The following is a 288,358-nucleotide window of genomic DNA, read 5'->3' on the forward strand; positions in this document are numbered from 1 at the left end:
TTCAGCTGATTCATAAAGGATTGGGAAATTCAGCACTGCACGTCCTTTCCGTTCTATCCCCAGTCGAATAGAAAGGCTGAAGCAGCGGTGAAAATCACCAAAGCACTCAGGAAGAAATTGAGCAAACCTAGCACAGACAGTTACGAGACAAACCTTGAATGCAGAAACACATCAACTTGAAGGCATAGAAAGTAGTCCTGACCAGAGACTAATGACACGTGGCATCACACTACTCTTCCACTGGCAAAAGAGTGACTGAAACCAAAAGTAGGAACAGGCGTGAATGAAAAGATCAAGGTGAAACAACAAGAAGCCAAATTTCAGTTTGACAAGACTGCCAAAGCAATACCATAGCTGAGCATTGGAGAGTCAATCATGGTTAAAGCCTTCAACACTCTCAGCAGGGGTCATCCCACATGGAAAGTTGGTACGTGTCAAGAAACTGTCACCTCGATTGTACATGCTGGAAGTGAACGAGCAAACATACCCGCACAACCTCAAACATCCAAACAACTAATGTATGTTTATTGATGTCTTTTTTTTACATCCACAGGTGATTCGGTCCGCCTTGTTGGCCAACAAGGGGCGTACACGCGGTGGGTCGTGTGAGGGCTGCTCTTGGATGTTGTTTCGAGAGTTGCCTAGTGCTTCACGTCGTTAGTGTACGCTTAAACTGGACCAACTGACGGGCAACGCGACAGCTCAGTGACTATCACTGTTTGCTGTGCAGATACAGGGACCCGGGTCGGATCTCCGGCTTGGGTCGTTGTCTGTGAGACTTTGCACATTCTCCCCGTGCTTGCGTGGGCTTTCTCCGGGTGCTCCGGTTTCCTCCCACACCCCAAAAACCTGCTTTTAGGCTGATTGGTGTCAATAAATTGTCCCTAAATTAGACCTCCCTTAATCTAGCGCACATATAATTCTCTAAATTTGCACCCCCTTTATTGTGGAGTCCACGAGGCATAGACAAAAGTCGTAGGTAGGAGAAGGATTGGAATGAGGTGCCCACTGAGTGCTAGAATGGGCGGCGCGGGCTTGTTGGGCCAAAGGGCCTGTTTCCTGTGCTGTGTTGTTCTTTGTAACTAGCGAAGCTGTTCCATCACAGCCTGTCAGGGGCTAGGGGTCTGACCAGCTGTACTGAGCACAGAGCCACCATCAATCCCAGAGATCCACGGACCCCCCAGCAACCAAAACAGTCACCATGGTAACAAGGGTCACAGGAATGATGCTCCCTGGACAGGAACATCACGCGGATGTACAACCAACGTCAACATAGACATTAAGAGACCCGCATGGTTTAGAGACCACGGCTGCGGTACGTGTGTGGAGACTGATTGGGGTAACAAGCAGTTGTAAGTGAATGAGGACAATGGGTGTACAGCGGCTAACGTGGGTAACTCACAGTCACGCGGAATTGCGCCTGCAGATATGTCTCTTGTTCACTGAGAAAAGGCAGGGGTGGGGGGGATGATTGGATTTTGAAATGCAACACATCCAATCCAGCTTGTCATGGTCACGTGACTCTGTCAAGAGGCAAGCGCTGTCGGCGGCCATTTTTGATCCGTTCAATAAAGCCTCTCACCGGGACAGAGACTGAAGGAAAGTGCTGTCCTTGTACATGAGACGGTGGGGGTCACTGAAACTGACAGTGGAGTGGGCGGGGGTGGGGGGGCGGGGTCGCTGGAGCTGTCAATGATGTGACAGAGAAGGGGGAGGTCAAGGGAGCTCTCAGTGGAGTGGGGGGGAGGGGGTCACTGGGGCTGCCAGTGAAGGGGTGGGGGTGGTCACTGGGGCTGCCAGTGGAGGGGGGGGGTCACTGGGACTGCCAGTAGAGTAGGGGGGGGTCACTGGGGCTGCCAGTAGAGTAGGGGGGGAGGGTTGGTCACTGGCACTGCGAATGGAGTTTGGGGGGTGGGGGGGGGTCGCTGGTGCTGCCAGTGGAGTGTGGGGGGGGGGGGGGGGTCACTGGAGCTGCTACTGGAGTGGGAGGGGGGGGGGTTCGCTGGAGCTGCCAGTGGAGTGGGAGGGTCGCTGGGACTGCCAGTGGAGGGGGGGTCACTGGGGCTGCCAGTGGAGTATGGGGGGGGGGTCATTGGAGCTGCTACTGGAGTGGGGGGGGGGGTTCGCTGGAGCTGCCAGTGGAGTGGGAGGGTCGCTGGGACTGCCAGTGGAGGGGGGGTCACTGGTGCTGCCAGTAGAGTTGGGGGGGGGGGGGGGCGGGAGGAGTTCACAGATGTTCACAGAGTCCAGACGGACCCGGGGAGTGAGGATTGGACTGAACTCAAACTGTCTCCGGATAGTGTTGGGGAAATGGATAATAATTGGAGCTGGCGGCTGGAACAGATTGCTGATGCTCAGGACTATTCCAAATTAACCTCCCGGCTTCAAACACAATCTGCTGCTAATTGGGGAAGATTCGAATCAAAAAGCTCTCTTCGCTGAGACTGGGGACTCTCCACCTCCTGTCTAAATCAGAACCAGCAGTTTACTTTGGAGAACGAGAGCCCCCTCAGAGGGCAGCTGAAGGGGTATGTGTAACGTTAGTGTGTGCAGCGACACACTGACCAGGCCGGGCTCAGCCTGTGAGAGGGAGCGAGTCCGGTTTCTTTCGAGTGGGTCTACTGTCGGTACAAGGACTCCATTGTCAGTCACTGCCAAACACACTGCAACAGGGCAGGGGTCCTGTCAGCATCAGTCTGATGGACAAGGTAGGGGAGTATCATTCAAGGGCCTCACTGCTGACCATCAGGCCCCAGCGTGTATGGACGTCCGTTGAGGGCAAGCTGAGGTTTGACCGTGATGCATCACTTGGTCGAATAAGCCGCCCCTTCTGTGGCCACACAGCCAGGGGTCACAGGAACTGGGATGTCCGCAGAAACTGGCGCCCAAATCCGGGAGATGGGGAGGGTTTCACTGCACCCGCCAAGAAACCCAGCGACTTACTGAGCACGGGGAGGAGGTAGTGAGTGAGATGGGAGGTACCGAGTGGGGGAAGGGAGTAAAGAATGAAGGGAGGAGATGGGGAAACAAAGGCAGGAGAGAGAGCAGAGAGTGTGTACAGGTAGGAGAGTGAGTGTAGAGAAGAGACAGTGCGGAGATAGGAGGTTAAGGGAGGGGTTAGTGAGTAGGGGGGTTGGAGATTGGAGGAAGGTGTTAGTGAGAGGGGTCAAAAGTTAAAATGTAGGGCACAGGGTGGGCTTAGCAAGCAGGTGAAGGGCATTAGTGAGCAGAAAGGGAGCAGTGAGCAATGGGACATGGGCAGATTGGGTGTATAGTGATAGTCATGATGTGGATGTGCCGGCGTTGGACTGGGGTGAACAGCAGGTTAGGTGTAAAGATTCGCATTCTAATCAGTAATCTGTAAACTGTCTGTGCTGTTATATGCTCTGTCTGAGGCCAGAACTCTCCATTCACCTGACGAAGGGACTAACCCGAAAGCTTGTGCGTTTACTATCAAATAAATCGGTTGGACTAAAACCTGGTGTTGTCAGACTTTTTACTGTGTATAATGGTACACAGCCAAACTAGATGAACATTGGAACACAGGCAGAGTGGGTGAACACTGCAGATGGAGGAGGAGAAAGTGGGTTCCCGGACACGCGTACTTTGTTTGAACAGAGGGGAGTACGGTAGGATGAGAGAAGAATTGGCGAATGTGGACTGGGGGAGCGCGTTGGAAGGTAGGTCTGCTGAGGAGCAGTGGAGGATCTTTAAGGAGATCTTTCTTGGTGCTCAGCGGAAATTTATTCTAATGGTCAAAAAGGACAGTAGGAGGAGAGGTAATAAGCCGTGGATAACGAAGGAGGTGAAGGAAAGTGTTAAATTAAAAGCGTAGGCATTTAGAGTAGCTAAGAGTAGTGGGCGAGAAGAGGATTGGGAGAGGTTTAAATGTCAACAAAGATTGACAAAGAAGTTGATAAAGAAGGGCAGGAGAAACTATGAAGCTGGGCTAGCGCTTAATATAAAAAAGGATAGCAAGAGTTTTTATAAATATATAAAAAGGAAGAGGCTGGCTAGGGTGAATGTTGGTCCTTTAGAGGATGAGAAAGGGGACCTAGTGGTAGGGGATGGGGATATGGCTAAGGTATTGAATAACTTTTTTGCTTCTGTCTTCACGGAGGAGGACGTGAATAATTTGCCGGGTGTTAGCGATGGAAAGGTGGTAGGACTGGAGGGTCTTAATGACATTACTGTTACTAGAGAGGCGGTGCTCAACAGACTGGAGGGTCTGATTGTGGACAAGTCCCCAGGACCAGATGGAATGCATCCGAGGGTTCTGAAAGAAATGGCGGAGGTGATAGTGGATGCCCTGGTGGTTATTTTCCAGACGTCGCTGGATTCCGGGGAAGTGCCGGATGATTGGAAAACGGCTAATGTTACGCCGTTGTTTAAGAAGGGTGCCAGGCAAAAGGCGGGGAATTATAGGCCGGTTAGTTTAACGTCTGTGGTAGGTAAAATGTTAGAATCTGTCATTAAGGAGGAAATTGCGAGGCATCTTGAAGGGAATTGCTTGATAGAGCAGATGCAGCACGGTTTCATTAAAGGGAAGTCGTGTCTGACAAATTTACTGGAGTTCTATGAGGATTTGTCTAGGGCGGTGGATAGAGGAGAGCCGGTGCATGTGGTCTTTCTAGATTTTCAGAATTGACAAGGTACCTCACAAGAGGTTATTGCAGAAGGTAGAGGGACATGGAGTTGGGGGTAGGGTGTTAGCGTGGATAGAGGATTGGTTGTCAAATAGGAGGCAGAGAGTGGGGGTCAACGGGTGCTATTCGGATTGGCGGATGGTGACTAGTGGAGTGCCCCAGGGGTCGGTGCTGGGGCCTCAGCTTTTTACCATTTATATAGATGATCTGGAGGAGGGAACCGAGTGCAGGGTGTCGAAATTTGCTGATGACACCAAGATTGGGGGAAAGGCAAATTGTGCGGAGGGTGTGGAGAGTCTGCAGAAGGATCTAGATAGGCTGGGCGAATGGGCCAGGAAATGGCAAATGGAATTTAATGTTGGCAAGTGTGAGGTGGTCCACTTTGGTAGGAAGAATGGTAGGAAGGACTATTACTTACGTGGCGAAAAACTGCAGCAGGCGACGGTGCAGAGGGACCTCGGGGTCCTTGTGCATGAGTCGCAAAAACCCAGCTTGCAGGTGCAGCAGGTGGTCAGGAAGGCGAATGGGATGCTGGCCTTCATAGCGAGGGGGATTGAATATAAAAGTAGGGAGGTCTTGCTGCAGCTGTATAGGGCATTGGTGAGGCTGCAGCTGGAGTACTGTGTGCAGTTTTGGGCGCCGCACCTGTGCAAAGATATTTTGGCCTTGGAGGGAGTGCAGAGGAGGTTTACTAGGCTGATACCGGAGTTGAGGGTGTTGAGCTATGAGGAGAGGCTGAATAAACTAGGCTTGTACTCGTTAGAGTTTAGAAGAATGAGGGGAGATCTCATTGAGACGTATAAGATGATGAATGGGATGGATAGGATAGAGGTGGAGAGACTCTTCCCGCTCAGAAAGGACAGTAGGACTAGGGGGCACAGCCTCAAGATAAAGGGGGGGGCGGTTTAGAACGGAGTTGAGGAGGAACTTCTTCACTCAAAGGGTGGTGAATCTCTGGAATTCTCTGCCCGTTGAAGTGGTGGAGGCTGCCTCGCTAAATATTTTTAAGACGCGGGTTGATGGGTTTTTGATAAGCGAGGGGATTAGGGGTTATGGGGAGAGGGCGGGAAAGTGGAACTGAGCCACACAGATCAGCCATGATCTTATTGAATGGCGGGGCAGGCTCGAAGGGCTAGATGGCCTACTCCTGCTCCTATTTCTTATGTTCTAACACTAGGGTACAGTTAGACTGGGTGTAGACTGCTGTCGCACAAACAGTAAGAAGTCTCACAACACCAGGTTAAAGTCCAACAGGTTTATTTGGTAGTAAACGCCACTAGCTTTCGGAACGCTGTTCCTTCATCAGGTGAGTGGGGAGTTCTGACCACAAACAGGGCATATAAAGGCACTCACAGTTTACAGAATACTGATTAGAATGTGAGTCTTTACAGCTAATCAAACTTGATGTCTGTGTCAATATGCGCGATCTTCTTGGAGATCCTCTCCACTTGGAGCCAGCGGTTTGCGGTGTCAATGGTACTCGTGATGTGGAGATGCCGGCATTGGACTGGGGTAAACACAGTAAGAAGTCTCACAACGCAGACCTACCAGAGAATAAAGGTAGAACTTTGACTCTGGACTCCATGAAGTCTCATGGAATCAGGACCAGCATGGGCAAAGAAACCTCGTGCAGATTACCATCCTTCACACCCTCAACCCTCTCAGCTGATGAATCCCATGGAAGGCGCACTGAGGGTGGCAAGGGCACAGAATCTACTCTGAGCGAGGGATTTCAATGTCCATCACCAAGAATGGCTTGGTAACACCACGACTGACCGAGTGAGAGAGAGGGACAAAACTTTGTCCACCTCAGCCAGCAACATTCACATCCCACTCATGAAAAACACACGTGGCCTCGTGGCACAGCCCCTACCTCAAGACCAGAATCTCCGGGTTCAAATCCAACGTCAGGACTTGTTGGCCACCGACGGAGTGTTAATAACGTGAGTCAACAGGCTGATAATCAGCTCCGAGATACTTTCCCCAAGTCCCCCACTATTCCCCAACAAGAAAAACTGTGCGTGAAAAACATCAGGAAACGTGCAGGAGGTGGGGGTGGTCACAAGCAGGAGGAGAAGAATAACGAGTGGGAAGAGGGGTTAATGATGGGCGGAAGATTAAATGGGAGTGGATGGGGATATGGGAGGGGTTTGGGAATGGAGGAGAGGCTGGCACCTGGGGAGGGAATAAAGAGTGGGAGAAGATAGTGAATGAGGGGAGGGTTATTAAGCTGAGGCGGCAGTGAGGGATTCTCGGCCCACTGAGAACAAAGAACAGCACAGGAAACAGGCCCTTTGGCCCTACAAGCCTGCACTGCCCATTTTAACACTCAGTGAGTGCCTTATTCAAGTCCCACGTCGATCATCGACATTCTTGTCTACCTCTAGTGGACTCCACAATAAAAGGGGTGCAATTTAGGGAATAATAATTTAGGAAGAGGTGAGGGAGTAACTGAGGCGTGAGTGCAGTGGGAGCGAGTGCAATCAGACAGTCAGATATTCTCTAAGGGGGACAAGAAATTCCATCACGAACCAAGCAGATTGGTAAGGTTCTGAGAGTTTTCTGGCAGCTTTGATCTTTCGTTGGGAATAACTGTCCTGTCTCTCCGTGATTAGGTACTGAAGGGATTTCCGGAATGCCTACAGGCCGACATTTGCCTCCACTTAAACAGGAGCCTCCTCCAGAACTGTAAGGTCTTCCGGGGAGCCAGCCCGGGGTGCCTGCGAGCTCTAGCCATGAAGTTCAAGACCACCCACGCTCCTCCCGGTGACACGCTGGTTCACTACGGCGACGTACTGACCGCGCTCTATTTCATCTCCCGCGGCTCCATCGAGATCCTGCGCAACGATGTGGTGGTGGCCATCTTGGGTACGTAGTCCGCAGTGCTCTCGGTCTGCCCCCTTAGGGCGGCGCAGTGGATGGCACTGCTGCCTCACAGCACCAGGGACCTGACGTCGATTCGGGCCTCGAGTCTGTGCGGAGTCTGCACATTCTCCCCATGTCTGCCTGGGTTTCCGTCCCACATTCCAAAGCTGCGTGGGTTAGGTGGATCGGCCACGCTAAATTGCCCCTCAGTGTCAGGGGATTTGCAGGGTAAATTTATGGGGTTACAGGGATAGGGCCTGGGAGGGATTGTTGTCGAACAGCCTCCTTGTGTAGCGTAGGGACACAATGACTCTTACCCTTGGGGCCGGTTATGCCTGCGGAGGGCGTGTAGGCACCATCATCAGGAGAGGCAAAGAGGATGGCAGTGCCATGATGGTGGCCTCGGGTACCGAGGGAAAATCTCCAAGGAATCTCAGGGTCTTCCGGGCTCTCTCTGCTTGCTTTGCTGCCAGGTTGCACCCACTCAGAAGCAACCCTCCTTCCAAAATTCCTCCCACTGCTGACCCTCTACCTCTGCTTCTCACTCAAACACTTCACAAACAGCGGGAACCAGTTTAGAAAGTTTACGGACGGCGCAATCTTGGCAAAGTCGCACAGAAGATGCACCAGAATGGTTCCGGGGGTGAGGGACTTCAGCTTTGTAGGTATTTTGGACGAGATAGAGAAAAGATGTTTGCAAGGAGATTCGATGGAAATATTCAAAACCTTCAGGGGTTCAGACAGCGAGAAATTGTTCCCATCGATGGAAAGATCAAGGGGACAGATTTAAGGTGAGAGAAGCGATGGACTCACGAGGAGAATCTTTCTCACAGAGCGAGTGGTTAGGATCTGGAATGTGCTACCTACCTGAGAGGCGAGGCGATGGCTTCATGGTTTAATCACTGGACTATTAATCTAGAAATCCAGCTAATGTTCTGGGGACCCTAATTGTCCCTAAATTAGTCTCCCCTCAATGTGGAATGCCATAAGCATAGACAAGGGTCATGGGTGGAGAGGGGACTCATCATGTTAAGATGGCGGCGCGGGCTCGTTGGGCCGAAGGGCCTGTTTCCCAGGCTGTGTTGTTCTTTGTTGACCCGGATTTGAATCCCGCCACAGCAGATGGTGAAATTGAATTCGATTCAAAATATCTGGAATTAAGAACCTCCTGATGACCATGAAACCATTGTCGATTGACGGAAAAAACCCATCTGGTTCGCTAATGTCCCTTAGGGAAGGAAATCTGCCTTCCTTACCCAGTCTGGCCTACATGTGACTCCAGAGCCACAGCAACATGGTTGACTCTCAGCTGCCCCCTCCAAGGGCAGCTAGGGATGGGCAATAAATGTTGGCCCTGCCGGCGATGCCCAGGTCCCACAAATGAATTTTAAAAAATGAGTGTGGGTGGGGGAGGTAGGCTCAAATCGAGGCACTCAAGAGGGAATTGGATTGTTGTCTGAAAGGGAGGAATGTGCAGAGCAGGTGGGGAATCACTCGGGAGAGCTGGGGCAGACACGATGGGCTGAACGGCCTCCCTTTGGCAGTTCTGCAGTGAGGTATAGTCATCGGCTCCATGCTGATGTGAAACGGGGCCAAGGGGCTTGGCCACGGGGTCACAATGTGGAGTGTATGAAACGTTGCGGACTGCAGCAGGGGTGGGGGGGATCGAAAGAGAGAACGATATAAACAGCAGGGTTTTCAAAATGAGCAGAAAGGCCTTGGTATCAGAATGCACAAATCCTCAACAGGACAGATTGACACAATGGGCTAGAAAAGCAAATTGCTTATTGAGGTTTATAAATAGAGGAAGCGAGGAGTTCACACAGCTAATTTCGAAATCACTGGGTATGAGTCAGCTGGAGCCCTGCGGAGAATCCGGGGCTCCACACTTTGTGAAGGAAGTCAGAGCGTTGCAGAGGGTACGGAGGAGTTTTACCAGCGATGAGGGAGCTCAGTTCTGAAGAAGAGGCTGGATCATCCTCGTTGGAACAGAGAGGAGGGGAGAAGTGGCCGAGTTTTCAAGATGTTGAGAGGTTTTGAGGGCGAAGGTGAAGAAAGGATGAATCCGGCTGATGATTGGGCCGATAGGCAGAGGGCAGGGATTCCAAATCACTGGCAGAGAGGAAGTTACTTTTGTCCAGACTGAGTATACCGGGACACAGACAGACTGGGTGTACACCGGGGCACAGACAGACTGGGTGTACACCGGGGCACAGACAGACTGGGTGTACACCGGGACACAGACAGACGGGGCATACACCGGGACACAGACAGACGGGGCGTACACTGGGACACAGACAGACGGGGCGTACACTGGGACACAGGCAGACTGGGCGTACACCGGGACACAGACAGACTGGGTGTACACTGGGATGCAGACAGACTGGGTGTACACTGGGACACAGGCAGACTGGGTGTACACTGGGACGCAGGCAGACTGGGTGTACACTGGGACGCAGGCAGACTGGGTGTACACTGGGACGCAGACAGACTGGGTGTACACTGGGACGCAAGCAGACTGGGTGTACACTGGGACGCAGGCAGATTGGGTGTACACTGGGACGCAGGCAGACTGGGTGTACACTGGGACGCAAGCGCACTGGGTGCACACTGGAACACAGGCAGACTGGGCATATACTGGGACACAGGCAGACTGGGTGTACACTGGGACGCAAGCGCACTGGGTGCACACTGGAACACAGGCAGACCGGGCATACACTGGGACACAGGCAGACCGGATCTGGAATGTTTGATCTGAAAGAGCAGTAGGAACTGATTCTGTGAGCAGTTTTCAAAGGGAATTGGACAGATATTTGAGGAGGAGGAATTTTCAAGCTTACCCAGGAAGAAAAGCCATGTAGGATTTAGTACAGTCTATCTTCCAAAAGCCAGTATAGTTTTGATGGGCTGAATGGCCTCCTTCAGTACCACAAGTATCTATCATTTCCAGGCTGAAGGAGCTGAATGGCTCCCTCCTGTTCCTGCATTTAACAGAATCGATGGGCTGAGTGGCCTCCCTCTTAAGAGAGATTCTTAGCGAGGGTTATGATGACTCGGAGAGGGGGCTGCCCCCACTGACTGTGTACAGACTGAGGCTCGGTGCGTGTATTTGATGCTTTTTGGGGATTTTCTTGATTCCAGGCAAGAATGATACATTTGGGGAGCCAATCAGCCTGTACGCCAGGCCAGGGAAATCAAACTCTGATGTGCGAGCTCTGACATACTGTGATCTACACCGTATCCTGCGCGATGACCTACTGGAGGTGCTCGACATGTACCCTGATTTCTCCAATAACTTCTGGACCAATTTGGAAATCACTTTCAACCTCCGAGATGTGAGTTTTAATCCTTTTCCATTCTTTATGTCAATCAACAGTAAAACCCAGCGCACAGGTTTCCCCATTTGTATCAATGCTGTGACAACATGGTATATGAGAATGTGCACTTAGTCTGCCTGCGTCCCATTGTACACCCGGTCTGCCTGTGTCCCCATGTTCGCCCAGTCTGCCTGTGTCCCCGTGTACGCCCAGTTTGCCTGTGTCCCAGTGTACACCCAGTCTGCCTGTGTCCCAGTGTACAGTCTGCCTGTGTCCCAGTGTATGCCCGGTCTGCCTATGTCTCAGTGTACACCTGGTCTGCCTGTGTCCCAATATCTGCCCGGTCTGCCTGTGTCCTAGTGTCCGCCCAGTCTGCCTGTGTCCCCGTATGCACCCAGTCTGCCTGTGTCCCAGTGTACACCCAGTCTGCCTGTGTCCCAGCGTACACCCAGTCTGCCTGTGTCCCAGTGTACAGTCTGCCTGTGTCCCAGTGTATGCCCGGTCTGCCTATGTCTCAGTGTACACCTGGTCTGCCTGTGTCCCAATATCTGCCCGGTCTGCCTGTGTCCTAGTGTCCGCCCAGTCTGCCTGTGTCCCCGTATGCACCCAGTCTGCCTGTGTCCCAGTGTACACCCAGTCTGCCTGTGTCCCAGTGTACACCCGGTCTGCCTGTGTCCCAGTGTCCGCCCAGTCTGCCTGTGTCCCCGTATGCACCCAGTCTGCCTGTGTCCCCGTATGCACCCAGTCTGCCAGTGTCCCAGTGTACACCCAGTCTGCCTGTGTCCCAGTGTGCACTCAGTCTGCCTGTGTCCCAGTGTACACCCAGTCTGCCTGTTGGACACTCCCAAATTCCTAATGGAATTATTCCTGTTCTTTCTCAATCCCTTAAGCAACCATCAGGAGGAGGAACTGTGACATTTGCTTTCTAACCACTCTTTCACACTCAATCTTTTGTACATCCAAGCCCATCCCACAGCGGCACAGTGGTCCCCCAGGCCCGCGAACATCTCCCCCCCCGCCAGGATATTTCACTCCAGCGGGGTTTAGACTGGCTCCTCACTTTCGGGGAACTAGCGGCCTGACCACACTGGAGTGAAGGGGGCGATCACGGCCTCCCAGGGGGGGTCAGGCGGTGATGGGGTGGTGCTGCCTGGGCATGGGATACTCTGGCAGTACCAGCCTGTGGCCCCCCCCGGTACTGCCCAAGGGGCAAAGTGGCCTTGCCCAGGAGGCATCTTGGCACTGCCCACCAGGAAACGGGCAGGTGGCCAAGTGGGGTGGACCAAGAAGGCGGGGCCTAGGGGATGATCATTGGGGTTGGGGGGGGGGGGGGCGGGTCTTGCAAGAGGATCAGTCGTGGCTGGTGGGAGGCCAGCGATCGGGGTGGTCTGGTGGGGCAGGGTGGGTGATGGTCAGCCTGGGGGGGGGGCTCTGCCTCCTGGGGATGGGCCTTGCCTGGGTGGGGTGGTGGTGGGGGGGGGGGGGCGGGGATCATCACTGCAAAGCAAGGGAGGGGCTGGAGATTGGGGCACTCTGGGTTGGGAGAGGTGTCGGGGCTGGCACACAAATGGACAGGGGGGGGCTGCTGCGATCGGTGTGTGGGGCGATTAGGGGGCCCAGGGCGAGGCAGCGATTGAGCTGGTCAGCAAACTGCAGGCTGACAGCTCGGGGCCACTGCGCATGGAACCATCAGGCTCCAGTGTGAATAGTACCCCCCCCCACCCCCACCCCCGAGCTTTTAATGATATTCACGATTGTGACCAGAGTGTGGGAGATTCGAGTCTGAACTCCCACTGAGAAAAACAATCGCAAATTCGACACTTTGAACTTTTTTGGGGAGAGTCGCGGCCCTTGGCCTCTACAACTTGTCCTCATAATTTACCCCTTTCAGCCCCGGTTTAAATCGAACTGGATCCTCACGGCGTCCTCTCCAGCGCCAGTGTGAGGTGTGATGCCCAGAACTGAGCACAATACTCCAGATAAAGGCTCTGTACAACTTTAACATCACTTCCCCCCCTTTTCGATTCAAGCTCCTTGAAGATACGAGGCCAGTATCCCATCAGCCTTTCTGATTGCTTTTTGCACTTGGCCACCAGCTTTTAGTGACTTAAATTCCCAAACCCCTCTGCTCATTTCCTCTTCCTAGTCTCTCGCCGTTAGAACAAAGAACAAAGAACAAAGAACAACACAGCACGGGAAACAGGCCCTTCGGCCCAACGAGCCCGCGCCGCTGTCCCACTGTCCCAGTGACCTATTCATGATTTTAGTCTACGCCTAATGTGCGAGGATCAGGGAGGTCCAATTTAGGGACAGTTTAGTACCCAATCAATCAGCCTAAAAGCACATCTTTGGGGATGTGGGAGGAAACCGGAGCACCCGGAGGAAACCCACGCAACCACGGGGAGAACGTGCAAACTCCCACAGACACAGGCCCAAATCCATGTGTCCGCACAGTAACAGAGATAGTCTCTGAGCTGTCATGTTGCCCTCGAGATGGTCCAGTTTAAGCACACTAACGACATGCAGCAATAGGCAACTCCCGAAGCAACGTCCAAGAGCAGCCCACTACAACCTGCCGCATGCATGCCCCTTGCTGGACTTAAATGCCTGTGGAGACAAAAAATTCATTATTAAACAGACTGTAACATCCCTGAGGCAAAACGTATTCCCAAGCCTACAATGTTTAGTAAGGCCTACTATATCCCCCTATATGTAGCCCGCTCATGTGGCTGTCCAAGTGACTCTTAAACAACCCTAGCGTGCCTGCTTCCACCACCTTACTCGGTAGTGCATTCCACACCCCCACTACCCTTTGCGTGAAAAACTGCCCTCTAATATTTGTCTTATACCTAGCCCCCCTCACCCTAAGCTCGTGACCCCTCGTTCTATCCATTTCTAATAACGGAAAAAGCTTACCACCATTTACTCTATCTATCCCCTTCATAATCTTATAAACCTCTATTAGATCCCCCCCTCAGCCGACGTCTCTCAAGGGAAAACAGCCCAAGTTCATTCAATCTTTCCTCGTAAGACAGCCCTTCCATACCAGGCAGCATCCTGGTAAATCTCCTCTGCACTCTCTCCAGGATCTCTACATCCTTCCGGTAGTACGGCGACCAGAACTGGACGCAGTACTCCAAGTGAGGCCTAACCAACGTTCTATACAACTGCAACATCAGACTCCTACTCTTATATACCTCTTCCTATGAAGGCTAACATACCATACGCTTTCCTCATCACATTCTGCACCTGCACCGACACCTTCAGGGACTTGTGCACTTGCACCCCCAGGTCTCTCTGCGTATCTATACTCCGGATAGTTCTACCTTTTATCGTATAACTCCCCTCCACATTATTCCGGCCAAAGTGCATCACCTCGCATTTCTCTGGATTAAATTCCATTTGCCATCTATCTGCCCAATCTACCAGCCTGTCTATGTCCTGTTGCATTGCCAGGCACTGCTCCTCAGTACCTGCCAATCCAACCATCTTAGTGTCATCAGCAAATTTGCTGATCACACCACCTACCCCCTCTTCCAAGTCATTAATATATACCACAAATAGAAGAGGTCCTAGTACCGAGCCCTGCGGCACACCACTGGTGACAGATCTCCAATTGGAAAAGGAGCCTTCCACTACTACTCGCTGTCTCCTCCTCCCAAGCCAGTTCTCCACCCATCTACATACCTGGCCTTGTATCCCATGAGCCTTCACCTTTTCTATCAGCCTACCATGAGGGACCTTGTCAAACGCCTTACTGAAATCCATATAGACGACATCAACGGCTTGTCCTTCATCAACTGTTTTTGTCACCTCTTCAAAAAATTCCACTAGATTCGTAAGGCACGACCTCCCTGTAACGAAGCCATGCTGCGTATCCCTGATCAGATTGCAGCGCTCCAGATGTTCATACATCCTATCCTTGAGGATCCTCTCCATTAGCTTGCCTATAACTGAAGTCAAGCTCACCGGCCTATAATTCCCTGGGTTATCCCTCTGACCCTTCTTAAACAACGGTACTACATTTGCAATGCGCCAATTAGGAAAACATTCTCCATCGTTCTCAGATCGCCTCACACGTTGAACTCCATTGACGCTTTTACGAACTCGCCTCTTGTCTCTCTGGAACTCCCTCCTCCTACTTAGCCTGCCTCCTAACTCCTGAATGTTTAATGAGACTGAGTTTGTAATCATGGGAGCCTTCGTCTGCCAGTTGAAGCACACCCAAATGGAGTGCGGGATCGTACTGTGCCGGCATTGTTGCGGGAGTCAGGGACTGACCTAGGATTGGCCTCCCCCTGGTGGTGCATTGGTAACATGGCGCCAACCGCACTCCAGAGTGAAGCTGGACGCTGGGGGTCTCCAGAGTTTCTGTCTGCTGGTTTCATTGTAACTCCGAGTTTGTGTCGAACCAGAAAGGTTTAAAAAAAATCTACGGAGATTATTATCACTCCTCTTTAAAATGGCAAAGTAACTGTACACTGGAAAAATATTTAAAGCACAGAAACAGGCCAACAGCTCAATTGGCCCAAAGCACACCACCTTCCTCCGACTCCATTTCCAATCATACAGCGCAGAAGAGGCCCATCGGGTCTGCACCAACACGCAAGAAACACGTGTACCAGCACGTGGCCCATTTCATCTAACCCCATCACTACCCTCCGTTCCTTTCTCCCTCTAACTACCCCCTAAATGTATCGATACAATTCACCCCAGTCACTCAGTATGGGGTAGCAAATTCCTCATAAACTCTCCGAGTAAAGAGACTTCTCCCAACTTCCCCATTGGATTCATCTTCATGACCATCACATATCTGTGTTATTTAGCACGCCCGTAATCCACCGTCCAATAATATCTCTCACAAGCACCAGCCTTGTTGGTCAACCTTGGCTCAAACCTTAAGATTAAGCTCAGTTATTAAAGTCTCAACAGTTTCTCTGTCGTTCCGTCCCCTACAGGTGACCCCTGCTCCAGGGACCCCCTCTCCAGGGATCCCCTCTGCAGGGACCCCTTCTCCAGGGATCCCCTTCTCCAGGGATCCCCTTCTCCAGTTTCTCTGTAGTTCCGTCCCCTACAGCATACCCACACCAGGGACCCCCTCTCCAGGGATCCCCTCTGCAGGGACCCCTTCTCCAGGGATCCCCTTCTCCAGGGATCCCCTTCTCCAGGGACCCCATCTCCAGGGACCCCCCCTCTCCAGGGACCCCCTGCTCCAGGGACCTCCTCTCCAAAGACCCCTTCTCCAGGGACCCCATCTCCAGGGACCCCCCTCTCCAGGGACCCCCCTCTTCAGGGACCCCCTGCTCCAGGGACCTCCCTCTCCTGGGATGCCCTCCTCCAGGGACCCCCTCTCCAGGAACCCCCTCTCCAGCGATTCCCCTCTCCAGGCACCCCCTCCTCCAGGGACCACCCCGCCTCTCCAGGGGCCCCCTTCTCCAGAGACCCTCTCTCCAGGGATCCCCTCTCCAGGGACCCCCTGCTCCACACGGAGCAGCCTCGCTATAAGGTACCCATTTTATTTCAGTGTTTCTCTCCACTTTAGACCACTTGCTGGGGCTGATGTATCTGTGCTCAGGTGTCACCAGAGCTGGAATGTACCCTCATTACTCACCTTTACTGTCCTATTAGGATCAGGTGGAGGCCATTCTGCCCCTCGACTTTGTCCTGCCATCCGGTCAGATCATGTCTAATACACTCTTCAACCCCATTTACCCATCTTTGCTCCACATCATTTAGATATTGTTATAAAGTGGAGGTTGATCCCCCCCCCTCTGAAAAGAACATAAGAACATAAGAAATAGGAGCAGGAGTAGGCCATCTAGCCCCTCGAGCCTGCCCCGCCATTCAATAAGATCATGGCTGATCTGTCGTGGCTCAGTTTCACTTTCCCGCCCTCTCCCCATAACCCTTAATCCCCTCTCTTATCAAAAACCCATCAACCCGCGTCTTAAAAATATTTAGCGAGGCAGCCTCCACCACTTCAACGGGCAGAGAATTCCAGAGATTCACCACCCTTTGAGTGAAGAGGCTCCTCCTCAACTCCGTTCTAAACCGAACACCAAAACACCCAAAGAGGAGTACCTCGCCTTATAATCTGTAAAATGTGTATGAGAAGTGGTGTGACTTGCACCTCAGCGCCATCTAGTGATTAAATAAAAATAAATCCCTGACCCTCTCTCTGAAGTCAACTATTTATTTATCTAACAATGAGCAAATGAACCAAACGATTAACAAATCAAATAAGTCCCTTCTAACTATTAACTACTCCTGAATAAAACAAGATTCTAATGATATGCTGCTCAAATAAATACAATTCCCACTCATTAACAAAATAGAATTTAGTCACTCTCTAAATTACAACCAGGTTTTGTGCTTTCCGGAATATCCTGGGTTTTCTCCGTTGATTCTTCTGCCTGAAACCTCTTTCTTCTTTGGTATCTTTGCTATCCAGATGATGCTATGAGAGCTAGTGGTATAGAAAGAGAGAGAGAGAGCTGTGAGCTGTAAGCTCTGGCAGGTAGCTGTTGCTCTACTCCCTTTGTCCCATTGCTCCTTTTATATCCGTGATGACATATCAATATTTCCTACAGTAGGATTGGTCCCAGGTTGTCAAAACCATCGGATTTTAATTTAATAGGTTTTTGATATCTAAGTGCCTGATTCAAATTGATTGGCTAAATTCAAAAGCCTGTTGTCTTGGTAACGCTGCTGTTTGGCCTTTTGATATAAATGTTTCATTTTGGGCTCTCTGTGTACTAAGCACAGAAAAGGCACCACCTTTTAACAGGACCATGCAATGCTTCCCCCTCCAGCATCTTATAATTTTACCATTCTTACAAACACCAAATTCTAATTTCCGGTCTCCCAATCTACAATCACTCTGCCCAAATGTCCCCTCACTTAACAAAAACGTGTCAAACTTAATCCTGAAAGCTCGGATTCATTTCCAACATTAGAGATGTTTGGGTGAGTGACTTCTAGATTCCCACTATCCTGAGTCAAGAATGTTTCCTGACCCTACCCCTAAACAATGCTGTTCTTGGATCTCTGCACAGACCAGGTTATTTCTCTATATCTCCACCATAAAGTCCTGCTGTCAGTTCAAACACCTTGACCAAGGTCACCCAAAATCTCCTAAACTAAGGGAAAGGTCTTTGCAAGCTGAGCCCTCAATTTAACCCTTAAAGCCCACTCGAAGAATGACCAGCTTTCTGAACCAAATTTTGGGTCCAATCAAAAAACCCAATCAAACCTCTCTCCTTCCGAAGAGCAAAGAACAACACAGCACGGGAAACAGGCCCTTCGGCCCAACGAGCCCACGCCACCATTTCAACATTGTGAGTCCCCTCTCCACCCATGACCCTTGTCTACGCTTATGGCACTCCACATGGGAAACCAGATTGAGGGGAGACTAATTTAGGGACAATTTGTTACACCAATCAGCCTAAGAGCACATCTTTGGGGTGTGGAAGGAAACCGGAGCACCTGGAGAAAAGCCACTGCTCAATGGTCAGGATCGGATCGTGTCAGTTATCCGTGTCACAAATTGACCTGAGCTTCTGATTGCCTGTCCTCCCTCTCCCTCATCGCGATGTAACTGTCACTGAAACCTGCGCCCACATTTCTGTCACCCCTCGCCTGAGGGGATTCTCTCAGATGAACATAAGAACATAAGAAATAGGAGCAGGAGTAGGCCATCCAGCCCTTCGAGCCTGCCCCGCCATTCAATAAGATCATGGCTGATCTGTCATGTCTCAGTTCCACTTTCCCACCCTCTCCCCATAACCCTTAATCCCCTCTCTTATCAAAAACCCATCAACCCGCGTCTTAAAAATATTTAGCGAGGTAGCCTCCACCACTTCAACGGGCAGAGAATTCCAGAGATTCACCACCCTTTGAGTGAAGAAGTTCCTCCTCAACTCCGTTCTAAACCGCCCCCCCTTTATCTTGAGGCTGTGCCCTCTAGTCCTACTGGGCCTCACTTCCAGCTAATCCTGGAATCAGTTACAGAATGGAGAGGACAGAGTGACACCCAAAATAACAACTGTTGGGGCATTTACACTGGGACGGTTTAGCAAGGGGAGCTAACCAGGACTTTAAAGATTGCTAAAAGCTTCGAGAGGGCAAATAGATTGTTTGCAATATTGGAAAAGACAAATGACTATCATTATGAGACTGGAGGAGTTTGAGGAAGTGCTCTCTTGCAGAGGGATATTAAATCATTCACCACGAGCAGGGACTGAAGAAGAAATTTGATAAAGAATTGTGTAAGTATTTAAAAATTAATATGTGGCAATATGAGGGGAATGCATTTAGACAGCCCAGTTAATGGGCTAGCATGGCTACTGGGCTGAATAACCCCTTTCTGAGTTAGAATCTCCATGATTCTGTGTTAATCTGTATCGACCGGAAGCCTCTCTTCACCCATTATCCTTCAAGATATTTAACATTGCACTAACCTAATGGGATTGGGGGTTATAGATAGGTCTATGGCTTAGTAGGTATAGATGTGATCGGTGCAACTTGTGGGCCGAAGGGCCTGTTTGTGCTGTAGTGTTCTATGTTCTAACCGATCTCCCTTGGTGTGATCAGGATGAGTTAGGGGATAGAGTAATCCTGTTGCTGAGCCCTCCCGCAGAGATCCGTCTGCCCTCAGTACCTCCTCGTTCTGCCTGTCACAAGCGTCATGCTACACCAGGTACACTACCCACCTAGACAGAGGTCACTAAGCCTGCCCTGCTCGCACATTGGAAATCAGGGCTATTGAGTGTGTCCATATGCTAGGGATATCCCCAAGTGTGTCCATGTACCTGTGTTTGTCTCTGTGTCAGCGTACTGCAAGTGTAGCCATGAAGTGGGACAGCACAGTAGCACAGTGGGTTAGCGCTGCTGCTTCACAGCTCCAGGGACCCGGGTTCGATTCCCGGCTTGGGTCACTGTCTGTGTGGAGTTTGCACATTCTCCTCGTGTCTGCGTGGGTTTCCTCCGGGTGCTGTGGTTTCCTCCCACAGTCCAAAGATGTGCGGGTTAGGTTGATTGGCTGTGCTAAAAATTGCCCCTTAGTGTCTTGGGATGTGTAGGTTAGAGGGATTAGTGGGTATAATATGTAGGGATATGGGGGTAGGGCCTGGGTGGGATTGTGTTCGGTGCAGACTCGAAGGGCCTCTTTCTGCACTGTAGGGCTCAATGATTCTGAGCGGTATCCATTAAATTCAGCCATCATGCATTGTACAAGTGTCTGCGTACAATATCTGTGTACCAGTATATACTGAATGGGTCACTGTATACTGGGTGTTTACATCCCATGTCCATCAACAGTGTCTGTGCACATGGAGTGTGTCTGTACACCGTTGATCCACGTACAGCCAGCAGGCCTGTGGGTCAGTGTACCCCCGGGGGTTTTTGCTGTGTGTCAGTGTACCTCCGAGGGTTTTTGCTGTGTGTCAGTGTACCCCGAGGGTTTTTGCTGTGTGTCAGTGTACCCCGAGGGTTTTTGCTGTGTGTCAGTGTACCTCCGAGGGTTTTTGCTGTGTGTCAGTGTACCCCCGGGGGTTTTTGCTGTGTGTCAGTGTACCCCCGAGGGTTTTTGCTGTGTGTCAGTGTACCCCCGAGGGTTTTTGCTGTGTGTCAGTGTACCTCCGAGGGTTTTTGCTGTGGGTCAGTGTACCCCCGAGGGTTTTTGCTGTGGGTCAGTGTACCCCCGAGGGTTTTTGCTGTGTGTCAGTGTACCCCCGAGGGTTTTTGCTGTGTGTCAGTGTACCCCCGAGGGTTTTTGCTGTGTGTCAGTGTACCCCCGAGGGTTTTTGCTGTGTGTCAGTGTACCCCCGAGGGTTTTTGCTGTGTGTCAGTGTACCCCCGAGGGTTTTTGCTGTGGGTCAGTGTACCCCCGAGGGTTTTTGCTGTGGGTCAGTGTACCCCCGAGGGTTTTTGCTGTGGGTCAGTGTACCCCCGAGGGTTTTTGCTGTGGGTCAGTGTACCCCTGGGGGTTTTTGCTGTGTGTCAGCGTACCCCCGGGGGTTTTTGCTGTGTGTCAGTGTACCCCCGGGGGTTTTTGCTGTGTGTCAGTGTACCCCCGAGGGTTTTTGCTGTGTGTCAGTGTACCCCCAAGGGTTTTTGCTGTGTGTCAGTGTACCCCCGAGGGTTTTTGAGTATCAGTGTACACTGAGCGTGCTGGTTTACCAGTCCGTTCTGAGCATGTGGGTGTATTACTGTACACCTGCCTGTGTGTTAGTGCACTGACCTACTGCAGCTAATCAACCCCCCAACACCCAACCCTCCGGCAATGGGGAAATGTGCCCGATGAGAAGGGGGTTCGTTGTGGATTTTGTGACCGTGTTATTTAAACTATTTAACAGGCGGACCGGATTCTCCGCTCACCCCCGAGTGAGGATTCCGACAATGGGAACAGGCGGATCCGACGAAGGAAACGCTCATTCAGGGAAAGGAGCAACGCCGGTGAGTGCGCAGACCGAGGGCACGGAGCCGGTTAACCGGTGTTGAAATGTTAAAATATCTCTGATACTTTCGACCAGTTTACACATTCTGATGTTTTACCCCAGGTGCCCTTATTTGCAAGGTGGACAAACGACAAACACAAGTAAAGGTTCAACAAGTTTATTAACAATAACACTGCTAACCCTTATATTACCCACAATAAAACACCCCAAAATCAGATATACCACCCACAAAGATGGTTTGGCTAAAACTGCAGGCTCGTTTCTCTGAGTCCCTCTGGTCCAGTGTCACGAAGGTGAGTCTCGATGGCAGCTTCTTCTCTGGTCAGTCTTCCGAATGGCCAAGGATGGCCTCCTTCATCGAGTCTTCTCCAGTCTTCCCTGCTGGTGTCTGCAAGCGTGTTCCTTTATCCCCCTGTCTGCTTGCCTTTCCAGAAACTTCTCTGGCTTCCGGCCAATGAGGTCCCAGGAGTGGGTTCCAATACCCAGTGGGTCTCTTGATGTCTGCCGGACAGGACACCAGGGTCCACCCCCAGGTGTCCATCTCCATGCTGCTGCTTACATGTAACCTGTTATCAGATTAAGCCAACTGCAGGAACTCACGGTGACAGAAAGTCTGGCCCGATCTGGGCTTCTAACAGTAGGCCGGTGCATTTCAATGGGGTGCGATGATCTCCTGCTAAGTATCAATAGGGTGCAACGACCTTTGATAGGAGGTTGATGAGTCAGGCCCAGACAAGTTTGTATATTGTACAACTAGCCTGCCTGAGGTTTGACTGTGTTTGATTTTTAATATGCCCAATTCTTTAATTTAGGATATCCAATTTTATATCAGCCATAAAACTAGGCCCTGCTTATGTTACACCGGTAACGCCTAGCTCCATTATACACAGCGTATCCCAGAATGGACACGGGGTGGGGGGGGAGCGAGGAGAAATAGACAGTGAATCAGAGCCAAGCATCGAGATGAGGGTCAGTTACGCACTTTCACCTGGAAACACACACTGTACAGTCTGCAGGGACCGGCAAAGCGTGGCTGCATTTGGGGCAGTGACCATTACTGTCACCCTCACTCTCTCCCCATCCTGTCACACACACACACACACCAAATTAGTTTGGTTCCAGAATACTGCACTGTAGGGTTCTATCATTCTAAAATACTCCATCACCGCAGATTTCCCTTGCACCATTGTCTGACTGTTGCAGACAAATGACAAATTGATTGATGAAACTAGTCTATGATTCCATTACTGTTGTGTTTCCAAAGACCACAGTGCTGGCGAGGGGGGAGATTTGGACAGCAGGTCTGATCTTCCTGACCCTGTGGGGAATTTCAGAATGGATTGCCAGCCTGTAGCGATCTTACCTGTACCAATGAGAAGCCCCTGAGTGGAGAGCGGGTTATGAGCAATGGCTGAAGGGACAAGTCAAAAACCTCTCAATTCTCCTGGCAAATGATTCAAGGACCCCCATTAGCAGATATAGGAACAATGAACAGCCCGTCACAGGAAACAAGCCCTTCGGCCCCACAAGCCCGCGCCACCCATTTTCCATGTGCGTCCCTAATTCAAGTCTTTTGTCAGTCGTCAACGTTCTTGTCTACCTCTAGTGGACTCCACAATAAAGAGGTGCAAGTTCATGAAATAGCAGAGATATGTCCAAAGATGTGCAGATTAGGTGAATTGGCCATGCTAAATTGTCCCTTAGTGTCAGCGAGACCAGCTGGGGAAAATGCATGGGGTTATGAGGATAGGGTCTGGGTGGGAGTGTGGTTGGTGAAGACTCAATGGGCCGAATAGCCTCCTTCTACACTGCAGGATTTTATATGAATTACCCACAGATATGTGCAATAGCAGCAGATACGTGAATTAACAGCAGAAATGAGAATTTCCAGCAAGTTTTGTGAATTAGCGCTGATTTTAGCTGTTAAGTGGCTGGTTTGGAGATTGTTGGTTCTATGGGTCAACTGAATGGAGTCGTGGTTTTTCCTTTTCAACTGTGGCTTTGCTGCCTTCACTCATGCCCAGCAGTCAAGGAGTGGAAATTTACCTGGAAGCACAGCAATCCCAAGTGGATTTTCTTCAGCTGTGACATTCACAGCATAGACTAGGATAGTAGAACGTCCAACTAATACATAGCGAACAGGGTTACAGTTGGTGTTCAACCCTTTTGTATATTCCTGGAAGTGGTGGAAGACAAACGTGCCTTTTTCCCTGAACCTGCTTTCTTTCACAATCTGGGATATAACACAGAAGATGATTTCTGCTGAGTCTATTATCTCTACAAGAGATTACAGTTGAATATCTGTGTTGTATTACTACGTTTGAAGTGTCTCTGTCTGAAAAGGTGCACCATTCCGTTCTCTCTGGGTTAGTTAGTCAAGTGTAATCCACAATGGAATTTTACAGCAAATGATTACTTTGCAATCTCAGTCCATTTTTGCTTTTATGTCCATTTTTCAAGAACACATGTAAGAACATAAGAACATAAGAAATAGGAGCAGGAGTAGGCCATCTAGCCCCTCGAGCCTGCCCCGCCATTCAATAAGATCATGGCTGATCTGTCGTGGCTCAGTTCCACATTCCCATCCTCTCCCCATAACCCTTAATCCCCTCGCTTATCAAAAACCCATCAACCCGCGTCTTAAAAATATTTAGCGAGGCAGCCTCCACCACTTCAACGGGCAGAGAATTCCAGAGATTCACCACCCTTTGAGTGAAGAAGTTCCTCCTCAACTCCGTTCTAAACCGCCCCCCCTTTATCTTGAGGCTGTGCCCCCTAATCCTACTGTCCTTTCTGAGCGGGAAGAGTCTCTCCACCTCTATCTTATCCATCCCATTCATCATCTTATACGTCTCAATGAGATCTCCCCTCATTCTTCTAAACTCTAACAAGTACAAGCCTAGTTTATTCAGCCTCTCCTCATAGCTCAACCCCCTCAACTCCGGTATCAGCCTAGTAAACCTCCTCTGCACTCCCTCCAAGGCCAAAATATCTTTGCGCAGGTGCGGCGCCCAAAACTGCACACAGTACTCCAGCTGCGGCCTCACCAATGCCCTATACAGCTGCAGCAAGACCTCCCTACTTTTATATTCAATCCCCCTCGCTATGAAGGCCAGCATCCCATTAGCCTTCCTGACCACCTGCTGTACCTGCAAGCTGGGTTTTTGCGACTCATGCACAAGGACCCCGAGGTCCCTCTGCACCGTCGCATGCTGCAGTTTTTCGCCACATAAGTAATAGTCCTTCCTACCATTCTTCCTACCAAAGTGGACCACCTCGCACTTGCCAACATTAAATTCCATTTGCCAGTTCCTGGCCCATTGGCCCAGCCTATCTAGATCCTTCTGCAGACTCTCCACACCCTCCGCGCAATTTGCCGTTCCACCAATCTTGGTGTCATCAGCAAATTTCGACACCATACACTCGGTTCCCTCCTCCAGATCATCTATATAAATGGTGAATAGCTGAGGCCCCAGCACCGACCCCTGGGGCACTCCACTAGTCACCAACCGCCAATCCGAACAGCACCCGTTGACCCCCACTCTCTGCCTCCTATTTGACAACCAATCCTCTATCCACGCTAACACCCTACCCCCAAATCCATGCCCCCTTACCTTCTGTAATAACCTCTTGTGAGGTACCTTGTCAAACGCCTTCTGAAAATCAAGAAAGACCACATCCACCGGCTCTCCTCTATCCACCGCCCTAGACACATCCTCGTAGAACTCCAATAAATTCGTCAGACACGACTTCCCCTTAACGAAACCGTGCTGCGTCTGCTCTATCAAGCCCAACTTAAAAAAATCAATATATGTATAAATAATTTGAGGTTATGATCAACTCTCATGACACCCCTTATCTTGTGCCTCTGAATGAACTCTAATTTTTCCAACTTCCTAATTCCTTTGCTTTGCCTCTCTTTTGGTTTATCCTCGAGTTTATTGGTAGCCACAAAAGGTTCGCAATCGTAAGGATCCCTACTTTAGATTTCTAGCTGCAGTTCTTTGTCTGTCAGGTCTAATGCTGCAAGTTCTCCTCCTTGCACAGTTGGAAGGTTTTTCTCTGGTACATGATCATTTTCTAAAACAGGATACATTTCCGGAGCCATAATCAGGACTCCCTCACTCTCCTCTCTTTCAGTCCATTCTCTTGGCCAATAGACATTGCTTCTTGGTCATCATCCTTGACATTGACCAATATTTACACTTGTCACTGACCTTTCTAGTACCTCTGTCAGTCAGGCTTGCAGTGTGGTGCATCTGTGTAAACTAGAAGTTACATATGTTATTACACAGGACCCTATTCTTTGCAGACAGAGAGAACATGTAAACACATTGCACCTATTCCAGCTGAACAACTGAACAGCCATTCACAGGTTCATTCCTCGGGGCAATGTCTTGTCCAGTTTGAGTCAAACTGCCTGGTTTAAACTTTCAAGCAGTTCTTGGCAGTTAACTGTCAGTTACCATTAACTGGTGCGTTCCCCATGGTAACACCTCTATCAATCAGAGTCCACTTGCCAACCAGTCAGCATTTTGTTATCATGTGGTATAAGTATTATTTCCATTGACATTGGTATTCTTGCAAAATATCCTGATGAGTACAAGATGAAAAGCTTTGACACAACTGTCTTTCTTCATCAATAAACAAGGTAATGTGTACCTCAGATGACGATGTGTTTTATGATGAAGACCCTGAAAAACAGCTCAAAGGCTGGACATTGATAATGTGAGTGATCCTGACAGAGAACAGCGTTATCACATCCATAGGCCAAACGCCCAGTTTGGTTACTTGGGTGACGTATATTCAGAATAATCCAGTGATTGGACTTTCAATGGCAATGTTCAAACAATGCTTGGAGGTTAACTGTCAGTCACCATTAACTGGTGCATACACCATGGCAACGCCTCTATCAATCAGTGTCCATTTGCCAACCAATCAGCACTCTGTTCTCATACAGCAACAAGCTGTTGTTGTGATGCACAGAATGAAACTAGGTATGCTCAAAAAATGGGTGGGAAAATCTCCCGTTTTCCCACCCCTTGGGCATTTTGGCTTTTGGGACAATCGCCCTCTCTATAATTCTGATTCATCTCGAGAAATGGGCCATACCAGTTTGACTGCATGTTTGATAATTAGATCAAAGATCATCTTAAAACCCGACAGTGCAGAAAGAGGCCCTTCAGCCCATCGAGTCTGCACTGACCACAATCCCGCCCAGGCCCTACCCCCATATCCCTACATATTATACCCACTAATCCCTCTAACCTACGTATCCCTAGATACTAAGGGGCAATTTTAGCATGGCCAATCAACCTAACCCGCACATCTTTGGACTGTGGGAGGAAACCGGAGCACCCAGAGGAAACCCACACAGATATGAGGAGAATGTGCAAACTCCACACAGACGAGCCGGGAATCGAACCCAGGACCCTGGAGCTGTGAAGCAGCAGTGCTAACCACTGTGCTACCGTACTGTACTGTTTTACCGTCATGGTTTGCCAGGACCGTTCCACCCACCATGATCCTCTCTTTGATAATACGCCAAATCTCCGGAATTAAATTCTGTCCCGGATGCTCCTATACGATGTGTGAGCGCTCTCGGAATTTCCCCCAGAGACCTCAGCCTGTGTCCCTGCAGGTAAAACATTCAAATGTGCAGAAAAAGTGGAACTAATGGAAGTGTCTTCCAGAGCAGGACTATCGCACAGAACAAGACAGTTTGGGGTTTCGCCCAGAGACTATTTGTTAGGAACTATATTCTTCAACCCATGAACCCTTTGCACCAACACCCATCCCAGACAGGTGTCAGCCTGAAGTCTGGTTTATCAGTTGAGATTTAAGCAGCATTTCATCAAAGAACAAAGAACAGCACAGGAAACAGGCCCTTCGGCCCAACAAGCCCACGCCGCCCATTTTAACACTCAGTGGGCGCCTCATTCCAATCCTCCTTCTACCTACGACTTTTGTCTACACCTCATGGATTCCACAATAAAGGGGGTGCAAATTTAGAGAATTATATGTGCGCCAGATTAAGGGAGGTCCAATTTAGGGACAATTTATTAACACCAATCAGCCTCAAAGCACATCTTTGGGGTGTGGGAGGAAACCGGAGCACCCGGAGAAAACCCACGCAGGCACGGGGAGAATGCGCAAACTCCCACAGACACCGAGCCAAGCCGGAGATCCGACCCGGGTCCCTGTATCTGCACAGCAAACAGTGATAGTCACTGAGCTGCCATGTTGTCCATCAGATGGTCCTGTCAATTACTACATGATTCCTTTCTCCCTCGTGATTATCCTGCATTCACTTTATTGCACCTAAACCACTCACCTCGACCTCTCCATGAGGCAGCAAGTCTCCTCCTCTCACCGTTGTCCTGTAAGGTACTTTCTCTTGAATTCCCTATTGGGTTTATTCACTTTGTATAATCCCTACTTCTAGGATTGCCCCATAAGTGGAAACATTTTCTCTGTGTCCATCCAGCGAAAGGGAACGAGAGGAAGGTTTGCAGTGAGGTAGTTTTAACAGCGTAATGATGTATATCCATCACTTGAGTGTGTGGACTGAGTGGTTGAGTGTGATGTTCATGAAAGCCTTGGGTTTCAGATGCTTTGAGTAAAGGAGATCCGAACAGTGAGAAGGACCCACTGACGAACCACCGTTCTCACACGGCGCGGGAGCACTGGGACTACAGCAGCATGACACCCCGCTCCCAGACCAGTGAGGAGAACCTCAAAGCTTCAGCCCCCAGCATCGCAGAGATGAAGAACAGATCCCCGGCCAAGAACCTGAATTTTGTTACGTCCGACACAGGACCTGTGGAGGTTAGGAGGAAAGACAGTGGATCCAATCCCTTTACAGGTACCAGAGTCATATCAACTGTAAATAAATGTACCAGTGAAGGGGTTTTAACACATGACAACCCCACCCAACTCCAGTCATTAGTCAATCAACACAGCCATCCTCATGACACACTGCCTTCCTCCATCTGTGAGAAAGCTAAGAGACTCATTACACACTCTCTATTCCCTCTGGATTTGTTGAGATATCATGATAGCACTATAGAACCATGGAATCCCTACAGGGCAGAAAGAGGCCATTTGGCCCATCGAGTTTGCACTGACTCTCCAAAACACAATCCCAACCTGCTACCCCCCCACCCCGTCCCATCCGCATAACCCCATTCATTTGTCATGGCTAGTCCACCTAACCTAGACACCTTTGGACACTATGGGGCAATTCAGCATGGCCAATCCACCTAAACTGCACATTTTTGGAGTGTGGGAGGAAACCGGAACACCCGGCGGAAACCCATGCAGACATGGGGAGAATGTGCAGTATCAATACAGTCATCCGAGGCCGGAATCGAAACCGGGTATCTGACACTGGGAGGCAGCAGTGCCTTCATCGGAACTGTATTCAGAAAGCTCCATTATCACACCACACCCCCCTCTTCCCCATACACCCTCCTCCGTCCCAGGCACCATCTTGTTTCTGGATAAACACAGCAGGAGGCTATTCAACTGCGGTAGGCTGCCCAACATTCAGTTAGAACATACCTGATCTGTTCTGTACCTCCGCTTTATTTACTAACCTTTGCTCCATTTCCTTTGATACTCGGCAACATCCACAGCCTGTTGGGGAAGAACGTTCTAGATTCCTACTACCTGCAATGAAATCAGCACCAGTTTCTGAGTCAGTCATTTCACGATACGAGCAAGAGAATTTTGGAGTAGCCCGAGTTCAGGGAGTGTGGAAGGGTAGCTCTTGTGGCACAGTGGGTAGCGTCCCACCCTCTGGGACCAGAAGGTCCTGGTTCAAGTCCCATTTCAGGGCCTGATCAGCCTGTGTATCCTCCCAATACACCTGATGGCAAGCTGTGAGAGTGGGAGAGGTTTCTGGTCAGCCGCACTGTGGAAGGCAACAGCACTTTGCCAAGCATTACCCTGGACCAATCCAATGGAAGTCTATGGTCACCAACACCCAGACATGGTCCCTGAAGGAGGAGGGAGGAGGATTGGAGTTGTTAACTGTGGGAGTTGGTTTAAGATGCGAGGGGCAAGGTTTAAAGGAGATGTATGAGGCAAGTTTTTTTTACACAGAGGGTGGTGGGTGCCTGGGGGAGATAGTGGAAGTAGATTCCATAGTGATTTTTAAGTGTCTGCATGGGTTTCCAATAGGATGGGAATGGAGGGATATGGTCCCCGGAAGGATAAGGGGTTTTAGTTGGCAGCGTGGTTGGTGCAGGCTTGGAGGGCCGAAGGGCCTGTTCCTATGCTGTAATTGTCTTTATTCTTTATATTGTGACCTGACGCATTAACTCTGTTTCTCGCTCCACAGATACTGCCAAACCGGCTGAGCTTTTCCAGCACTTCCTGTTTTTATTTCAGATTTCCAGTATCCGCGGTGTTTGTGTTTGGATTACCGCTTTTAACTACTTTGCTCCGTCATTTCATAATTTAAGCACTTAGTTTTTTCTGTCAGCATTTATTACCCAGCCCTAATTGCCCTTGAGAAAGCAGTGCTGAGCTGTGGTGTAGGTATACCCACCTCGATGACCGTGCTGTTAGAGAGGGAGGTCCAGGATTTTGACCCAGTGACTGTGAAGGAACAGGATGATGACGATAAGGGTGAGGTGATTCATTTTGGGAGGACAAACTTGAATGCGGATACAGGGTCAACGGCAGGGTTCTGAGGAATGTGGAGGAACAGAGAGATCTTGGGGTTCATATCCACAGATCTCTGAAGATTGCCGCTCACGTGGATAGAGCAGTGAAGAAATCTTATAGCGTGTTAGCGTTTATTAACAGAGGGTTTGAATTTAAGAGCCGTGGGGTTATGGTGCAACTGTACCAGATGTTGGTGAGACTATATTTGGAATATTGTGTGCAGTTCTGATCACCTCACTATAAGAAGGATGTGGAAGCATTGGAGAGAGTGCAGGGGAGATTTACCAGGATGCTGCCCGGTTTGGAGGGTAGGTCTTTTGAGGAACAAAGAACAAAATCAGCCCGGGAAACAGGCCCTTCGGCCCAACGAGTCCGCGCCGCCATCTCAACACCACCAGTCCCCCTCTCCCCCCACGACCCCTGTTGAGGTTGAGGGAGCTGCAGTTTTCTCTTTGGAGCAGAGGAGGATGAGAGGCGACTTAATAGAGGTTTATAAGATGATGAGGGGGATTGATAGAGTGGATGTGCAGAGACTGTTTCCTCGGGTGGATGTCGCTGTTATTCGGGGGCATAACTATAAGGTTCATGGTGGGAGATATAGGAGGGATGTACGAGGTAGATTCTTTACTCAGAGAGTGGTTGGGGTGTGGAATGCACTGCCTGCTGTGATAGTGGAGTCGGACACTTTAGGAACTTTCAAGCGGTTATTAGATAGGCACATGGAGCACTCCAGAATGTTAGGGAGTGGGATAGCTTGATCTTGGGTTTGGACATAGCTCAGCACAACATTGAGGGCAGAAGGGCCTGTACTGTATTATGTCTGACTTGGAGCGAATTTGGGCTGGTTTCCTAAGGGTTTGCTGCACTTGATGCACTATAATCTACAAAATTCTAACAAAACATTGTTTCTTTGTATTTATACTTTGACATACTAGTGAACTTCTGTTGCGTCCTCTCTAACACCTCAACATTCCTCCTTCAGTGTACAGTCCAATATTACATCCAGTTCACTAACTGCAGACTTACTGCATTGGCTAATCACTGTCATATTCTATATTTTGTGAATGTTTATCTCCAAGCTCTTCATCCACAGCTGCTGTCTTTAATACCCAGAGAAGCTGGAATTCCTTCTGCTCTTCCACAGCCTCAAGCAACCTCCATCCTGATGATGATTACTTCCTCACAATCACATCATCTCAATCTTAGTGAAGCTGAGTTCCAGCTGTCCTATTTTAGCTCACTCCCCCAAATTATCAATAGTCCTTTGCTAGACTTTTTTTGGTCTTTTTTATCGTCACCTACAATGTAGGCGCCATTCCCTCCATCCCTCTGTTCACTGACATTCACCAAGAGCAGAACTGAACATGACCCACTCCCGAGCAGTTTGAGACATTGCTCTTGATTCTTGCCCTTTCTCCAACTTGTAACCTGCTTCGTGATCCACATTCTTACCCTAGCTCCGTACGCCTTCATGCTGCAGAGAAATGTCCCTAAGGATACTTTATCAACATCTTCCTCAAACTCCACATGACAGCATCAATCATAGACAAAAACATTTTTCATCCCATCAGCCTGGACTGAACAGAGTAAAATAGAATGGTTAGAGTGGTTATTACCATATCCTGGAGGTTACTATTGACCAGACACTGAACTTGACTAAGTATGGCCGTAGTTCCAAGAAGTCATGATGTGGATGTGCCAGCGTTGGACTGGGGTAAACACAGTAAAAAGTCTGACAACACCAAGTTTCAGTCCAACCGATTTATTTGATAGTAAACTCACTAGCTTTCGGATTAACCCCTTCGTCAGGTGAATGGAGAGTTCTGGCCTCAGACAGAGCATATAACAGCACAGACAGTTTACAGATTACTGATTAGAATGCGAGTCTTTACACCTAACCTGCTGTTCAAGTCTTAAAGTGGCCAACAATGTGTGTGGAAGGAGCACTGATCACAGGTTAAACAGATGTGTATTGTTAAAGAGATGTGTCTTGGGTTCGTGTCGCACTATCTGTGACCCCCGTGACTTGCCTGGGTTTGCGAAACCTCACTCACTGTACTGTCTGGAGACAATACACATCTCTTTAACCCAGGCTTAATGCTCCTTCCACACACATTGTCGGCCACTTTAGGACTTGAACAGCAGGTTAGGTGTAAAGATTTGCATTCTAATCAGTAATCTCTAAACTGTCTGCGCTGTTATATGCTCTGTCTGAGGCCAGAACTCTCCATTCACCTGACGAAGGGGCTAACCCGAAAGCTAGTGAGTTTACTATCAAATAAATCAGTTGGACTTAAACCTGGTGTTGTCAGACTTTTTACTGTAGTTCCAAGAGCAGGAAGAGTAGGTTAGAGGCCGGGAATCCTGCAATAACTCACCTCCCGATTTCCCCAAAGCCTATCCACCATCTGCAAGACACAAGTCAGGACTGTGATGTAATGCTGTCCACTTGCCTGGATGGGGGCAGCTCCAACAACACTCAGGAAGCTGACACCATCCAGCAGAAAGCAGCCCCGCTTGGTTGGCATCTCATCCACAAACATTCGCTCCCTCCAGCACCAACGAACAGTCAGGACAGTGTGTACCATCTACAAAATGTACTGCAGCAACTCATCAAGGCTCCTTAGACAGCACCTTCCACACCCACAACGACCACCATCCAGAAGAATAAGGACAGCTTAATTTGCCCTTCTCCGAGGAGAACAGTCCCAGCCTCTGCAACTTTCCCACATGACTGAAGATCCTCATCCCTTGATGTGAATTTGTTCCACACTCTCTCCAATGTTCTTTATTAAAGTGAAGCACCCAGAACTGGATACAGTCTTCCAGCCGAATCAGTCTCTTGGAGCCATAGAACCCCTACAAGTGCGCAGAAGGCCATTTGGCCCATCGCGTTTGCACTAACCCTCTGAAAGAGCACTCTACCCAGGACCACCACCTATCCCAGTAACCCCACACATTGATTATTGGGCCAACCTGAACATCTTTGGATCAGTGGGAGCACCTGGTTATATTTATCATAACTTCTTTGTTTTTGTCCTTTATTGCCCTATTTACAAAGCCCAGCATCCGATATTCTTTATTAACCACTTTCTCAATCTGTCCTGCCACTTTGGGTGATTTGCACACATGTCTCAGGCCCCTTTTACTCCTGCACCCTTTCACAATTGTACCCTTCATTTTATTCTGTCTCTCTCCATTCTTCCTGTCAAAATGAATCACTTCACACTTCTCCACATTAAGTTTCAACCTTTCGGGGTTTTAACTTTACTGACAAAGCTTGCTATGTGACACTGTAACGAAGGGCCTCACATCCATCACACAGCCCTGATTATTCTCTTCATTTCCGTATCAAAAGTCACAAGAATGTTAGTTCAGCACGGTTTTCCCGGAACAATCTGTACTGACTTTCTTTACTCCAGGAAAGTGAACCCTAAATGAACTGAGGATAAACTCGAAGCTGCAGAGGGTGTTTGTGCTTGGGTTTTCGATACTGTAGGCCATTCAGCCCCTTTAGCTGGTAATATAGAAACAAAAGGAGGCCATGAACCCCTGGAGCCTGATGATTGAGGTCCCAGAGGAAGAAATTCAACTCCCCTTCATATAGGAACAGGAGGAGGAACTCTTTAATCAGGGGTAGCTCCTGAAATCTGATGATAGAGGAATAAAGAACAACACAGCACGAGGAACAGGCCCTTCGGCCCAACGAGCCCGCGCCGCCATTTTGAGTGCCCTCTTCTACCTAAGAAAAAGTCTTTTTTTAAAGTTAATGTTTATTTATTCGTGTCATAAGTAGGCTTACATTCACACTGCAATGAAGTTACTGTGAAAATCCCTGAGTTGCCACATTCTGGCGCCTGTTCGGGTACACTGAGGGAGAATTTAGCAGGGCCAATGCACCTAACCAGCACGTCTTTCAGACAGTGGGAGGAAATGGGAGCACCCAGAAGAAACCCATGCAGACACGGGGAGAACGTGCAGTCTCCACACAGATAGTGATCCAAACCATAAGAACATAAGAAATAGGAGCAGGAGTAGGCCATCTAGCCCTTCGAGCCTGCCCCGCCATTCAATAAGATCATGGCTGATCTGAAGTGGATCAGTTCCACTTTCCCGCTTTCTCCCCATAACCCTTAATTCCCTTGTCTATCAGAAACCTATCTACCCGTGACTTAAATATATTCAGCGAGGCAGCCTCCACCACTTCAACGGGCAGAGAATTCCAGAGATTCACCACCCTTTGAGTGAAGAAGTTCCTCCTCAACTCTGATCTAAACTGCCCCCCCTTATCTTGAGGCTGTGCCCTCTAGTCCTGCTATCCTTTCTAAGCGAGAAGAATCTCTCTACCTCTACCCTATCCATCCCCTTCATTATCTTAAACGTCTCTATAAGATCCCCCCTCATCCTTCTAAACTCCAAGCTGATGGCAACAGTGCTAACTACTGTGTCACTGTAACGCTGGAACAGGAGGACATTCTGCCCATCAATCCTCTGATTGAATCAGATCAGGGCCGGTCCGCAGCTCAGCTCCAGTTATCTGTCTCTGATTGCTATGCATTGATCCATTTATCCGATGAAATTCTGTCAGTGTGTTGTGTAAAGTTTCTATGCAGCTGGCTGAACAGTTTGAACCTGTGCCTCTGTCTCTGTCTCCTGTCAGGGACTTTCACAAGCGTATCGAACATGTTCAGCTTCTGGGGTGAGAGGAAAGGCAGCCAGTTCTCGGAGTTACATGGGCATTCAGTATCAGCCCACGTGAACCTGGGAACAGCGTCCAGCATGGAGGACAGGGCCCGGATTGAAGTGGAATCCAGGTTGGAGATGCTTCATACACAGCTTAACAGGTGAGAACCTCGCACTGAGCTCCTGGGCCAGCACCATCCCATGAACACAACAAACCTCGCAAGGTCAGAATAAGGTTTATTTACTGGTGTCACAGGTCGGCTTACATTAACACTGCGATTAAGTTACTGTGAAAATCCCCAAGTCGCCACACTCCAGCGCTTGTTTGGGTGCAAGGAGGGAGAATTTAGCATGGCCAATGCGCCTAACCAGTCTTTCAGACTGGGAGGAAACCGGAGCACCCGGAGGAAGCCCTCGCAGACACGGGGAGAATGTGCAGACGCCGCACAGACAGCGATCCCGAGCCAGGAATCGAACCCAGGTCCCCGCCGCTGTGAGAGAGCAGTGCTAACCACTGTGCCACCCTCAATCAGGTGAACGGAGGGATCATGGTGATAACTCTACGCTACATTCACATCGTAATCGGGTGGGATTTTCCGGCTGCGCTCCCCCAAAACCCATCCAAGGTCAACAGACATTGTGTGCCTGCTTCTCTCCTGCCATCACCACCACCACCCTCCTCCTCCTCCTCCTCTCTCCCCCCACCCCACCGGCTACAATTCCCGTGGTGGGCAGGACAAGAAACTACTGCCCGTTGTGTGTACGTGGGAGAGACGTTATTGAAAAACAAATTAATTGTGTGTGATCTCTACCATGGCAGAGCTTCTCCTCTCTCTGATTCCCATTCAATCTATAACATCGTTTCTGGTGCCGTTATTAATACAGCAGAGTTCCAGTGAGTCAATAGGAATAACTACAAATACATGATAATACTGTACAATCTGTACCAGTTCCATGACTTTTACAGCCTGCTCCGATCATTGCGAATTTGAGGAACGCAGGAATCACACTTACGTGCTCACCAATACTCATGCTGGTACTCACACTTGTATTCACGTTTGTATACATACGCAAAACTTGTACTCGGTTCATACTTATTCTCACACCCAATTTCCCATTCACACCAACACTTGTGCTCACGCAGACTCTCAGCGATAATGTTGCACATGTGCTCGCACACTCAATAATCTTTCTTACGTTCCTGACACTGACTCACGTGGCTTACTGTCTAATTAAGCAAACGCATAAAGCCCCAGAGATAAAGCCCAGGTTGAGTCCAAGGTTGTGCTGGGTTTGACATAGAAACACGATGGGACCCACCACCAGCCTATCCACCAGACCAGGGAAGGAAACAACAGCCAGAATCTCTCCTCCTGATTGCAACTCAACACCCCTGCTGTAAAGTGCATCTGGCTTGAGCACTGGACAGAGACAGTGCCAGTTAGTGAGTTAATAATAATGATATTTTATTCAAGATACTTGCTGGCAGCAGAACTTGCATCAATAAATTCATCCGTAGACCAAGTAATCAGGTTAAAAACATGTAAACATGCGACGTAGAAACAAACATCGACAAATCCAGCATGTAGCAGGAATTTAAAGAGGATTGTTGAATTTAAATTATATTAAAATTACAAACCAATGCACCATTCCTACATTACAGGCAAATACCAATTTCATCATTTAATATTTAACCGAGGGCCTGAGCTCTGTCCAGATTAGGGCGCCATCAGTAACTTACTGTCCTACAGCTGATATGGTTAATTTAGTCAAACCTCTATGATGTCTTTATTACTCTGGGTACGTCGGGGGCAACCAGTTTGAAAACTGGGTTGATTGCTCAGAGACTTTCCAAACTTGGTGCAAATATTGATGTTTCTGGTCCTGTCGAGTGCCGAGCTCTGTGGCATGGAAGGCATTGTTGTCCTAAGGGCTCCAGGTTAATCCCAGGGCACGTTTCTGTATTTTGTTGATCTGGATGCTTTGCTAGTGTGCAAGGCCAGGATGCCGCATTGCTGTACCATTATTCAACCGAGAGACAGAAGTCCCAGAGGTCAGCGACAGGTCATGGGTAGAGAGTCTGAAAGGGAAGTGGGGCGGCACGGTAGCACAGTGGTTAGCACTGCTGCTTCACAGCTCCAGGATCCTGGGTTCGATTCCCGGCTTGGGTCACTGACTGTGTGGAGCTTGCACATTCTCCTCGTGTCTGTGTGGGTTTTCTCTGGGTACTTCAGTTTCCTCCCACAGTCCAAAGATGTGCGGGTTAGGTTGATTGGCCATGCTAAGAAATTGCCCCTTAGTGTCCAGGGATGTGTAGGTTAGAGGGATTAGCGGGTATAATATGGGGGTAGGGCCTGGGTGGGATTGTGTTTGGTGCTGACTTGATGGGCCGAAGGGCCTCTTTCTGCAGTGTAGAGTTCTATGATGAAAGAGGATGCAGGATATAAGAATGGTTTTTATTCAGAATCCTGCCCACTTGTCCACCCAATCCAAGTTCAGGTTGCCAACTGTGATTAGATATATTCCTGGAGGTTTCATCACATGACTTGCTCCAGCTGTTTGACACGCCCATCTTTGTGACACACACTCTTCCCAAGCCAATTGGAAAGCAAAAAGACTCATTATCCAATTGGATGATACTTGGCCGTTTACCGATGAAGAGAAATGTTGAAAGAAAATGACCAGAAAATGTTTTTTTCTCTCCAGGATGTATTGGCTGCTCTTGGTTGTTCGAGATTGGCCTAGTGCTTCATGTCGTTAGTGTGTGCTTAAACTGGACCAGATACTGGGCAAGACGACAGCTCAGTGACTGTTGCTGATTGCTGTGCAGACACATGGATTTGGGCCGGTGTCTGTGGGAGTTTGCGCATTCTCCCCGTGCTTGCGTGGGTTTTCTCCGGGTGCTCCGGTTTCCTCCCACACCCCAAAGATGTTCTGTTAGGCTGATTGGTGTAACAAATTAGTTTTCCCTCAATGTGGAATGCCATAAGCGTAGATAAGGGTCATGGGTGGAGGGGGGGACTGGTAATGTTAAAATGGCGGCGTGGGCTCGTTGGGCCGAAGGGCCTGTTTCCCGGGCTGTTTTTGCTCTTTGTTCTTTTGTTCTTTGTTGAGTTCGATTCTCACAGAATCCAGGCCAATCCTGATAAACAGCTAGCTCGAATATATCCGTGCAGGATTTTTGTGGCTTTTGCCTCTGGGGTGGTATCAGCTTTATGTCATGGGAGCCTGTGCTCATGATTACTGCTGCCTGATCACATGGTATAATGTTAGCGTTCCCTGTGCTCGCCCAGAGATCAGGAAACCCCAGCTGACAGCATCTCATCAATACTCCCACTGACATCACCCCGTTCACTCAGAGCGTCAAAAGTTTCCCAAATCTCACTGATTGCACCCGGGTCCGGACCGCACCCTCAGGCCCTGACTGCACCCTCCGGCCAACCACCCCCCCCCCCCCCCCCCCCACCCCCCACCAAGGCCCCAGCTACAACCCCCTTCCCCGGCCACACCACCCAACCGTCCCCCCCCCCCCCCCCCCCCCACCATCGCCACCCCCCCGCCAGGCCCCGGCCACACTATCCGACCCTTCCCCTACCCCCCCCCCTCCACCCCCACCAACCCCTCCAGCCACACCCCTGGCCTAAACTCCGCGATTGTCGTATCTTCCAGGTATTCGCAGTATTTGAAGTCAGGAGAGAGAGAGAGAGCGGTGTTAATAAGGATGAGGAAAAGAATTAGGCTGATTGATTGGGTACTAAATTGTCCCTAAATTGGACCTCCCTGATCCTCGCACATTAGGCGTAGACTAAAATCATGAATAGATCACTGAGACAGTGGGACAGCGGTGCGGGCTCGTTGGGCCGAAGGGCCTGTTTCCCGTGCTGTGTTGTTCTTTTAATTGAGTCTAACCAAGTGCCTGCTGTTAATGAACCATAACCTTAGCAACGTGTTAATGAATGTATAACCTGAGGACTGAGTCACTGGAACCGTATCCCTGGCAACCAGTCAGTAAGATCGTAACCCTAGCTGTCAGGCACAAGGAAGTGTAAACTCTGAGATTCACCTGGACAAGGTGGTGGTGGTGGGGGGGTCGGCGGGGGGGTGGCATTCTTGGGGTGACCGTGATCACCCGTGTTTGATTTCTCACTGTACAGGGCTGGAAAGTAACTGCCGACTGTCAGCAATGATGTGGAGAGGCCGGCGTTGGACTGGGGTAAACTCAGTAAAAAGTCTCACGACACCAGGTTAAAGTCCAACCGGTTTATTTGATAGTAAACGCCACAAACTTTCGGAAACTGTGTTCCTTCGTCAGGAGTGTGGACCTGAGAAAGGAACAGTGTTTTAGAACCATAGAACATTCCAGCTCGGAAACAGGCCTTTTGGCCCTTCTTGTCTGTGCTGAACCATTTTTTGCCTAGTCCCACTGACCTGCACCTGGACCATATCCCTCCACACCCCTCTCATCCATCAACCCATCCAAGTTTTTCTTAAATGTTAAAAGCAAGCCCGCATTTATCCGGCAGCTCATTCCACACTCCCACCGCTCTCTGTGTGAAGAATCCCCCCCTAATATTCCCTTTAAACTTTTCTCCTTTCACCCTTAACCCACGCCCTCTGGTTTTTTTTATCCCCTAGCCTCAGTTTCCAAAAGCTTGTGGCGTTTACTATCAAATAAACTGGTTGGACTTTAACCTGGTGTTGTAAGGCTTTTTACTACAATTGTCAGCCAAGCAGACATTATTGGAGGATCTCTCTCTCGGTACTGGCCCTGAGGTCAGGGAGCCCCAGCTAACAGCATCTCTTGCCATCTCCCCACAGGCTGGAGACCAGGATGACAGCCGATATCAACATCATTCTGCAGCTCCTCCAGCGACAGGCCGTGCCGGTATCTGTCCCCCCCGCCTACAGCGCTGTCTCGCCAGCGCCCCACCCCATCGATATGTACTCCCCGCTCTCAGCAGAATCGAAAGTGTCGCCCTCGGCACAACCCGCGTCTCCACTTTCAGTGTCTCCTCTGGAGGTGAGTCTCATCTTCGTCACTGAATGGGATGAATGTGCCTGCCACTGAAGTTCGGCATCCTGCTAGCTGGTTGGGCAGGAGTAACTAGTCAGGTAGATAAAAGGGGGCATGGTGCATTGCATTCGGATTTCCAAAGGATTTTCAATAAGGTGACACAAAAGTTTAATATGCAAGACGGAAGCTGGTGGTATAGAGGATCGCTGAATGGAGAGGAAGCAAAAAGCAAAGAATATTCTCAAGTTGGAAGACTGTAACTAGTGGAATGCCACAAGGATCGGGACTGGGGCCTCAGATCTATATTAATTAGACAAACAGGACTGAGCAATGTATCTAGGTTTGCTGATGACACAAAACTAGGTGGGGGTGTAAATTATGAGGAGAACATTGAGGTTGCAAAGAGATATTGACAGTTTAAGTGAGTGGGCACAAGGTCTACAGCATAATACTTCCCATGGGAAGTATAAAATTATTAGAATCATTGAGTCGTAAGGTTTTACAGCACAGGAAGAGGCCCTTTGGCCCATCGCGTTGGTGCCGGCCATCAAGATATCTATCAATTCCAATCCCATTTTCCAGCACTTGGTCTGTAACCTTGTGTGATGTGGTATTTTAAATGCTCATCGAAATGCTTTTTGAATGTTGTGAGGGTTCCCCCTCTACCACCCTTTCAGTCAGTGAGTTCGAGATTCCCATCACCCTCTGGGTGCAAAAATACTTTCCTGAAATCCTCTCTAAATCGGCTCTCCCTTATCTTAAATCTACGTCCTCTAGTTATTGATTCCTTTATTAAGGAGAAAAGTTTCTTCCTATCTACCCTATGTCTCCCATAATTATGTACACCGCGATGAGCCCCCTGCCTTCTCTGCTCCAAGGAAATTAACCCCAGCCTAACCAGCCTCATAGCTAAAACATTCCAGCCCAGGCAGCATCCTGATGAATCTCCTCTGCACTCTCTCCAGTGTAATCACATCCTTCCTGTTGTCTGGTGACCAGAACTGCACACAATATTCCAACTGTGGCCTAACGAGTGTTTTATACAGTTCCAACATAACCTCTCTGCCCTTATTATATTCTGTGCCTTGGCTAATCAAGTCAAGTATCCCATATGCCTTCTTATCTCCCTGTCCTGCTGCACTCTGGGATATCTGGACCCCAAGGTCCCTCTGGTCCTCTATACTTCCATTCATTGTGTATTCCCTTTCCTTGTTAGTCATCCCAAAATGCATCACCTCACACCTTTCAGGGTTCAATTCCATTTGCCGCTGTTCTGCCTGTCTGATCAGCCCATCCATACCACCCTGTCATCTAAGGCTTTCCCTCCTCACGGTTTGCCACACCACCAACATTTCCATCTGTGAACTTTCTGATCATACCCCCCCCACATTCACATCCGTATCATTAATGTACTCTACCAGCCACAAGGACCCAGTGCCGATCCCTTTGGTAACCGTTGGACGTGATGTGGAGATGCCGGCGTTGGACTGGGGTAAAACACAAAGAAATCCCACAACACCAGTTCAAAGTCCAAACAGGTTTATTTGTAGCAAAAGCCTCACGCTTTCGGGGACAGCCTGTCCCTTCGTCAGGTGGCAGGGAGCTCTCATTGTAACCATCGGACACAGGCTTCCAGTCACAAGAACAGCCTTCAACCATCACTCTCTGCACCCTGCTGCGAAACCAATTTTGGATCGAATTTGACAAATTACCCTGGATCCCATGGCTCTTACCTTCTTCATCCGTCTCCCGTGCTGAACCTTGTCAAGAGTCTTACTGAAGTCCATATAGACAATTATCAACTGTACTGCCCTCACCCACACACCTCTTCAAAAAAATTTCTAATAATTTCTCTACCACTGATGTTAGACTCATTGGTCTATAAATAATTATTTTTCCTACTTTCCTTCTTGAATAATGGTCCCACGTTATCATCCAGTTCTCTGACACCTCTCCTGTGGCCAGAGAGGATTTAAAAATTAGTGTCAACGCCCCTGCAATCTCCTCCCTTTGTCTCACACAGGATACTCCCTGGATACGTTGTGGGCGGAATGGTGACACAGTGGTTAGCACTGCTGTCCCACAGCACCAGGGACCCGGGTTCGATTTCTGGCTTGGGTCACTGCCTGTACGGAGTCTGCATGTTCTCCCAGTGTCCGGTTTCCTCCCAAAGTCCAAAGATGTGCAGATTAGGTGGAATGGCAATGCTAAATTGCCCCTTGGTGTCAGGATAAATGTATGGGGTTATGGAGATAGGGCCTGGGTGGAATTGCGGTCGGTGTAGACTCGATGTGCCGAATGGCCCCCATCTGCACTGCACATGATCTCATCTGGGCCTGGGGATTTATCCACTTTTAAGGTCACTAAAACTGCTAACACCTCCTTCCTCTCCGTGTTAATCTGTTCAATTATATCACCGTCCCCCTCCCTGCTTTCTATACCTACATTGTCCTTCTTCATCGTGAACACGTGCAAAATACTCATTTAATATCTCACCTACATCTTTTAGTTATGTGCAGATTGGTCCCTAATGTACCCTACTCTTTCCCTGTTTACTTTCTTGCCCTTAATTTACTTACAAAATACCTTGGGGTTTGCTTTATTTTACCCACTAGTGTTTTTGTTATGCCTCCTCTTTGCTCTCCTAATTTATTGAAGTACCCCCTGCACATTCTGTACTCCCCTAGGGCTTCCACTGTGCCATAAGCCTCTCTTTTTTCCCTAATCCAATGCTGTATTTCCATTGACATCCATGGTTCTCTGGACTTGTTGAGTCCACCTTTTACCTTTGCGTGGTTGGCCCTGTATTCTCTCTATATCCTTTCTGAATGATTCCCGCTGCTCTGACATGGATTTTCCTACAAGCAACTGCTCCCGACCCACTTTGGCCAGATTCTGTCTTATCCTATTAAAATTGGCCTTCCTCAAATATTGAAAACCTTGGGTAGGATTTTATGGCCTCGCTCAAGTGAGATTGGAAATTCCCACCTGAGGTCAACGGACATTTCTGCTCTCCACCTTTCACCTGCTCCGATTCCGTGGTGGGCAGACACGTAGAATTCCAGTGCTTATTTCCGATTCATCTTTATCCTTTCCTGTAACTGCCTTAAATCTGACCCAGTTATGGTCACTATCACCGAAATGCTCCCCCACTGACACTTCTACCATCTGCCTGACTTCATCCTGTAAACTAGGTCATGGCCCATCCCCTGTCGTGTAGGGTTTTCTATGTGCTGGCTCCACAACTCTCCTGGATGAATTTTTAAGAATTTCGCCCCCTCTAAACCTTTCACACTTTGCCTATCCCAATTAATTTTGAGGAAGTTGAAATCTCTGACTATTATTACCCTATTATTTTTACACTTTGCTGAGATTTACCAACATAAATCTCGGCACGGTAGCACAGTGGTTAGCGCTGCTGCTTCACAGCTCCAGGGACCTGGGTTCGATTCCCTGCTCGGGTCACTGTCTGTGTGGAGTTTGCACATTCTCCCCGTGTCTGTGTGGGTTTCCTCCGGGTGCTCCAGTTTCCTCCCACGGTCCAAAGATGTGCGGGTTAGGTTGATTGGCCATGCTAAAATTGCCCCTTAGTGTCCTGGGATGTGTAGGTTAGAGGGATTAGCGGGTAAGTGTGTAGGGATTTGGAATAGGGCCTGGGTGGGATTGTGGTTGGTGCAGACTCAATGGGCCGAAGGGCCTGTTTCTGCACTGTAGGGTTCTATGATCTATATCTGGTCTTCTATCTCCCTGTTTAGGTTTGGGAAGGGGAGGGGGGTGCGGTTGGGGGCGGTGGGGGTGGTGTTGGCATTGGCACTGTAATCCAACACTGTACAACATGATTGCCCCTTTTGTTCTCTAAGTTCCATCCAAATGGCCTCAATTGAGGAGCCTGCTGAGATAGCCGCCCCCCTCACTGCAGTAATTGACTCCTTGATCAATATTACCTCACTGGAAGATTCTATACCCTGGAATATTGAGCTGCCAGTGCTGCCCCTCCCTCAATCATGTCTCTGTGAAGGCAATAATGTCACACTCCCATGTGTTAATCAATGCCCTCCATTCAAGAGGGCGAATGGGATGCTGGCCTTTATAGCGAGGGGGATAGAATATAAAAGCAGGGAGGTCTTGCTGCAACTGTACAGGCCACTGGTGAGGCCGCAGCTGCAGTACTGTGTGCAGTTTTGGTCCCCTTATTTGCAAAAGGATATATTGGCCTTGGAGGGAGTGCAGAGAAGGTTCATAGAACCCTACAGTGCAGAAAGAGGCCCTTCGAGTCTGCACCGAACACAATCCCACCCAGGCCCTACCCCCACATCGTGCCCACTAATCCCTCTAACCTACGTATCCCTGGATACTAAGGGGCAATTTCTTAGCACGTCCAATCAACCTAACCTGCACATCTTTGGACTGTGGGAGGAAACTGGAGTACCCAGAGGAAACCCACGCAGATACGAGGAGAATGTGCAAACTCCACACAGACAGTGACCGGAGCTGGGAATCGAACCCAGGACCCTGGAGCTGTGAAGCAGCAGTGCTAACCACTGTGCTACCGTGCCGCCCACCAGGCTGATACCAGAGATGAGGGGGTTAGCTTATGAGGAGAGATTGAATAGACTGGGCCTGTACTCGTTAGAGTTTAGAAGGATGAGGGGGGATCTTATAGAGACGTATAAGATAATGAAGGGGATGGATAGGGTAGAGGTAGAGGGATTCTTCCCGCTTAGAAAGGATAGCAGAACTAGAGGGCACAGCCTCAAGATAAGGCAGGGGGGTGCAGTTTAGATCGGAGTTGAGGACGAACTTCTTCACTCAAAGGGTGGTGAGTCTCTGGAATTCTCTGCCCTTTGAAGTGGTGGAGGCTGCCTCGCTAAATATATTTAAGTCACGGGTAGATAGGTTTCTGATAGACAAGGGAATTAAGGGTTATGGGGAGAAAGCGGGAAAGTGGAACTGATCCACTTCAGATCAGCCATGATCTTATTGAATGGCAGGGCAGGCTCGAAGGGCTAGATGGCCTACTCCTGCTCCTATTTCTTATGTCTCAGACAGGCTGCACTCAGTGAGTGCTGGGGTCTCAGACAGGACCACATGCAATCAGCATGAGGACCGGGGAGTTCAATGTTGACAGGGAGGGCAACTTAGTTCTTAAGTAAGAGCAAGACTCCTCGCATTAAATCAATGTCATCCATCCTCGTCATATTCCCTTGTGCCTTAACACGTCCAACTTCACTCTGCCTTCCAGACTGACTTGGTTTCTTTTGTATATATTTGGCTGTACTTTATCCCCTACTGTACCTCCACTCTGTATCCCCTCACCAAATTAGGATAAATTCCCACCCCTCCCAACATGAGCAAACCTCCCCACAGAAGGTTGGTCCCATTCTGATTCAGATGCAACCCGTCTGGCTTGTACAGATCCCACTTTCCCCAGAAATGGACCCAATGATCCAGGAAAGCCCTCCCTCCGGCACCATCTCTGCAGCCACACATTCATCTGCTCTATCCCATTCCTATACTCGCTAGCACGTGGCACTGGGAGTAATCCAGAGGTTACAGCCCTTGAGGTCCTTGCTTTTCAGTCTGCTGCCTAGCTCCCCAAATTCAGTTTGCCTGTTAGAATTTTTCAAAAGTCCTTAAACTTGTAAATGTTGATATCCAGGGGGACTTGTGTGCACTCAAAAAAAGGGACACAGAAAGTTAGCAAGCAGGTACAACAAGCAAGTCGGAAAGTAAATTATATGTTGACATTTGTTTGGATTGGAGTACAAGAATTTGCAAGTCTTGCTCCAAATGAAAAAGACTTTGTGATACCACAGCTGGAATACTATGCATAGTTTTATTCTCCATATCTAAGAAAGGATATTATGGAGGTGCCATAGCAAAGGTTGACTAGAATAGTTCCTGGGATGCCTGTACCCCCTGAAGTTTAGAAAAATGAGATAAAATCATTGCAACATTCACAGAGACATGATTGAGGAAGGGGCTTGACAGGGCAGATTCTGTGGATTCTCAGAGGCTATTTCCCAGGGCTGAAATGGTCGCTACGAGAGGACACAGGTTTAAGGTGCTGGGGAGTAGGTACAGAGGGGATGTCGGGGGTAAGTTTTTCACTCAGAGGGTGGTGGGTGTGTGGAATCGGTTGCTGGTGGTGGAAGCAGATTCGATAGGGTCTTTCAAGCAACTTCTGGATGAGCACATGGAACTTAATAGGATTGAGGGTTATAGGTAAGCCTAGTAGGTATGGCTATTATCGGCGCAACTTGTGTGCCGAAGGGCCTGTTTGTGCTGTAGTTTTTCTATGTTCTATTTCCCTAGCTAGGGAATCAAGAACACAGGGGCACAGATGTCAAGCATTTGGGACGGACATGAGGAGAAATTTCTTTACTCAAAGACTTGTGACTCTGGAATTTTTGGACTGGGACATGGGGTTAGGGCAGGAAGGGAAGTTTGAAGATCAGCCATAATTATATTGTTTAGTTTGGTTGTTAGCATCACAAATAAGTTTACATTAATACTGCAATGGAGTTACTGTGAAATTCCCCAAAATACCACACTCCAGTGCCTGTCCGGGTACACTGAGGGAGAATTTAACATGGTCAATGGACCTAACCAGCACACGTTTCAGGCTATGGGAGGGAACCGGAGCACACGGAGGAAACTCACACAGACACAGGGAGAACGTGCAAACTCTGCACACACATTGACCCAAGCAGGGAATCGAACCTGGGTCTACTGTTGCTGTGAGGCAGCAGTGCTAACCACTGTGCTACTTGAATGACAAGCAGACTTGCTGGGTTTTCTTGCAGACTCCTGACCTTTGTTTCAGCCACTTTCCCCAGAGCCTGTCCTTCCCTTTTTCTTGTTGGGGATTGAGTTTATGCTAATCAATGTCTTTCACACACTCCTCCTCCTCCTCCTCCAAAACCTCAGAACCTACCTGCAACAAGGTTGGAAAAAGGTAACATTTTCTTTTGGTGTGGAAAGTGAGACCATTAAACTGTGTAATCATTCTGATGGAATTGTGTTTCCTTCCCCAGACTCCGTGCTACTCCAAGGGGGACAAGCAACAGGAGAAATCCCAGGAATCCTTGACTGTTGGAGCTCAGAGGGCAGTGGTTCCTGATCAAACTGTCACCCTCCACCCTCGACCTGGGCACCAAACATCCCCACCCCTTCGGGCTAATCTTCAGAGACCGGCTGCCACACCCACTTACTTCAGCCCCCCACGCTTTCCCTCACTCCCTGAGCATTTGGAGAGCTCCAGCACACATACAGACATTAAGCGGCATGTGTCGGACCCAGTCCTTCCAGGCAGTTAGGGCCTCGTCAGGAGTTTGCAGGAACTTTGCCTCGCTCCATCCTCTGATTTTGAGCCACATTGCAGAGATCAGCGCTGCCCTGGGGGCCCCCGCCTGCCCCTCGGTGTGAATGGGAGATTGGGCAGGACTGTGTCACTAAAGCTGCTGCAAAGACCACCTCAAACAATATGGTTTGTGTGTGATTATTAGATGAGGAGAAAATGCAGCAAGCCCAATCCAGCTTATTATTAATTCCATTGCTTGATTTTTAAAGTATTTATTATCAAAACAACAGCCATTCTGTGACGTCTCAGGATATTTCCAAAAACATTGTGCACACAGGTCTGGTTGTAGATGGGCAACAATTTTTAATGAATGTGAAAAACCAACACTGTTGGGCAGCAATGGAACAACTGAAGATGGTAGTTTGGTGTGGGTGTGTGTGAGACAGAGAGAGCCCTGCAGCACCTGAGAGTGCTGGTGCATTGCAAATGGAACCTGCCTCGCCATCTGTGCTGTGGTAAGCTTACTCTACAGACTGTAACGACTGGCTGACAGTTGTGCACCCTCTGCGGTTAACTATTCCATTGATGTCACTCGATTATCAGGCAGTGTGCCAAGCCAAGCGTCAATCTACTACAATCCATTCTACAGTGAGTAGAGGTTAAATTCACCCGAGTGCTAACACTGTAGAATTCCACTCCTGCAACCTTACACAGCACAAACACCTCAATCCAAAAGGGGGCTGTGCAAGCAATGTTTTTCCAGTACTCCAGTTATATCATAATGGAGGATAAGTTAGCATTCCCCCCCCCCTGCCCCCACTGCACAACATGGATGTGTCTGGTAGACAGTGGATGGCATGTACACCCTGCATGGTCCTAACTCTCTCCATAGTGCCAGAAGCCTCACCTGAACGTTTCAGATTGACAACTGCTGCTCTCATCTTCCAGACACCTCTATCTGAGCCTACAGCCCATGGGGTTGAGTGATATCTGACTGTATAGAAAAAATGGGGGGGGCAACGTTCTCATTGGCCAAACAATCTTGCCCTTGGAAAAAAAAGATTTGCATTGAGTATATAATAAACAGTAAGCTGATTAGCTGAGCCACGCTGTCATTATTGGCTTATAGTCCGACCAGCATATGCACTGGCTTTAGTGGACATGTTCAGTACACTGGGAGAATACAGTATTATTGGTAGCGTTATCTTTTTAATAAGATGTTATCCATCTCTCCTCTCAGGTTAAAAAAACATCCTCAGACCTGGTCACATTTTCCTTGGTGTCCTGTCCTGCCCAAAATCCAGCTTAGCTGACTACATGTGTTATTATAATTGATGGAAACAAGCCAGTTTGCAAATACTGCAGTGTAAAGTGAACTGAAACAGCCTCTCAGATCTTAATATCTGTATAACTGAATCAGAGCAAGAGCACACAAGTCACTGGAGTTTGTCATGCAAGAGCCATATTCTTCACTTTATTTTAGCTATGCTAGATCCAGCATTGTAACACATTTCCTTTAAACTTCTTGTTGGGAAATGTAGAGGGAACATGACTGTATCTAACAAAGGGTCATCTTGACTCAAAACATTGGGTCTATTCTTTCCCCACAGACGCTGTCAGACCCACTGAGATTTTCCAGCATTTTGTTTTTGTTTCAGATTCCAGCATTCACAGTATTTTGCTTTTACCTTAAAATTTATGCATGTAATTCACACTATATCTAATGCAGGCATCGGGATCTTGGGGAGAAAAAAGTATTTTCCAGTTCCAACAGTCTTTACAAAGGAGACAAAGAATGAATCTGAACAAAAGGAAACCTATTCAGAAAAAGTTAACAATATGTACAAAGTTGTGTCCTATAGTACACAATTTCAGCTGCCAAAGGGTCATCCAGACTCACGACATGGTCTCTCTTATCCCTCCATAGATGCTGTCAAACCTGCTGAGATTTTACAGCACTTTCTATTTTTGCAGCATCATTGGAATGCACTGCCAAGTAGGGTGGCGGAGGCAGACACGCTAGGGTTGTTTAAGACTTACCTGGATAGGCACATGAGCAGGCTGGAGATGGAGGGATACAAAAGAATGTTCTAGTTGAAGATCAAGAGCCTCAGGACGTTCCTGGGAATTAACAGATTCCTATCAGTCGTCCAACAAATTTTAAGGCTCACTTTGTCACTTACGTTGGAGCTATTAAGAATCTTCCATTAATGTCTGTATAGCCTGTTGTATGTCTATTGATGTCTCCTTTTACATTCACAGGCAATTCGGTCCACCTTGTTAGCCAACAAGGGTCATACACACGGTGGGTTGTGCGAGGGCTGCTCTTGGATGTTGCTTCGAAAGTTGCCTAGTGCTTCACGTCGTTAGTGTACACTTAAACTGGACCAATTGACGGGCACACAACAGCTCAGTGACTATCACTGTCGGCTGTGCAGTTACAGGGACCCGGGTCGGATCTCCAGCTTAGATCAATGTCTGTGGGAGTTTGCACATTCTCCCTGTGCTTGCGTGAGTTTCCTCCCACATCCCAAAAACGTGCATTTTAGGCTGATTGGTGTCAACAAATTGTCCCTGAATTGGATCTTCCTTAGTCTGGCATTCATATAATTCCCTAAATTTGCACCCCCTTTATTGTGGAGTTCCACTCGAGGTAGACAAAAACGTTGACGATCGACATAAGACTTGAATAAGGTACTCTCAGTGTTAAAATGGGCAGCGTGGGCTTGTAGGGCCAAAGGGCCTGTTTCCTGTGCTGTTCTTTGTATCATTTTTGTTAGGTTAGGCTGGCGAAGCTGGGTTTGATCTGCTTGGCTCAAGACTGAGGAATTGTTGATCAAGTTGGTATAGGACTGAGAGTGTGGATAAAACAAACAAGGGAAAACGGTTCCCATCAGCTGATGGTGCAAGACATGGGGGGACACAGATGAACAGTTTTGGAGCAGGAGATGTAAGAACATGAGGAAAACTATTTTAAACAGCTAGTGACAATGATCTGGAACCAGTTGCTCATGAGAGTTGTGGAGTCAGAGACAATGATTTTAAATAGAAATTGCATGAGCAATTGGAGGAAATATACTTGCAGGGCTATGGCGATAGAGCAGGGAAACAGGACTGAGAGCAGCATGGATTCCATGGGCTCCTGTGGTGTAAATGGCTGACTCATCTGGGATCTGAGTACAGGAGATGGACTGGGTATGTGTGTGCATACATCATTGAAGGTTGAGGCTGAGAGAAGCTACTAAAGCATACAGTATCCTGGGCTTTATGAAGATTGTTCAGAGAAGTTGGGACTGTTTTCTTTGAGAGAAGGAAGTGAGAGGAACTGTTCCCACTCATGAAAGGATCAAGACCGAGAGTGCACAGATTTAAAGCAATCAGCAGAAGTTAAATTGAAAATTCCTTTCATAGTTAGGTTAGTGTCTGGAATGTAGTCTGCCTCTGTGCAGAGGTAGGTTCAACTGAAGCATTTGAAAGAATTTCAATCTGTAAAGAAAATGTGCATGGTTACAGGGAGAAGGCAGGAGAATGGCACTAGGCAAATTGTCACTTGGAGCGCTGGTGCAGACACAAGAGGCCAAATGGCTGTCTTCTGTGCTGTAACAATTCAGATTTAAAATGACAACAACTTCAGGTGGTAATGTACCAGGAGACCATGTTGCATTTTCCAATATTGACACAGGAACGATCAACAGTACAAAAATGGCAATGACTACAATAACACTGACACGCTTCAGTCATTTTATTAAGAAAAAGTGAACATCTTATATATTCCATTGTAAACAAAAACATTCTACAGTTCTAAGAAAGCACTCAGCTATGCATTCATTAATGAACAGAAACTGGACAAAAATCGCACAATATAAATAGGAAAAGTGCCATTTACAAGGTAAATGCACATTCAGAAATTTGAAGACTTTTTAAATTAAAGACAAATTGTTTCTTCAATATAAGATGGATGCTCCTTCCAACATTAAATGCAGTAGCCTTGAAATTACACTTCGGGGCACCAGCCGAAAGTGCTAGGACAAAACTCCTCTGTAAATAGGCGAGGCAATGAAGCCATAGAAACATGTCCAGCTCATATAATTCCAAGGATGCATTGTGTTAAAAAAAAATCAAAATGTGAGGAATTAAAAAACACACAGATTCCTGCCTCAGTCTGATATACAGCATCTGAACTAACTACTTAAAAACAACTGGCAGCTACACTCAATCAGCTGCCATGAAACAGGTTTAAAACGAAGGGGGGCATATAGTTACACAACATCAAACCTTCAGACGAGTGTAACACCAGAGATAATGTGTAGACTAAAAGAGGCAACGTGCAAGTTAAGATCTTATATTGACAGCTTCAGGAAGAAAGGATTTAGTTAACCAAATAAAGTGACCGTCCCTGCAGTGTGGAACTGGACAGCCCAGTTTGCAGCTGGCTGTCTGTTCAATTGAAGGCTGATGACTGTTAAAAATACAATGCAGCCCACTTCCTTGTCCAAGACAGTGGCTGCTTTATGTACAGGAACCAGACAGATGCGCAATTCCTTTTGAAATATATGACCTTACACCCGACCCCAGACCGCCCCAGAATTAAAATCAGGGCAAAAATAAATGTTGGCAGTCTCTAAAAGTGAGCTAACCATCCCCTCCCGCGCCCCCCAACTAGGATTTGTGCTTTGTCCTTTCCAAGCAGCATGCACTAATACTTTATACACCTCATTGGAACATACATCTAGAAATACTGTCAATGCAAATAAACTTAGGTTGAGCTACACAAATGAACAAGTCTGGAATCTAATGGCACAGTGGGGATCAATGGATAACAGCTAAAACATCACCTTTCAAACGCAGAACTCAGTACAGAAGATATCACCATCAGTCACTGATGCTGATTGCCAAAACGCAACACTACACACCAACATAAAAGGTGGGACCTGCCAAAATGAAACCAGTGTGTTCAATGATGGATGTTAACAGCAAGTACACAGTCAATTTTATACATGGTCATCTGGAGCAGCATCAGCTCTGGGGTATTCTCTGCTGCTGACTTCAAGCTTTGGATTACCTCCTTCCCAACCTAAGGCCAACTTTTCCCACACTGTCCAACATCACTGGCAGCAATGACCTTTACAGGACCTGGCCCAAGTGGCCATTTTTAGGAGCCCATATGGAGAGCACCAATAATCAGTTTCAGACATGAACAACAGGATTAACGAACATTAGCAGGATTCCCATGATTACCCCTTCCCAATTCCCAGCATGCACCCTGGAATCAGTTGGAATAAGCTTGGATCATACTCCATGTGGATCAGTACTGCACACTGGTACCCTGAAGAGTTCTGGATTTCTTTAAGCAGGGCGAGCAGATGAAATTAAATGCACAATATGCTTTTATTAGCTTTCTCAAGTATCTAAGCAGGATGTCGTTCACATATCTGAATCAAAAACTATTGCTCAAAATGACTGCTTGATGCTGGCAGAAGTAAGGGTTAAATTAGATCAACACACTCCCTCTCCAATTTGGTGGGTGAAGGGAGCCCTGGTGGCAGATCCTGACCTGAACCCCATGTGTAGGTTTTGCAATTAACTGATCTTAGTCAGGGCAGCAAGTGCTTCAATTGGGTCTAGTGTCACTAGAGTTAGTACAGGGCGAGGGAAATTTGGCAAGTTGTCATTGAGCACCCACTCTCAAGTGCTCGCATGAGATAAGCCTCAGTTGCAATGCCTCCTGTGGCCAAACAATCTGCTGATGCATCCCAATTCAGCTTCAATCATCTCAAGGGTGAGGTACCAGAGGGAGGGTTGTGCCTAACTAACTATAACATACATAAAAAACAACCAGATATACTCCAAGTGAAGAAACAACAGATTTGACTTTATACATTACACACCTTCCCCGCAGGTGTTGGCTGCAGTTGAATGAGACCATTTCCGCTGTTCACCTGAAGAACTTCCTAAGGGAACACAACAACTTAGAGAAGAAATGATACTTAACCCAATAATGTACACTTGCCCAAATCAAACTGTTATCTGCACCAATGACAGGCCTGCATCCAGGGGTTATACAATTGTAAATACCTACACTCTCCACACACAATCAGGCAGGCAGGAATAGAGAACATAACCCACCCACAATTAAGTCCTAGTCAATAAACAATACTTACAGCACCACTGCCTGAAACTCTCATCTGTCCACACTATACTTCAATAGAATCCTAGTGAAGTAGTGATTAAACTGAAGTTGTACAAACATGGCTTCAGTTAGTGATGAACCAGAAAGTAAATATTACTCCTGAAATGGAATCAGGAGTGCAGTATAATCCCGAAGAACCAGCAACAACCACTCTCCTTCCTTTCAACTGCCAGGAAAACATCACAGGTTCTTTAATAACATCTAAAACAAATACTACATAAATTGATGATTTAACACACAAACGGGGTGAAATCTTAAGCCCCAAAACCGATGCTGCAGCAATGATCAGGATTCTGTTTGCAACACTGCACATTAGCAAATATATCAAAGGTGTGGACACAGCAATCAATTGGCAATGTATGAAATAGTGTAGATTAAATAAACCCCACAACTTAAAGCTGCAGATCCAATGGCAATGGGTCAGTGATAAAATGTAAGCACTCAGTGGTACCACTGCCAGAACCCATCTGTTTGGGGTTTAACTGAACTACTCCTTTGCACTATTCCCTTGAACAGTGTAGGCTTAAAATGATCCAAGCCATGCAGATAGGAATACACAAGCAGGGCTCCAATAAGAAATATTAAAATTTCAAACAAAAAGGTAACTTCTTAATATTTGAATGACTGGACTTCCTAGTATGAGTTCCCCAGCTCAGCATGAAAACTTAACATAAATTCCATAAAAAGTCCATGTGCCGCTGGGCATTAAAGATAACCAAGCTGAGAACAACAGACAGCACTTCCCTGCCAGGGATCAAGAGTAATTGAACTGGGATCTTGCTAGTCCATCTAATTCATCACGTAATGAGTCAGCAACGTAAGAACCATCAGAGGAAGAGGAGAAGCTCTGACATACAGAAAACTGTGACCCCCACAGTGTTATAATTAGGCCAATGATTCCCAACATCAGAACTGCAGCTGCCATTCCACAATGCAGTGTCATCAGCTTATTCATAATATTGGTACCACCACATTAATAAAAGTACTCAATCATCTCCAAACCCTCTGACAATGGAAGTAACCATTAGTACTTCATACCATATCATACACCTCTGTCCAGTCACACATTAAGTTTACATGATTACAATCTGCAGTTAATCTCCCTTTTTCAAAACTCATGACTATAAATAATGGAAATTTGAGAATGTCACCATTGAAGTGTGCTGATATTGATTGAAGTTAATGGATTATGGAGTTATTGCATGTTATTCGAGTGTCAGTAAGAACTTGGTCAGAACAAGAGGTACAATGAATTGTAGTCACTGACTGAGGAAAACGTTGAACACATCTGCGCTAAGTGGGTGTAGGGTGTGAGGAGTATCACCACATGATAGTATCAGGTGAGTAAAGAAGCTAGTTATAAACTGAAAAATGAAGGCATTGCAGTCCAGTCTAGAGACACACAACTTTCCCAGGTATGAGTTATGATAGCATGCGTACAAGATCCCCTTTTCAACCAATATCTTACTAATTCCCAATGTGACCCCCAGTCAGAACCCTGACCAGACAACCAGACATGTTCCAAAAGGGATCACTGCTTAACTCGAATCAATACTTCATCTGGCTGATTCCCCCTCTCATCCCAGGGCTTCTCTAGCCAGTGTATGCAACTGAGGTCAGCAAACTCAGCACAGCCCAGGGCTCTCAGCTGAAACAGGGATGGTCATGCAGTGGTGATTTTGGCCACTTGCGACACTGGAGAAACTTGGATTTTTTTTATTTTAAAAACACATTTTCAAAGCAGTCAGCTTTTGGTTGCTGGCAACAATCGCAAGCAGAAGGTACAATTTAGGAGTTAACATATGTGGTAGGATAAAGACTACTTTAAAATATTATTTCATATTTGCAGAATCAGACTGAAGATGTGGTATTATTTACAGTGGGAAGACTCATCACTAAAGATGTGGTATGTTCAGCGCTTAAAGCTCAAGCAAAGGATAAAGACATTAAAAAGCATGGTGGGCCATCACACAGTGGACACCTTATGCCAAATTAACCAAAAAGGGTTACATGAATCAACAGACTCACTCCCACAAACTTGTTTTAAAATACATTACTCCTCCCAGGATTTCATCCAAATTTGGAGTGCCTCAAAACTGGGTAGAGTGGGAGGCATACAGAGAATTCAAAGGAATACAAGTAACATTACTTAACAAATACTGGGCCAAGTTGACTGAAGCTATTTCAACAGACACTGGGTCTCGGAGCTTCACCACTTCACCTGTATTACTCACTCTCAACACACTGAGCAGCATGGGCTTTAACATTAACCGGTGTACTTTCAGCAAGAATGAATCTGCATTGCAGATCTTTCACATTCAATTTGGTCACTTGGTAACAAAATTAGATAATTCTAATGCACCAGCTGACCATGAAACCTGACCCTCTTACACAGCATTTAATAAGCACATCAACATGAAAACACAAGTTGTTAAAATACCCAGGAGCTTGACAGTCAATCTCTTGCAGCACGATTTTTCGACATGGCCTCCCTGAGCACCCACTGGTTACAAACATAAGTGGGTGCAGTTAAACGAGTAACGAGGCACTGGGGCAAGGCTAGATTTGGGCAATTAGTTTTAAAAATGAGAAAACTATCACATGGTGGAACACTTGAACAACAGTGGGAGAGGGAGTGCTCCCAGTCAGTTAGGATTGAGAGGACGCTGTCGTTGACTGTCAAAAGGTTCGTTGACAAAACTGGAAACTAAAACACACTTAAGCCAAATTGGTTTAGCAGAAACCTTTGCTTAGTAAGTAACAGTGCCATCACTTGTCAGTATTTATAACAGTACTATTACATAATTGTTTATATACTCCAATGCGCAAAATACTTCACAATATTTCAACTTATTAGTTTACTCCCCTCACCAGTGACATCTATAACCACCAATACAGTAATACATGTTCTAGTGAGACCTATACCCCAGTATTACATTGTGACACATCTGTAACCACCAGTACTGTACCGCAGGACAATACAGTTCAAAATGCAAAAATCTAGTTATTTAACACATACATCACTACTGTGAACTTCATAACTGAATTCTGTGCCCTGGTTTATAAGAAGCAGATGGTTAAAAGCCCGCTATCCACAATGCCAACACCAGTGCGCCACTGCGAGAACAAAAGCCGACTTCCAAACAGCTTCTAATCTGATTCAACCGTCCTGAATTAAAAGCTTGAGGTTCATTCCCCAGTGTGCTGCGTTCAGCAATGCGTATCCATTCCTGTTACTGACCACTGAATGACTCTCCCATTAAAAGTCCTATATTTGCCCATTATTTCCCTGAATTAGTGCAGTGTTAAATATACAAGGTGGTGGGGTTATAGGGGGTCCATCAATAAACAAAGGTTGAACATGATCAGTTTTACACTCCTCTTCTACCTTGGCTGTCTATACTATGACTGATGGAGAAGAGGATGACTGGAGTACATGGGAAAGCAAGTCTACAGGGTATGGGTTTTACTCAGTTTTATGCAGAACTTCATTTTTTCTCACTTGCTGGGAAATACCCAAAGTTCAGCATTCTTCCCCACAAATTGGTCTGTGATATCCCCAACAAGTACCAGCCAGAAATGAGGTACTTTCCCTTGCCAAACTTACGCTTTAACATCCAAAGCAATTTTAAAGAGAACTCTGGTGTATAATGTATACTTACATACAAACATGCAAGCACACACTCCCAAAACAGAACACATGCTCTACACAGAGCATCCTAAAGGAAAGACATTGCACACTCCATCACACCACCCACACTAAGCTGCTGCTGGGAGACCCCATTGAACTCAGAGTTGAATGCTGAGCAAAAACAAAGCCAATTACTTTTGCACCATCTTCGCCTGGATTACAGAATGCAAGGACTGGACAAATAATGCACACTATAATAGCCTAACACAGCCACTAGAACTTAACTGCAGCTATGCTGTGCAGGATTGTTCATTTTTATTGCTTTTCAATTGTACCTCGTCACTGTCTCTTTTCTGTCCATTCCCTTAAACAACATTATATAGCGTTAGTTCCTGCTTCACACCTGCACAGTAGGTTGGAGGGTAGGGTAATGAGAGGATAGGGACATATAAAGTGAATTGCAGGGACAAAGCAGTGGCAAAGCATAAATGAGTTTCTATTGTCTTAAGATACCACTTCATAATGAATGGTTTTTGCCAATTTTTAATTCACCCTCTCACTTGAGGGAATGCCATCAATACTGAAATATTCAGGCTCTGTCTCAAACCATTACTTTCCCCTCTGCCCCCCACAACAGGCAGTGTAAAACAACACTGCAAGCAGAGAAAAGCAGTGAGCCCAGCTCCCTCAGGTTACAAGGCCCATTTCAGCATCGTTCAGTTTGTGTGACACAACCATTATGAAACCACATCTGACAATCCAGTTATACTGGAAGTAAATGCTCTAAACACACCGTTTACATCAAAGTACAGAACAGAAACAAACAACCTTAATAGATCAATGGAGGACTGAGTGCCAGAAAGCAACCAGTTATAGAACTGTAATTCTGGACTTGGATGAACTGGTTGAGATAATTTGCGAGTTTACAGCCCCAAAGGTAAGTAATGCCAGCAACAGCCATTGCGCTTTGCCCACTCTGCGACTTCGTGGTGCTCTCCATTTCCAATGGTGGGTGCAACCTCTTTAAAAGGTTTTTCTTAATGTTTATTTATTAGTCACAAGTAAGATTTACATTAACATTGCAATGAAGTAAGTGCATTATTGCCCTAGTCACCACAGTCCAGTGCTTGTTCGGGCCAACGCACCTAACCAGCATGTCTTCCAGAATGTGGGAGGAAACCGGAGCACCTGGAGGAAACCCACGCACAGGGGGAGAACGTACAACCTCCACACAGATAGTGACCCAAGCCAGGAATCGAACTCGGGTCTCATTTACATTACACCAGCCAAGCTACATTAGGCATCTGACCTGGAAAAACACAGAATAACCAAACAAAGACTGCTGCGTTTTACAGGCCATTTCACAAGCCAGACCCTCCCTTGCTATCAACATGTTCTGGTGCTAACACTGTCTGCACATATTCACACTGCTCAAATGCAGATGAATGGGAGGGTGACGTTAGCTGGTGCTGAGTGCAGTTCAGGGTGCATTCTCAAAAGGCACTGATCATTGCTGACTGCGTTCTCCTCGCTGTCTAGATACTTCAGAGGACCGACGGTAAACTTCACTGCGAAAGGATTTTTATAGCTTCAAGTTGCAAAGTACTCAGCATTAATTTCTGAAAAGACACATTCTCACCTTTCAATCAAGAGGAAAAATATTTCCACACATCTGGCATATAGGATTAGCTCACAGTTGCAGAAGAGCAAGCCCTTTACTGGGGCTACAGTAAAAACACCAGACTGAAGTGGATCAGAGAACAGAACTATTGTGAAACTAGAATTATCCCAGCCGGTATTAGCCCAATTGTAAAATTTAGAGTGTTATTTACAGTGACATTTTAAAAAAGGTTGTTGTATAGACGTTACCAGCAGTGGAGTTAACTGACTGAATAAAAACTTCATCCTTTCCTAGCTGGTTTTAAGATTTTTTTTTAAAAGGAGGAGTGGAGGAGAAATGATCAGGAATCCAAAAAAAAAGTTACTTTGAACCCAGAAAAGGGCCAATTGCACTCTGTATACAATAACACAACACTGAGAATCAGCACAAACATCCTTAACTTTAACTCATTCACACTGCACATACATACAACAGGCCCCCATCCCCCTCCCTCAACTAGTGTAGGTCAACAGGACTACACCCGTAAGATCTCGAGACAGTTATTATAGCAAATTGCTATCCAGTCAGGCTGGGTCGATGCCCATTGGACATTGTTGATTTCTCCTTCCGCTGTGTAGGCCAAGATGGGGTCTTCGATGGCGCGTGGCATTTGCTGGATGTCCCAAATAAGTGCCTGATGGTCATCCGCTTTAAACAAAAACACAACAGTTGGTTTAGACCAAAGAGTACAAGATATCAGCCCTCATTACAATTAACAGATGACCAAAGCCAGACAATCCTCCAATTGGAAGTGCTTACAGACAAGTGAATGAAGCTTGTGGCTTTCCTTCTCAGTGTTGTTTGATCCAGGATGGAGCATTTACTGCTGCATGTGCCAAAAAAAGGAGCACAAAGAAGACCATCCGCTTTATTATGTGAAATGTTATGGTGGAGTGAGTTATTTTAATGGCCCATAATTTCTGTCCATCAGGAAGTTCCTGGAATTCAACCAAGGGAACGCAGAGGTGCTGAGCAGAGTCTAAGCAAAAGCACAGGGTGAAACTGTTGCTGGAGGACACATCTGCCTAGCCCACCTTGAAGTGGAATTCCTAGATACTGTGTAATTGCTGAGAAGCAAGGGCCTCGCAATCACCGAATGGAATCCAGCACGCCAAACCCCAGATCGAAAGAAAAACAAAAACTTAACATAAATTTCAACACTGTTCAAACCCAATCTTAACTGATGAGATAAAACCTGGTTCATCTGCTCAGGGTCAACACAATGGCCACAACATAATTAAGTTCAGGATCCAAACTGACCAGGAGAGGGAACAATGTCAGATAAAGATAGCTGATGAGAGGTTAATGGACAACTTTAACAAGATAACAAAATGGGTTTAATAGAGATGAACTGGAATGTTAATTGGCAAATGACAATAAATAATAGGAAAGCTTTAAACTCTGCATCAGCTGTACAAAATCTCAAGATCCTTATTTTAATTCCTCTACTCAAGAGAAAAATTAAAAAGGAGTCAAATCTGGGAGCAAGGGGCATATTGATAAAATCAAGACACAAGATTACACATGTGCGAGCCAGTGGAGGGGTGGGTGAGGAACTGAGGGCGTTCAGATACACCAGTTGATAAAATTGTAAAAGGTGACCCAGAATCCCAGGTTTTATAAATAGGAGCAATGAGCATCAAGGTGAGAGGCTGATACCGGAGTTGAGGGGATTGAGCTATGAGGAGAGGCTGAATAAACTAGGCTTGTACTCGTTAGAGTTTAGAAGAATGAGGGGAGATCTCATTGAGACGTATAAGATGATGAATGGGATGGATAGGATAGAGGTGGAGAGACTCTTCCCGCTCAAAAAAGACAGTAGGACTAGGGGGCACAGCCTCAAGATAAAGGGGAGGCGGTTTAGAACGGAGTTGAGGAGGAACTTCTTCACTCAAAGGGTGGTGAATCTCTGGAATTCTCTGCCCGTTGAAGTGGTGGAGGCTGCCTCGCTAAATATTTTTAAGAAGCGGGTTGATGGGTTCTTGATAAGAGAGGGGATTAAGGGTTATGGGGAGAGGGCGGGAAAGTGGAACTGAGCCACAACAGATCAGCCATGATCTTATTGAATGGCGGGGCAGGCTCGAAGGGCTAGATGGCCTACTCCTGCTCCTATTTCTTATGTTCTTATGTATGATATCAGTGACCTCACACCAATCACTGGATAGATTTGTTTTGGGCACCATTATCATGGATGTTAAACACACAGAAAAGATCCAAAAAGATTAACTCATCATTCAAGGGATGAGACATTTTGGTTTCTAGAGACTGGAGAAATTGTAATGATGAAACAAGGAAGGATAAAGAGAGATTGATTGATGCCTTCAAAACAACAAGAGGCTCTGATGATTAAATAGAGATGATATATTTCAAAATCTAAAATGAATCACTACTTAGAGGACATACATTTCAGTGCCTCAGCAACACAAGGGAGGATGAGTGAAGGGCTCTGAGGGTATGGAATATCTTAACGCATACAGCAATGGGAGCAGAATCCATAATAATTCTAAAAGGGAACTGGAGAAGTAACCAGGAGCAGTACGAGGGCAGAGCAGAGCAGCACAGTGAGTATAAAACTAACTTATCTCAGGGATCCGCAGCCTCAACTCCAAGGAGCAGTTGGAGGGCGGAGCAGCAGCACAGAGTGAGTATAAAACTAACTTACCTTGGGAATCCGTGACCTATCCTTGACCTTGTTTAATAGATATAAGACACTTGCTTCCTGTTTGGATGAGGAAGAGGGCTGTAGGGAGGGAGGGTGAGCTAGCCAACCACTGCATTGTGGTACAGGTGACCATTCAAGGGGGGAATGCAAAAAGACAAGTGTAGTTGTAAAGCAGTCTATAATTAGGGGATTGATAACATCCTTTGTAAGCAGGACCGTGAGTCCTGCAAGATATGTTGCCTACCTAGTGACAGAATGAGGGACTTCTCTGAACAGCAAAGCAGCAGCTTAGCACATGGGGAGGTTTCAACAACATGGAAAATTTAAGTTAAAAGGGAGAAGAACTCGAGATGTTATTAATGGAATGTTAGAATTCAAAAAGATATAAAAACTAGCATAAGGGCACTTTACCTAAATGCTCGTAGCATTCAAAACAAGGTAAATGAGTTGATGGCACAAATCATCGCAACTATGATTTAGTGGCCATTTCAGAGACATGGTTGCAGGGTGGTCACAACTGGGAGTTAAATATCCAGTCGTATCACACTGTTCAGAAGGACAGACAGGAAGGCAAGGGAGGTGGAATAGCTCTGGTATTTAAGGATGACATTAAGGCAAGAGTGAGAGATGAATAGCTTTTATGGAGAAAAGTGCTGAAATCCATTTGGGTAAAATTAGAATTAGTGAGGAAAAGGTCCCTGATAGGTGTATAGACCTCAATAAGCAAGGAAATACTGATGCACGTAAAAATGGTTCGGCAATTATTATGGGAGGCTTTAATCTACATGACGATTGGTCAAACCAGGTCAGTCAAGGAAGCCTCGAGGAGGAGTCCATTGAATGTATCTGCGATAGCTTCCTTGAACAGTATGTAATGGAACCTACATGGGAGCAAGCTATCCTAGATCTGGTCCTATGTAATGAGGCAGGAAAATTAATAATCACAGTTAGAGATCCTCTTGGAAGGAGTGATCACAGTATGGTTGAATTTAAGATACAGATGGAGGGTGAGAAGGTAAACTCCAATACTGATGTCTTGTGCTTAAACAAAGGAGACTACAACAGAATGAGGGAGGAGTTGGCAAAGGTAAAGTGGAGCAAAAACTTTATGGTGGGACAATTGAAGAATAGTGGAAGACTTTCAAAGACATCAGTAATCAGCCACCTCAGGAGTAGCGGGTATCAAATTGAAAGAAAATGCATATAAAATGGCAAAGATTAGTGGGAAACAATAGGATTTGAGAAATCTTTAAAGGTCAACAGATGGCAAGTGTTTTTACAAATATATAAAAAGAATGGATAAGGTAAATATTGGTCCTTTGGAAGAATAGAATGGGGATTTAATATGGGAAATGAGGAATTGGCTAAGGCATTGAACAGGTATTGTGTGTCATTCATCATCACAGTGGAAGACACAAACAACATGCCAAAAATTGATGACAAGATAACTGTGGCAGCGAGGACCTAGAAACGATCAATATCGCTACAGAAGCAACATTAGGTAAGCTAATGAGGCTAAAAGTGGACAAGTCTCCTGGTCCTGATGAAATGCATTCCAGAGTACTGAAAGAGATGGTGAGGGAAAATAGCAAATGCACTTGTGGTAATTTACCAAAATTTGGTGTACTCAGATAATTCCAGCAGGTTGGAAAAAGCAAATGTGACGCTACTGTTTAAAAAAAAAGTAGACAAGGAAGAAATAGTGACTCAGCTGGATCGAAATTGTCCCATTGGGAAAATGCAGCATGGTGTTCATGAAAGGCAGGTCAAGTTCAACTAATTTACTGGAATTCTTTGAGGACATTAATAGCACAGTGGACAATGGGGGAACCGGTGGATGTAGTGTATCTGGATTTCCTGAGTGCATTCGACAAGATGCCTCACAAACAGCTGCTGCATAAGATAGCATTACAGGTAATATATTAGCATGGATAGAGGATTGGCTAACTAACAGGAAACAAAGTGGGGATAAGTGGGTGTTTTTCTTGTTGGCAATCAGTGATTAGTGGTGTGCCTCAGGGATCATCGCTGGGTGTGTAATTGTTCACAATTTACATAGATGATTTGGAGCTGGGGACCAAGTGAAATGTGTCAAAGTTCACAGATGACACTGAGGTGAGCAGTACAGCAAAGTGTGCAGAGGACACTGGATGTTCATAAGTGAGTGGGCAAGGGTCTGGCGGATGGAATACAATGTTAGTGAATGTGAGGTCATACATTTTGGTAGGAATAACAGCAAAATGGATTATTTTAATGGTTAAAAAAAATTCTAGCATGTTGCTGTGCAGAAGGACCTGGGTGTCCTTACGCATTACTCATGAAAGTTGGTTTGCAGGTGAAGCAGCTAATAAAGCCAGCAAATGGAATTTTGTCCTTCATGGCTAGGGGGATAGAGTTTAAAAACAGTGAGGTTATGTTGCAGCTGTATGAGATTCTGGTGATGCCTCGCCTGGAGTACTGTATACAGTTTTGGTCTCCTTACTTAAGGATATACTGGCACTTGAGGGAATGCAGAAGAGACTCACTTGATTGATTCCGGAGTTGAGAGGGTTGGCTTGAGAAGTGACAGTAGTTTGGGACGATATCCATTGGAATTTAGAAGAATGAATTTAGAATCTTAAAGAAACATATAAAACTATGAAGGAATAGATAAGATAGAAGCAGGGAGGTTGTTTCCACTGGTGGGTGGAACCAAATTAGGGGGCATAAACTCAAAATAAGGGGGAGCAGATTTAGGACTGAGTCAGGGAGGAACTTCTTCACCCAAAGGGTGTTGAATCTGTGGCACTCCCTGCCCAGTGAAGCAGTTGAGGCTACCTTATTAAATGTTGTTAAGGCAAAGATAAATAGATTTTTGATTAGCAAAGGAATTAAGGGTGAGCAGGCAGATAAACGGAGCTGAGTCCATGAAAAGATCAGCCATGATCTTATTGCATGGCGGAGCAGGCTCCAGGTGCCAAATGGCCTACTCCTGCTCCTAGTTCTTATGTTCTCATGAAAAGGAAATCCTGTAAAAACTCTACCAAATTAGAAAATTCATTCCAGGAATATCAATCTCAGTTCTAGTTGACATGAGCCCACAGTACAAAAAAATTCTGCAGTAATCTTAATCAGATCCACAGATCTAGTCTGATAAATAGGAAATATCACAGTTTTGGTCTCCTTACTTAAGAAAGGACATACTGGCACTGGAGGGAATGCAGAAGAGACTCACTTGGTTGATTCCGGAGTTGAGGGTTGGCACACTTTTGCAGTTTGAGCAGTGCTATTGAATGGAGGGAACTTCACTCTGCATTGGCCAAAGTACCTCCACCGCTTGATGCGAAAATGGAAATAGTTTTACTCCCAACACTGACCCTGATCAGCACAAAATCCTCAAAATAGTTTAGAGAAAAAAAGCACGTTCCGTTTATTCAGAACACTTCACTTGCTGCTAATGGGAGTCACACAGTTATATCTATTCCACCCAAGGCAAATGTGTAATACTGCCTCAGTATCTGACTGATCTGTATCTCTGGGAACTAAATCTTGTGGCTCTAGGGTGACCATTTTCACTCTGGACTGGAACAAACTAAGGGTATGGTTCTTACCTGCAGTGCAGATGTGACAGGATGAGTGCGGAGCCCAAGCAATGCCATTCACACATGCTCGGTGATTGTTTAGTCGGGCCACGGGAGTGCAGGGCACGCGAACATCTAGGATAACCACCTGCAAAGCAGAGGCACATTGTTTAGGCTGGAGGAAAAGACTAATGAAGCAAAAGCAAGCTAACAATGAAGGGCTATGAAACAGGATTAATGCCTCACTGAATTCAACCCCACCCACCTCCTACTTACCATGATAACATAATTAACCTGAGTTTTAACGAGGTAACAGAGGGCATCGAGTTAAGATACATGTGGACTTCCTAAAAGCGCTTGGTTAAGTGCCACATTTCCCTCACTTCTGCTATAAAGTCCAAAGGCAGCACGGATACAAAATTATGAGTGACAGGAAACAGGTAAATTGCTATTTCTCAGGTATGAAAGTAGCGTGCAGTGGAGTTTCCCAGGACCACTGCTTCTCCATAGAATCCCTACAGTACAGGAAGCCGCCAGTCAGTCCATTGACTCTCTGACTGAGCATCTAACCCAGGCCCACCCTATCCTTCTAACCTACGCATTTACCATGGCCAATCCACCTAACCTGCACATCTTTGGACTGTGGGTGGAAACCGGAGCACCGGAGGAAATACAAGGAGAACATGCAAATTCCACCCAAGGCCAGAATCGAATCCGAGACCCTGGCACTGTGATGCAGCAATGCTGACCACTCTGTTGCCCCTCTCGATCTATATTAATGATCTAAAATTGGGTACAAAGGGAACTATTTTAAAATTTGCTCATGATACAAAATCTTTTCAGTGCAGCAAACAGGAAGTATGATCCAATCAAACACAATGGGAGATAATAGGACAGATAGTAATGAGCAGACAAATGGCAGATAGAATTTAACACATAGTATGAGGTGATACATTTTGAAAGAAGAGTTCTGCCTAAAGATGTCTTGATCCTGTGCTCTCCAATCCTGTGTAAAAGCCTCCCACTTTCAATTTCATGAGATGGTTTTGTTTACATTAGCCACATGAGAAAGTTAACACAAGTCTTCTTCTTGAAGGATGCTCCTCCTGTTAGGAGCCACTGTCTCTCGAGATTTTAGCTCTTCTGCCACCACCACTGAAAATTTGCTGGCTTTGCTTTTGACCTTAATTCATAGCCCTGAGCATGAGACTCTTACTTCATCCAGGGTGATTCATAAAACAGGGACGGCTAGCCAATAGGGTGTCAAATGACTGCGGTATCTTGAGAAAAATTTACACTTAATGGCACAGTTCTAAAGACTATGCAGAGGGATATGGGTGTCCAAATGCCTTTGAAATCTTTGAAGGTAACAGAATATATGGAGAGAATGGTTAGCAGTATATGGGATATTGGACTTCATAAATAAAATGCAGAGTCCAATTCTGGTCACCACACTAGAGGAAGAATGGGAGTCTACCAAAATGCAGAGATGGGGCAGCATGGTAACAGTGGTTAGCTCTGCTGCTTCACAGCTCCAGGGACCTGGATTCAATTCCTGGCTTGGGTCACTGTCTGTGTGAAGTTTACACATTCTCCTCACGTCTGCATGGGTTTCCTCCAGGTGCTCCGGTTTCCTCCCACAGTCCAAAGATGTGCGGGTGAGGTTGATTGGCCATGCTAAAATTGCCCCTTAGTGTCTTGGGATGTGTAGGTTAGAGCGATTAGCGGGTAAATGTCTAGGGATGGTGATAGGGCCTAGGTGGGATTGTGGTCGGTGAAGACTTAATGGGCCGAAGGGCCTGTTTCTGCACTGTAGGGTTCTATGTTCTATGTATTTACCAGAATGGGAGATGTTAGCTACAGGGTTAGATTGGAGAAGCTGGGGTTGTTCCTCTTGAAGAAAGAAAGATTGAGGGGAGATCTGATAGAGGCGTACAAGGTTACAGAAGGTAGACCAAATGTACTCCCATTAGCTGATTATACAAGGTCTAAGGGATCACACATTTAAGGTTTTAGACAAGAGCTGCAGTACAGATGTAAGAAAGAACTTTTTGAAGTGAAGATGACCAACAATTTCAATAAAATAGATAAGCACGAGGGAAATAGGCTCTTGCTTTCAGGAATCAGGGTGGGAGCACAGAACTGACTGGATTCCTCTCGAGGATGGCAAAATGATCATCTTGTGTGTTACAATGCTTTTATGACTTGATGGGGCACTCATACCTTCAGATACAATGAGCGGTGCACCATTTTCATTCTGTTTCCTAACTCTTACTGAAACATGTCAGGGAATGCATTGACTGCTATTGATGCAATTTGCCCTGAGATCCACTATTCTATTCTTGCCACGAATGGATTCACCTTATTCTGCTGCTGTTGAACTGTATGGATCTTCACAACAGAGTGGGAAATTCATGTACCAGTTGCTTGTGTACAGAATGGCATGTTTGTGATTACTGCAAGCACACTCAATTCCCAAACTGTGTATGCCCAACTCTTCCACTAATTTGGTGCAAGAGAAACTAGGTCACATGGTGGAGTAATACTTGCAATGCCACTTGGCTGCAGCCTGGATAAAAGACTGGTGTGAACAGAAATCCATTTGATTGAGTTTTATCGAGCCCAAAGCGCAATCAGTACATTTGCCCAAGTGCACCTCCACTGACCACTCACAAGTGTCTGAAATAATGAGCATATGGCAACAGCGCTATTTGATTACAGTTTTACTATCCAGAGACTGAGGGACTTAAATAGAAACAAGATTGCTTTGACAGTGAGCGATTACAAAAGGAAATGGGCTTTACACAAAGTGCCACCTCGTCTGTACTTGAAAAATATGCAACCCAGCTCTTCACTATCTGAAAATACACCCACCTACGTGACATAGTCCCATGTGCAAGCTATCTCTGCTCACCTCCATGCCATCCATTGCCATGGTAGCCAGGTAATTGGGATCTTGCTTATTCCAGCACAAGCGGAGTAAGGGATGATGTTGAGGGTCTTCGTAGATGATGGTGCTGTGCTCCAGGTGTCGAAGATCAAACATGCGCACTGAGCCATCCGCACCCACAGAGGCAAACATGTCTCTGCCACCTCCTGCCCTGCTGAATGCAATATCGTACACCTGCAGAAAGAGAAAACAGTTAGTTCAAACAAATTGACTGCTTTACAATCAGCAGTTTTAGGAGATAAAAAAGATTAGCACGCGAGGGAGAGCATCTTAGTCATTAAACAATTTTGCTCTTTGAGTAACCATCCGCTTCACTAACATCCAGAATTGACTGCATGGTGTAACGGGAGGCTCAGCTGCACACAATAAGAGTAAGCGCGGAAATGCTTAGTGGTCGGGGATTTGATAGTTAGGGGGACTGACAGGCATTTCCGCAGCCATGAACATGATTCCAGCGTGGTATGTTGTTTCCCTGCTGCCAGGATCAAAATATCATTGATAGCTGCAGGACATTCTCATGGGATAGGGTGTCCACAGTAAGAAGTCTCAACACCAGGTTAAAGTCCAACAGGTTTATTTGGTAACAAACGCCACTAGCTCTCGGAACACTATTCCTTCGTCAAGCGTCTGGGAAATTCTGGTCACAAATAGGGCAAATAAAGGCACACACAGTTTACAGAATACTGATTAGAATGTGAGTCTTTACAGCTAATCAGCTAGTCAAGTCTTAAAGGTGCAGACAATGTGAGTGGAGATAGCATTAAGCATAGGTTAAAGAGGCGTGTATTGTCTCCAGACAGGACAGTAATTGAGATATTGCAAGTTCAGGCAAGTCGTGGGGGTTACAGATAGTGTGACATGAACCCAAGATCCCGGTTGAGGCAGTCCTCACGTGTGTGGAACTTGGCTATCGGTTTCTGTTCAGCGACTCTGCGCTGTCATACGTCACAAAGGCCATCTTGGACAACGTTTACCCAAAGATCAGAGGCCAAATGCCCATGACCGCTGAAGTGTTCATCAACAAGAAGGGAACAATCCTGCCTGGTGATTGTTCAGCGGTGTTCGTTTGGCGCTCTACACCAGCATCCCTCAACACGATGGCATTGCTGCAACTGTGCTACCGTGCCGCAGTGCAAGTGGAGACAATGCTATCTCTACTCACATTGTCTGCACCTTTAAGACTTGATTGGCTGCAAAGACTCACATTCTAATCAATATTCTGTAAACTGTGAGTGCCGATATATGCCCTGTTTGTGATCAGAACTCCCCACTCACCTGACGAAGGAACAGTGTTCCAAAAGCTAGTGGCGTTTACTACCAAATAAACCTGTTGGACTTTAACCTGGTGTTGTGAGACTTCTTACTGTGTTTACCCCAGTCCAACACCAGCATCTCCACATCATAGGGTGATCAGCCAAAGACTGTGATTCACACTGGTACCAATGACGTAGGTAGAAAGGGGGATGAGATCTTGAAAGCAGATTTGAGAGAGTTAGAAAAAGATTTAAAAGCAGGACTTCAAAAGGCAGTAATCTCAGGATTACTCCGTGCCACGGGGTGATAAGCACAGAAATAGGAAGATAGGGCAACTGAAAGTATGGCTGGTGAAATGGCGTAAGAGGGCTGGTTTCAGATTTGAAGCAGCACTGGGGCGTCTTTTGTGGGAGATGGGAACTGTACAAGGTGACGGATTATACATTAACAGGACCAGGTACAATATCCTTGCTGGGAGATTTGTTTATGCTGTTAGGAGGGGATAAACTAGTTTGGCAGGGGATGGAAACCAGAGTGGGAATTCAGATTGGTAGAAAAGTAGCAAGCAAAGTTGGAAAACAGCGGAATCAAAGCCAGCATCAAACAGGCTCAAAATACAGAAAAGGCAAAATTTAAAGTATTCTACCTGAACACAAAGCATTCGCAACAAAGTATGTGAACTGACAGCACAAATAGAAATTAATAGATATGATCTAACTGACAGCTGGGATCTGAATGTTCAAGGGCTGTTAGGCAAAAAGGAAGAGATAGGGTAGCGCAGTTAATAAAGAATGAGCTCATTACATTAGTGAGAGGGGATTTTAGATCAAGATGTAGAAATAGTTTGGGTGGAGCTATGAAATAGTAAGCAGCAGCAATCATTGATGGGGCCACCAATGACTGGCCAAACTGTGGTGGTGATGCAGGTACGGAAGTCAGAGCTGCCTGTAAAAGGGCAATAAGGTAACCAATCTACATACAGGCTAGATATGAAAATTAGCGTTAATGCTGTGGAGGAAGAATTCCTGGCATATATACATGGTTTTCTGGAAGATTACTGAGGAACTAACTCTAAATTGGGTTATTTCAGATCTAATACAGTGCAAGAAAAAAAGGGCTAATTAATAATCTTATTGTAAAGGAGCCTTTAGGGAACAGTGACCATAATATGCTAGAATTTCATATCGTTTGAAAGTGTAGTTCAATCCGAAACTAGGGTCTTAAATCTAAAGGAAAGAAGCTACAAAGGAACGAGGAACAAGTTGGCTGTGACAGATTGGGAAAGTACATTAAAAGGTTATGATGGTAGACAGACAATAATTAGCATTTAAAGAATGAATACATGGTTTACAACAAATATACTTTAAGGCAGAAAAACTCAACAGGAGAAATAATCCAACCATGGCTAACAAAAGAGGTTAAAGATCAACTGTTAGATCAAAAAAGAGACTTATAAATTTGTCAAAAAAGTAGTAAGAGTCCAACAAAGGAGGATCATGAAACTGATCCGAGAAAATAGAATGAGAGAGTAGACTAGTAAGAATCATTAAAATGGACTGCAAAGCTTTTCTGGTATTTAAAAGGAAAAGATTAGCAAAGACAAATGTGGGTCCATTATAGGTAGAGATGGGAGAATTTATAATGGCGAATAAGGAAGCGGCAGAGAAACTAAAATACTGTGCCTGTCTTTATGGAGGATGATAGAAAAGGCCTCCCAGGAATATGAGAACACCAAGGAATTAGTACCAATAAGTAAAGCAATGAGAAATAAGTAGAACTGAATGTTGATCAATCCGCTGGGTCTGATGATCTACATCCCAGCCTATAGAAAGAGGTGCCATAAGAGATTATTGGTGACCATCTTCCAAAATTCTAGATTCAGGAACAGTTTCTGCAAATTGGAAGGTGGCAAATGTAACCCCTCTATTTAAGAAAGGAGGGAGAGAGAAAACAAGGAATTGTAGACCTATCAGCCTGATCTTGGTCGCAGGAAAATTGCTAGATAAAGTGTGTGATAGCTGACACTTAAATGGTGGGATCAGGCAGTCAACATGGATTTACAATAGGGAAGTCACATTTGACAATTCTGCTGGGAGTTTTGTTTTGAGGATGTAATTAACAGACTAGGTAAAGGAGATGTCCAACAGGTGAAGCTAGCCATTTCACTCTGCTACAAGGCAGTAGCAACACAAAACATTCTCCATTAACATGTTGCCATCAAGCCAAAAAGATTACAACACATATGAGTAATGTGCCATATGAATTTCAGTGCCAGTGTGATGCCAGGTATGTAGATTGTACATCTAATGATTGGTGGATCAAATCCATCCCTTCGGCTGTTCACAACAGCAAAGTATGAGCATACTCGACCAGCCCATGCTTGCACAGCAATACCTCCATGACCATCCTCAACGCAGGTGCTCCACAAGCTGTGTTCTCAGCCCCTTACTATATTCCTTATACCTCTTTGACTGTGTGGCCAAATTCCCCTCCAATTCAATTTTCAAGTTTGCTGATGACACCACTGTTATGGGTCGGATCTCAAACAATGATGAGACACAGTACAGGAAAGAGATGGAGAATCCGGTTAACTGGTGCAACGACGACAAATCTCTCCCTCAATGTCAACAAAACTAAGGAGTTAGCTAGCGACTTCAGGAAGCGAAGTGGAGGGCATGCCCCTGTCTATATTAATAGGGATGAAGTAGAAATGGTTAACTGCTTCAAGTTTTTAGGTGTCCAGATCACTAACAACCTGTCCTGGTCCCTCTATGCTGACACTACAGTTAAGAAAGTCCACCTACATCTCCATTTAACTCTTTCCAACTTCTACAGATGCACCATAGAAAGCATTCTTTCTGGTTGTATCACAGCTTGGTATGGCTCTGTCTCTGTCCAAGACTGCAAGAAACTACAAAGAGTCGTGAATGAAGTCCAATACATCATGCAAACCAGCCTTCCATTCATAGACACCGTCTATACTGTGACTCAGAAGAGCAGCCAGCATAATTAAGGCCCCCATGCACCCCAGACATACTCTCTTCCACCTTCTTTCGTCAGGAAAAAAGATACAAAAATCTGAGATGACATACTAATCAACTCAAGAACAGGCTTCTTCCCTGCTGCCAGACTTTTGAATAGACCTACCTTACGTTAAGTTGATCTTTCTCTACACCCTAGCCTACGGCTGTAATATTGTATTCTGCAGTCTCCTCTTTCTTTCTCTATGAATGGTATACTTTGTATAGTGCGCATGAAACAATACTTTTCATTGTATACTAATACACGTGACAATAATAAATCAAATCAAAAACTCAATAAACTCAGACAACACTTGCTAAACAATGCTGAATGTGTTAAGAATTATAATAACAACTTGAGATTGCCAGGCTTGCTATATGGCTCAGTTACAAGTCCTAGAGACTACATATATTCACACAGTCCTCTGCAAACAAAAATAACATGCACACACAATTTGCCTTTTTCAACTAAACTAAAGCTTGCCGGGCAACCATTCCCTCACATATTCCCCATAGCGATGCTTTGATCAAAGTCAACCTGCCTGATATGAATTTAAACAAAAGCTTGGCGGTTAACTATTCCCTGGCAAATTCTCCATGTCAACACATCTATCGGAGTAGATTTGCAAACTATTACCCTCTTTTCATACAGTATAATTTGTTGTTCCCTTTGAGATTTGACATTCTTGCACTCATCAGGACAGGTTCACAAGGTGAAAAGCTTCAACAGCATGTCTTTTTTCAGTAATACTCAAGGACGTGGTGTATTTAGATTTTCAGAAAACTTTTGACAAGGTCCCACAGAAGAAGTAAGCAAACAGTTAGAGTGCTTGGGACCAGGGGTAATATACTGGCATGGATTGAGAATTGACTAATTGACAGAAAACAGGAGAAATAAACAACACGTATTGCGATCAGCAGGGTACCTTAAGGCCCCAGCTATTCAAAATCCATATCAACAATTTGGATGTGGAATCCAAATATAATATTTTTAAGTTTGCAAATGACAAAACTAGGTAGGAATATGAATGGTAAGATTTCAAGGGAATTGGGCAAGGCAAGAACACGGCAGATGGAACAGATTGTGAAAAAATGTGAAAGGCAAAACACTGAAGAGATTAGGAAATGTTGATGTTCAAACCCATCTGCATGTCCTTGTTCATGAGCCACTGAAAGATAACATGTGGGTGCAGCAAACAATTAGGCTAACCATTGGGTGACACAATTACAAAGTGGTTAGCACTGCTGCCTCACAGCACCAGGGACTTGGGTTCGATTGCTGGCTTGGGTCAGTGTGTGTGGAGTTTGTACGTTCTCCCTATGTCTGCGTGAGTTTCCTCCCTCACTCCAAAGATATGCAGGTTAGGTTAATTGGCCATGCTAAATTGCTCCTTAGTGTTAGGGGAAGTCAAGAAGATTAGCAGGGTAAATATGTGGGGTTACGGGGATAAGGCTTGGCTGTCGGTGTAGGCTCGATGGGCCAAATGGCCTCCTTCTGCACCGTAGAGATTCTATGATTTTTATTTTTAGTCACTCAAGATATGACCATCATTGGCTGAGCCAGCACTTAATGCCCATCCCTAACTGCCATTGAACTGAGGCCGTTCCAGAGTCAATGGATCTGGAGTCACATGTAGGCTAGCAGGTAAGGGTGGCAAATTCCTTTCCTAAAGGACATTAATGAATTAGATGGGGCTTTATAACTATGAAAGCATTGTCAATTGTTATCAGACTTTTAATTCCAGATTCTTATTGAACTCAAACTTGCATTTGAACCAGTGACACCAGAGAGTTATCCCGGGTCTCTGGGTTACAATTTAAGTGACAGTACCACTGTGCCACCATCTCCCCATAATCATGTTGGCCTTTACTGCAAGGCGAAGTGTCTGGACTAGGGGGCACAGATTCAGAACATCACTGAGGCATTTTTGTGCACCTAAGCAAGGACAGAATCAAGCTCAACTATGAGGTCCAACACAAAATAGCCCAATCACATTCTCAGTACATCCTAAAATAATGTTTTTTTTAATACAACAGACTAGAGGCTGACCATAATGCAAGGACATTATTACAATCTAAAGTAGTGAATTCTGACCAGCTTAAAAGCACCTAGAACACTGCCACTTTAATGCCTAGGGAGGAGGTAAAGTTTGAGCTGAGATAAAAGCAAAAGACTATGGATGCTGGAAATCTGCTCTGATGAAGGGTCACCTAGACTCAATTCGGTGGCTCTGTTCTCTCCCCATAGACGCTGTTACGCCCGTTAAGGTTTGTTTTTGTTTGAGTTGAGATTTGCTCAGGCTTCCTTTTCTGACAGCTACCATTATTATTATTTGCTCAGTGACACTTGTAAGCCTTTTTCAAACTCGTATTTCAACAGAAATCCCCAGGCACCGAGATGCTTCCCAGCAAAACATGTTTTTGGAAATGATGAACTGAGAGAGGACCTTTTCAGGTCAGTGCTTTCAATCTTGCTTGGTCACGCAACTTCCCCAAAAGGATCATTCTAAATTAGAAAGGTTTTCCAGTATTCCATTCTCCACCCCCCACTACTTTTCCCAACTCAGTTAAGATTGCAAACAGTGACCTGTCAGCAGTGCAAAAACATACACTTGCCTTTCACCTCTAGGATCTGGGTTAAAATACAGTCTATATTGCACGCCTAACTATTGAAGGATGCAACATACATCAAGTCCGAAACATTCCAAATTTAATTCTTAATGTGACCAGAGTGCAGAAATGCCCTTTACTTCAGCAATTGATTAACAATCTCATCAGAGGAGCAGGATGCCTGGTATGAATAGAGACTGCTTCAGCGGTACAAAATTTAAACCACAATTTCAAATCATATTAATTAGGCGGCCATTCAGCCCCCCATCCTCTGCCATTCGATAAGATCATGGTTGGTCTGATTTATGGCCTCTATTTTCCTGCCCATCCTCTACATCCTTTAACTCCCTTATTCATCAAGAATCAATTTTAAACTTGCATGAAAAACAAAGCTCTGAAGAGTTATACAGGCTCGAAACGTTAACTCTTTCTCCCTCAACAGATGCTGCCAGACCTACTTGTTTCTGACTTCCAGCATCCACAACATTTTGCTTTTGTTTAAGAATTTAGTTAACTCAGCCTTAAAAAATGACCCAGTTTTCACTGCTCACTGGGGAAGCGCATTCCTCAGACTAACAACCCTTGGAGAGAAAAAAAAAATTCACATCATCTCCATCAATGGGAGACCTCTTATTTCTAAGCTGTGTCCTCTTGTCTCTCCCACAAGGGAAACATTCCTTCAGTCTCCATCATGTCAAGCTCTCTCAAGGTCTTGTATGTTTTGATTAAATCGCCTCTCATCCATCTAAACTGCAATGAATTCATGCTCAATCAGTCCCCCCTTTCCTTATAAAATAACTTCATCCCAGGAATCAGTCGAGTGAAGCTTCACTGCATTGCTTCTATTACAATTATAGCCTTTTAAAGTAAGGTGACCAAAAGTGTGTGGGGTCTCACTAACATCCTGTACAACTGTACCAGAATTTCCTTACTTTTACATTCCAATCCCATTGCAATAAATTACAACATTCCATTTGTCTTCCTAATCACTTGCTGACCTGCAACTTGAGAACATCCAGGCCCCTCTGTCGTAGAGTTCTGCAATCTCTCTCCATTTAATGTACTACTTTTCTACTCTCTCTTCAAGGGCATTTAGGGATGGGCAATAAATGTGGCCTAGCCAGCAACACCCACAACCCTTGGAAGATTAAGAGTGGACAAGTTCACATTTTTTCAACATCCGCCATCAAATTTTGCCCACTCATTTAACCTATCTCTTTATTGCCCCCTTTTGTTCTCCTCAGAACTTAATGTGCTTTCTTTGTGTCATCAGTAATTTTTAATCCCAGATATTCAGTTCCTTTAAATCATTGATATAGATAGTAAATAGTTGAAGCTGCAGCATGAACCTATGGCATTCCACTAATTAAAGCTTGCCAACCTGAAAATTACCCATTTATCCCTACACTCAGGTTCTCGTTGTCCAACCGATCATCAATGCTAACATATTAATCCCAACACAAGCTCTGATGTGGCACCTTAACTAACACCCTTTGGAAATCCAAGTACACCACATCTACAGGGTCTCCTTTATTTATGTTGTTCATTACTTCCTCATGTTGACTCTTCTAAATTACATTAAGACTTATTAAGAGTCCTGCTATAACTTATCTGATAACAGATCCTAGTATTTGGCCTCAACTACTTTATGATAGTGAATTCCATCAGCTGACCACTCTCTGGGTGAAGAAATTTTTCCTCATCTTTGTCCTAAACTATATCCTCAGACTGTGACCCCTGATTCTAGACATCCCACCATCAGGAATAGGCTTCTTGCATCTATCTTGTTTAGTCCTGTTAGAATTTTATAGGTTTCTACGAGGTCAAGTCCAGTGAATACAATTCTAACCAACTCAATCTCTCTTCATATCAGTCCTGCCATCCCAGGAATCAACCTGGTAAATCTTTTGCACTCCCTCTAGAGTAAGAAAATTCTTCCTCGGATAAAGAGACCAAAACTGCACACAATATTCCAGGTGTGGCCTCACCAAGGCCCTGTATAATTGCACCAAGATATCCCTGTTCCTGTCCATTTGCCCTTTTCACTACCTGCATGCCAACCTTCAGTGACTGATGTTCGAAGACACACAGGTCTTGTCACCCCACCTAATTTAGAGCCATTCATGTTAAGCTAACTTGCCTTAGCATCCCGTTTTGCCTCCCCACTTTCTTGAATAGGGGAGTAACATTCGCTATTTTCCAATCTGATGGGACCTTTCCAGAATCTAGGGAATTTTGTAAAAATATAACTAAAACATCTACTATAAGAACATAAGAACTTAAGAAATAGGAGCAGGAGTAGGCCAACTAGCCCTTCGAGCCTGCCCCGCCATTCAATAAGATCATGGCTGATCTGTCGTGGCTCAGTTCCACATTCCCGCCCTCTCCCCATAACCCTTAATCCCCTCTATCTCTGCAGCCACATTTTTTTTTAAAACATTAGGATGACATCCATCCAGTCCTGGGGACTTGGCAGCTTTTAGTTTTAATTGTTTTCTCAGTGCCCTTTCCCTGGCAATGGTAATTGTTTTAATTTTTCCCTCCCTTTCATCTCTTGATTTACACAATGTCTACAATGTCAATTAAAAATATTCTCTACAGTGATAGGGGCAAAATCTGTGCTCAACAATTATGCCATTTCCCATTATTAATTTGACATTCAACTCTCTGGAGGTCACTCACACACATCTAGTTCTCTTTTTCTTCTCAAATATTTGTGTACTCTCTTAGTATTGTTATCTTTCAGCTAACTTTCTTTCATACTCTAATTTCGCCATCCTTATTATTTTCTTAGTAATTCTTTGTTGGTTTTTAAATTCTATCCATCTTCTTAACTACCAGTAATCTTGTGTTTGTCAATCTGATTCTTAGTTAGCCACAGTTAGTGCATCCTTTCTTTCACATTAGAACATATCTTGGTAAGTATTATGAAATATCTCTTTCAACATCTGCCACTGCATCACTACTGACCTACCCCTCAACCTTTTATGCCATTTCATTGTAGCCAGCTGTCTCTTTCATACTCTTGTAATGGATCTTTGGAAGAAGAGTTGAAATCTCCCAGCAGAAAGACAGTTTTAAAGATTTTTTTGTGACTCACTGATGTCAGAGATAAAATTCTGAGTTAATTGGCTCTGCCTTTGTGGTATGCCTGACCACGGTTTATCTACTAATTTGCGTTTATCTCATGCTAATCCTGGATGTTAAAGTACAAGATAGATGGTGTTGAGTGTTTGATTTGCTGACTTTGTAGAATAAAACATATTCTGTTTAAAACTGTAGGGTCATGTGGCTTTATGTGCTTCGCAAGTAATTGGAGTTTCAAATTTTGTCTACTTCAACAAAAGAAAATTATTGATTATTATTTGAATGGGTGTCAATTAAGAGAGATGGATACTCAGCGCGTCCTTGGTGTCCTAGTGCATCAGTCACCGAAAGCAAGCACAGCAGGCAGTAAAGAAAGTCCAATGGGATGAAGGAGTACAATATCAAGGGTAGGACTCTTAGCAGTGTTGAGGAGCAGAAGGACCTTGGGGTCTGGGTCCATAGGACTCTTAAAATCGGCCTCGCAGGTGCAGGATGTGGACAAGAAAGCGTATGGTGTGCTAGCCTTCATTAATTGAGAAATTGAGTTCAGGAGATGGGAGGTAATGCTACAACTTTATAAGAGCTTGTCAGACCCCACTTGGAGTACTGTGCGCAGTTCTGGTTGCCTCACTACAGGAAGGATGTGGAAGCTATTGAGAGGGTGCAGAGGAGATCTACAAGGATGTTGCCTGGATTGGGAGGCATGCCTTATGAAGATAGGTTGAGGGAGCTAGGTCCCTTCTCCCTGGAGAGATGAAGGTTGAGAGGCGACCTGATCAAGGTTTATAAAATGTTGAGAGGGATAGATAGGGTGGATTCTCGGAGGCTATTTCCCAGGGCTGAAATGGTCACTACAAGAGGACACAGGTTTAAGGTGCTGGGGAGCAGGTACAGAGGAGATGTCAGGGGTAAGTTTTTCACTCAGAGGGTGGTGAGTGAGTGGAATCAGCAGCCGTCGGTGGTGGTAGAGGTGAACTCGCTGGGGTCTTTTAAAAGACTTCTTGATGAGTACATGGGATTTAATGGGATTGGGAGTTATAGATAGTTCTATGGCCTGGTAGGTATGGACATGACTGGCACAACTTGTGGGCTGAAGGGCCTGTTTGTGTTGTAGTGTTCTATGTTGTATAAAACAAATAGTATAATGGTCTTCACAACAAGAGGATAAGAGAATAGGAATAGGGGTATTTTACTGCAATTGTATCACTTATTGGCAAGGCCACACCAGAGGATTGTGTACAGTTTTGATGCCTTTAGAGGAAGGATGTCCTTGCCATAGAGATTTCTGGGATGGCAGGTCTGTCATATGAGGAGCGATTAACTCGGTTTGGATTATATTCAAAGTAAAAAAAATGTAAAGTTTATTTATTAGTCACAAATAAGGTTTATACTAACACTGCAATGAAGTTACTGTGAAATTTCCCTAGTCATCACACTCTGGCACCTGTTCGGTTCAATGCACCTAACCAGCACATCTTTCAGGCTGTGGGAGGAAACTGGGGCACCCAGAGAAAACCCACACTGACATGGAAGAACGTGCAAACTTCACATAAACAGTGACCCACGCTGGGAATTGAACCCAAGTCCCTGGTGCTGTGATTTGAATTCTTATGGTCACATATATTAACATAGCGATAAGTAGTGTTACTGAGGCAGCAATGTGAACCACTGTGCCACCATAGCAACTTATACACATCTAACAGGCGTACATAGGTTTGGATCAGAAATTGGCTAGCTGCAAGAATGATGTTCACCTGACGAAGGGGCTAACCCGAAAGCTAGTGAATTTACTATCAAATAAATCGGTTGGACTGAAACCTGGTGTTGTCAGACTTTTTAGCTGCAAGAAGACAGAGGGTGGTGGTTGATGGGAAATGTTCATCCTGGAGTTTAGTTACTAGTGACATACCGCAAGGATCTGTTTTGGGGCGACTACTGTTTGTCATTTTTATAAATGACCTGGATAAGGACATGGGGGGATTAGTAAATTTGAGGATGACACTAAAAATCAGTGGAGTTGTGGACAGTGTGGAAGGATGTCGCAGGTTACAAAGGGATGTAGATAAGCTGCAGAGCTGGGCTGAGAGGTGGCAAATGGAGTTTAATGCAGGAAAGTGTGAGGTGACTCACTTTGGAAGGAGTAACAGGAATACAGAGTACTAGCTAATGGTAAGATACTTGGTAGTGTGGATGAACAGAGAGATCTTGGTGTCCATGTGCATAGATCCCTGAAATTTGGCACTCAGATTGAGAGGGTTGTTCAGAAGGCATACAGTGTGTTAGCTTTTATTGGTAGAGGGATTGAATTTTGGAACCGTGAGGTCATGTTGCAGCTGTACAAATCTCTGGTGCGACTACACTGGAGTATTGTGTACAGTTCTGGTCGCCACATTATAGAAAGGATTGGAAAGGGTGCAGAGGAGATTTACCAGGATGTTGCCTGATATGGTGGGTAGGTCTTATGAGGAAAGGCTGAGGGACTTGAGGTGTTTTCATTACAGAGAAGAAGGTTAAGAGGTGATTTAATAGAGGCACACTAGACAGAGGATTAGATAGAGTGGACAGTGAGAGCCTTTTTCCTCCGCTGGTGATGGCTAGCATGAGGGGACATAGCTTTAAAGTGAGGGATGATAGATATAGGACAGATGTTAGAAATAGGTTCTTTACTCAGTAGTAAGGGCGTGGAATGCCCTGCCTGCAACAGTAATGGACTCGGCAACATTAACGGCATTTAAATGGTCATTGGATAAACTTATGGATGATATTGGAATAGTGTAGGTTAGATGGGCTTTAGATTGGTTTTCACAACATCAGGGGTTGAAGGATCCGAACTGCGCTGTAATGTTCTATATTCTATCAGGTCCAATGGACTTGTCAACTTTTAGCTTTCCCAGTACTTTTGTTCTTACAATCAGAGTCACACAATACAGTACAGAAGAGGCCGTCAGCCTATCAAGTCTGCGCTGACGAAACTACACTAAATCTACACTAATCCCACTTGTTAGCACTTGGCCCACAGCTGTGAATGTTATGACATTCTTACAATCATGGTTGTTTTAAGTTCCTCCCCCCCTTTCTGCCTCTTGATTTTCTATCCTTTGATTATGATAATTACAGCATCCTTTAACTAACTGAGCAGTAACCTAGAATCAGAACAGAGACCCCATACTGCTCAGTTGGGTCTTGAGGATTGGATTGTTTGTGTGTTGTAAATATTTGGAATACTTTGTGTACTTACTGTATTTTGTCTTTATAACTTTAAATAAAATGAATATTAACTGAAGGTGTGTGATGGCTTGAGAACTGGTGTTAATTTGTGAAATTGCAGGTTGCCCTGGTACATCGATTGGTTCACTTCACCCAGTGAGTTACTGGGGATCTTTGTATCCTGCATTAAATCAATATGGAAGAGTAAGACCTCATTACCTCTTTATCATGAGCAATGAGCTGTGTTTTGACGTGACCAGAGACCAGATTGACGCGGCCCAGTACCTGTCCTGTCTCCAGACCCCAGATGGTACAAGTCGTGTCTATGCTGGAAGTACCTGCAGGGGAAAGAACAGTAGTTATAAATCTGACCATTTTAGGAGCAAGAAAATATTGTTAATTCCAAACAAGTGTAGCCCCTTCTGCCCCCCAAACTTTTTTGAGAGATCCCTCAATCCTTTCCATTACAACAAAATGTGTTTCTTTAACCCATTTGTGTTGCTCATTTCAACACTTTTTAAAATCAATAATTCCAAAACTCTATTACTCTTTTGGAAAAAAGAGCCCATGACATTCCCTTTTTACTCATCAGCTTCATAGTTTTTCCATTTGCTTCCTATTATATGGGATTTGAAGTCCGTTTGTCAATTATTTGCCTGGATCAATTTTGGTCAATTCCCTTTATAGCCTTTGTCAGTGGCAGATACACCCAGCTGGGAAGAGGAGAAGTTTTAGTTAAAAAGTCAAAGAGTGCATGTATTTGCCAGGACTAAAGGGGTAATGAAGATAGAAAAGTTCAAATATAAAAGGTGGCAGTGACAATGCATAACAGCACGTCTCCATGTATAGAACAGTACAGCAAAGTACAGGCCCATCGTCCCTCAACGTTGTGCCAAGCTTTGTCTGAAACCAAGATCAAGCTATCCCACTCCCTATCATTCTGGTGTGCTCCATGTCCTATCCAATAACCGCTTGAAAGTTCCTAAAGTGTCCTACTCCACTATCACAGCAGGCAGTCCATTCCACACCCCAATCTCTAAGTAAAGAGCCTTCCTCAGACATCCCTCCTATATTTCCACCATGAACCTTATAGTTATTCCTCCTAGTAACAGCTACATCCACCCATGGAAATAGTCTCTGAACGTCCACTCTATCTATCCTCTTCATCATTTTATAAACCTCTATTAAGTCGCCTCTCATCCTCCTCCGCTCTAAAAAGAAATGTCGTAGCCCCTCAACCTTTCCTCATAAGACCTACCCGCCAACCAGGCAGCATCCTGGTAAATCTCCTCTGCACTTTCCAATGCTTCCACATCCTTCTTATAGTGAGGTGACCAGAACTGCACACAATATTCCAAATGTGGTCTCACCAAGGTATTGTACAGTTGCAGCATAATCCCATGGCTCTTAAACTCTAACCCCCTGTTAATAAACGCCAACATGCTATAGGCCTTCTTCACTGCTCTATCCATTTGAGTGGCAACCTTCAGAGATCTGTGGATATGAACCCCAAGATCTCTGTTCCTCCACATTCCTCAGAACCCTGCCACTGACCCTGTAATTCGCATTCAAATTTGTCCTACCAAAAATGAATCACCTCGCACTTACCAGGGTTAAACTCCATCTGCCACTTTTCAGCCCAGCTCTGCATCCCATCAATGTCTCTTTGCAACCTACAACAGCCCTCATCCACTACTCCACCAATCTTAGTGTCATCAGCAAATTTACTGACCCACCCTTCAGCCCCCTCCTCCAAGTCATTGATAAAAATCACAAATAGCAAAGGACCCAGCATTGATCCCTATGGTACACCGCTGGTAACTGGTCTCCAGTCTGAAAATTTTCCATCCACCGCCACCCTCTGTCTTCTATAAGACAGCCAGTTACTTATCCAATCAGCCAAATTTCCCTCTATCCCAAGCCTTCTTACTTTCTTCATGAGCCTTTAACTTTGGTATATTTAGTTGTGCTGGAAAATTACACGTGCCACAAAAACTGCTTTGCAACATTAGTGAGCTGCTTGGCAAAACAAACGGCTTTGATTTACAGTAGCTTACTGCCTCAGGCTCCTTCTAACTCTGTTACAGTTCTTCAGTTATTTCTTAAATCATTTCTATATTAAAACCTAACAACGAAAGTTCAGTGTACAACTGGGTGACACACTATAGGACATCAAAAGTTTTATTCTTAGTCTGTGCCAAGTTAACCTGAGGGGACAGTCGGGGCCAGAACTGACCTCGACTATTCTGGTCTGATGTTGGGAGTAAGGGCAGCAATCAGCCTGGTTCTCATGTCCCAACTGCTATCCAGTTACTCCAGATGGATAAGATGTAAATACTGAGAACAGGATCATTCTCTGCAATGCACATACGGTACAACCAACCAACCAACCAATGCTCAACGATTAGACTCTAACATCTATTTCGCTTTGAATTCGAGCATCTTCAGAAGGAAGAATGAAAATTGGAGAACAAAAACATCTGTTTTTATGATGTGGTAAACACTTATGTGTCCTACCTGATTAGTTCTCCCCCCCCCCCTTACTCCAGCTGCACACTGACAAGAGGCTTAAAGTTATATGAAAAGACCTCAAATTAAATAGGGTGCTTTGTCACATTGGACGTTCTGCCTTGTGAAGAGTTTTCCACCACAGCACAACATTTTGAAACAGCAGCTATCAGATGAGAAACACTGCAGCAATGTTTGCAAGAGACAAGACTCCAAATTTAAATATATCCTATTGGAAGTTCAGAGGTTACAATACGGCCATCCTCAACTTTCTGCTCATTTTCTCTAGAAAGTTCCTCACCGTTCTGGGCATTCTTCATACCCCACCCTAAACAGACAAGGGGCAGTAATGACTCAATGGGTGAATGAACCACCCGATGTAGAGGCCAGTAGAAAAGGATCCCAATTACATCCAAAAGCTGAAATGGCCATGCCACAGTAAATAGCTACATCACAGTGAGTGCCACATCAGCTGTAATCAGCTATGGTGCTGCAATTGGCCTCAGTGGGCAAGGGACATGAATTAAAAAGGAAATCAGAGCTTACATTCCTGCATGTTAGCAATAATCAACTGGGAAGTGCACTTGGTTACACTGAGGATGAGCAGGATGGTGGTCTACTGCCCTTTCCTCGCCATGCCAGGTGATGGAGGCTGTTGACACCTACGGAGTCAATCCCAATATCACCTTAAGAGAAAACAGTATAAACACAAGGCAAAAAGAGAAATGTCAAAAGAAAATATATATGCTTAGATTTTAGATCTGATGACTCAAGGCCACGCTCTCTGTACTGTGACACACATGGCATCAGAACTGTGTAGGCAAGCTTGATCGACCAGTGGTCATACAGGTCTTTTCCTGTATGATCACAGAGTGAAAGATCATTTGAATAAGAAGTGAGGACAAATAAAATGACAAAAACAAGCTTTAATAATTCTTGAGGTTTCACTTGGCAGCTTTAAGCCAACTATATATCTTGCATGTCTCAGAAATTTCCTTTGCTCTGTGATAACGTTAAGAAAGGCAAGTCCATATACAGGCTGCAATGCAAACATTTTTCATTACTGTTACATCAAGAGCACTCCATGTTGAACATGCCCTGAGGTTTCTGTCAATTCAATAAAACATACGGTTAACTTGTCATGTTACTGTCTCCAAGAATTTACTGTTAAACAGTAGATTAAATTGCGATAGGAAGGCCATCTGGACTAAATGCCGGAAATATGTGGCCACTTGCAGTCCAATTAGTTGAATAATGCAATGTTAGCCTTTATCACAAAAGGATTTGAGTATAGGAGTAGTGAAGTCTTGCTTCAATTGTATAGAAATTTGGTTCGACATTTGGAGTACCGTGTGCAGTTTTGGTCCCCTTACTTCAGAATGGATCTATTGCTATAGCAGGAGCGCAGCTAAACTTCACCAGACTTGTTCTGGGGATGGCAGGACTGTCTTATGAAGCGAGATTGGGGAAAGTGAGCCTGTATGTTCTAGAGTTTCAAAGAATGTGAGGTGATCTCATTGAAACCTATAAAATATTTGAAGGAAAAGTGGATGCAGGTAAGACATTTCCCTTGGTTGGCAAGTCTTGAACCAGGGGCCACAATTTCAAAATAAGGGGTATGCCACTTAAGACAGAGGAGGAGAAGTTTATTCACAGAGGGCTGTGAATCTTATAATTCTCCCCAGAGGCTCTGGAAGTTCAGTCACTGAGTATTGTTTAAAGCAGAGATTGATAGTTTTCTGATCAATAGTAATACAAAGGGTTCTGGGGCTAGTGTGGATAAAAGGCACTGAAGTGTCTGATCAGCCATGATCATACTGAATGGCAGAGCAGGTTCGATGGGCTGAATGGTCTACTTGTGTTTCTATATTTCCTAAACAAAGCTTCATTATAAATCTTAGTTCAGAACTGGCGTTCTCGTTACAGGTCAGGACACATTATTGTGCTACTCAATGTAATAAAGCTTGATGGGTGACACCATCTTCCAAGACATTGCTTGATCTTCAAAGGGAAGAAAATTCTTTAAACCCTACAATCTTCAATGTGCTCACCAGTTTCAACCCTATTATTCATATGGGAGATATAAAATCTTTCTAGGAGTTTGCCATAAACACCTAGATGGATCAGAAACATTTAAGCCAGAGGCAGGGGTTTGTCTGCAAATTGAGAATTATGCTTTATAGTTTCCACATTTTGCCTGCCAATTATTTTATTTGCATTGCCTGAACCTGCAAATGCTTTTCGTATTTTCTGTCTGCTCAGATGCAGAGAAAGTTGGAAAATAGCCTGCAAGGAGTGTGCAACTATTTTAAGGAGGACAATATTAGTCACAAGTAGGCCTACATTAACACCGCAAATGAAGTTACTGTGAAAATCCCCTAGTTGTCACACTCTGGCGCTTGCCCAGGTACACTGAGGGGGAATTTAGCATGGCCAATGCACCGAACTAGTACATCTTTCGGACTGGGAGGAAACTGAAACATGTGGAGGAAACCCACACAGACACGGGGAGAATGTGCAAACTCTTTACAGACAGTGACCCAAGCTGTGAATCAAACCTGGGTCCCTGGCGCTGTGAGGCAGCAGTGCTAACCACTGTGCCACCAAATCAAAGTGATTCATAGTTCTGTGACAACAGACTAGCAGTTATCACAAAACACGGCTTCAGCAACAGAAATTTATAATAAGTGCATTTAAGAAAGATAGCAAATTAGGCAACAGTAAATACATTGGCCAAAAACCAGCAGATTAAATAGTGAGGTAGGCTCAAGGAATAAACCGTGCAACAGCTCGACAAGAAGTAGTCAGTATAGATTTACACAGGAGAGAACTTGCTTCTAAACCTCAAATTTTCAGAGCATTTCAACTGACGTAGACAAAGATTATTTGGCTTAGAAAACTTAAGGAATTTTCACATGAAATATTTCAAGTTAATAAAAACAAAAAACAGGGATCTCATTGAAAGTATAGAACTGAGTAAGGAACAAGATTTGAAGCTGGAAACAGAACAAATGAGCCTTGTAGTGTGAGGTAGTGGGGAGAGAGTGAAGGAAGCATCACAGGGTTCGATTCCAGAACCTTGATTCTAGTCTATGCAAATAACTCTCATCAAGAGCAGTCAAATCTGCCAACACAATTTGGGGGATCAGGACTAGCAAAGGGCACAATTAGGCCAGTCACAATACTGGGCAGACAAAAACATGGATGCTAATACAAACAGCAGCAAAATAATGCACATTACACAATTACTGTCACACATTTGACTCCAAAGAATAAAGCAGGCTAACACAAGGAGAATTAGAAAAAGATCCAGGTGTCATGGGGACTTGGTACTTCCAATATAGAGATAATGTTAGAACACCAGCTATGATTCAGTTGACAGCATTCTTGCCTGTGAGTCACAATGGTTGACTCCATTCCAGAGATTAAGTACAAAAATGAAAGCTGACAGTTCACAGCAGTGCTGTGGTACTGCCTTGTGGATGAGACATTAAACTGAAGTCCTTCCTAACATCTTTGGGTGGATGCAAAAGATATCATGGCACTACTTGGAAAAGGAGAAGGGAGTTATTCACGGTATCCTGACCAATATTTGGTTTGCAACCCGACATCCTAAAAGTCAGCTTCTCTGGTCATTGTCACATTGCCTTTTGTGGGAGCTTGCTGTACATGAACTAGCTGCCACATTTTCTACATTACAACAGGACCCATTTCAAAAAGTACTTTGACTGTAATGTGCTTTGAGATGTTGAGTTGGATGTGATAACTATATAAATGCAAGTCTCCTTTTTTGTATATGATAAAGCAATTAGCCTCTACAGCTAGCACAGCAGAACACTGCAGAGATTACAAAACACTTTTCAGACTTCACATAAAGTAGTATGTTCAAATCTGAGTCCAATTTGAAAGACAATAGTGCACAGGATAAAATAGTAGGTTTTAAAAAACCCCATAAAAATAAAGAAAAAAAGAATCAAATTCTTTACTCTAGATAAAGATGTTCAAAGACAGTAAGTATCTAAAATATTACCTGGATGTGAAGAGATCTCTCAATCTGGACAGAAATAGTGGATATATCACTGGGAGATATTGGGGCTGGTTACTCTCATTTAAGACTGAATTAAAAAATGAGAACATTAAAATTTGCTGATATCAAACTGCTAACATGACAAATTGTGTTTAAAACTATGAACGGTTACAGGATGATGTGGAGTTGCCAGTGTTGGACTGGGGTAGACACAGCATTCCAACCATTATCTTGTAATTGAGTCTGTGTCTATATGCCCTGTTTGTGAACCAAATTCCTCACTCATCTGATGAAGGGGCAACGCTCCAAAAGCTCGTGCTACCAAATAAACCTGTTGGACTTTAACCTGGTGTTGAGAGACTACTTACTGAGGTTACAGGACAATAGACATAGGCTAGCAGATAGCTTACCAGAGTACAGACCAATGCAAAACAGAACAGAAATACAGTTCTCAACATAAAATGTCCATGTTTAAATTGGACAATGGCTTAAATCAGTTAAAACACCAAATATCATTCATTTGTACTGAAGTCAAAATAAAGTTAAAGCATGTGACACATTTAGGCATCTGAGAGGAACAGCTGCGTTTACTCATTTTGCACCTTATTATGGTCTAATACCATTTCTATCTTCTGTAGTCCCTTCTGACTCTCCTTAAATTGTGTGGTTTTAGTTTACATTAAGCACCCACTGCAGTAACATGTTCAATAGAACACTGCACTGGAACTACCCACTTCAATTCAAATGCAAGTGCAAAATGCTAGAAATCCAAACTAAGAACAGGAAATGCCAAAAATACTCAGCGGGTCTGGCAGCACCTGGGGGGGGCAAAAATAGAGTTAACGTTGCAGGCTGACAGTTCTGGCAATGGTCATCAACCAGAGACGGTAACTGTTTTTCACTCCACAGATGCTGCCAGAGCTGCTGATAATTTCCAGCTTGAATACTCTTAAACTTTTCAACAAGTATAACTAACAAATTGTGTAACGCCCACTACATTTATACATCTTAAATGGCAATGCTGTAATTGAAGGAGAAGCAGAGGGCTCGTGCCTGCAGTTACGTATGCCATCAAGTGCCATAGGTGCCAGTACGTTGGCCAACTTTAGAAGCCTCAGACGATTCCTCCAAAAAGAGGGATTTGACTTATATGATGAGTACAGAAGCGAACCACCAGCATACATGCAAGTGGTTGCCATGCTTTGTCACCTGTCACGCAAGGCCTGCTTAGTGTGAGTGTATCCCTGAGGCCTTATTGATCGTTTCTACCCAGATACAGAGGACCATCCCTTTGTGGGGTGCAAATTTAAGCTGACTCCAAATGAGAGAATAGCATGTCATATGTGAAAAGAAGTCTTGATTCCTGGACCAGAAAAGGGCTTGTCCTGTATGTTGGACCAATTTCTATGCTGCCATCTGTGATAGATACAGGCTCAAAAAATATAAAGGAATAAATGGATCTAGAAGCATGGAATACGAAGGTTAAGGAGGTAACACTGAACTCACAGAAGAGCTTATAGTTAGACCAAAGTTTGAGCAGATATAGTTTGGAACACTCCACTAACAAGAGGGATAAAAAAGCAACAGGAAAGGTTCAGATTAGATCGACTGAAACTTTGCCAGGGACGAGGGGTTATACCAGTAAAGAGTGATGTCAAGGTACTTTCACTGCTCAGGATTAATCTGAAGAGTCATGCAGTGAAGGAAGGCTTACTGTCGCTATCGGTCACCAAGATGGTAGACACAAACTTCCAATTATTAAAAGGGAAGGTTAAATTTCCTTCAAAGTAATGGAATGCAAATATCACTGCTACCAAATTTATTGAAGCAGCAAAGAGAGAACACCAAAGTGAATGCAGAAGATGAGATTAGCCTATGTGATTCATATGCAGAAGAATATCAACTGTAATAAGGTAAGCTCAGGCATTTACTCCAATTCAGGTAAATGGAAAAAAGGATTTGAATAGAAATTAGGAAGAACCCCGTTACTCGTTAATAAATGTTAATCTAGTTACATCAGGTTTGTGAGATGTTTCAAACAAAAAATGTTTCAAATGAGTTGGATGGTCAGGCCAGTAGAGTTCAGATAATGCAGGCAAATGGCCATTTCTTGCCCTTGGCCGTTTTTTTTAGATGATACTGCAGCACAAGCACATACTTTTAGCATATAGCACACAACTCCTCCCTCATCCCCATATAGGGCCTCAACCATTCTGAATGATTGCAGTCAGGAGTAATGGAACATAACATGCTAACCACTTCCCGCTCAACAGACTCTGCACGTACTACGACTTCACATAGTAAGTCCAATCCAAGGGAATGCCCTTGATCTTCCTTCAGAATTATGGAGGACACGGATTTTCAGAACATTCCCATTTACTTTTCTAATTTTTTACTACCTCCTCACCTGAAGGAGTTGATTCACCAAGTCGGGCCACCACCAGCCCTTCAATCCCTCAATTAAGCAAAGCCGTTTCAAGCATCTTCTGATGTTTATGAATCTGTTTCTGCCCTACATTCAAACTCTTCATAACGTAAAAAATTCCCCCCCTCCCCCAAACACACACAATTATTACATGCTTTGGATAAGTGACCCTACCCCTGCCAACAGAAATAATTCCTCTCTTTATCTACCAGAAGATTTGTAATCTGTGTGTGCAATCATAGTAGAATAGCCTTTTGAATTTCACTGCCTTTCAAGGAATTGTCACAGTAACTTCACTGCAGTATTAATGTAAACCTACTTCGACACTAATAAACTAAACTGAACATTTCCAAAAACCTGGAAATCTCCATCCCATACACTCTCCCTCTGCTGTATCTAATATTCACCCTCCCAAAATTTGGTGCTGCTCACTCATTAAATTGGTTCAAGCACAAATCACTTGATACTGATCAACAGGAGGAACCCTAGCTGATTTCCTGGCCAGAGTATCACAGAAGCAATTTCTCATCCCATTCCTCATCCTCTATCCTTGGCCCTCGCCAAATTCTCTAGTGCGTGCTGGCCCTTAGCAGCATCATCAAAAAACATAGCACTCAACTTCACACGTAGCCTGACACCCAGCTCACAAGGAATGGGAAAAGGAGTAGACATCTTCTGTCTGGCCTCTTGTATCTGCTCCACCATTTGATATGATCATGGCTGATCACCCCCCTCTACTCCACTTCCCACCCACTCTCCAAGCCACTTGATTCCAAGGGCTTAAAGATCTGCCCATTTCTGCCTTGAATTTCTTTAATGGAGCACCCACAACCCTGAGTGAAATTTCTCATTTCAGTCCTAAAGATTCAACAATTTATATTGGGACAGTGCCCCAGTGTACTGGACCTCAGTGGCCCCGAGGATGAGAGGTCTGACTGATCCAAAGAACATTCACTGTACCATCATCAATATAAGTATATCCTTCAGTCTTAAATGTGAGACCTTTATTTTGAAACAGTGCCCGAGTTATAGGTTACCCCACAAGGGAAAACATTCTCTCTGCATCCATTGTCAAGCTTCCCTCAGGATCTTACGTTTCAATTGTTCTATGTTCTATGACGCTCATTTTTCTGAAATCCAATGAGTATAAGCCCAACATTTCCTCATAAGAGGACACGCTCATGCCAGTAATCAGCCTAATGAACTTCTTTGAACTTTTTCCAAAAACAAGAACATCCCTCTCCAAGTAAGGTGACCCAAAACCATACACAATATTCTTACTGTGATCAACCAATGCCTAATCCTCATCTTCACAAACACAACATTCACTGAGAAAGGAAACATGAATCCTGGCTTGTTCTAGAAATACAGATGTGTGAGATGGAGCAGATTGATATGAAGAATGTGGACTCCAAATACGCCACGGAAATCAAGAGGCTAAATGGGATACAGGTGAAATAGGATCTGCAAGCAAAAATTGCAAACTAGGAGACATGGCACCCAAATTGTGCTCAGCAAGATTCCACAACAAGTAACGTGATAACAGGTCACCTATTACAGAGGTTCTTAACCTTTTAACTTCCAAGGCCCCCTATTCGATGTTATAAAAATTCCTCCATCCCTCTAGTGAATATTAATTCCTGTCTACTAATTGGTTATGTAACTAAACATATTTATCATTGTCGTTTCTCAATGGAAACTTGGTGATGCTGGACACCAATCTGGACGAGGGAACAATGCAGAGGTGCGCTGCAAAGCTCAGCTCCTTGCACCTACAACAAAACTCAGTCACTGCTTGTTGGCTGAATCAAACGCTCATGGTGTTCAGCTGTGCCCAGGAAAAATGTGGTTGCAACTATCCCTGGGAGATGGGGTAACTGGTTACCACTGGTTGTCTTTCCCAACAGTGACAGCTAAGCAGTGCGGGGGGCAATTGTCCTTTCAGTCTGTGAATTGGTGCTTCAGCCAGCTGGACTACTATTTTTTGTTGACTGGGTTGTTGCCTTGGAGCTGGGTTCACATCACAGAGTGATGGAGTCTCAATTTTCTCCAGTTACTGCATTTGGCAAAGTTAATCATGGATTCAACTTACAAAACTTTTCCTAATTTGGCAGTCATTTAGAAACGTGGGGAGTCAGATAAAAGTCACACTGCTGCAGTATGGGATGATGAGCAGAAAATTTCCATTGAATAATAGGAAAACTTTATAAACTAACTCCACTTATGATACAATTGCACAGGGTTTAAATTCAGGCTTTTCACTTCTACTTCATACCACAAAAATCATCAAATAAATTAGAAAATGCAACAAGGGATTCTAGTCTTTCAAAGCCACAGAGCTCCCACGGGTAATCAATCCCTCTTCTCTCCAACATTGGCAAGATTACAAAAAGTGAACACAAAACGCGTGTGTCTAGGATTCTCAAGAGAAGGCTGAAGTTTATGGAGGTAATTGCTCAGTTCTGAGCTGCACATCACACGAGTTTCCAGGAGCTGAGTAATTAGCTAAGAAGGTGGTGCATAGCCTGTAGGTCTTCCTTACCCAGGAGATTTGGGTCCACTTCGTTCCAGTCAAATGAGGTCAGAGGCGCACAGAAGTCAGAGTTCTTGTTATTATTTAGTAAGCATTCCAGCCGGGTTTCTGTATCACTCACCTGGAACGTTAAGAGAATAAAAAGACATTTAGCAAACTTTTCCTGTCAGTTGTTTAATTCTTCCTGCTCTTTTGAAAGCCCGACTTCAGGCTAGCCTGTGCTCCCCCACATACCCTCTGGTACTGTGCCTATTCCTCAGAAGTGAACCTTGGTGGTCAAAGTCAGCAGGCCATTTGATGGTTAGAGAATTATCAAAGCCAGTCGCAATGAGAACTCTAAAGCATAAGTCAATAGTGATTTCAAAGCTGAATGAAGAGTACTGAAACCATTTACTGCATCCCTGCCATTGCCCCCATCAGTAATTTCAGCCATTCCCAGCTGTTAAATTTGTCATTGTACTTCACTATCAACATGTACAATTCATCCCTAAATCCTGTGACACATCATCTTTGGAAAACCATACCAGCAAACAATGCAACAATTCACAAGCAAACAATTGTATAACCTCTCAGGATTTTAAGAGACTGAGGCACAGCCACAGCTCAATCTACAACACACCCTCAATCGCAAGTAGTAGCTTGCCAAGTACAATACAAGATACACTGCCAAACTAGAGACCAAAATGTTACAAGGTTTGATGACTGCTGAGCAAGCAGAATTCACACTGTTCTAAAAAGTCATTCGACTCAAAACATTTAATTGTTTCTCTCCACAGATGGTTTCAAAGATTATGAAATTATGGCAGGGGGAGTGGGGAAGTGCAGGAGGAAAGAAAGATCAGCCAGGGTTTCAGTTCTCCATCATCAAGCATTGACTCCTGCTGTAAGGCCAGTCAGGAAAAGTTCTTGTGACTGAAAATCCTGCTTACATAAGGAAAATGACCATTGGGGGAGGTAACCGTGGAATTCTACCTCTGAGATCAATGTCACCAGGAGAGAATCTGTGAAAGGGCAAGTTTGAGACATGTTTGCACATAGTCTGCATTATAAATAATTTCCCTTTCTTACTCATTTGTGACAGGTAGCAAAAAAGCAATGCCATTAACATCCACATTCCTGTTACATCTGAAGGTGGCAGAGGCAAGAATGATCAACATCAAAATGCCTGAACATGGCTTCCAAGCTACAACTCTAATCTCCCCTAATGAAAATTCTCACTCCAGCTGGAGTATGGAATACCTCCTGAAAGTGGTCAATCTTTATGCACAAGTCCAGATGTGATGTGGATATGCCGGCGTTGGACTGGGGTAAACACAGTGAAAAGTCTGACAACACCAGGTTTCAGTCCAACCGATTTATTTGATAGTAAGCTCACTAGCTTTCGGGTTAGCCCCTTCATCAGGTGAAGGGAGAGTTCTGGCCTCAGACAGAGCATATAAAGCACAGAGTTTACAGATTACTGATCAGAATGCGCATCTTTACACCTAACCTACTATTCAAGTCTTAAAGTGGCTAACAATGCAAGTGGAAGGAGCACTGATCACAGGTTAAAGAGATGTGTATTGTCTCCAGACAGTACAGTAAGTGAGGTTTTGCAAACCCAGGCAAGTCACGGGGGTTACAGATAGTGTGACATGAACCCAAGATCCATGTTGAGACCGTCCTCGTGTGTGTGGAACTTGACTATCAGTCTCTGACCTTTGGGTAAGCATTCTCCAAGGCGGCCTTCACGACACACGACAGCGCAGAGTTAGCCACTTTAAGACTTGAACAGCAGGTTAGGTGTAAAGATTCGCATTCTAATCAGTAATCTGTAAAGTGTCTGTGCTTTATATGCTCTGTCTGAGGCCAGAACTCTCCATTCACCTGATGAAGGGGCTAACCTGAAAGCTAGCGAGTTTACTATCAAATAAATCGGTTGGACTGAAACCTGGTGTTGTCAGACTTTTTACCAAGTCCAGATGTGCATAAGATTGTTTCCCCCTTGAACAGCACCAAAGCCTCATCTAATACCCAAATATAAACAGCTTACAAAGGACAGGCTATTGAACAGCAGTCAGGAACAGCTCCTCTGGCAGGTATTCCCCGAATTAGCTGAGGATTATAGAGAGCACTTGTAGAATGCTAAGGGCTGATAGAGATTAGCTAATGTTACACACCCTGACAATCAAACTAAAGACCTTCCATCTCCCTGACTTGCTGCTTTGGAGTTAATACATGGTGTTACATCAGGGAAAACCTTTCTGTATAAATTCAAACTTCCACAACAATTTTGTCCACATATGAATGCTCTCCACACTAACAGCAAACAATCACAACCTGAAAACCCACCTGTGCCTACAGTTACTCTGTCAGCTTCATTTCAAACAAATCAATGTAAAATTAAACAAAGTGCCAACATTTCATCAGTCTGCACACAGTACGAGAAGATCACACATGAGGGTGCTGCATTGTCAGTGATACCCTTTCAGATGATATGTTAAGCCAAGGCACCATCTGCCTGTTAAAATTCCACAGCTTCAGCAGATGGAGAGAGAGACTCCTTATGTCCAGTCCAAAAATGCCCACAATCAGCCAACAACACCAAAAGATTTGTTGTTTACCTTCTACACTATTTACAAGACTTTTTATTACATGGGAACTGTTGTCAATCAGTGCAAAATAAGATCACTGAGAGCAGCTCTCTACAGATGTGAAGAGCTAGCTACCCTTCACTCACATCACAGACACCCTTCCCATATCGTATGCCCCCCCATGTTAAACTCCTTCCTGGCCAATTCTCTCCCACTCCATTTCCTCTTATCGCATCATCACCCATCTCCCTCCTTGTCCCCCACTCATTCCCACTACCTCTACCCTATCTCCCCTCCCCCCATACCCTCCCCATCTCATCCTCCCCCCTCATTCCCACTACCTCTACCCAATCTCCCCTCCCCCCATCCTCCCCCCTCATTCCCACTACCTCTACCCAATCTCCCCTCCCCCCATCCTCCCCCCCCCCCATCCTCCCCCCCTCATTCCCTCCCCCTCAATTCCCCCCATCCTCTCCTCCTCTGGCCTCTCCTTACCCTCCAGACCCGCAGATAATCCCCGGAGGTGGCCAGCAGGTCAGGGTAGACGCCCTTGGTGTCGGGGATCCACATGATCTTGGTGGTGGGGTACGGGTGGTCGAAGGTGTTGCGGGCAATGAACTCGGAGCTCTCCTCGTCCAGGCCCACTATCTGCACCTTGTTGTTGTACTCCTCCACGAAGGAGCCCAGCGCCAGGCGGAACCGCTTGTCGGGCCTCACGCTCCAGTTCATGGCGTATACGGTCCATGGCGCCTCGTACTTGTAGATCTCCTTCCGCTTGCCGTGCATGCTCATCTTGGGACGGCAGGCCCCGCTCCCGGAGCCCGGCCTCGCTCTCTCAGGCCCCCCCCGCTCCCGGAGCCCGGCCTCGCTCTCTCAGGCACCCCCCCGCTACCGGAGCCCGGCCTCGCTCTCTCAGGCCCCCCCACTCCTGGAGCCCGGCCTCGCTCTCTCTCTCTCACGCACCCGCCCGCTCCCGGAGCCCGGCCTCGCTCTCTCCGGCCCCCCCACTCCTGGAGCCCGGCCTCACGTTTCCCCCCTCCCCCCGGCCCCACAACAATAAACCGCTCAAACTAGCAGCGGATGCCCGCCGCTGACTGACAGCGACCTGCACCAATCACAGCTGGCCTTACCGTGACTGACAGCTAAACTGACCAATGATGCCATACAGGAACTAGGAGGGCGGCGCCGGCCGGTGTTGACTGGTGGAAAGCTGAAGAACTAGGTTGATTGATAGAGAATTTCACCAATAAGAATCCGAGCAGTGGGGCGGGGACTAATCGGCGTGCGGATTGACAGCTATGTTGACCAATGAATTAGGAAAGACCGGCGGCGGTTATTTCCGTTGGTGACTCAATTTGTGAATCAACAGGCGTGAGGCATGGGTTTGATTGACAGAGAAGACAACCAATCAGCTTGTTCGAATGTTCCCTGGATGGTGGTGGGCGGGTAACAATCAGTTCTTTGGAGTTGATTGGCGAAGAGGGGAGTGATTGACAGAGAAAAGGACCAATCAAATGTAACCCCTCAGAGGCGGGTGTTCTGGCGCCAAGATCCAAATGACTGACAGCAGTTTGGACCAATCCGCTGTCAGACTGGGCCAGAGCTCAGCCACCTGCCCTCTGATTGACCTAACCGCCTTCACACCTCAGGTAGGCGGCGTTTCCAGGGTTGAATGTCTACGTTCCCCCGTCCCCCCCCAGCCACAACCCTTTGTGGAAAGCAAATCATGGGGGTCCCTGGTGAACCATCTGGGCTGGGTGGCCATTTTGTCCAGACTGTGACCAGGCTGACCACCCCACGCCTCCCCTCACCGGGCAAGGCCGCGTTCTCACCCAGCCACTTACCAGCAAACCACCCCCCCCCCTCCTAAAATACCCCTTCCCAATCCTGGCTTGTACCTTGTAGATGGTGGACAGGTTCTGGAGAGTCAGGAGGTGAGCTGCTCACCACAGAATTCCCGGTCTCTGACCTGCACTGGTAGCCATTGTAATTATATGGCTGGTCCGTAAGGTTGCCAAACCTCCAGGAATGGTCTGGGGCTTCCAGGAATTGAGGATCAGTCTCCCGCATGCTGCTGTGTACAATCATAGACTGATCCTGGAGACCCCCACATGGGAGACTTATAAAGAAGGCAAATGCACATGGGATATATGGTAATTTGATAAAGTGGATTCAACTTTAGCTCACTTGAAGAATGATGTGAAGATGCCGGCGTTGGACTGGGGTAAACACAGTAAGAAGTCTCACAACACCAGGTTGAAGTCCAACAGTGATCAGAACTCCCCACTCACCTGACGAAGGAGCAGTGCTCCGAAAGCTAGTGGCGTTTGTTACCAAATAAACCTGTTGGACTTTAACCTGGTGTTGTGAGACTTCTTACTTTCATTTGTAGGAGACAGACAGTGTTGACAGAATAGTGACTGGAAGCCACTGTCCAGTGGTGTACCGCGGGGCTCTGTGCTGGGTCCCCTACTATTAATCATTTATATAAACAACATTGATGACTATGTGGGGAACAGGGTTAGTAAGCTTATAGATGACACAAAGATTGGTTGGGTAGATAGCAGAGGGGCTGAGTGTCTTCAGTTACAAGAAGATTGGGATGTCTTGTTGAAGTTGTGGAATACGTTGATAAGGCCACTCTTGGAATACTGTGTGCAGTTCTGGTCACCCTATTATAGAAAAGATATTATTAAACTAGAAAGGGTGCAAAAAAGATTTACTATGGTGCTATAGGGACTTGATGGTTTGAGTTATAAGGAGAGGCTGGATAGACTAGGACTTTTTCTCTGGAGCGTAAAATGCTGAGGGATGATCTTATAGAGATCTATAAAATAATCAGCGGCACAGATCAGCTAGATAGTCAATATCTTTTCCCAAGGTAGACGAGTCTCAAACTAGAGGGCATAAGGTGAGAGGGGAGAGATACAGAAGTGTCCAGAGGGACAATTTTTCACTCAGAGGGTGGTGAGTGTCTGGAACAAGCTACCAGAGCTGGTAGTAGAGGCAGATACAATTTTGTCTTTTAAAAAGCATTTAGACAGTTAACATGGGTAAGATGGGTATAGAGCGATATGGGCCAAATGCGGGCTGTTGGGCCGAAGGGTCTGTTTCCCTGCTGTAAACGTCTATGACTCTATGATTCTATAAGATATAGATGGGATGGACGAACGGACAGGTTTATTTATTAGTAATAAGTAAGGCTTATATTCACACTGCAATGAAGTAATTGTGAAAATCCCTAGTCACCACACTCCAGCGCCTGTTCGGGTACACTGAGGAAAAATTTAGCAGTCAGTGGGAGATGAACTTTAACCCCAAAAATGTAAGGCGATATGTTCTGGAAGGAGTAATCTGACAAGGAAATATTCAATGAATGACATATTAAGCTCTGTGAAACAAAGTGACCGTGGCATGTTTGTCCAAAGATGTCTGAAGGCAGAAGGCCATATTAGTGAAAAAGCCATATGGGATACTTGCCTTTATCAATCAAGGCATAGATTACAAAAGCAGGGAGGTGATGTTAGAATTGTATAGAGCTTGATAAGGCCACAGCTAGAATACTGTGTGTAGTTCTCATTGCCACATTATAGGAAGGATGTGATTGCATTGGAGGGGGTGCCTAGGAGATTCACCAGGATGCTGTCTGAGATGGAAGATTGAAGTTATGAAGAGAGGTTGAATAGGCTTGAGTTGTTTTCGCCGGAGCAGACCTGATCAAGGTGCACATGATTATGAGGGGCATAGACAGAGAGGATAAGGAGCAGCTGTCCCCCTTAGTTGAAGGGTCAGTCACACGGGATCACAAGTTTAAGGACTGTAATGCACTGCCTGGGAGAGTGGTGGAGGCAAGTTGCCTCACATCCCTTAAAAGTAGCTGGATGAGTACTTGGCACGTGATAACATTCAAGTCAATGGGCCAAGTGCTGGTAAATGGGATTATGTGGGAGGTCAGGTGTTTCTCATGTGTTGGTGCAGATTCAGTGGGCCAAAGGGCCTCTTCTGCACTGTATGATTCTATGAAAAATCATAGGGACATTCAGAAAGATAGCTTCTTTTCAACATTTTCTTTGAACATTGCATTGTTTGGCTGACAGCAAAGCTGCACACATTGGGCAATGTCTTTTTGTTTTGCTTTCCAATTGGCTTGGAAGGCAGTACAACACAAGGATGGGTGTGTTGGGCAACAATGGCTGGTGTGTAGGGGCAAATCATGTGATAAAACCTCCAGGGATACATTTAGTCAGCGTTGGCAACCCCAGTGGTTTGGCTAGGTTTCTGGTCAATAGTAACTCATGATAATGGGACATTCTCTCCTGTTGGAGATGGCCATTGCCGAGTACATGTGCGGCATGAATGTTATTTGACACTTATCAGCCTACACCTGAATGTAGTCTAGGTCTTGCTGTAAATGGACATGGACTGTTTCGGTAACTGAGGAGTTATGAATGATACTGAGTATTGTGCAATCATCAGCAAACATTCCTATTCTGATCTTTATAATTAAGTTAAGGTCATAGAAGAAGAAGCTAAAGATGATTGGGCCCAGCACACGACACTGAAGAAATACTGTTGAAACATCTTGGGGCTGAGATAACAACCTGCCAATCTTTCTTTGCTTTGATTCGATTTATTATTGTCACATGTATTAGTCCACAGCGAAAAGTACTATTTCTTGCGCACTCTACAGACAAAGTATACGGAGGGTGCAGAATGTAGTGTTACAGTTATAGCTAGGGTGTAGAGAAAGATCAACTTAATGCAAGGTAGGTCCATTCAAAAGTCTGATAGCAGCAGGGAAGAAGCTGTTCTTGAGTCGGTTGGTACGTGACTTTCCTGACAGAAGAAGGTGGAACAGAATATGTCCAGAGTGCGTAGGGTCCTTGATTATGCTGATTATTTGTGCTAGCTGTAACTCCAACCTGGAAATTTATATCCTAGTTCTCAATGAGTTCAGTTTTGCCAGGGTTCATTGATGCCTCATTTGGTCAAATGCTGCCTTGGGACTGTCATTCTCACATCAACTCTGGAATTTAGCTCTTTGGTACATGTTTGAACCAAGTCTCTAATGAGATCTGGAGCCGAGTGATCCTGGTTGAATCCAGACTGAGCATTGAAGAGCAAGTTATTGAGATGATTGAGAGAAAACTGATGGGACAGTAATTGGTCGTGTTGGATTTGTTCTATTTTTTATGGACAAAACATACCTGGGCAATTTTCCAAATTGTCAGGAGGTGCTGGTATTGTTGTTGTATTATAACACCTTGGCTAGAGATGTTGCTAGTTTTACAAGTGTGAAGCACAAATCTAATACAGCCAGGATGTTGTAAGGGTGATAGCCTAGGCTGTGACTGATACCTTCAGCTATCTCTTGACAAAACGTGAAGTGAATCAAATTGGCTGACAACTGACATTTGTGATTCTAGTAACTGCAGAAGGAGACTGAGATAGATCATCCACTCAGTGCTTCTGGGTGAAGATGGATCAAGTGCCTTGCCTTTTGCACTGATGTGCTGGACTTGGCTATCATTCCAGATGGGAAAGCTGTTGGAGGCTGCACCTCTGGTTAACGGTTTAATTGTTCTGTTCATGACTGGATGTAGCAGGACAGTGGAGCTTTGATCTGAACTATTGATTGTGAGATTACTTAGCTCTATCTGTAGCACACTGCTCTGGATCAGGAACTTTTCCTGGAACATTGTTTGCATAGGGACACAGTGCTTCTTCCTGGAAAACAGTCGTACGGCCTCAATGTTTCACCATATTTGTTCATGAATTGGTTGAAGGAATGGAGAGGTGTATATTCAGGTTTGTGGATAGTACCAGATTTGGTGGTTGGGGCTGGTGGGGTGGAATTAATAAGCAAAGCAGATCATATAATCTTAGAATTCCTATAGTGCAGAAGGAGGCCATTTGGCCCATTGAGTCTGCACCAACACTCCAACAGAGCATCTTACTCACCCACCCACATTCCAAATTAGCAGTTTTTACTCTGCTAATCCCCCTAATTTACACATTTTGGGACACTGAGCGCAGTTTAGAATGACTAATCCACCTAACCTCCATATCTTTGGACTGTGGGAAGAAACAGGAGTACCCAGAGGAAACCTACGCAGACACTGGGAGAACGTGTAAACTCCACACAGTCACCCAAGGCCAGAATTGAACCTGGGTTCCTGGTACTATGAGGTAGTAGTGCTAACCACAGCGCCACAGTGCTGCCCACAGATGGAACATCCACAGATGGAAACAGGAAGTTGTGAAGGAACAGAAACAAGTTAAGTGAGTGGGCAAAGCTACAGAAAATGGAATTCAATGTGAACAAGTGTGAGGTCATTCATTTTGGACCAAAAAAACGTGAATCAAAGTAGAAGTCTAGATACACAGAACCGAGGAGGGGGTAGAGATTTTGGAGTTCAAATACAAAAATCATTAAAATCTAGGAGACAGGTACGAATAACAATCAGAAAAGCAAATGGAATATTTACCTTTATCTCAGTGAGACTAGGATACAAAGGATACACTTCATCTGGAGAACTACATTCTGGCCACCACAACTCAAGAAGAATAAATTGGCCTTGGAGTGGGTGAGTGCATATTCATGTTAAGAAAATAAAAAATAGGAGCAGAAGTCCGCCATTCAGCCCCTCAAGCCTGTTCCATCATTCAATTAGATCCTTAACGTCACTTTCCTACGAGTCCCCCATAATCCTAGGCTCCCTTATAGTTTAAAGACTTGTCTAACTCAGCCTTGAATATATTCATTGATCCAGCCTCTTTTGCTCTCCAGTGACCAGAATTCCAAAGACTAATAACTCAGAGGAGAAATTCCTCCTAATCTACGCCTTAAATGGGAGGCCACTATTTTGAATCTGTGTCCCGTAGTTTTAGATTGCCCCACAAAAAGAAACGTCCTCTCTGTATCTGCTGTCAGGGCTTCTCAGAATTTTATGTTTCAAAGGGATCATCTCTTATTCTTCTAAACTCCGATGAGTATAAATCCAAGCTGTTCAACCTTTCCTTCATATCAGGAATCAGTCTGGTGAACCTTCTCAGAATGGCCTCCAATGCAAGAATATCCCTCCCTAAATAAGGAGACCAAAACTATATAGAACCATAGAATCTTTACAGTGCAGGAGGCCATTCAGCCCATTGAGCTGCACTGAATCAGCATCTTACCCAGGCCCTTCCTTCCCTCCATCCCATCCCTGTAACCCCGTGCATTTACCATTTACCAAACCCACACATTTTGAGACTGTGGGAGGAAACTGGAGCACCTAGAGGAAACCCACTCAGACAGGGGTGAACATTTAAACTCCACGCCTGAGGCCAAAATTGATCCTGGGTCCATGGCATTGTGCAGCAGCAATGCTAGCCACTGTACCGCCCCAGTGCTCTCAGCATGCTTTCATCATCGCTCCATACACTTGAAGAAAGACTTCTCTTCTTTTATGCTCCATCACTCTTGCAATAAAGATCAACGTTCCATCTGGCTTCCTAATCACTTGCTGTATCTGAAACCGAAATTTTGTGACATACACACAGAGCTGTATAGGACATTGGTGAGACCACATCTGGAGAACAGCCTACATTTTTGGTCTACTTATTTAAGAAAGCATATAATTGTATTAGAAGCAGTGCAGAGAAAGTTTACTCAACTGATTCCTGTGATAAAGCAGTTATTTTATGAGGAAAGGTTGGACAGATTGGGCCTATATTCATTGAAGTTTAGAAGAACAAGAGGTGATTTTATCAAAACATGAGGAGTTTGCACAGGGATGGGTGGGGGGGAAGCAGGGTCAGATGCTTTTTCTGAGAGCTGGTGCAGACTTGATGGACTAAATGGCCTCCTTCTGTACTGCAGGGATTCTATGGTTCTAAAACATAAGATTTTAAGGGGACTTGACAGTATGGAGGCTGAAAGGATGCTTCCCCTTATAGGAAAGACTAGAACAAGGGGACACAATTTAAAAATAAAAGGTCTCCCATTTAAGATGGAGATGATGTGAATTTATTTTTTCTCTAAGGATCGTTAGTCTGGAATTTGCTTCCCAGACAGCGGTGGAGGCTGAGTCACCTTTTTAAGGCTGAGTTAAATTGATTGATTGACAAGGGAATCAAACGATATAGGAAATAGGCAGGAAAGTAGAGACCATGGGCAGAATTTTCCCATCCCACTTGTCATGGGAATCGTAGCAGGCAAGACACGGACCGTGCAAAGGTTCGTTGATCTCGGGCGGTATTTTCCAGCTGCGCTCGCCCCAAGGCCAGGATGCTGAGATTCCCCATTAAGGGAAGCATCCCTTCGGCCTCCATAGATTAAATCAGCCATGATCTTATCAAATGGTGGAGCAGTCTTGGGACTGAGTGGCTTACACTTAATTTGTACATTTTAAAATTGTGGATTAAGTACTGGGTTTTGTACTTGTAGAAATGATTACTGTTTTTATATTTCTTGATATATATTTCTGCATCTTTATTACTTTTTAAGTCTTTTGCTGGTTTGTAAAATCTTCCCAATCTTCTGGCCTATCACTAATCTTCACAGCATTGTACATAATCTTTTTATACTTGCTACCATCATTAACTTCCTAAGTTAGCCACAGGCGGTGCATTCATCTCATAGATGGAATATATCTTTGCAGAGAGTCATGAAGTATCTCCTTAAATGTTTGCCGTGTATATCCTATGATGTGGAGATGCCAACATTGGACTGTGGTCGTGTGTCGTGACAAAACATGGTCATGACAAATGACAATGTAGAGTCACTGAGCAGAAACTCTTAGCCAAATTCTGCACACGAGGACAGTTTCAACCGGGATCTTGGGTTCATGTCACACAACCTGTAACCCCCACGCCTTGCCTAGGCTTGTAAAATCTCACTAACTGTCCTGGCTGGAGACAATACACATCTCTTTAACCTGTGCTTAACCCTCTCTCCACTCACATTGTCTGTATCTTTCAGACTCACATTCCAACCATTATCTTGTAAATTGAGTCTGTATCTATGTAGGCCCTGTATGTGAACACAACTCCTCACTCACCTGAAGGAGGTGCAATGCTCTGAAAGCTCGTGCTACCAAATAAACATGTTGGACTTTAACCTGGTGTTGTGAAACTTCATACTGTATATCCTATCCCATGGATGTTAGTCCTGTCACAACAGAGCCAACAGAGGTGATGATGGAATTGCCTTGGTTTTGATTTGATTTGATTTATTATTGTCACATGTATTAACATAAATTGAAAAGTATTGTTTCTTGCGCTGTACAGACAAAACATACCGTTCATAGAGAAGGAAACGAAAGAGCACAAAATGTAGTGTTACAGTCATAGTTAGGATGCAGAGAAAGATCAACTTAATGCAAGGTAAGTCCATTCAAAAGTCTGACAGCAGCAGGGATGAAGCTGTTCTTGAATCAGCTGGTGTGTGACCTCAGACTTCTGTATCCTTTTCCTGAAGGGAGAAAGTGGAAAAGAGCATGTCCAGGATGCATGGGGTCCTTAATTATGCTGGCTGCTTTGCCAAGGCAGCGGGAAGTGTAGACAGAGTAAATGGTTGGGAGCCCGGTTTGAGTGATGGATTGAGCTACATTCACAACCTTTTGTAGTTCCTTGTGGTCTTAGGCAATGCAGGAGCCCATACCAAGCTGTGATACAACCAAAAAGAATGCTTTCTACCATGGTGCATCTCTAAACGTTGGTGAGAGTCATAGCTGACATGCCAAATTTCCTTAGTCTTCTGAGAAAGTAGAGGCGTTGATGGGCTTTCTTAACTATAGTGTTGGCATGGGGGGATCAGGACAGGTCGTTGGTGATCTGAACACCCAAAAACTTGAAGCTCTTGCTCCTTTCTACTTCATCCCCATTGATGTAGACAGAGGCATGTTCTCCTTTACACTTCCTGAAGTCAATGACAGTATCTTCGGGATGGGAACCATTGACTGTGGAATCAGGTCAAATATGAGCAAGGAACCTTCTACGGCTCACCATCAGCTGTTGAATTAGTGCTCCTCTATGTTTAACATTCAGGGTGGTATGGGTACAGTATATATCCTGAGTACGGCTTTCAATGCCCGTCAACAAAAATTGCTTGACAGCACTACTTCCTACCAAACTGGCCATATCCTAAAGGATATAACTACCAGATGGTCTCCCTCACTGCCAAGGAGAGGGGAAAATCTACTTGACCTCATCATCATTCTTCTTGGAGCAGGCTTGAGACTGAGTAGCCTACACCTAATTTTACATTTTAAAATTGTGAATTAAGTACGGGTTTTGTACTTGTAGAACTGATTATTGTTTTCATATTTCTTGATAGTTTACTCTCATATTCTGATTTCTGCATTTTTATTACTTTTTAAGTCATTTTTTTGCTAATTTCTAAAATCTTCCCAATCTCCTGGCCTACCACTAACCTTCACAGCATTATATATAGTCCCTTACACTTGCTACCATCATTAACTTCCTAAGTTAGCCACAGGCAGTACATCCATCTCATAGAATCCTTCTTTCTGAATGGAAGGATGAGGGGCGATCTTATTGAAACTTACAGGATACTACGAGGCCTGGATAGAGTGGACATGGAGAGGATGTTTCCACTGACAGGCTAAACGAGATCCGGAGGGCACAGCCTCAGACTAAAGGGACAATCCTTTAAAACAGAGATGAGGAGGAATTTCTTCAGCCAGAGAGTGGTGAATCTGTGGAACTCTTTGCCGCAGAAGGCTGTGGAGGCCAGGTCATTGAATATCTTTAAGACAGAGATTGATAGGTTCTTGACTGATAAGGGGATCAGGGGTTATGGGGAAAAGGCAGGAGAATGGGGATGAGAAAAGTATCAGCCATGATTGAATGGCGAAGTAGACTCGATGGGCCAAGTGGCCTAATTCTGCTTCTATGTCTTATGATCTTAACCAATCTATTTATTGCAATTGCATCTGTCCATGACTAGTATTGCGAGGAGTGACCACTCCACAGTCCATGTAGGGACAAATTCCTGTCTTCACAATGAGGATACCCTCCATCATGTTGTATAGTCCTCCCATTATGTTAAATGAGATTGATTCAGAACAAATCAAATAACTCAACTGGGCATTCCCAAAACCACAACGATATTTCCCATGGCCCATCAGCTCATCAGAATTTGTGTGTGTGTATATGTTTGCTTTTTAATGCCCTTTTTAATTTGATTCAATTTAAAAATAACCAGCAGCAAAGCTTTATATTTTAACAGGATAAAAGTTTGTTTATTACTAAATAGGGGCTAAAGGGATCTTGTGGGGAAGTGGGGATCAGGAAATTAAATTCAATGGTCACATTAAATGAATGGCAGAGCAGGCTCAAAGGACTGAATGGCCTACTGCTTCTACTTTCTATGTTTCTAAAAAGCCGTGTTGTACAGTACTGACGTAAAAGTTATAGTTATTAATTCAAATACAGATATGACAATTAAAATGCAGATAAAGTGATATTTAAAGGTGAGATTTCAAATCAGTTGCCCATTACTTAAATTCTTGTTTCTAAAGGGGTTGGGACTTGAGGTTTGGTTTAGTAGCGGTGATGATTTCTGCAGTTGAATGCTCAGAGGTTTGCCTTTTCAGGTGGACTTAGCAGGTCAGCGGGTTTTTGGAGAGTGTAAAGGTTCTTTTACTCCACACAGACTGGTCTTGGATGCCACTGATAACTGTGGGTGTCTCTCTCCTTCAAGTGTTGAAACCATAACCCAAAAGTGTTGTATTGGGGCAGCTTCACAAGAGAGAGGGAGAAAGATTCACTGTTTATTCTTGATCAGTGAGCTTGCCCTTATGTTGTTACCCGGGCTGCCAACTACGACCATGGTCTCTCTCTTTCTTGTAGCTAATGAAATACAACTGGAAGTGCCACACTAGGACAGCTTCACAAGAGAGAGAGGGACCACCGTTTATTCCTGACTAGTAGACCTCCTTGAGTGAGCAGTTTCGAAGTGCTCAGACCCTTTATGGTTCTGTACTCCGGAATTATGTTCTGGCTTTTTAATGACTCACCAAGATGGACGATGAGAGAGAGAGAGAGAGAGTAGTCATGGTTCATTTTAAAATAATTTATTGCACACTAACTCCAACCAAACTCAGTCAATAAAACACAGACACTACAATACTATACTATGGAAAGAAAACTCTAATAGCATAATGTAAATTCTTAGCATTACACAATTTACACAAAAAGAAAAAGCATCCTGGACCCCTCCTCAACCTTCACCTAATTGGGGGATTTCTGAAGGCTGAGAGAATATACTCACCGTTCCTCAGATCTTTTTAAAAACAAAAGTTCTTGCTGCTGCTGCTGAGAAAATAGTTGCTGTCTTGTTTGGTACTGTCTCTTCCTTGTCCTTTCCTCTGCCCACAAAGTAGTTGTCTGGCTGGACACCTGAATTCACTCCTGCCCGACTTGACACACCTCTCCTGCACCAAACTTCACAGAACTCCTTTCCGAGTTACTAGCTGAATTATCAACCACCTCTGTTGGCCAGAGTTCGATTTTTTTTTAAAGCCTCCCATCGGTCAGTTTCAGAACAATGGGGTACAAAGTGCTTATAGGATGAAACTGATATTGATCAGTTTCAATGACAGAGGCCAAACTGTTTTGGGAGATATCTGATGAGCTGCAAAATGTCCCAAGGCAGTTCCCTAGGAATACTAAACGTCTTCTTATTAGTGGAGACATTATTCTACATTGCTGGGTAGAACGCGTTACCATTTCCATTGTGTCTCTTGTAGTTCATCAGGGCTTTTGATGCCCCTCTGCATAATCTTGTCAGCTAGTTTTGCCATGACTCATGGTCCCCTTTGTTCACTCCTTGGATGGTCTGATGGTATATTCCGATGCTGGTTTGCAGCCATTTTGCTTGAATATAACCTTTTAAAATAACACTGTCTTTAAAATGTCTGTTTTTCCATTTGAAATTGTCCATGTTGTATCAGGTTTAATATAATGTCTGTGTACCCTATGGAGTTTATCCAAATGGTGGATTTGCTGCATCTTACAGTGGTATCCAATTCCTCACTAATTTTGTGATTATGGCAGTTGCATATTGCCTGGATTCTTCAGCAGAACACAGTTGATTTCTTAGTACCGTCCTCTTTGTTTTCACTTGTCCAAAAACTTCTCTGATACTGTCTGAGTTCTTCCTGGCAGTCTGTGTGCTACTTCTCAAGATGGCTTCTTATAGCCTCCTTTATATAGTTCTAAAAACACAAGCATGCTGTGTTAATTTTCCAGGAGCCATTGGGTGGGATGTTACAGTCCTAGCTGCTGCTTTGATCATCCAGTCCTGCCGAAAGTCAATGAATCTTTGACTGGGCAGCCACTTCCCCCAGAAAATCCCAGCCATTGTTTCAGGCTAAGTTAATTACACTGTGGTCTTTTTAAGTCCCTTCCCTTCTCTTGTTCCATCAGAGATTTTTCACACCTTTTAGAGGATTCAATAAACATTCTTAGAAGATTTGTTGGCAGCTTAATGACTGTTCGTAGGCAGCTCGAGAGATGAATCTGACAAGGTTTGAATAGAAAGGTGCCATGATTTAGATGTCTTATTACAACCTTGGTCCAGACATAGACAAAAGTGCTGAACTCAAGAGGTGGAGTGAGAGCAACAATGCTTGGCAACAAGGCAGCAATAGACCAACTGTCGTTCGCATCAAGATCATTTAAATAGGGAGGGGTTGGAGATTAAGGCAGAAAAAAGCTTCCAAACAATCAAGAGGGATATGAACTCCCCTGATTTTAATTGGACAGAAGAGGTAAAAGGAGATAAGAGATTGGAGTTTCTGCAAGACTAACCCACTATGTAAACAAGTAAAGCTTCACTATTGGATCTAACAATGAGAAAGAATCAAGCAGATAAAAGGAGTAAAAGTAGAGGAACAACTAAGCAATAGTGATCATAATAATAATATAGATCATAATAAAGGTCTTTAAGATAACCGAAGAGAATACAAACATGATGAAAACCAAGTTCATGGTTTGGAATAAAGATAATATTGAGGAGCTGAGAATAGAACTTGGGAAAATAAAATGGGCAACTATATTGTTAAACAACAATGCAGATCAACATTTCAAAAAATGTTCAACAGAGTGTAGGGAACATCAATTCCCCCAAAAAAACAGTAGGCACTAGTGGGATAATGGAATCCTTATTAGAGAGTAGAAGAATGTCTAGAAAAGAGAAATAATGGGTGAAATATTCCAGTGTCAGCACAAGTTGGAAAGCCAGAGTGTAGTCCACCGTCTATGCTAATGGCTTTCCCACCATACTTTTTTTGACACTTGGAAACAAAAGTGAAGGACAGGTCCCACATCACAATGGTGCAATCTGCCCCACCAGAAACATTGGTATTTAGATTTTAAAATATATTGTTAAATAGGAATATCGCACAGCATAGTCCACTCCCAGTCCCTTACCACAGAACCCCCAGGCACCCTCTTCGCAGCACTGCCGGGGCACTATTGTCTCGCTCCTGGCAGCTGTACATACCTGTGTGCCTCCAGCAAGTTCTGTTTATCAGGTGCATGTCATGGCAAATCTTTGTGATTCATATCAGTGTGGAGCATCAAACGTGGAGGTTAATATCAGACATAAATGCCTGATTTGCACATTCAAGTCAATTTAAATTGGAATCCCAATTTAATCAGCCATGACCCCGAGCACCTGGGGGCTTCAGTGGTCTCTGTTTCTCCCCAGCTTGGTCATGGCAACCTGGTCTCCACTACTGCAGAGCTGTAATGATTCTTGCCAGCATGATGTATTGCCTGTGAGGGAGGAAGCATCTGGAAGCTGCCATGCCAAACACACTAATGCCATTTAAATGAAGGCAATCCTATGTAAATAGGTTTTTGCCCTTTCTGGGAGTTATATACATCCACAGTGCTCGTAGGGAGGGAGCTCCAGGATTTCAATCAAGCGATAGTGAAGAAATTGTGCTACAACACCAAGTCAAGATGGCCATTAGATTGGAAGGACACAAGCCTCCAGATGGTAGTAAGGGAGACTTTGCAGAGTCAACAGGGCTGGGTGTGCCACTGTGTATTCCAGGCCCCCAACACCCTCTGTGTTGGCCAGATCCAGTAAGGATGGTGGATTTCCTTACCTAAAGGAAGGAAAATATGCCAAAAGGGTATCATATGGGTTTTTTGACAATTAGTTCATGATCACTATTACTGAAACCAGCTTTTTTTTTATTCCAAATTTATTAATTAAATTTAAATTCCACCAGCTGCCATGGTGAGATTTGAACCTGTGTCTCCAGAGGATTAGCCTGGGCCTTTGGATGACTAACCTAGTTACATTACCACTGCACAATCATACCCATCTTCCATATATAAAAGATATGCTGTAAATTAGCTGCTGTATTACCTACAACAGTGAGGACGCTTTGAAAAGTACTTCACTGGTTGTAAAGCAGGCTGCTAAATCCTGAGTTTTGAAAAAACACTGTATAGATGCAGATCTTTTATTCTTTTGGATGAGTTTGTTTGCTTTTGTGTCCTTGTTTCTGAGGTTTACCTGGACTTAACTTGTTTACGTTAATCCCTGTTAGCTGCAAAAAGGGGGGTGGGAGTGTGCGGTGGTGGACAATTTCAGATTGGAATTACTTGAAGGAAGGAGATGGGTATGATTTAAATGTAGGACACAAATATTTACTTGGAGATTGCACAGCACACTCCACCCATCCTCACAGTGCAATGTACAGTCTAAATGTATAGTTTTAAAAAAACATTTCTATTAGCATTGACTGTGTAGTCAAAGGCTCCTTATTACCATTTCACAGGAAGTATCTGAGTGATAAGAGTGAGATGTCAGTTAAATCTTCACCACATCAGGCTTTGTAAAATAGCTGAAGGGATTTTGAGTCAAGGCAAGTAATCAGTAATGTCCTGTGGTGTTTCCAATTTCTACTCCCAGTGTCCCACAGACATTGATGGAAGCTGGGTACTGTTTTGTATACAGTAGCCACCCAATGGAGCAACACAACAATTTCGTAGTGAGAGTCAGCAGCGAACTCAACCAAATGAGATGAAAGGGTCTCACAACCAAGTTCACCCTCACCCTTAGAAGTTTGTATGAGCAGGATCCCTGGTTGAATATTCTCTTCCCTGACCCAACAGCACTGACACCAAACATAACCCGTCCACTAGCCTTATAAACCACCCAACGGCACATCTGTGATTAGGATGAGTTGGGTGAGGATAGGTTAATTCAGTTGTGACGGTGGCTACCTACTAATGTTAAACAAGGCAGAAATCAGACTATAGGGAAGAGAGACAGATTGGAGTCCTAACATATTTATAAAGTAAGGTCACTAATGTGTGGCTATCATAGAATATAACAAAGTGCAATCTCATGTGAAATACAGCATCTGACAGTGTAGTCCCATTCACACTACAGAACTGTCAATCTAGATGATGTGCTCAAGTCTCTGGTATGGGATCTGAACCCTTTATCTTCTGATCAAGATGTGAGAGTATTATCCACCTCATCAATTAAATAAATTTGATTTTTGTTACTGTGAATGAGTGACTATTTATTGGGGAAAATTTAGAAGTCGGCTGCACACCTCACCCATCCTGATGGGGATTTCCAGTATTACAACTCGTGCAAACCTCAGGCTCAAACACACACATGTAAAAGCATTAAATTCTTCATTAAAATAATGCAAAATTTGCTAAAATCATGGCTAAATTCCTCCACCTTTCCTGAAGGTGCAGCTTGCATGGCCATCCCAAAAAAGCTGACCCACTTTATGTCAATACAGTTGGGGCTGGTAGGCTAATCGACCATAGAGGGCATCACAGTCAGGTCCAATTCTCAGGTGATAAGCATACAGAGAAATCTTTCTAAGGAACTTGGTTGATTACCATTGCATCCTTTCTAGCCTGGAGTTGACCAGTGTGCAATGGTCAGTCTTTAAATGGCAGCACTCTCATCCTCCAGTTAGAAGGTTATGGCTTCAAGCTTGACTTTGGGACCTGAACCCTTAGTTTAAACTGGTACCTGAATGCAATACTGAGGGACTGCAGTACTGCCCTATTTTACATGAGATACTACTAAAGGTCCTAGACCACTATTCAAAATGTAAGCGGTTCTCCTGAAGTCATGGCCCAAATACATCTCTCCATTAACATCTCCCCAAAACAATATCTGGTCATTGTTCTTACTGCTGAGTACAAACTGACATTTGTCTACATTACATCAATCTGGCTATAATGTGCTTTGTGATGTCTCAAACATTTTCTAATTGCAAACTCAACACTCCTATAGTTATCCAGTCCCCCAGTTTAAACAAAAGGGGAAATCAGTCAGGAATCCTGCTCCCGACCACTGCCCTGTGACTCCTTCTGAAAAGCAAGTGCTGGACTATGACATCGTGTGCGATGAATCACTGACACGAGTGAAGAATAGCTGCTGCTGAAGGGTAATGGAGGGTATGTGTTGCCTATTGAACCCCAATAAGAAACAGGAGAGAATGCAGCAGGAACGGAAAGTCAGACACCTCAGCCAGCACCACTGTGTTAACAGCATCCCTGCTTGCTGGGGTCTTAACTGTTACTGGTAGTGGAGAGAGGACTACACCATCAGTCACTTTGAAACACTTCTCATTCAGTCTTGAACATTGTGTTCAGTTGAACTTCCTCATCATGCAACAGTCCAGGAAGCTCTGTCTTGCTGTCAGCAGTCAACTTTGTGACTCGATATTATCATAGACTTTAATAACATCCCGATATTCATCGATGTGTTCAATCAAGCAAAACGCTGCCTCCAAATCTGTGTCTGTTAGCTGGACAGTGGTTGTAGCAATGAATTCTGGTACAGCTGTAATGGTCAGCAATCCCAGAGCATTCAACCTCTCTCGTACCTCTCGCAATGAAGACATGTCAGAAACAAACTGAAAAACAATATTAAAAAAGCATAAGATGTTACAGACAACTCCCTGGCATAGCGGCAAAACTTCATACCTGCCTGTTGTAGGAATGCTGTGGTGTGTGTAAATTCATCATGCAGTATTCGATCTGACAGTTGACAGTCTCCATTTAGTGCTGAGTAACTTGACCATAGCCAGTGTGCTTCCTGAAAGGTGAGCTACCATCAGCCATAGATCCTTGGGCCCAAGTTCAAAACCAGCCCAGACCAGCGTAAACAAAGTCTTCTCTGCCCTCCATGAGGCTCTGAACTTGGATGTGAAACCAAGGCCCTCTTCATTAACTGCTGCCGAGGCACAGTATCACAGAGAAACCAGAAGCATGTACCGAACATGATGCTATACCTATCCTGGAAGCCCTCCCTAAAAGCACTATGAGTGTACCTGCTGCAGCTCAAGAAGGCAGCTAATCACTGCACTCTCCAGGGCAGCTAGGGATGGCCAATAAATGCTGACCTACCCAACTAAGCTGTCATCCCATAATTTAATTTCAAAAAGCCATCTAACCTATTCTGGGAATGTTTGATGGAGACAGTGTAGAGGGAGCTTTACTCTGAATCTAACCCTATGCTGTACCTGTTCTGGGAGTGTTTGACAGGGACAGTGTAGAGGGAACTTTATTCTGTATCTAACCCTGTGCTGTACCTGTTCTGGGAGTCTTTGACAAGGACAGTGTAGAGGGAGTTTTATTCTGTATCAAACCCTGTTCTGGGAGTGTTTGACAGGGACAGTGTAGAGGGAGCTTCATTCTGTAGGTAATCCTGTGCTGTACCTGTCCTGGGAGTGTGGACGGCCGTCAGGCTAGTACAGGTCATAAATGATACAAGTCAGTTTTCGATTCTGTAGAGCTGCATGTAAGAATACTGACACATAGCACCCACATTACACAGTGACATCCTTTACAAAATGAGTCAAATCTTCAAGAGCCTGTACTCACCTTCAGGATCACTTTGTCATCTTCATCCTCTTCCTGTTTAACATCCTCAGCACCTGCTTCAATTGCCAGTTCCAGAGCACGTTCCAACTGAATCTCCTGACCATCTTTATCCAGACTGTTCACTGTCACCACACCTTTCCTTTCAAAGCAGTGGCGGGCACCCTCACATAGTGCTCCCCTGGCAATGACAACACACCATGATGGATACATACCCACGGATGAAAGCTGACCTAAATCTACTAAGGCTGCATTTGAAACATCAGAATTTTCCTCCTTTAAGCCAATAAATTCCATAGAATCCCTATTGTGCAGAAAGAGGCCATTTGGCTTATCCAGTCTGCACCAATTCTCTGGCAGAGCATCTTACCCAGTTCTGCTCCCTTGTCCTATCCCTGTAACCTCACACATCTACCACAGCTAATCCACCTAACCTACACATCTTAGGCATTAAGGGACAATTAAGTACGGCCAATCCACCTAACCTGCTTATTTTTGGACTGTGGGAGAAAATTGGAGCACCCAGAGAAAACCCACACAGATATGTGCAAACTCTGCGCAGTTACCCAAGGCTGCAATGGAACATGGGACAGCAGTGCTAATCTCTGTGCCACGTGCTGCTGCTTAAAACACAGTAACACAGTGGTTATAACTGCTGCCTCACAGCGCCAGGGACCTGGGTTCAATTCCCGGCTTGGATCACCGTCTGTGCAGAGTCTGCATGCTGTCCCCATGGGTTTCCTCCAGTTTCCTTCCACAGTCTGAAAAGCTGCTGGTTAGGTGCACCGACCTTGCTAAAATTCTCCCTCAGTGTACCCGAACAGGTGCTGGAGTGTGGTGACTAGGGGATTTTCACAGCAACTTCATTGCAGTGTTAATGTAAGCCTACTTGTGACACTAATAAATAAACTTAAACTTTACCTACGTTTTTTCTCCAGTGATTATTTTGCACTTCTTCCTTTTTGGTCTTCATTTTCTACTATTCTTGCAATGTTTTTATTTTCTTTCTCCGTGAAGACTGATAGAAAATATTTGTTCAACTGTGCTATTTCCTTCTTTCCCATTATCAATTCTCCTGTCTCATCCTCTGAGGGACCGATGTTTACTTTAGCTATTCTCTTCCATTTTATGTACATGTAGAAGCTCTTTTCTCTGTTTTTATATTACTTGCTATTTCTAAAATTTTCCTGGTCTTCTCATCCACCACCAATCTTCACAGCAATGTTTACATTTCCTTTCAAATCCATAATTTCCTCAGCTTTCACTGATGATGCATCCATCTTGTGTGTTACGATCAGAGCCAGGGACACAAGTGTCAGATGGGATCAGGGGGAGGCACAGTATCAGATGGGACCGGGGGGGGGGGGGGGGGGGGGGCGGTGAGCACAGTGTTAGGCGGAATTTGCGGGGGGGGGGGGGGGGGGGGCGCACAGTGTTAGGTGGGATTGGGAGCTGCCAGAGATCGGAGCATCATGTCTACACCACCATGCAGAAGCTGTGTAACCTTCGGTGGGAGGCAAACACACAGGGTCAACGAGAGGAAAAACCTGTGGAAAATTCCCATCTAACTCAGTCAGACAATAGAAACCAGTCCAGGAACTCACTCGTTCTGTTTGTTTTATATTCCAAACCCAGAGTGCAGAGGTAAAGGATGGTATTCTAACAGAATCTCAATCCCCACATGGGAAAAGATTGCTTCTCCACACGACTGATATTGATGGGATAAGGATTTAATGAGCAGCACAGGGTTAGGTACTTTTGAGGCTGTATAAGGCTCTGGTCAGACCTCAATTGGGGTATTGTAAGCATTCCCATACCTACGGAAGGATGTGCTGGACTTGGAAATGGTCCAGAGAAGTTCACAAGAACGATCCCTGGAATGAAGAGCTTGTCGTATGAGAAACAGTTGAGGACTCTGGGTCTGTACTCGTTGGAGTTTAAAAAGATGAGGGGAAATCTTACTGAAACTGGAGGTCTGGACAAAATGGACATTGAGAGGATGTTTCCACTAGTAGGAAAAACTAGAACCAGAGGGCACAACCTCAGGCTAAAGGGACGATCCTTTAAAACAGAGATGAGGAGAAATTTCTTCAGCCAGAGAGTGGTGAATCTGTGGAACTCTTTGCCGCAGAAGGCTGTGGAGGCCAGGTCACTGAGTGTCTTTAAGACAGACAGAGATAGGTTCTTAATTGATAAGGGGATCAGGGGTTATGGGGAAAAGGCAGGAGAATGGGGATGAGAAAAGTATCAATCACGATTGAAAGGTGGAGCAGACTCGATAGGCTGAATGGCCTAATTCTGTTCCTATGTCTTATAGGTACTGAATGGAGTTTGTGAAACAGTTCCCAGAAGATGGTTACTCAGGCTGTTCTTACCCATTTTTGTTCAGGATGCTCCTTAACTCCTGATGTGACCGGCTGTTGTTGTCTGATAGAACTTCAATCAGCAGAGATGATCCCCCTGGACCTCTTCCTTCGTATAGTGAATAGGTTGAAGTCTTGGACTTCTGGAAAAGCAGGCAATAAGAGGGGTAAGGAGCAATGTTACACCTTAAGCATTTATAGTAAAGGGTATATACAGTGCACCATGCGTCGCACAATAAGCACACTGAATGTCACTTCACAAGCTCCATCTCTCCTGTTGACAGGAATGTTCCCAACTCGGTCTCAGCCACACGGCTGTTGAAAGAAGACACAGAGGAAAAATTACAAGGAAAATCAATATCGAATTGCAGCGGTGTGTCACTTGCTTGCACAATGCCCAATACACTTCTTCTCAACTCAGGAAGAAACCAAAAGGATGTGAAGAGAGAGAAGAACACAATATATTCTTACCCTCAAGAGGGACAGTCATGATAGCATTCTCTGAAGACTGTGTTTAACTAGCACTCCAGAGATTTAAGTACACAATCCAGTCTGATACACGGGGGTACAATTTGGGACTAATTGCACTGCCAGAGGTTCCAGTTTCAAGATGTGACACTAAACTGAGATTCCATCTACTCTTCCAGGTGGATGTTAATGATCCCCATGGCACTATTCTGAAAAAGAGCAGGGAGTTCTCCTTGATGTCCTCACCAATATTCATCTTTAAACTAACATCACTAAAGTCTGGTGATATTACTGAACGTGGGATCTTGCTGTGTGCCAATTGGCTGCCACATCTTGATATTACAACAGTAATGACAATCCAAATAAGGTAGGTCATCGGCAGCAAAATTGTGAGCGTCACCCTGAGCTTGTGAAAGGCACCACAGAAATGCAGGTCTTTCTTTTTTCTTACAACAGAGCCTGCAGCAGAAAAGGTTAAAGCTTTAACTATTTGCAAATCAATGTCTGTGCTCTTCCACTGGAGTCTGTGAGAAAATTGCACTGAATCTACCATTCAATAAAAAAATCTGGAATTAAGAATCTACTGATGACAATGAAACCATTGTCGATTGTCAGAAAAACCCATCTGGTTCACTAATGTCCTTTAAGGAAGGAGATCTGCTGTCCTTACTTGGTCTGGCCTACGTGTGACTCCAGAGCCACAGCAATGTTGTTGACTCTCAACTACCTTCTGAAATGGCCGAGCAAGCTACTCAGTTGTAACAATCACTACAAAGTCTCAACAAAGAAATGAAACCAGACAGACTACCTGCGTCGACCTCGGCACCGGAAAAGTCAACAGCAAAATAAACAGCCCTGTTGACCCTGCAAAGTCCTCCTTATTAACATCTGGGGGGGCTAGTGCCAAAATTGGTTACAGCCTGACATAGTCATTCTCATGGAATCATATCTTACAGATAACATCCCTGACACCACCATTACCATCTCTGGATATGCTCTGAGCCACTGGCAGAACAGACCCAGGAGAGGTGGCGGCACAGTGTATACAGTTGGGAGGGAGTTGTCCTGGGAGTTCTTAACATTGATTCCGGACACCATTGCTGTGGCTCTGGAATCACATGTAGGCCAGACCAAGGATGGCAGATTTCCTTCCTTAAAGGACATTAGTGAACCAGATGGGGTTTTCTGACATCAATTTCATTGTCATCAGTAGATTCTTAATTCCAGAGTTTTTTTTATTGAATTCAAATTCCACTATCTGCCGTGGCGGGATTTGAAACCAGAACATTATCTGGTTTCTGGATTAATAGTCGAGCAATAATACCACTAGGCCATTACCTCCCACTTAATCATCATGGAATCTCTACAGAGCAGGAGGAAGCCATTCCGCCCATCAAGTCTGCACCAACCACAATCAACCTAACCCACACGTCTTTGGACTGTGGGAGGAAATCAGAGCACCCAGAGGAGGAAACCCACACAAACACATGTGAAATTTCTCTCCTGTATTTTGGAGATATCTCTACACTAAAGCAACAGGGAGGAATTTCATACAGATGTGTTCGGAGGTTGGTATCCCACAGAACAATTCCAGGCCCTGGGTGTTGAAGGTGTCATTCACATTATTGTCCGACTAACAAACAGACTGCCTGATATAATCCTTTAATGAAAGGTATTTCAACTGAAACATCATCTCCATAAATCAGAAGGTTCTTGGAAGCTAAAATTCTCAACAAGATCTGAAAATGATTTCAGAAAGATGAAGTCACAGTACAAACAATGCAAAATAAAGCAGTATGTATAGATGGAAAACTCCTGTGTGGATATGGGGTTGCTTGTATTGGGACTCTACTGCTGACAAGATTGGTGCTGATGAAATGTTCATGCAAGACAATGGGAAATGAACTAGGTTCAGATCCAGATGTAACTGACAGGAGTAAGCAGCATCTCTTGTAGTTTTGGGTAGGTGGAGCGTGTATTGTTCCTGTCTGGGACAGGCTGGATGGACCAAAGGGTCTTTTCCTATCCATCACTGATCATACTCCTTTTGTTGGGAAGAGATGTTCATCCCAGTTAATATGTGCAAAATATTGTAGATCTAGTTCTACCATAAGAACATAAGAAATAGGAGCAGGAGTAGGCCATCTAGCCCCTCGAGCCTGCCCCGCCATTCAATAAGATCATGGCTGATCTGTCGTGGCTCAGTTCCACATTCCCGCCCTCTCCCCATAACCCTTAATCCCCTTGCCTATCAAAAACCTATCAACCCGCATCTTAAATATATTTAGCGAAGCAGCCTCCACCACTTCAACGGGAAGAGAATTCCAGAGATTCACCACCCTTTGAGTGAAGAAGTTCCTCCTCGACTCCGTTCTAAACCGTCCCCTCTTTATCCTGAGGCTGTGCCCTCTAGTCCAACTGTCCTTTCTGAGCGGGAAGAGCCTCTCCACCTCTATCCTATCCATCCCATTCAACATCTTACATGTCTCAATGAGATCTCCCCTCATTCTTCTAAAGTCTAACGAGTACAAGCCTAGTTTATTCAGCCTCTCCTCATAGCTCAACCCCCTCAACTCCGGAATCAGCCTAGTAAACCTCCTCTGCACTTCCTCCAAGGCCAAAATATCCTTGCGTAAGTGCGGCCACCAAAACTGCACACAGTACTCCAGCTGCGGCCTCACCAGTGCCCTGTACAGCTGCAGCAAGACCTCCCTACTTTTATATTCAATCCCCCTCGCGATGAAGGCCAGCATCCCATTCGCCTTCCTGACCACCTGCTGCACCTGCAGGCTGGGTTTTTGCGACTCATGCACAAGGACCCCGAGGTCCCTCTGCACCATCGCATGCTGCAGTTTTTCGCCAAGTAATAGTCCTTCCTACCATTATTCCTACCAAAGTGGACAACCTCACATTTGCCAACATTAAATTCCATTTGCCAGTTCCTGGCCCATTGGCCCAGCCTATCTAGATCCTTCTGCAGACTCTCCACACCCTCTGCACAATTTGCTGTTCCACCAATCTTGGTGTCATCAGCAAATTTCGACACCATACACTCGGTTCCCTCCTCCAGATCATCTATATAAATGGTGAATAGCTGAGGCCCCAGCACCGACCCCTGGGGCACTCCACTAGTCACCAACCGCCGATCCGAATAGCACCCATTGACCCCCACTCTCTGCCTCCTATTTGACAGCCAATCCTCTATCCACGCTAACACCCTACCCCCAACTCCATGCCCCCTTACCTTCTGCAGTAACCTCTTGTGAGGCACCTTGTCAAACGCGTTCTGAAAATCAAGAAACACCACATCCACCGGCTCTCCTCTATCCACCGCCCTAGACACATCCTCATAGAACTCCAATAAATTCGTCAGACACGACTTCCCCTTAACGAAACCATGCTGCGTCTGCTCTACCAAACAACTCCCCTCAAGATGCCTCGCTATTTTCTCCTTGATCACGGATTCTAACATTTTTCCTACAACAGACGTTAAACTAACCGGCCTATAAGGCCCCGCCTTTTGCTGCCACCCTTCTTAAACAACGGCGTAACATTAGCCATTTTCCAATCTTCCGGCACTTCCCCGGAATCCAGCGACATTTCCTCCCAAAAGGAATCAGCTCTTTGCTGAATTATTGGTTTGTCCTCCACTGCCCCCCTCCACACCGTTACCAAGCAGCGTTATTAACAAACAAATCAATGTTGTTGTGGCTTTCCTATTTTCACCTCTTTTTTCCCTTCAGCTCCTGAAGGTAAAATGTTTCTGGAGTGGATTCCACCAGTGCGATCATTCTCTGATACCTCAGCCAACTGTTCTTCATTCACACTGGAATCTTGGTGATTATGGGTAGAGGCATTGGCTGTCGGGTAGGGAAGTACAAGGGAGGGAATTAACCCCAATTCTGCTCTCGCTTGACAGCCATCCCATGGCATTTTTACAAGGGCTGGTCAATACAGAACGGGTGGAGCAGCCTTTGGTCTTCCTCACAAAAGAAAATTTGCCAGTTGTTTCACTCCCTTTTGATCAAAAAACTTGTGCAAGCTCAGTGTTGTCCAGGGACTGAACTTGAATCTATCCCTTCTGCAAAGCTGACCTATAAGTGTAGAACCTGTGGCTATTCCCAATACTTTTCACTGCATCATAATACATGTGACAATAATAAATCAAATCAAATCATTCTTCATTTCTGAACTTTGACAGAAAGTGTGGGAATGTAGAGCCATTCAGCTCTTTCAGCCTGCAGTTCTATTCAAAGAGCGAAGAAAATTACAGCACAGGAACAGGCCCTTCGGCCCTCCATGCCTGCACCGACCACGCTGCCTGACTCAACTAAAACCCCCTACCCTTCTGGGGACCAGATCCCTTTATTCCCATCCTATTCACATATTTGTCCAGATGCCCCTTAAAACTCACTATCATATCCGCTTCCACTACCTCCCCCCCATTGTGAGTTCCAGACACCTATCACCCTCTGTGTAAAAAAAATTTGCCTTGTACATCTCCTTTAAACCTTGCCCCTTGCACTTTAAACCTGTGCATCCTAATAATTGACTCTTCCACCCTGGGAAAAGCTTTTGACTATCCATTCTGTCCATGCCTGTCATAATCTTGTAGACTTCTATCATGTCACCCCTCAACCACTGTCGTTCCAGTGAGAACAAACCAAGTTTCTTCAATCTCTCCTCAAAACTAATGTCCTCCATGCCAGGCAACATCCTCGTAAATCTTTTCTGTACCCTCTCCAAAGCCTCCACATCCTCCTGGTAGTGTGGCAACCAGAATTGAACACTATATTCCAAATGCGACCTAACTAAGGTTCTATAAAGCTGCAACATGACTTGCCAAATTTTTAAACTCAATGCCCTAGCCGATGAAGGCAAGCATGCCGTATGCCTTCTTGACTACCTTCTCCACCTGCGTTGCCACTTTCAGTGATCTGTGTACTTGTACACCCAGATCCCTCTGCCTATCAATGCTCTTAAGGATTCTGCCATTTTACTGTATATTTCCTATCTGTATTATACCTTCCAAAATGCATTACCTCACTATTGGATTAAACTCCATCGGCCAGTGCTCTGCCCAAGCCTCCAACCCATCTATTTCTTGCTGTATCCTCTGGTCCTCATTGCTATCCGCAAATCCATCAACCTTTGTGTCATCCACAAGCTTTATCAAACCAGTTATTTTCCTCCAAATCATTTATGTATATTACAAATGGCAAAGGTACCAGCATTGATCCCTAAGGAACATCACTTGTCACAGCCCTCCATTCAGAAACACAGCCTTCCACTGCTACCCTCTATCTTTTATGACTGAGCCAGTTTTGCATCCACTTGCCAGCTCACCTCTGATCCCATGCGACTTCACCTTCTGCAGCAGTCTGTCATGACAGACCTTACTAAAGTCCATGCAGACAATATCCATTGCCCTACCCTCATCAATCATCTTCGTCACTTCCTTGAAAAACTTGACTAAGTTAGTGAGACATGACCTCCCCTTCACAAAACCATGTTGGCTCTCACTAATACATCCACTTATTTCCAAGTGGGAGTAAATCCTGTCTTGAAGAATCCTCTCCAATAATTTCCCTACCATTGATGTAAGGCTCACCGGCCGGTAATTACCTGGATTATTCTTGCTACCCTTCTTAAATAAAGGAACAACATTGGTTATTCTCCAATCTTCAATATTTAAGTAGAACATTCATGATCTGAACCTCAGCCATATTTACCTGCTTTAGTTCTATATCCTTAACCTAACAAAAGTTATCAATCTTCGTCTTGAACATATTGGCTGTCCCCTAGGTTCCACAGGTTTTACAGGAGAGTGTTCCAAATATCCACCACCTTCTGTGTGGAAAATGTTCCTGATTTCATTCCCCAAACAAGCTAACCAGGGGAAAATTTCACTCTCCCAATCCAACTGAATCACTTTATGATTTTAAAGATCTTGATTAGATCACTCTCAAATTTCTCAACTCAACAGAACACAAGCCAAGTTATTGCAACTGGCCTTCATAATTTAACCCTTTTATCACTGGCATCACACAGGTGAGTGGATCCCATCCAAGGCCACTATATCCTTTCTCATGTGAGGTGCACAGAATTCAATATAGTATCGCAGAAGGAGCCTGACCAAGACACCTGAAGCATCATCTCCTCACAGAGAGCTCCTCACAATCTGAGGGTTATCCAGGCATGGACACTTTCCAGCAGGTGTCTTTGGATAGTTGTGGTGGACGAGAATCCTGATTGATTTCAGGTTCTCCCAGCTAACTCAGCAGAGGCTTTTAATTGACCCAGACATCTTCTGATCCATGTGACTCAGTCCCACATTCCCCTATGAAGAAATCTGATATTCAGTCAACTCCTGTTGCTCAGAGGAGTTCCATTCCTGTGAAATTTCACAACGGGTATAATCGCAAATGGTGAACCTGCCCATTTGTAGAGATAGTGCATGTGCAATGTGTGCCTTCGATGTGAGAAAGGTGAGAGTTTTACCTTCTGCTAATTCTCTAATATCTCTACTGAAGTGGGAGTTGTTAGTGCACTTACATTTATGTGTGTAGTTGTAGTTAAGCAATTTATTGTAATGGTACATGTTAAATTGCAGAGGAGTAAACATTCGTGGGGGGGGAGCGCAAGCTCGTTTCCTCAAAAGGCAGTGGGAGAAGAGTCTTTGAATATTTTTAAGACAGAGCTAGATAGATTCTTGCTTAGGAAGCAGGTGAAAGGTTATTGGGGTAGACAGGAATGTAGGGTTGATGTTACAATCAGATCAGCCATAACCTTATTGAATGGCAGAGAATGCTCGAAGAGCCAAGACGTCTACTCCTGCTCATTATTCGTATGAGCCACAATTGATCAAGAGACACATCATGCAGTGGGCTTTGCAACAGGGGCAGGGGTTCACAAACAACAGGAGCTGACTGTAATTGCAGATTACATAGTTTTTTAAAGATGGGTAAAGCAAAAAACCAACAGGTTTAGTGAAGAATCCTTATATTGTAAATGGAATTGGTAAGAAGACAGCTTTCCCATACTTACTGCCCCTTTTATTGCCGCTTCGATGGACACTTTGGGCATGTTCTTGGCTCGGCACTGTTCAATGATATTTGCCAACTGTGAGTTAAACTCAGGGTTTGAGCCTCCTTCTGCAAGAAAATCAGAGCAAATCCAATCAGTTTCCAGGGTCTGAACAGAAACAGTCGGTTGATACTATCTTATTAACTACAGCTAATACTGCACGTAGAAACACAAAGTACAATAACTCTTGTCTTCAACGTACTCTCAGTTTTTAGGAAATGTAAAATATCAAACATTTTCTCCAACCAGCCTCAGCCATTTCCTCAGCTTTATGTCCCTACCCCTCTGATCCCAACCCTGTGTGTATCACTCCCTACATTCAATTGTAATTTCAGCTTTGGTCAGCTCAGACCCTGCAACTCGCTTCCTAAACTCCTACAGCTTTCTCTCCAGCTTTGAAAACCACCTCTATGACCGAACTTCCAATCATGCCACCTCCACCTCTCTCTCTCTCACACAGAATCTGCTTTCCTCATACCTGCTTCCTCTCAATAGTCTCCGATTATATGAATGACACTGTGCAAACGCACCTGGCCACTAGGGCCACTGAATGCAACATTTTCAAATTTAACTTCAAAAGTTTAGTATTTGGAACAGCAGAGATACCAGTGACCCATCATGACATTCAGAGGCAGGGCATGATCCTAATCTCTAGATGGCAGCGAACGACTAGTTTACCTTAGTCAGAAGGTTTCCAGTGTTATCATTCAGTTTAAGAGTACCAGTGAACCATTTTTGTTACTGATTACATTGTGCTTCTGTCGCAGAAAAAGACTAAAAACTAAATTCAATCTGGATATAACTGGAGCTGCAGACATCATGCCTGTGTTACCTCTCACTGCAAAGCGAAGCATTATCGACAGCTTGGCAAACATCCGACTTTTGGCTTCATCCTTTGGCCCTTTAATATGTTTGACCTTTGACCACTTGTTGTGCCCTGCGTAATTAGCTGCAGACGTGTGGAGCTCCGCACATGGTGTGAAGGCAAGGTGCTGGCCGCTTGCCTGCTCAGAGAAGGGAACAGAGGCTGGCAATAAAACTCTGAGCTTTGGCAGCAACTTCGTCGAACACCGCAGTGAGAACAGAAGACACTTTCTGTTCCATGGGCAAACACTTTGAAACGCAGAAACTGTAGCCATAGCATGAATTCCCTTGATCACCTGTAATAACGAACATGAAGCTGATACAGTGAACAAAGAAAAACATTTATTACCCTGAACATTAGAACTACATTAAATTTACTGCAGATCAACAAGCCATTCAGTCCAACTGGTTCATGGGGTTTATGCTCCACACAATCCTCGGCCCACCCTTACTTTAAGAGGTCTCACAACACCAGGTTAAAGTCCAACAGGTTTATTTGATAGCAAAAGCCACTAGCTTTTGGAGCGATTGCTACTCCTTCGTCAGGTGAGTAGGAGTTCTATTCACAAACAGGGCATATAAAGAGACAAACTCAATTTACAAAATAATGATCAGAATGCGAGTCTTTACAGCTAATCACGTCTTAAGGTGCAGACAATGTGAGTGGAGAGAGCATTAAGCACAGGTTAAAGAGATGTATATTGTCTCCAGACAGGACAGTTAGTGAGATTTTGCCAGTCCAAGCAAGTCGTGGGGGTTACAGTTAGTGTGACATGAACCCAAGATCCCAGTTGAGGCCATCCTCATGTGTATGGAATTTGACTATCAGTCTCTGCTCAGCGACTCTGCGCAGCACTCCGAAAGCTAGTGGCTGTCTATATCATTGATTTGGAAGTGTGAACCAAATGCTATATTTCCAAGCTTGCAGATGACACAAAGTGAGACAGGAATGGTACTGTGAGGAAGATGCAAAGTGGCTTTAAGGGGACTTGGACAAAGTTAATGAGCGGGCAAGAATATGGAAAATAGAATATAATGCGGAAAAATGTAAGTTTTTCCACTTCAGTAGAAAGATGTGCAGAGTATTTCTAATCTCTCTCCATTTAAGTGTAGATGTATAAAGGGACCTGGATGCTTTTGTCAATAAATCACTGAAAGTTGACGTAAGGTGTGGCAAGCAATTAGGAAGGCTAATGGAATTTTAGCCTTTATTGCAAGAGGATTTGAGTACAGGAGTAGCATAGACTTTTTTCGATTGTGTAGCTGCTTGGTTAGACTGCATCTAGAATACAGTGTGCAGTTTTGGTCCTCCTACCTCAGAAAGAATATTATTGCCATAGCGGGAATGCAATGAAAGTTCACCAGACTTGTTCAGGGATGGCAGGACTGTTTTATGGAGAGAGATTGGGGAAATTGGCCCTGTATTCTCTAGACTCTCGAAGAATGAGAGGTGGCAGGGTTCACAGTGAGTTAGCACTGCTGCCTCAGTGCCAGGGACCTGGGCTCAATTCTGACCTTGAGTTACTGTTTGTGTGGAGTTTACACATTCTCCCCGTGTCTGTGTGGGTTTCCTCCAGGTGTCATAGAGGTTTAGAGCATGGAACAGGCCCTTCGATCCAACTTGTCCATGCCACTCTTTTTTTAAACCACTGAGCTCGTCCGAATTGCACGCATTTGGCCCATATCACTCTATATCCATCTTACCCATGTGACTAAGTGCTTTTTAAAAGACAAAATTGTACCAGCCTCTACTATTACTTCTGGCAGCTTGTTCCAGACACTCACCACCTTGTGTGTGGAAAAACTGTCCCTCTGGACCCTTTTGTATCTCTCCCACTCATCTTAAACCTATGTCCTCTAGTTTTAGACCCTCCTACCTTTGGGAAAATATATTGACTATTTAGCTGATCTTTGCCCCTCGTTATTTTACAGACCTCTGTATAATCACCCTTAGGTTTCCTACACTCCAGGGAAAAAGTCCAGTCTAGGCAACCTCTCCTTATAACTCAAACCATCAGGTCCCAGTAGCATCCTAATAAATCTTTTCAGTACTCTTTATAGTTTACAGTTCTGGTCACCCTTTCTATAATAGGGCGACCAGAACTGTACACAGTATTACAAGTGTGGTCTTACCAATGTCTTGTACAACTTCAACAAGACATCACAACTCCTGTATTCAATGTTCTGACCAATGAAACCAAGCATGCCGAATGCCTTATTACTCTGTCCACCTATGCCTCCACTTTTCAAGGAGTATGAACCTGTGCCGCTAGATCTCTTTGTTCTATAACTGTACCCAAAACCCTACCATTAACTGAATAAGTTCTGCCCTAGTTTGAGCTACCAAAATGCATCACCTCACATTTATCTAAATTAAACTTCACCCACCATTTGTCAGCCCACAGGCCCAATTGATCAAGATTTGGTTGCAATCCCAGATAACCTTCTTCACTGTCCACTATGCCACCAATCTTGGTGTCATTTGCAAACTTGCTAACCATGCCTCCTAAATTCTCATCCAAAACATTAGTATAAATGACAGATAACAGTAGATCCAGCACCAATCCCTGAGGCACATCGCTGGTCACAGGCCTCCAGTTTGAAAAGCAACCCTGTATAACCAACCTCTGTCTTCTGTCATTGAGCCAATTTTGTATCTATTTGGTTATCTCACCCTGGATCCTGAGACATTTAGCCTGATGCAACAACATACAATGTGGTACTTTGTCAAAGGCCTTGCTAAAGTCCATGCAGACATCATTAACTGCACTGCCCTCATCTACCTTCTTGGTTACCCCTTCAAATTTGTGAGACACGCTTTTCCACTCACAATACCACGCTAATTGTCCCTAATCAGTCCTTGACTCTCTAAATGCCTTTAGATCGTTTCTCTCGGAAAACCTTCCAACAACCGACCCACGGCAGATGTCAGGCTCATCAGCCTGTAGTTCCCAGGCTTTTCCCTGCAGCCCTTCTTAAACAAAGGCACAACACTTGCCACCCTCCAATCTTCAGACGCCTCACCTGTGGTTGTCGATGATTCAAATATCTCTGCTAGGGGACCTGCAATTTCCTCCCTAGCCTCCCACAACATCCTGGTATGCACTTGATCAGCTCCCGGGGATTTATTTACCTTGTTGCACTTCTTTAAGACTTCCAGCATCTCCTTCTCTGTAGTATGTACACTCCTCAAGACATCACTATTTATTTCCCCAAGTTCCCTCATATCTGTGCCATTCTCAACAGTAAATACTGAGGAGAAATATTCATTTAGGATCTCAGCCATCTTTTGTGGATCCATACATAGTTGACCTTGTTGATCCTTCAGAGGTCCTACTCTCTCCCTAGTCACTCTTTTGCCCTCTATGAATTTGTAGAAGCTCTTTGGATTTTCCTTTCCCTTATCTGCCAAAGCAATCTCGTGTCCCCTTTTTGCCCTCTCTTAACTCTACCCCTACACCCTCAATACTCTTCAAGGGGTCCACTCAATCCCAGCAGCCTATGCATGTCATGTGCCTCTTTCTTCTTCTTGACCAGGGCCTCAATATCCCAAGTCATCCAGGGTTCCATACTTCTACCAGCCTTGCCTTCACTCTAACTTACCCTGAACGCTGGTTAACACACTTTTGAAAGCCTACAACTTACTAGCTGTCACTTTGCCTGCCATGATGTGGATATGCTGGCGTTGGACTGGGGTAAACACAGTAAAAAGTCTTAAACTTGGTGTTGTCAGACTTTTTACTGACTTTGCCTGCCAACAGACTCCCCCAATCAACTTTTGAAAGTTCCTGTCTAATACCATCAAAGTTGGTCTTACCCCAATTTAGAATTTTAACTTTTAGGCCAGACCTATCATTCTCCATAGCTATCTTAAAACTAATGGAATTATGGTCACTGGTCCCAAAGTGATCCCTCACTAACACTTCTGTCACCTGCCCTTCGTTATTTCCCAAGAGGTCATCAAGTTTTGCCCCCTCTCTAGTTGAGCCATCCACACACTGAATGAGAAATTCCTCCTGAATACACTCAACAAATTTCTTTCCATCAAAGCCTCTAATGCTATGGCTGTCCCAGTCATAGTTCAGAAAGTTAAAGTCCCCTACTATTACCACCCTATTTTTCTTGGAGCTATCTGTAATCTCCTTACGTATTTGCTCCTCAATTTCCCACTGAATATGTGCGAGCCTACACTCCTATCACCATGATTTCCCCCTTCTTATTTCTCAATTCTACCCATATAGACTCAGTGGGCAAATCCTCAGAAATATCTCCTCTCAGTATCGCCGTGAGGTTTTCCCAAATCAAAAGTGCAACTCCCCTTCCTCTCTTACCTCCTGTTCTAACTTTCCTATAGCATCTGTTCTCTGGAACATCGAGCTGCCAGTCCTGTACCTCCCTTAGCCCTGTTTCAGTAATTGCTATAATATCCCAATCCCATGTATCTATCCATGCCCTGAGTTCATCTGCCTTGCCCATCAGGCCTTTTGTATTGAAATAAATGCAATTTAATCTGGATTTCCCATGTTCTCTGTCTTGCTCTTGCCTGATCTGTTTGGTACTAGAATGACACTGCTTTTACTATTTAATGTACTCTCATGCCCTCAACCTTCTCTTCCAGTTTCCTCCCACAGTTGAAAGATGTGCAGGTTAGATGGAATATCATGCTAAATTGACCCTACTGTCAGGGGATTAGCAGAGTACATATGTGGGATTACGGGAATAGGGCCTGGATGGGATTGTGGTCGGTGCAGACTCAATGGGCTGAATGGCCTCCTTCTGTGCTGTAGAGATTCTATGATCCTATGAAAGTGCTAGATAGAATGCTCTCTGAGAGCCAGTGCAGACTCAACAGACTGAATAGCCTCCTTCTACAGTGCAATAAATCAGATTTTTTTTCTTCTAACTTGAACACTGGCCAGTATATTAACCTCATAAGAATCAGGCCACAGTTGTCAGAGTTCTGATGGACAAGAGGAGGAAGATGTAATTCTAACTACAACTCATCTTCCACTACCTATTACATTAATGGAAACTGCATGGAATAGGATTACATTTCAAGATTTCAACAATTTGTTGTACTTACTTACCTGTGGAAGCAGATGAAAAATGAGGAGCAAGAACTCGGAAAAATCACTAAGCCTACAGAGCATAGTAGAATTCATTCAGCTCAAGTAGAGATAAATCCTTCCTCCTGCTTGGTTCTGGCTATGAAATAAAGTTTATATAGTCTAAATCTACCTTCTAGTGATCACTTGAGTGAATACAAGTTGCTCTGCAGACTGTCCATAACGCATTAGCTCCAACTGGAAATTCCCCTCTGACAGCAGCTGTGGGAAATGTGAACGTAGAATCCTACAGCGCAGGAGGCCATTTGGCCCATGGAGTCTGCACTGACCACAATCCCACCCAGGCCCTATCCCCATAACCCCATTTATTTACCCTAGCCAGTCACCCTGACACTAAGGGGCAATTCAGCATGGCCAATCCACCTAATCCACACGTCACAGTAATGTAGGAGAATTCTTGAAGTTTGGGTTGAGGAATATTGTTGGAATTATAAATTGAAAACAAATAGATCAGGAATCATTTATGGAAAGGAAGGGAGGATTAACACGTCTACATTTTATCATTAGACGTAGATGTGAGTTGTAGAAAAGTTTATTAATAGTGTCACAAGTAAGCTTACATTAACACTGCATGAAGTTGTGAAAATTCCCTAGTCGCCACGCTCTGGCACCGGTTTGGGTACTCCGATAGAGAATTTAGCATGGCCAATCCACCTAACCCGCACATCTTTTGGACTATGGGAGGGAGTTGGAGCACCCAGAGGAAACCCACACAGACATGGGGTCAACATGCAAACTCTGCACAGACAGTGACCCAAGTCAGGAATAGAACCTGCCAACCACTGTGCCACCATGCAGCCAAGCGTACAGTTCATCATCGCAAATAACCCTTCACTTCCATCATCACAAAATACCCGCCCTCCCCCTGAAAAAAATCACATTTTGTTTAAACCTGTGTGGTTTGTCTCATTCTTGGGGATTTTAATTGGAAGGTGCAGGAAAAAAATTCCCACAAAATGTGATGGAAATTAGTTCAACTCAGTACCTCCCCCCACCCCCCCCCAAAAAAAGCCAGTCTACAAAATGGAGTGCTTTATTGCAATGCAGAAGTTTAGTTTGTGTTAAGTCCCTGTTTGCCACACACTGACCACCCTGAGACTGTGCCCTGCAGCTCTGGCTTCACCTGAAGCGCCTTTGCTGCTGGAATGAACCACAGCGGGACACAGAGTCCCCATCCCCCGGGACCAGGGACCCCAGCCCCGTCCCCATCCCCCGGGACCAGGGGCCCCAGCCCCGTCCCCATCCCCCGGGACCCCCGGCCCCCGGCACCCCGATCCCCCGGCCCGCTGACGGGTGACTCCATTCCCGCTGAGCTGGGTGAGCCGCCCCCGGGACAAACCCACATTAAATTTTTCAACAGAAATCACAATTTGACAAACCAACAGACTCAACCCCGCCCCTACCTCCACTTCCGGTGCGGCAGCAACTGCTTCCGGGCCAACCACACGCATGCGCACTGCCTCGGTGCCGCGGAGCGTGCGCAGTAATTGCCCATCTTGACGCAAGAGGGATCAGCAGACAGACAGACAGACAGTGAGAGGGATCAGCAGACAGACAGACAGACAGTGAGAGGGATCAGCAGACAGACACACAGACAGTGAGGATCAGCAGACAGACACACAGACAGTGAGGATCAGCAGACAGACACACAGACAGTGAGAGGGATCAGCAGACAGACACACAAACAGTGAAGATCAGCAGACAGACACACAGACAGTGAGAGGGATCAGCAGACAGACACACAGACAGTGAGGATCAGCAGACAGACACACAGACAGTGAGAGGGATCAGCAGACAGACACACAAACAGTGAAGATCAGCAGACAGACACACAGACAGTGAGAGGGATCAGCAGACAGACACACAGACAGTGAGAGGGATCAGCAGACAGACACACAGACACACAGACAGTGAGAGGATCAGCAGACAGACACACAAACAGTGAAGATCAGCAGACAGACACACAGACAGTGAAGATCAGCAGACAGACACACAGACAGTGAGAGGGATCAGCAGACAGACACACAGACAGTGAGAGGGATCAGCAGACAGACAGACAGACAGTGAGAGGATCAGCAGACAGACAGAGAGTGAGAGGGATCAGCAGACAGACACACAGACAGTGAGAGAGATCAGCAGACAGACACACAGACAGTGAGCGGGATCAGCAGACAGACACACAGACAGTGAGAGGATCAGCAGACAGACACAGAGACAGTGAGAGAGGTCAGCAGACAGACACACAGACAGTGAGAGGGATCAGCAGACAGACACACAGACAGTGAGAGGATCAGCAGACAGACACACAGACAGTGAGAGGGATCAGCAGACAGACACACAGACAGTGAGGATCAGCAGACAGACACACAGACAGTGAGAGGGATCAGCAGACAGACACACAGACAGTGAGAGGGATCAGCAGACAGACACACAGACAGTGAGGATCAGCAGACAGACACACAGACAGTGAGAGGGATCAGCAGACAGACAGACAGTGAGAGGGATCAGCAGACAGACAGACAGTGAGAGGGATCAGCAGACAGACAGACAGTGAGAGGGATCAGCAGACAGACACACAGACAGTGAGAGGATCAGCAGACAGACACACAGACAGTGAGGATCAGCAGACAGACACAGAGACAGTGAGAGAGATCAGCAGACAGACACACAGTGAGAGGATCAGCAGACAGACACACAGACAGTGAGAGAGATCAGCAGACAGACACACAGACAGTGAGCGGGATCAGCAGACAGACACACAGACAGTGAGAGGATCAGCAGACAGACACAGAGACAGTGAGAGAGGTCAGCAGACAGACACACAGACAGTGAGAGGGATCAGCAGACAGACACACAGACAGTGAGAGGATCAGCAGACAGAGACACAGACAGTGAGAGGGATCAGCAGACAGACACACAGACAGACAGTGAGAGGGATCAGCAGACAGACAGACAGTGAGAGGATCAGCAGACAGACAGACAGTGAGAGGGATCAGCAGACAGACACACAGACAGTGAGAGGATCAGCAGACAGACACACAGACAGTGAGAGAGATCAGCAGACAGACACACAGACAGTGAGCGGGATCAGCAGACAGACACACAGACAGTGAGAGGATCAGCAGACAGACACAGAGACAGTGAGAGAGGTCAGCAGACAGACACACAGACAGTGAGAGGGATCAGCAGACAGACACACAGACAGTGAGAGGATCAGCAGACAGACACACAGACAGTGAGAGGGATCAGCAGACAGACACACAGACAGTGAGGATCAGCAGACAGACACACAGACAGTGAGAGGGATCAGCAGACAGACACACAGACAGTGAGAGGGATCAGCAGACAGACACACAGACAGTGAGGATCAGCAGACAGACACACAGACAGTGAGAGGGATCAGCAGACAGACACACAGACAGTGAGAGGGATCAGCAGACAGACAGACAGTGAGAGGGATCAGCAGACAGACACACAGACAGTGAGAGGATCAGCAGACAGACACACAGACAGTGAGGATCAGCAGACAGACACAGAGACAGTGAGAGAGATCAGCAGACAGACACACAGACAGTGAGCGGGATCAGCAGACAGACACACAGACAGTGAGAGGATCAGCAGACAGACACAGAGACAGTGAGAGAGGTCAGCAGACAGACACACAGACAGTGAGAGGGATCAGCAGACAGACACACAGACAGAGGATCAGCAGACAGACACACAGACAGTGAGAGAGGTCAGCAGACAGACACACAGACAGTGAGAGGGATCAGCAGACAGATACACAGACAGTGAGGATCAGCAGACAGATACACAGACAGTGAGGATCAGCAGACAGACACACAGACAGTGAGGATCAGCAGACAGACACACAGACAGTGAGCGGGATCAGCAGACAGACACACAGACAGTGAGAGGGATCAGCAGACAGACACACAGACAGTAAGAGGATCAGCAGACAGACACACAGACAGTGAGAGGATCAGCAGACAGACACATAGACAGTGAGAGGGATCAGCAGACAGACACACAGACAGTGAGCGGGATCAGCAGACAGACACACAGTGAGAGGGATCAGCAGACAGATACACAGACAGTGAGAGGGATCCGCAGACAGATACACAGACAGTGAGAGGGATTAGGTGACAAATGTTACAAAGAGTGACACATACAAAAATGAAAACCAAGAGGGATATAAAAAGGAATCGAGAGAGTCAATGAGAAATAACCTGCACTACAGATTGAGAAATTACATGGGTCAGCGTATTGCAACAACCTCTAAAATTAATCTGGGATGGATCAGTTGTCCTTCATAAACACACCAATTACTGTGACAGTGCTGAGAAAGGCCCAGAGATTATGGATACACAAACTGAAGCTGATTTGCTTTATTTTTGGGACATGAAGAAAATGTATAACATTATGCCAAATAGCAAAATGACTGGTGAATATATTGAGGGTTGTTGCAGTGAACACCAGGCATATACTGACTGTCCACTTGACAAATGCTGCATCTCCTGTCTGAATGATGTACGAAACAGCCACAAAGAATTATGTAGTTACAACTTGGAGATGCCGCAGTTTATCTCAGGCATATGGAGCCTTTGTGCAGCAGCTATCACTCAAAACTCTCAAAATTCTAGCTCATGGAATAAAAGGGAAAAAAAAATCTGGACAAGATATTGGCCGAATGACAGGAAACAGAGTAGTGATAATTTATTGTTCTTCTGATTGGAGGAAGGTTTGAGATGGTGTTCCCCAGGGTCAGTATTGGGACCCATGGTCTTCCTGATAGATATAGAAATATCATATATATATATATATTAGCAATGTTGACAGTGGTGTTCAGGGCATGATTTCAAATTTGAAAATGATACCAAGATTGGAACTTCATAAGGACATGGATGTGTTGTTGAATTGAGCAGATGTGTGGCAGATCATTGCAGAGGATTGTAAGGTGATTGTAAGGAATGTGCAGAGACTGCTAAAAACAAAGGGAGAAACTCTAAAGGAAGTTCAGGGATGGAAACCTCGGTGTATATGTACACAAGTCATAGGAGTTGGCAGGGCATGTTAAGAGAGCAATTAAAGTATGTAGTAGACTTTATTAATAGGGACAAGAGTAAGGAAGTCATGTTGAACTTGTTCAAGACATTTGTTAGGCCTCATCTGGAACACTGAGTCCAGTTTTGGGCATCATACTTGAGGAGGGATGTGAAGGCACTGGAGGGAGAGTACAGAGGAGATTCACAAGAATGATTTCAGGGGTAAGGCACTGTCACTATGAGGATAGATTGGAGAGGTTGGGTTGTTTTCCTTGGAGAAAAGGGGGCTGAGAGGACATTGGACTGAGGTATTAAAGATCCTGAGGGCTATTGACAGGGTAAATAGTGAGAAGCTGTTCCCACTCAAGACAACATCAATAACTAGAGGGCACGGCTTTAAAATAATGGGTAAATGAAGTAAAAGTGATGCAACGAGAAATCTTCACCCAGAGGTTTGGAATCGGGAACAAACTTCCTGAGTGGTTGAGGCACTGATTGAGGTATTCAAAAGAGAATTGGATTGCTATCTGAAAAGAATGGCAACGTTATAGGGATAAAGCAAGGCAGTGGAAGTAGGTATTTTATTTTGGAGAGCCAGTGCAGACTCAATGGGCTGAATAGCCTCCTTCTGCACTGCAATGAATCTGAGATTATGTTTTCCTTCAACTTGAACACTGACCAGTATATTAATCTCATAAGAGTCAGGCCACAATTGTCAGAGTTCTGATGGACAAGAGGAGGAAGATGTAATTCTAGCTACAATTCATCTCCTACTGCCTTTTGCATGAATGGAAACTGCATGGAATAGGATCACATTTCAAGATTCAACAATTTGTTGTATTTATTTATCTGTGGAAACAGATGAAAAAAAAACAAATTACAAAGCACAATATAATTCATTCAGCTTAAGTAGAGCTAACTCCTCCTTTCCTGCTTGGTTCTGACTATGAAATAAAGTTTACGTAGTTTAAATCTACCTTCTAATGAGTGAACACTTGAGTGAATACAAGTTGCTCTAAGAACTGTCCAGAACGCATTCGCTCCAATTGGAAATTCTCCTCTAACAGTAGCTGTGGAGGATGTAAACATGTCACACTGATGCAGGACAATTCTTGAAGTTAGGGATATTGTCACAATTATAAATTGAAAATATTTAACAGTCAATGGATCAGGAAGCATTTGTGGAGAGGAAGGGAGGGTTAACACTTCTATCCTTTATTGTTGGATCTAGATGTGAGTTGTAGAAAATATTTTAAAGTTTATTCATTAGTGTCACAAGTAGGCTTACATTAACACTGCAATGAAGTTACTTGAAAATCCCCTTGTTGCCACACTCCAGTGCCTGTTCGGGTCACTGCACCTAACCAGCATGTCTTTTGGACTGTGGGAGAAAACCCATGCGGACTCCGCACAGTGATTCAAGCCAGGGATTGAACCTGCTAACCACTGTACCACCATGCTGCCAAGTGTACAGTTCATCATCGTTATTAATCCCTCACTTTGGTCAGCACAAAATACCAGCCCGCCCTCCCCTGCCCATCCATTCCCCCCCAAAAAAAATCACATTTTGTTTAAACCTGTGTGGTTTGTCCTGTTGGGAATTTTAATTGGAAGGTGCAGAAAAAAAATTCCCACAAAATGTGATGGAAATTAGTTCAACTCAGGCCTCCAAAAAAAAAACCAATCCAAAAAATGGAGTGCTTTATTGCAATATAAAAGTTTTGTTTTTATTAAGTCCATGCTTACCACACACATACCATGATTGATTCAATAACTTTCCATTTACTTAAATAAACTCCAGAACAAAAATATTCAGCAAACACCCTTTCCTTCAATCCACCTCATGTTATATTGCAGTATTGGACAAAATACAGTAGGTCCAGAACGCCAGGAGAAGCAAGTATGCGTAAGATGGCAATGGAAAGACCTTGGAATTCCCATCTAGAAACACAAAGATCAGCCAAAGCTGTACAATCACTAGTGAATATTGTAAGCAGAGGTCCACCATCCCAAGGAACAAATCCCAGAACAGAACTTGCCCTTTTCCACATACATGTAAAACTTTTCTCCGCTCAAATTAACAGAATACCCAGATTTACAGATGGTCACAGGCTCTGCATTTCCCCCCCAACCCTTTGGATGTTAGAAGGGACAGAGTACATCAACTCTGGGCATTGTCTCTTTTGGTCATTCTGTCTTGAAGGCGCCAACTCCCCCATCACCACCAAACCTCTAGTCTTGCAAACAGGTAATTAGTCTTTGCACGTGAATCTAAATTGAGGTTGAGGTTAACAAGCATCACTTCAGACCCCACTCAGCAGGGCCAATGGACAGTGGTCAGCAGCAGGTAGTCTGGCTGATAATTCTTCCTCTTGCCTCCACCAGCCCATGAGCCAAATTGTTGCTCCTACTGCCACCCTGGTCAAGACTAGCCACGATCTCGGCTGAAACCAGGACTCAAATCCAGGGCTATCAGGTTGATGTGACCTGGCCACACGTTGCTTCACCGAGTAAACTGTTCTAATCACACTGTCTCACGCACAGAACTTATCTTTCTCAACCTTCAAAAGTGTTTCCTTAAGGTTAAGCTCATGTATTAGTGTAGAATCTGATCCTTATTGGCATCGTAGCATTTAAACTGAATCACTCCACATTATAGGGTTTGGTTCTAGTTCAGTTGTTGGTTATAATGTTCTTCCTTGTTGACTTTGTAAATGCCTGGATTCCTGCATATGCCAGAAATACCCAGCTCAGTCTCTGTGGCAGCTGAGTTAATTAGGAGTGAAATCAGGATGGTCTTTTGCACACAAATGATAGTGGAAATCTGGAACTCCTTCCCTGACGAATGCCTATGAATTCTGCGTCAAAGATTGGTAGATTGGTGCTAGATACGGGATTTGGATCATAGGCAGGGAAAATGAAGTTGATTCACAGATCAGCCATGAACAATTGAATGACAGAATGAACTCAGAACTAAATGGCCTTTTCTGGGTTACTATGTTCCTAAATATAAGTGCTGTTGACTGGATTTGATCTGGGCATCATTCGCAGATCCCTAATTTTCACTTCACCTGTACCTCAGTTTGCAGTCACAGCCTATCTGGCTGTAGTAATATAAATCGGACTGACATTGTGACTTTCCCCTTCTGGGGAAATGTGGTAAGCAAATGCCACTGCTTTCACACAATACGTCAAGGAACTCTTATCAAAATACAAGTAGGCTTGGCAAACTAAAGGCGAGTCAGGAGTCTCCTAGGCTAAATGTTCATTAAATGGCTTAACATGAAAACATCTCAGTGTTAACTAAGTGCCAGATTTATTGTTATAGAGGCTGAACATTGCGGTCCAGTCCTGGGATGAAGACACTTTTTCAATCATAGGAAAAATACATTCATTTTCCATCTCCCTCTCAGACTGGGGGCATTAATAGATATCACATGTTGCCTCAGTGCGATGTTCAGCCATTGGACTGACTGATAACCTTAGCAGCAGTAATCAAGAAGGTGGTTGACTGGTGTGTGTATGTTCAGAGAAACAGCACATCTTACAGCTTCTCACTGTACACCTGAACATAAGCCTTCAAATTTCACACTAACAATCCCAGTAACTTTGGAAACCCAATACCAAAGTCATACAGCAAATCCTGAGGGGAGATCTTTCAGCTGGCTGCTGGTACCCAAGTGTCCCAAATGGACACAAATCAACATGTGAGATACTGGAAGATATCGTGTCAGCAAATTCAAATAAGTCCTTGTAAGGGACGGGGTCAGTAATACTAACTCAAAACACTGCCTTCAGGTGGCAAGTTCATGTGAAAGTCAGTCAGGAGTTGACTCTAGGTTCAGAGTGAATCTACAGCATTGAAGTGAAATAAAAAAAAAACAAAATTGGGCCAGAATTCTCCCATCCTGCTCGCCATGAGAATTGTAACAGGCGGGAGGCGGAACATGCAAAGGTCCACTGACCTTGGGCGGAAGTCTCTAGTTTAGAGGCGAGTGTGGCCGGAGAATCTCATCCTTGGTGTCATCCTTATTTGACAGGATTTTCTCAATGGGGAGGTGCAGTGCCATAAAATCATAGAAGCCCTACAGTACAGAAAGAGGCCATTCAGCCCATCAAGTCTGCACCAACCACAATCCACTCAGGCCCTACCCCATATTCCGACATATTTTACCCGCTAATCCCTTTAACCTACACATCTCAGGACACTAAGGGGCAATTTTTAGCATAGCCAATCAACCTAACCTACACATCTTTGGACTGTGGGAGGAAATCGGAGCACCCGGAGGAAACCCATGCAGACACGAGGAGAATGTGTAAACTCCACCCAGACAGTGACCCAAGCCGGGAATCGAACCCAGGTCCCTCGAGCTGTGAAGAAGCAGTGCTGACCACTGTGCTACCATGCCACCCAAATGCACCAAAATACTCTCCAGCCAGTAGTTTCCCGATCCCAGCATCTTTACTGACTACCAATAACCACTGTTGGCTCGTATGGAGTGCAGACCTCTTCAGTCGAACCAGTCCCAGGGAGAATGGTCAGAAAACAGGACTCTACTGCACTGCCTACTCACCAGCCATCACTGAGAGGATGGACAGAACAATGAGAGATTACTGGTGTCCTGCACTTGTGTGGTGTAACTATGTGTACATTTGGGAATCCCCACATGGTAGCTCCAGGCAATCCTATTATCATCGTCACTGGACTTTAGTAATTGGGAAATATACCAAAGACTGGGGGGAGGAGGAGTTTGCCCATGGCACACTTCCTGGATTGCTCAGGTGTTCTGGAGACAATTCCAACCGTGGATAATATTAAAATCCTTGGCTAAAATGTTTCTCACCTTTTAACTGGAGATGGCCTAGTATAAATGATTTGACAGCAGCAACACCCCCACCTACAGGCCAGTACTGTACTTTTCAACCTCCTCCAAATCTCTCTTCCTGTCTCCTATTTTAATGCAACTGTTACCCCGAGGTCTGGTTATAAGAATGATGCCCACTCTCTGATTTTAGGAGAACGTTGATTGGCTTTTCAATATGCTTATTATGCTTTTGCCTGACGCCCAAATCTGCTATTGCAGTAAGTTAGGGAGGAGGAGGTGGTAAAGACAAAAGCAAGGTGTGATGGAAAGTGGTCAGGTACAGTAAACATGGTCCAAACTGTTTCCTTCCAAGTGGAGGGCGCTGGGAACAAATGGAGCTCTCCTAGTGTGGCCTGCCCAAGGATTCAGCTCTCTTGCAAGCTGGCCAACAGCCGATCTGCCCTGAGCCTTGTCGAGCATTGCTCTCAATCACTAAGGGCTGCCTCATACTTGTAACAGGATTCTTCAACCCCCTCCAACAAAGGACTGAACCAAGTCACCCAAAGCTCACATGCTGTTCCCCCCCCCAGGCTGTTTGCCTGTGCAGTGAGTACCTGTATAACCTATCCAATTCACTAATGATGCCAGTTAGGCAGGGAAATTAGATCCTTCAATAATCTAATTCTGTAATTACAAATTGAGAAACCGCTGATAAATCTAACACACATCTACATAGATGACCATCTGGAAATTACGTGGTAAAATTATAAATCGGTGATAACATTACCACCCAAACTAGTCCAGCAAGCTCCTACTGGATTCCACTGCTGTGTGCTGCAAAGCTGCCCAAATCACCAGTTTGAACTCCACGTTTTAATTCTGAAGGGTTCAAATCCAGTCCTGTTTGAAGCTGATGCTTGGAGTGGGGTTGGACAAGATGACATTCGGCCCCAGTGCAGTTCACTGTAGTTTCATGCAGAATTGAGGAAGAGTAGTAGGGTAAAAGGAAGGAAAATGCATTTTGCTAGATCTTTTTTTCAAAAATGGCCAGTGTGGAGCTCACTGTATAAATTGCTTGTCGATTATTCGGGTGCCCTGAGGTTTTCTTTCTCTCTATTAAAACCAAACATTTCAATTTGATGTGGGTCTCCTCTCTCGCAAGACAGCAGCCGCCTCCTCCAAGTTATTTGCTGCTCCTACATTGCTTTCACTTTGATTTGCTTCATTTTCATTTGACGCTTCTCCAGCTTCTTCTGCTCCCGACGGAGAGCGGCTTCCTGCAACGAAGAGCAGACAATTAAACCCAACAACAGGGACAGAGGAAAAGGAAAATCTCTAGAAAATCAGTCACGTTTTACTGCCTGGGACATCCACCATATGGTGGCACAGTGGTTAGCACTGCTGCCCCACAGCACCAGGGACCCAGGTTCGATTCCCGGCTTCGGCCACTGTCTGTGTGGAGTTTGCAAATTCTCTGTGTCTGCGTGGGTTTCCTCCCACACTCCAAAGATGTGCGGGTTCGGTGGATCGGCCATGCGTAAATTGCCCCTTAGTGTGAAGGGGACTAGCTAGAATAAGTGCATGGGGTTGAGGGGATGGGGCCTGGGTGAGATTATGGTCAGTGCAGACTCGGTGGGCCGAATGGCCTCCTTCTGCACTGTAGGATCCTTTGAAAATTCCTGGTTTAATCTCGGCTGAAGCGAGGTGCAAACTGAGATTGGCCCCTTGCCTCTGCAACGGAGTTTCAACTTCCAATCCAGGTAGATGAACACATAGTCAAGGCTGACACTCAGACGAGAGGTTAAATTAAGAACTCATGAGCACATTGGGGTATTGGCAAAGATCCAATGGCTCTATTTTGAAGAATGTACCCAAGCCCATATTTATCACTCCATAAACATCATTTTGTGATTCTCACACAGCTGAATGTGGGACCTGGTCCGTTCAAAATTGGCTATCGCATTTTCGACAAGACAATACTGAAAAAAAAATGTACTCAATTGATGTGAAGCACTTTGGGTTGCCCTGAGGTTGGGAAAGGTGCTACATAGATATAAGTAATTGCGATGAAGGTACAGTTGGAGGAAGGGGATTGTTACTAAAGGCTACAATTGCTCACCTCAAGGATTAGCAACAGGGTCACCTGCAGATCCCAGAGGAGGATATACACGCTAGGCTGCCATGTCCCTTCACACAGTGCAGGAACAGTGACCAACCCCAGATAACTGGTGAGCAACAGTCACTTGTTCGCATTCAACCCATTGCCTCATCTTGACATCTAGCAGCTGCAGCAAGTTTCACTTTTCTCACCACAGAATCCCTACAGTGCAGAAGATGCCATTCAGCCCGTCGAGTCTGCATCGATGCGCTTACCGATGCCACGTGTCTTATCTAGGCCCTCTTTCCTGCCCTATCCTCGTAACCTCACACATTCCATGACCTAACATCTTGGGTACACTACAGGGCAATTTAACATGGCCAATCCACCTAACCTGCACACTTTTGGAGTGTGGGAGGAAACCCATCCAGACACTGGGAGAACATGCAAAATCCACGCAGTCACCCAAGGCCTGAATTGAACCCAGGTCCCTGGCGCTGTGAGGCAGCAGTGCTAGTCACTGTACTGCCCAATGAATGGGTGGCATGAGTGGGATTGGACTGTTCACTAAGTCACTCAATCTTGAATGGGAATTCAGGCAATACTTGATTCCTATACTGAGGAAAGGTGTCATCTGTTTAAGTGGATGTAAAAGATCCAATGGCACCACTGGAAGCAGGACTGGGATTTCGCCAATATTCCTCAGCTGACAGCACCAAAATGCTACTTTGGGACCTTGCTGTGTGCGGGTTCATTTGTTGTGAAGAATTTAGGGGCAGTGTTGAGATGAGGTGTTGTGTGACTACAAATTCTCTCTTTAAAATCCATCCAATTGACTGAAGTCAAACAGTGCAAAATAAAACATCATCCCATGATTGAATATTCCAGGGCTTTCTGAGGGAAGATTCGCCTACCCCCAGCCCCCTTGTATTTTCAGGCCAAATATTTTCATACCTCAAGCCGGCGCTGTTTCTCTGGGTCCTCTTCATTCATAATCCTTTCTTTCTCTGCTCGCTTTTTCTCCTCCCTGCGTGTTTGTGCAGCTTCTTGACGCTGTGCGTGCGTCATCTTCAGAAAGTTCTCCTCCACACGAGCACGATTTTTATCAGCTTTCATCTTACCCTGGCAGTTGTGGTAGAATAAAAGGGAATCAGCACACTTACTTTGTACAGTCACTTGCACACAGCACCAGGGAATGAGGGAAAGGGAAGCACAAGGGAGAAGGATGATAGAAAGGAAAATGCGCAAGTTGGCCATTAGAGCGATAAAGTGATAATGTACCAAATTTTAAACTGGCTAAGTGGTCCCCGACATCCTCAAACCTGCAGTAACCATTGTCACTGCAAGGTGGGTGGAGGCAATAGAAAATTGGACTGTGATGGAAGCAGAGTTGAGACGAACAAGGGAATCTAGTAAATTGGCATCTCCAATCTAACAAAATACTAGGTGGCTGTTAAAGCAGTCAGTCTCCCTGGGGCAGCTATTCAACGTGAAACTCCAGTATGCAGAGCGAACTGGCCACAAAGCAAAACATACACACACAATGTGTTCTCACCTCTCTGTTCAGACGGTATTTCTTTGCCTTGTCAATGCTGTAAATAACCATGTTCATTAACGGAAGCAAGGACTCCATGTCCTTTGGAGAAGTGTTGCCAATTCCAGGCACTGCGCAGAATTAACAAAAAAAAAGGCCCAACATCAATCATTCTGCACAGCCACAAACAGGTTCACGGATCAAAGAAACAAAACTGGGCTGAATGAAGCTCAGGACAAGGCTGACCTCCCTGCACCCTTCAGAATCACTGCTTCATAATGCAAAGAGTACAAAGCTATTGCATACAATATTCCACCTATTGTTCCCATTTCACATCCCGTAAGTTATATTCTCTGCATAGGTTCACTCCTCCCCAACGTGCCTTGAATCAAGACTTACCATTAAATGTAAACATTAGTGTCTTTTTAGTGTCAGGCAGCTTGAGGGGTTGACCCTCTCTAAACAAAAAGCAGGAAAAGAAAAGAATTAAAGAGGCGCAGACAAAGCTTCCTCCTGATTGTGAGGACAGGCAACAAATATTATAGAATATTACACACACAGTCGAACAATAAATAAATGGTTAATAAAGATATTCATTTAACGCCCCAACAGTTCATTACTCTTCCCCAACACAAACTGCAAGGTTTAAGAGGTGTTTGATAGCCGTTGCTGTTGTCAGCTTTGCACTACAGGTGTTGGTGATTTTATTCTCCATCACTTTCTTAGACGTTGAGGTAGCTGCACTCAGACAAATGTCGTCAAGGGACAGCCTGCTCCCGGATGGTGCCTGCTCTCTTAGGTTCACATTACATAGTGTCATCCAGCTCCTCACCCAAACAACATGAGCCCAGAACCCCACACACAGTGCCCAGTGTCACCAGGAAACCTGGCTAATTGATTCCACTCTAGGTGAGGAATTCAGAGGATAACAGAAATGCCCCACCTCTGCCCCAGGTTTATTCAGCAAAGACCCACCAACAGCAGAGGATCACCTTGGTTCCAGCATCCATAACACGAAGGAGTCAACACTCATCAGAGATATTATGATGCCAGGAACATTGTGAGGGAGAGTCATAGAGTCTTACTTGTCCATGCCACCCTGTTTTTAATCATTAAACTGGTCCCAATTGCCTGCATTTGACCCGTATTTCTCTATAAACCATCTTACCCATACAAATGTCTAAATACTTTTTAAAAGACAAAAATTGTACCCACCTCTACTACTACCTCTGGCAGCTTGTTCCAGACACTCCCCACCCTGTGTGAAAAAATTCTACCCCCGGAACATTTTGTATCTCTCACCTTAAACCTATGCCCTCTAGTTTTGGACTACCTACCTTTGGGAAAAGATGTTGACTGTCTAATCAATGCCCCTCATTATTTTATAGACCTCTGTAAGATCACCCCTAAGCCTCCTACGCTCCAGGGAAAAAAGTCCCAGTCTATCCAACCTCTCCTTATAATTCAAACCATCAAATCCTGATAGCACTCCAGTAAACCTTTTCTACACTCTTTCTAGTTTAATAATATCGTTTCTATAATAGGGTGACCAGAACTGTACACAGTATTCTAAGTGTGGCCTTATAACAATTTCAACAAGGCGTCCCAACTCCTATATTCACTGTTCTAACCAATGAAATCAACGTGATGATTAGGCATCAAGCACGTCTGCACAGGGACAGAGAGATAACATGGAAGATTATTCATAAATGTGACCACATCAGGGGCCCACATGATTAGGGCCTCTGATTATTTACATTACCCAGGCTCCAACCGCCCACCCCCTGCATCCTATCCCAAAGGCTCCAAATACTTCTTTAACATTCTACCAGGCTCTGCATAACCTCACGACCACGCACATCACCCCCCCCTGCCCCCACCACCACGTCTAATCCAGAATATTATTCCTGCAATTAGGATTTCCCATCGATATCAGAAACATTTGATATTTACAAAGTGAGCAGCTATATTAATGATACCCACTCTTGAATAATTTTAGCCCCAGAGAACTGGTCTGAGAAATGAACAGACTCAATCTTGTCGGCATGATTTGACAGGAAGTGCACCATCTGGTAACAGAAAGAGAGAAGGTCAAACATTTCAGCACAGAATGAACCTGGACAGAGCTGCACTGGTATCATTTACATCAACATACATTACTGAACAGAAACATGGATGGACTAGAAAGTGAGCTGCATGGCTGACTTCGAGGTGTCAGCTACGTAATAGGGTTCACATTGTCCTTTCATCATTTTAACCGGGGCACAAAATTTCAGTGTGATAAATCAACTGGGACACATCTTTGGCAGAGTTAAGAGTCATAAGATTCCAGGCCCTAATTGGCAAGAAGTCACAAAATGGAGAGAGAGCTGCAGGAAACCAGCCATAACACAATAGCTTAGGGCAGAGCCCCATTGATGGGAACATGTAGAGGGAGCTTTACTCTGTATCTAACCCCATTATATACTTGTCCTGGCTGTGTTTGATGGGGAGTCTAGAGGGAGTTTTACTTTGTATCTAACCCTGTGCTGTACCTGTCCTGGGAGTATTTGATAGAGGGAACTTTATTCTGTATCTAACATGAACTGTACCTGTCCTGGGGACAGTGTAGAGGGAGCTTTATTCTGTATCTAACACGAACTGTACCCATCCTGGGAGTGTTTGATGGAGACAGTGTAGAGGGAGCTTTACTTTCTATCTAACCTGGTGTTGTACCTGTTTTGGAGTGTTTAATGAGGACAGTGTAGAGGGAGCTTTATTCTGTATCTAACACGAGCTGTACCTGTCCTAAGAGCGTTTGAAACAAAAAACAAAATACTCCTAATATTGGAATTCTGAATAAAAATAGCAAATGTTGGAAACATTCAGCAGGTGAGCTGCTGCAGAGAAAGGGAGGATTAATATTTCAATACCAGTTTTTATTTCTGCATATGTTTGACCTGGATACAAGTTAAATAAAGTGGAAAATGTTTAAATAATCATCACTAGCTCATACACATACACATGCAAAACTAAACACCTTCCCGCACCGTGGAGACCAATTATATTCCTTTACCACCAGCTTAGCGGATATCCGAGGCTGTGGCAGACAAATGTTGCTGAATTCATACCAAATTCAGTGACAAATTTCACTAATGTTTACAAAGTCTCACCATTCCTCAATTCACACACTCACCCTGTTGTCCAGGATTCCCTCTGTGACCTCGCCCATCTCTGACAGCATCGAGAGTGAATCAGGAAGCCCAAACTTAATCCCTGACTTGGGCTTATCGCTGCAGAACTCACTCTAGAAAAGAAAGTGGAGGGTTTATATCTCCTTGATTAACAGCGATCGCAGTTCCCCAAATCAAGGCTGGAGGAGCAGCAGTTGTTCGAGCAGCAAGCTATCCATCACAATGGAAATTAAACAGACTTTAATCAGGAATGTGTTCACAGCAACCTGACTCCCTGCCATTGCTGGAGTCACAGTGAGAAAAGCCTAGATTAAATTCAGGTTCTGATTTCCCACAGTGGTTACAGTCGGTCAGAAAGCTCTGGGATGCATTTTCACTGCTAAGCACAAGTGCCTAATGTCGATAGTTATCTGTTTGCAGTCTGTGCTTTTTCTAAGAACGAAAGATCAGTCATTGCAATGATTTCCACGCTCTCCCCCATCGGAAAATACTTAGATACTCAGCGATCTATTAAACTCTATCACTAAGAACAGGAGGCCACTTGGGCCTCCCAGGCTGCCCTCTGCAATCAAATTCCATCATGACTGATCTGCTCCACGACTCAGTATTTCTGCCTTTGCTCCCATCTCAACAACTTTACCAACAAAAAAAAAATCTGTTGGTCTCTGTCTTGAAAGCATTTAACTGTCAGCAATGTTCTATCAGTTAAAATGTGTAAACATCACAATTTAATCATTCACATATCAGTGACATACACCATGGGGCAAACCCCATGAGCTCATGCTCGTCTTGCCACACTGTACAGGATCCTCGTGAAGAATAACAGCCTCTCATCACATACCAAATCCTGCATCTCCTTTTGCATCCGGACCATGGCCTTCCGTGATCCAATGGCAAACACATACGTATCCATGTCTTCCTCGTTCATTGTCACTTTGATTTGCTATAGAAGGAATCACAAAAAGCTCTTATTCCCATCACTTCATTAAACAAAAGCACTTTGTGCAACAAACCGAGGAAGTGAGAGAAAGCAGACAGAAAGCGAAGTAGAGAAACAAAAGCAGAAGCCAGAGTGAGAGCGTGTGCCAGACCGCAAGAGGGGGAGAGTGCACCATGGAGAGAAGGCAGAAGGGACACCCCAAGGCCAAACACAGAGAGACTCAGGGCCAAACACAGAGAGAGGCTCTAAAAAACTGGAAATGCTGACACGGTCAGCTTTGAAATATCAGGAGGGCTAAGAGCCAGTTGCATCAACACTCTGACTCCTGTTTTTCCAGTCACTGCCTGACCTAACCTCACCTTGGTCATTCTTTTATTTCTCACGTAAGAGTAAAAAGCCTGGGGATCTTGTTGATCTGACTTGCCAAGCAATTCTCATGCCCCCTCCTAGCTATCCTAAGCCCTTTTTTCAAACTCATTCCTTGCTACCTTGTAACCCTCATGCAACACAACTGAACCTTGTTTTCTCATCCTTACATATGCTTGAACTAGCTGGGAAACAGGCTGAGGGGGAAAGAAATCCAGGAGTGATACCAAGGGGTTGGTAATCTGAGCAGGAAGACACAAGAGAAGGAAACAAAGATAGAGGTAAAAGAAAAGTAGAAAGCTTAAGTGGAAGTCAGAGGAAAGAAAGGCTAGCAGCAAATAGTGGCATAGTACAAAAAACTTTGTAAAAATGTTAAAAAGACAAGACAAAAGGCATTGTAACTGAACCCACAGAACATTCACAATAAGGTAGATGAATTAACAGTGCAGACTGAGGAAAAAGGAAGCGTATGTAAGGATGAGAAAACAAGGTTTAGTTGGGTCGCTTGAGGGTTACAAGGTAGCTAGGAATGAGTTAAAAAAAGGGCTTAGGAGAGCTAGGAGGGGGTATGAGAAGTCCTTGGCGGGTCAGATCAAGGAAAACCACAAGGCTTTTTACTCTTATGTGAGAAATAAAAGAATGACCAGAGTGAGGTTAAGGTCGGTCAAGGATAGTAGTGGGAACATAAGAACATAACGGGCAGGAGTAGGCCATCCAGCCCTTTGAGCCTGCCCCACCATTCAATAAGATCACGGCTGATCTGTCGTGGCTCAGTTCCACATTCCCGCCCTCTCCCCATAACCCTTAATCCCCTCTCTTATCAAAAACCCATCAACCCGCGTCTTAAAAATATTTAGCGAGGTAGCCTCCACCACTTCAACGGACAGAGAATTCCAGAGATTCACCACCCTTTGAGTGAAGAAGTTCCTCCTCAACTCCGATCTAAACCCCCCCCCCCCCGCCCCGCCCCCTTTATCTTGAGGCTGTGCCCCCTAGTCCTACTATCCTTTCTGAGCGGGAAGAGTCTCTCCACCTCTATCCTATCCATCCCATTCATCATCTTATACGTCTCAATGAGATCTCCCCTCATTCTTCTAAACTCTAACGAGTAAAAGCCTAGTTTATTCAGCCTCTCCTCATAGCTCAACCCCCTCAACTCCGGTATCAGCCTAGTAAACCTCCTCTGCACTCCCTCCAAGGCCAAAATATCCTTGCGTAAGTACGGCGCCCAAAACTGCACACAGTACTCCAGCTGCGGCCTCACCAATGCCCTATACAGCCGCAACAAGACCTCCCTACTTTTATATTCAATCCCCCTCGCTATGAAGGCCAGCATCCCATTCGCCTTCCTGACCACCTGCTGCACCTGCAAGCTGGGTTTTTGCGACTCATGCACAAGGACCCCAAGGTCCCTCTGCACTGTCACTTGCTGCAGTTTTTCTCCACGTAAGTAATAATCCTTCCTACCATTATTCCTACCAAAGTGGACCACCTTGCACTTGCCAACATTAAATTCCATTTGCCATTTCCTGGCCCATTCGCCCAGCCTATATAGATCCTTCTGTAGACTCTCCACACCCTCCGCACAATTTGCCGTTCCACTAATCTTGGTGTCATCAGCAAATTTTGACACCCTACACTCGGTTCCCTCCTCCAGATCATCTATATAAATGGTAAATAGCTGAGGCCCCAGCACCGACCCCTGGGGCACTCCACTAGTCACCATCTGCCAATCCGAATAGCACCCATTGACCCCCACTCTCTGCCTCCTATTTGACAACCAATCCTCTATCCACGCTAACACCCTACCCCCAACTCCATGTCCCCTGACCTTCTGCAATAACCTCTTGTGAGGTACCTTGTCAAACGCCTTCTGAAAATCAAGAAAGACCACATCCACCGGCTCTCCTCTATCCACCGCCCTAGACACATCCTCATAGAACTCCAGTAAATTTGTCAGACACAACTTCCCTTTAACGAAACCATGCTGCATCTGCTCTATCAAGCAATTCCTCTCAAGGTGCCTCGCTATTTCCTCCTTGATGACGAATTCTAACATTTTACCTACCACAGACGTTAAACTAACCGGCCTATAATTCCCCACCTTTTGCCTGGCACCCTTCTTAAACAACGGCGTAACATTAGCCGCTTTCCAATCTTCCGGCACTTCCCCGGAATCCAGCGACGTCTGGAAAATAACCACCAAAGCATCCACTATCACCTCCGTCATTTCTTTCAGAACCCTCGGATGCATTCCATCCGGTCCTGGCGACTTGTCCACAATCAGCCCCTCCAGTCTGTCGAGCACCGCCTCTCTCGTAACAGTAATGTCATTAAGACCCTCCAGTCCTACCAGCTTTCCATCTCTAACACCCGGCAAATTATTCACATCCTCCTCCGTGAAGACAGAAACAAAAAAGTTATTCAGGGCCTCAGCCATATCCCCATCCCCTACCACTAAGTCCCCCTTCTCATCCTCTAAGGGACCAACGTTCACCCTAGCCAGCCTCTTCCTTTTTATATATTTATAAAAACTCTTGCTATCCTTTTTTATATTAAGCGCTAGCCCAGCTTCGTAGGTTCTCCTGCCCTTCTTTATCAACTTCTTTGTCAATCTTTGTTGACATTTAAACCTCTCCCAATCCTCTTCTCGCCCACTACTCTTAGCTACTCTAAACGCCTCCGCTTTTAATTTAACACTTTCCTTCACCTCCTTCGTTATCCACGGCTTATTACCTCTCCTCCTACTGTCCTTTTTGACCATCGGAATAAATTTCCGCTGAGCACCAAGAAAGATCTCCTTAAAGATCCTCCACTGCTCCTCAGCAGAACTACCTTCCAACGCGCTCCCCCAGTCCACATTCGCCAATTCTTCTCTCATCCTACCGTACTCCCCTCTGTTCAAACAAAGGACGCGTGTCCGGGAACCCACTTTCTCCTCCTCCATCTGCACCAGAAACTCCACCATACAATGATCACTCTCCCCAAGAGGATCCTTCACCGCAAGGTCCCTAATTCTACCCGCCTCATTACATAACACCAGATCCAAGATAGCTCGCTCCCTCGTCGGCTCCAACACACACTGTTCCAGGAAACTATCCCAGCAGCATTCCAAGAACTCCTCCTCGAGCCCACCGCGTCCAACATGGGTCGACCAATCTATATGTAGATTGAAATCCCCCATAACTACGGCCGTCCCATTCCTGCACGCCGCACTTATTTGCGCGTTAACAGCCCGCCCCACCTCCAGATCATTATTCGGGGGCCTATAGACGACACCCACCAGCGTCTTCCTCCCTTTGCTGTTCCTAATCTCTACCCACAACAATTCCGCTTTCTGCTCCTTGGCTCCAATATCATCCCTTGCTACCACCCTGATGCTATCCTTAATCAGCAGAGCTACGCACCCCCCTTTTCCCTCCCATTATGACCATTTGAACTTGTGCATGGAGTCAGAAAAGATAGGGAGGCATTAAATGAATACTTTCTTCAGTGTTCACTAAGGAGGGGGGGCCATGCTTTTGAGGATGAATGTGTGATACAGGCTTATAGGATGGAGGAGGTAGATGTTCTGAGGGAAGGTGAATTAGCATTTTTGAAAAACCTGAGGGTTTATAAGTCCCCTGGGCCAGATGGGATACTTTGGAAGGCAAGGGATGAGATTGTGGAGCCTTTAGCTTTGACCTTTGGGTCCTCACTGTCCACAGGGATTGTGCCAGAGGACTGGAGAGTGGCAAATGTTGTTCTTCTCTTCAAGAAAGGAAATAGGAGCGGCCCTGGTAATTATAGGCCAGTTAGTCTTACTTCGGTGGTCAGTAAGTTAATGGAAAAGGTCCTGAGGGATAGGATTTATGACCATTTGGAAAGTTGTCATGATGTGGAGATGCCGGCGTTGGACTGGGGTAAAACAGAAAGAAATTCCACAACACCAGCTTAAAGGCCAACAAGAACTCCCAGCCACCTGACGAAGGGACAGCCTGTTCCGAAAGCTTGCAGCTTTTGCTACAAATAAACTTGTTGGACTTTAAGCTGGTGTTGTGGGATTTCTTTCCATTTGGAAAGATGCAGCTTAATCCGGGATAGTCAGCACGGTTTCATGAGAGTTAAGTCTTGCCTCACAAATTTGATTGAATTCTTTGAGGAGGTAACTAAGTGTACAGACAAAGGTGCAGCAGTTGATGTCATGTACATGGATTTTAGTAAGGTTTTTGATAAGGTTTCCCATGGTAAGCTCATGAAGAAAGTAAGGAGGTGTGGGATAGAAGGAAATTTGGACAATTGGATAAGTAACTGGCTATCTCATACAAGACAGAGGGTGGAGGTGGAGGGAAAATTTTCAGACTGGAGGCCAGTTACCAGCGGTGTACCACAGGGGTCAGTGCTGGGTCCTCTGCTATTTGTAATTTTTATCAATGACTTCGAAGAGGGGGCTGAAGGATGGGTTAGTAAATTTGCTGATGACACCAAGATTGGTGGAGTAGTGGATGAGGTGGAGGGCTCCTACAGGCTGCAAAGAGACATTGATAGGATGTAGAGCTGGGCTGAAAAATGGCAGATGGCGTTTAACCCTGATAAGTGTGAGGTGATTCATTTTGGTAGGACAAACTTGAATGCGGATTACAGGGTCAATAGCAGGGTTCTGAGGAATGTGAATGAACAGAGAGATCTTGGGGTTCATATCCAGAGATCTCTGAAGGTTGCCACTCAAGTGGACAGAGCTGTGAAGAAGGCTTATAGTGCGTGAGTGTTTATTAACAGGGGTTTGAGTTTAATAGTCATGGGGTTATGCTGCAACTATACAGGACCTTGGTGAGACCACATTTGGAATATTGTGTGCAGTTCTGGTCACCTCACTATAAGGAGGATGCAGAAGCATTGGAGAGAGTGCAGAGGAGGTTTACCAGGATGCTGCTTGGTTTGGAGGGTAGGTCTTATGAGGAAAGGATGAGGGAGTGGGGGCTTTTCTGAGAGCGGAGGAAGATGAGAGGGGACTTAATAGAAGTTTATAAGATGACGAGGAGGATAGACAAAGTGGACGTTCAGAAACTATTTCCTCAAATGGACGTAGCTGTTACTAGGGGGCATAACTATAAGGTTCATGGTGGGAGATATAGGAGGGATGTCCAAGGTAGATTCTTTACTCAGAGTGGTTGGGGTGTGGTTCGCACTTCCTGCTGTGATAGTGGAGTCGGACACTTTAAGAACTTTCAAGCGGCTATTGGATAGGCACATGGAGCACACCAAAATGATAGGGAGTGGGATGGCTTGATCTTGGGTTTGGACATAGCTCGGCACAACATCGAGGGCCGAAGGGCCTGTACTGTTCTATGTCGTATGTTCTATTCTATATAAAGGTATGAGATGATTGCAATTACACAGACACGGCTGCAAGGTGACCAAGACCAGGAACTGAAAATTCAAGCCTATTCAATATTTAGGAATGATAGACTAAAAAGAAAAGGTGGTGGGATGATGTTGTAAGTTAAGGTTGAAATCAGTGCAATAAAGAGAGAGGACATTGGCTCAGAAAATCTAGATTAGAATCAGTCTGAATGGAGCGAAGAGGCAATAACGGTGGAAGACATTAGTGGGAATTGTTTGTAGGCCTCCAGGCAGTAGTGGTAAGGTAGAGGTGGCATTAAATAGGAATTTTCAGGATGCATATAACAAGGGTGTTACAGTAATCTTGGGTGACTTTAATCGATATGCAGATTGTCAAATCAAATGAGTAACAATGCGGTGGCAGATTAATTTCTGAAGTGTGTACAAGATGGTTAGACCACTATGTTGAAGAACCAACTAGGAACATGCTCTCCTAGATTTGGTACTGTGTAAAGAGAATGGGTTAATTAATAATCTTGTGTGGGGTCCTTTAGGGAACAGTGACCACAATATGATAGAATTTTTCATCAGGATGGAAACTGTAAAGTCCAATCTGAAACGAGGATCCTAAATCTAAACAAAGGAAACTGTGCAGGCATGAGGCAGGAATTGCTACGATAGATTGGGGAACTTCATCAAATGGGATGGTAGTGGATAAGGAATGGCAAGTATTTAAAAAATAAATGTATGCATTGCAATACATATATTCCTCGTTGGCACGAGGAAACAAGTGGCCAAACCTTGGCTAGCAGAAGACGTGAAGGATATTAGATCCAGAGAGGAATCACAGAGGCAAAAGGATTGGGAGAAGTTCAGTATTCAGAGACTGATTAAGAGGGGGAAAATGGAGCACAAGAATAAATTTGAAAACAACATAAAAGTGGACTGTAAAAACTTCTTTAAGTGTATAAAAAAGATTAGTGAAGACAAAATGTTGATCCCTTACTGTCTGAAACAGGAGAATTTACAATAGGGACAAGGAAATGACAGAGGAATTAAATAAATACCTTAGTTCTGTCTTCACAGAGTAAGACATAAATAACTCTCCAGAAACTCTAAGGAATCAAGGGTCTAGTTAAAAAAAAGGAACTGAAGGAAATTAGTATTATTAGAAATGTAGCGGAGAAATTAATGGGACTGAAAGCCAATAAATCCCCAGATTTTGTGTATCCCAGGCTACTTTACTAAAGGAGATGGCCATGAAAATACCAGATGCATTGGTTGTCACCTCCAAAAATTTTGTAGACTCTGGAACATTCCCAGCAGGTTGGAGAACAGTAAACCCTGCTTTCAAAAAAGGAGGGAGGGAGAAAACAGAGAATTACAGACCAATTAGCCCAACTTTAGTGATAGGGAAAATGCTAGTCTATTATAAAGAATGCAATAATAGAACACTTAGGAAATATCAAGAGATTGTAAACAAAGCCAAGATGGATTTATGAAAGGAAAATTATGTTTGAGAAACCTTTTGAGGATAAAACTGGAAGAATAGGTAAGGGTGTGAGCCAATGGATTTTCAGATAGTTTTTGATAAAGTCCCATGTCGGAGGTTAGTGTGCAAAGTTAAAGCAGATGGGACTGTGGGTAACATATTGGCATGGATTGAGAATTGGTTAGCAAACAGGAACCAAAGTAGGAATAAATGGGCCTTTTTTAAAATGGCAGTCAGTGATTAGTGGGATCTCACAGAGACCGGTGCTTGGGTCCCAGCTATTTACAATGTACGTCAATGATTTGGATGAGGGAAGCAAGAGTAATATTTTCAAGTTTGCTGACATCACAATATATAGTGGGAATATGAGTGATGAGAAGAATATTAGAGGCTTCAATGTGATTTAGAAAGTTGAGCAAATGGGCAAATTCATGGCAGATGCAGAATAATGGAGATAAATGTGAAGTTATTCAGTTTGGACGGAGAAACAGAATGGCAGAGTGTTATTTAAATCATGATAGATTTGGAAATATTGATGTACAAAGGGGCCTGATCCTTGTACACCAATTACTGAAAGCAAGCATGCAGATACAGCAACCAATTAGGAAGACAAATGGTTTGTTGGCCTTCATTGCAAGAGGACTTAAGTACAGTAACAAGGATGCCTCACTGCAGCTGTACAGGCTTTGGAAGATCACACCTTAATTAAAGTGTGCAGTTTGGGTCTGCCTATCCAAGAAATAGAAGGAATACAGCAAAGTTTCACCATGCTAATACCTGGGATGACAGAATTGTTACACAAGGAGAGATTGGGTTGAGTGGGCCTATATTCACTGGAATTGAGATGAGAGAGGATCCAATTGAAACGTATAAAATTCCAACAGGCTAGACCGGCTGGGTTGCCTGCCTGGAGTCACAGGGATAGGGCAGAGGGGAGGAATGCGCTTTTGGAGAACTAGTACAGACCGATGGACTGAATGCAGACAGCGCCAGGAACCTGGGCTCCGTTCCTGGCTTGGGTCACTGTCTGTTTGGGATCTGCACCTTCTCCCCGTGTCTACATGGGTTTTCTCCAGGTGCTCCAGTTGCCTCCCACTGTCCGAAAGACTTTCTGGTTAGGTGCATTGGTCATGCTAAATTCTCCCTCAATGTACCCGAACAGGTGCTGAAGTGTGGCAACTCGGAGCTTTTCACAGTGACTTCATTGCAATGTTAATGTATGTGCTTGTGACACAATCACTTTCTGCACTGTAGGGATTTATGAATCTCTGAACCTCTGTCTTGAATGAACTCAATGACTGAGAATCCACAGCTCTCTGGGGCAGGGAGAGAGATTCACAGCCCTTTTGAGTGAAGAAATGTTTCTTCATTTCAGTCATAAAGGTTGACTCCTTAAAAAGCAAAAGAGCAGGAAAAAGACAGACTGATTTTAGGCCAGATTAGCTCCAGGTGACACCAAATAGCTTTTGAAAACATTCCACCTTCGTGCCTAGAGACCAATATTCAACACTTGAAACACTGCCATAGCCGAGATCAGCGAAATCTACACAGTTCAAAGAACACATCTGGTATCTGGGCATAGTAGAGACATTGGGAATAGCCTTATCCATTGGGGTGTTTAGAAAAATCTGCTTTTACTGTCCATTGTGCCAAAACACCCTGACAGTGTGAAATTAACAGTCCATTTTAGCACATCAGTGTAACACAGCTCAGACAGACAGATCCCAATGGACAGCACAGTTGATTAAAGTTTATCGGCACAGTTGATTAAAATTTATACGTACCACTTGATCACTAGCAGGCCTCATCATCCGTGCAAGTACGTTCAACAGATCCTGTCGTTTCAAAAACTGGTAAAGAATGAAATGACACAGGTTTACAGCAGCACTGCAGCCACAACAGAGATGAATGGAGCTCCAACGCTCAAGGAGCTCAACATCAACCAGGCCAAAGCACTCACTGGATTAGCACCCCATGAACCACTTTAAACATTCACTTCCTTCACCACTGATGCAAAATGGCAGCCGTGTGTACCATCCACAAGATGCACCACAGCAACTCACCAAAGCTTCTTCGACTGCCCTACAACCTCTACCATAAGGAAAGAGGAGGGCATCAGACACATGGGAACATCATTGCCTACAAATTGTTCCCCAAGCCACTCAACACTGACTTGGAAATATATTGCATCCCTTCACTGTCACTGCGTTAAAATTCTGGAACGCTCTCCCCTCCCTAACAGTGGGTGTACCCACACCACATGGACTGCAGCAGTTCAAGAAGACAGCTCACCACCACTTCTCAAAGGCAATCAGGAATGGGCAATAAAGGCAGATTGACAAAGGGTCATCTGGACTCGAAACGTCAGCTCTTTTTTCTCCTTACGGATGCTGCCAGACCTCAGATTTTCCAGCATTTTCTCTTTGGGCAATAAATGCTGGCTTAGCTAGTGATAGCCACATCCCAAGCAATAATAAAAAAAGAGTATTTTCATTTGAAGAAAAAAAATCACATTCTCACCAACGTTCAATGACCTTTGCGAACTCTTCCTGTAATTTATTAGGATCTTTGCAGTGAGTATGTTGTACATCATTACCTTTAGATATTCATTCATGGAAAATAAGCACTACCACCTGTAGCGTTAACCTGTTTTTGATTTCATGATTTGCATATTTTAGATTGTCAGTATTTACCATTTGTTTAATTTCTTTGCAAACATTCCTAACTTTAAACCATTACAGATAAATGCCTTGAAGGCCATTTGGACTAATGAGTCTTCTGCACTTAAGGCTTCCATTAGGACCAAACATTCTTAACTTATGGTTTAAAATCTTTCGAGCCCATCTGCGTGATCATAATTTAACAAAACGCAAATTGAGAGGTAGTGGACTGATTAGCATTCTATCCCTCTCACTAAGACTCTCACAAGCCTCTGATGTTTTTTTTCTCCTGAGTTCTCTGCCTGAAGCCAGGTCCGTACCACACAGTGCCATGGTCTCCACCCTGGATAGGGCAAGGAGACAGATTCCAAATCCACCCCAGTCAGATCAGAGATTGAACCCTGTACTGTTGGCACCAATCTGATTCACAAAGTCTGTCCAGCCAACCAACTCCCCCAAGGTGTCTCGGTTGCCATGGCAAAATGCACCTTATCTGGGTCGTGATGGTAGATGTTCCAATTTTCTTCCCATCGCATAACTGGCCAGAAATTTCTCCTACCCTTACCACCCATCATAGGTGTGTGCTGGAAGGATTTACAAATTGATACGCAGCTGGTTGTGGGCAGTCATGGTGCTACATGATACAGACCTGTCTTCAGACAGAGAACTCCAGAAGAAGAAATTATATCAGAGGAGGAAATTTTGGCAGAGGGACAGTGTGCTAATCAATCAACAAGACTCTCAGTTTATCCTCTATCAGATTATGATCACATGGACAGGCTGAGAAAAATTATAAACCATTGGAAAAGGGTGTTAGGTCCTATTGGAATCCTTTTAGTGTAAAAGACTGGATCAATCCAAATGATCCACAACGCATCTATCCTTAGCCATCGTGCCCTGGAGTGGGGCTTGAATCCAGAGTTAGGGACTCTACCCACTGGGCCACAGGATCTCCTTGATATTGTTTAATCTTCAATGAATTTGAAATTTGAAGAAAAATTATCTGGAATTAAGAATCTACTGATGACCGTGAAACCATTGTCGATTGTCACAAAAACCCATCTGATTCACGAATGTCCTTTAGGGAAGGTCGTCCTTACCTGGTCTGGCCTACATGTGACTCCAGAGCCACAGCAATGTGGTTGACTCTCAACTGCCCCTCTGAAATCAAGCCAATCAGTTCAACAGCAACCAGAGATGGGCATGTCCCACGAATGAATAAAAAAGTCAATCAGAACAGGGCAATGTTGCAAAAACCCAGAGAATGACACATTCATTTTGTTCAGGACAACTGAAATTCCTGATCCCTTGGCCTTTGAAGCTGGATTCCAGTAGGATGCCATACCTTTAGCTGAATTAACATTCCCTCACAGCACACACGCCCTGAGCACCACAGGTTGTAGATATGTTCATTTTCCTGGGTGAGTTTTCCTGTACTGATGGGTTCTTTATTGATGCCATCATCCCCTGAAAACAATGAAATCATATCAGCTGCTATATCACCCAATAAATAAACTCAGTTACAAGCCTACTCCAGCAGAGCAAATTGTTAATGAGAAACCATTTAAACACTGGCCCAGAATCACACTAACCAGTCAAATGGCCACCTCTCTCAAGTACAAGTACTGAAGGATCACTACATCTATTGCAGTCCTGATTCACACAACGCTCCAGACTATGCTGAGCTAAGCTACTGTCTGCTGTGAATATCACTGGGAGCCCCGTCTCGCGTCAGCATACTTGGACTGGAAGGACGTGCAAAAGAAAGTTTGCCAGCAAGAGATCAACTTGGTTCAGCTGCCTGGAATGCAGAAGCCTGGCACTCTCAGGCTGTGGAACACTGCCATTATAACCCTAATGCAGCCCTGAAACCACAATCGCTGGGCACATCAGCGGAGCAACAAAAAAAAACTTACAGCCTCTGACACAAGATGCCAATAATGGAACAAAACACAGGGTAAACAGTTTGCAATTCAGGGACTTACCAACCAGAGAAAAGTTAGTCTCCAGCAGTTCCTTATGAGAATTGAACCACGCAGCGGCCAGCCTGCTGTTTTTGTTTTTGCCTATGATGTAGTTCATGATGTACGCCAACAAGCCTGTCACCATCAGAATCTCCATGTAGTAGCTCTCCCAGCTGTTCTGCAGATGATGGGGGACCTAACCAGGTTCAGAACGACAGCAGTTTATCAGTTTGAGTTGATGCATAGAAGTCAATAAATGGAACCCAATGCCAACAACATAGAGACAACACTCAACAGGATCTCCCGAGGTTCACCAAGAACATAACTAATTCCACTCAATGGTCACTTCAGTTATCCTCTACGCATTTCTCCTAAACTGCTCTAAAAAGGCTCCTCACATTCTTTCATTTACTGGTTATTGTTTCACAGCTTCCAAAAACTGAGACCCAATCCTCCCCACTGCCCCCCAGGCACCCGTCTCTTACCCCATCCCATTCCCTCCTCCAAGCTACTTACCATCTTGCTAGAATCCAAGCTTGTTGCCCACATATTGCTACCTGTTGATTAATCTAGTCATCTTGCATAAATTTTGTTGCCAGCCTGCTCTCTGAGCCTCAGCCCTGAGCCTGTCCCTCTGCCCTCGGCCGTGTACCCACCCTTCTTCTTGCTCAGAATATCTTGTGCCCGCCCCTCTGCAGTCTGGGCCCTGTGCCTGCCCCTCTGATCTCTCAGAACGTCACCCCCATGCCTGTTCCTCTGCTCCTGGGGACCTGTGCCTGCCCCTCTGTTCTCTCAGAATGTCACCCCATGCCTGTCCCTCTACTCCTGGGGACCTGTGCCTGACCCTCTGATCTCTCAGAATGTCACCCCGATGCCTGTCCCTCTACTCCTGGGGACCTGTGCCTGACCCTCTGATCTCTCAGAATGTCACCCCTATGCCTGTCCCTCTGCTCCTGGGAACCTGTGCCTGCCCCTCTGTTCTCTCAGAATGTCACCCCTATGCCTGTCCCTCTGCTCTCGAAGCCTCAGCCCTGCAGCTTGTGTCCTGCTCTGTAAACAAAAAAGACCTTCAGGTATTGTACAGCTCATACCTGATTCTATCTAGAATTTTTATGGTGTCCCATGGGGTGATGGAGCACGTGGCACCCTAGCCTATTTTGTCTTTCCCATTGCCAACTGTACTATCCAGACTATTGCCCCTGCTGAGATCAGCTAAGAATGCAGATTGGGAATCCAGTTTGGAAGAGTCTGAGCTGGTATAGCTCAGCTCTTCATGGGACTGCAATTTCTCCAACCAAGTCACCAGGACTTCACTGAAGTTATCTGCAGAAGAAATGACAATAAAATGTGGTGTATTTGCTGCTGGGTACTCACATTAACAATTTTAATTGGATCTTTGCTTCTGCTAGAAGGCCTGTCCACCTCCTCATAACCTTCAAATTCTTCATCATCAAAAGGCTCTCCTTCTGCATCTCCTTCCTGTTGAGTAAAAAACACAGGCAGTAGTGAACTCCATTGGGCATGTTCAACAAACCAAACCCAACAAGTACAGTGCAACTTGTTTAAAGTGGTAACTTTCTGCCCTCAATTGAATGATTGATCTCATGACAGCATGGCTCTGTGCTAGAACTCTCAGCTCTGAATCAAAAGTCTGGGGGTTCCACTTGAGTCCCAGAGACGAGAGCACATTCTAGGCTGACACAAGTGTCGCACTGAGGGATTGCTGTGTGGTCAGAGGTACTGTCTTTCAGATAAGACATCAAATCAAGATCTTGTCTGCCAATCTCAGCAGAGTACAGGAGATTCCATGGGACTATATCCTCCAAGCTCGAGTCAACATTTATTTCTCCATCAACACCTAAAACAGATTCTCTGCTTATTTCCACTTTGCAGTTTGCGGATCCTTTCTGTGCACAAACTGGCTGCCAGCAACACCGCAAAAAGTATTTGGCTGTAAAATATTTTATGATGACCTGAGTTGATGAATGTTGAGTTGATGAATGTTGCAGTATAAAGTCGTCTCTTTTTTTTTGTGCTATGAAACATGCTGAATAACAGGTTACATCCGAGACAACATCACCATCTCCCCCACTCTCCAAGTTTAAGTACAGGATTTGTGGCCACTCTCACTATGCCCCTCACACCATTTGACTGAAAGATGGGGAAACTGAATAGATTCACAACACAGAAACCAACTGGTCTATGGCAGTCTTTATGCTCCACACAGGTCTCCTCCCAACTCATTGACATATTCTTACATTCACTAAAAAAACATTTTTGGAATTCCCTTCCACCAAGAACAGAAAGGCTGGATCACTGAACATATTCAAAGCTGGGTTAGGCAGATCTTTGATCCACAAGTGAGTGAAGTGTTCTAGGGATAGGCAGAAAGTGGAGTTAAGGTTGTAATCAGATCAGCCGTGATCTTGTTGAATGATGGAGCAGACTTGATGGGCTGAATGGCCTCTCCTGCTCACACGTCTTAAGATTTTCTCCCTCATTTACTGAGCTTCTCTTTAAACATATCTATGCTACAGGCAGTAGTTTCTCAGTGGTTAGCACTGCCGCTTCACAGTGACAGGGACCCGGGTTCGATTCTAGGTTTGGGTCACTGTCTGTGTAGAGTTTGCACATTCTCCCCATGTCTGCGTGGGTTTTTCCCCCGGGTGCTCCAGGTTCCTCCCACAGTCCAAAGATATTGGATTAGGTGAATTGGCCAGGCTAAATTGCTGCTTAGTGTCAGGGAGACTAGCTCGGGTAAATGCATGGGGTTATGGGGATAGGGCCTGGGTGAGATTGTGGTTGGTGTAGACTCGATGGGCTGCATGGCCTCCTTCTGTACTGTAGGAGGCTATGATATTTGCTCAACCACTCCATTTGCTAGCGAGTTCTATCTTCTAACCATTCCCTGGCTGAAGAGGTTTATCCTGAATTCCCTTCTGATCTTATTGCCGACTATTTTATATTTATGGCATTTAGTTTTGCACTCCCTAACAAGTGGAAATGTTTTCTCCATGTCCACTGTATAACTTTATAGGTCTCTCAGCACATATCTCTTTGCTTGAGGGTGAAGTTCCTGTCTGTTCAGTTGTTACTGATGGACTTACAGCAGCTATAAAGGCCAAGCGTAACTGTACTTTCAAACACTCTGTGGAACACACAGCCTCACTGACTATTCAGAATGAGGAGACAGAATCAGAAACACTTTGCAACAACACACGCTGAGCATCTCTAAATCGGCCTCTGAAGAAAGAAATATGAAACCACAAAGAATTCATTTTCACATGTTATTTCTGGTGGGAGGATATGTTATTGCGTGAATAAGCACAGATCTACAATGATTAAGAACAATGTCTTTCCACATGGCAATATCCCAAGCAGGCAACTGGTTTTTGTGGAATGCTTATGTACCTGCAGTGAGACAGTAAAAGGGCTAATCTAAATCCTTTTGTCCACAAGTAATTCCATAACTTTTCTTTTTAGCCCAGTGTTCAGTTCACCCCCACATGTTGGTGTTCAGCAACGATGGAATCATGACTAAAATGTTCATTCCACATGTCTGTGCCAAGGGGCTATTAAACCGTGTTCCTTTAAAGGGGAATAAAGGAATGGAGATTAAAGGAAGCAGCACCACAGCCAAGTCTGACAACCTCACACAGCAGGGGATCACTAGATAGTGCTGTGGAATGGGTAGCTTATTGATTTTTCCCTACTCTCAGTCCAGATACACAGGGGCCAGCTGCTGTACCTGCCCCATCACTGCTGCCAATGAGATAAATAAATAAATTATCATGGCAATTTTCTTGGTCCGGTTCAACCACACACAATGCTGAGCCACCAGAAACCATCCCTAGAACTATTTCTCATCAAGTAAAAAGATGGTGACTTTGTAAGCAGGCCGACTGCTCTGCGCTGAGAGAAACTCTTTGCATTCTCTCTGTCTGGTGTTAACATCCAATTATGGGCTGAATCAAAGGAAAACTGGCTTTGCACTGTTCCAGTTTCAGATACAAGGCAGGCTAATGGAGCCCAAATTTCCCCATAATTTTTTTAAAAAAATTATTGGATGGAATTTGGGTGTCACTGGCAACACCAGCATTGTTGTCCATCTCTAACTGCCCTTTAATGGAATGGCTTAATCGGCCATTTCAGAGGGCAACTAACATCAGCCAGATTGTTGTGGATCGAGAGTCGCGTGTAGGCCAAACCAGGTAAAGATAGCAGATTTTCTTCCCCAAATCAGTTTTTATGACAATTATGATAGTTTAAATGAGATTAGCTTTCAATTTCATAATTAATTGAATTTAAATTCCTCCTATAGTGGAATTTGAACTCATATCCCCAGAACATTAACCTGGTCTCAGGATTATTAGTCCAGTGATATTACCTCTACGCCACCATCTCTACAACTGTTTGATCAAGTGCCCTCAGGTCAGGTAACATCACAGGTTGGATGAAGAGTAATGCTTGCTGCACTACCCCAATTGATGAAAGACAGCACAAAGGTACAAATGCATACATCAGCCACATCTGGAACTCTCTAAAAAGAAACATCCATTGCACTGCTTCCTCATCCCTAAAGCCCTCAAAACTGTCAGTGTTGGGGGCCAAGTGGAGCTTTGACAACTGAGACTGATAGATTTCTGTTGAGTAAGTGTGTTGAGGAACATGGAACGAAAGGCAGGTAAACGAAGATAAAGATCAGCCTTAATTTAACTACCCAAATGGCCGAGTTCTGCCCCTGTTCTCAGGATGGGCAATCCAATTTGGTGAAGCATTTTTGTTACAATGGCAATATTAATATTGTTAATGAACAATTAATTCATGCAGTATCTCAGGTGGGAAAATAAGCAGTGGGTGCGTACAGAATTGAAAGGTGGAAAGGTTAAGAAGAGTTCAAACAGGATAACAAATTAAAAAATGATCTGTGCTGGCAATGAGTGGGAAAATTATCCAAGTAAAAAGTCTATATATTCATACGGAGGATTAGGATTAAAACTTGGGACAGAACTTAAAAGACCAAACTAGCAATTCAGAACATAAAGTGACCACTTAAGTATAACTACTGCCTGATCAGCAAATATTATTAATAATTAGAAACAACATCAGATCACTAGAGCACAAATATTTAAATAGAAAAGAGATCCACAAAGAACCTTTTCATTAAGCTGAAGTACAGCAAAGGATTGATCTCATTACTGGATTTAGTTCAAACTAGATATCAAAATGTTCAGGGTTATAAAGGATTTTGTTTGGTGAATAACGATGGATTGTTTTCACTCTGACACAAACTGATAACGAGAGCACCAGTCTGAGAATCAGATCTAACAAGGGGAGAAGCAATTTATTTGCACAGTTCAGTGAAAGTGCAGAATTCTTTGTCACAATCCATTGCTGGAAGAATTCATGAGCTGCTTGAAAAGGAAATTGGATGGCTGTTTGAAAAAGAGGAATGTTAAAGGATAAGGGCATGAGATTAGGTCAAGTGATTGATGGAGGAAAACACTGGGGCCGAGGACGGGTTTATGTTATGGAACATTCTATGGTACTGCCCAGGGCCTTCATCATCACAGTGGACTGTGCAAGCAAGAAAGGTTTGCTGAGAATGAAGAGAGTCTCAGTTTGATTTTTCTGTATCCGAGTTGGAGATGTGAGCGCTTGCAAGCAGCTCTGTCGTGCTTCACTTACTCCTGCTGCATCTGCATCCTCAAAATCTTCCTGATTTTCATCCTGATCTTCCACCTCTACAGTTGCCTCTTCCTCATCATCCTGCACGGTGGTGACTTTCTGGAGGTTCTCCTGGGGTACATCCTCACTTGCGTCTTCGAACTCCGCAAAGTCATTGTCATCATACTCAGCAATGTCGTCAGTGTCCTCAAAGTCATCGAACTTGCCGACAGCGAGTCCACAGCTCAGCAGGAGGGGAAACAGGAAATAGAACCGCATGATGCTTTAGCCTGAAAGAAAACAAAAGTTCAGAATGCAAGGAATAAGTGCACAGAATGCAGTGGGCTCCGAAACTAGTGCATCAGATCATTCAGCCCTAGCCTTTCAGTTAAGGACATAAGAAATAGGAGCAGGAGTAGGCCATCTAGCCCTTTGAGCCTGCCCCACCATTCAATAAGATCATGGCTGATCTGAAGTGGACCAGTTCCACTTTCCCGCTTTCTCCCCATAACCCTTAATTCCCCTGTCTATCAGAAACCTATCTACCCATGACTTAAATATATTCAGCGAGGTAGCCTCCACCACTTCAACAGGTAGAGAATTCCAGAGATTCACCACCCTTTGAGTGAAGAAGTTCCTCCTCAACTCTGATCTAAACTGCCACACCCCCCCCTCTTATCTTGAGGCTGTGTCCTCTAGTCCTGCTATCCTTTCTAAGCGGGAAGAATCTCTCTACCTCTACCCTATCCATCCCCTTCATTATCTTATACGTCTCTATAAGATCCCCCCTCATCCTTCTAAACTCCAACCAGTACAGACCTAGCCTATTTAGTCTCTCTTCATAGTCCAACCCCTCATCTCCGGTATCAGCCTAGCGAACCTCCTGTGCACTGGATCATGAGCGATCCGTTTCTGAACTCCATTTACCTCAGTTCCATATCCTTTAACACCTTTGTCTAATAAAAGGCCATCAATCTTAGTTTTAATATTTTCAATTGACCTACAACCAAATCGGTTTTTTGGGGAGGGAGAAACCATCAGATTTCCACTTTCTATGTGAGGGAGTGCTTCCTGACAAGCCTTTCAACAGCCTAGCTCCAATTCTCAGATGGTGCCTTCAGAATCATATTAATTTTGGAAAAGGTGAAATCCAAGTTAAATGTTTGAAGGACATACTTCTTTGAGTTCAGCAGTGGACACTGTCATTTCACCGCTACCCCTCAAAATCAGTATTGTACAGGGTCATTTGAACAGGAAGCTTTGCTCAGGAAACAAATTAAACTGTTCTTCAAATTCATCCAGAGTGTCACACCCCAATCCACCTGCACATCCACCAGATTCTGATCTTCCTTGATGACCATTCAAGATTGTAGATTTGGTCATACCTTGCCATTACATTGGCCTGCCTCTCAAAAAGCTCTCACCAGGAAGGAAATTAAAACCACAAACATGTTCAAATGGGTCAAATAATTAAAAATGCATCACCATGAATGTTCCATCTTCATTATCATTGACTTTGCTAAAGAATAATAAGCCACTGATAAGACACAAACTCAGATTGTTGTCTTTGGTGGAAAAAATGAGTGATGATTTCATAGAGGTGTTCAAATCATGAATGGTTTTGACAAAGTAAATCAGGAGAAGCTGTTTTCACTTGCAGAAGGGTTCATAGACAGAGGGCAAAATAAAAGAATTAGCAAATGAATTATTGTGGAAAGAAAACATTTTCAACATTGAGTTGTGATTTGAAATGCACTGCCTGAAAGGGTGGAGTAAGCAGATTCAATTCAAGTGAGAACGGGATACGTTATTTGAAAAAGAAAAATGACAGGACTACAGGAGCATCACGGTGGTTAGCACTGCTGCCTCACAGTGCCAGGGACCTGGGTTTGATTCTGGCCTCGGGTCACTGTCTGTACAGAACCATAGAAAATTACAGCTCAAAAACAAGCCTTTTGGCCCTTCTTGTCTGTGCCGAACCATTTTTCTGCCCAGTCCCACTGACCTGCACTTGGACCATATCCCCCCACACCCCTCTCATCCATGAGTCCGTCCAAGTTTTTCTTAAATGTTAAAAGTGAGCCTGCATTTACCACTTTATCCGGCTGCACACTCCACACTCGCACTACTCTCTGCGTGAAGAAGCCCCAATATTCTCTTTAAACTTTTCTCCTTTCACCCTTAACCCATGCCCTCTGGTTTTTTTCTCCCCTAGCCTCAGTGGAAAAATCCTGCTTGCATTCACTCTATCTATACCCATCAAAATCTTACACACCTCTATCAAATCTCCCCTCATTCTTCTACGCTTCAGGGAATAAAGTTCTAACCGATTCAATCTTTCTCTGTAACTCAGCTTCTCAAGTCCTGGCAACATCCTCGTGAACCTTCTCTGCACTCTTACAACCTTATTTACATCCTTCCTGTAACTAGGTGACCAAAACTGTACACAATACTCTTAAGTTCAGCGTCACCAATGCCTTATATAACCTTACTGTAACACTCCAACTTTTATACTCCATACTCCGATTCATAAAGGCCAATGTACCAAAAGCACTCTTTACGACTCTATCCACCCGTGACGTCACTTCTGGGAATTCTGTACCTGTATTTCCAGATCCCTCTGTTCAACGGCACTCTTCAGAGTCCTACCATTTACCCTGTATGTTCTACTTTGGTTTGTTCTTCCAAAGTGCAATACCTCACATTTGTCTGTGTTAAATTCCATTCGCCATTTTTCTAGTTGGTCCAAATCCCTCTGCAAGCTTTGAAAACCTTCCTCACCATCCACTACACTTCCAATCTTTGTATCATTGGCAAATTTGTTGATCCAATTTACCACATTATCATCCAGATCATTGAGATAGATGACAAACAGCAATGGACCCAACATCGATCCCTGCGGCACACCACAAGTCACAGGCCTCCACTCAGAGAAGCAATCCTCCACAACCACTGTCTGGCTTCTTCCACTGATGTGGGTATGCTGGCGTTGGACTGGCGTAAACACAGTAAAAAGTCTGACAACACCAGGTTTTAGTCCAACCGATTTATTTGATAATAAATCGGATTCACCTGACGAAGAGGGAAACCTCGAAAGCCTGTGAGTATTATCAAATAAATCGGTTGGACTAAAACCTGGTGTTGTCAGACTTTTTACTGTGTTCTTCCACTGAACCAGTGTCTAATCCAATTTACAACCTCCCCATGTATACCTAGCGACTGTACCTTCCTAACTAACCTCCCATGATGGACCTTATCAAAGGCCTTGCTAAAATCCAAGTAGACAGGATTTAGCAAGGCCTTTGCTAAGTTTGGTGTTTTGAGTGCAAACTTTGGAGTTTGCACATTCTCCCCGTGTCTGCGTGGGTTTCGTCCAGGTGCTCCAGTTTCCTCCTACTGTCCAAAGATGTGTGGGTTAGGTTGACTGGCCATGACAAATTTCCCCTTAGTGTCAGGGAGACTAGCAGGGTAGGTATGTGTTCCCAAGATCTTGGTTGATCTTCAGGATGGCCTCAACCAGATCTTAGGTTAATGTCACACAATCTATAACCCCCATTACTTGCCTGGGCTTGCAAAATCTTGCTAACTATCCTCGCTTGAGATGATTTACACCTTTTCAACCTGTACTTAAATCTGCCTCCACTCACATTGTCTGCCCCTGTAAAGACTTGATTACCTATTAAGACTCGCATTCCAACCATTATCTTGTAAATTGAGTCTGTGTTTATATATGCCCTGTTTGTGAACCCAATCCTCCACTCACCTGATGAAAGGACAGCATTCTGAAAGCTCTTGCTACCAAATAAACCTCTTGGACTTTAACCTGGTGATGTGAGACTTCTTACTGTCTCATATTCAAAAGGAAGTCACATCATTCACTGCATTTAGTGTCATCGACTCATGGATTAAGAGCTGAAATGATTGGCAAGGCACAGACACTAGCTTAAACCAGAGCATCTTAGCTTCACTCGTCAATTCAGGCACTTCCTAGTTCTCACTAATCTTAGAAGATTAGTGAGAACTAGGAAGTGCCTAATCTTCCCATTAGCTGTTCTCACCGACAAGTGTTCTACCCGTGAGAGATTACACGAAGTCAGTCCAGCACCCCTCAGACTCACTCCAAGAATGCTGGCTTTGCCTGTCTCTTTTCATCAGGAGCTACCCACAGCTGCTGGCTTCATACAATCCACTGAGATACAGCAAGTAAAACAGAGTTCCTGAGTCAGCAGCAGACACAGCACAGCTCAGCACTCAGGATTCTCTTTCAGAGAAAACAAGCTGGAGGTATTTCCAATAACACTCTCCTCATTGAAATTTGGGTATTGTTTCAGCTGTACCCACTACAAGACCGAGAAAATGGTTGAACGTTCTCAATAGGATTAATACTGGCTGATCCAGCAATTAAATGTCGCAAGTATTCAAGTAAAGCACAAACAATGTTATATCTAAAAACGGCAGCACATAAGCAAATGGCACGAGACGGAGATTGCCCTTCAGCTCACAACTGAAACTTTCAGCAGTTTAGCACAAGGATGAAGTTCTGTTACCACTGGGATTGGTCACAGTCAGATAAATTTAGATAAAAGCACCACTTTCAAAATGCATTGGTTTAAACTTGTCAGCGGCTGTGACAACTTGACCGTAGAAACAAATATTTAACACGGGGCACATAGTGAAGACATAAGAACATAAGAAATAGGAGCAGGAGTAGGCCATCTAGCCTCTCGAGCCTGCCCCGCCATTCAATAAGATCATGGCTGATCTGTCGTGGCTCAGTTCCACCTTCCCGCCCTCTCCCCATAACCCTTAATCCCCATGCCTATCAAAAACCTATCAACCCGCGTCTTAAATATATTTAGCGAGGCAGCCTCCACCACTTCAACGGGCAGAGAATTCCAGAGATTCACCACCCTTTGAGTGAAGAAGTTCCTCCTCAACTCCGTTCTAAACCGCCCCCCCCCTTTATCTTGACCCTCTAGTCCTACTGTCCTTTCTGAGCAGGAAGAGCCTATCCACCTCTATCCTATCCATCCCATTCATCATTTTATACGTCTCAATGAGATCTTCCCTCATTCTTCTAAACGCTAACGAGTACAAGCCTCGTTTATTCAGCCTCTCCTCATAGTTCAACCCCCTCAACTCTGGTATCAGCCTAGTAAACCTCCTCTGCACTCCCTCCAAGGCCAAAATATCCTTGCGTAAGTGTGGTGACCAAAAGACCCAGGACCACAAACAGTTTTGGTTTAGTCGTTCTCACTGACGTTTGCCAATGTTGCTCTGGCTAGCCTCGAGTTCTGTCCAATATGAGAATGTAAGAAGTAGTAGGCCATTTGGCTCCTTATGACTGTTCCACCGTTCAATAATATTGTCTCTGATTGTCTACATCAATTTCACTTTGCTCTCATCTCCATATGCCTCAATTTCCTTGATTTCTAAAAAATGCATCAATTTCAACCTTGTATAGATGCGTGATTTAAATATGTGAATAGGCACGGCATAGAGGGATACGGACGACAGAGAGGCAAGAGGTCCTTGGTTTAGAAAGGCGCCATGTGTTGGGGCAGGTTTGGTGGGCTGAAGGACCTGTTCCAGTGCTGTACTTTGTACACTTGTCAACTGAGCACCTACAGCCCCCAATGCAGCAGAGAATTCCAAAGGTTCACAATTATCTCAGTAAAGATATCTCTCAACTCAGTCCAAAATGGCCAACACCTTTCCCTGAGATTACGACTCCCTAATTCTAGGCTCCAACAAGAGGAAATAGCTTCACAGGATGCCCTCATGTGTACAAGTATTTCCTAATTCTAACCCTGAAAGGTCTGATTCTAATTTTTAGACCGTGTCCTTTAGAACAGGACTCCCAACCAGCAAAAAGCATTTCTGCGTCTCCCCTTAATAGCCCAGAAACTTGGATCAAATTATCCTTCTAAGTGCCAGGGAATACAGCCCTGGTTTTGCAATAATCTCATATAGTAAGTTAACCCAGGTATCCTAGTGATACTTAGCTAAATGCATGCACCATTTCCTCCAGGGCCAACCAATATATCCATTCTAAATAGGGATATGGTGAGTGACTAGTAATCCACAGAATAAAAACAAACTACTGCAGATGCTGGGAAATCTGAAATAAAAAGTATTGGAAAAGCTCAGCTGGTCTGGAAGCATCTGTGGAGAACGTGTGTTAATGTTTCAAGCACAATGTGACTTCTTCAGAACCAAGAACCACGTTCTGAAGAAGCATCATACTGGAATCAAAATGTTAACTCTCTTTCTCTCATCATTGATGCTGCTAGGCCTAAGTTCTTGCAACATTTTCTGTTTCTATATTAGTAAGGAGCCCAGAGGCTCAGATTAATGCTCTGGGGATACAGTTCAAATTCCATCACTGCGGCTGCCGGAATTTAAATTCAATTAATTGCTGCACGGCAACACAGTGGTTAGCACTGCTGCCTCACAGCACCAGGGACCTAGGTTTGATTCCCAGCTTGGGTCACTGTCTGTGCGGAATTTGCACATTCTCCCCGTGTCCGCATGGATTTCCTCCGGGTGCTCTGGTTTCTTCCCACAGTCCAAAGATGTGTGGGTTAGATGGATTGGCCATGCTAAATTATCCCTCAGCATCAGGTGGACTATCAAATGCTTTTTGAAAATCCAAATAGACTCCATTCACTGGCTTCCCTCTGCCAGTTACATCCTCAGAAAACAATCATGCTTTCCTTTTCATGAAACTGTCTAACTGCCTAATCATGAGTTTGCAAATGCTGTTATCATGACTAATAACAGATTCTAGCCTTTTCTCTACTACTGATGTCAGTATAACCGGCTGGGAGTTTAGGGGAGGCAGTGGTCGCCAACTGGTAATACATAGACCAAGCGCTGGATCTGGGGACCCAAGTTCAAATCCCACCATGGCAGACCGTGACATGTGAATTCAATAAAAATTTGGAATTAAAAGTCTACTGATGACCATGAAATAGTCAATCGTCGCAAAAACCCGTCGGGTTCACTAATGCCCTTTAGGGAAGGCAATCTTCTGTCCTTACATGTGACTCCAGATCCACAGCAATCTGGCTGACTCTCAAATGCCCTCTGAAATGGAGGACAATTAAAGATGGGCAATAAATGTTCACCTAGCCAGTGATGTCCGCATCTTATAAATGAATTTTTTAGAAGTTTTCTTTCCCCCTCTTTTCTTGAGTAGTGTTCTTGCCCAGAAGACCAGCAGAACTCTGATACTGTTTACCTCTCAACTTCAATTAACTCCATGACCTCAATGCATTAAATTGAAGACCTTCCGAGGCATCTTCACATTTTTTCCATACAACCCTACAGTGCAGAAAGACGCCATTTGGCTCATCGAGTCAGCACTGGCCACAATCCCACCCAGACCCTACCTCGATATCCTTACATATTTACCCACTAATCCCTCTAATCTACGCATCTCAGGGCTCTAAGGGGCAATTTTTCTTTTTTTAGAATGGCCGATCAACCTAACCTGCACATCTTTGGACTGTGGGAGGAAACCGGAGCACCCAGAGGAAACCCACACAAGAACGTGCAAACTCCACACAGTGACCCAAGCTGGGAATCGAACCCAGGTCCCTTCTGGAGGTTCCCATCAGCCTACTAGCAGTAACTGACCTGAATCTGCATGTGTAGCATAACCAAAGAATCTACAGAAATATTTGTCACTTTAAGATACTGTCTGATCTCTGCTTCCTGATTTACCTATTCTCAGATTTTACTCCCTTGCCATTCTTGATGCCACCCTGCAATATGGGTAGTTTGTGCCTTGATGACCCTGCACCTTCGCCCTTATAGTTGAGAAACAAATAGTTATTCCTTTTTCAGACAAGTGATTTACACAAAAGGTTAACGGGCATTCTAAATATACTGTAGGTAGCCTAGTTTGAGGTTGGAACATCATCTCTAGGGGCAGTGCCACGTGATTGCTATAAGATTTATAAACTTATCATAAGGAGAATAGAATATTAAGTAGGAAGGTTATTTTTCAGTTGTACTGCACATTGGTGAGACCACATCTGGAGTACTGTGTGCACTGGCCTTCTTAGTTAAGGAAAATGGAAAATGTATTAGAAACAGTTTGGAGATGGTCTACTGAACTAATACGAGGAATGGGCAGGTTGCCTTTGAGGAAAGGTTGAAGAGGTTATGTTTGTATCCTCTTGAGTTTAGAAGAGTAAAAAGTGACTTGATCAAAACCTTTAAGATCCTGAAAGGTATTGACAGGGTGGATGTGGAGAGGATGGCTCCACTTGGAGAATCTAGAACTAGAGGTCACTGTTTAAAAATTGGGGGTTGCTCATTTAAGGCAGAGATGAGAATTATTTTTCTCTGGGGATGATGAGTCTTTGGAACTCTCTTCCTCAAAAGGCAGTTGAAGTTTGAATATTTTTAAGGCAGAGCTCGACAGATTCTTGATTAACAAGGGAGTGAAAGATAATGGGAGGGGTGAGTAGGTGAGAATGTGGGGTTGAGGTTACAATCAGATCAGCCACGATTTTATTGAATGGCACAGCAGAGTTGAGGGGCTGAGTTGCTGACTTCTAATCCATATGGCATAAACTGAAGACTGACTATCAATGTATAGATAGCTGAGTACCATATCCCTCGCTCATCGTTCTCGCTCAGCTGCCACCTCAAACTGAGTATACATTGAATCTGCTGCAGATGACAGGAATACCAAGTGGAGAGCAGAGGCATCTTGTTACTTATAGGAATGACCTAAATTTGCCCTTCATCAACTTGCATTCCTCCAGAGAGCAACAAGTAAAAACAAGCTGCACTGCTTAAAGGAATCCAGCTAGATTTTGGCAACAGGTCTGTTATTTCCTAACTGCCAAATATATTCTTCCTGTTTCTCACTTTCAGCTTCATTTCTGATTAAGATCTGGAACTCCGTATGCGCAAACTCCTGACTTACAGACCTATGCATCACAAGAGAAAACATGAATCCAAGGAAAGTAAACTGATACATCACTAGCAGTTAAGTGGTGTATTTCACAAGCTTCTCACTCCAGCACTGACAGTCACTAGGATACAGCTACCTGTCCACACTGACCTCCATCACCTTCGACATGTATGTCTGAATTCTTTTATGACTTTGTTCCACCATAACTGACATTTACTATTGTAACAGCCCAGCACAAAACTCAGTTTAGGATTCTTGTTTCCAATGCAGACCTTTCCACTAAGTTTATACCCACTGTCAACTACTAATCCTTCCATGTCTTCTGACCATCTGTAATATACTAAGGAAAGTCCGATAGCAAAGGTGCTTTATAAATGACTTACATGGCGAAGAGAACATAGAAAAACTACAGCACAAACAGACCCTTTGGCCCACAAGTTGCACTGATGATATCCATACCTACTAGGCTTACCTATAACCCTCAATTCTATTAAGTCCCACGTACTCATCCAGAAGTCTCTTGAAAGACCCTATTGAATTTGCCTCCACCACCACCGACAGCAGCCGATTCCACTCACCCACCACCCTCTGAGTGAAAAACTTACCCCTGACATCTTCTCTGTACCTACTCCCCAGCACCTTAAACCTGTGTCCTCTCATAGCAACCATTCCAGCCCTTGGAAAAAGCCTCTGAGAATCCACCCGATTTAAACCTCTATACTACTATAGATATATAAGTATATATACTATTTATTATAATGTACATCAACTACAACTCAACTATCAGATTGGCTACACATCAATTGAAACATCGATTTGCTTATTCTCACAGGGAGTTCCTGATCCAAGTCAATGATAGAGTGGTAAATGTGACTTGAAGGCCCTTTACCTTGATCAGTAATGCAGAGTTGTAACTTCTTTGGGGCTACGTGTCCCAGACATAGTTAATGCTAAATGATCGTCACTTGCATTTAACTAAGCAAAGGTTTACAAGGTATAAGGTGATCTGTACATATTCAGCAAAGGGACACAAAACTCTACCCGTTTGTAAAAACTGAGTGTGCAAGGTTGGATTACTCTGACTTACCAAAATGGACTAAACTAGAAAGTAAATGAATACAAGACTGCTGGCCATTCAGTCCATCACAACTGACAAACTATCCAATCAGTTCCACCACATCCACCCAGCTCTTTCCCCCGTAGCCCTGAACATTTTTCAAGTATTTATCTAATTTTCCTTTTCAAAAGGTTACAACTGAATCTCACTTTTATCGCCCTTTCACAAGAACTCACTGTGCAAAATACATTCTCATCACACCTCTGATCTTTTGAATGATTAGTTTTAAATTTCCATTCCTTTGGTTACCCACTCTTTTGCAATGGGAAACGTTTTCCTCATTTACTATGTCAAAACTCTTCCCGTTTTAAAATAGCTCTATCAGATTTTCACTCATCATCCCAAATTTAACGCTTAAACTCACAACAGAGGATCATCCCAAGAGGAGAGGTTTGAAACCACAGGTAAGACCAGCCATACAACGTAATCTCCTGTGTCTGAAATGAGATCCACAAGAGATCATCTCAAAGAGAACTCTTTCTTCCAGTTGACCACCACCATACGGGTAGACAAAGGGTCCTGCTCCAGACTGCTCTCTTACCCCGCTCTCCCCTGTAGGCCTTCAACGCTGTAGATAGAATCCTTAAAGTGCAGAAGGAGGCCACTCAGCCCATCAAACCTGTACCTACCACAATCTCCCCAGGCCCTATCCCTGTAACCCCACGTATTTACTCTGCTAATCCCCCTGAGAATTGACAAGTTAGCACGGCCAATCAACCTATCCCATACATCTTTGGAACGTGGGAGGAAATAGAAGCACCTGGAGGAAACCCATACAGACACGGGGACAACGTGCAGACTCTGCACAGACGACACATGAAGCCAGAATTGAACACGGGTCCCTGGTGCTGCGCGGCAGCAGCGCTACTCACCGTGCCAGAGCTGCCAGTTTCACTGCATCATAAACTGGTAGCAACTATGGGCAAATGCTAATTGAGAATGCAATCTCACCCACATAAAAAAAGTTACAATTGACTCTGTCAAATTGATTTCATAATATCTGATGACAAAACCTATAAATAGGGACAAGTGAGTAGGAGATTCAAGGGACTGAGTGTGAACAGAAAGATCTGAAAGGGGGCTGAGTTTACAGGGAGGGTGGGCGGCGGAGCCCGGGGAGAGGCTCCTTCTGGCCGGACACGGGAATGCCTGGCTCTCTACCCTCCCTCCATCCCCGCCTCACCTGGGCTTCCCACCGCAACCCCCCACCGGCTCTCCCCCACAACCCCACCACCCCACCCCCCGGCTCTCCCCCACAACCCCACCCCCGCACCGGCTCTCCCCCACAACCCCACCGGCTCTCCCCCACCGGCTCTCCCTCCCCACCCCCCCACCGGCTCTCCCCCACAACCCCACCACCGGCTCTCCCCCACCACCACCCCCCCCCCGGCTCTCCCCCACCCCCCCCCCCCCCCCCCCCCCACCGGCTCTCCCCCACAACCCCACCCCCCCCCGGCTCTCCCCCACAACCCCACCCCCCCCCCCCCCCCGGCTCTCCCCCCCAACCCCATCCACACCGCCCCCCCCCCCCAACCCGGCTCTCCCCCCCCCAACCCGCCCACCGGCTCTCCCCCCAGCCCCACTCGCCCCCCCACCCCCGGCTCTCCCTCACAACCCCTCCCTCCACACCCACCCCCCTTCTCTTCCCACAGCCCCAGTTTCACCTCCAGCTCCAGCGCCGCTCCGCGAAGCACTGAATACAGACCCGCCCCGGAAATGGCGCGTGGTATTGCGTCACTACCGGTCAGTGCCGTTCGTCTCAATCGTCTAAAATGTACCGAAATATACCCAATCCCCCAATATACCCATTCCCCAAATATACCCAATCCCCCAATATACCCATTCCCCAAATATACCCAATCCCCCAATATACCCATTCCCCAAATATACCCAATCCCCCAATATACCCAATCCCCCAATATACCCATTCCCCAAATATACCCAATCCCCCAATATACCCATTCCCCAAATATACCCAATCCCCCAATATACCCATTCCCCAAATATACCCAATCCCCCAATATACCCAATCCCCCAATATACCCATTCCCCAAATATACCCAATCCCCCAATATACCCATTCCCCAAATATACCCAATCCCCCAATATACCCATTCCCCAAATATACCCAATCCCCCAATATACCCATTCCCCAAATATACCCAATCCCCCAATATATCCATTCCCCAAATATACCCAATCCCCCAATATACCCATTCCCCAAATATACCCAATCCCCCAATATACCCATTCCCCAAATATACCCAATCCCCCAATATACCCATTCCCCAAATATACCCGATCCCCCAATATACTCAATCCCCCAAATATACCCACTCCCCCAAATATACCCAATCCCCCAAATATACCCACTCCCCCAATATACCCAATTCCCCAAATATACCCGATCCCCCAATATACTCAATCCCCCAAATATACCCACTCCCCCAAATATACCCATTCCCCCAAATATACCCGCTCTCCAAATATACCCATTCCCCCAAATATACCCATTCCCCCAAATGTACCCAGTCATAAGAACATAAGAAATAGAAGTCCCCCAAATTATACCTACTCCTATTATTCCCATTCCCCCAAATATACCCATTTTCAAATATATCCATTCCCCAAATTATACCCATTCCCAAATACATCTATTCCCACAAATACATATATTCCCCCATATACAAAATATACTGCTACAATCTGGGTCAGAAACTCCAAAGCGTTTATGAAGTCTGCCTAGATCGTAAGTTTTGCAATTTGAATTTGGCTTCGGTAAGCATGAGATGTTTCACTTCAGGTATAATTCAAATGACCCACTAGTGAGCTTTTATCAAACAAAGTTTATTTAAGAATACAGTTACAGTATAGCAATAACTTTTGCCAATTAAAACAAAAAAAACAATGATATTGTATAAACCTTAACAACTAAAGGCAATGTTCCAAACAAGCAAACTTCCCTATAAACATACACCTGCCACAGGTTTATCCCGAAAAACAAGGATGATGACATGATACTGGAACTTAGTCCTTTGGTTGGAGGACTGAAACTCTGACTTCCCAGCCTTGTAACTTCCAGCAGACCTCGAGGTAGAGAGAATGCCACTGCTGGCCTTCAGCTTTCAGCCAGCAAACCACTTCAAGAGCCAGAAATCTTACTCCGGGAAGGCAAATAGACCTGTTCCAGTTAGCCAGCAGAATTTACACTACCATGGAGAGAGAGAGAAAGAAAACCTGCCTGCAACTTGAAAACCAGGACAGCTTCTGACTCTGAACCAAGACTGAAAGTGAATCAGTGGGTTCGTCTGTGGAGGAACCACCTGACTTTGAATTGTCAATCAATCTTCTCCCTAACAATTCAAAAGGTCATCAAAATCCCAGACACTGCACGAAACCCAGTGTAAAAATAAACAAAACCCCATTAAACCATTGAAATAGCAATAAAAGGACTACTAAGCAGAAAGCCAGTGCCACAATGAAAACATGGCTTGCTGTCTGCAGAGAACATGATTTTAAAAAAATTCTTAAAGCCACACTAGCACTACAATATCCAAATGTACCCATTACCCAAATTTACCCATTGCCAGTATACCCAACCCCCAAATATACCCATCCTCTCAATATACCCAATCTGCAATATACTCTATCCCCAAACATACCCTTCCTCAAACATACCTATTCCCCAATATACTCAATCTCCAAATTACACATTCCGCAATAAACCTGATCCCGAAATATACCCATTCCACAATATACCTATTGCCCAAATGTACAAAGGGTCAAAGCATTATTTTGACTCAAAACATTGGCCCTATTTTCCGCAGATGCCAAAAGAACTGCTGAGACTTTCCAGCATTTTCTGTTTTTGGCTCACATATACCCATTTCCCAAATATACCCACTCCTATATATATATATATATATATATATATGTGCACACATTCCTAAATATATCCATTCTCAAAATATACCCATTGCAATATACATACATTCCTAAGTATACCTATTCGCAAAATATACCCATTCCCCAAATATGCCCATTCCAAAATATACATAAGTGTAGGAATCTATAACTCGGGCAGTTTCAAAATAAGGGATCTCACATTTAAGACAGAGTTGAGGAGGAATTTCTTCTCTCAGAAGGCTGTAAATCTTCAGAATTCACTACTCCAAGAGCAGTGGTGGCTGGCTCATTGCATGTATTCAAGGCTGAGATAGAAAGAGTTAGAAAGAATCAAGGGCTATGGTGGTGGTGATGAGGAAGGTTGGAACAAATGTGTAGTTAAGGCCACAGTCTTACCATCTAATCAACATATTTTAAGGGAACAAATGATCACCTCCTGCTGCCATCTCTTAAATTCTTTTCCCTGATGCTACGAGAGATAGTTTATGCTTGTGTGGAAAGCGAGTTGCTATTTGCAAGCTACTTATTTGATCAAAATAAGGCCATAAAACATAGGAGCAGAATTAGGGCCACTTGGCCCATTGAATGGTGGAGCACACTCAATCATGACAGATGTTTTTCTCATCCCCATTCTCCTGCCTTTTCCCCATAACCCCACATCCCCTTATTAATCCAGAACCTATCTCTGTCTTAAAGGCACTCAATGACCTGGCCTCCACAGCTTTCTGTGGTGAAGAGTTCCACACATTCACCATTCTCTGGCTGAAGAAATTCCTCCTCATCTCTGTTTTAGAGGATTGTCCCTTTAGCCTGAGTTTGTGATCTCTAGTTCTAGTTTTTCCTACTAGTAGGAACATCCTCACCACATCCACTCTATTGCAATATCCTGTAAGTTTCAATAACATCCCTCATCATTCTTCTAAACTCCAACGTGTATAGACCCAGAGTCCTCAACTGTTCCTCATACGACAAGCTCTTCGCTCCAGGGATCATTCTTGTGAACTTCCTCCCTCTGGACCCTTTCCAAGGCCGGCACATCCTTCCTTAGATACTGGGCCCAAAACTGCTCTCAATACTCCAAATGGAGTCTGATCAGAACCTTATACAGCGTCAAGTGCATCCCTGATCTTGTATTCTCGTCCTCTCAACATGTACGCTAACATTGTATTTGCCTTCCAAACTGCCGACTGACCCTGCACATTAATGTTAAGAATGTGCTCAGTGTTCTGATTAAGCTACCACACACTATATAAAAGGGTCCACTGAAGAAAAATCTTCCTTCGTACTCATCCTCAGATACAGGCCCCAGCCAGTCTCTTTAATGTCCTTCTGAACATCTGTGGCAGAAGGGACTCCACTTTCATGATCCACGTAGGAATTAATGACAAAGGTAGACTTAGAATCAAAGAAAATAAAATGTTTCAAGGATTAAGCAAGACAGTGAAGTTGAGATCAAAGCTCAGATCATTTGGTAGTGGTGCTGAAAGTCTGAAAGCGCATCAAGATAGATAAATCCCTAGCATCCAAAGACACTGTGGAAGGCTAGGGAGGAAATTGCAGGTCCCCTAGCAGAGATATTTGAATCATTGATAATCACTAGTGAAGTGCCTGAAGATTATAGGGTGGCAAGTGTTGTGCCTTAGTTTTAAAAGGGTTGCAGGGAACTACGGGCTGGTGAGCCTCACATCTGTGGTGGATAATTTGTTAGAAGGTATTTTAAGATACAGAATCTACAGGCATTTAGAAATGCAACAACTGATTAAGAACAATCAGCATGTCTTTGTGAGTGGAAAATCATATCTCACAAGTTTGATTGAGTTTTTTGAAGGGCTAACCAAGAAGATAGATGAGGGCATGCAGTTGATGTTGTCTACATGGACTTTAGCAAGACCTTTTGACAAGGTACCACATAGTAGATTGTTGCATCAGGTTAAATCTCATGGGATCCAGGAAGAGGTAACTAAATGGATACAAAATTGGCTTGATGGCAGAATGTAGGCATTGGACTTTAACCTGGCATTGACGACAGAAGACAGAGGGTGGTTATAGGGGGTTGTTTATCAAACTGGAGGCCTGTGACCAGTGGTGTGCCTCAGGGATCGGTGCTGGGTCCCCTATTATTTGTCATCTATATCAATGATTTGGATAAGAATTTAGTAGGCATGGTTAAGTATGCAGATGGCACCAACATTGGTGTCAAAGATTGGTGGCATGGTTGACAGTGAAAGATATCTAGGATTGCAATGGTATCTTGATCAAATAGGGCCAGTGGGCTGATAAATGGCAGATGGAGTTTAATTTAGATAAATGCGATGTGATGCATTTTGGTAGATTGAAACAGGGCAGGACTTTCTCAGAGAATAGTAGGGCGTTGGGCAGAGTTACAGAACAAAGTGATCTAGGGATATAAGATCATAATTCCTTGAAAGTGGAGTCACAGGTAGATAGGGTGATGAAGGCGGCATTTGGCATGCTTAGTTTCATTGGTCAGAACATTGAATACAGGAATTGGGATGTCTTGTTGAAGTTGTACAAGACATTGGTAAGGCCACACTTGGAATACTGTGTACAATTCTGGTCACCCTATTATAGAAAGGATATTATTGAACTAGAAAGAATGCAAAAAAGATTTATTAGGATGCTACCGGGACTTGATGGTTTGAATTAAAGGAGAGGCTGGGACTTTTCCTCTGGAGCATAGGAGGCTTAGGGGTGATCTTATAGAGGTCTATAAAATAATGAGTGGCACAGATCAGCTAGATAGTCAATATCTTTTCCCAAAGGTAGGGGAGTCTAAAACTAGAAGGCATTTGTTTAAGGTGAGGGGGACAGATATAAAAGGGTCCAGAGGGGCAATTTTTTCACATGTAGGGTGGTGTATCTGGAACAAGCTGCCAGAGGTAATAGTAGAAGCGGGTACAATTCTGTCTTTTAAAAAGCATTGAGACAGTTATATGGATAAAATGCTATAGAGAGATGGGTCCATCACAGACAATTGGGACTAGCTTAGGGGTTTAAAAAAAAAAGGGGTTGCATGGACAAGTTGGTCCGAAGGGCCTGTTTCCATGCTGTAAACCTCTATGATTCTATGTTATTGACGTGGTGGAGGATTGAAGGATCTTGTGGCTTACTGACTCTCCTTATTACAGCACCAGAAACTCTGGATTTTATTAAGTTTGAGCCAATAGACAAAGTGGCAACTTCCCTTTAAAGGCTTGCCATTGATGCTTGTGACTTCCTCGTAAAACTAGAAGCTTCATCAAATTATAATGGGGAATTAATAACAATATCTTTTGCATGAATAGTTTGCAACATTTGAAGGGCAGCAGTGCTCTTGAAAGCAGAACAGCAGATATAACAGATATACTTTAAGAAAACTTTGTGATAGTGTCACCATTCTCAGGTTGTCCCACACTGCTAACCAGTGATGTAATTTGTTTGAAATGTAATTATTGTTATAACGCAGGAAAGATCTTAGATTGTAAATTCATGGAAAGTGAAGGAACCAATGATTCCTGATCTTAATGATTTGCAATAAAGTGAGTTAACAGTGGAAGACAGTGTGGTGAGTCTGGATTTCATTGGTATTTTCATTCAGGTGGAGTTTGGGAGCAAGAAAAGTCAGTAAGGAGAAAAAGACAGAGCAAAAGACACCCAGAAAAGGAAGATGGGGAAAGGGGAAAAGATTCTCAACTCAAGAGACAGAGATAGGGAGGAGTGGAGGGCAAGACAGAAGACAGATAGAGAAGGAAAGGAACTTTTTAAAAGTTGCATTGGCTGGGGAAGCAGTTATAGCTTGATGTTAAGTTTAACAATTCATTTAGCAACTAAAAGACAGACACAGAGGGGAGAGCAAAAGAAGGTTGTTGTAGGATGGGCAGTTTTGTATCAACAAGGAACCTGATTGAAGCTCATTACACATGGTTAGCAGAGAGCCAATTTTGACCTCACTTGAACCAAGGTTTCAAAGGTAGAAAGGAAAATGTATTAGTCACTGCTCCATTCAGATCTGAGTTACTGATTTTCTTAAAACATAAAATTGAGAAATTGATTGTGAGCAGTTGTTATATATTTAAATGGTTGCATGATTGCTTTAAGAGTTGAACATATGATACATATAATTAGGGTATTACACAGATTGCTGTTTAGTTTCATTTTCTACTCTGAACAGGCAAAGGCTCATAGAATAAACCTGCTGTCTAAATCTACATGTGCAAACCATGTATTTTTGTTTAAAACCCATAATCACTAACATAGTTAGGACATTACAATGGTGAGTTTACCAAATTTGTAATGGGCCACTGCTTTTCCATCAGACACAAAATTAATTAGATAGGCTGTGCAAGGAGCTGTATGAAAGCTAGGATAACTTGGTTCCCCTAAATAAAATCCCATTGACTTTTCTTGCTACTGAGAATATATCACTGACCCAAAGCTTGATAGGCGTTCTGCAGCAGATCAGGAAATAATTTATCGAGCTTCTTGTATAAGAAAAGGGAAAAATGAAGTTAAGTTGCAAGAAACTCTACAGACAAACAAAGACAACAGGATATCTTTTTATGTTTTTAATCTTCTTTCCTATATTTGTAAAACTTTGAAAAACATATATATGTAGTGCTACATACAAGCATCAATAAACAGTTGTATAAAATACTGTGATCAGGGAATAGAACATTAAAAACTATATTACACCAATACAGAATACTGTTCAATTTATACAGTCATTTAAATGCTGAACGTAAGAGCTTATCAAAATAAACTGCATTAGTGTATGTAGTGCATGTATTAGTATGCAAAAAGCATTTAAGGAAAAACAAGTATCAAACATACATTTGCTGTAATGTGGGTCAATACATCAAATACTTCAAAACATGACATTCCCCAAATTGGAGTTACCGCTCTGCATTCTCACATCAACGTGCAGGACCTACCAACCTGCCTGCAATCATTTCTGGCAGTTCAATGTTAGTTACTTGGGGAGTTTGCTGTTTAAAAAAACTTTCCCACATCCATTGGGTTATTGCCTCAGAGTGGAAAAGCTCAATCTGATTGTCTGACCTTTCCTCAGATTCTAATAAAAAAATCTCCGGCTTTCCTCTTTCAGAAACGGGTCTGACATTTTCTGGTGTTTTGTTGTCCTCAACCAAACCTCTGTTTAAGATAACCCTGGCTCCACATAACACTAGGTACTGGTTAACTGCAACATAACTGGCAGTTCCTTTTGGAAGTTACGTGGGAAGGAAGAGTTTAAAATGGCTTGATCTGCAGTCCACTCTGTATGGATAGTACAAAAAGGGAAGATGGACACTCAATGAGACCTGCATGAGGTCAAGCTCCCTTCAACAAAGTGCATACCTATAGATTGAGACTCCCCTTGGTGCTCCTACTGTAGCATGTTCCACAGAGTGGTAACCATGGGCTCCCTGCAAACTTCTGTCACCTAATCCTCTCAATATCTGATTGAGCAGGGGCTCAGTTCTGAAAGTCACTTTAAAGTGCAGGAGAGCTGTGCAAATGCCAATTTCATTTGCTTGGCAGTCTCAGACTGGCCTCGACCTGTAGCACTGACTGGTTACTTGCCTTGGCTGTTATATATGTCATCATGCTCCCATTCGTACAAATGTTGAACCCAACTTTAATCCGGGACCTGATTAAAAACAACAATTTGGTGACAGCTTGAATCCAAGGGGACGGACACGATTGGTTATTCCTGCTTTGAAGTTTTGACTGGGCTTTGTAGTACAAGTTATCTTGCTCCTGGTTGGAATAGGTTAACATTTCATTCTCAGGAACAGGGTAAAGGAGGAAATGGAAGGGGATGAATGAGACAAGGCTAGTACGGGGAGATGCTCTCTGCAAGTAACCCAGAAAATCAGCACCTACAGTGATATTAACACTGTAGATGGGAAACCCAAACTACTCCATGTCACACACTCATTGAAGTGTTATGGAATAAGCTGTTCCTATACTTCACTGCAATTCTTGGTTAGAAGACACTAATGGACCTTTTCCAAATGCAATGTTCTCATTTGCCTCTTTCCAGCTGATAGCGCATCAACTCAAAGTGATATTGTGATGTTGGGGTGGGCATGTGGTTAGAAAGCTGAGGTAGGATTGTATGTGGGTACAGCAGAGATATATTGCAACAGACTGGTGATTCATGAAATTACTGCTACTGTTGCTTAGACCTCTTTAATGACTGAGGCAACAGCTAAAGAGCCGCAAAAATGTGAGCGATTGGGGTTTAAGTTTTGTAGTTTGTGCTCCCCACTCAAACAAGTGAAAAGCAGATTGCACATGCCCCCCTTGCGACAGGAAAGGATAGGAGTACACACCTACCCATCCTAATGGAAGGGGACATGAGTCAGCTGACCACAAACTGTACTGTCACCTGCATGACTGTAATGATTCCTTCAGCCAGTAAGAGGCCGAGAGTCTAGACCATAAAAGCTGCAGCACATCACTGCATTGTGGCACTTCATAGTACAAATATATAGAACTGTACAAGCATATATTCTGCAAAACAAATATAAAATTATATACACCAAAGTGTCAAACTATGGCAATCTTTCTCCAGCCTGGGAGTCTGCAATATGCAAAGGATCTCTTTCTGACAAACAATACTCAGTTTGTAACATTTGCGAATTGTATTAAATAGATATTTGACAGTGTTAAATTTTTCATTTCTGCAACCCATATGCAAGCTGTTTGAACATAGTGCATCGTGGAGCTTATGTCCCAAGAGGGACTTGTACAATACACAACTTGATTTTCCCCTCTGGGAAGCAGTAAAAAGCATATACAAATTTGCTAAAATATGTGCTGACACTTAATGTGTAATACAGAAAAATATTCTGGGGTCATGGAAGAGCACCAGATCTGTGGCACACTTGGGGAGCTGTTTCTCTCCCATCCATTTTCTACAAAGCAACCTAATTGTACAAGCATATCCAGATGTCCTGTTGAAATACTTCAGTTTCAGACGGGAATTCACACACGGGTTAAAGATTTGGGGAGCCATGCCAAAGCAACCTGGATGCTCCTGATCTCGGCCCGGACTGTCATGTGCAGACTCTTCTCACAGGCTATGTAAAAGACATCTGGGAGGATGACGCGCACAAACCAGTCTCTCAATCCTCTCCACTGAGCAGCTGACACTTTCAATGGGGCGCAGTGCGTGCGGGAGCAGAGTGCCTCACCCATTCTCCCGATGGTACGTGTTGGGGGCACTGTCGGCAGGAAAGGACACACAACATGATTCAAAATCTTCCAGGCTCAATGTAATAACATCTTTGGCTACATGACTATATATTTGGGCATTAGCGTACAGGGTGTGATAGTGTGTGCAACACCATCTGCTGTTCCTTCTCCTACTCAATGGAGACTAGGGCACTTTTGGTACTCAACAGATAAGACAGAAATCGGTCTTTAAGGACAGGATCTCCTTCCATTTGCAGTTGTACACTTTGCATTGTGGGATTATGCGTTTTGATTATCTTACATTAAAAACTGAATGTTTCAACATAACATGAGGTTAGCATTTATATTTGGGTTTCCAGGTTGGTTTCCTTGGCTGTGGGGAAGATTGATGTCTCTCATCCACTTCTCTGTAGACAATCGCTCTTAAGCCAGGTGTGCAAGAGATTTGAGGTGATTCAGCCCGATTTGCCAAAGTCCACATGTAAGTGGCTCGCTCAGCCCAGCCCCACCGGCGTGCGCTTGTGATTGTGGATACTGGACTTTCCCCAAGGCTCGACTGCACCTCACCATGTACAGATATAGTAAAACAGTGCTTCGCCAGGTTCACCTCTCAGACTTGTTTGCTGTATGATCAACAAATGTTGCATTTAGCAACTGTCCAACACTGACTGAGGCACAGAATGAAAAAGGGATGGAAAATCTGACTCAGATGCTGCAATACCATCTGCATAGCTTCCAGTGTGAGCATTATGCTTTTCACTTCTGGTCTCCAAAGATCAAGTAGAGGGAAGACAGAAGTTCATGGGGATGGAAGAGGCATGGAGGGGGAGGCAGAGATCCAAATACGTAAATGTCTGGGTACCCCAACATCGACAAATGTCCTTGCACTCTGGCCCACAGACCAACATTTTTATAAAATTAAATAAACCTGTGATCCAGCGAGTTAAACCAGTCCTAAAGTTGCCAACTGTAACTTGCAATGTTTCTGGAATAGTAATGAATCAGGTGGAGTCAACAAGATTTGGCAGACAACAATAATGGTTCAGAGATTGCTGGACCCATTGCGACAAGAGAGTTCAAAGGTTGCATGTCATGGTTTGAACTTGGGAAGGTTTGTCATTCATTAGGCCCCCTCAGAGGCAGCTTCTATTGTCCAACTGAAGGAAGTGCTAGGACTATTGAACAAATTGCCTGCTTAATAGACAGAAACACACTATGGAACATTTATGCTAGAGAGGAATTGGAGCCAACAGGTTAAAGAATAGTAGACCAATCTTGGCTGTCTTTCATTTCAAAGAAAACATTCAAGTACTCTGAAAAATAGTCATCTGAAACAAAAAAAATCTGTATAAATGTATTTTCCCTCATTAAAAATATGAAAAAAATGATTTGGCTTTATTTTAAAAAACAATCTATTGGAGTGGCTCTGCACTGCAAGCCTTTAGCACTTCTCTGGGTCTGACAGAGGGCTCTCTGCCATTCTCACATGATTGAAGACTTTGTAAAGACATTCTGTGCTGCCCAGTGCCAGGAATGAATCAATACCCCCCTTCCTGCCAACAGCTGTTGACCATTACAAAGAAAACAATCCTCAAGACTGTTCAAAAACCCAGATATATCATTAACAATCCCAATCTCTTTTATGAACTCTAGAAAATAAATGGAAGAACTGGAAACAGTGGCTTTTGTTAGTCTATGGGGAAGTACATAAAAAACGTTTGCCATGGTACACTCAGCCATTCCATCCCTGCCATTTGATTCAGTATTTAACTACTGTTAGTCTAAATGTTGCACTGAAGGTGTCTTAATTTTCGTGAAATTTCTGCTGCTGGATTTAATGAGAGTGGAGATGGAGCAAGCAGAAATCGAGCTGGAATTGACAGAACAGACTAATTGATCAAAAATGCTGCTGTGTGCAGGTTTTGAGAGCTTTGTGAAGGTGGGGAGAGATACGTTAAAGAGGAGAGGGTGATAGGAACAGCACTTCAGAATACGAGGATAAGATGGCAGGAGGAACAGTCACTAAAGAGAGGACAGAGGAGTTGTATAACTGGTCAAAAACAAAACAGACGGCGCTGTGACACAGTGGTTGTCACTGCTGCCTCACAGTGCCAGGTACCTGGGTTTGATTCCCGCCTTTGGTGACTGTGTGGAGTTTGCATGTTCTCCCAGTTTCTTCTGGGTGCTCCGGTTTCCTTCCACAGTCCAAACACGTGCAGGTTAGCTGGACTAGTCATGCTAAATTGTCTCTTGGTGTTCAAAGAAGTGTAGTTTGGTGGATAGGCATGGCAAATGTATAGGGTCATGGGGATGGGGGACAGAGGCTGGGTAAGATGGAGGGTCAGTGTAGATTCAATGCGCTAAATGGCTTCGTTCTGCACGAGAGGGATTCTATATTCTGGATGGAGGAAGCTGCCCCAATTATATTAAGACCAGCCTTCACCTTAAACTGATCCATGGCCATGTAAGGCTTCTATCTATCTCTTGGGAAAGCACTTCCCTGGTGCCAAATGGTTTCTATGTAAAGCACATTTTGACAGCAGGTGCATGCTGCTCTGACAAGCCTTCCGATTTGTTCAAAGCTACCATAAACTTTGCTATGACTACAAACGCTCACATTACATCCTCTCTGGTGAAAATAAAGGTGGCTGAAATCCATCACTGCACGATACGCTGGGCAGCACAGAACAGTATTCAAAGTCTCCCGCCAACTCCTGCAAAACCAGCTGCTTTTTCTTAAAGGCACCATATTTGCATTAGATTTATGCAACAGTCTCAAGTCTTATATATAAATATATATATAAAACCATCAAATAGCATCTCTCATATAAATAAAAAAATAAAATAAAAGTATAAAGAGGCATAAATTACATCAGCAAAGAGGAAGGTAAAAATAAGTTCAGTACAAAATACATTCAAGAAAGTGCATCTTCACAGAGCTGAAAGCAGATGGCATTAAATCTTATACAGAAAGTGGGAGAGAACTCTCTGCCCCTTTGTTCTTTAACGCAATGTTAGAACTGGATTTAAGCAATGGGCAATACCTCCACTGCAATCATTTTGATGATATCTGGGATTGCCTGGGTTTTAAGGATCACACGTACTTCCGAATGTTTTAGAGTGAGGGAAGGAGTGACAGCCATTCACATAATTAATTTAAACAAAGTTGTCTGAAATAAAATATTTTTAAAAACTAAAAGGTTGCCAAACTCAAGTAAAACTAAGTTTTGCTCTGGTGTAATTGCCATACTAAATGGAAAATGTAAAACTACAATCAGCAACATTAGTCATCATGGCTCCTGCTCCTCCTCTGGTGCTTGGTCCATATTGTCAGTAGTGTTTCATTTTTATCTGGACAAAAAAGATATCTGCAGTGGCTGCCATCAACAATGTCAAATGATGACACTGAGTGCACACTAGCAACAGACAGAAATCAGGTACCCATTACAGCATACTTGTGTAAAACAGCGACTCTTGCCATTAACAAATACTTTGCACAAGTATTGCAGTGAGTACCACTGTGAAATACTTTTATCCAGCACACGAGGGGTGCAGCAGCTTCAACCAAAACTACAGGTGGGACAATAGGCAGTCACCATTATGGAAGATCCAAAACACTGGTGTGATTGGGAGAGCATTGCAGATTGTAGTTTAAGAGATTTCCTGGGTACTGTGTGATCAGTTGAGCTGTGGAAAAGTCTCAATGTAAACTGTAATTCCCATTTGATTGCACAAAGATGTATTGCCCATTGCCAGCTGCAGATATCAAAACCCCATCTACTAAAAAGCTAATACTGTGGCTCAGTCATATGGAAAGGCATTTCAGAATGAGGTTCTCCAATGATTTATGGAATTGTTCCACACTGGATCTAGTTAATTTCAGTATCACTTCGCTGGACTGAAGAAATTACTGGTGGAACACCGTCACATTTAGCAAGTAAGATACTTGCAACAAATTAACTTTTTTTTGTAATGTAGCAAACCCAAAGGCCCAGAGTTCAAATGGAAAGAGTACACTTGTTTGTTTCACTTGTGAGAATAAGCACCTTTAAACAGAGGGATAACAAACAAAAAGTAATGTTTGTCTCCCTCCAGCTGCCCCTCCAACATGTGGAGACTGACCACCTTGCTAAAAAGTACATTGGTTTTGGCGATTGTTGAAATCTGCAGAATCCAACCAGTTACCAAACACTTAAATGAGATAACCACATAACGGTTTGCCTCGATATGGATCTGGTCTTATCAAGTAGGACATTCAAGATTGGGTAAAGTGAGAAAAAAGTGATCAGACTTTGGTATACATATGTGTGTATATATAGGTTTTAAAATATATATATATACACACACACACTTTATAATAAAAATATATTACTCCTAACTGAAGCACGAGTTTGACAGAAAAACAGATGAGGTGGGTTTCCAGCAGCCCTTTGAAGCCCAGACCTCACCAGAATACCTTAAGCTTGGCTCCTGATACAAAACTTTGCCTACAACGTTCATGAAAACAGATGGAGATAGCTGGACGGAAAGATGATGAGACGCTTTTCTAAGATGCTCCCAAGTCCAATAGATGTATCTATTCCTCAGAAAATCTGCATTACTTCCACTTTGCATGAGAGTCTATCATATCTTGCATAATGGTTGTAATCTCCAGTTCTGTGTGATGACTAGAGGTTTTAATGAGGCCTTCCACACACTGTTGAAATGCTCTGTCCAGCTGATGGCACACAGTGCTGAGATGAGACCTTTTGCTGAACAGCATGGTGGTGGTGGTGTCTGTAGATGCATCAGGGATCACGTAGTTGTCCAGCTATTCTTCACCATTCACACTATACCACAAGGCTAAACTGTTGCCTTAGGATACAGTCACTCATCTTGTGACTAGTGTTACCGAGTATGCTGACTGAATGGAACACTAGGCATAATAACCTTTACACAGTTTGAGAAAACAGAACTATTAAAAAAAAAACCAGCTTCAGAGCCAGCTACCTCCATCAGTGAGTGATCTGGACAAATGGGTTTCTGAACAGTTCCTCTGCTGATGGTCTTTGCTTTGCATCCACAAATATTTTCTTCAGGAAGTCCCTGCAGTGATCTGAAATGTGAGATGGTAGCTGGGGGTTTGTAGGCTGAGTGGCGATTTTGAAAATGGCAGCCATAGCTTCATACTCAGCCCAGGGAGGTTTCTCTGTGAGCATCTCCACCACCGTACAACCCAGGCTCCTAAAGAAAGGCAAAGGAAACAACAAACTGTGACCAAGTCAGAATCACGGAGTTCTCAATAAAGAAGGCATCGACTAAAGACACAAAACAGAAAATGCTGGGAATGCTGTTTCTGGCAATTGCTGTGGACTCAAAAAAATTTCAGGTCAGTAACCTTTTGTCAGAACTGGGAAAATACCAGAGCCTCAATCAACTGCAAATAATCAGACAACCTCAGCCTGTAACTATTCCATTTCTCCAGTACCTCTAACTAACCAATGCTTGAACCAACTATTCCCAGTCCACATCAAGTCCAATCAAAGCCCACCAATGCCTCAGAAGACAAAGCAAATTTGGCATGTCAGCTACAACTGTCACCAACTTTTACAGATGCACCATAGAAAGCATTCTTCCTGGTTGTATCTCAACTTGGTATGGCTGCTACTCTGCCCAAGGCTGCAAGGAACTACAAAAGGTTGTGAATGTAGCCCAACCCATCACGCAAACCAGCCTCCCATCCATTGACTCTGTCTACACTTCCCGCCACCTCGGCAAAGCAGCCAGCATAATTAAGGACCCACTGCACCCCGAACATTCTCTCTTCCATCTTCTTCCGTCGGGAAAAAGATACAAAAGTCTGAGGTCACGTACTAACTGACTCAAGAACAGCTTCTTCACTGCTGCCATCAGAGTTTTGAATGGACCAACCTTGCATTAAGTCGATCTTTCTCTACACCCTAGCTATGACCGTAACACTACATTCAGCAGTCTCACGTTTCCTTCTCTATGAACAGTATGCTTTGTCTATATAGTACGCAAGAAACAATACTTTTCACTGTATGCTGATACATGTGACAATAATAAATCAAATCAAATAACTCAATCAAGTGTCCCTTCTGACTCCAACGATCCCAAAGTCATTTCCAGCTTCCAATTATCCTTTTGCTCCCAGCCAACCTCACCATTCCAACCACTGGAAATCTCCAGGTAAACTATTTCGATGTGGGAAAATAATAATATGTGAACAATGCCTTAAAATTAACACCTGTCATAACGTTTCAAGTACACTGCAACCACTTTGTGCTTTCAACCTGCTGTCTGCAGCCGTAGGGAATTCTGGCAGTCCCTGACAAAACCAGTTGCGATCCAAATCAGAAGAGAGATCGATGTGACAATGATGGATCATTGCACTGTTGCATGCACAATGCTAGCTGGGAATCTATGTACAGTAAGGCAAACTGACAACCTGAGTGTGATTACAAACTTGTCATTAACCGTTTTTAAAAAGTCTAGACTTACATTCGGCCAGACATAAATTAACACACAAAAAAGTAGTTTGTATCTGTGGAGGACAGGAGGTGAGCCGTCGGAACACTGGGCCAGTGTTCTTCACCAAGTGGAAAATTCCTTTAAATAATGTAGCAAAAACACCAACATATTAAATGTCACTTGGAATAACAAAATCATTTGGCACACTGTCCACTTCCCTGCTAGGTTTGTCTTTATCTTTACTTTACTGCCAGGACTGGAACATGTGAAATTGGAAAATTCCACCCTAAAAATAGCCGGCATAGCTCTTACTCCTGGCTGGCTGCCAGGCCTCAAATCTCCTGATGGGAATCTACCAATCCACCAAGACATTGCACAAGAAACAATATTAAAGAACACTGACCAAATGTGTAGACTAACCTTTTTTTGTGAAATGGTTCGAGACCAGACAAGTTCCTAGAAATGGGCTCCTTTTCTGCTGAATTCCCACATTCCCTTGGGTCAATAATTCAGAAATGCATAACAGGACTAGCTTGCAAAATCCGCAATTGTCATCTTACACCGAGTTCAAAACAGTTATGGCATTTGCACGTGCAATTAAGTCAGGGAAAAATGCAGAAGGTGCGAGTGTTTGAAGGTATGTGTCGAGGCAATTCAACTTGTACATGCCAGCAAGCATTCGCTTAGTGTTGAAGTTGGCATCAGACACTCCTATTCCATCCACTGTCACTGCAGAACCCTGCAGCAAAGTTGAACATGCTGTGGTGATATGCATCCAATACTTAGCACAGTGCAAGTCAAAACTGAGTTGAATAAGTTGGATAAGCTGAACACTTCTTCCAAACACGTGCACGGACCAAATACACAATTGTCATCATAGACTTTTACAGTGCACAAAGAGGTCCTTTGGCCCATTGTAGAACCATGGGGAATTACAGCTCAGAAACAGGCCTTTTGGCCCTCCTTGTCTCTACTGGACCATTTTTTGCCTAGTCCCACTGATCTCCACTTGGGCCATATCGCTCCACACCCCTCTCATCCATGAACCCGTCCAAGTTTTTCTTGAATGTTAAAAGTGACCCTGCATTTACCACTTTATCCGGCAGCTCATTCCATACTCCCACCACTCTTTGCGTGAAGAAGCTCCCCCTAACACTCCCTTTGAACTTTTCTCCTTTCACCCTTAACCCATGCCCTCTGGTTTTTTTTTCCTCTAGCCTCAGTGGAAAAAACCTGCTTGCATTCACTGTATCTATACCCATCAAAATCTTATTCACCTCTATCAAATCTCCCCTCACTCTTCTACGCTCCAGGGAACAAAGTCCTAACCTATTCAATCATTGTGTATGTGCCGACCATCAAACGCCTATTTTTTATAAGCCTATTTTCCAGCATTTGGTCTGTAGCCTTGTATGCTATGGCATTTCAAACGTTCATCTAAATGCTTCTTAAATGTCTTGAAGATTCCGATTTCTACCACTCCTCCGGGTAATGAGTTCAAGATTCCAACCACTCTGGGGTGAAAAGCTTCACCTCAAATCTCCTCTAAATTATAGAATCCCAACAATGCAGGAGGCCATTCGGTCCATCGACTCTCCGACAGAGCATCTTAACTAGGCCCTGTCCTCAAAATCCCACATATTTACTCTGCTAATCCCCTATCCTACACCGCGACAATTTAGCATGGCCATCCACCTAACCTGTACATCTTTGAATTGTGGGAGGAAACCGGAGAACCCCGAGGAAACTCATGCAGACAGGGGAAGAACACGCAAACTCCACATAGTGACCCAAGGCTGAATCAAACCTACATCCTTGGCGCTGAGGGGCAGCAGCTCTAACTACTGTGCCACCATGCCATCCTAAATCTCCTTACTTTAAATCCACGTTCCTTGGTTATTGAACCCTCTAAGAGAAAAGATTTCTTCCTATCTACTCTCTCTATATCCCTCAATTTTTTTACATTACGATGAGGTCCCCCCTCAGTCTTCTCTGCTCTAAAGAAAACAACCCCGGTCTGTCCAGTCTCTCTTCATAGCTGAAATGCTCCAGCCCAAGTAATATTCTGGTGAAACTCCTCTGCACCCTCTTTAGTGTACAACCTTCCTATGATCTAGTGACCAGAACTGCACACACAACTCTAGCTGTGGCCTGATGAGCATTTTACAAGCTCCATGGTAACCTCCCTGTTCTTATATTCTATGATGTGGACATGCCGGCATTGGACTGGGATAAACACAGTAAGAAGTCTCATAGCACCAGGTTAAAGTCCAACAGGTTTATTTGGTAGCACAAGCCACTAGTTTTCAGAGCGCTGCCCCTTCATCAGGTAAATGGGAGTTCTGTTCACAAACAAGGCATATAAAGACAAATTCAATTTACAAAATAATGCTTGGAATGTGAGTCTTTACAGGTAATCGAGTCTTAAAGGTACAGACAATGTGAATGGAGAGAGTGTTAAGCACAGGTTAAAGAGATGTGTATTGTCCCCAGACAGGACAGTTAGTGAGATTTTGCAAACCCAGACAAGTTGTGGGGGTTACAGATAGTGTGACACGTACTCAAGATCCTGGTTGAGGCCGTCCTTGTGTGTGCGCGGAACTTGGCCATCAGTCTCTGCTCAGTGATTCTGTGTTGTCGTGTGTCATGAAAGCCGTCTTGGAGAACGCTTACCTGAAAATCAGAGGCCGAATGCCCGTGACCGCTGAAGTGTTCCCCAACAGGAAGGAAACACTCTTGCCTAGTGATTGTCGAGCAGACCATGTAGATGCTACGACAACGGATGAACGAACACCGCTTGTCTACCAAATAAACCTGTTGGACTTTAACCTGGTGTTGTGAGACTTCTTACTTATATTCTATGCCTTGGCTAATAAAGGCAAGTATCCCATACGTGTTCTTAACCATCTTATCTACTGCCTGCAGAGATCTTTGGACTTGCACCCCAAGGTTCCTCTAGTCTTCTGCACTTCCTAGTGTCCTACTGTTCATTGTATATTCCCTGGCCTTGTTAGTCTTTCTTTCTGATTTCATAAATATCTAGGAGCTGCCTGGTAATTAAATAAGTTGTTACACACAAGACTGCACTGAGACAAATATAATGTAACATATAGGCTCTTTACTCAGCTTCTGCCAATTGTTTCTCAGTGGATAGCATTCCTGCCTCTGTATTAGTTTATGTCCCATGGGTATTTAAATATGAGTCTAACAGCAGATAAAAACTTGCATTTATTAAGCTCCTGATTGTAAAATGCTCATCAGGCCACAGCTAGAGCACAGTTCTAGTCACCAGGTCATAGGAAGGTTGTGCACTAAAGAGGGGTCGATAGTAGTCATGATGTGGGTATGCCGGCGTTGGACTGGCGTAAACACAGTAAAAAATCTGACTTTTACTTGTCAGACTTTTTACTGAACTAAAGAGGGTGCAGAGGAGTTTCACCAGAATGTTACCCGGGCTGGAGAGTTTCAGGTATGAATTAAGGTCACCCCAAAATGCCTTACAGCCAATTAAGTGTTTTTAAGTCACCTTTGAAATGTAGGAAACAAGCAGCCAATTTTCACACTGCAACTCTCAAAAGCAGCAATGGGCCAATGACCAGATAATCTGTCTTTGTGATGTTGATTAAGGGATAAATACTGGCCAGGACAGCAGAAACAGAGCACCAACTCTCCTTCAAAATAGCTTGGAATCTTTTACAGCCATTTTGAAGACAGGGCTTCAGTTCAACATCTCAGCTGAAATATAGTATGCCCAAAGTACAGAACTGAGTATTGCAGTGAAGTGCCAGTCTTGATTTTTAAACTCAAGTCTTGAGTGGGGCAGGAATCCACAACCTTCTGACTTGGAAAAGTTGTTACTTATTGTCACAAGTAGGCTTACATTAACACTGCAATGATGTTACTGTGAAAATCCCTTAGTCACCACACTCCGCCGTCTGTTTGAATACATTGAGGGAGAATTAAGCATGGCCAATGCACCTAACAGCACGTCTTTCAGACTGCGGGAGGAAACCGGAGAACCCGGAGGAAATCCATACTGACACGGGGGAGAACGTGCAGATTCCACGCAGTGACCCAAGCCAGGAATTGAACTCGGGTACCTGGTGCTGTGAGGCAACAGTGCTAACCACTGTGCCATTGTGTAATATGAATGCCACCCTGGGCCACAGAAAGCAGAAATGATGAGCTGCTAAAGCAGATATCAGGTGAACGGTCTAATACCCAACTGAACAATATTTAAAATCATCTTGTGCATCATTTAAACATACTGAACACAAGGACGAGTTTTAGGTTATGAATCCAAACAACAGCTGAGCTGCTGCTCGACTGCAGTTTGGACAGACTCTCCTTTAGATGGCGCTTCAACTCTGGAAAACACACACCCTAATCCAATGGGGCAAACCAGCAAGATCAAATATTCCGTATGTTTCACAAGCTCCTAACAAAGGCCCATTCGTCACTCAAGTGGCAATTCTTCATGTGAACTGAGAAATTTGCATTAAGATATGATCAAATCCCAGAGGGTAAGACAGAGCCACGTTAATCTTTGCCGAGCGTCCACTGGCTTGCAGTAACGATCGCTGGACACTGAGCAAGAACAAGCCACACAGCTGAAATTTTTTAGTCCTTTCTCAAGTCCAGATGCACTGGCGCATACTGATCTGGTTTGTATGATTCAGTACACCAGATTATAAAGTGCTGGAAAAACTCAGCAGGTCTGGCAGCATCTCTGGAGAGGGAAACAGAGTCAACGCCAAGTTGAACATGACTCTTCTGTTACAAAGAATTGTATTCAAGTCGCAACAATAACTCTCAGTCGTGAGGGGGGTGCTTTGGGTAGGCATTGTTGTGACGGGGCTTTGGCAGGGGATTCATGTGAGGGCTATAGGAAGGGGCTAGAGTATGTTGCCAATGTCAGAAGAATATTGGGGTTTCCCCGATGCTCTTGGAAAGTCACGAGGGGTTCTGGGCTGGAAAAATCTGCTCTAGAGAATCAGCTGAGACGTGGGCTGAATGGCCTCCTTCTGTGTCATAATGATTTTGAGAGTTATGACATGGTTTCCTGATTAGGTAGTACATGGAAGGATAAGATTACACATCTTTATTGCACAAAAAGTATTTGAAATAACGGCTCAGGATCAGGATAGTATTAAATTAATCCTCTATCTGACTTCTGAACCAGGTAGGCAGCTGGGGGATATATATCCTTACCAAACATCTGCTTTTCTTCCGTAGCCTTCACCGCTGATGACCTCTGGGCTCATCCAATACGGTGTCCCCGTGACTGAGCGGATCCCAGTTCCTGACATGCAAATTGTCTGTAGCCGTTTGCTTGCTCCGAAATCGCCCAACTTCACATTCCCCGCAGAGTCTCGCAAGATGTTGGCCCCTGAAATGCGATTGAACAGATTCTTAGGGGTAAAGGATACTAGATAAACAGCATCATCTCAACAGACATGCTTTACAACAGACTGATGTAGGCTCGTTCTTTCATCAAGTTCAACTCATCACAGCTGTGTTGGTCAGGAGAGACAACAAGCCATGATCAGGTAGTTCTTTTCATGTGCCAAACGAGTAAAACGAACTCAAATTAACTTAGGGACAAATTAAGAGGGGCAGCCCCCCAAAAAGAAAGGGGGGGAACGGCCCAAACAGAAACCAAAGTCCAAAGGAAACTTAAAACATTAAATCAAAATGTGGTTGTGAGCGTCTATAATGCACACCAGCCCCTGCGATGCCCAGTGGGCGCGGAAAGCGTTGACTGCACCCGTGGACACCGCATGCTCCCTCTCCAGGGACACCTGGCTGCGAACGTAGCCGCGGTAGAGGTGCAGGCAGTCGGGATGGACGGCCCTGTCGATTGCCCGCTGCCTGGACCTATTGATGGCGCATCTCACCAGGCCCAGGAGCAGGTTCACAAGGAGGTCGGCGTCCTGATGTACCCCTCTCTGCACCAGGTGCCCATAGATCAGGAGCGTGGGACTGAAGTGCAAACAAAACATCAATAAAAGGTGTTTGAGAAAACCAAAAAGGGTGTGCAATCTATAACACAAAACGTAGACATGGTCCACAGACTCCTCGAGGCCACAGAAAGAGCAGTCTCAGGAGCCCATGTGCCGGAAAAACCTACGGTTGTCCGGTACCGCTGGGTGCAGCACCCTCCACCCCACGTCCCCGAGGTAATTGGGGGAGATCCCTCCATAAAGGGACCTCCACCGCACGGCAGCAACAAGGCCAAGCCATGATTAGGTATCTCTTTACAGAAGGAGAAAAGGAAAGCCAACAGAAGACAAAATGGGTGACATAACTCATCCAGATTTGTCTGAATGGAGCTTCTCCATTTTTATAAATAGACAGGGGAGAGAGATCACAGCACCACACTACCTGGTCAGGAGAACACTGTTAGTATTTTCCTGATCTATAGGAAACAGCTTCACTGCAGTTCTCTACCTACATAATTTGAGTGCACTGATACCATGGTCAACAGCCCTTTCTCAATCAACACCAAAAAGCCCTAGGGGTGGCATGGTAGCACGGCTGTTTCAAAGCTCCAGGGACCTGGGTTTGATTCCCAACTTGGGTCACTGTCTGTGTGGAGTGTGCACATTCTCCTCGTGTCTGTGTGAGTTTCCTCTGGGTGCTCCAGTTTCCTCCCACAGTCCAAAGATGTGCGGGTTAGGTTGATTGGCCATGTTAAAATTGCCCCTTCGTGTACTAGGATGCTTAGGTTAGAGGGATTAGCGGGTAAAATATGTTGGAATATGGGGGTAGGGACTGTAGGGACTGGGTGGGATTGTGGTCGGTGCAGACTCAATGGGCCGAAGGGCCTCTTTCTGCACTGTGGGGTTCCACGATTCTATGATTCAATGAATAAATGCAAAAATATACAACTATATTCATACATCACCAGTAACATATTAAAAAAATTACTAAGCATGCCACAGTAGAAAAAAATTGACTCAAAATCAAAGGAAATATCAGGAGGTTAAGAACTAAGGAGACAGAGATAGGCACGGAAAACAAATTTCAGAGCATGGGATGTAGGTGGCAGAAGTCATGGCTGCCAAGTGTGGGGTGGAGATGTAGTTACAGGGGGCAGAGGTACAAGAAATCAGAATCACAGGAAATGAAAGGGCATGGGGAACATCACTGAGGGAACAATATATAATGATATAGATACAAATAGATGAGAGAATGGGGAGTAGAGCTAAGCAAGGATAGTCTCTTTCAACTAAATAATGTAGGGAAGGCATTAAAGTAGCGTGGCGTCATTTACTGAGTCAATAACTACATATAACACAGGTGGGTAAATCAACCACAGTGATCAGCACCCAGAATGTTTTTGTGAATTGTGTTTTGCAAGAAGTAGAAACCTGCTGGGAGAGATTTAAATAGAATTGAAGAGCAATAAACATGAATCTGGAGGCAACATGTTCAAATCTTTAGAAATCGATGTTTGAAATGGAAACATTTTCAGCATCGGGGGTGTTTCAGGAAGACCTTTGAGGAGGAAGAGTCAGCTCCTGAGGAAGGGGAACCATTACGAATGGCCGTTAACATGGAGGTCAAAGAGAAGTTAGGTGGTTAGAGGTTTGGTAGAATGGATTTGAAGAAAGGGGGGAAGGTTCTTATGGCTAATGAGTTTGAAGAAGAAATGGATAAAAAGAGAGAGTTCAGTTGCAGTAAGGGCAAACCTGGGCTAAGTTGGGAAAGAGGAAAACAAGAGAGAGGACTAATCAAAGTAACTTGGTAAGAAAGAAATTCATGGACTTCTCACAATTGTTAGATGCAAGACTGAAGGTAGCATGAGAGAAGATTTTAAGGAGATAGCTGGTAATGGAGAAAAGAAACTGCTTCTTAGGATGATCCTGGAGTTGTGACAAATTTAGGCGAGGAAGAGTGAAGCCAGGAAGATCTTGTTGTGGTCTAACCAGATGGCTCAGATGGTCCTGCATCAGATACTCACAAGCGAGTCCCCTGAAAGGGCAAAGAGGGTGTCAAACCAATGAGAACAACTAGGATTGGAGACAGGATTTTACAATGCTCAAGGGCAAAGATGAATATGAAGGAATGAATGAGCAAACTGACAGCTGAAGAGGTATTACAGTGAATGGGACGCCAAAGGTAATTGTAATGGAAGAGCCTCACAGGGAAAGCCCTGGGCCCCAGGCCCCAAGTGAACAATTTGAAAGAAATGCAGATGGGGTCATATTTGTTTATTCACTGACAGGGTCAATGGAAGCAGTGCTGGATGGTTTGAGCAAGATGGGATGGTGATGTTAGTCCCATTGGGGAGGTTGGCAAGAGAGGAGGATGGTGCAGTTGGGCATGTTGCCTGTAAAGAGGCAAGAGCGAGATCCTTTCTGAGTCCTTTGGACAATGCTAAGAGGAATACTGAGGATATCCAGGAGATTATTCAAGACGGTTTCAAACCTGGAATTACAGGGAAGTAGGATGGCAGAGATAGTGATGGGTGTTGGAGGCAAAGTAGCCAAAACGGAAGAAACAAAACATGACTTGCCGAGGTAACAGGAAGGAGAAAAAAGCTCAGGGCAACTTTCAGCGGGCCTGGCTGTGTTGCTGCATTTGGCTAAATACCACTGACTACACTTGAAAAATTAAGTAATTGGGAAATCCTGAGGATGCTATATAAATGCAAGTCTATTTTTTTAGGTACTCAACAGTTCAAGAATAAAATCTGGTAAAGGAAACAAGTAATGTCCCTCTGCTGGCCCTTTACAGCAATGCTAAAAATCAATTGTTGTGCTGGTTGAGATTAACAGTAAGTAGAATGGCAGGGTGTTAGCAGTGACACTGTACTGTATGGCCTTATATTTAACAGTCAACAACACTGCTGTACGACCCCTACTTCCTCCACACTAACAGGTCAAGGGGTCAGAAGTTCTCTGTGCACATATCTTTCAAACTGTCAATTTTGAGGGTTATGAGTTGTGTTTCATTAGTCAAGACTTCCAAGTCAGGAAATGCACAATATCTCAGGAATTAACCTTGCTGCTACACTTTGCTAGCTTCCCAAAGCTTTTCTGCACAGCGTCTGGGCGGTGCTAGACTCCTTCCAGAGCCAATTCACCACACTCTTCATAAATAGTTTCAAACTTGCCTGAGCATTTTCTCTCAGCTAAGTTCACTGCCAAATTTAAACAATAGCCCAGGATCCCAATGCCTCTTAAAAAAGTCAGTCTGATCCTGGAATCACACGCCATCGTTCCGTTCTTGTAGATTTGAAAATGAAACCTCCCTCAGCCTCCCTTTCCTCCACCCTCCTGCTAAACACACAGACAGAAAGCAATGCAGAGTGAACTATTTTCTTTTGCAGCAGTTCAGCAATGCCTTAACACAGGGCAACAACAGTATTTATTTTAAATAAAAGATTATTTATCAGGATAAGGAAGCTTCTACCAATCATCAGAAGGACAAGATGAGTGGAGCACGCTTCGCAGTGACTAGTAAATGGCCTCTGCAACTTGACACTCCGATAGGGTCATTCTCAATGCCCAGCATCGCCCTCCAGTTGGTACAGTCTCTGCTTCTTCCAACACCAGCTCCACAAAATGAGGCACTCTGCAGCTGCTTATTTCCTTAAGAGCTTCTTCAGACACCGTAAGTGGCTACTGTTACAAAAACAAGAAAATGCTGGAAAATTTCAGCAGGTCTGACAGCCTCTGTGGAGAAGACAGAGCTATTGTTTCAAGATTGTATGACTCTTCGTCAGAGCATGTGACCAATGATGTTGTCTTATGATTACTTGATTGATTTAAAAAAAGGTCCACCTTGCTAATGTGACTGTTGTATATCTGTTCAGATTAAAGTGCACTGTAGTTTTGTGGCACTGTTGAGACTAAGGTGCACCATGCTGCCTCACTGCAGTGGGGTGGCACAGTGGTTAGCACTGCTGCTTCATAGCACCAGGGACCCGGGCTCGATTCCCAGCTTGGGTCACTGTCTGAGTGGAGTTTGCATGTTCTCCCAGAGTCTGCGTGGGTTTCTTCCAGGTGTGCTAGTTTCCTCCCACAGTCCAAAGATGTGTGAGTCATGTGGATTGGCTGTGCTAAAATTGCCCCTTAGTGTCAGGGGGACTTGCTAGGATAACTGCTTAGGGTTATGGGGATAGGGCCTCAGTGGATTATGATTGGTGCAGACTTGATAGGCTGAATGGCCCCCTTCTGCACTGTAGGATTCTAGTTCACCAAATTGAATAATGTTGGTCCTTTAGAAGACGAGAAGGGGAATGTAATAACTGGAAATGAGAAAACGGCCGAGGCATTGAACAGGTATTTTGTGTCTATCTTCACAGTGGAAGATACAAATAACATGCCAAAAATTGATGACAGGAAGGCTGCGGCAGATGAGAACCTAGAAACTATTATCAGGAAAGAGGCAGTGTTGGGCAAGTTAATGGGGCTAAAGGTAGACAAGTCTCCTGGTCCTGATGGAATGCATCCCATAAAAGAGATGGTGGGAGAAATAGCAAATGCATTAGTGGTAATTTACCAAAATTCGCTGGACTCTGGGTGGTTCCTGCAGATAGGAAACAGCGAATGTGACGCCACTGTTTCAAAAAGAAAGGAGGTAGACAAAAGGCAGGTAACTATAGGCCAGTTAGCTTAACTTCTGAAGTAGGGAAAATGCTTGAATCTATCATCTAGGAAAAAATAGCGAGACATCTGGATATAAATTGCCCCCCATTGGTAAGAAGTGGCATGCGTTCACGAAGGGCAGGTTATGTTTGACTAATTTGGTGGAATTCTTTGAGAACATTACATGTGCAGTGGACAACGGGGAACCTGTGTTTGTGGTGTATCTGAATTTCCAGAAGGCATTTGACAAAGTTCCGCACCAAGGACTGCTGCATAAGATAAAGGTGCACTGTGTCGCGGGTAATGTATTAGCATGGATAGAAAGAAAGAGTGGGGGTAAATGGATGTTTTTCTGGTTGGCGATCAGTGACTAGTGGTGTGCCTCAGGGATCAGTGTTGGGACCACAATTGTTTACAATTTACACAGATGGTTTGGAGTTGGGGACCAAGTGTAGTGTGTCAAAATTCGCAGATGACACTAAGATGGGCGGAAGAGCAAAACGTGCAGAGGACGCTGAAAGTCTGCAAAGAGATATAGATAATCTAAGTGAGTGGGCGAGGGTCTGGTAGATGGAGGACAATGTTAGTTAATGTGAGATCATCCATTTTGGTAGGAATAACAGCAAAATGGAATACTATTTAAATAGTAAAAAATTGCAGCATGCTGCTGTTCAGAGAGACCTGGGTGTCCTTGTGCAGGAGTTGGTTTGCAGGTGCAGCAGGTAATTAAGAAGGCAAATGGAATTTTGTCCTTCAATGCTAGAGGGATGGAGTTTAAAAACAGCAAGATTATGTTGCAGCTGTATAAGGTGCTGGTGAGGCCATATCTGGAGTAATGTGTATAGTTCTGGTTTCCTTACTTGAGAAAGGATATACTGACACTGAAGGAGGAGTAGAGAAGATTCACTAGGTTGATTCCGAAGTTGAAAGGGTTGGCTTATGAGAGACTGAGTAAACTGGGGCTATACTCTTTGGAATTCAGAAGAATGAGGGGAGATCTTATAGAAACATTTAAGATTATGAAGGGAATAGATAAGATAGAAGTAGGGAAGTTGTTTTCACTGGCGAGTGAAACTTGAACTAGAGGGCATGGCCTCAAAATAAGAGGAAGCCAATTTAGGCTCGAGTTGAAGAGGAATTTCTTAACACAAAATGTTGTGAATCTGTGGAATTCGCTGCCCAGTGAAGCAGTTGAGGCTACCTCATTGAATGTTTTTAAGGCAAGGATACATAAACTTTTGAACAGTAAAGGAGTTAAAGGGTTATGGTGAGCAGGTGGGTAAGTGGAGCTGAGTCCAAAAAAAATCAGCCATGATCTTATTGAATGGCGAAGCAGGCTCGAGGGGCCAGATGGCCTACTCCTGCTCCTAGTTCTTGTGTTCTTATGACTCAGCATTTGAATTCAATTAAAACACTACGGAAGGCATCCTAATTCATTGTCTTATCAAGACATTCCACCATCACAGCATATAAAACTCCAAACTTTCCAGATCATATTCACATACTTCCTTCTATTCCTGGTCCTATTGCTGGCTGTTTAGTGTGCTCTTTTCTGCCTCAATAAATAACCCTGAAAGAGAATGCACCATCTAAACAAGGCTGTTAAGTGAGCTCGGCTGTACTGTACTTCTCATTTTTGTTTGAGCCATTTTTCTCCTGAAAGTGCTGACTCATGATGAGCTAAGACTGCACTGGTATCTGTGAGCCGTGAGATTATTCATCCAAGGGCCCATTCTTCATACAGCAAGTAGTGAGAGAGAACATTTCAAGAAATTAGGCGGCACGGTGGCACAGTGGTTAGCACTGCTGCTTCACAGCTCCAGGGACCTGGTTTCGATTCCCGGAATGGATCACTGGCTGTGTGGAGTTTGCACATTCTCCTCGTATTTGCGTAGGTTTTCTCTGGGTGCTGCGGTTTCCTCCCACAATCCAAAGATGTGTGGGTTAGGTTGATTGGCCATGCTAAAATTGCCCTTTAGTGTCCTGCAATGTTTAGGTTAGGGGTTAGTGGGTAAAACATGGAGGGATTTGGGAACAGGGCCTGGGTGGGATTGTGGTTGGTGCAGACTTGATGGGACGAATGGCCTCTTTCTGAACTGTAGGGTTTCTATGATTCTATATTTTTCTATGAACATTTAACAAAGATGAGGATGTGCAAAAGAGGGAAATCTCAAATAAATCTAGTAGTGTTCTCCTTTGACATCTGTGAAATGCACAATTTCTACGTGTATACAGACCAAAAGCACAAACCCTGAATGATACCAGTCTCTGCAATGCAAAGGGGCTGAACGTAGCGCTCATACATAGCGCCACTATCACAGATGATCTGAGGCCAGCGAAATAAATAGAGGCAGGGGACTTACTGGGTGATATGATTCAGTACTGTCAAGTGGTTTCACATTGGCAGCATCAAAATGGCATAACCATATTTTAGTAATAATTTGCAGTCATTCAGATTCCAAAAAATTCCTTTCTGGAAGCCAAGCTCACCAAATAACCTGTGTCACAGTACAACACAAAGCTGAGCACTGTAGCATTGCAGTATCACTTCCAAATGACTAAACATTTCCTGACTGGACCCCCGTCAGACTGCAGGGGGAAGGAGACAGAGAATCACAGCACTTAAATACAAAACCTAAATCGCCATTCATTTCATGGACCCGAATAGATCAGGAATATAAATTATCCCTTCTCAACTTTTTTTTTTAAAAAAGAATCAAGTTTGATTTGCAATGGTGGGATTTTGCAGAATTTTCTTCCAATTGCCTCACGTTCTGTACCCTTCACACCCGGTGTCAGGGAATTGGTGGAGTAAATTATGAGGGTGGCTAATTGTAATACAGAAATATTATGCATTTCCCACAACAAAATTCAGATAATTCCATCAGCTAGCAGTAATAACAGAAATCAAAAGGATGAGTTTATTGTAGGCTGCTCCAGAATAGTGTGTCAATAACCTTGCCTCAGTCAGTGCAGGCAAAGCTCTTTATTCGTGGTTACAATTAAGATTCATCTTCCAGTCTGTTGTTGCTTCAATAGTACCAGATCTGTCAAACTAGCCTGCTGTGTGCTGACTCAAAGTATGGGGATCCATTTATTTCTGATCAGAGAATCTGGCGGGCTGCATAACCAATTATTAATCCTATGGAGGATCAGGACAAGTTGACAAGAAATGTTAAACAGTGGAAGACAGTGCAAAGTGCTTGGCTTCCTTTCTGAAAAGGGTCACTGTCTCTTGGTTGTATGTGCTCCTCAACAAGATGGAGGAAACAGGGATGGAGGAAAAAGGGCCACTGACCAATCACAGAAGGATCATAGCTACAAAAATCCATAAGTTAAACATTGGGGATAATTGATAACGTAGCAAGTTTGGCTGGTGCTGGATATCATCATGTCTTTGCCAGCACCAAAACACACTCATTGACAAAAGATCAATAACCTTCAGAAAGGAGCAACTGGAAAAACCAACTCTGTGCAGAACTTGCAATCAAACAGTCTAATATGCTAAATGGAACAAATACTCAGGGATACAGAGTGGTGCAATGCTCTGCGATAATGTAAGATGTGCAGCACACTAACACAACGGCACTGTGAGAATGCAAATTCAGTTCAACAAAAATGGAAATACAAAGCTGGTCTCAGTAAAAGGGACCATGAAGAGGTCAGATTGTTGTGAAAAAGCGAACAGTTACCCGATACAAAGTGCCAGGTGCACACTGGTGTACCTGACTCTTGGGGTGGAAAGAAATCCCAGTGGTACACTCACCCTTTATATCCCGATGTACAATCATGTTACTGTGCAGGTAGGACACTCCCTCCAGAATCTGCCGGGTATATTTTCGGGTCACATTCTCCGTCAGTGCTCCATATGCTTTCAGTTGGTCCTTCACTGAACCCTAGAGTGAACAGGAGTGGTCAGTGAAACAAGATTCAGGACAATTGTTCCCAACTGACTATAGAGCACAGGAACACCAACTGCAGATAAAGTCAGCTATTAGCTGGTAATACTGCAGACACAACCTATTATTAAACACTGCACGTTGCTTCACCCTTTCCAGTATCATCTATATCTTTTTACATTTGGGCTAATTCCATGGAAAAGGTGAGTTCGGCAATTATTAATTGGTCAAGCAGGAGAAAGGCAAATTAGTAAATTTAAACAAAGTGGCAGATTTTTTTTCTCCTGTATCAAAATTAAGGTTGGTGTTGTGAAAAGAAAGCCTTGTGCGTTTTTACCTTTAGGACATCCCAAAGGGCTTAACACCTGTGAAGTTTTTTAAACTCATTGCTACTAGATACTAAATGTGACAGCCAATTTGCAGATAGCAAGCTCTCACAAATAGCAATGAAATAACAGATAATATAGAATTACTGATATGATAAAATACTATGGAAGCTGGAAATCTGAAATTAAAAAAAAATGCTGGACAAACTCAGCAAGCCTGGTAGTATCTGTGACGAGAGAAACAGAGTTAACGTTTTGAGTCTGTACGACTTCTTCAGAGCTGAAGAGATGATTTAGTTTCAGTGATGTTTATTGATGGATAAATATCATCCAGAGATCAGTGTTAACTGCTCTGCTTCGACGTAATCCCTGGGAGTATTTCATATTTACCTGAGAGAACAGATGGAGCCTGGGTTTAATATTGCAATGGAAATATCTCACTGTTTCCTACAATGACAAATACTCCCCAATATTGCACTGTCTTAGAATACTATTCAATATTAAGCGTCCATTGCAGTGCTGAGTTCAGTAATAAGCAATGCAAGGCTTCTTCGACAAAATGGCATGACAAGGCACAGTCTGCTGGCTAAATAGCTCTCACAATCAGGCCACTATTTAGCTTTCTATTGGCTCGCTTCTGAGTAGCGACCTCTTCTGTAGCTAGCTTCAGCTCCTAACTGCTCAGGGCTGGAGAACTGGAGAAACGTAAAAAGAAAATGAAGTGTTCAATTCACTGAGACCAAATCTGAGGGCAGCATGCTCCAATTCATTTGACCGGAAGGATTCAAAAATCTCTTCATTCTGTTGCAAACTTCGGTGTGGGCAGTGGAGCAGATTGCAAGTGTGGAAATGCTGGTGGAGTTGGAAGCAAGTGGTGCAAACCAAGCCAGGAGGAACAGGGAAACAGATGGAATCAAGATACAGGGCAGAGAGCACTAACTGGCAAAAATAAACAAGGATTTTTACCTGTGAGCAATCCTGAGAGTAAATGAATTATTTTAAATATCAGCAGGTAACAGTACGATTAAATGCTGAAGTTAGATTTCAGTAAACATGGAATTATTTTATTGGAAAATGATTCTGTAGGACATGGTATTTAATTAGGATCCCATCTGACCCATAAGCATTTTAATTATACACTGCCCATTCATTATTTGTAGATCTCGCTTTTTGCTCCGAAAGGTTGTAGCCTACCATCCCCCCACCACCTTCGATGAGCACTTCCCATTCTTCCTTCATTATTTCGCACATTTTCAGTGAAATTTCTAGGTCAGTGTTAAGCCCTGCAGGATAACTAACAACACTGTGCATTCAACACATTTAAAACAAATTCACTTCACATCTGCGGTCAATGGAAAGAGGAAACTTTCATTACATTGGTTTTGGCTGGATTCAAACCCAGGTCCCAGAGATAAAGGACAATGTGCTGACATATTGCAACACCCATTCCTCAGCAATAGAAGATCTCTATGAGCATCACACAACTATTAAGCTAAGCAATCAATTTGATTAGTTGAATTGCAGAAGTGTCGCTGATTAGATATCATAAATCTATTAACATGACCATTTTAAGTTTTTTATGGATTGTACAGGAACACACTAAATTGTCATACATCCAGAATATAAGCTCTCTGGTAACAGCTAAGTGTATTACTTATTGTATACAGGATTACTACAATCATTATAGAGTCATGTATGTACGTATATGTGCAGGCACATTTAAGATCTGTATAATATCTCAGTAAAACATTCTTCCTGTCAACTGAGCCCACTCACTACAAGATTGTAAACAGCATCCTGTCACATGACATGCAATTATATGGCAAAACTTGGCAGTTGTAATGGTACCAGCAGTGGAACGCATAAAGCTCTACAATACAAAGCCAAAAGCCAAAACCCCAATTAGGATTGGGAAAACACCATCCTTCCAGAAAGTAAACAACAACTTTCAAAGCATTTAAAGAAGCGCTCAGAGGCTTAGACGACCAAGCAAACTGACTGAGCTTCATTCTCTAGCATCCAAGTCATTCGCCCTCTCTGCGCGCACGCACAGCCGCCCTCTCTGCGCGCACGCACAGCCGCCCTCTCTGCGCGCACGCACAGCCGCCCTCTCTGCGCGCACGCACAGCCGCCCTCTCTGCGCGCACGCACAGCCGCCCTCTCTGCGCGCACGCACAGCCGCCCTCTCTGCGCGCACGCACAGCCGCCCTCTCTGCGCGCACGCACAGCCGCCCTCTCTGCGCGCACGCACAGCCGCCCTCTCTGCGCGCACGCACAGCCGCCCTCTCTGCGCGCACGCACAGCCGCCCTCTCTGCGCGCACGCACAGCCGCCCTCTCTGCGCGCACGCACAGCCGCCCTCTCTGCGCGCACGCACAGCCGCCCTCTCTGCGCGCACGCACAGCCGCCCTCTCTGCGCGCACGCACAGCCGCCCTCTCTGCGCGCACGCACAGCCGCCCTCTCTGCGCGCACGCACAGCCGCCCTCTCTGCGCGCACGCACAGCCGCCCTCTCTGCGCGCACGCACAGCCGCCCTCTCTGCGCGCACGCACAGCCGCCCTCTCTGCGCGCACGCACAGCCGCCCTCTCTGCGCGCACGCACAGCCGCCCTCTCTGCGCGCACGCACAGCCGCCCTCTCTGCGCGCACGCACAGCCGCCCTCTCTGCGCGCACGCACAGCCGCCCTCTCTGCGCGCACGCACAGCCGCCAGTATGGAGGGTAAGTTATACAGAGGGTACAATTATAGAGTTAGAAGTTTGCAAATTGCAAGTCGTCTTTTACATAGACCAGTCAGTATAAGTAGCTAATAATGTGACTCTCCCATTTATTTTACATGCTGAGATTGCTTTAGCCTCCTTCAGAGCAAAACAAGGAAAGATAATTAAGTAGCTCCTTGGGGTTGCTTATGTAAACTTACTTGCAGGATCAAACAGAAATTAGCGAACTATTATTTAAAAATTTTGGAGTAGATAAAACAACAAAGTAGAGTGTGATGTTATCAGTATTCGACTCTACTACCAGACAGCAAATAAACATCAAAGCTAATCCAGAACTTACAAATTCAAGTCGCATCTTAGTAAGTTTAAGTAACCATTTACTCCACATTGAAACAAATATAAAAAAATCAGGATCTTTGAAATGCATGATAATTGCGTTGTACTTGAAAACAAACAGTGACAAAGATGGACAATGTATTCCAGCTCCACCATTTTAACATTTCCAGGAATGGCACACAGAATTGCCATCTGCCTGCATTTTGACTGGACAGTCTGGTTTTGATTCAAGTGCACAGATATTTCTGAAATACAAGTTTGACAGCGGAAGTTCAAGAATTTCAATGACCTTGGAATTTTTTTTGGCATTACACGTTGTCACTGTTTCAGCAAAAACCAGAACTCAGTCCACAATTTCACCTCTGTTAGGCATGGGCAAAGCCGAGAGGCGCGGATATTGATGAAAGCTGCTTAGAGTTGTCTTGCCGCTATCATATGGCATTGCAACTCCATCTGTAGCACGAGAGATTGAGAAGTAACCTCGCTCACTTTTGTGTTCATACCCCATTGACCAAGATCATTCCACATTCTCTTTTCTTTCAAACACAGCAGCAGAACATTAGTTGTTGCTTAAACTTGCCTCTCCTTATGACAAGAAATACCTGCACAAAAAAAACATGGAGATGATTTGGAGCCAAACCCCAAAAACATGGATATGATTTGGAGCTCGTTCCTGGGAATGATAGCCTCCTATCTCTGTTCCACATCATCACAGCTGTTACTTTGGAGGGACCCCAAAAACAAATTACAGTGGGACTGATTAGCATATTTAGCCCCAAGTCTCCTTAAGAAATTAATACGCATACATCACTGCCACTGCTTGCTGATTATTTGCTTGGCTGGCAAATTAGAAAGGACAACAGACCTTTGACAGACTAATGCAGCTGTAACAACATTAACAGACCAACTGCAAAAAGTTACAGGTGGCAATAAACAGCAAATATCCATTTACTCTACTGGACATGGGTCAAAACAGTACGTGTTTCACATTTACTTAATGGAACAAAACTTACTGCACATTAAAAAAGCCAACTTACTACACACATAATAATGTAATTATGACAACAGCTCAACAGGCCAAAGCAGGTTTGCAAATGGCTGCGTGCATAGGGAGAGCTTCCTCAGCTGGGCAAAGTTTGCAAGTTGTGGGCGAGGGCCACTTGACTCCACAAGCATGAGAGCCATGGGTTACTGGATAAAAAGTATTAAAAAAAGACAACAGTGCCACAGAATTATAAGATATAGATCATCTTAAATGGAAAAAGATTCATCTCTTTAAATCAGAAACACATTTTTTCTCTGATTCTGTGTTTTTAATCCAAATATCAAAATCCAGAGTTAAAGTCAGTTAACTGTGCCACTTAATTTGTGTGTAATCATGTCAAGATCCAAGACTGTGTTGATTAAAAGACTGCACCAGTTCCCACGCTCTGTTGCTAAATTGCTGGGTGCTAACTACATGCTTGTCAAGTGTGCAACATAAAAGCTCATGATGCAAGCTCTTTTTTCACAACAGAACTCTGGTCACGATTTGTATGTTAGTTATGCATACCACCATCAGGAAAGGCATAGCTAGCTCATTTGATGTAGGGGAAAGAGTGTGTGACAGGGGGAGGAGCAAGGGAGGGAGAGAAGGATCATAGGAAGAGAAAGACCAAAGAAACCAGGAAAGCCAAAACTTGGAGTTGGTAGAGAAGAGGATTGAAAGGGGAAAGCACATGATTGGTACAACAAAGAAAAGAATGAGGCAAAAGGAAAATTGGCAGAGAGGAAGAGATGGAGAAGAGTGAGAATTTAAAAATTTATAGGAGTTTTCATTCGATAGAAAGGTACTCCATTTATATAACAAATCAAGTACTTGGGATATCCCAAAGCACTTTACGTTCTTCATAAAGTATGGTCAATTGTTATATGGACAAACATGGCAGTCAATTTGTGCATAAAGTAATCCAAAAACATTACAATGAATGACTACACCATTTTCTTTTCTTCTGATTTTGGGCAAGAAAGTAACATTTGTTTGGAATATAAGAAAACACCGTGCCCTTCAGTGCCATGGGATGCCACATTCTCCTGAACACACAGAGACAATATCAATTTAATGTCCCATCTGACAAAGCAGCGCTAACTACTTCACTGAAGTGTCCGTGTGTATTATGTGAAGCTTGAATCCATAATTTTCTGACTCAGAGGCAATAATGTTAAACAACCCAACCAAACTGGCACTTAAAAGTAATAAAAGATGTTCGCAACAATGCTGCAGTTTCAATGCACATAAACTGCATCATGTTAAAAATTAAAACATCGTATGTTATGCGAAACTGCGACTCAATACAAGTAATATATTGTGGTTAGCGGCAGTAAGCAAAATCAACTGGGTAATTGCTGATAGATATTTCAGTAGTGCCACCACCTAACTTACTCCTAAAACCCTGCCTCAGCTCATCTGCTGCTGAAACCCTCTGCTGCACCTCTGGGCACCAGTGCAGACTCTGCTTGCTGCAGCTCTGGGCACTAGTGTACACTCTGCCTGCTGTAGTTCCAGTCAGAGACTATTTGCTGAAATTTATGAGTAAATTAAACCTGCAAGTTCCAGCCTACCTGCAACTCATTGCCCGGCACAGTTGTGTCAATATTTAATCTGTAAATGATGTTGGTAATTTGTTACCTCACTTCTTTAGAATAATGAACCTGTATTATATTGCATTGTTGTATTGCCAACGTTACAGGCTTTATTCGGAAAAACTCGAGAAAAGAACCCAATATTCAAACCATTATTTTAAGGTTCGGAAAATGGTTTATGATATCACCAATCATTATATGTAGTGTGGCAGTTTATTTGTTGTTTTATTTTTCTTCTAGATGGTTTATGCCTTGCAGTAAATTTAATTTGTAGGTCAGCCTGAACCATATGATGTTTTCTTTGCATACTGAAGCAATCATGAGTGTGCACAGAAAAGTTAAAGCGGCCTCTTGGCTCAGCCAGTCCATGCTGGGCATCACAGACATACTGCATAAATTTCCTGTTTGTAAAAAGTACTTGTTAATCCTGTGACATGCCCCAGAGCTGAGTGCCGAAACAGACTGCCTGAACTGGAAGGTGTCTCATCCCCCTACCAACACGTACCTGGAATAATGAGCACATTGCACAGAAAAAAGTTGTGTGCCACAGATTTTAAATAGAAACAAGTTTTGGCTTTTTGTTACTTACTCCAGGCATATACTCCATAAAAATTGATAGGGTCTTCTCTGCCTTCTCACGCAGGCAGCCGTAATATTGCACGATTCGCTCGTGCTGCAGGTTTTTCAGTAACTGGATCTCACACTCCAAAGCACTTACTTCCTAATGAGAAGATTCAAACAGAAATTATGTCAGTGTTGTTTCTGCTTGCTTACTCCAGCGGGTTTCTTGAATTCTACAGTGAATGTGTGAAACCTATCCATACAAATGGTGGAAAAACATCCACCAGTGCAATCAGATGGGAGATTTCGTGATGTGTCACAACAAAATAGTCCAAACTCTCTAAGACAAGGGTGAAGAAGTGAATTTATGAGCAACATGTGGAAAGGGTGCAAGGCAAGTATTGGCTGAAGTGCCGATTTGTCGACAGTCCAGCAACTCTTTATACATTACTATTGCATTTTAGCGATGCAGTCTGGAACAATGCCAGACTACAGGGCTTCAGTATTACTGAAGGCTTTTTGAATCAGATTTGTGTTTTGATACTTTTAAAGTGGTCATTTGTTACAATTCAATATAAACATCTTGTCACCTATTTGCCAATTTTTATCTAAGTAGACAATCACCACATAAAATAATTGCAGTAGTATCCTTGCTAGAACAATCCAAAAATAACATTGATATGTCTCTCCCAGTCTGTGCTGAGTTAGCTGGTTTACAGCTAGAAAAACACAATTACCCTCGTGAGGGAACAGGAAAAAGTACAGCCAGATTCTCACTCCTTGTGGGTCATTTTGACGTTCGGCAATAGTGTAAAATGGGTGATACTGGGCAATGGTGGGCGGCTCTGGCTGAGTCTGTCCCACTGACCAGAATGGCAGAATCCTGTGCCAGATTTAGTGCTTGGAACCTCATTAATTACGCACAGGAGCTCCTTGTTTCAACCCACCTCCCCCACACCGATCACATCTTCCTTCCCATGAGCCATCACCTGCGAGACGCCGATGCCCCACATGGACCCTGACCCATCGCCTGTGGAATCTTCACCCCCATACCATCCTCTGCACTCCCCCTCCAATAAACAATGTGGTATCCCTTTGGCCCCCTTGTTTGTGAGCTTTTCATGCAGCCTTGTCAGGATCCAGCTTCCCTCTGCCTATCATTGCTCACCTTCATCCAACTCCTTGCCCGTGTGCCATCGTGAGCCCTCCCCCTACTCCCCCTCCTTACACAGACCCCCCCCTTACACATTGTCGCAAGACCACCGCTCAACTCACTCCTCCAGCCCCTCACCCCAAACTCTACTCCTAGGTTGAACCTTTTGGACTTTTGTTGTAGCTGTATGATTCCCGTAGCACAGTACTGGTCAGATAGACACTGGTGGGGACTCTCACCAGATACTCTGTGCTCGCCCATCACCAAACCCTGCTGGGGGAGGTTGGGAAAATTCTGCCCATTATTTCAGCCATCCTTTGTACATTTCTCTTGATTTTCATTTTGATTAATGGCAATGGAAACGAGTGTAGAAAAACTTGTACGAGATGCGTGAGGAATGACAATCATTCTCTCTAATTTGGTTTTTGTTGTGCATGATGACTTTTGCACTTGCGGGAACTTAAATATATGAAGAGATTACTTGACTTGGGCTTGCATCATAGCCAAGCCTGATTGTCATCACCTAATAGTGATCAAGGGGATGGATTTGATTTTTGCGGTATTGTACAATGGGTGCTGTCAATTCTAAAGGTTTTCTCCAAGCTGCACAGTTATGCAGAAACCTAAAAGTTCCTCACCAACTGTGCAGTTTACAGGAAAGCATTGGAATTGACATGACCTAGCCAGACTGTGGTGCAATCCCAAGTAAAATAACCTCTTGATATTGTATCAGCCGAGAATGGGCTTTTGGGTGAGATATTAGAGGATGCCTAAAATACGTAGAACTGCAATCCCACCATGTGTCAGTGTATTTTAGAGTAAAGGGGAAAACACCCCTCCTCCAACACATTCAGAAAGGTTTCACCAAGTACAGTCCTTAATGCTACAAGCTCACTATGTCCACCAACGCTGTATGTATTACTCAGTGTATTTTCTCTCACCCATTCTCCTCCCGACACAGGAAGTGCCCAATACATTTTCTCACTTCTGAAAGGAAACAGCTCCCACTGGGATAAATTAGCCATCCTGAGACACAACAAGTGAGCTGATAAATCATAATCATAAGACAATGGAGGAATTAAACTGTAATTGGACTAAAATGGTAACTTTAAAAATCACCCCAGTCCTTTTGACTTCTTCAGCATAGGAAATAAACACAAAAATCACTTTTCTTAATGACTCACTGTCTCATTTGTAAATTCTTAGTGGGCTGAACATAATTTTCTGTTCACCTACATTAAATGTGCGCTGCATCGAACTGAGTTGCATGTGGGATTGATATGAAAATAAGCAACATATTCAAGTGCAAAGGCATGAGTAATTTAATGTTCACCTCTCCTTCACACACCGCTGAATAATAAGGGATTGATATTTGCATACATAACCCAATATTTTAATGAACTTTCTTCCCTGGAAATACTTGATCTGAAGACCTAAACACAAGAGAGGCGCCAAGGCTAAAACTACAAAAGGAGATGAATTAAATTAGGAGGCAGTAGTTAGATGACAGTAGGCTGTAAAAATTCTAGGAAGAAGTAAAAGCTGAATCACAGACTGTTAGGGCACAGGAGGAGACCATTTGGCCCATTGTATCTGCATTGGTGCTCCAGCTCAGCAACATGACTTTTTGTTATTTCCCTTCCTTTTTCCTGTACCCCTGCAAATTGCTCCTTTTCAAACAGTCTCACGTCTTCTTGAATGCCTCGATTGAAACTGCCTCCATCGCACTGCCAGGCGCTGCGTTCCAGATATGAACCATTCGTTGTGCATTCTTGCATCACATCGCTTCTTTTGCAAATCACTTTAAATCTGTGCCCTCTCATTCTTGATCGTTTTACGAGTGGGAACAGTTTCTCCCCATCTACCCTGTTCAGTCCCTTCATGGTTTTGAAAATACCTATCAAATCTCCTCTCGGAGGAGAAGGGTCCCAACCTCTCATAACTGAAGGTTCTCATCCCTGGAACCATTCTTGTAAACCGCTTCTGCACTCTCTCCCATGTGTTCACATACTTCCTGTTCTGAGGCACCCAGAACTGTGCACAATTTTCCAGCTGAGGTCTAACTAGTGTCTTGTTTAAGTTTAGCATAATCTCTTGCTCTTGCACCCCTTATCTCTCGTACTAAAGTCCAGAATACCCAATACTTTATTAACTGCTCCTTCCACCTTCAATGATCTATGCACATGTACACCCAGGTCCATCTGCTCTTGCAGAATTTTGCCTCATATTTTATATTGTCTGTCCATGTTTTTCCCACCAAAATACATCACTTCACACCTCTTTGTATTAAACTTCATATGTCACCTATCTGCCCACTCCACCAACCTATGTCTTTTTGACGTTCTGTACTATCCTCTTTAGTTTATAATGCTTCCAAGTTTTGTGCCATCCTCGCACTTTGAAATTGTCCCCTACACGCCAGGATCTAAATTATTAATATGTAAAGAGGAAAAGCAACAGTCTCAATACTAGCCCCTGGAGAACACCACTGCAAAACTTCCTCTGGTCTGAAAAATATCCATTGACTAACCGTTACACTTTGCGGCCTGTTTTTTGGCCAGTAGTCGCATTTGTATCTATGTTGCTACTGTCTGTTTTATTCACTGAACTGTAACTTTTCTCAAGTCTATTGTGTCAAATGCCTTTCTGAAAGCCTTTGTGCAGCCTTTTGACTAAGATCAAGCGTAGTATCAACATGCTGAGCTTGGTTGAAGTCACTAGGTTACATTTTAGCTTCATTTGAAGTAATTTTTAAAAGTGGCATCTCGGCCTTTTGGCTAAGATGCAAACGAGATCAAGCCTTGGAGGAGGAGCTATGCTTACTCCAATCAGCTTGGATCATGTAGATCAAGCCCAAGGAGGTGGTGAGAGCCCTGTCTTGTCTGCTTGGATCGGGAATGTCTCAACATGTTGAGACTCTGAATTGGTCTTGATAGGTGGATTGAATTGGAACAAAAACAAAAAAAAAATCAACAGCATTACACTCAGTGAACCTTTCTGTTACCCCCTCAAAAAACTCCAGCAAATTAGTTAAACATGTTAAACCCTTTAGAAATCCATGTTGATTTTTGTCCATCACTCCACATTTTTCCATGTGATTCTGAACTCTATTCTGAATAATTGTTTCTAGAAACTTGCCCACCACTGATGTTAAACTGACTGGCTTGTAAATGCTGGGGCTATCCTTACAGCCTTTTTTGAACAATGGTGTAATATTTGCAATTCTCCAGTCCTCTGGCACCTCCCCAGCGTCTACAGAACACTGGAAAATTATGGCCAGTGATTCTGCAATTCTATTCCCATTCTCACTTTCTTCAACATCCTTGGATGCATCTCATCTGGTCCTGGTGCCTTGTCAATTTATTAAGTCTATTCAACATTTCCTACCATCAATTTTGCATCTTACAATAAAACCAGTGCCAACAATGTATCATTTCTTGCTCGATTAGACACATACTGCTGTGGAAATTTTCCTGAACACAATCTAGGAACGTTTTGCCCCTTTACTCTGCCACTGTCCCAGTCTACATTCAGGTAATTTATAGAATCCTTACAATGCAGAAGGAGGCCATTCGGCCCACCAAGCCTGCACTAACAACAATCCCACCCAAATGCTATCCCTGCAACCCTACGTATTTACCCTGCTAGTCCCCCTGACACTAAGGAACAATTTGGCATGGCCAATCCACCTGACCTGCACATCTTTGGAATGTGGAAGGAAACCAAAGCACTTGGAGGAAAACTATGCAGACACAGGGAGAAAGTGCAAACTCCACACACAGTCGCCCAAGGCTAGAATTGAACCTGGATTCCTGGCGCTGTAAGGCAGCAGTGCTAACCATTATAACTACTCTACAACCATCTCTGAAGGGAATGAGGAGTTTCAGACTTGGCATTGTGGAGGAGGAAGGGTTAAGAGGAGGCAGCATTGTCAATCTTGACATAAAATAGTGAGGCTGCAAACTGGAGAGCATCATATCTGAAGTTCAGAAGGTACAAGAGAGCATAGTTCACAGCAACAGCGGTCATAACAGCATTGATAAAGTAGGAAAGGTTTTGACAGAAAGTGAAGTTGGAGCCCAGAGATATTTCCCAAACATAGGAGGGGTGTTCCCAAATTACCCCCCTCTTATACCACGGCTCCAAAGAAGCCCTTCTTGGCAGACTGAATCGTGATCAGGAGAGGATTTGGGCTTATTCTCTCATCTCCCCTCTGGGGGAGAGAGAGAGAGAGAGTGAGAGTGAGAGAGAGAAAAATGGTAATGCAAACATCATTCAGGTCATCAGACCAAGCTCATCAAACTTGGCACAGATGGAGACTGAGTTTGTGGTCTTCGATTTGTAAGTACAGCACCATTTAACTAATATCATACTTCATTTTAAATGATGGTTGGAAGTCACTGCACTTACTTTGCTGGTCTCAAGGCTGTCAGGGTCAAACTGGACTTGTTTTGCAGCAAGTTCTCTTCCTGTGTCTACATCATAACAGAGGTAGACGCGTCCAAAAGCTCCCTGTCCCAGCAGCTTGCCTCTCCTCCAGTTTGTAGGTGCACTTGGAGCTGTAAATTTAACAGACAGATGAACCAATTAAATGTTGCTTTTAATATCAAAATCAATTTTAATTAACTATTAAGACCAGCACAGTGTAATTCAGAACTGAGGTGGAGACTCCCAATACAAATCACCTCATACCTGCAAGAAATTATGTAATTGACTGACAGATAAGCAGCATCTCTAACATACTGTGTACTGGGTGTGCACAAAGTATTGGCAGGAGATTTTATGTCAAAGAACAGACTGTGTTATAACTTTTTTCACTTAGCAAACTAAAGCTCAGGTAATAATAATTCAAGCATTATCACAATACCAATGCATCCACAGCACTGACACCAAGGGGAAACCCTTATTGTAAGCTTGTTTCCCAGGAGGTAATGAACACTGGGAGACATTCGCACAGCCAGAATAACACAGGCTCCTTGTAACCATTTTGCCACATAACTAAATGTCAAGTGTTTGCACTAGAGAAACTTTATGATTAACATTTTGCTAACAGTAATGTCTGTAACTAACCCATGTATCCTATTTTACTGAATTGTGTTTACTGAGTGGTTCAATCTTCAATAAATTTGCTCTATGTGGAGGCCTCATGGCAGTATGATACATTTCATTAAGTAGTGGCAAGCATGCTCTGCTCAACTCTTGGGCTTGGTATTTATCCAGCTATCCAGGTGAAAACAACGCTGGTTCAAGCAACACGAGGTAGGTTTATGGGGAGTGGTCATAGATGCGTAATTCAGGAATGCCCTAACAGTTGGTATTGAGTAAGGAAATGGTTGAGCGAAGCCTGTCCTACAGACTCAGGCACAGTCTGGGCTTGGGCTCAAAAGCAGTTGATACCAAAGCTGCCTTTACAACCAGAGTTAGATACATGTCCCAAACGTGAATTATTCTTGGAGTGAAGATATTTCTCCCAAATATTAGTTAAAAATTCATTTGCTGATTTCATTCCTTCACAGCTTAATTTTTTATAAGCCTCACTGAGTATCCAGTTTTACTACTCTTTCCTTAAAGCTCCTCCCCACATTCCTCAAAATGAATCTATTTGCACCCTTTAATACCTTGGTTAACAGTTCTATCAATCTCAGATTTAAAATTAACAATTGATTTAACATCAATTGATGCTTGGGGAAGAGTATTTCAAACTTCCACCCTCTTTTTCTTTTATGTAGAAGCATTTCCTAATTTCACTCCTGAAAGATCTGAATCTAAATTGCCCAAGCAGCACAAAAAGTTTCTCCCTATGTACTCCATCTTGAAAACATCAACTGTAAAGCCATGGCACAGTGGTATTGTCACTGGCCTAGTAATTCCGAAACCCAGAGTAAGATCTAGGGACCTGGGGTTGAATCCCGCCGTGGCAGATGGTAAAAATTTGAATTCAATAAAAATCTGGCACTAAAAGTATAATGATGACCATGAAACATTGTTGATTGTTGGAAAATCCCATCTGTTTTACTGATTTTTTTAGGGAAGAAGGTCCACCGACCTTACCTGGTCTGGTCTATATGTGACTCCTGATCCACAGCAACGTGTTTGACTTACAAATGCCCTCAGGGATGGGCAATAAATGCTGGCCCAGCCAGCAACACCCATATCTCAGGAATGAATAATTAAAAACCTTCCAAATTCCAGGGAAAACGATCTTAGTTTATGCAATCGCTCCTCGAAATTTTACCCTTGGATTTTAAGCATTATTCTGCTAAATTCTGCACTGTTTCATAGGCTAATACATCATTCCTAAATTGTGGTGCTCAGAACTACTTACAGATCTCCAGATGCACTTTAACAAGGGTTTTGTACAGTTGAAGCACGGCTTCTGCCCCACTATATTTAGTCTCAGGATTTAATAGCCAGCACCCCATTTGCCTTATGATTCCTTCTATACCTGTTCATGACTTTAACTCTGCTTCATAATTTTATGCTTTCATTTATACTGCTCGAATTGCAGTTCATCTTTGTCATCAGAAAACTTGGATGTGTGGCTTTCTATCACATTATCCAAACCGTTAATATAAACGATGCATATTGAGACGCCAAAACAAATCCTTGTGGAACACCATGTCCTGCTAATTAAAGTACCTGCCCATTGTCCCTACTCACTGCCACCTACTGTTCAAATAATTTCTGAACAAGGTCAATAACTTGCTTTAATTCTATGAGCTACGCCTGGTATGTTATTTGCTTTTATGACAGCTTACATTATTGACGCATTGAAAGTGATAAGTTCACCATTGCTCTCAGGCAGTCCGTAACTACATCCCTCTGATAATTAAATCATTACATATTCATAATGCACAACCATTCAACTAATAGGCAATATTTTGTAGTTATTGGTTTAAACTTAATTTAGGTTGCCCATCTGACTAATTCATGGAATCTTTGCAGGATTTTTTGTTGCATTTAAGTTACATTTGGTTTTGATATCAAGCTCAATATCATAAACTATACACAGATGCTAATCACTGACCTCTACATATCCCCATTCCGGCACCTCCTCAAGTATTGTGTGACAACTTTCATCAATAATCCATTTTTCTACTTCTTATAGATTTCTGTGTTTTCTTTAGGTTAACTACAAGTACTTCTGGACTTTTTAACCTTTCTGAAAGTCGAAACAAACCATTCTGCACTGTATTCCACCAGAATGAAATTGCTGAAGTGTAGGTCCGAATTTCATGCAAGTACCACTCTTGATGTATGAGCCTAGACACCCTATGAAAAGGGCTTCAGTTACACTGTGTGGGGGGATGGGAGATTAGAAAAATCTTAGTTATTAGGACATTCATTGACATGTGCTCAGCTATTTGGTAAAATTTGATATAGGGGTTACTTTTACAGTACTTTCAGCTCCTCAGAATACTGCTCAGACAGACATGCAAGCGAAATTTGATGCTGTAAAATACTGTGATTTGTAATATAAACTCTGTCCTTGAGTCACAATGAGCTGCTGTCAGGAAAGAGCAAATCATGCTGACTGGATTGATAAGTGACTTTGCACTCCATCGACAATATCTAACCAGGGTGGGTCTGTTCTTCTGGCCCCAGTAGTCATATATAATGGGGGAGCTGATAATGCCAGCAGGTACTGGGCTGACGTCTTAGTGCATTACACTGTGTAATTATTTTCCTGTGCACAGACTCTAACAGATGAGGAATGTGCTGGAAGGTCAGGAGTCATTTCCAGGTCTTCACAAATCTGTATAATGGAAGAGTCAGCTGCTGCCTGCAGCCAGTTATATCAGATTCAGTCCATTTCTACCATACACAGGCAAAGTATATATGGACTAAGGAAGTAGAAATATTAAAAAAAACTTTGGATTTCCTTCAACTTCCACCCTTCTCTCCTCAAGCTCTGGATTTCAGACCTCGGTACAGTTCCATTGGCATTAGCCAATGTCCAATAAAAGTCAATAAACACTCAAAAGGGCACTGACTGTGAATTTTGTGGCACTTTTATGTAGGGGAGATAAGAAAAATTAATACTTAGTTAAATCTCAGTTGCAGAATAGCCTGTGAAGAGAACACTTCAGAATGTGGACATAGTCCTGATCTGGCCCCACCTTCTATCATCCATTGACTCTCTAATCTCAAGCCTTAGGTCTCTGTGAGATAGCTACACTTCTCTCATTCAGGCCTTTTGAGCACTCCCAATTTTAACCGTTCCACCATTTATGCCAGGTGTTCAGTTGCCTACACTCGAAATGGTGGAATTCCCTCCCTAAACTGCTCCACTTCTCTCTCTTCCTTTAGGACACTCCTTAAAGCTTACCTCTTTAACTAAGATTTCAGTCATCTAGTGTGATATTTCCTTACGTAGCTCAGTGCCATATTTTGTTCTATAATGCCTCTGTGAAGCATTATGGAGATTTAATTATTTTAAACATGCTTTATATAAATGCAAGTGGTTGTTGCTGACTCCTAACGTAGTCATTTATACATTACTGGAATGGTAGCATACTGGTAAAGGGACTTGACTAATGCCCCATAGACAAGAACTCAATCCCACCATGGAAGCATTGCAATTTAAATACAACTAATCAATCAATATTAAATTCAAAGGGCATGACCAAACTACCAGCCTGTCATAAAAAACCCATTTGGTTCATTGGCCTTTAGGATAGGAAATCTATCGTCCTCACCCAGTCTGGTTTACATGCGACTCCAGACCCACACAACGTGGTTGAGTCAACTGCTCCCTGAAAGGGCCCAGCAAGCAACTCAGTTGTAACAAATCACTACATATATTGAAGAAGAATAAAACTGGATGGGCTATTCGGTAACAACCTAGGCACAAGAAATGACAGGCATATCACTGAATGTTGACCCTGCAAAGTTCTCACGAACATCTGGGAATTTGTATCAAAATTGGAAGAGCTGCCCCAATGTCCCTAATTCCTTTCCAGCACCACCCTTGGCTAAATATTGTCTGGCAAGGCGATTCACCAGAGGCAGGGTATAAATTGGGAGGAAGTGGAGCTAAGTGTCCTTAACATTGGCTCCTGTCTCATAAAACCAGCTCAAATACAGGCAAGGAAATCGTCCTGCTGATTATCATCTACCATCCTTCTATAGCTGATGAATCAGTACTCCTCCTTGTTGAGCAACACTTGGAAGCAGCACTGAGGGTGGCAAGAGCACTGAACATACTCTGGGTGGGGACTTAAATGTCCGTCACCAAGAGTAACTTGGTAGCATTAGTGTTGAATGAATTGACAAGGGCCTAAGGGATATGAGCAAGGAAGTTCAAAGTGATTCCAGGACAGAATACTTTGTGAACCATGCATTAAGTCTGGAATTTGCTGCAAGTGGGAATTGGCAGGAAGATGCTGCTTTTATACCATTTTCTCAATCTCCAAAAATCTACTTTTATCTGCAAGCTAGAAGATTATAATTTATCACTTCAGCCAACTAAATTAGTAACTAATTGACTAATTCAATAAGTCAGGTTAGACAAACATGACAGGGTTAGTGGTCTGCTGTGACTGCAATAGGTGAGAATCTGCAGAATACACTGTGTTCCAAAACTAACGTATCTCCACAAGTGTGCAGTTTGAGCGACTTCAAATTGCTGAAATGGGATCTGAGTTGCAGACATTACAGGTTGTCAGGAAGGGGGTAAAGTTACCTGGACACTGTTCCAGGAAGCAGTGACAGCATGTGGTTAGGTCAAACTTCAGAGTTAATCAATGGTCATGGAGAAGGTCATGACAATGAGTCAGGCTGGTTTGGGCAACCAGCATGCAATGATGGCAGCACCTTAGCCCTCGACTTTGATAAGCAGATACAAAAACTTGCTATGCATGTGAACGAGGGGAGGGACTGCAAGGTGAATGGGCAATCATAGCAACATGGTGCAGAACACCATTCAAGTCAGGGGGTAGGAATGAAAAGGAACATGGTGGTGATAGGGACAGTATAGTTAAGGGGATACAGCCATGACTGGAAACTCCAAAAGTTCTATTGCCTGCCTGGTGCCAGGGTCAACAACATTCCTTCACTGGGATTGGGAGTGGAAGTGGAAGAGGGACGATCCAGAAGTCACGGTCCACATGGAATCCAAAAGTTGTGGTCCACATCGGAACCAACAGCATAAGTAGAAACAGGAATGATGTTCTGCTAAGAAAGTTTAATTGTATAATTAGAGCTGTGAATAGGGCTTTAAACTCTTGGGGAAGGAGATGCAGGTGAAGGGTGAATTAGGAACCTAAAGAGAAAAATCAAGAAAATAGAATAATGCCACAACATAAAAGACAAGCAAAATGGGATTGGAAGGAAAGAGAGTCTGATGATAATAGTGCATTAGCAAATTAGGTCCATGCAGATAATAGTGAATAAAAAAAAAGAAAAACTTTGAGCCCTAAGTAGCAGTGACCGCAATATGATTGGACTTTACATTCAATTTGAGAGGGAAACAAGTGGGTCTAAGACTCGTATTTTAAACTTAACTAAGGGCAACTATATAGACATGAAAGCTGAGCTAGTTGAACTGAATTGGATACTAGGCTAGGGGATGCTTCAATAGAGAAGCCATGTCTGTCATTTAAGGGGATATTTCAGAATACCCAGAATAAGTATATTCTTACTATAAGGAAAAATTCTAAAGGGAGGATTCACCATCTGTGGTTAACTAAAGTAGTTAGGGAAAGCATCAAACTTGAGGAAAAAAACATATAATTGCGCAAAGATGAGTTTCAGGTCAGATGATTGGTTAGAATATAAAGAACAGTAGAGAATGACTAAAAGGTTAATAAGAACATAAGAAATAGGAGCAAGAGTAGGCCATCTAGCCCTTCGAGCCTGCCCCGCCATTCAATAAGATCATGGCTGATCTGAAGTGGCTCAGTTCCACTTTCCCGCTTTCTCCCCATAACCCTTAATCCCCTTGCCTACCAAAAACCTATCTACCCGCATCTTAAATATATTTAGCGAGGTAGCCTCCACCACTTCAACGGGAATTAATTAGTTAATTAATTAATCCGGAGAAACAAATTAGAATTATGCAAGGAAGCTAGCTAGCAATGTAAGAACAGATAGCAAGAGTTTCTACAAGTATTTAAAAAGGAAAAGATAAAGCAAAGTGAGTGTTGGTCCTCGTGAGGGTGAGAATGGGGAGTTAACAGCAGAAAATAAGGAAATGGTGGATTAAACAAACAAATATTTTGTTTTGTCTTCACGAGAAAGGATACAAAAACATTCCAGTAATAGCTGTAAATCAGGAGGTGGAAGGGAGAGAGGAACTTGGTGAAATTACAATCACGAGGGAAGTGGCACTGAGAAAATTGATGGAGCAGCGAACTTCTGGGTCATGATGGACTCATCTTGATGGGTAGCTAATGAGATAGAAGATTAGCTGGTTGACAGAAAACAAACGGTATGCATCCATCATTATGAAGTGCTTCGAAAGGCGAGTCATGGCACAAATCAATTCCAGCCTCTAGGACTACTTGGATCCACTACAGTTTGCCTACCGCCGCTACAGGTTAACAGCAGACGCCATCACTCTGGCCCTGCACTCAACCCTGGGAAACCTAGATAACAAGGACATCTATGTCAGACTTCTATTTATTGACTACAGCTCAGCCTCCAACACTAATATTCCCATGAAACTCATCTCCAAACTCTGGCCTGGGCCTCAGCATATCCTTCTGTGACTGGATCCTGAACTTCCTAACTCCTAGACCACAATAAGCAAGGATAGACAACAACACCTCCCCCATGACCATCTTCAACACTGGTGCCTCTGTGTTCTCAGCCCCCTACTATACTCCTTATATATCTGAGGCCAAATTCTCCTCAATTCATTTTCAAGTTTGCTGATGACACCACCAAAGTGGGTCAGATCTCAAATAATAATGAGACGGAGTACAGGAATGAGATCGAGAATCTGGTGAACTGGTGCAACAACAATAATCTCTCCCTCAATGTCAGCAAAATGAAGGAGATTGTCATCGACTTCAGGAAGCAGAAAGGCGAGCATGCCCCTGCCTACATGAATGGGGACAAAGTAGAAAGGGTTGAGAGCTTCAAGTTTTTAAGCATTTAGATCATCAACAACCTGTCCTGGTTTCCCCCATGCCGACGCTATAGTTAAGAAAGCCCACCAACGCCTCTACTTTCTCAGAAGACTAAGGAAATTTGGCATGTCAGCTACGACTCTCACCAACTTTTACACATGCACCATAGAAAGCATTCTTTCTGGTTGTATCACAGCTTGGTATGGCTCCTGCTCTGCCCAAGACTGCAAGGAACTACAAAAGGTCATGAATGTAGCCCAATTCATCACGCAAACCAGCCTCTCATCCATTGACTCTATCTATACTTCCCACTGCCCCAGCAAAGCAGCCAGCATAATTAAGAACCCCACGCACCCTGGGCATTCTCTCTTCCACCTTCTTCCGTTGAGAAAAAGATACAAAACCTGAGGTCACGTCCCGACTCAAGAACAGCTTCTATCCTGTTGCTGTCAGACTTTTGAATGGACCTACCTTGCATTAAGTTGATCTTTCTCTACACCCTAGCTATGACTGTAACAACACATTCTGCACTCTCTCGTTTCCTTCTCTATGAACAGTACGTTTTGTCTGTATTCTGTGCAAGAAACAATACTTTTCACTGTATACTAATACGTGTGACAATAACAAATCAAATCAAATGGTCTTTGTCTAATTGGCAGGATGTGATGAACGGAGTCTCACAAGGGGCCTCAAACTTTTTACAATTTACATCAATGATGAGGGGAGTGAAGGCTTGGTTGTTAAATTTGCAGAGAACACAAAGATAGGTACACAAACTTGTTGCGAAGGAGACATAAGGAGTTTGCTAGTGAATATAGATAAGTTGAATCAGTAAACAAAAATCTGGCAGATGGAGTATAATGTGGAAAAGTGTGAAGTTGTTCCTTTTGTCAGGAAGAATAAAAAATATATTATTTGGAGAACAACTGGCCCAGCCAGTGATATCCATATCCAATAAATAAAAAAAAGCTATGGGGAATGAGGAAATAGCATTGAATAAATATTATGCCTTTACCAAATCACATGCTAGAAATAGAGGGCAAATTGGGGGCTTCAAGGAACATGGCAACTATTTATTCCCAGCATATCAAAATATAATACTGCTATTCAAAAAAAAATGGGAGGGAGAAACCAGGAAACTATAGGCCAGTCACACTGACATCAGTCATCAGAAAACTATTCTTAAGAAAGCCCTAACAACACATTTAGAAGGTCATATAATGTTCAGACAAAATCAACATTGTATTTGACAATTTATTTTGAGGATGTAACTAACAGTAAATAAAGGGGAACTAGTAGATACAATATTCCTGGATTTCCAACAGACATCCAATAAGGTGTCACACAAAATGTTAGCAGACATGATAAGGGCTCATGGAGATGGGAACAATATGTTTGCACAGATAGAGAATCGGTTAACAGACAGGAAGTAAAAAGTGGGCATAAATGGCATATTTTTCCAGTTGGCAGGCAGTGAATAGTGGAGTGCCACAAGGGTCAGTGCTGGAGAGTCCTGCACTCTGCAAGTCCAAGAATAAAGTCTTGTTACAATTGTGTAGGGCTTTAGTGAGTCCTCACCTGGAATAAAGCATGCAGTTCTGGTTTTCATATTTAGGGAAAAATATATTTGCATTGGAGGCAATACAGCAAAGGATCACTAGATAGATTCCTAGGATGAAAGGCTGAGTAAACTGGTTCTATATTCTCAGGAGTTCAGAAAAATGAAAGGTGATCTTATTGAAGCATACAAGATTATGAAGGGGCTAGATAAGGTAGAGGGAAATCTGGTACACAGTCTCAGGATAAGGGAACAATCATTTAGGGTTGAAACTAGGAAAAATATCTTAATTCAAAGAGTTTGACTCTTTGGAATTCTCTACATAGAGAAATATGGATGCCTCAATGTTGAATATAGCTAAGGCTGAGCTACACAGATATTTAGTCTCTCAAAGAATGACGAGATATGGAGAGTGGGTGGGAAAGTTGGGTTGATACCCAAGGTGGTGAGTGAACCAGAGGATAAAACCCACAAGTCTACAGCTGTCCATGAAGGTACTGGTAGAAGCAACCACTGCATGGTACTTGTGGAGACAAAGTCACATCTTCAGTTACATCTTCCTCCAAGTCATTCATATATATTACAAACAGCAAGGGTCCCAGCACCGATCCCTGAGGAGCGCCACTAGTCACACTAGAAAACAAACATATCCACAACCAATGGATCAGGACAAAACTTCTCACTCCCCTCTAATCCAATTGTGAATAGTGATGTACAATTACATAATTAACAGGAGGAGGCTCTAAAAACCATCCCATCTTCAAAGATGGGGTAGCCCTGTACATAGTACAAAAGAGAGAATGAGGTGTTTGCAAACATCCTCTGTTATTAGTGCCGGGTGGATGTTTTGTCTCTTCCCAAAGTTGTCAGCATCACAGATGTCAATCTTCAGTCCATTTGATTCACTCTATGCGATACCAACAAATGGCTGAAGGAACTGGATACTGCAAATGGTATGGGCCCTGACAACAATCTCACTGTCGTACTGAAGTATTTTCGCTCCAGGCTTAGCTGCACCCCTAGCCAAGCTGTTCACGGACTGCTGCAACACTGACATTTACCTAATAATGTGGAAAATTGTCCAGCTATGTCTGCACACAGAAAGCAGATCAAACCTAATCAAGCCAATTACTGCCCCATTAGTCTACTCTAAATGTGCAAAGTGATGGAAGGGGTCATCGAGAGTGCCATCAAATGGCACTTACACACCAATAGCCTGCTCACTGATACTCAGCTTGGGTTCTGGCCATAGTAACTCATCTCCTGAACTCATTACAGCCTTGTTCCAAGCATGGACAAAACGTTGATATTAAGAGGTTAGGTGATGATGATGATTGCCCTTGATACCAAGGTATCATGGAATCCTGTCAAAATTTGAAGTCAATGGGAATCGGGGAAATATCCGCCACAGGTTAGAGTCATACCTGGCACAAAGGAAGATGGTTGTGGTTGTTGGAGGCCTGCCATCTAGCCCTTAAGTCATAGCTACAGGAGTTCTCACCATAGTGTCCTAAGCCCAACCATCTTCAGCTGTTTCAGCAACGAGCTTCCCTCATTATAAGGTAATAGTATGGATGTTTGCTGATGATTGCACAAAGTTCAGCACCATTTGCAACTGCTCAGATTTCAAAGCAGTCCAGGTCTACGTGCAGCAAGCACTTGGACAACATTCAGACTTGGACTGAGAAGTGTCAAATTACATTTGTGCCACATAAGTAGCAAGCAATGTTCATCTCCCCATGGTATTACCATGACTGAATCTTCCATTAACATCACCTTTGGGGGTGGTGCCACCATTGATGAGAAAGTTATCTGGACATGCCACGCTAAATACAAAAACACAGGTCATAGCTGGAAAATCTGCAGTGAATAACATCTCCAACTCCACAAAACCTCACCAGTTACAAGGCATGAGGCACAAGGCAAGACTTTAGTCAACTTAACTGGTTTCAATGAACGCAACTCTAAAAACACTCAAGAAACTTGGCACCATATAGGACAAAGCAACCTTCTTGACTGGTATCTCATCCACCACCTTAAACAACAGCAGTGTTAACCATGTAAAAGATTTATTGCGGGAACTCACCAACGCTCCTTCGAAAACACCAGCCAAACTTGTGATCCTACCACCTAAAAGGACAAGGGTAGTAGACACACAGAAATACTATCACCTGCAAGTTCCCCCCAAGCTGTACACTATCCTGACTATATTGCCGCTCCTTTAGGAACTCCCTTCCCATCAGCATTCTGGGTGTACCTACACCACATGGACTGTAGCGGTTCAAGGTGGCCACCATCCTTTCAAGGGCATCTGGGGATGGCAATAAATGTTAACATTGCCACTTGCTTGATTGTACAATGTAAATTCATCATATGCAAATAAGAGTTGTTGCATTGTACTGATGGCGAGTGACTTGTAGTATAGTTTCCATCTCAAAAATCCACATAAGCAAAAGTGCTGGAGGGAAATGTCATTTTTCATTCTAGTCAGTTTGAATTTCTTTCCAGACTGGATTCCCACACAGATAAGTAGAGGTTGTCCAAACATATTCATCACATTGAGACTGGAAGGCATTAGAAGTTGCACCTCAGCTGCTCCTCAAGAGGTGTGAAGTGGAATAGGAAATACAGACCTCAGTTACAGAAAATTTTTAAAAGTTTACATCTTACCATTACTGAACCCCCTACTATCACTTTTAACCCCACAAACAATGACAGTATTCAAAGACTCAAAGAGTAGGACACTTATTCTAACCAAACTTTGTGTTAAATACGATCATTGACACTCCCCTTGCCTATTTTCCATGATGTCTTTGTGATTTTATCTGCCTTGCTCAATAACCTACCCCTGACCTGCCCCTCCCATTTTTTCAACAGCATAAAACCTATCATATTTCTCTCTCTCTCTCTCTCTCCAATTCTGGCGACGCATCATATTGGACTCAAAATGTTATTTGTCTCTCCACAGATGCTGCCAGACCGGCTGAGTTTTTCCAGCACTTTCAGCTTTTATTTCAGGTTCCCAGAATCCACAATATTTTGCTTTTAGTTTAGGGTTTGTTAAACAAGACTTAGCCTCAATCATCCTCCCTTCCATAATCAGACATTCATGGCCATATCTTAGAACAGTGAGGAAATGGCAGAATATCAGTAAATATCTTTCAAATATCGGTAAATATGGACGCTGTGCCAGAAAAAAATTTCCAATATAGTCCTTCTACTTAAAAAGAGAGCAACTGGTAAGTCAGGTAACTAATGACCACTCATTCTAATGCAGATAGTAGGGTTCTAGACACCATAACACAGGGTAAAATAACGCATGTAGAAAAACATTGGTTAACTAACAGTGACCATGCATTGATTTGTAAAATGTACACTTCATTTGAGAAACATACCAATTCGATGAAGAAAATGTAGTGGATGGCGTTGACAAAATGAAAGCACACAGGACTTAAAAGGAATGGGGCCCCATAGATAAGATGTTGATGAAAATCAATGGATGCTTTCAGACTGGTGTCATCCAGAATTCAGTGCTCAGAATATCGCTCCTTGTACAACTACAAATGATCAGGACTTGGGGAGTGAGGTGCACCACATTAATATCGACAGAGAACAACATGGTTAACAATGAAGGGGACTCGCAAGTGACTTCAGGAAGACAAAATGGATCAACAGATTGGGCAGGTAAATGTCAAATTAAATTTAACAAGGATTCCTTTGGGAGGACAAGCAACTAGGAAATATACGCTAAATGGTAAAACTAAATAGTGTAGAGGAATGCAATTCATTGGGATTTACATATACAGACCTTTAAAAGTGAAGGTCAAGTTGCTAAAGTTTCAAAATAAAAAAGGAAACAAGATTTTATGTTTTATAAGCAGGATCATTTCATACAAAAGCAATGCAGTAACATCTTTACCGATGATTGACAAAGCTACAAGGACAATACTGTCCAATTTTGAATGTCCCTCTTTTGGAAGGCTGTCAAGGTACTGCACAGAGTGAGGAAGGGGTTCACCATGGGTATCAAGGATAAGGTGCTTTGGTTATGAAGGAAAACGTAGATAACAAGGTTCTTCTAAATTAGAAGAAAAGATTAAGAGGAGACCTGGTAATGTCCAAAGTTATGAAGGGTTGTAAGGAGGAAACAAATTGTGCGAAGTACTGGGTAATGAGAAGGCTTAGGTTTATAAATAAAAGTTATGAAGTGAGATGTTAAAGAGTGCTTTCTATGCTAAGGTTTGTTGAGAGATAGAATGTTCCTCCAGAAATGATAGTGACATCAAAAGCAAAATAGCTTTTAGAACAATAGTGAATGAACGATAGAAAAGTAAGCCACGAAAAGAAGTGATGAATAAGACAAAGCGAACTGTTCCTTCAGAGGGTGAGTGCAGGTAAAAAGGTCAGAATTGCACCTTCTAATGTTGTAAAATTTGTTGATTCTATTCTATTTTCAGCTTCTGCTCACTCTTTGACATGTCTGAAACTCGCCCTTCACAAACCCTGCTACATCCATGTGTCTCTGCCCTAGTGGAGCTAATAGTAATTACTGTGTAATGAATGACATGCCCACTGAAAAGGAACCACCCTTGGTGCTGTGAATGCTTACAAAGCGTTCAAGATTCTGTGATACAAATCAAAAGGGTGACCTACATTTAGTGGAAACATTCCTCTCCTGCACGGAGAGCGTGTTTTCAATGTCCCCACTGCGGATCCTCCCCCTGCTGTCCATGTACTGAGCAGCCAAGCCCATGTTCTCCCCATTTGTACTCAGCGACCTGCTGGAGGGGACAAGAGTGAACAGGTTCCCTTGCTGTCGGCGAATCCTTGGGAAGGTTCTCCGTCCTGAAAATAAAACAAACAATTGTCAATGCTAATGTGTGAAGGCTCAAATTTAATTTTCCAAGACCAATAGTCAGCAAGAATCACTTCACCCTTCAGTTGCAAGGGCTGTGGGGTGCCCTGATCACATACTGGGCTTAAATGTCTTTTTTATTCCCTATCGCTAGTTCTCTCCACTCTTGCAGGCACTTGAATCCTAACTGTTTCCACATCAGCCAGTGTTTCCCAGGACTTTGTTCAATTGACCATTATTCATATCTGAGTGACAGTGTTGGCAGGTTATTCACCCAAATGGGGCATCACAGCTAATCTTGATTCTCTCATCCTGTGCCTCCAATTTTTCAGCAGTGTCACTGGACAGAGATTGCAAGGAGAAACTCTGGTCAACTGTAGTATCTGAACTTCTGCCTCAGTTGAAATCTCCTAGCTGAGTAGAGACTAGTAATCAAAGCTAAGGTGCCCTTGAATTGTGTGGCACAGATATTAAGAGGGTAAACCTCCTAATATTGTACCTTCAGTACAGTTGTGGGGCTAAAAATGGCCTCTACACCTTTGGAACATGGAGCAAATAAGTTAGGTTTACTTTGTGATCACTGTCCATTAACTCCATACTGAAAAGTGACGTGATCCCATGTAATTATGGCAGAAATTACGCAGTTGCAATTGCAATTTAAAGCTACACAAAAATTTGAGCAGGTACATGGCCAACATTATACTGCCCCATACCACAAAGAGGAAATGGGGCCCAGGCTCGATCCTCAATCTGTGCTGTACTAGCTTATTTCAGTCAGGGAGATAATGGTGCTGCAGCAACTGGTTTCACCCGGGTGACGGGGGAATGGTGCAATACCATTCCTGACTGCTAACTTATTCAAAGTGTCCGTGTGGTTGGGAATCCGAGATAGAGCCCACACACATCAAGAGTATGTTGAAGTAATGAGGGAGAAAGAAAAATCTCTCAAATAAAAGCTTGCATTTATATAGCACCTTTCATAGCCTCAGGATATCCCAAAGCGCTTCACTGCCAATGAAGTAATGTTGAAGTGTCATTGCTGTTGTAATATAGGAAACACAACTGTCAATATGCAAGCAATACATTCCTACAATCGCAGCAATGTGAATATGTCCAGATGACCTGTTTTTGCGATGTTATTTGAGAAACAGCGTGAAGAACTCAGCAGGTTTGACAGCATCTGTTTGGAGACAACAGAGCCAACGTTTTTGAGTTTAGATGATACTCATCTATACTCGAAATATTAGCTCTATCTCTCCCCACAGATACTGTCAGACCTGCTGAAATTTTCCAGCATTTTCTGTTTTTTTGTTTCAGATTCCAGCATCCGTAGTATTTTGCTTTAAATTTAACCGAGAAGTACTCCCTTGCTCATCTTTAAAATAGCGCAGTGGGATATTTGATATCCGTCCAAGGGGAAGACAAGGTCTTAGTTTAATATCTCATCCAAACGACAGCACCTCCTTCAGTTTAAACTGGAGTATCAGCCTTGAGTGGGCTTCAAACCATAACCTTCTGGCTTGAGTACTTCCAACTGAGCCACAGCTGAATAGGAGGGCTGAACCCACACTTGAAAACATATTCCAGCATAAAGTAGAAGTAAAAAGAGGGGCAAGAACAAAAAGTTGAAGCAATCAAGCACCATGGCTGGGATTTTCAGGTCACGCTTGTGATAAAAATTAGCGTGTGCAGGAGTGAAAATTTGGAGATCAGTCAAACGTCCATAGATTCTGGGTGGGAATTTGACTGGAAAACTCCACCCTACGTTTTTGTCCACCTCTTCCCCCTCCATGACCTTCCAATGGTCTTCACCAACCAGAAGAGTGGCTACTTAGATTAGAACACAATTACAGGTAAACAGCCTAAACAAGGTGCAACCAACATTCTTCAAGAGGCAGTCTCTTGTTGGCAGCTATCTGTAACTTGGCAAGTGGGGAAATCACAAATGGAAGTTTAATATTATTATTTGTAATGCCAACAAAACAGTGGGTCATAACTGTTATGATTGCCAATCACCTCCTCCCTTCTTCAGGGCATTATTCTGTGCGACTTGGAGTCTTAATGGAGCTGAGATTTGGATCCAATGGTCAGTGGATAGACATATGGATAATATTGGAATAGTTTAGGTTAGAAGGTCATTAGATTGGTTCCACTGGTCGGTGCAACAGCGGGGGCCGAAGGGCCTGTACTGCACTGTAATGTTCTATGTTCTATTGAATGAGGAGGTGGTACTGAAGTTTCATTCTCACCTCTTTTCAGGCAGTCAGAATCCAAGCTTTAGCAAGATTAAAAGTCAGTTGTTGTAATGTGATTATGAGCCAGCATGAAAAGCTCAAGATTATTCTGAATTTAAGATCACAATTCCAACAGGAGGCTGGGATTTTGACATTTGTATTTGAACATTTGACAGATGAACCTTTGGTCCATCATTTTGCCACAACCCCCTTTTCATCAGAACTGAGTGGAAATTCACTGACCCAAAGCTTTGTGCTGCTCCCTGCAGGGTGCCACGTATGCTGCTAAATTTTTTATTTCCAGCTCAGATTTCTAGCATCCGCAATACTTTGCGAGTAGTTGTAATGGGAAGATCTAGAAGGCAGGCAAGAATATAGTTCACCCACTAGCAGAGCAGCATGACTATAGGACTGCCAGCCACCATTCGGAATAAGGTTTGCTGATTCCCTGAATCAGCTGGGAGAAACACTCTGCCTGCAAATGGAGTGTCAACAGCAACTCAGTCCACCTTGAGCAGCAAGCTGCAAGGAGGTAACCCCAAAATTAGGGGTGGGTGAGGAATAAACAAACTTTACTAGGATCCTCACGTTAAATCTGAACACATTGCTGCAGTTACAATTCCAACTGAGATACCAGACTTGCAGCTTGTTATACAACCATTCACTTTGTGCACTTGCGCTCTGTGGTGTGCCTCTGTTAAAGCTGTCCTTTACTCACTCCTCCAGTGATACCTCCAGTTAATGCACCTCGCTTCAAACTCACCATCACCATAATCTTTCTGGTGGACAGACATATGGAACTGTCGGGGATAGGTCCCCCCTTTCCCAGCCTTGTCATAGGCATGGTTCTCACGATCTGAAAAAGAAACACGGAAGGACTCAGTGAAATTTCAGGATTGTAAATAAATTCACAGAGAAAACTAAATCTCTTCCAAGTCCAATCACGTACGATCCTTTTCATGTATGCAGGACCCCAAAGCGTCAGTTTCAATGCAGTGTCAACGCCTTTCCCATTTGTCCATTTTCTCCCAACTTACCATGAAGGCACTGACTCTTGCTGCATGATTTCTTTGGGTCCCTTCAGGCACTTTACAAAGTAAAGGACAGGCTACTGGCTGTGGAGAATATTGCATTCAAGCTTATACAATGTAGCCCAATCCTGGGTGCTACAATCTTACTTGCACAGCGTTTTGGCAAATGCATCTCATTCAATGAGGCTGACTCCTTGCGATTAAGTTGATAAACAGGGATCTCAGTTGGGAAGTTCACTTTGTCTCCTTTGTGGGTTTCGTTATAAGCAGTGTGTGCTGTGAGGAGGATGCTGAGAGGCTGCAGGGTGACTTGGATGGTTAGCTGAGTGGGCATATACTTGATAAATGCAATATATTGTGGATAAATGTGATGTTATCCACTTTGATGGCAAAAACAGAAAGGAAAATTATTATTTGAATTTTTTGGAAAAGGGGAAGTGCAATGTGACCTGGATGTCATGGTGGAACAGTTGCTAAAGGCTGGCATGCAGGTTCACCAGACAGTGAGGAAAGCTAATGGCATGCTGGCCTTCATAGCAAGACGGCATGTCTTGCTGTAGTTATACAAGGCCTTGGTGAGGCCACATCTCGAGTATCGTGTGCAGTTTTGGTCTCCTAGTCTGAGGAAAAACATTCTTGCTAATGAGGGAGTCCAGCGAAGGTTCACCAGACTGATTTATGGAATGGTAGGACTGACATATGAAGAGAGACTGGATCAACTGGGCTTGTACTCACTGGAATTTAGAAGAACGAGAGGGGATCTCATTAAAAACATATAAAATCCTGAGGGGACTGGACAGGCTACATGCAGGAAAAATGTTCTCAATGTTGGGGAAGTGCAGAACTGGGAGGGTCACAGGCTAAGAAGGGATGAGCCATTCAGGACTGAAATGAGGAAGAACTTCTTTGCTCAGAATTGTGAACCTGTGGAATTTTCTACCACAAAGTTGTTGGGGCCAGTTCATTAGATATTTTCAAGAGGGAGCTGGAAGTGGCCCTTGTGGCTAAAGGGAGCAATGGCATGGAGAGAATGTGGGAGTGGGATGTAAAGTGCATGATCAGTCATGATCATATTGAATGGTGCTGTAGGCTTGAAGGGCCGAATGGCCTACTCCTGCACCTATTTTCTATGTTTCTAGGTATGACTTAAAGTGTAGTCAAATCTGTAACTAATGCATTGAGTCATAGTTGTGCTTGCACACTCTTATTTAAGCTAGCCTGGATAAAGTTTCTGCATGCCCTTGATACGCAGTTTACTGCCCATCAGTCATGGTAAGTTCCAGGCACTAAAAGGTTCATCAGGCCAGTTTATCTAATGTCAGTTTACTCAACATCAGTGACTATCCAGCATCAAATGAAGTCTAGTCCCTAATACTACGTTGTGAACAGCTCTGCAAACATTGCTAGGAAATGGAAATCTCTCTCAGGAGCAAGTGCTCCCAGTCCACATGTAAAGCGAAGTTCCCTCAAGACTTTCCCAATAAGCATTTCCCAAAGCATACAGCGTAAATTGGATGTAGAATGATGTCACACTACTGTTACATCTAGACTTGCCTATTCCAATGCTTCACACACCAAGTCCCATTCATCTTTCACTCTACACTCTACATAGGACAGTAAAACAACACCTCAAATTTTTCAAAAATTCATTTGTGGGATGTGGGCCAGCATGTATTGCCCATCCCTAGTTGCACTTGTTCAGAGGCAGTTGAGAGTCAACCACATTTTCAAATTCTCATATTTGTTTTCAAATCTTTTCATGGACACACCTTCCTACTTCTGTAATCACCTACAAGCCTCAGATATCTGAACTCATTTAATTGTGGCCACTTGAGTATTACCAATTTTAACAATAAAATCAGCGTAAGACTTGGTCCAAGCTCTGAAATTCCCTCCCTAAACCTCTCTCCCCTCTTTTTTCCTTTAGGATGCTCCTTAAAATGCTCTTTTTCCCCCAAACTTTTGGACAATTATCCCATCACCAGCTGGCATGGCTTAATATTACATTGTTTTTCTACGTAAGTAAGGACACTTTATTATGTAAAAGGCTTTATATAAAATTGTTTGGTATTATAGAACTTGAGTATTGCTGATAAAAATTCATTTTGTTAAAGCACATCACCTTGCACTCATTGGAACAATTGCAAGAATAACAATGTCAGGGGCAACAACAACATTGGAGAAATTTGTTGCTGCTATACTCTACCAAAGTACCTCAGCATCTTTAAAGGAACAAGCACCTATTCGCAAATTCGTGCCAATCCGAATTCCTTTTCCCATACCACAGCTACCTTTGTGACTGTGCTGGAATGGATTCAAACCAAGGTCTCAGAAGTGAGATGGGCATGAAGCTGAACATGAACAACTTCCACAATATGTTCTACTCTCGCTACAGTAGAGCCTTTTGAAGAGACAATGAAGAACAATAGAAGATGTTCAATACCTTTTCTGTGAATCAGAAAGCAGCAAGTTAATGAGTTCACTCTCAAACCTACCCAAGTACAGCTGCCTGTTGTCAGGGTAGCTCTGTGCTCTGGACATGCGAGACTTCCGATATGAGGGACTGAAAATTTAAAAATAAGTTAGTTAGCAATGTCAGCACATGCAGTGGCTGACCTTTTATTGTTGCTACTGCTCAACCTAATATTAATGTCAAAGGCAAAATCCTGTTGATTATTTTGCTGGAAAGTATAACTATGCAAGTTTGATTTGTAAGTAGCGGCCATGAGGCACTCACTTTTCTCTGGTGCCATTGTTAATCACTGAGATAGGCAAATATAAAGTGGCATGGGTACGGTCATAGCCAAAATCACAGGTGGAATTGCCCAGCCAGCCTGCTGGATGGCATTAATCAGAACAGACAGCTCCAACTGTTCAGAGCTGCTGAAATAAAAACATTTTGCTTATGGAAAATGTTACGCAAACTGTCATTTTTGAACTGCTCACAGTAAAGTTCCCTGAAAACATAAGAAGCATAGAAAAGCTCTGATGCAAAAGCAGCCATCTGGCTGTATCGGTGCCAGCCCTGCTCTGTAGCCATGCTGCTTCCGGCACTTCAAGTGTTTATACATATTTCCCTCTGTTAGTTTTTCTTCCCTTGATTCCCACCAGAATAGAGTTCAGTGGCACTTACTGGGTTTCTGGTGCTTTGTTCAATTATCAAAGAACTGAACCATGAGCATCAGGGGGCCATTCCAACACCGCAGCAGACCAGGTGGTCAAGAGTTATGGTTAGATCCAAACCCCGGCATTCACTAACAGCTGAACAGTGATAAGGAGGAGAAACTTTGGCTGTTTTTCCCTATCCTAACCCAGAATGCTGAGATCACCTGCAATGTCTCCATTCCATTCCCACCAATGCACTATATTACTTGGAGTGAACCCAGGAGTGAACACAGGGTGTTACTGACACTGTCTCAACATCAAGACTCATTTCTGAAAGGCTTACAGCATTGGATAAAGAGAAGGGACCCCTGTGTGCAGTTACCTGTCTGCTCTCCTATCCAAGGACTGGCAGCTGCCCGATATGGAGTTCTCAGCACTGCTCTGGGGTTCGTAGATCTGCATGGAACATTACATTGGCATTAGTTTACGTTTTCTGCAAACTACTGTATAAATTTTGCTTAAAATTTAAATTCCAGTTTCACTTCCACGGATAGCAGTGGTACAAATTGTAGAGAAATCCACCAAGATAGGCCACAGTTAAAACTGCAAACTTGGTTTGAAAGATGTGTTAGACAAAGGACTTTTCAGCAACACTGATTTCAATACAAACACAGAATCATGAAAGGCCAGGATGGTAATTCAGGCCATATGTAACAAGAGTTCCTGCACTGATGCTATAATAACACGAGACGTCCTCAGTGGTACATTTTCTGAAGTTATCTAACAGACAAATGATTTAAGCCTCGAAAACCATAGAAGACTGAAAAACCTGTGAGATAAAGCAATCCAACCTCAGTATTAGATGCATTAACCATGATGATGTTTGTTTTATAAATGAAGTTTAAAAAAAGCTTAAAACATTCAAAGTATTGTGAAAAGCTACGTTTCCTTCAGTAAAATTGGGACCTTTGCTCCAATTCTTCCAAGCTTTGAGATGCAGGCAAGGGAGGCTCAGAAACAGGCCCACTGAGAAAAGTGAGAACTTTAGAAAGCAAGAGATAAAAACCAAAAGCACTGAAAATATTCAGCAAGTTTGCCGCAGCAGTGGAAAGCGAAACAGGATTCACATTTCAGGTTACTAATCGTTAGTCAGAACTGGAAAACGTTAGGGATGTAACAGTTTTCAAGGAAGTACAGAGGCAGAGGAAAGGGCAGGGAAAAAGATCAAAGGCAAGGGTCTTTGATAGGGCGGAAAGCAGGAGAAATTTCATGACAGAAGTGATGATTATGATGAAATTATGCCTCATATACCCATGCTCACTGATGCATATCAAAAAAAAGCAATGGTCCCATTACAATGCTGAGGAAGACCAATGTATTCTTCCTTCCAGTTTAAAAAATAACTAGGTATAGCTGCTCTCTGCTTTCAGTCCATTAGTTTTGTATGCACACTGCCACTGCCTTATTAATCCCATAAGCTTCAATTCTTTTGACAAGTTTATGATGCAACACTTTATGGAATGTCTTTTGAAAGTTCACACACAAAAATCAGACATGTTATTTCAAAGAACCCAAACACCATTTGCTTTTAACAAATTCATGCCAGCTAAATTAACTGTGTCTCGTGTCACTGTCTCTAAAAGGTTTTCCCACCATTGATGTTGGGCTGACAGGTCTATAAGTTGGTGGGTTTATTCCCCTCCCCTTTTTTGACAGTTTGAGTGAAAAATTGCAATCCTGCAGTCCTTTGGCACCATCCCACATTTGAGGAATAGAAAATTGTGGTCAATGCCACTGCAATCTCCCTTTTACTTCCCTCAGCAACCTAGCATCTCAATTGGACCAGCTGACTTTTCCCCTTCCGAGCGCCGCCAATCTTTTAAGTATCTTCACTTTATTTTTAATCTTCTTCCTTAACAGTGACATTGGCAGCATCTACTCTTTAGTGAAGACAAGTGTCATTTAGTATTTCAGCCATGCCTTCTGCCTGCACAGATCTCCTTTTTGGTCCTAAATCAACCCCACCCTTCATTTGACAATCCTTTTCTATTTATACATTTACAAAAGACTTTTGGGTTCCCTTTTATTTTACCCATTAATTGATTTTTGTAAACTCTTTTTATCCCTCATTTCCTCTTTCAGTTCTTCTCTTTACTTTCTGTTTGATTTGCTACTGCAGGGTTTCTCAACCAGGGGTCTGACATTTGACCCTTCAATGGTTGCCCATGAGATGTTTCCCCCACCAGTAGTCTTATTCCCCTGTATAGTGAGGTGACTGGAATAATCTCTGATACAAAGACTGCACATGGGAGGTTTTCACAGTTGGAGACCTTTTGCAATGCGGTCGGATAAGTTTCTCTGATATCACTGACTTCCGTGGGCTTATCTCAGTAAAAAATGTGAAGTGGAAAGAAGGAGATTCTTCTGGGTTGTGACATGGCAGTAATCATCATGATCTGGTATAATTCCATCCTTCTTTTTCTTATTCTGTGTTCAAAACTCAAGATGTTTTCACAGTTTCGCCCCCTCATCTCAAACTTATATTCACAACCATGTGCATGCACAACAGATGGAAAGACCTAGAATGAATGATTGCGTCCTTTCAGTTGATGCTACTCTATCTCTGAAGGAATACAGAAGAGGAAAGGGAAGAAGGGCTGCCTTTATTATGAAGAGTTTAATGGAGATGAGGCTGGGTGTGTAAAGTCACTCAGGACCTGCTTATTTTTCCATTCTCTCATGTTTTATCCATCATTACTGCTGTGATCAATTCGAGTCACTGACTTTCAGTACTGTGTTGGGGTTCTATATCAAAGTGCTTTGTTTCAGAACTAAAATGTGTCCGCCTGGAACTTTGGCCCAGTCAAACCGAGTTTGTACAAAATGAACCAATAGTGAAAACTGTGCTTTTTGCTGTTGACTCATTTCACGTTAAGCAAACGGTTGATAGCATGGAGCAGGCTCTGGGAAGCAAGTGGGCATATAACGTAAATGTACAATTTTTTTTAAAGGAGCGAGGAAAATTATACCAGGAAAAATAACTGTAAGCACCTATAATGAGACTGAGATAAAGGAATACATTTTAATGTGGCCATCAGTTTCTAAACAAAATTCTCAAATGATAATACAGAACTTCCTTCATCAAGTTGAACACTAATGGCCGAAAGCTTTCATGATGAAGGAATAATTAAAAATAACCATCAGCCCTATAAAACTGATGAAATACAAAGACAGCTGCTTGAATTTTGGTTTTATTTCTTCTGAAAGTGGAGAAATACATAAACTGCAGCATAGAATTTGTGCACAACAACTGTCCTATGAATCTCTGAAACCTTCCAAATTACTAAGATGTTAAATTACTAAGCATAAATTGCAATAAGAACAAGCAACATTTCCTTTTTGGGCAAAAGATTAAAGGAATGTTCAGGACTGAAGCAGTAATAAAATCTACAACTCGCACTGATGAATAGCTTATAATCTCACCAGAGTGTCATAAAAGATCGCCAAAATAAACCAAAACATATCCATTTACTGAGTTAACAGTGCTGCGTGCCAGTGAAATGACAGATGGAACGCATAAGGAAAAGAAACTTGAAAAAAACAATGATGTCAAATTAGATTGATCTAATGTCAGAAGAGATTGTTGATTAACAATCCTTTTGCTAAACAAGTTGATGAATCCACAGGCATTCCAAAATATTGTACTAACTTGCCTATCTTGTGGAATAAGGAAATAAAATGAAACTCATTTTGCAAAGAGCTCAAGACAACATGTCTGAAAAGCTAAATAATTTCCTAATATTAGGTAAAATCAGCTGGGTCAACTACACTGGGCTCTGCACCAATGAGGTTGCAGCAATCACAAGGAACGATTCTGGTATTGAGCAAAAAAGAAAAGGTGCTCCATCTTGTGCTACTTGAACATATCTTACTCCAAGAGGCATTTGTCATCTAAGATATTGAACCAGGTTGTCACTTTGTTCTCAACACAGTCATAAAATTTATTAAATCCAGAGCAAGAGCTCCAGGTCTGCTGCACCTTGTGAGGAATTGGATGCCATACACAATTCTGTTCCCGAGCACAATGAGGTGAAATCATACAGTGCAGGAGGCGGCCACTTGGCCCATCAAGGCTGCACCGAAAGCAATCCCACCCAGGTCCCATACTCCGAACCCACGTATCTACCCTGCTAACTCCCATAACACGAAGGGGCAATTTAGCTTGGCCAATCAATGTAACCTGCATATTTTTGAAGTGTGGGAGGAAATCAGTGCACTCAGAGGGAACCCACATGGACAGGGAGAATGTGCGAACTCCACAAAAGACAGTGATCTGAGCCCGGGATTGAACCCGGGTCCCTAGTACTGAGAGGCAGCAATGCTAACCACTGCCCTACCTGGTAGATGACTATCCCGAAGCAGGATCTATTCCCGTACATTTAATTTCAGAGTTGATGCACACAAATTCTTAGCTGATATAAATCCTGAACTTACTGATATGCTGAGTGGTGATATGTAACTGGCTAAGCTGGTGTATCTTGCAAACATATTCAGTGAAATGAAAAGGTTGAATAAAACTATGCAAGACATGAGAACGCCTTTTTATTGAGATGAAGAATTCACACATTCAAGAGGAAATTACACGTCTGAAATGTTCTTGCCTGGGGGTACCAAGGACACATTGGAGCTTCTACACTTCATGGAAGAAAAAGAATGTTGATGGTGAATTAATCAAACCACAGCTGCAGAACATGCGTTGGAATAACAAATACACAAGTATGGGCTACAAGCCCCCTTAGTAAGAACAGTAAAGCTAAATTGCCATCCTCTGTCTCAAAGTTATTTGAAGAACTCAATGGGATTTCATCACACAGCTCCCTCAGAAGCATGTTCAGCGAAATGCCACTGGAAACATTATAGTGTGAATCCTCCACTGACTGTATTTAAGTAAAATGGGGCAAAATTTAAAATAAACTCCCAGCTTTTTCATTGCCTCGACAGTTCTTCAGTGCAGTGCAATGAATCTGACAAACTTCCTCTCTGCAGAGTATTTTCTTCTATCTTCAATTTCCCCTAACTTTACTCAAACGATGCTTATTGTTTAGCTCTGATGAGGGGATTGACATGTTTTCTTTACAGACGGTGACTGTTACATATTTCCAGCACCTGCAGTTTTGGTTTTAAGTTTAAAATATTTAAACTAATTGTTTCAGTGATGACAGACGGGAGCAACAGGAAAGGGCTATCCTTGTTAGCTGGAGAGCACTTGGCGATGTAGTGCATCCTCAGTAATGCACAGGACAGCCAATAATTCTACTGGAAGAGTACTCCTAGCACCTGCCTCAAAACCCTCCCTCAAATCAATGCCACCAAAAAATAAGCCTGATTTACTGCTTCTGGGATTTTGCCAATGCAGGTTGGTTTCCAAAATAGTGGTTATGCTTCAAAATGCTTTTGATCTAAAGAGCTTGAAGACAACATATGCGGGACAGTCTGAATTTCACTGATGTGCCACACTAAGCACTATAAATCAATGAAACATGGTGGTAAAAGTCCCTATGCCCTCATTCTCTGGGCACACTCGCACCTTCCCCTTCCCTGCCACCTTAACGTGGGAAGAACCATCTGCTGAATAACACATCAAACTCCATCTGCCCTACTTGCGCTGGCCAATTGCTATCCCTCAACCAACATCACTGAAACAGACAATTGCATTATCATTTGTGGGATCATGCTGTGCACAAATTGGCTGCTGTGTTTCCTTCATTACAACAGTAACGTCACATTCTTTAGCTTTAAAGTGCTTCGGAACATTTTGAGGATATAAAATGTGCACTCTAACTTAAATAAAAGGGGGTTAGTGGCATTTTGGGAGCAGGTCCAAGCAGACTAAACGACTTACGTAGGAAGAGAGAAAGAGGATGTGTATATGTGCTGAATAAAGGGGAGGTCCTGTCCTACTATCAATGAGGTCGTTGACAGAAGATGAGTCATTGAGGTTTGTACTGGCACAACACCACCATCTGCAGCACAGGCACAGCTTGGTGACAGGTGGTCTGTCTGCCGGAGCTCTCAGTTCTGGGTTGAAAAAGTTGCAGAAGTAAATTAAGAGAACAGAATATATTTGCAAAAATTCAGGATTGAACTCTGTGGGATTGCAGGCACGTCAATGTCAGACAGAGGCCCACCTGGAATGATTCACCCCCACTCAGTGCGGAAGCATGTCCTTAACGTTCATTGCAGCCGTGCAAGGGGCATAAGAAGCTGCTCCTTTACTGGTCCTGTTGCATGCAGGACACACCATCCTGTACATAGTGACAGCTCAGTATGCACTTGTGAAGTACCGCCATCATGGCACCAGCTCGCCAAGCAGCTGCTCGCTGCAAATTTGTTATTACGTCACATCACACTAAAGTGGCCATAGCGCATTTACTGAAAGAGTGTAGTCACGGTTGTAATGTAAGAAATACAGCAAACTGTCACAAACAACAGCCAAAATGAACAATCTGTTTTTCTGCAATGTTGATTGAGACACAAATGCTGTCCAGGACATCGTGGTACACTCAGAGAACGAACGATTTATCTATACTTGCAATGGCATTAAGTCCACAAAAGAAAAGGATCAAGGTTAGTGGGCAAATAATTATAAAACAGCTGTAAATCAAAATAATGCAGTGAAGCAGACAAATACCATAGTCCATATTGTACCTTTATTGCTATTGGTAAATATAGATGTATTTGCCTTTTGGAAAGATCTAATTTATTCTAAGTACAGCTTTTAATTTTTCAAGTGTTTATTAAAGAGTAAATTGATTGAAAAATAAGCATCCACAATGTGTGGCTGTGGGCCACCTGTCTGACATCTACCTACTGGGAGAGTCCAACAACAACTTATCTAAAGGAATGTGACTCAACTGGGCACTTAATGCACAAGTCCAGCAGGTTCTTGAAGAGGGAAGCAAGTTGAGATGCTGTTTGTTCAAAGCAAACATTACAGCTGCAAAAACTGATCAGCAATAGGTCAACGTAAACATTTATAATGACATGCATTGTTAACTCACCAGCATCTTTCAAGAAGATGTGGCTTTATTATTCTTACAGGTGATGACAATTTGAACCCAGGACAGAGGATACCTTAGACAATAAGGGGACATGCATGGAGCTCACAATTAGGCAGATCACAAATTGGCTGAAAATGACAGCAATGCAGGTTAAGATCAAACCTAGAACATGCCTCGCTTATTACGCTCAACGTCATCTCAGTACCAACTCCTTGATCAACGTTTGCAGTGATTTGTTTGTACAGATGTGGCTTCTAAAGTTATATCCTCCATCAGACAACTCAATGATCAGGGAGATCAGGCTTTGTCTAGCTGCTACCATTCTCTGACAGACAAATTTGGTTTAAGAAAATGAGAAGAGACAACTAGACTCAGCTTGACAAAGTCCACTGGTGTGGACAAAAGACATGTTAAGCCAGAGATTGTGGCAACACAGATAATCTGGTAGTGCTGCCAACACTCTTCTCCATCCTCTAGTCATGCATATGTAGGCCTTCAATTCAACCCAAACACCTTGGCAAGCTAGCAGTTCAGTACTGGATAATGTAAACACAGTCAGAATCCCTGTATGAAAGTGCTCCAATGTAACCTCTTCAAAGGTGTATAGATAGGTTACTTACTGTTACTTCCTCATTTAAAATCCTGATTTTTCTTTTGTATGGTTTAAAGAACATTACAGAGCAAAATCTTTACTCACACATTGTTCCACGTTCTCAGGAATGAATTCCCCTTCACTGTGAATGCTGGTGTAGGATCCTTGGCGAGCGATTCGCTGTTGTCGTTCTGGTACATACCCTGGGGGTGGTGAGCTTCGACCTGTGTTCTGAGAGCCTGCATGAGAACAATCTTACTCAGCTGTGCAGAAATCTACAGTTTTAATACATGAGCTAGCAACTATCTTACATCTTTAAATGCTGTGCAAAACTGTAACACCTTCAACATATTGAAATGTCTCAAGGCATTTCACAGAAGTGTTATAAAGCAAAAATTAACACTGAACCATTTAAGGAGAAAGAAGGGCAGATGATCAAATGACCAAGCAGGGAAGATAGTTAGAGAGTCAAGAGAACTGGTGAGGGAATTCTAGAGCTTAGGGCCTTTGCAACTAATGTATGGCTGCAGAGATCTGGAGGCCAGAATTAAAGGAGCACCAATATCTTGGAAGGTTTTGCAGCTGGAGGAGATAACAGAGGATAAAGCTATGGAGGGATTTGAAAACAAAGATGAAAATTTTAAAATCTCAGCACTTAACCCTGAACTGATATAGGCCAATGAATACAGGCGTCATGGACAAAGAGCTAGCGCAAGTTTGGAAACAGGCAGCAGTGTTTTGAATCATCTCAAGTTAATGCAGGGTAATAGCCGATGCCATAGATGTGCAGTCAGAAGCTTATCTGGTCATCAAATATATGACACCAAAGTCTGGATCAACTCATATTTACAGATAGTCTGACTATTAAGATGCAATGCAAACTAAATTGGGCACAGGAAGCTTTGTGCAATGCCTGCATTTCTCCCCACAGTACTCTGTCAGACCTTTTATAATGATCATAGCTCACATGCCAACGTGCATGACATAAGCAACTGTGAATGCACAGCACAATCAAGAGATAAAAGTAGAGCATCTCCCTGGGATCATACAACCTGAATAACACAAGTGAAACAATTCTGCATACTGTACCTCATACTTGTTATTTGCATTCAGCCTTTCCCATTAGTCTACATTAGTTTGCAAATCATGAGTGCTTTTGTGTGTAAAGATGAAATATTGCAGGTTTCTGTACTCAGAATATTTTATAGTCTTCACAATGAAAATCTGCTATGTTTGTATACTCAATGCATGTACTATGTACAGGCATTTTTGCTCATCATCTTAAAGTTGGACATTTTTCTTTTATAATTTTCTCATTCCTCCATCCCTCCCTCTGCCCACCCCTCCTATCGATGACGCAGCACAGATTCTCTTACAATACCGCTCGATATATATTAACATCCTCTCATAGCTTGCCCATTGCCTTCTCTTCACATTGCAGACAAAACAATGAATGTCAGCAGGCTATTCCACTACGTTGAGTAATACAGCCGAGTAGATTCCTATCAGCTGATATCTGCACAGGCCATTTCCAGCAGAAGTGACTGGTTTTCAACCTGCCACCTTCTGGTATATGCCTGTCTTCTGCATCTGGTGGCACTTTACCACCAAGTCATCAGACATATTCAGTGCATTTGGATGGGGACAGTTGGAGAAAGGGAGGAATGTCACATGCCCAAATAATATGAATAGAACAATGAAGATTAGAGTGGAGCTTGAACTGGCTCAACTGGGTATGCGTCACAAATTAGAAAGGCTGACATCTAAGTAAGGGTGGCACAGTGGTTAGCACTTGCAGCGCCAGGTACCCAGATTCAATTTCAGCCTTAGGTGACTGTCAGTGTGGAGTTTGCATGTTCTCTTCGAGACTGCGCGAGTTTCCTCCAGGTGCTCTGGTTTCTTCTCACACTCCACAGACGTGCAGGTTAGGTTGATTGGCTATGCTAAATTGTTCCTTAGTGTCCCAAGATGTGTAGGTAAGGGGGATTAGCTGGGTAAATACACAAGGTTACAGGGTAGAGTTTGGGTAAGATGCTATTTTGGAGAGTCAGTGCAGACTTGATGAGCTGGATGGCCTTCCACGGTAGGGATTCTATGAGACTTGGAGAATGTGTGACAAAACGTTTAAAGATTCTACTGCACAGTTTAAAGAGCAGGGGAATTTGTTCAATGCCTTGGCTAATACTCATTCCTCAAACACTGAGAACAGATTAATGGATCATTAACCAGAATGAGATTTTGCTGGATGCAAATGTTGCTGTGTCTGCCCATGAAAAGCATGTAACTGTGTAGTGTCTTGGAGCTTTACAGGACAGAAAGTGGCCTTCTGGCTCATCATATCTGCACCAGCCACTAAGTACCTATCTATTATAATCCCACTTTGCAGAACTTGATCCATAGCCTTGTACGCTATGGTATTCCATATGCTTCTTAATTTTGCGAGGATTCCCGCCTCTACGACTGAGGCACCAAGTTCCAGATTCCCACTACCTTCTATGTGAAAAGAGTTTTCCTCAAGTCGCCTCTAAATCTCCTGAGCCAGACCTTAAATTGATGCCTGCTGGTTATTGAGCCCTCCAAGTGGAAATGTTTCTTCTTATCTACCCACATAATTATATTACATCCAAATGAGCACCTCCCTCACCCCCCCCAACGCTTCTCTGCTCTTAAGGAAAACAATGCCAGCCTAACCAGTCTTTCTTCATAATACCTGAAGTGTGTTCTTGTGTTTGCAACACTAAAGGTGCTACATGAATACAAGTCTTTTTTTTCTTGGTACCTGACATGGTTAGTTTTTTTGCGCAGCTGAGTTTGCAGTGATAAATTGGAGACCATTTCTTTAAGAAATCAATATCACTGATTTTTTTCTTTACATATAATCTGATTAGATACTGTGGAGTGCTACATCTCCAGAGATGCAATTCTTTAGATGAGACAGTAACCTGCTACCTGTTTTGATTACTGTCGCTGTTAAAGATCACATAGCACAACTTGTCAAGTTCTCCCAGTCCTGACCCACATACCTTTCTCAATAATTGCACAATGATTGGATATTCATCTCACTTCCATTTTTACAAATCTTGCAGAGCACATCGCGACTGCTATGTTCACCTAAACAACCACCAATTAATGTCAAAGGCATAACGGTATCTTATCGAACCAGAAGGGCATGGACAGAGTGGATAAGGAGCAGCTGTTCTCCTTACTTTGTGTCACGAGGGGACACAAGTTCAAGGTGAGGGGCAGGAGGTTTAGGGAGACTGAGAGGAAAATCTTTTTACCTAGAATGTGGTGTCAGTCTGCAATGTGCTGCCTGGGAGGGTGGTGGAGGTGGGTTACCTCATAACCTTTAAAAAGTACCTGAATGAACACTTGGCATGTCATAACATTCAGCGCTATAGGCCAAGTGCTGGGAAATGGGATTAGGTCAGGTGTTCCTCTGCCACTGCAGACACGAAGAGCCTCTTGTGCATGGTATGATTCTATGATATGTAAAAAAAAATGAGATATCGATTTGTTGCTTAAAGAAATTGTCTCCAATTTATCATTGCAAGCTCAGCTGTGCAAAAAAAACCAACCACATCAGGAATCAAGAAAAGAAAGATCCATATTCATGTAGCACCTATAATGTTGCAAACACAACGACATACTTCACACATTATGAAGAAAGACTGTTAGGCTGGTGTTGTTTTCCTTAGAGGTATCTGAAAAGCACAATTTATAAATGAACTTTTTTGTAAAACTACCTGAACCTGGATTACATGCTGCAGCTTTTGGAGATTTTATCAAAAAACAGCCTTCTTTAAAATGATGCAGTTAAAAATACGGATAACTTTACCTTGTGCGCACAATCCTAAATGTAGCCTGGGGTTAATTATAGCACAGTACTGCTTTGGGCTGAGTGCCCTTTGAGATAATCAGGAGTGAACACAATCCACAAAAACAAAAGACTTAACTTTAAGCTTTCATTTTCCTCAAAGAGAAAGAAACCAACAAGATAAATTAACATTTGGGTTCAAATACATTACTACCACCCCCCCCCTCAACTTTCACTTTTTCCAACACATCCAAAGCACTCCTTCACACAATACTAAAAGCAATCGTTATCTGATTGGCCAGCCTCCAACTGCTATTGTGGAAACAACATCTTACTAACAGGAAGGGGAAGTCGCGCAAAGCAGTGTATATCAAAGGAAGTGAATGGAAAAACAAGAGCATTGAGATCTGGACCGTTTTCATCCTGCTCGATCGTTATCTATCCCCACAAACACAAATGCGGCTAAACTCACACTATGTCGAAGATAAACAGACACAGAGAGAAGAGTAAAAAACTCCTCTGAAGCACTGTGATGCAGCAGGGCAGCTCTGTCCTCGCTAGAGGGCTAATGTAGATGTGTGTGATATCTATACATCTTGACACTAGAAAGAACTTTTCAGGGATTCTCAATCACTGGTAGCTCCAAAGCTTCAGTCCAAAGACTGCTTGTTCACATTGCAGCAAATGCAACACAAATCTGAACAAGAAGATTTCTGACCTTACCACTTTCAAAGTCCAGAGATACAATAAGCATTTAAAAAAAAATCAGAAGGATGATGCAGATGACATGACCACAGATTCCTGTCTTAAAATGTGTGAAGGGGTTGGGGTAATATCCCTTAACAGGTGAGAACACTCTTGTGAACAGGGTGTGAATTCATCACATATCCGTTCAAGCAGTGACCTGACAGCTCCAGCATAGCCCTTCCTTTCTATCACCCTGCCAAGAAACCAGGCAATCTATCTGCCTCTCTCTGACCAAAAAAAGCAATCTTATTTTAGTCTGGCCAACTAATCCTAACAACAGCTGGAAATGCAAGTGTCCATCAGTCCAGGATATACTGTCTGCAAAAGGGGACATGTAGCTCCTGATAAGCCAAGGAATCAATCCAGAGCAGCTTGGAAGCTGGGAGTCATATCATTGCTGAAGGACAAGAGCACCCAGTTGATAGCTGGTATTATTGGAGTTAATACAATGATATAAAAACTTGCTGCTTAAAAAAAAAGTCAGGAGATTTGAATAAAAAGTAATTTCTCCCAATTCCCTCCCCCACTCCCAAACTTCCTTCCCTTTTACTCTAATATTACTCTTGCTACCAGTTAGATCAATGGACCAAGACTTGAGCAACACTTGCCATTCAGGAAACTTTTATTTGGTTTTTCTATTCATTTGTGAGACGTAGGCATCACTGGCTAGGCCAGCAATTATTACCCATCTCTAATTGCCCTTCAAAAGGTGGTGGTGAACTGCTTTTTTGAACTGTTGCAGTCTATGTGGCTTAGGTATTTCTAAGTCAGGGTGTTGAGTGGCTTGGACATAACTTCCTCATGGTTGTGTCCCTATGTACCCTTGTCCTTCTAGACTGTAATAGTCATTGGTTTGGAAGGTGCTGTCTAAGGCGCCTTGGTGAGATTCTGCAGCGTACCTTGTGGATGGTACACATTGCTGCCATTGGTGTGGGAGGAATTGAATGTTTGTGGAAGAGTTAGCAATCAAGTGGGTTGCTTTGTCCTCGATGGCATTGAGCTTCCTGAGGATTGCTGGAGCTAGATTCATTCAGGTAAGTGGAGGGTATTCATTCACACCACTGACTTGTTCCTTGTAAATATGGTAGATGTAGGTGGGACAAGCTTTGGGGAGTCAGGAGATAAGTTATTCTGCACAGGATTCCTAGTCTGTGATGTGCTCTTGTCACCACAGTACTTGTATGGCTAGTCTACTTCAGTTTATGGTCAACGGTAACTCCCAAGATGTTGATATTGGAGGTGTTTACCAATGGAAAGGTCATTGAATGTCAAGGGGCAATATTAGATTCTCTATTGATGGAAATGGTCATTGCCTGGCACAAATGTTACTGGTCATCCCAAGCCTAAATGTTGTTGTCGCCCAGTTCTTGCTGATTTTAGACATGACTAAAGTCCATGGTAGAAGGCAGCAAGATAATGTTCTCCAACATTTGGATGTGCTTCTTACAGGGAATCTATAATAGACAGGTTCAGAAAGAACGTGACTTTTTTTAGCCCAGACCCTTAATGGGTTGGGCAGGGGGTGGTGGTGGTGGTGGCGGCAACAGTTCCTGGAAATAGCAGGCAATTCTCCTCCAGTCTCTCAGGCACACCGTGCACATATATGGGGGTACAATAGTATGTTACTAGAATAGTAATTTAGATACCTGGACTAATAATCAGTGGACGTTAATTCAAATTCCACCATGACAGCTGGAAATTAAAATTAATTCATTATATCCAAAATATAAAGCTGTCATTGGTAATGGAGATCGTAAAACTACAATTTGTCATAAAAATGCACCTAGCTAACTAATGACCTTTAGGGAAGGAAATCTGATGCCCTTACCTGGTCTTGTCTACATGTAGGTCCAGACCCACACAAATATGATTGACTATTAATGGCCCTCTGATTAAAGGGCAGCTAACCACTACCTTTTCATAGGCTATTTGATACAGGTAATAATAAACTTTGCCAGCAATGCCTGTTACCATGAATGAATTGAGAAATCAGAAATGTAACTTGGTCCACTAAGGGAAGGTTTTATCAACGTTCACACCACAAATGCAAGAAATTAAACAGATGTTTGGAAAATAAAAGTATGTTTATTTTAACTTCTCTGACATTTCAGTGGTTAAAAACATCAACTGGGTTGTTACTGGACCAAACAATCCAGGAGGACTCCAGTGCTAACTGCCTCAGCTATGGCAATTGAGGTGCAAGATGCTTGGGTGCCCTGGGTTAGGGGGACAAAAAAAATCCAATTGGACTCCCGCTCTTTAATATGATCCAGCAGCCCAATCAAACATTCAGAGCATTCTGGATTCTGTCTTGGTGCCCTCCCCAGGCTTAACATTTAAGAGTCGGTAGTTTGTTGGTTAAAGGAAAGGGGAAATAGGGTGGGTACACACTGAGATTAGGGCAAACATTATCCTGAATTGGAAATGTATTGCTGTTCCTTTACTATCACTGCGGCAAAATAAAAAGAACAAAAAAGGTAAAATTACAGCACAGGAACAGGCCCTTCAGCCCTCCAAGCCTGCACCGCCCATGCTGCCCGACTGAACTAAAACCACCTACCCTTCCGAGGACCATATCCCTCTATTCCAATCCTTTTCCTGTATTTGTCAAGATCTCCCTTAAAAGTCACTATTGTATCTGCTTCCACTAAATCCCCCAGCAGTGTGTTCCAGGCACCCACCACCCTCTCTGTAAAAAACTTGTTTCGTACATCTCCTTTAAACCTTGAGGCACAGCCTCAAGATAAGGGGGGGTGCAGTTTAGAACGGAGTTGAGGAGGAACTTCTTCACTCAAAGGGTGGTGAATCTCTGGAATTCTCTGCCCGTTGAAGTGGTGGAGGCTACCTCGCTAAATATATTTAAGACACGGGTAGATAGGTTTTTGGTAGGCAAGGGGATTAAGGGTTATGGGGAGAAAGCTGGAAAGTGGAACTGATCCACTTCAGATCAGCCATGATCTTATTGAATGGCAGGGCAGGCTTGAGGGGCTAGATGGCCTACTCCTGCTCCTATTTCTTATGTTATATTCTTATGTTCTTGCCCCTTGCACCTTAAACCTATGCCCCCTAGTAATCGACTCTTCCACCCTGGGAAAAAGCTTCTGACTATCTACTCTGTCCACGCCCCTCAATCTTGTCGACTTCTGTCAGGTCGCACCTCAACCTCCGTCGCTCCAGTGAGAACAAACCAAGTTTCTCCAACCTCTCCTCATCGCTAATGCCCTCCACACCAGGCAACATCTTGGTAAATATTTTCTGTACCCTCTCCAAAGCCTCCACATTCATCTGGTAGTGTGGCAACCAGAATTGAACACTATATCCCTAACTGCACTGTGGGTGTATCTACGCCATAGATTGCAGTGGTCCAAGAAGGCAGTTCACCATCACCTCTTAAGAGCAATTAGAGATGGGCAATAAATGCTGGTCTGGACAGCGACACCCACAATCCATGAATGAAAAAATAACTAAGCAAATTAGGCAGAAGTGCCTTTCTCAGTGTAGCACTCTCACCCAAGTCAGAAATTTGTGGGTTCCAGCCTCACTCCAGAGACTTGGGTGTAAAAGCTGGGATGACAATCCTGAATTGGGCTGAAGTCTTTCAGAGGCAGCATGGCAGCACAGTGGTTAGCATTGCTGCCTCACAACATCAGGAACCCGGATTCAATTTCAGCCTTGGGTGACTATCTGTGTGAAGTCTGCATGCTCTCCCAGTGTCTGCACAGGTTTCCACAGTGTGCTCCGGTTTCCTCCCACAGTCCAAAAGACGTATAGATTAGATGGATTGGCAACATTAAATTGCTCCTTAGTCTCCAAAAATGTGTAGGTGGAGTGGATTAGCCATGGTAAATGCACGGGGTTATGAGGATAGTGCAGAGTGGAGGGCCTGAGTGGGATGCTCTTTCAGAATCAGTGCAGACCTGATGGGCTGAATGGCCTCTTTCTGTACTGTAGGGATTCTATGGAAACACCTGCTTTGCATCTTCTGATACTTGATCTGTTAACTTTTATATAAGCAGTATCTTCATAAAATATGTATGCTTTGCAAATTTATTTCCCTTTTGGTTCATACTCCGGCAAGATAAAGACACTTGTTTTTATTCATTCATGGGACAAGAATGTCACTGGCAAGGCTAGATTAATTGCCCATCCCGAGTTACCCATGAGTAGTAGTGTTAAGTCACCTTTGTCAATTACTGCAGGCCATCTGGCGTAGGTACACCTATAATGCTCTTAGGCAGGGAGTTCCAGCATGTTAAATTACTTTTTAAATAATGGCAATATAGTTCCAAGTTCCTATAATGTTATATTCCTACTTTCTAAAGGCATTTTATTCAGAGCCTAGTTAAATGTAATCAATAAAAACTTTCAACAAGCACACATCCAGGAAATGGCCATTTCATACTACCCTCACCAGCTCCGCTACATTCCTAAAAAATATCCAGCATGTCCTAGAATCAAGTAATTTAATCAACCCCTCAAACAACTATTGTATTTTGTAACCGAATGGTGAGTTACAAAAGGAACGCATGATCCAAGACTGGAACACTATTAAAAAATAATATGCAGGCATGAAAGGCCTTCACTTATCCAAGTTTTAAAGGGAGCTCTTGAAAACAGAGAGTCTGCATATTCCTTTTCCAGACATTCATGCTTGAGGCCAGATTGCCTGGTTCACGACCAGACATTTGACCACCATACATTTTAAGTAACCACATCAATGCAGCCCGATTGGGGCCTATGGCAGAAGTAAAGTCAGAACATATAGCACTTCAATTCCCAGACTTTATCTGCAGTTTTAGAATATTTCAGCTGTTATTTCAAAACTTTACTTTAAAAGCTAATCTCACTGAAACATTGGCATAATCACCACACAGGATCAGCACTCCAAACTTTTAGCCTTTGTCTATCATGCACCATAAAAATGCTGTTCAACTTAAAAAAGATGAAAGGGTTAAATAAATAGACCCTAGAGCTTATGGGAGGCGTCCCTGAAAATTCTCAAGTTACAAAGCTTTATTTACAGTTCATCACTTACACTAAGAGCTGTTTTAACATCTTTTCAAATTGAAAAACCTGGTACTCACCAACAGAGAGGTGCCTGCCTCGTGACTCTGATGGCTGGTAGATGGTGCTGAGAATGTCCCCCACTGACTGAGAAGCCTTGATGCGAACCTGTTTCGTAACGACTGAAGAAGCTGGTGATGTCTAGGATATGGAGAAAAGGAATTAGATGTGCATGTCCACAGTTCATCATGCCTACCTTGCAAATGTGGCAATAGCAGCAATACCAAATCCCTTCAGGATTCCAGTCTGGGACAGATGCACTTCCAGAAGGAAAAGGCTGAAACACCATCTCCTAGACACTCTAGCTCTGGGTGGAGGAAAGAGAGAAAAAGTGCATGCTGTGGAACACTGTGGGAAAAAGCAACTTGCAGCAAATCTTCTCATTACATTCGCCCATCTCACCCATAAAGGGCAGCAGGAAAGCCAAGAGTCAGTTATACAATGGAGTCGGGGGGATAGGGAAGAGAGGAACAACTACCAAATGGATTAAGTCAAAAATGATTAATGAACTAGTTGAGATTATGACAAACTGACAGCTTCAAGTACACTTTTCCAGATGAAAATAAAATTTTAAATTCTGATGCTGCCAGGGTGGGATTTGAACTCATGATCTCTGATCTCTCGCCAGTAACATAACCACTAAACTGCCAGACTGCACAATGTCTCACAACAGAATAGCCTGCTAACATTAATCATCAAACTCACACATGAAGGATGCTGAGATAGCACCATTCAACTGATACCTACAGAACTACAAATAAATCAGGGGAGAGGGGGAAATAGATTGGAAAAAACAAAATATGATAAAATGCAGCACAGTCGGAACAGGGTAATGCTGTACATATTTTTAATTTGTTAATTTTATTAGCATGTCTTTGCATGAAAGGCTGATTGAATGAATTGAAACCACAATCACCACGATACCCAAATATCTGCAAAACTGCTAAATGCTGTGTTTAAACTGTAACATTATTTCTATGGCAGTTTAAATTTGGTGCTTCGGATTCATTGTGTGTAATCAGCCCAGCCTTAATTACCACATCAAATACTTTTCTGTTGTGTTTTACTGGCACTAAAGTTCAATCTTAAACCTGCTAACATGCGAGATAGTGACAGTAAACAGTAAGGGATCCAAAACTTCTCTGCACTCATTCTCACTACGCATTATTTCCTGAACTTGTTTTTACTCCAGGGATAAAACTGGGATGACATTTTTTTTTAAAAATGCGATTAGTCAGCAGATGTTGGTGACGTTATGCAGGGGCTGGCACAGACTGCCAATGGCAAAGAATTTACTGAGAGAAGCTTAAAATAAAAAAGTACATCATCACAGTGTTCCAGCAAATCTTTATGCTGAACAGGAAGTGGGAGCTCGCAGCAAAACAGTGATTTCTGTGAAAACCTGCCGTGCGTTTCTACATTACTCACAGCACAAGGAAAAAACAGCCAGCAATTTGAAACAAAAAAAACCATCTCACATCTGGCACAGACCAACCTGAACACTCTGAAGGAAAACAACGAGATTAGGCAACAAACCCTGGGCCATCATTCACCGAACTGAAACTTCATTCTGATAGAAAAACAAATATTTACTGGGCTTCGACTTGGACGCAGTGGAAATGTAAACATAGCTCATTTCTTCAGTAACATGAGCACTTGTAACGTTTGGCAATGCAGTTGGGATGCAACACTGAACGGGAGTACAGTATAGGGAAAGAAGTCAAGTTCTGGGGATCTACTAGACACTCATTCATGCAGCTCTCTGTTTTCAATCTGGCCCTTCAGAGGAAATTAGTGTCACCTCAATAACAGAGATGCTGGGGCTGAGGGAGAAAATGTGTCGCAAAAAAAAACTATTTATATACACGGAACTTACAGCACAGTAACAGGTCATTCAGCCAAATTGGTCCATGAGGTGTTTATGCTCTACAGAAGCCCATTCCCACTGTTCACTGTTTTATTTAATCCTATCAACAAAACCTCCCATCCATTTCTCCCTCGTGTACTTATCTACCTTTCCCTTAAATACACTAAAGCTATTTGCTTCAACTATTCCATGTGATAGCAAGTTCCACATTCTCACCATTCGTGGCTAGAGAAGCTTCTCATAATTGCAATTATGACTGACTATCTTATATTTACGATATTTCCTCAGTGCACAGCAGGTGCTATAGAGTACACCATGGACTCATGGATTTCATCCAAGTGCACACTGTAACTAATGAGGGGGTTTCAGTTATGTAAAGAGACCAGAAACAAGGACTTTTTTTCCCCCCAAGAAGGTTAAGGGAAGATTTATTGGAGTTATTCAAAATGATTAAAAGTTTAGATGGAAAATCTTTTCACTGTTGGTAACCAGATAATGCAAATTTAAGGTAACTGGTGAAAGAACTCAAGCTGTTCATGGCCTGGAACATACTGCATAAAAGGGTGATGAATTTAGATTCAGTTGCAACTTACAACGTGAATTGGATACATACTCGAAAGGCTAAGAGGAAAGGAGCAACCCTAACTGGGTTGCTCCTTCATGCAGCTAGTACAGGTACAATGGATAGTACAGGCAGCTAGTACAGGCCCCAATTTGTGATTCTATGCCAATATTTATTCTTTCACACCAGTCTTTTCAACATTACAGAAGGGCATGAAGTTGGCAGTGGGTCTGGTTTGCAGTGAGGGCAATTGTTCTTTGAACAGATGACCCATTCACAGGTTAGCCTGATGGGTTGACACTCAATGCCACCGCAGAAGATGAGTGCATGCAGCTGAGCATGCATTAACACCTTCATACATGGCATTTTTGGGAAAACATCTCCTCAAGCCAGACTTTCCAACAAGTGACTCAGAATATGATGAACTGGTAAATAAAGGCTGTGTTAAGATGACATTGGTGCAGCTGACAGTTGGGGGGGGCGGGGGGTGGTTTTACCATGTGCTGGGCAGACTTGAAACTGCGAGAGTTTCAGACCATTTTTGGGCGTGTTTTCAGGCACTCATCCCATACGCGCACCGGCTGCAAAATTTTGAGCAAGTCTTTGCTCGTTGCAGAAACCTGTGGGTGGGGTGAACGTGCTCAAAACCCTGCAGAGGGAGATAGTGCGCATGTGCAGGCCTCTGATGCTGCACAGGCAATTTGGCAGCAGCAGGGGTCTGACAGAAAAGAGAGCTGTCAGGCCCCTGCTAGTGAAGGCTAACTGAAGAAGCAGCTCTCCCCCTGCAATTGCAGGAACCCCGTGTCCCAAAGTACAGCCCCCGCTGACCTGCCCCTACCGCCCAGACCGATTGCGGACCCCCCCACCAATCGCAGATGCAGCGCCCTCCCCCACCAATGACGGATTCAGTGTCCTCTCCCCACTGATTGCTGCAGAGTGGCATTGGGCCCCTTCCCCTACTCGCCCCTCCCCCATTAGCCCCGTACCCAATGGCCCCACCCCCGGCACTGGTGGGCATTGCCCAGGTGCCATGATAGTATTGCCAATCTGGCACTGCCAAGGGGCACCTCCTTGCCCTCAGCCTCCCCAGGGGGCCTCAATGGCTTCCAGTTCCACTGGCAAGGCCAACTCGGTTGCTCCCTATTCATGGGGAACGTGCCTACTCCTCGCTGGCGTGAATCTTTCCCGGCAAGGTCATAAAGCGGGGCAGGCCTGGACGATTGAGCGCTAGGCTCGCTAAGCAGATATAAAGCAGCATTAAAATAAATTAACATATATTAACTTGCCTCTCACCTATTTCTGACGAGAGGCTGACTGTGCTGGAAATCTGGCACTCGTAAAATGGTGCCAGTCGCGAAAATCAGTGCCAATCACGCTAGGTGCTTTACACCCCTCTTTACCACCACATCATGCCCAAAAACGAGTGCAACGCGATGGTAAAATCACCCCCCAAGTCAGGTTATGACAAATGTAATGAAGCTCAGGAGATACACCACAAATCTGCTGCAATCTTCTGTTGCAATTTTCTACAACCCAGGGGTTGCTGGCATCAGCCCTGACAATTACACACAGTAATGGGTTTCAAATGTACTTAAAATACCCTGAATTGATTGGGATCTTTGAAATATGAGGTTGACTTTTAAAAAATGTTACAAGTCACCACAGAGCTTTTTGAGGTGTCTCATAGAACATTACAGCGCAGAACAGGCCCTTCGGCCCACGATGTTGCGCCGACCAATTAAAAAAGCAATGACCCTCTAACCTCAACCAATCCCTTTCCATCCATAAACCTATCCACGGATCTCTTAAACGCGCCCAAACTAGGCGCATCTACAACTGCAGCAGGCAGGGCATTCCAATCCCTTACCACCCTCTGGGTAAAGAACCTACCTCTGACATCCATCCTATATCTACCACCCCTTAATTTAAAGCTATGCCACCTCGTGCTAGCTTTCTCCATCCGAGGAAAAAGGCTATCACTGTCCACCCTATCTAAACCTCTAATCATCTTATATGTTTCAATAAGGTCCCCTCTTAGCCGCCTTCTTTCTAACGAAAACAACCCCAAATCCCTCAGTCTCTCCTCGTAGGACCTTCCCTCCATACCAGGCAACATCCTGGTAAACCTCCTCTGCACCATCTCCAATGCCTCCACATCCTTCCTATAATGTGGGGACCAGAACTGCACACAATACTCCAAGTGCGGACGCACCAGAGTTTTGTACAGTTGCAACATGACGTTGCGGCTCCTAAATTCAATCCCCCTACCAATAAACGCCAAGACACCGTATGCCTTCCTAACTACCTTATCTACTTGATTCCCAACTTTCAGGGATCTATGTACACATACACCCAGATCCCTCTGTTCATCAACACTATTCAGAGTCCTACCGTTAGCCCTATACTCTACACATCTGTTATTCCCGCCAAAGTGAATTACCTCACACTTTTCCGCATTAAACTCCATCTGCCACCTCTTGGCCCAGCTCTGCAACTTATCCAAGTCTCTCTGTAAACTATGACACCCCTCTTCACTATCTACCACTCCTCCGACTTTGGTGTCATCAGCAAATTTACTGATCCACCCAACTATACCCTCACCCAGATCATTTATAAAAATTACAAACCACAAGCATCAAGCAAACTCTAACTTATTGGTCTCCATTTAATTCTGCAAGCCAATATCATAGAATTCAATGGAGTTTTAAATTTAAGATTATGCTGTTCTTTGTCCGAGTGAGTAAAGGCACTAAACTGCTCCAGCACTGAATTAAAAGAGCAGAAGGTCCCACAGGGTCTCTGCTAATCTGTCTGTGCTCAACAAGAGAAATGAATGAACACAGTTTGTCTCAGCCACTCTGGGCTGGTAAGAAAGCTCATCAGCCAGAGCTTCTGTTGAAAGGCAAGTGGTTGAACATAAAAACAACAGAAACAGGAGAAATAGACATTGGACCCCTCAAGTCTGCTCTACTTTTCATTAAGACCAAGGCTGACCTGGTTCTGATCTTAACTCAATTTTCCTGCTTGCCTCCATATCCCTCCACTTACTTGTCAATCAAAATTCTAACAGCCTTGAAATATTCAAGTACCCAGTCTCCATTGCAAGAGAATTTCAAACACCAATGATCCACAAAGAAATTCCTCTTCATCTTAAATGGTAGAGCCTTTAATTTTGAAACTGTGCCCATGTATTATTTATGCACCTGCATGTATATTCATGTGCATACACATAGAGGAAGGGGACAGGGATGGCAGCTGGGTGACAGCAACATCAGGTGATGCTTTTCCATCTGAAGAGACTTGACCTATCCTCTGCTTGCTGACATACAATGGCTCCCAGTCTGGCAACACCTTAACTTAACAATTCTAACCATGTTCAAATCCATCTATGGCCTTACTTCTCAATCGCTAACTTGCTCCTAACTTACAATTTTCCAAGATCCATGGGCAACCCCCAAATTTTAATCACTCCACCACGAGGAGCCCTTCCTTCAGCTGCCAAAGTACAAGCTCTGGAAAAGCATTTCAAGCTTGCTTTGTTATGTTAAAGGCAGTTTACACATGCTGTTTTTCCTAAGTTCGAACTTTCACGTGTATGGGTATTTAAAAATGGGTTCGTTCCTGGTACAAGCCTGTGCTTCTGGACTGCATTCATCAGTAACTGGGAGATTTGGAGGGATCTGGACACAAACACTTTTTGTTGCTGCAGGTATTTGAACAGATTGATACAGAATGTAATTTCAGCCGTTTGGGTGCAATATGAATCGAGACTTCAAACAGATCTTAACGGCAAGAGATTGGAAAACACAAGTAGCTCTTCCAAACCATGCAAAATTCCAGCTATGTGTTTATTTTCAAGGAAATTCTCCAGGATTAAGCCCTACAATGCAGTGCTTTCAGCAAATACTGGGGGGGTACCAGGAGCCAAAGTAAAACTGCAGCATGTCACGTTTGTTACCATTCAAACAACTTCCATCGAACGTTTCTTGGATCTGGATAGCCTGCATAATGCTTTTGTTTATTCAAGGAAAAGCTAAGGTGTACATAATTATTTCGCAATTTAGACAACATAGCTCTCCCACAGTGTTTTTGTTTAAAGCTCTTTAGAACTGTGAGAAGACAACACATTCAATATAAAAAAAAAATCAGTCATGACATACACATCCAAGGTAAAAGTCATGGAGATTAACCAGGGCGGACACATTCAATGTAAAAATCACTTGGGGATGAGCCAGAGCAGAAGTGTGAGAGAGAGATAATTGTGCGATGGCCTGGGTTGTTTTGCATGGCAAAGTGAAGCATGAGCCAGCATCAATACCAATTGGGACTCAACTTGAAAAGTTAACGATCCACCAGTGAGGTGAGCAGTGCTTGGACACACTGCTAACTACACCTATTTTTTCAGGGGAAAGCGCACACAAGAACACTGCTGTGCTGGCGCTCACACTGGCTGATAACATCAATAGGTGGCATCCATATCAATCAGAAATGGAATCCATTTTCACACTAATTTCACACTTAATACTATACGGTGTGATTTTAAGTGGTACATGTCTGTGCAGCAGTCTGTACACATCAGGCAGCCTGACTGAACATAAATGGTGGTGAGGGAGATGGTTGTGAGGGGTGGTGAGTTTAAAGGTACAAGAGAATACCAGTTTGGCTGAATGACCTGTTGGTGTGTTTTATGTTCTGTGTAAATAGTTTTTTTGTAATGAGCAGTATGCCCTTTCTCTTCATTGACATGTGCTGCAGCCAGTCAAGAACGAGCCATCCTGGAGAAGAGAAAGCCCAACAAAACAGCACAGGAATTTTCCTTCAATTGCAGTGACCCGTGAAAGGGAAGACAGGGTGGCACAGTGATTAGCACTGGTGCCTCACGGACCTGGGTTCAATTCCAACCTTGATTCACTGTCTGTGTGGACTCTGTACATTCTCCCCATGTCTGTGTGGATTTCCTCCCACAGTTCGTACTAAATTCAGTGTACCTGAACAGACGCTGGAGCGTGGTGGCTAGAGGATTTTCATAGTAACTTCATTGCAGTGTTAATCTAAGCCTACTTGTGACACTAGTAAATAAATTAAACCAATAGAAAGCTGCAGGCATTTGTTTGTTTCCTGCTCAGGAGAAGGGCTACACAAAATTAGTGAACAGACTAAGTTGAACCAAGCTCAAGGAAATCAGGTAGGTGCGCTGCAAAGATCCTGCCACATCACTTCCTCTGCAAATAACTGTGGTTGCCTGGTTCTGCCAGTCTGCTACATTCCCTGCTCGTTCCCTCCTCAGGAGGCCCTAAGCAAGGCACAATGGAGAATTTTATAATGCTGACCTGGGATGCTTACCCAAAATTATATTAAAAAAACCTTTTAAAGAAAGAACTACTTGTGACTCAAGTTACTACCCAACATTCCAGATTTCTGACTCGTACAATTGTTTTTCTGCTTTTGTTCATTAAAAGAGCCAGGTGCTCTCGAGACAAACTGTTCACCTTGAGAACCCGGCAATGTTAACACTTACGTGATTTTTCTCCTGAGCTACAAGCAAGATTTTCAGGCTCTTCATGTTAAAGCTTCGATCCAGCAGGTCAACAGCCTTGTCGAGATCATCTTGGCTTCGTAATGGAATTAGTAACTGACGGTAAAAGGAAAGGCAAAGTCAAACCAAATCAGTTCAAAATTCATGCAGTCACACAAATCAGCGTGACATCCAGCGAGGAGGAAAATTGTAACAATCTTGAAGTCATAGTACCATAGAACCTCACTTACTATCTGTACCCTCATTTATTCACAGCAGTATTTATGGTTAAGGTTTACATAAACCTGTCAGGATGCAATCAAGAGCTTGAAATTGATTTTCCCCCTGCCCTAGGCTTTCTTATCCAGCAAGTTAGCTGGTGCATGCAGTAAACAGTAGAATTTACAGTGCAGCTCAAATTTTAGCTTTGGCACAGGCATCGAGGGATTCTGGCTCATGATGCCAGACACAGTTGAGACTGCCAGCATTTCTTTCCATCCACACCTCCTCCCCTTCCAAGGGTATCTCAGATTTAAAATGGAAAACATAGGTTTTGTCTGCACACGCTTAAAAAGGTAACCTAAACATAACAATCAGAAGATAAAATCTCATATATTGGACTAAGTACAGGGCATTCTCCACAATCCAGATTCGATTCACCAGGTGAATTATCAAGATTCCATTGCACAAATAAAGCTCAGTACCAAAAGTTAAATAAAAAGCCAAAACTACAACAGTCTGGACAAATCTTCATGACCCTAATTTACTGAGTTGACTCTTACACATTAATATTTCAGTCCATTTAATTATCCATTCTACTACTGAATAATAAGGATGGATTATCTAAATTTTATTGGACATTCAGTTTCATATAGCATCTCTGCTTCCACACATCATCACTCCCTAGGTAGATGAAAGAACTAAGTAGCTGCATTTCTTGAAACAATCAATGACACCCACCCAAACACAACTTTAATCTCTGCTACAGCACTATCAAGTATAGAGTTAATTGGGTCTTCATTGGAAGCTTCAGCTCATCAACTAATATTTTAACACAAGCTTTTAGTCCTGAAAACGAAGACTGGTGTTGAGGGTTCTTGCTCGAAAGTGCTGAGCTAACCTTTAGGCAGAGGGGACAGACATTAAGTATTGATAACCAATCAGACGTGGGGCTAAAAGCTCAGCTTGGGTTCAAAGAGAGACTGCACTCTACTAAATTAAGCCTGAGCCAGAGAGGCTGCAGCAATCAAAGGTACATTGGCAGGATAAAAGCCAAAGTTTAGTTGCAGAAAGTGAGGACTCATCCAGAACTTCTTGTTTGCAAAGTCTAGTAATATGGCAGCAGTCCTACACTTAAGAATTGTCAGGGGAATTAAAATTGAGTGCCCGACATACTTATAGAAATAGATCCCACAATTTCAGAAAATATTGTCAAGGTTCAGTATGTAGCTGATGAAGAGGAAGGGGCCCCAGAAATGAAGAGGTGAACATGCAGGAAACTATTTTGAGATGTAGTGGTGGGCTCTGAAGAAATGGTGCAAGGCAGAATGCCTGTGGAAGGGAGCAGTTGAGAATTATGTAGTCAGTAATGTCAAAGAGAAGTTCACAATTTACACAAAGTGTCATGGACAGCTTTGACAAGTGGTGTCAATACAAGCAGGTCATTAACCACACTATAAGGGCTCGGAGAATGGTGAGCACATAGTCACGTAATGGCTCATTCAAGAACCTTGAGAAGAAAATCACAATAGATCGGACTGTGGCTTGGAAAGGTTAAGGCATTAAGTCTTTGCTCTTTAAAGATGCGGAGCTGTGGTTGTGGGTGATGAAAACTCCAAAAAGGCTGAGAATAATTCATGAATAAAAAGGGGCAGGTTGATGGGGAGAACTCAAGTGGCAAAATGTTGGATTGAACAGAAGCCGAGAGAGCAACTGGTCAAGTTCAAGGAGGCCCGCTCAAAAAAGACAGTAGGACTAGGGGGTACAGCCTCAAGATAAAGGGGGGGCGGTTTAGAACGGAGTTGAGGAGGAACTTCTTCACTCAAAGGGTGGTGAATATCTGGAATTCTCTGCCCGTTGAAGTGGTGGAGGCTGCCTCGCTAAATATTTTTAAGAAGCGGGTTGATGGGTTTTTGATAAGAGAGGGGATTAAGGGTTATGGGGAGAGGGCGGGAAAGTGGAACTGAGCCACGACAGATCAGCCATGATCTTATTGAATGGCGGGGCAGGCTCGAAGGGCCAGATGGCCTACTCCTGCTCCTATTTCTTATGTTCTTATGAAATGATTCTTATGTGGGCTTGGGCAAAAAGGAGAACGTTCCAGAAGATGGAGAGTTTTTTAAAAAGTTTGTTTATTAGTATCACAAATAGGCTTACATTAACTCTGCAATCAAGTTACTGCGAAAATGCTCTAGTCGCTACGCTTCAGCACCTGTTTGGATACATGGAGGGAGAATTTAGCATGGCCAATGCACCTAACCAGCATGTCTTTCAGACTGTGGGAGAAAACGGGAGCACCCAGAGGAAACACAGGCGGACATGGAGAGAACATGCAAACTCCACACAGGCAGTGACCCAAGCCAGGAATTGAACCCAGGTCCCTGGTGTTGAGGGGCAGCACTGCTAACCACTGTGCCGCCCAATGGAGGAGTAGATGTAATGAGAGGACAGAGGGAGCCAAGCAAACAGGCTAAATTCGCAAAATAAAAACAGGTCAGAACCTCGAATGGTTTGATTACCTCATTATTTGTGTAGTTTAATTCCATTACTTGCCCAAACACGGTCTTGACTTTCTGGTGCAGTTCTTCATACTTAACTGGACGGCTGAACTGTATGATTCTAACAATGGGACAAAGAACACAAACAAATCAACACAAATCATATACAAACTTGGTTTGTTTCACATTCAGCAACACACGCAGCTATGAAACATGATTAAGAATTCTGCATGGAACAGTTGCAGGACTGCCACTGAACACCTATTTGGTAACATGAGAGATATAAATGATATTAAATAAATGGAAAGCACAGCCTGTGCATTTGAGTTTACTAATATGCTTTTTATTTTAAAAATGTTTACTCATCATTAAAATAGATAAACTTGAAACAGCAAAAGAAAATAACATCCAAATGGTGACCAGAAACTAATTCAGTTTAAAATGTTCATGACATCTCAGAATGTTTGTTTCCCAAGCAAGAAGTGTCAACACCAACTGGCAAAGGGAGATGTGAGTTCGGAAAAGAGAAATTTGAACAGGTGCGTGGTAACAGGACATTTCAGACGAAAGGGAGAAACTCCACTTAACACAGATGAGGAGATTTTTTTCACTGAGTTATGAGTCTTTGGAACTCTGCTTCCAACTCCTTTTGAGGGAGAGCGTGTTTGAGTATTTTTAAGTCACAGGTGGATAGTTTCTTGATAAGTAAGGGGGTGAAAGGTTACTGGGGATAGACAGAAATGTGGGATTGAAGTTAAAAGAAGATCAGCCATGATCTCACTCAACTGAAGCAGGCTTGAAGGGGAAAGTGGTCTACTCCTGCTCCTAATTCACATGTTTGCTGTACATAATGCAAATCAGTTTGTTTTAGTATACTTTCTGCTTTTGTACTTTATATCCACTTTAGACATTAGTCATCAGCCACAATGACTCTCACTATATTCTTCTACATGTAGGTGTCTCACATTTTCTCTAACAAGCTAGTGACCATGATTGAGACTGATCATTAGACATAGGCTACACCAAGAATAGATTCAATATAATCGGCAATTTTGTAAAAGTGAAGATTTGTAGCTCTACCAGGAAGTTCTTTTGAGTGATTATGCCCACTGATGGGAAGAAAATAATGTCAAAAGTTGATTAGTGCTAGACTGAAATAGTGGTCTAAACCACTACGCAGAAATGGAACAGAAAGGCTACTTTTGCAACCTGCCATCTGATTTCATTGAGAATGTATGTTTTTTTTCCCCTCACATCTTTTAAATGATCAGACTATTAATCATCGCATTGCTGAAGTCTTGAAAAAAGATGCAATTCCTCAAAATCAAAAATTAAAAGATGATGTTTGAAATATGCAGCAATTTAGTTTGTTTCTCAGAAGGTTATGGGGCGAAACCGACATCAGAAATGCACCATAAGGAAAGCGGAACACATTATATGGATGAAGAGAACTGATGGAGATTAGGACTATATTCATGCCAATGACGAATTACCCCAGAGGCTCATGTTGCACACACTATCAGCCCTGGGTCCCACACAATGCTCACCATTACACATTCTCTCACACCCTCCCAAACCCCAGGCAAAAATATACTGCTTGAAGCATTTGTCATGCGGCTTCCTCTGATCCCTGCTACAATTATGAGTTTTTTATTTAGGTGCACCTTAGTGAAGGTGTAGTTACTGTCAATTGTGATCACAAAGTGCAGAAGAAAAACAGTAACTGTGTTGGCATGCACACCTCTGCCATTAAAACTTCTAGTTATTACTGGCATTTTGTAAAAATGCTCCTAGCACATCCCGAATAAAGCCAGTGCTTTTACAGCCCCATCACATGACTTGCAGAGCTGGGAGTCAGTACAAAAAAATCTGGCAGGCTTTTCCAAATCCTTATTTATATCCTCTAACCCCATTCTACTTAATTTTCCTCTTCATCTCCTGATGGTATCTGCTAGCTGAAGTTTATTCAAGAATCAGAACGCTGGCTACTATAATAGCTTGGAGGCTACGCTCCTACACTTTTACAATGTGAATGCAGAAATATGCTTACTGTGATCAATAGGGAAAATCCAAGGTCCTGTACAGAGTCAAAGTCATAAACTAACTTATAGCTTGCTGTATTCAAAATTTACAGGGTAATTCTTTAAACAGGAGATTACTGACTTTTTTTTGAATGAAGAAACCCTGTTGCGATAAAATTTCTATTTTTTTCTCCTCAGCTTTCCCAAAAGCCTCAGTCTTTACTAAAGTAAGACTCGACAGTGTTAGAACATCCTCAGAACATCACCTGGCCTTGGTGGAATGAAGTTAATCACTCAACACTCCGATACCTGATCCAAGTTGTCTCTTTGAACATTTCAGCCCACACAGTGAGAGTCGTCAGGTTGAGAGAATAAGCTCAATGTGATTCTATCCTCACTCAACTCTTGCAAATCCTAAATAATTATCTCCTTCCATAACCTAATACCACCTATTAGTGCTGCTAGCATTCTGGATGGAATCAGCTAACACAGCATCAACTTGCATTTGTGTAACACTTCTAACATAAGAAAGCATTTGAGATGTTTCACAGGAGAATTAGCAGATACATTTTTTCAAGGGCTAGAGACAAAGTTTAGACAAAGTAGTATGTTTTAAGGATAACCTTAGGGAGAGAAGGCTAAGGAAAAGTTTCGAAAGGCGGCCCAGGACCTAGAGTCTACACTGCTCTAGGGAGGACAGCCAATAGAAAAAACCCAAGCAGGCTGGAATTGGATAAACCAAGAGTCATTCTGAGTGTTTTAGGGCTGAGTAAGGAAAGGGCAAAGCCACAGATGATCAGAGCACAATGATTTAAATTTTAAATTCACCACATTGCTGGACCAGCAGCTAATGTAGATCAGTAGACCCAGATGTGATAGATGAATACAGCATGGTCAAGGATTCACCACGCAGCTCAATTTACTAATCAGAATTCCCATCTTTGTTATTTTTGCCTTATAAAAACGTATACTACAAAGCATATGTTCAACTTAGCACCAACATTCCAATGCCCTTTCATCTCTTCTTTCCTGGCAATTTGCTTTTGACATTTCCAAATGGTAATTAATACTTTACAAAGTTTGCAGTTAACCGCTGTAATGGTTTTTAGTGTGCAAGGGCTCAAAGTAAAGGAATTATTACATGCTTCAGAATAAGGTCTGATCATGTGCTATTCAACGTGCGCAGATCATGTGCTATTCAATGCTGAGCTTTGTTTTCCAGTTGCTCCTGAACCCCAGTCACTTCCGTCTACCTTACATTTCTGTGGTCAGATACTGGCATCCTTACACAACTTTCTTCCAAACTTTTCACAATGATTGTGACAAGCAGACATAGCTCCCAACTTCGTGCTGGACTGTCATCAGCCACTGTACAATCTGCACGCTAACATCCAATTTGTTTTTTCTCTAAATAAGCTGATCAGTCCTATAGTTACACACAAAGCAATTGAGAAAAACAGTCAGACTGTTTTCCAACCAAGGTATTTCAGACTTGGCACTGGGTCACATTAAATCAAGTCGCTGAAAACTGCAAACTAAACATTCTTTTATGTAAAAACATTTGTGGCATTGGGTCTACAAATTATAGCAAAACTTAGTGCTGAATTACTAAACGAAGAAATACTGAATTAGAACATACACAACGTGTTCTGACCACACTGTGAATATTCAAGTCAGGTTATGCATGTTTTCTTTATTATAAGTAGGTCAGATTATCTGATTTTAAATTTTAATCCCACCTCTCAATTCTTATTAAGGCGTTCAGCTTCTTGGTGGGGTAGGTGTCCACAGACACTGCTCACTGACCATCCTATTGTCAACACCGATTGCTTCTAAGTCACAGAGGAAACGCACAGACAAGCCTAATCCCATTTCCATCCAACCACCAAGCACTTTACAACAACATCTATGTTTCATCTCCGGCCCTAGTTCCAGATGTGGAGATGCCAGCGTTTGGTCTTTAAACTGGTGTTGTGGGATATCTGTGTCCTAGCTCCAAATGCCATTTAGATAAATTGTAACATCTCAACTACTGCCATGGCTGAGGTCAGCCTACTTATCAGAGCTGGAGTCAAACCTGGGACCTTGCTTGTCTGGCTCACTGAAAACACTGCATGAAGTCACTGACAATAGTCAAAATGGTTGAAACTAAGTAATGCAAGTCTGCAGGATGCTGGAAAGATGCAAGTAAACATGCCAAGGCAAAATAACAATGCAGTTGACATGACTTGGGCACCGATCTTTCTGTTCACTCTCTGAAAATATCTCAACAGTAGTGAACCCTGCTGCTATGGTTATGACTGAGCATCACGTAGCACATTCTAGACAAGGCCCCAATGTTATTACTGTTGCTGCAATAAAGAGATTATGGAGTCAATAGCATCTGCACCAATCCTGATTTAAAGTCTGTCACATCCTAGAAAATTTCCTAATCCAGCAGAATGTGCCAAAGCTGATGCAGAAAAATTTGCATCCTTGGAAAAAAAACAGATGGCTCATCATTCCCAGAAAAAGCTGAGAATGTTTTCTGTTTTTATTTCACATTTCCAGCACGTTTTATTTTCGGCTTGAAATTCTCCTCCCTGATTTCATCCGACTGCTCCAGATACACCCACCCATTCCCACAATATTGTCTGCCCTTTTCTTCTGATTTTTACAAACAAGTATTGCCAGAGGTAGTAGTAGAAGTGGGGACAATTTTGTCTTTTAAAAAGCATTTAGGCATTTATATGGGTAAGATGGTATAGAGGGACATGGGCCAAATGTGGGATTAGCTTAGTGGTTTAAAAAAAGGATGGCATGGTCAAGTTGGGGCGAAGGGCTTGTTTCCACGCTGTAAACTTCTATGACTCTATTTTTCTGAGTACCAAGAATAATGAGATGCAAGGCTGTAGGTCATTCAGCCAGAAGTTTAACCACCCACAAGTATGCGGTGTCCCAAATCCTCATCATTGAGTCCAATGATTTAATGGACTCCAGGGTTTCTTTCATTACCTTATCCCACATACTCGTGTCATCCCCAAGACTGTCTACCTCCATTGTACACTGACTCTATCCTGCCTGAGCTCATCCGCTGCTGAAACTTTCATCCATTCCTTTGTTACCCCTACACTGGAGTTTTCCAAAGCACTGAATGCAGGCTTCCCATAAACTTAACATCCAAGATTCTGCTGCCTATCCAAGCTTGCATCAAGTCCACTTCATACATGATGCCTGTACTCTCTACCCTTCGCAGCTCCTTGGGTAAGCAACACCTTGATTTTAATACTCTTGACCTTTTTTTCAAATCCCTTCACAACCTCACCCTTCCTTAATCAATTTTTTTCAGTTATTACTATGAACTCTCAAAACCCCTGACATCCCTCATAATCCAGCCTCTTGAAGCATCAGCTTTTATTCCCTTCGTAACAGCATTGTGAATGCACCTATGTCACATGGATTAAAGTGGTTCAAGAAAGCACACACCACCACCCTCTCATGGCTAACTTGGATGGAAACAAATGCAGGCCTAGCTAGCTGTTGGCAGATTCTACAAATGAATTAAATAAAATGTGCAGTGAGCAAAAATGATTATGACGCTGTAAGTTTGGTATGTTTTTGATGCAGTACTTTTGTTCATGATGTTTCTCACTTCCCTCATGTTGTTTTGTTTGTGCCCTCTTGCCTTTTCATGTTTTCCTTTTGCACGTTGTCGTGAATTTCACATGCTTCAAAAATGAACTTGAAATAAAGGGCTATAACTTCTATGAATTAGCAATCTCCCTCAACTGTCACTCTACCATTTACTTACACTGAAATCAACCGCACCTTTCACACATGACCTTCCAACTTGGGTTGCGTGACAAAGGTGCAACGCAGTGAGTCCCTGGGGCAGACTTAACGGAAAGGAAGACTTGTTGCTGCAAAGTAGGCAACTACTTTGATAAGACAGGGAGAAATGCGCAAGGTAATCAGATATTATGGGTGGGACATCGGTCATTGGGGAAGGGGGGGTGCGTTGGGTGGTAAGTGTCAGGTAATCAGTGAAGGAAGTTGGAGTATAGGTGAAATCGGGAGGGGGAGGGGGGGAAGAGTAGTTCAGGGTCCTATGGGAGGTTGTGAAGGTAGTCAAGGATCCTGAGGGGGCATAGGGAAGATAGTTGGACGATAGCGTGAGCAGTGGGGGGTGGGTGGGGATAGAGGTGTAGTCCAGATGGAGGGATGGGGAAGATGACAGGAGCGGGGAAAGGAGACAGTCAGGATTCTTGTGGAGAGTCAGGGGGTTAGTACTATAGTTAACCAAGAACTTAGAAGTGCTTTTACTTCTAATTTTTCCTCGCTAATTATTCCTGCAAGACAGTTGGAACAATCCAAAGACTGCAATTTAAATCAAATGATTCCCAGTTCAGGGTAATAATCCAACATAAATTTAAACTTCCCAGACAATTTCCATGCAATCCTGATGAGGTCTTCTGGGGAAGGGTTTGAAGGGGTAGGAAGGGAGTCACTCCCAACACATCTTTGCACAAAAAACTACTTGTGGCATAACAAAGGTCAGAGGTTATGAACCAAACGCTCAGTATCTGCATCGTTACAACGTAGAACCTACTCTTACTGAGCTAGAGTACTAAACAGGCATTAGATTCACAATGTACACCAAACACAGCTTCACATCCTGTCTAAGAAAATTGTAAACTATGTACCAAGACTAATGACAAAAAGAAAAATCACTGCTAGCATATACACAATGCTGACTGGGGGGAGTGGGGGGGGGGGGGGGGGGGGGGGGGGGGGCAGCACACAAGCCACAGTTCTGTTTTTGGCTAACATCAGTTAAGATGATTTCTAGTTTCAACTGCAGATAAGAAATTCCACAATTAGCTTTATCTGATCTTACTGGCAAATGTCCATAAACATCAACTCTGCAGAATTGGGCTTTAAAATTGATTCGTTCGACCTAGATCCAAATTTTTCAAAAGGACGCAATGCCATTAGTCTTATATAAATTGGCATGAAACAGTGAATGTGGTGTTCTACATTAGTGGAAATGCATTGTTGACCGAGATGATGACTGGAAGAACTTCCCAGCTCTTCTGAATAAAGCTGTGAGATTCTTTTTACATCCACTCGAAAGGATAGTTTAAAATCTGAGTTGAAAGATAGCACTACCTCAGTAAGATACCAGAAGTGTTGGCTTAAATTACGTCTTTAAGTTTAGAAGGTGGAACTTGAACTTACAACCTTCTGACCTCAGAGGTGAGCGTGCCAGCACTGTGGAAATGCAATTTTCAGTCACTGTCAACTTTGGCTGTAAGTATGAATATAAACACCTAGAAAGCTAATTCAGTGTTTTAGGGGGAACTAAAGAAATTCTAACTGGTCTATTATAAAAACACATAGTAGCTTCAATTCCAGATTGCCTTATTTATAATTAGAACATCTTGGGTTTCAAATATTGCAGCTCCTGGAATAAAAATGAATTTTCAGCAACAGTATTAGGTGGCAATTTAGGAGCAGGGAACAGACTTGCTGCAGATTTACCACCTCTTCTTCCAGCAGTGGGGAACTGTCCCTAATTGTCCAGGTTCTAATCCTACTTCTGGGATTTTCCTACCGGAAGCAAGACTGAACATTCCCAGGGATTAAATATTAATGGATAATGCACTGGATGGTGCATTCCGCCATCATTATTGCCTAAATAACAGCAGGTCTCAAATGCAATTTCACTCCTGGTGTAAAGCATTGCAAAGGCTGCAATGCAGCTTGAGGGGAGAGGGTGTTTAAAAGATCAAGAGGTAGCAGTCATTGCTATTAATCATACTGGGCAAAAATGGTTAAAAAAAAAGCAAGCTGATTTTTTACATTCAATAAAATCATGACTGATCTGACCTTGGCTTGAACTTCATTTTTCCGCCTGTGCTCATAATCTTAGAATCAGTTTTTCGCAACCTTGAATATATTCAATGATCTCAGCCTTGAATAATTTAATCATCTAGCCTCCACAGCTCTGGGGTGGGGAATTCCAAAGATGCCTTGTCTCAAATAGGCAACCATGATATTTTTAAACTGTGCCCCCTAGTTCTCTATTCCCCCACAAGGGGAACCATCCTCTCAGTGTCTACCCTATCAAGCCCCCTCAGAAACTTATCTTTTAATGAGATTGTGTCTCTTTCTGCTGAACTCCAATGAACACCGTCACAAAATTGTGCAACCTTTCCTCATCAAACAAAACCCTCATTCCAGGAGTCAGCTGAGTGAACCTTCTCTGAACTGTCCGTAATGAAGTAAATCTCTCTTTAAATAAGGAGACCAAAACTATCCACAAAGGCAAGGTGCGGTCTCACCAATGCTCTCTACAGTCGTAGCAAGACTTACCTATTATTATATTCCATCTCCTTTGTAAGAAGTCAGCATTCCAGTTGCCTTCCTAATTACTCGCTGCACCGGCGGGCTGAACTTTTGCATTTCACGTCAGAGGTCACCCAAATCCCTCTGCAGTGCAGCATTATGTAGTCTCTCGCTATTTAAATAACATTCTCCTTTTCTATTTTTCCTGCCAAAGTGGACATCCTCACATTTTCCCACATTGTACTCCATTTGTCAAATGCTTACTCATTCACTTAACCTACCTATAGCCCTTTACGGACTCTTTGTGTCCTTCTCAACAAAGTGCAGTAAACAGTGAACTGCATTCGATAAAAAACTTGAAAGAAAAAGCAGCAGTCTAACCTCAGTAACACAATAGGGTTATGCTAAAGATTGGCAAAGTGAAGTCAGCCATTTATAGTCCATGAGGAATGTCAATTTTTGTAAACAGTACATGCAGTGGCTGAGTGTTCCTCCAAATCATTGGCCTTTCACATATCATGGGGCACTGTATGACTTTAACGCAGATTACATCTGTTAAATTTTTGAACAAATAGCAAAGCTGGGAACATGCAGTCTCCCATTCAAGATTATACAGAACATACACTGAAACCCACCAAAAAAAGCTTGGGTTTAGTCAACTGACATTAAAACACCACATACCTTCTTTCACCATTATGTTCAAACTTTATTCGAATATCATTCTGCAATGGAATGGAAATTTTTTTTACATAAGTGAGATATGACTTTGCAAAGTCATGTAGAGATGATATTTCAATTCAAACATTTAACAACTGATCTATTTCCGTGAGCTCCTCTCACCTGCTTGTTGCTGTGGACACTGGCTTTGCTCTTCACGCTGTCATAGCCACTCATTCGGCTCCTCCGTCCCATTTGCAGGGCAACCAGGTCCTTCATAATGGACTTTAAAGCTTCTTGCTCATCTGATTTAAAAATGAAATCAAAGTGTCAATGCAATCCAGGGTTGTGAATGATTAGCATATTTTACAGCACAGAAAGTCATTAAATCCACCATGTTTGTACCAGCTCTTTGTGAAAGCTATTTAAACAGTCCCATTCCCAGCACTTTCCCCATAGCCCTACAAATATTTCCATTAGAAATATATACCCAATAACCTTAGGTTAGGTGGATTGACCATCCCAAGTTGCCTCTTAAATGTTCTAAGATGTATAGGTTAAGGGGATTAGCAGGGTAAATGTATGGGGAAGGGATACGGGGATAGAGTAGGGAGGTGGGTCTGGGTAAGATGCTCTGTTAGAGAGCTGGTGCAGACTTGACGGGCTGAATGGCTGCTTTCTGCACAGTAGAAATTCTATGATTCAATGAAAATTAATATTTGATCTGCTTTCACCACGTACTCAGACAGTGAATTCCTCATCATCATTCAGTTCTTATCTTATCTAAGTCTGATACAAATATATCAGGAGCAGAAATAGGCCATCAGCTTCTCGACCTTTGATGTGAAAATGCCTTATGGAAATTTAAGAGCAGCACATCCATAGGCTTCTCTTTATCTATGCTGCTTGCTATTTCCTTAAATAACGCCAATAAAGCTGTCAAACATAATTTCCCTCCCACAAAACCACATTGAATCTGGTTGGTGGCATTAAGATTTTCTAAACGCTCTGTTATGAACTGCTTAATAATAGATTTCAGCAATTTCTCTATGACAGATGTTATTCACTAGTTACCAACCCATCTGGTAGTGGAACTAATTTCTTCAAAATTTCCATAACTTTGAACAACTCCTTTACATTCCCTCTTAACCTTCTTGGCTGTAAGAACAGAAATTCAAACTTCTCTAATGTTTTCAGACAACTATACCATTCGGTAAATTTCCTCAGCAACCTCCGTGGTTTGAAACTCTTCTGAAATGTGGTGCCCCGAATTTGACATGTTTTAAAGCAACTGTGCTCTTTGGTGTACATAGGATTTTACAGCCCAGGGACAAGCCATTTAGCCCATTATATCTGTGTTCAATGTTAACAAAACAAAGGAGATAGTCATTGACTTCAGGAAGCGTAGTGGAGGGCATGCCCCTGTCTACCTCAATGGGGGTGAAGTAGAAATGGTCAGGAGCTTCAGGTTTTTAGGTGTCCAGATCACCAACAACCTATCCTGACCTATATGCAGACACTGTAGTTAAGAAAGCCCATCAATGCCTCTACTTTCTCAGGAGACTAAGGAAATTTAGCATGTCCGTTACAACTCTCACCGACTTCTACAGATGCACCTAGAAAGCATTCTTTGTGGTTGTATCACAGCTTGGTATTGCTCCTGCTCTGTCCAAGACGACAAGAAAATACAAAAGGTCATGAATGAAACCCAGTCTATCACGCAAAGCAGGCTCCTATCCATTGACAGCGTCCACACTTCACACTGCCTCGGAAAAGCAGCCAGCCCCAGGCACCTCAGACATACCCTCTTCCATTTTCTTCATTCGGGAAAAAGACACACAAGACTGAGGTCACATACCAACTGACTTAAGAACAGCCTCTTCCCTGCTGCCAGACTACTGAATGGACCTACCTTGCATTAAGTTGCTCTTTCTATACATCCTAGCTATGACTGTAACACTACATTCTGCACTCTTTCTTTTTCTTCACTATGAACGGTATGCTTTGTCTGTATAGCATGCAAGAAACAATACTTTTCACTGCATATCAATAATAAATCAAAAAGTTAGTGTTATACTTCATACACGTCCCTTCCAACCTACTCTACCTTACCTTATCAATATATCCTTCTGCTCCATTCTCCCACATACTCTTACAATCTTCGAGGAAACCATAAACCAAAACAACCAAATTCATCAAATGATCCCCAAATGAAGAAATCACCGATAAGATTTCACTTTTTAAAATTAATTCATGAAACGTGGGCCTTACTGGTTAGGCCAGCATTTACTGCCCACCCCTAATTGCCCTTGAGAAGGTGCTGGTGGGCAGCCTTCATGAAGCACTGCAGTCCATCTGGTGTATGTACACCCATAGTGCTGTTAGGAGGGGGAGTTGCAGGTTCCTGGTCAGTGACAGTGAAGGAATAGTGATATATTTTCAAGTCAGGATGCTCAGTGGCTTGGAGGGGAACCTCCAAGTTGTGGTGTTTCCATGTGATTGCTATCCTTGACTTCTTGATGGTAGGGGTTGTGGGTTTGGAAGGTGCTGTATAAGGAGCTTTGGTGAATTTCTGCAGTAGATCTTATAGACGGTACACACTTATTGTGCGGTGAAGCAAGTGAATATTTGTGGATGTGGTGCCAATCAAGCAGTTGCTTTGGCCTGGATGGGGTCAAGCCTCCAGAGGGCTTCATATGAACTAGGAGCAAGAGTAGACAGTTCAGTGTCTCGAGCCTGCTCCACCATTCAATACAATTATGGCTGATCATATCTTGGCCTCAGTTCCACTTTCTTGTCCATTCTCCACAACCCTTTTCAACCCTTTACTAATTAAAAATGTCTATCTCCTCCTTAAATGTACTCAATTCCCTAGCACCCACTGTGCTGAGGTAGTGCATTCCGCAGATTCATGACCTTATAGAGAAGTAATTTCTCCTCATCTGTTAAATCTGTTAGAATCAGAACTAATGCAAATTAAACATGAATTAACTGCCAAATGATGCTTCAAATAAAAAGACAAGTTTCACTTTAAATAGTAAATACAACAAAGATACATCTACACAGCCACAACACCCGCATTTCTCCCTGCAGATATGTGGCACTGTGCACACTTTCTAACTCTACCTCTGGTATCTCTCATCTTCCATTCCCACTCAATTAATTGAGCCCCAAGTTGTGTTCACTGGCAGCCATACTCCATTACAGGACTCTGCAGATGGTTGGCACCTGATTGGCACACTCCTGCAGAATTTCCATCACTAGGTTCATGACAGTCCTGATGGTACTGATTCCCTAGAGTATCCTTAATCCAACCTCTTTAACAGACCCCATTAAATCGGTCTGATCGGTTCTGGCAAAACAGCAGCAGTAAAATGGTTCAATTCACAATGTGTTCTAACACTGTCTTTGGCTTTCTGTCCTGATTAACTGCATCTCTCTTTCGCACACACAAACAGATCCTTGTAAATGTGCCTTCTCTGTTCTCCCCTCTGCTACAGCTTCCCTTTTCTCTTTACAACAGGAATCTTTGTTTGTCTTTTGTGTCTGCATCTGTGCACTGATCAACTTCTTCAGCTTTTGAGTCTGGCTGAACACAGCCTCTGTATCTTAACTTCCTTCTTGCTGGTACTGCTCCCAGATTAAGGGTCACCAGGTCACATGGACCAGTATTTTTTTATTACCCAAAGAATTACAATTGTAGCAAACTTATGATGGAAGGAAGGTCATTGATGAGGCAGTTGAAGATGGTTGGGCCTAGGACACTACTCTGAGGAACTCGTGCAGTGATGCCTTGGAACTGAAATGATTGATCTCCAATAACTACAAGCATCTTCCTTTGTGCCAGGAATGACTCAAAGCAGTGGAATCATTTAAACATTCTGAAAAAATAATCTGAGATTCCATTGATTCTAAATAAGAAGTTGTCATATTGTAAATGTCTTCTCCTTAAATACACATATGATAATTGTGATGACATGGACTGGTTGAAGTCTTCCAGTAGACCAATTGAGGTTTTCCAATTCTATCAGGTCACCTCTGAACCTTATTTTTCCTATGGAAATGAGCCCAAGAATGTTGAATCTTTCTTGCTAACTATAACATTTTTCTTGTATGTTAATGCACTACATAGATGCTTCATTAAAATGATTTATAACAGCTGAAAGATGAACAATGATTCTAGCAGTCAATAGAAATCAACATAGCATGATCAGAATATTTCACTTCAGTGGAATACTGTTCTGAAATTACACATGAAACAGCTCGCACATTGATCTCAAAGTGCATGCATGGATTTGAGAATAAAAACATGACAAGAAAACAGGCCCAGGTCTAATGCAGCATCAGCAGATGGAGAGAGTGTGCCACTTCTGTTCTCAGTTTCAGCAATACTGCTGCTCAAAATAATCAATCAAGTGCCCTTTATTGGATGGAGGCGAACACCACCAGGTCACACTTGTAAGCTTCTCTCCTCCCTACAGATTGCTGAAGAGCAAACAATTTGCAGGAACAGTGCAGGAATAATTTTGTGCCATTTCTAATCCATGCTGCACCTACCCTGGAAGTATTTGTTGGGGGAATGTAGAAGGTAACTTACTCTCCGTTTAACCTGCACTGTGAGCATGTACGTAGTTTGCTATAACTGGAGCAACAGCTTTCTATCCATTCAGAAATAGCATGTAAAAATGGAAATTCTCAAAGTAAACTAAGACTTTTAAAAAGAGGGAACAGTCCATGCCCTGATTGTCAGGCCTGACGTAGCCTTGCAGAAATGTGCACGTGTCATAGTATACACAACAGCTGCGCTTCCGCCAGCCAGGATGTGCCTTTGTTTGAATCTTCAGGTCCTGCCACCTCACTTGTCTGTCACTCAGTTGACATCTTGCACTGTCATGCCTTCCCAACAAGTCTCGAGTGACCCAAAAGGGGATGGCTGTGCACAGCTGTTACAGCAATCTGTGCCTTTACTGATCAAACGATAGGAGCAGTTGGGGCGGTTTAAGGACTGCACACAACATGCTCAAAATGTTTTATTAGAAATCAAACTACTGCAGCAAAAATTAGTATTAACTTTGTAAATATTGGACAATGCATTTTCTAAGGCATTCTTCAATTACAGCATTTGAGGAAAAACTACTAAATAACAAAGGGAATATTTGAGTACTAACACAATAGCAGATTGCCTTGTGGTGTTGTAAGTGCAAATGACACAGCAGCAATGATGTGAAATAAGAGGATTAAGTAATGATTGGCTGCCCTGCTCTCTGAAGCCCAGTTACGAGTGTTCAGGATACAATATAATTAATTTGCAATTTTATATAAATGGCATCTAATTTTGGACTCCTCCTGCTTGCCCTGAAACCTGAATGAGTTGCACTTATTCACATTTATTAATGAACTGGTGGATCAGTCCCCTCTGAGGCACAATTATATTTACTCTGCCATTTCTTTAATGGCCCGCTCTCCCCATAACCTGATTTAGAGTACAATATTTACATAATTAATTGCTGACTTCCAGAAGCCTGAACCTGTCTGTTGGACCACATGCTCAAAAATTAAGTTACTTCCTTTCCTAAACGATGACAAATTACCATACTCTCTGAAGTAGGAAAGCTAATTATGGACATTTAGCAAGGAGAGGTGAGGGGCAGAGTGAGGGGCAGAGTGAGGGGCAGAGTGAGGGGCAGAGTGAGGGGCAGAGTGAGGGGCAGAGTGAGGGGCAGAGTGAGGGGCAGAGTGAGGGGCAGAGTGAGGGGAAACACGTGTGCAATTTGAGAATCCAGCATTCCAACAGCACTCTTCCCATTTGAGCCCATTAAAAAATTATAAGGCGAGACCCAAGAACATTTTTTTTAAACAAGAGAACTTTTAAATTATAGTAACCGTATACATACAGAAATAGAAAAAAAAACTTTGATAAATTAGGACTTTTTATGTTTGTACCCATTGCCTCAAATTTATCTTTTAGTGTGTTTGGCTCTTCAACACAATAAAAAGCTTTCTCTAATGTTCCTTCAGTACTCTTGGAAGGTCAATCGAGTTTTGTGGCTTGAATGGTTTGGGAAATCCTGCCTGAGAAAATGCAAGTTGCTGTCACTGTGATCACCCTAAACTGTACAGTCAGATGACTAAATTACCAGACTTTCGGAAGCAGGAAGGCTAATTATGGACAATTGATTGTTGATTGTCTTTGCAAACTGTACAGGGCAAGAAAATCAAAGGGTAAACTGATTGGCACCAAGTGAAAATTTACCATCTCCAATTTCCCAAATTCTTTGTCCAGGTTATGTGTGAACAGGAAAGTCAGGCATAATCACACACACACACCACCAATCAAGCAAAAAGGATGGGAGGAGCTCAGTAAGCCCTCTAGCCAAGGGAATTAATTGGCAGTTGGAAGAGAGGAACATGCAATGCAAAAAATTGAGATAAATGCTCCCTGCAAGATGCATGACAGTACCAAAGTTTAAATAATTCATTTCTATCTGTGATCCTGTATTCAGTCCATCTCAAATGCATAAAATGGATTTCATGAAGGCAGCCCTACATCACACTAGATGTCACCATCACATGATAACCATATTGTCATTTTCTATAGCAGCATTGAGCGCTTAGCTAAATGAGTCTACAGGAACTTGCTAAGTTAGAGCAAAGGCTACTTGCTAACCATACAGAGCTAAGCATATAGAGTATATAGACCAACAGGAATTCAGTTAAATCTAGACTCTAAGTTGATTGATCACTGTGAAAAACGCAAAATATTGCGGATGCTGGAATCTGAAACAACCAGAAAGATGCTGGAAAATCTCAGCAGGTCTGACAGCATCAGTGGAGAGAGAGTCATAAGAACATAAGAAATAGGAGCATGAATAGGCCATCTAGTCCTTCGAGCCTGCCCCGCCATTCAATAAGATCATGGCTGATCTGAAGTGGATCAGTTCCACTTTCCCCCCCATAACCCTTAATTCCCCTGTCTATCAGAAACCTATCTACCCGTGACTTAAACATATTTAGCGAGGTAGCCTCCACCACTTCAACAGGCAGAGAATTCCAGACACTCACCACCCTTTGAGTGAAGAAGTTCCTCTTCAACTCTGATCTAAACTGTCCCACCCTTATCTTGAGGCTGTGCCCTCTAGTCCTGCTATCCTTTCGAAGCGAGAAGAATCTCTCTACCTCTACCCTATCCATCCCCTTCATTATCTTATACGTCTCTGTAAGATTCCCCCATCAGCCTTCTAAACTCCAACGAGTACAGACCTAGTCTATTTAGTCTCTCTTCATAGTCCAACCCCCTCATCTCCGGTATCAGCCTAGTGAACCTCCTCTGCACTCCCTCCAAAGCCAATATATCCTTGTGCAAGTGCGGCGACCAAAACTGCGCACATAACTCCAGCTGTGGCCTCACCAGTACCCTGTACAGTTGCAGCAAGACCTCCCTACTTTTATATTCTATCCCCCTCGCTATAAAGGCCAACATTCCATTCGCCTTCTTGATCACCTGCTGCACCTGCAGACTGGGTTTTTGCGACTTGTGCACAAGGACTCCCAGGTCCCTCTGCACTGTAGCATGCTGCAGCTTTTCGCCTTTTAAATAATAATCCCTCCTACTATTATTTCTGCCAAAGTGGATAACCTCACACTTGCTAACATTGTACTCCATCTGCCAGGTCCTCGCCCACTCGCTCAGCCTATCCAGATCTCTCTGCAGACTTTCCACACCCTCCACGCAATTTGCTTTTCCACTCATCTTTGTGTCATCAGCAAATTTCGTCACCCTACACTCAGCCCCCTCCTCCAGATCATCTATGTAAATAATAAATAGTTGAGGCCCCAGCACCAATCCCTGCGGCACTCCACTAGTCACCAACTGCCAACCAGAATAGCACCCATTGATACCAACTCTGTTTCCTATTAGACAGCCAATCCTCTATCCACGCTAACACCTTACCCCCAACTCCGTGCACCCTAACCTTCTGCAGCAACCTTTTATGAGGCACCTTATTAAACGCCTTTTGGAAATCTAAAAACACCACATCCACCGGTTCCCCTCTGCCTACCACACTAGTCACATCCTCATAGAAATCCAATAAATTCGTCAAACATGACTTCCTCTTAACGAATCCGTGATGCGTCTGCTTGACCAAACCATTCTTTTCTAGGTGCCTTGCTATTTCTTCTTTAATGACGGATTCTAGCATTTTTCCAACTACCGACGTTAAACTATCTGGCCTATAATTCCCTGCCTTTTGTCTGCTACCTTTTTTAAACAGCGGTGTAACATTAGCCGTTTTCCAATCTTCCAGCACTCCCCTGGAATCCAGCGAATTTTGATAAATAATTACTAAGGCATCCACTATCACCTCTGTCATTTTTTTCAGAATCCTGGGATGCATTCCACCCAGTCCTGGGGACTTGTTCACTTTCAGTCCCATTGGTCTATCAAGCACTACCTCTCTAGTGACAGTAATTGCATTCAGGCCCTCAACTCCTACCATCCTTCTATCTTTAAGATCTGGCAAACTATTCGTGTCCTCCTCTGTGAAGACCGAGGCAAAAAACTTATTTAAAGCCTCAGCCATTTCCTCATCTCCCACCACTAAATCCCCTCTCTCATCCTCTAAGGGACCAACATTCACTCTAGCCAGCCTCCTCCTCTTTATATATTTGTAAAAACTTTTACTGTCCTTTTTTATATTTAGTGCTAGCTTAGCTTCATAGTTTACCTTTCCTTTGTTTATCACCTTCTTAGTCATTCTTTGTTGATTTTTAAATTTTTCCCAATCTTCTAATCGCCCACTATTTTTAGCCACTCTGAACGCATCAGCTTTTAATTTAGTACTCTCCTTTATTTCCTTAGATAACTATGGCTAGTTATCCCTTCTCCTACAGCCTTCTTTACCATCGGAATATATTTCTGCTGAGTACCGAAAAAGATCTCCTTAAAAATGCTCCACTGTTCCTCAGTCGTCCTACCAACCAATCTGCGCCCCCAACCTACATTCGCCAATTCCGCTCTCATCCCATCATACTCCCTTCTGTTCAAACAGAGGACACAGGTTTGGGACCCTACTTTCTCATCCTCCATCTGCATCAAAAATTCAACCATACTATGATCACTTGTCCCAAGAGGATCCCTCACAAGAAGATCCCTAATTCTACCTGCCTCGTTACACAACACCAGATCTAAGATAGCTCGCTCCCTCGTAGGTTCCGTCACATACTGTTCAAGGAAACTATCCCTACAGCATTCCAAGAACTCTTCCTCAAGCCCACCGCGTCTGACTTGGGTCATCCAATCAATATGCAGATTAAAATCCCCCATAATTATCACCGTTCCGTTTCTGCACTCATCAATTATTTGTTTGTTTATAGCCGCCCCACCTTAAAGTTATTATTTGGGAACCTATAGACCACACCCACCAGTGTCTTCCTCCCCTTACTATTTCTTATCTCCACCCACAACGATTCTACGTTTTGCTCTTTGGAGCCTATCAAGTCAAGATGACCTGATGAAGGGTTACATAGAATTGAACCAACAGTTTGAGTCTCTCTCCACAGATGCTGTCAGACCTGCTAAGTTTTTGCAGCATTTTTGTTTTTGTGGTTGATCACCATATTTGGTTTCAATTCTTGGAAGAGGGAGGGGGCAAATAAGAGAAAGAATATCCATTCCTTCTCTTTCTGGCTCAGATGTAGGAAGATGATCTGGCTGTAATGACCCAGATAACTCACCAACTCCTCCTATGCACAAAAAAAGACTTACACACTTAATAACTGCTGGTGTTTTGTGGACTTGGTCTTATTAATGGTTTTAAGTTGGGTTTGGGAGGTGGGGAGGTGTAAGAGGATTGTTTTTTAAAGTAACACCATCACTGTTAGCATACCACACTCGAAACATGGGGGGGTGGCATGATTTGCTTAAAGATCCTGACTGATAACCCAATCTCTTGCTAAGGTCAGTTCCACATCAAAATGAATGGCCTACTGAGTTGTCAAACTGGTTCTGGAAGAGAATTCACTTACCCATGTTTGCAGCAGGCAACGCTGTAAATTCAGTTCAAGTCTGGGCAGAATTTCCTCTGCTCAACAGTCATCTATGGCAACTATGAAGAGAACAGGCAAAATACTGAATTAAACAAATGACAATCTTATATTTCAAAATACCAGCAAGTTTGGTTTCAAGTTGATTTATAGCAATTTAATTTAGTTTAGTTAGATTTAATCCCCCAAATATTTAATAAGCTATCTGAAAAAGCAAAGCATATCTGGATTGATGGGATCTTTTTGTGTGCTCTTCTCCAGCACCTATTAACAATTAGTTTTAAAATCAAAATTTGGACTGGTCAGTTTCTAGCCAGGCTATTTTTGCAGTCTGACCAAGTGGTGAGCAACATTTGTTAACTGGCAAACAGGCAAATAGCCAAATAGGCTCGGCTAAGTCCTAACAGTGGGTCAGCAAAACCAACACTTCCATTCTTTGGAATACTTCCGTTTGTCTGTGGTTACAGTGCCAGAGACCGCTTCACATCTTCACTGACTACTGATTAGAAGCAACCTCCTCAGCCACAAGACACCGTAAGTTTCACAACCAGCTGAACCTTTATTAGAAAGCCCAAGGTAGATTGCTGCATTTAACAGTTAATAAAATAAATGTCACAAGAAAATAGAGTGCAAGTAAATCTGTTGCAATCCGGGGTCCCTTAACAAGCCTCTGTGCGCCTGGACAAATTGTATAGGACCCTCAAAGTGGTAATATACTTTGCACAGGGCCAACATATCTGTTAAATTATCCCCACAGGGGCTCCTTACACATGGAATCCAGGCTCAGTAAGCAAATCTGCATGGGTGGATTTGCACAAAGCTGACCCCCATTAACTGTCAGCTCTTGAATTCACACAGCTTTTCAACCTGATCTTCCAGACAAATGGGAGCAGGGTTTGACTTGAGTGCGCAAACAATCCCTCTTCTCATTAAAACAGAGACTGGAACAAAGTGCATAACACTAAGCAGAACGGGGTGGACAACTGTTTGTAGAAAAGTTTCTTCAAAGTAGCTCTAGCATAAATTAACTTCAGAGAGGCACTATTTTTTGATCCACAGAACATTCCATGACACAATGATCTCTAAATACAGCCAGGAACCAACCTACCAGAGCAGTAGCAGATTCTAAATCCAGGGGCGATAGTGACTGAAGACAAAAAGTTCTGAAATTATTTTGTGGTCAGGTATTATGCAATCATAGCACTTCTGATCTGTCGTGGAAACAAATCTTCCAGGCCACTTCAAAAGGGTGGAATTATCAGACTTCAAATGAGTAGAGACATTAGCTTTCTTTACTTTCTATTACCAACAAGGCAGTATAGACCAATATCAAATTACCAAATTTCTACATTCAATGTAATTAGGGCAGGGTTTCCCAAACTACGGGTTGTGATCCAGATGGAATGTTGGGGTTGTGGGCTCTGAGACAGCAATGGTTGCCATGGAGTCAGATTGCGTATAACAGCTGCAATGACTCCTTAAATCCTCATTCTCTTATGGTAAGCGTAGCCGAACTGACCAATCTTTGAGGCCTGATTCCTGCTCCAAAAGAGCCAGTGAGAAGCTACATCCTTTTTATTTTAAATCCCCTCAGTTTACCCAATTTCCCCACACTGATAGCTCTCCGCCATTCCTCGACTTTCTCAGCTCTATCTCTCCACTTGGCACACACTCTGGGGTCATGACAATTTCCAAACTTCAAATGGGGTCAGAGCAGACAAAACATTGGGAAGTGTGTAGTACAGGATGGCATCCATACTAACAGCAGCACATGACTTTGCTAGATTACGTACACATGAAGCAGGGCAAAAGATTCCAGCAGGGCTTCGCAATGATTTTCCAATGTGACCTCATTTTAACTCACCACCACCTTCTCAAGGACAATTACGAATACGCAACAAATGCTGGCCTTGCCAGAAATGCCCACATCCCATGAAAGAATGTATTTAAAAA

At 43.9% G+C, this 288,358-nt stretch overlaps 5 protein-coding genes across 8 annotated transcripts in view; 1 reads left to right on the forward strand and 4 right to left on the reverse strand.

The window, feature by feature from the left end:
• The window catches only part of LOC145358997 (voltage-gated inwardly rectifying potassium channel KCNH6-like), a 114,709-nt gene extending 66,672 nt beyond the window's left edge, over window positions 1-48,037 (forward strand). Inside the window, exons 5-11 of the mRNA XM_080213355.1 lie at window positions 7,262-7,514; window positions 10,653-10,846; window positions 21,184-21,283; window positions 27,896-28,150; window positions 34,619-34,802; window positions 39,460-39,661; window positions 46,693-48,037. Coding sequence (XP_080069481.1) covers window positions 7,262-7,514; window positions 10,653-10,846; window positions 21,184-21,283; window positions 27,896-28,150; window positions 34,619-34,802; window positions 39,460-39,661; window positions 46,693-46,974 — 1,470 coding nt within the window. The 3' untranslated portion in view covers window positions 46,975-48,037. The remainder of the gene's footprint in view (window positions 1-7,261; window positions 7,515-10,652; window positions 10,847-21,183; window positions 21,284-27,895; window positions 28,151-34,618; window positions 34,803-39,459; window positions 39,662-46,692) is intronic.
• A 2,645-nt stretch (window positions 48,038-50,682) lies between these two features.
• dcaf7 (ddb1 and cul4 associated factor 7) lies at window positions 50,683-95,729 on the reverse strand. Its single transcript, XM_080213325.1, has 6 exons — window positions 95,351-95,729; window positions 92,292-92,403; window positions 81,009-81,127; window positions 67,576-67,785; window positions 64,692-64,809; window positions 50,683-59,087 (listed from the first exon to the last, which is right to left on the reverse strand). The coding sequence occupies exons 1-6, from the start codon at window positions 95,645-95,647 to the stop codon at window positions 58,915-58,917; spliced, it is 1,029 nt and encodes a 342-aa protein (XP_080069451.1). The 5' UTR covers window positions 95,648-95,729; the 3' UTR covers window positions 50,683-58,914.
• An 11,229-nt stretch (window positions 95,730-106,958) lies between these two features.
• On the reverse strand, window positions 106,959-131,083 carry taco1 (translational activator of mitochondrially encoded cytochrome c oxidase I). Of its 2 annotated transcripts, XM_080213575.1 has the most exons (7): window positions 129,766-129,887; window positions 129,615-129,666; window positions 124,496-124,823; window positions 123,625-123,731; window positions 116,122-116,252; window positions 113,750-113,927; window positions 106,959-112,779 (listed from the first exon to the last, which is right to left on the reverse strand). In XM_080213575.1, the coding sequence occupies exons 1-7, from the start codon at window positions 129,819-129,821 to the stop codon at window positions 112,570-112,572; spliced, it is 1,062 nt and encodes a 353-aa protein (XP_080069701.1). In that variant the 5' UTR covers window positions 129,822-129,887; the 3' UTR covers window positions 106,959-112,569. The 2 variants fall into 2 exon arrangements, with proteins under 2 accessions (XP_080069701.1, XP_080069702.1); XM_080213576.1 differs by lacking the exons at window positions 129,615-129,666; window positions 129,766-129,887 and adding an exon at window positions 131,057-131,083.
• A 4,438-nt stretch (window positions 131,084-135,521) lies between these two features.
• Window positions 135,522-176,473, reverse strand: ccdc47 (coiled-coil domain containing 47). The gene is made up of 13 exons (XM_080213448.1): window positions 176,433-176,473; window positions 164,741-165,009; window positions 160,427-160,531; window positions 159,074-159,248; window positions 158,434-158,555; window positions 156,213-156,278; window positions 147,150-147,251; window positions 146,311-146,421; window positions 145,119-145,204; window positions 143,535-143,593; window positions 143,157-143,266; window positions 142,556-142,723; window positions 135,522-140,780 (listed from the first exon to the last, which is right to left on the reverse strand). Exons 2-13 carry the CDS (start codon window positions 164,996-164,998, stop codon window positions 140,700-140,702), a joined length of 1,443 nt encoding a protein of 480 aa, XP_080069574.1. The 5' UTR covers window positions 164,999-165,009; window positions 176,433-176,473; the 3' UTR covers window positions 135,522-140,699.
• Window positions 176,474-183,224: 6,751 nt separating this feature from the next.
• The window catches only part of map3k3 (mitogen-activated protein kinase kinase kinase 3), a 120,088-nt gene continuing 14,954 nt past the window's right edge, over window positions 183,225-288,358 (reverse strand). For 2 of the 3 annotated variants that reach the window (XM_080213945.1, XM_080213946.1), the window contains 16 exons: window positions 286,388-286,467; window positions 276,545-276,666; window positions 276,386-276,426; window positions 267,378-267,477; window positions 264,643-264,756; window positions 256,716-256,836; window positions 247,173-247,306; window positions 239,797-239,870; window positions 238,805-238,872; window positions 236,042-236,134; window positions 232,843-233,034; window positions 218,968-219,116; window positions 213,433-213,564; window positions 206,710-206,839; window positions 197,557-197,734; window positions 183,225-191,097 (listed from right to left, as the gene is read on the reverse strand). In XM_080213945.1, the coding sequence (XP_080070071.1) occupies window positions 190,869-191,097; window positions 197,557-197,734; window positions 206,710-206,839; window positions 213,433-213,564; window positions 218,968-219,116; window positions 232,843-233,034; window positions 236,042-236,134; window positions 238,805-238,872; window positions 239,797-239,870; window positions 247,173-247,306; window positions 256,716-256,836; window positions 264,643-264,756; window positions 267,378-267,477; window positions 276,386-276,426; window positions 276,545-276,666; window positions 286,388-286,391 (1,881 nt within the window). In that variant the 5' untranslated portion in view covers window positions 286,392-286,467 and the 3' untranslated portion in view covers window positions 183,225-190,868. The remainder of the gene's footprint in view (window positions 191,098-197,556; window positions 197,735-206,709; window positions 206,840-213,432; window positions 213,565-218,967; window positions 219,117-232,842; window positions 233,035-236,041; window positions 236,135-238,804; window positions 238,873-239,796; window positions 239,871-247,172; window positions 247,307-256,715; window positions 256,837-264,642; window positions 264,757-267,377; window positions 267,478-276,385; window positions 276,427-276,544; window positions 276,667-286,387; window positions 286,468-288,358) is intronic. The other variant, XR_013889564.1, reaches the window with a different exon arrangement.

This window comes from Carcharhinus amblyrhynchos, chromosome 27 (genome assembly GCF_965287045.1).
Source record: "Carcharhinus amblyrhynchos chromosome 27, sCarAmb.v2.hapA, whole genome shotgun sequence".
In the NCBI taxonomy this organism is placed as follows: Eukaryota; Metazoa; Chordata; class Chondrichthyes; order Carcharhiniformes; family Carcharhinidae; genus Carcharhinus; species Carcharhinus amblyrhynchos.

Coding starts and splice junctions, on each gene's coding strand:
- dcaf7 (XM_080213325.1), bottom strand. CDS start 95,647: ATGAGCATGCACGGCAAGCGGAAGGAGATCTACAAGTACGAGGCGCCA. Junction 67,786..81,008: donor TCATTGCTCATGATAAAGAG/GTAATGAGGTCT, acceptor CTCTTTCTGCAG/GTGTACGATATTGCATTCAG. Junction 59,088..64,691: donor CTGTCACATCTGCACTGCAG/GTAAGAACCATA, acceptor TTTTGTTTAAAG/CGGATGACCATCAGGCACTT.
- taco1 (XM_080213575.1), bottom strand. CDS start 129,821: ATGCGTTATGGACAGTCTGCAGAGCAACTTGTATTCACTCAAGTGATC. Junction 124,824..129,614: donor TTTTTCATCTGCTTCCACAG/GTAAGTAAGTAC, acceptor TCGTTATTACAG/GTGATCAAGGGAATTCATGC. Junction 123,732..124,495: donor GCTTCGCTTTGCAGTGAGAG/GTAACACAGGCA, acceptor ATTTTCTTGCAG/AAGGAGGCTCAAACCCTGAG.
- ccdc47 (XM_080213448.1), bottom strand. CDS start 164,998: ATGCGGTTCTATTTCCTGTTTCCCCTCCTGCTGAGCTGTGGACTCGCT. Junction 159,249..160,426: donor ATCCAATTAAAATTGTTAAT/GTGAGTACCCAG, acceptor GAACCTGGTTAG/GTCCCCCATCATCTGCAGAA. Junction 158,556..159,073: donor GACTAACTTTTCTCTGGTTG/GTAAGTCCCTGA, acceptor CATTGTTTTCAG/GGGATGATGGCATCAATAAA.